General features: G+C 46.8%; 4 protein-coding genes across 6 annotated transcripts; 1 reads left to right on the top strand and 3 right to left on the bottom strand.

Annotated features, from left to right (window-relative positions):
- The first annotated feature begins 15,245 nt into the window (after positions 1–15,245).
- On the top strand, positions 15,246–22,343 carry lrrc10 (leucine rich repeat containing 10). The gene has a single exon (XM_086009365.1). The coding sequence runs from the start codon at positions 15,658–15,660 to the stop codon at positions 16,693–16,695; it is 1,038 nt and encodes a 345-aa protein (XP_085865491.1). The 5' UTR covers positions 15,246–15,657; the 3' UTR covers positions 16,696–22,343.
- On the bottom strand, positions 21,929–51,202 carry cct2 (chaperonin containing TCP1, subunit 2 (beta)). The gene is made up of 16 exons (XM_086009364.1): positions 51,066–51,202; positions 48,003–48,077; positions 47,162–47,227; positions 46,807–46,918; positions 46,084–46,160; positions 42,481–42,593; positions 32,955–33,157; positions 32,108–32,208; positions 31,865–31,992; positions 31,634–31,737; positions 26,655–26,774; positions 26,363–26,491; positions 24,252–24,355; positions 22,827–22,926; positions 22,561–22,702; positions 21,929–22,197 (listed from the first exon to the last, which is right to left on the bottom strand). Exons 1-16 carry the CDS (start codon positions 51,066–51,068, stop codon positions 22,167–22,169), a joined length of 1,608 nt encoding a protein of 535 aa, XP_085865490.1. The 5' UTR covers positions 51,069–51,202; the 3' UTR covers positions 21,929–22,166.
- A 14,215-nt stretch (positions 51,203–65,417) lies between these two features.
- Positions 65,418–186,926, bottom strand: frs2a (fibroblast growth factor receptor substrate 2a). Of its 3 annotated transcripts, XM_086009369.1 has the most exons (7): positions 186,780–186,926; positions 118,809–118,920; positions 110,748–110,832; positions 105,221–105,407; positions 98,338–98,496; positions 75,943–76,106; positions 65,418–68,027 (listed from the first exon to the last, which is right to left on the bottom strand). In XM_086009369.1, exons 2-7 carry the CDS (start codon positions 118,868–118,870, stop codon positions 67,071–67,073), a joined length of 1,614 nt encoding a protein of 537 aa, XP_085865495.1. In that variant the 5' UTR covers positions 118,871–118,920; positions 186,780–186,926; the 3' UTR covers positions 65,418–67,070. The 3 variants fall into 3 exon arrangements, with proteins under 3 accessions (XP_085865495.1, XP_085865493.1, XP_085865494.1); XM_086009367.1 differs by lacking the exon at positions 186,780–186,926 and having other exon boundaries at positions 110,748–110,839; positions 118,809–118,898; XM_086009368.1 differs by lacking the exons at positions 110,748–110,832; positions 118,809–118,920; positions 186,780–186,926 and adding an exon at positions 99,349–99,411 and having other exon boundaries at positions 105,221–105,284.
- A 40,448-nt stretch (positions 186,927–227,374) lies between these two features.
- Positions 227,375–243,680, bottom strand: yeats4 (YEATS domain containing 4). Its single transcript, XM_086009370.1, has 7 exons — positions 243,319–243,680; positions 239,457–239,576; positions 238,246–238,312; positions 237,064–237,158; positions 233,874–233,966; positions 233,377–233,464; positions 227,375–227,931 (listed from the first exon to the last, which is right to left on the bottom strand). Exons 1-7 carry the CDS (start codon positions 243,367–243,369, stop codon positions 227,762–227,764), a joined length of 684 nt encoding a protein of 227 aa, XP_085865496.1. The 5' UTR covers positions 243,370–243,680; the 3' UTR covers positions 227,375–227,761.
- Positions 243,681–288,358: the final 44,678 nt, after the last annotated feature.

The following is a 288,358-nucleotide window of genomic DNA, read 5'->3' on the forward strand; positions in this document are numbered from 1 at the left end:
CGGTACAGTATCCTCTTCCGAGGATAGAAGATCCTCGCCTCACTATCCGGAGGGAAACGTTTCACCAAAATTGACTTGGCACAGGCATATCTACAGATGGAGGTTGACGAGGCCTCTAAAAAGTATCTCACGATAAATACACACAAAGGCCTGTACCGGTACAATCGACTGGTTTTCGGAGTAGCATCCGCTCCAGCTATCTGGCAAAGAGCTATGGAGCAAGTCCTCCAAGGGATTCCGGGGACTCAATGCTACCTAGACGACATCCTTGTAACAGGAGAAAACGACAACGAGCACCTTGCCAATTTGGAGCAGGTGCTCACTAGGCTGAGAGAACGGGGCCTACGAGCAAATCGCCCCAAGTACGAATTTTTCCAGAATCAAATATCATATTGTGGCCACATAATTAATAAGGAAGGGTTGCATAAGTCACCTGAAAAAATTGAAGCGGTCATAAAAGCCCCAGCACCTGAAAATGTTTCACAATTAAGGTCGTTCCTGGGATTAATAAATTACTATCATAAATTTTTACCAAACTTATCAACTCTTCTGCACCCTCTTAATGAACTGCTAAAAACAGGAGTAATTTGGAAATGGAGCGAAGACTGTAAATGTGCCTTCCATAAATGCAAAGACTTAATCACGTCCAAAGAAGTTTTGGCTCATTACAACCCATCACTGCCAATCAGACTGGCGTGCGATGCATCCCCTTACGGCGTAGGAGCAGTATTATCGCATAAATTCCCTGATGGCTCGGAACGGCCGATAGCTTTTGCGTCACGCTCATTGAACTCAGCTGAGCGTAACTATGCCCAAATCGACAGGGAAGCACTCAGCCTGGTATGGGGAGTGAAGAAATTCAACCATTACCTACACGGACAAAAATTTACCTTGTTGGCTGACCATCAACCCCTCATCTCCATATTCAACCCTAAAAAGGGTGTTCCCATTATGACAGCGCAAAGGCTACAGAAGTGGTCCCTTTTTTTAGGGGCACACCAATATAACATAGAATACAAAGGATCAAAACAGCATGGGAATGCTGACGGTTTATCGCGCCTACCGTTGCCAACGGTAGAAGAAGCACCTACCGTAGACCCAGTGGAGATTTTCCACTCTACCATAGTCAAATGTCTACCAGTAACAAATTCTGCCATTGAAAGGGAAACTGGAAATGGCCCGACTCTCTCACGAGTCTATGATTTAACAGTGAAGGGATGGCCAGCACATGGCGAACCACTGTTGCCAGCATTCTCGCAAAGAAGAAAACAGCTGTCAGTGTGCCAAGGAACCTTGATGTGTGGATCCAGAGTGGTGATTCCACCCAAACTCCAGGATACAGTTCTAAAGGAGCTTCACGAGGGGCATCTGGGTGGAGTGAAAATGAAGAACCTAGCCAGGGCGTTTGTATGGTGGCCAGGTATCGATGGAGACATCGAAGAAATGACCACGAGCTGCCTAGGATGCCAGAAGGTCCAAAACGCTCCATCACAAGCCCCTCTACATCCATGGGAGTGGCCCTCATCTCCCTGGCAAAGGGTATACATCGACTTTGCTGGTCCATTTATGGACTCAATGTTCTTAATCGCGGTTGATGCACACTCCAAGTGGCCGGAGGTAATAAAGATGTCCTCCACCACCACGGAAAAAACCATCACAGTATTAAGGACCATATTTGCCAGGAATGGGCTGCCTGAACAGATCTGTTCTGATAATGGACCGCAATTTGTGTCCGAAGAATTCAGGAAGTTCTTAAAAAACAATGGGGTTAAGCACTACACGTCCTCCCCATACCATCCCGCCACCAATGGATTGGCTGAAAGGTTTGTCCAGACCTTCAAGAAGGCCATAAAGGCCATGGGTAATGAAGACATAAAACTTCAGCATAAGGTGGATAACTTCTTGTTTGCATACAGGAATGCAACACATTTGGTTACAAACCAAACTCCCGCCATGATGTTCTTCAATAGAAGCCTAAGATGCCGGCTGGACTTGATCAAGCCAAACATCAGAAGGGACGTGGAGAACCGGAAATTTCAAGGCATGAATGAAAGGCCAACTAGAACCTTCCAGATAGGTCAACAAGTTTTGGCCCGGGACTACCGTACCGAGAAATGGCAGCCTGGAACTATCTGCACACGACTAGGACCGCTGATGTATACCGTGGACATCGGAGAAAGCATAATAAGGCGCCATGCTGACCAAATCATAGAGTCATCTGAAAAGGGACAACCTACACCACAACTCTATATGCCTAATGATGAAGTAGAGATACCCATAGTATCTACCTCCGATCCAGTGATACTGGAACCCGATGAACCCGACACTGGCATTCAAGCCGAATCAGCCTTGCCAAAAGAACCTACTACACCACCAGAAACTACTACACCACCGAGGCGTTATCCGGACCGAGTCAGGAAGCCTCCAGAGAGACTGACTTATAATTGATTAACTGCAGCAATGTGTAGATTATTTTTCTTGTAACATGTAATTAATGATTACTTAAAATATTATGTACTGGTTGGCTAAAAGGGGAGGAATTGTAGTGTATGTGCCTTTAAGAGCCCCCTGTGTACTGTAATGCCGGTAATGGCCACTCGGGCTATATAAGCCTGTATATTGTGTTGTATCAGTTAGTTCCCCTCCAGACTTTGTTCAGTAAACACCTGTGAAACCAACTCCTGTCTTCAGTGTCTCTATTAACACACGGACACAACAGGCAGGGTTGCCAAGAGTCCAGGGCATAGTGAATGGTATCCATGTACCCATCATGACTCCTCACATCAACCTTATTGCCCACATGAGCAGAAAGGGATTCCATACAGTTAACATTCAGGTGGTGTCTGTCCAGAGAAACATCATAATGCAAGTAAATGCAAGAAGCACTGTCACACCTTACGTGTCACATGTAAAAACAAAATTAATGTCGGTATAACTTGGATTTTGAAGAAATTTTGGTCAGTCTACTCAAACAATTGATGAAAAAGCTGCACATGCTCTGGAATTCCCTGCCTAAACCTCTCCACCTCGCTGCCTCTCTCTCCTCTAAGACGCTCCTTAAAACCTACCTCTTTGACCAAGCCTTTGGTCATCTGCCCTAATTTCTCCTTATGTGGCTCAGTGTCAACATTTTTTGTCTTTTAATACTCCTGTGAAGCAACTTGGGACATTTTACTATGTTGAAGGCGCTATACAAATACAAGTTGTTGTTGTTATGCAAGTCCAACAGTAGAATAAAATGACAACCGGGGATCTTTCAACTGGAAGTTAACATCAGTGACATATCTTGCAGCTTATTTATCCTCTTCCTGTGAAAATTAATTTGATAGACATTTTTACATTTTTGTTAAGGAAGACCGCAGAAGAATGTATGCTTGTTTGATTCTAAATTAGCAGTATTGATCCGTAACCTTCACATGCAATCTCTGTTGGTTCAGTACTGAGGGCCATCTTAACCTGCTACTGCTGATAGAACATTTTGACACAGCATGTTGTGTTTGCTAAAATCCACAAAGTACTGGCAATACAAAACTGGGAATGTCAACAATCTACTGGAAAACGATCCCTTATCAGCATCACCAGCGGATTCTATAGCAGCTGTGCAGTGATTATGCATTTAAACATTTCACCCTGGACACTGTTTTAAGAATTACATAATGTTACAGTAACAATACTATTGGGATGTTGAAAGTAGCTTCACTACTGTAATATTAATATACTTTTTATTTTTAATTTAAAATGTAAAAAGTATGTTATATAATAATTTAATTCTCTCATCCTATTTTTAAAATCTTTTATTATACCTTTTACAGGTTTCAGCCTTGGCTCAGTGGTAGCACTCTTGCCTCATGGATTCAAGCCCCACTCCAGAGACTTGAGCACATAATCTAGGATGACACTTCATTAGAATTATGTGGGAGTGCTGCACTGTCTTTTGGACGAGATATCAAACACAGCCCCTTTCTGCTCTCTCGGGTGGATACAAAGCCACAGATGGCACTATTTGAAGAAGAGCAGGGGGAGTTCTTCCTCAGTCCTGGCCAACATTTCTCCCTCAACCAACACCACAAATGCAATTATTCTGTCATTTAACTCAGTGCTGTTTGTGAGACATTGCTGTGCACAAATGGCTGTTATATTACAACAGTGACTACGCTTCAAAGTACTTCGTTGGCTGGGAAGCACATTGAGGGCATGGAAGGTGCTATAGAAATGCTTTCTTTCTATTTCCATTTACTTAGTGAAACTTGAATTAATTTTTTTAATACTTTGTATTTGTTAGCTTTTAGTTATTTTACCCTGACAGAACAGACTTTTACAACTATATACAAAGAACAACATTAATAAACATCCAGCATTCTTGGGTTAGATTTTTTTTTTTTAATTCGTTTACAGGATGTGGGCATCACTGGCAAGGCCAGCATTTATTGCCCATCCCTTGTTGCCCTTGAGAAGGTGGTGGTGAGCCACCTTCTTGAACCGTGGCTTACCGTGTGGTGATGGTACTCCCACAGTGTTGTTTGGTAGTTCCAGGATTTGGACCCAGTGACGATGAAGGATCGGCAATATATTTCTAAGTCAGGATGGTGTGTGACTTGGAGGGGAATTTGGAGGTGGTGGTGTTCCCATGCGCCTGCTGCCCTTGTCCTTCTAGGTGGAAGAGGTCGCGGGTTTGGGAGGTGCTGCCGAAGAAGCCTTGGTGAGTTGCTGCAGTGCATCTTGTAGATGATACACACTGCAGCCACGGTACGCCGGTGGTGGAGGGAGTGAATGTTTAAGGTGGTGGATGGGGTGCCAATCAAGCGGGCTGCTTTGTCCTGGATGGTGTCGAGCTTCTTGAGTGTTGTTGGAGCTGCACTCATCCAGGCAAGTGGAGAGTATTCCATCACACTCCTTACTTGTGCCTTGTAGACAGATGAAAGGCTCTGGGGAGTTAGGAGGTGGGACACTCGCCGCAGAATACCTAGCCTCTGACCTGCTCTTGTTGCCATAGTATTTATGCGGCTGGTCCAGTTAAGTTTCTGGTTAATGGTGACCCCCAGGTGTTGATAGTGGGGGATTCGGCGATGGTAATGCCATTGAATGTCAAGGGGAGGTGGTTAGACTCTCGCTTGTTGGAGATAGTCATTGCCTAGCACTTCTCTGGCGTGAATATTACCTGCCACTTATCAGCCCAAGCCTGAACGGCGTCCAGGTCTTGTTGCATGCGGGCATGGACTGCTTCATTATCTGAGGAGCTGTGACTGGTGCTGAACAATGTGCATTCATCAGCGAACATCCCCATTTCTGATCTTATGTTGGAGGGAAGGTCATTGATGAAGCAGCTGAAGATGATTGGGCCTAGGACACTGCCCTGAGGAACTCCTGCAGCGATGACCTGCGGCTGTGATGATTGACTTTCAACCACCACAACCATCCTCCTTTGTGCTAGGTATGACTCCAGCCAGTGGAGCATTTTCCCCCTGATTTCCATTGACTTCAGTTTTACTAGGGCTCCTTGATGCCAGACTCGGTCAAATGCTGCCGTGATGTCAAGGGCAGTCACTCTCACCTCACCTCTGGAATTCAGCTCCTTTGTCCATGTTTGGACCAAGGCTGTAATGAGGTTGGGAGCCAAGTGGTCTTGGCAGAACCCAAACTGGGCATCAGTGAGCAAATGCCGCTTGATAGCATTGTCAATGACACCTTCCATCACTTTGCTGATGATTGAGAGTAGACTGATGGGGCGGTAATTGGTCAGGTTGGATTTGTCCTGCTTCTTATGGACAGGACATACCTGGGCAGTTTTCCACATTGTCGGATAGATGCCAGTGTTGTAGTTGTACTGGAACAGCTTGGCTAGAAGCACGGCTTGTTCTGTAGCACAAGTCTTCAGCACGATAGCCGGGACCCATAGCCTTTGCTGTATCCAGTGCGCTCAGTCGTTTCTTCATATCACGTGGAGTGAATTGAATTGGCTGAAGACTGGCTTCTGTGATGGTGGGGACCTCGGGAGTAGGCCGATATGGATCATCCACTCGGCACTTCTGGCTGAAGTTGGTTGCATAAAGCCTTGTCTTTTGCACTCATGTGCTGGGCTCCATCATTGAGGATGGGGATATTCTTGGAGCCTCCTCCTCCCGTTAGTTGTTTAATGGTCCGCCACCATTCACAACTGGATGTGGCAGGACTGCAGAGCTTTGATCTGATCCGTTGATTTTGGGATCGCTTAGCCCTGTCTATAGCAAGCTGCTTCCGCTTTTTAGCATGCATGTCGTCTTGTATTGCAGCTTCCCCAGGTTGGCACCTCATTTGTAGGCACGCCTGTTGCTGCTCCTGGCATGCTCTTCTACACTCCTTATTGAACCAGGGTTGGTGGTAATGGTAGAGTGAGGGATATGCCATGAGTTTACAGATTGTTGTGGAATACAATTCTACTGCTGCTGATGGCTCACAGCACCTCATGGATGCCCAGTTTTGAGCTGCTAGATCTGTTCTGAAACTATCCCATTTAGCACGGTGGTAGTGCCACACAACACGATGGAGGGTGTCCTCAGTGTGAAGTCAGGACTTCGTCTCCTCAATGACTGTCCGGTGGTCACTGCTACCAATGCTGTCATGGACAGATGCATCTGCAACAGGTAGATTGGTGAGGATGAGGTCAAGTCAGAATCAGGGGAATTTATAATGGGGAACAAAGAAATGGCAATTAATCAAATACATATTTTGGTTCTGTCTTCACAAAGGAGGACACAAATAACCTCCCAGAGATGTCGGGGAACATAGGATCTGATGAAAGGGATGAACTGAAAGAAATCAGTATTTGTAGGGAAATGGTGTTAGGGAAATTGATGGGATTGAAGGCTGATAAATCCCCAGGGCCTGATAATCTACATCCTAGGGTACTTAAGGAAGTGGCCCTAGAAATAGTAGATGCATTGCTGATCATCTTCCAACATTCGATGGAATCTGGAACAGTACCCATGGATTGGAGGGTAGCTAATGTTACCCCACTATTCAAAAAAGGTGGTAGAGAGAAAACGGGGAATTAAAGACCGGTAAGCCTGACATTGGTAGTGGGGAAAATGCTAGAGTCCATTATAAAAGATGTAATAGCAGAGCACTTGGAAAACAGTGACAGGATCGGACAAAGTCAACATGGATTTACAAAAGGTAAATCGTGCTTGACTAATCTACTGGAATTTTTTGAGGATGTAACTGGTAAAATAGATAAGGGAGAACCAGTGATGTGGTGTATTTGGACTTTCAGAAGGCTTTCGATAAGGTCCCACATAAGAGATTAGCGTGTAAAGTTAAGGCACATGGGATTGGGGGCAAGGTATTGACTTGGATAGAGAACTGGTTGGCAGACAGAAAGCAAAGTGTTGGAATAAACGGGTCTTTTTCCGAGTGGCAGGCAGTGACTAGTGGGGTACCGCAGGGATCGGTCCTTGGACCCCAGCTATTCACAATATATATTAATGATCTAAACAAGGGAACTAGATGTAATATCTCCAAATTTGCAGATGACACAAAGCTGGGTGGGCATGTGTGCTGTGAGGAGGATGCCGAGAAACTCCAGGATGATTTGGACAGGTTGGGTGATTGGGCAGAAGCATGGCAGATGCAATATAACGTGGATAAATGTGAGGTTATCCACTTTGGTGGCAAAAACAGGAAGGCAGATTATTATCTGAATGGCAATAGATTGGGAGAAGGGGAAGTGCAACGAGACCTGGGTGTCCTTGTGCACCAATCGCTGAAGGTAAGCATGCAGGTGCAGCAGGCGGTTAAGAAGGCAAATGGTAGGTTGGCCTTCGTAGCGAGAGGGTTTGAGTACAGGAACAGGGATGTCTTGCTGCAATTGTACAGGGCCTTGGTGAGACCACATCTTGAGTATTGTGTGCAGTTTTGGTCACCTTATCTGAGGAAGGATGTTCTTGCCATGGAAGGAGTTCAGCGAAGATTCGCCAGGCTGATACCTGGGATGGCAGGAATGACGTATGAGGAGAGATTGGGTCGATTGGGCTTGTACTCGCTGGAGTTTAGAAGAATGAGAGGGGATCTCATTGAAACTTATAGAATTCTAACAGGACTGGACAGACTAGATGCAGGAAGGATGTTCTCGATGGTCGGGGAGTCCAGAACCAGGGGACACAGTCTAAGGATAAGGGGTAGGCCATTTAGGACAGAAATGAGGAGGAATTTCTTCACCCAGAGAGTGGTAAACCTGTGGAATTCTCTACCACAGAAGGCAGCAGAGGCCAATTCATTAAATATATTCAAGAAGGAGTTAGATATATTTCTTAAGGCTAAAGGGGTATGGGGAGAAAGCATGTTGGCCTGAGCGAGAACACTGCCGTCGGTGCTGTTAAGTCCGTGAATGATTGAGACACGGACTAGCAGGAGAGAAAACAAACAGATCTTTACTGGTGAAAGGCATAAACGAAACTAAACAACAGAGGCACTCTAGCGCCTTTTATACAGGGGTGGTCACTGCCGGTACTGCAGTCTGAGACCAGTTATTCTCTTAAAGGTACATACACAACAATTCCTCCCCTTTTAGATAAACAGTACATAACATTCATTTAACAACTAATGATAACGAATTACAATCACAATTACTGTTGCTAGATACATTGGTTAAGTTTAAGCAATTATAAGTTCAGTCTTTGAGGAGGCTTCCTGATTCTGTCTGGATAACGCCTCTTTGGGGTACCAGGTTCTCCTGGCAATGTTGAGTCGGAATCAATGTCGTTTGGTTCATCTGCTTCCAATATTACCGGTTCTGCAGTAGCTGCAATTGGAACGTCGATTTCATTACCAGGTGTATCAGATCGTGGTGTGGAGTTGACGTTTTCCAGTGACTCTAGAATCTGGTCAGCATGTCGTCTTACAATGCTCTCCCCAACGTCCACGGTATACATGAGAGGTCCTTGTCGTGTACAAATCGTTCCTGGCTGCCATTTCTCAGTGCGGTAGTCCCGGGCCAAAACTGGTTGACCTATCTTAAAACTCCTGGTCGGCCTTTCATTCATATTCTGAAACTGCCTGTTCTCCACATCTCTTTGGATGTTTGGCTTAACCAAATCCAAGTGGCATCGTAGTCTTCGATTGAAAAACATCATGGCTGGAGTTTGGTTGGTAACCGCATGTGTCACATTCCGGTAGGCAAACAAGAAGTTGTCCACCTTGTGTTGTAGGGGTATATCTTCATTACACATTGCCTTGATAGCCTTCTTGAATGTTTGGACAAACCTCTCGGCCAATCCATTAGTGGCTGGATGATATGGGGCAGATGTGTAATGCTTAACACCATTGTTCTTTAAGAACCTCCGGAACTCTTCAGACACAAACTGTGGTCCATTGTCAGAGCAAATCTGTTCAGGCAGCCCATTCCTGGCGAATATGGTTCGTAAAACTGTGGTAGTTTTTTCCGTGGTGGTTGAGGACATTTTTTATTACCTCTGGCCACTTTGAATGTGCATCCACCGCAATTAAAAACATCGAGTCCATGAAGGGACCAGCAAAATCAATGTGCACCCTTTGCCATGGAGATGAGGGCCACTCCCATGGATGCAGAGGAGCTTGTGGTGGGGCGTTTTGGACCTTCTGGCATCCTGCACAGCTCTTGGTCATCTCTTCGATTTCTCTATTGATTCCCGGCCACCACACAAACGCTCTGGCTAAGTTCTTCATTTTTACCCCACCCAGATGACCCTCATGAAGCTCATTGAGCACTCTATCCGTCAACTTAGGTGGAATTACTACTCTGGATCCACACATCAAGGTTCCTCTGCACACTGACAGCTGTTCTCTTCTCGGCGAGAATGCTGGCAGCAGTGGTTCGCCATGTGCTGGCCATCCCTTCACCGTTAAATCATAGACCCGTGATAGTGTCGGGTCATTCCGTGTTTCCTTTTCTATGTTTGCATTCGTCACAGGGAGACATTCGACTATGGTCGAGTGGAATAACTCCATTGGATCCACTGCAAGGTCTTCTTCTTCCACCGTCGGCAACGGTAGACGTGACAATCTATCAGCATTTCCATGCTGTTTAGTTCCTTTGTACTCGATGTCATATTGGTGTGCCCCTAGGAAAAGGGACCATCTCTGCAGCCGTTGTGCTGTCATTATCGGTACGCCCTTCTGAGGGTTGAAAATGGAGACAAGAGGTTGATGATCGGTTAGTAGAGTAAATTTTTGACCGTGCAGATAATGATTGAACTTCTTCACCCCCCACACTAGGCTGAGGGCCTCTCTGTCAATCTGGGCGTAGTTACACTCGGCAGAAGTTAACGAGCGTGACGCAAAAGCTATCGGCCTCTCCAAACCATCAAGGAATTTATGTGACAGTACCGCCCCAATGCCGTAGGGAGATGCATCACACGCCAGCCTGATTGGCAGTGCTGGGTTGTAGTGAGCCAATACTTCCTTCGAAGTGATTAAGTCCTTACTCTTCTGAAAAGCACGTTTACAATCATCGCTCCATTTCCATGCTACCCCCGTTCGTAGCAGGGCGTTCAGTGGGTGCAGAATTGTCGACAAATTCGGCAAAAACTTATGATAGTAATTCACCAACCCAAGGAATGGCCTCAGTTGCGACACATTTTCAGGCGCTGGGGCCTTAACAACCGCTTCAATTTTGTCAGGGGACTTATGTAACCCCTCTTCATCAATCACGTGGCCACAATACGATATCTGTTTCTTAAAAAATTTGCACTTGGGGCGGTTGGCTGGCAGCCCATGTTCCCATAGTCTAGTGAGCACCTGTTCTAGGTTGTTAAGGTGTTCACTGTCATCTTCACCTGTTACAAGGATGTCGTCCAAGTAACACTGAGTCCCCGGAATCCCTTGCAGGACTTGTTCCATCGCTCTTTGCCATATCGCCGGAGCCGATGCCACTCCGAATATCAATCGATGATACTGGTAAAGACCTTTGTGAGTGTTTATCGTGAGATACTTCCTAGAGGACTCTTCAACCTCCATCTGCAAATATGCTTGTGCTAGGTCAATCTTTGTAAAAAGCTTCCCTCCAGACAGTCTGGCGAAGATGTCTTCTATCCTTGGAAGAGGATATTGTACTGTGTGAAGGACAGGGTTCACCGTCACCTTGAAATCCCCACAGATGCGAATCTTCCTTGGCTCTCCGGACTTATTGCTTAACGTTTTCTTCATGACACTTCCCTCCCTCTTCTGAGGTCCGAACGCTGCCCAGCTTTGAAACGCCGGCCGCGCCCTGTATGCTCCACCCTCTCTCTCTCTCCTTGCTTCCCGACTCGCTGCCCGGCCCCGTTGAAAAGCCACCTGATCGAGCTTCAGCCCGCCGCAGCCCAGGAAGGATCAGAGCACTGCCTGCCACCAGCCCGATTAGCTGGGAAACCACGGACCGAGGAACCCAGCCTGGCTCTGGACAGTCTCTCCTGCAAGTTTTGAAATCGATGATTGACGGTCGACGCCTGTTTCTCGAGTTTCAATGGCCTATTTTTTTTTTCTTCTTTCTTCTGGCTCCGACCTTCAACAACGTCGTCGGAGCTGCTGCTGAGTTGCAGGTAAGTTCGTTTCTAACTCGTCACCAGTGTTAAGTCCGTGAATGATTGAGACACGGACTAGCAGGAGAGAAAACAAACAGATCTTTACTGGTGAAAGGCATAAACGAAACTAAACAGAGGCTCTCTAGCGCCTTTTATACAGGGGTGGTCACTGCCGGTACTGCAGTCTGAGACCAGTTATTCTCTTAAAGGTACATACACAACAGGTGCGCCTATGGATTGGCAGGATCTTGCGGAGGCAGCGTTGGTGGTACCTCTCCAGTGCTTTGAGGTGCCTGCTGTACATGGCCCATGTCTCTGAGGCATACAGGAGGGCGGGTATTACTACTGCTCTGTAGACCATGAACTTGGTGTCGGGTTTGAGGGCCTGGTCTTCAAAAACTCTCTTCCTCAGGCGACCGAAGGCTGCACTGGCACACTGAAGGCGGTGTTGGACTTCATCGTCGACGTCTGCCCTTGTTGACAGTAGGCTCCCAAGGTATGGAAAGTGGTCCATGTTGTCCAAGGCCTTGTCATGGATTTTGATAATCGGGGGGCAGTACTGTGTGGCAGGGGCAGGTTGGTAGAGGACCTTTGTCTTGCGGATGTTTAGTGTAAGGCCCATGCTCTCGTACGCTTCGGTGAAGGTGTTAATGATGGTTTGGAGTTCGACCTCCAAGTGTGCGCAGACACAAGCATCGTCTGCATACTGTAATTCAACGACAGAGGAAGGAATGACCTTGGATCTGTACTGGAGGCGACGGAGGTTGAACAGTTTCCCGTTTGTTGTGTAAATTAGCTCCACTCCAGCAGGGAGCTTTTTGAGGTTGAGATGGAGCATTGCCACAAGGAAGATCGAGAAGAGCATTGGTGCGCTGACACAGCCTTGCTTGACCCCAATCCGTACATGAATTGGATCTGTGGTGGAACCGTTGGTCAGGATCATAGCTTGCATGATGTCATGAAGCAGGCGGCAGATGGTGACAAATTTTTGAGGGCAGCCGAATTTGAGGAGGACACTCCATAACGCCCCATGGTTGACAGTGTCAAAGGCCTTTGTGAGGTCAAAGAAGGCCATGTACAGCGGTTGGTGCTGTTCCCTGCATTTCTCTTGTAATTGGCGCGCAGTGAAGATCATGTCCATTGTGCCCCTTAGTGGGCCGAATCCACATTGCGACTCTGGGAGGAGCTCTTCAGCCACTGGGAGAAGGCGATTGAGGAGGATTCTTGCGATGACTTTCCCTGTGGCAGACAGCAGGGAAACTCCTCTGTAATTACCGCAATCGGACTTGTCACCTTTCTTGAAGATGGTCACAATTGCGACATTTCTCTTCCAGATAAGAGAAATTAGTTCATGAATTCATGCCAGTAGTGCTTCTCCACCATGCTTTAGCACCTCGGCAGGGATTCCATCTGCTCCTGAGGCCTTTTTGTTCCTCAGTTGTCGGATGGCATTTTCAACCTCATGCTGGGCTATGGTTGTGCTGAGATGGTGGCGGGTAGCATGCTGCGGGATGGAGTTGAGGACACTCGCGTCGAAGATAGTCTCGGTTAAGGAGATCCACGAAGTGCTCCTTCCAGCGGGCACTGACTGCCTCCCTGTCCTTGATGAGTACCTCTCCGTTCTTGGCCCGCAGTGGGGTAGGACCTTGCGTGCTTGGGCCATAGGCAGTCTTGACTGCGCTGAAGAATCCACGCACGTCGTGGTTGTCGGCTAGCTGCTGGATCTCCTGCGCTTTCTCCACCCACCACCTGCTCTTTAGGTCACGAGTTTTTTGTTGGACTTCGGCCTTCAGGCATCTGCAGAGCTGCTTTCTTGCTCTCGAGTTGTGTTGCTGTTTCCAGATCAGGAATGCCTTGCGCTTGCGACTTATTAGCTCCTGGATCTCTGGTCGTTCTCGTCGAACCAGTCTTGGTGTTTCTTGGTCGAGTGACCGAGCGTCTCTTCACAGGTGCTGATTATGGAGGCCTTGAGTGCAGACCAGGCATTGTGGATACTCTGTGTCTGCATCACTGTGAGTTGTCAGGTTGTTTGTGAGGCGCAGGCTGAATAGGGCTTTCTTAGCGGGGTCTTTGAGTGCTCCAGCGTTGATTTTCCTGCGGCATTGTTTCTGTTGCCGCCGCTGTTTTGGGGCTACATTGATGGAGATGACAGAGCGGATTAGGCGGTGGTCTGTCCAGCAGTCGTTAGCTCCCGTCATGGCGCGGGTGATGCGGATGTCCTTGCAGTCCCTCGCTCGGACGATGATGTAGTCCAGCAGATGCCAGCGCTTGGAGCGAGGGTGCTGCCATGAAGCCTTGTACTTGTCTCTCTGCCGGAACAAGGTGTTGGTTATGACAAGGCCATGTTCTAAGCATTTCATCAGGAGGAGGTCAGAGAAATGATGCCGTTCTGGGCCAGTATGATGAGAATGTAATGATGTGCACTTTAGCAGAGAAAATAAATAAGTTGGCCCATCCTGTGTCCAGAGGGAGGCCTACCCAGGAACTTCAGCAAACGGCAGAGAGAAGTAAGATTAATGACTGCAGGAACAGAAAAAGGATGACACAGTCAGAAATAAGCTTCTAGCTCCTCTGTACTCTCTCTTAAAAAAAGGGGTATTATTTTTATTAAAATCCTTCCTTTTAAGTTATTTTTGGAGGAGTGTGGTTTTACAAAACATTCAATATAAATTGGTCAAATTTGTCTACAATACCAAACTAGGAGGGGCAACTGAACTTTAGGAAGCAGCCTCTGCAAAATGAGCTGGACAAAATATGCAAGTGGACAGAACAGCAGCAGATGAAATGTAATTGTAGTTTACTGCGCATAAAAGAAATGGGTGATATAGGTACTGCATAGATTATGTTGAAAAAGCAAAGGACTAAGTAAAAAAAAATCTACAAGTCTTAGTAGACTTGATCCTTAACATGTCCAATCACAGCAGAACTGCAATTAATAAAACAATTACAATGTTGAACTATATAGCCACAACAGTATAATAAAAGACAGAGACAGTTGTGCTCCAATTATATAGTGCTTTATTTCGACTGCACCTTGAGTACGACGTCCAGTCTGGTCACAGAGACACAATGGAAATAGTGAACTCAGGGGGACGTTCAGAAAAGAATCACGAGGGTGAAACTTAGCATCAGAAGGCAAGAATATGAGAAAAAACTGGAAAAACTCTTTTCAGTATTGAAAGGAGGCAACTAATAGGTGATGTTATAGAGGTAAATGATAGTAAACTTTAGGGTCTTGTGTGGTTAATTTTTCCATGAGCTTCTGTTCTCCGTCCTATCTTCACTAAGTTATACTGCATAAATTAACCATGTACATTAACAGTACCATTATTTAATGTAAAAGACCAAAATAAGTCCAGATTTCTATACGTATTTCTTGTGTTTTCACAGGATGTCAGTATACTTATGTTATCCAAACAGCTAGGTCTACAGTTTCTTATTGTGACCTAGGATTTTTTTTATTCATTCATAGGATGTGGGAGTCGCTGGCAAGACCAGTATTTATTGGCCATCCCTAATTGCCCTGAAGAAGGTGGTGGTGAGCCGCCTTCTTGAACCGCTGCAGTCCATGTGGTGAAGTTATTCCCACAATGCTGTTTGGTAGGGAGTTCCAGGATGTTGACCCAGCGACGATGAAGGAAGAGTGATATATTTCCAAGTCAGGAAGTTGTGTGACTTGGAGGGGAACTTGTTCCCAGGCGCCTGCTGCCCTTGTCCTTCCAGATGATAAAGGTCGCGGGTTTGGGTAGAGTCAATCTGTTTCTCACAGATCCTGACCGAAATATAGAAGCATGGGAAGTTGGAAAATAAGTACCTGGAGAGCAGCCAAAAAAATAAGCAGTAAGGAAGTTCTATTGCAGGCTAGTATTCTGAAAAGATGACGAGAAGCAGAGCTGGCATGAATTCCTCCTCTGTCTCTGCCAGCTATTTGGGTCAGTATTCCCATACACTCAATTAAATGCTGCATTAGACAGAAAGTATGAAAATTAATTCACGGGTGACAGATCCGGCCACATACTCGTCGGTGGTATTTCAGTTGGGTGTAATTTATAAACCGCTGTTTCTGAGTTTGGCAAATATCTCTCACAAGAGCACCACTTACTGTAGATAAGGAAGGAGATTCTTACAATGAAGCTTAACTTATATGGTCCTCGCTGTAAGTTCACGTTCAGCCAGCACTCCTTCAGTTATCAGGAACACTTCCGAGCGCCGGAAAGCTCAACTATTTAAAAACATTGAAGGGGACCAAAAGCTGAATAGACGCGGAGCATTTTACAATACACGAGTACCGGTAGAATTGAAGTGTTTGAACCGGCTGAAAAATGTAGTCGACGCTGGAATGGGTAATGCTATAATGTCCGTGGTTGCTTTTTTCCCATCGAAGTCGTGCCAGAAGTATCTTCTAGGAGGTGATATCGAAAACATGCCACCGGATAAAATGACGGATTTGAGTGGGAAACATCTGAGGAAGTTTCCCCTTCAGGTTTGTGCTTTTACAGAACTTATTAAACTCTACCTGAGCAACAACAGTCTGAGAACCCTGCCTCCCGAGTTTCATCTGCTGGGCTGCCTACAGATTTTAGCTCTGGATTTCAATCGGTTCAAAGAACTCCCCCGAGTGGTGTGCCGTCTCCGCCAGCTCTCCATCCTGTACTTGGGCAACAACCATCTGAGTGACCTGCCCGCCGAGCTGAGCTCGCTGACTGACCTGAAAACACTGTGGATCGAGAGCAACTGTTTCGAGCAGATCCCCAAAGTCATTTCCCAACTGAAGCAACTGAAGATCCTACACGCGGGGTGCAACCAGCTGGAGATCCTGCCCAAGGAGCTCAGGCGCCTCCGAGAACTTCAAAGCATCTGGATCTCGGGCAATTTGTTCTGCGAGTTCCCCAAAGTGCTGCTGGAGATCAACAGTCTGGAGATCATCGATGTGGACCGAAACCAGATTAGGTCCTTCCCCAGTTTGGTCCACATGAAAAACCTGAAGCTGGTGATATACGATCGCAATCCCTGCAAGATAGCCCCCAGAGTGGCCGAGGAGGTCAGGAGGGTGGGAAGATGGGCTGACTATCGCCCCGAGGCCGATAACACATTATTACCGGAGAAAAATACTGAGCAAATTGGAGAAAACAAGGAAATTGAAACAACAGAAAAGAATGAACGCAACAAGGATTCTGGTTAGATTTATTACTGAAAGCAACGTAATCCCATAGGGCGTCTAAGAAATGTAATTGTCAAGCTTCCAATTTCGCTTTAATTATGCAGAAATATATGTAAAAATAGTAATTACACTGTTTTTCTCCACTCCTGAGGCATGTCCCATATTGGGGCACTGTCCTGCTAGTGACGTCTGCCCCCCAGCACCCCCCTCCCCCCAGGAATCTGGTGCGTCCCACAGTACCGCTATTGCTTTGTTTTACAGGGTCGCTAATGATAGCATGCTTGCCACTGGAGACAACACAGTGAAGTAAATAGGGCATCACTTTGCATCTAACCCATTCTGTATCTGGCCTGTGAGCAATTCACTTTAGTATTTGGTATTCCAAGTGGATGTGTGTTTAATTCCACAACATTGCTGTGGAGGCAAAGTGCAGGCCACTTTCACACTTACATGAATGCATCAAATGGTACCTGCTATTGACTCGTTAATTTCTTAAAAATAATTTAGAATACCAGGCAAGAGCAAAGCAAATCCACTATTTGGAAGCTCGAGGAACAGCACCTCATCTTCCAATTAGGCACTTTACAGCCTTCCGGACTCAATAACGAGTTCAACAATTTCAGATCATAACCTCGGTCCCTATCACATTTTTACTTAATTTTTATCCACACCTTTGTTTTGGCCCTTCCCCCCCCCCTTTTTTTCTCTCCCACATGGCAGCTGTCTCCCATTCTGCCAGCGCATTTCACACCTAATCTAGAGCCGTCTTTTGTCTCCACCAGTCCTATCACCGTCTCATTTTGAATACCTCTTAATGGCTCTTCACTTCTCTTTTGTTCCCTCCCAGCCCCCATACTGGCCTTTTAATCTATTTCATTTCCTGTGCTTCTTCAGTCTTGACAAAGGGTTTTGACCCGAAACGTTGACTCTATTTTCTCTCCACGGATGTTGCCTGGCCAGCTGTTTTTCCAGCATTTTCTGTTGTTATTTCCACTATTTGGAAGTTTTCTTGCTTCCTCCAATACCAGTTTCTACAGCCCTTATATTGCAGGGTTGCCCCTTACAGTAAGTGCAACATTGGAGAAAACCTTGTAACAAAGAATTCTGACCTCATGTCACCACCTAATGCATCATCATTCTCCAAGTAGGGTTTTTTGTGTAACTCCAAAGAAAATGCCCTTGGAGGCATATAGATGTTTGGCTCTCAGTAGTAGCACTAGCTTTCATGCAGACTATTATCTGGTCACCATTGCCGTTCTTAACCTGATGATTCATGGCTAAAATGACAAAGAACAGAAACGTTTTGAATTTGAGAATTAAACCAGTGATTAATATGAACTGATATTTTCAAAACAGACCAAGGGTTGTATTTTGCACCCCGCCCCCCATCCCCCATCTCTTTTTAAAATGTTAGATGCCAGAGTAATCAGCTACATGGAGCAGAATGTTAAGCATTTATTGGTTGTGATTTCTCATGCTCTATTTATACCATGATTTGTAGACTGGAACACTTCCAAATTCCTATTGCTCCCGTTTACAATTGACAGTATTACTGCTCATATATTCTGGGCTTTCCATCAGCTTTTGATGAGAAAAAAACTGGCTCCAACTTCCAAAGTGGAGGGAATGAGCCAGAAAACTCATCAGAGCATTTAATACTAAATATTTTGAGAGATGATAGTACAGGTTAGATTAGGTAGGGGACAAAAAGTAAAATAGTGAGACAATAGGAGGAAGAAGTAAAAATATGGACGCTAGGACAAGGAAAATCAGACTAGTCTTTTGATCACATTTCTAATTTAGTATTAATCGGTATTCATCAAGAATTTAATTCTGCTGGTTGGCAGCAGTAGATGCCTACTAAACACTCTTTTTCTTAGTTTAAATTTACCTTTTGTATTTTGTCTTCCTATTCCCACAGTCAATTTTGGAGGACAGATGAATAATGAAAAGAACTGCCAGTTTTCCAACTAATGAAATGATAAATTGTCGAAGGTTGACAGGCTGGTCAGTTATTCACACGTCCCCCTTTATCAAACAGGAAGTTGTTTGCAGATAAGCAAATTTACCGGTGGCCCCAAAAGAAGTATTCCCAAAACAAGCAAATGTAAATGTGGCATCTAGGACTCAGTATTAAGCTTAAGCATGGCTGTGTACGGTATCATATTAGGTAGGGGTTTCAGTGGTCCAAGTAGACTGCTCACAGACCTGGTTAACAAAGTCTAAAGCAGCCACAATATAAATCTTCCCTATATGGGAATGCCAAGAACTCAATGTTTAAATTGGAGATCAGCTTATGCCAAGACTACTTTGTACTGGCATTCACACTTCCAAGTTTTGCACTGCAGCAAGATGTACAACTGAATGACAAGTGTCCCACCTCTTGGAAAGTCTACTTAACAAAATAATCATCTTAAAATTCTGCAAAATTTCAACCTGGCCCTTGAAGACTGGGCAAAGCAACCTAGCACTAAAGTTTTATTTTCAACGACCATAAAATATCCCAACACTGGTCAAACAGGGGGCTATGGGGGGGGGGGGGGGAAGGAGCTAAACACGATTAAAATCACTAAGGAGATGGTACTCGGTAAGATAATGGGACTTAAGGCGGATAAATCCCCTGGACCTGATGGTTTACATCCTAGGGTCTTGAGAAAAGTAGCGGTAGGGATTGTGGATGCATTGGTGGTAATTTTCCAAAACTCCCTGAATTCAGGAAAGGTCCCAGCAGATTGGAAAACTGCTAATGTAACACCCTTATTTAAAAAGGGAAGTAGACAAAAGGCTGGAAACTATAGACCAGTTAGCCTAACATCTGTGGTTGGTAAAATGTTGGAGTCCATTAAGTAAGCAGTAACAGGACATTTGGATAAGCATAATTTAATCGGACAGTCAGCCTGTTTGACAAATTTGCTCGAATTCTTTGAGGATGTAACAAACAGGGTGGATAAAGGGGAACCAGTGGATGTGGTGTATTTGGACTTCCAAAAGGCATTTGACAAGGTGCCACACAAAAGATTACTGCACAAGATAAAAAAAATCACAGGATTGGGGGTAATATACTGGCATGGGTGGAAGATTGGCTATCTAACAGAAAAAAGAGAGTTGGGATAAATGGTTCATTCTCGGGTTGGCAAACAGTAACTAGTGGTGTTCTGCAGGGGTCAGTGCTGGGACCCCAACTCTTTACAATCTATATTAACGATTTGGAGGAGGGGACCAAGTACAACATATCCAAGCTTGCTGACGATACAAAGATGGGAGGGAAAGCAGTGAGTGAGGAGGACATAAAAAACCTGCAAAAGGACATAGACAGGCTAAGTGAGTGGGCAGAAATTTGGCAGATGGAATATAATGTTGGAAAGTGTGAGGTTATGCACTTGGGCAGAAAAAAATCAAAGAGCAAGTTATTATCTAAATGGAGAGAAACTGCAAAGTGCTACAGTACAAAGGGATCTGGGGGTCCTGGTACATGAAACACAGGTTAGTATGCAGGTACAGCAGGTGATCAAGGAGGCCAATGGAATCTTGGCTTTTATTGCAAGGGGGATGGAGTATAAAAGCAGGGAAGTCTTGCTTCAGTTATACAGGGTACTGGTGAAGCCACACCTGGAATATTGCGTACAGTTTTGGTTTCCATATTTAAGAAGATATACTTGCTCTCGAGGCAGTTCAGAGAAGGTTCACTTGGTTGATTCCGGAGATGAGGGGGTTGACTTATGAGGAAAGGTTGAGTAGGTTGGGCCTCTACTCATTGGAATTCAGAAGAATGAGAGGCGATCTTATCGAAACATATAAGATTGTGAGGGGGCTTGATCGGGTGGATGCGGTGAGGATGTTTCCACTGATGGGTGAGACTAGAACTAGGGGGCATAATCTTAGAATAAGGGGCTGCCCTTTCAAAACTGAGATGAGGAGAAACTTCTTCACTCAGAGGGTAGTAAATCTATGGAATTTGCTACCTGAGCTGTGGAAGCTGCGACATTAAATAAACTTAAAACGGAGATACAGTTTCCTAGCTGATAAGGGAAAAGTGGACGTGAGTCTAGGTTCGGATCAGCCATGATCCTATTGAATGGCGAAGCAGGCCCGAGGGGCCGTATGGCCTACTCCTGCTTCTTATGACCAATATAGCATACCACTGATGGAATTTCCATGGTCCTAAAAGGCTGGAACAATAAAGCTTTAGATCATCCACATTTGAACGTACCCTTCATAACCTTTAAGCTTATTCTATTTATCCTGTCCCTTTTTGAAGACGTTACTCACATTATCGAAAACTTTTGATGGAATCTATTCCACAGATCTACCATCTAGTTTTTCCAATAGCAGTTAGTTTCATTCAAATGTAGATCTGCAATTCCCCAACTTTCATCTCATACATTATTCGTTTATATTGTTTCCTGCTGCTTTGATGCATCAACTTTCAAATAAAGTTTTCCATGACATCTTGTTACCATGCATAAAAAGTGATAGGCCCAGATTACCTCAAATATTCACTAAAAAAAGTAAAAGTTCAAAAATTAAGGAATTTACAGCAGAGAAGCCATTATGTCTATTTGCCTGTGACAACTCCTTAACTGAGGCTATGTATTGATCCCATTTCCCCCATATCCATTTATACTCTTCCTTTTCAAATATTGATACAATTACCTCAAACTATGTTGTAGCATCTGCCTGAAGACATCTGTAGTAAAATATTCCATGTTCTAACAATCTTCAGTAAAAGAAAGTTATAACTTCCTCTTTGTGATAATCCTGAGCTTATGCTTTCTTGTTACTGAATTGCCGATCAATAATTACCTGCTCATAATCTTGAAAACCTCGATCTGATGCCCCTTAATCATCTGTTCCAAGGGAAAAAGACCCCATTTTTTGAGCCTTTCATTATTGATATAACCTCTCATTCCTGGTATCATTCTAGCAAATCTTTTCATTGCTCTAATATCCTTTCTCCAAAAGGATGCCCAGAGCTGCATAGAATACTCCAACTGTGGCCTCACCAATGTCCTATACATTTTCAACATCACTTGCTTGCTTTTATATTCAATGACCCCATGTATAACATTAGAATCTTATTTATCTGTATGACTTTTTCTACTTACACTTACAGCTTCAAAGATTTATGTAAATTTATCTGTAAGCAGAGGTATCTCTCTCCTTTTTTGTTAAGAATCTATACTGCATTTCACTGCTCTTTTCAGGAAAATATAAACAGGTGCTTCAAGATTAGAAATAAAAAAAACATAAGAACTTGTGGTGACAAAGCTTTAATATAACATGCCCTGAATACAGCTTCTGATCACATTTGCGGCCTCATCTACAATAGTCATTCTGCATAAAGGAAAGGTCAGTCAAACTGAGACCCAGACACTTTACTCAAATGTACTACAATTTTATTAATACAAATCTTCTGTTTCAGTCTATTGGGTGATGCCTCGTGTTCACCATTGGCACGAAGTCCGTCTATTCTCACTATTGATGTTCATGGCTTAGCAAGGATGGTGATCGGGTACACGTTTCCTGAAAGAGACAACTCATATTACTAATAAACATTACCTGCAATGTAATGGCTAGTACAAATGCAATATCACTATATATGGAATTTCCAGATAAAATGTAAAATGTTGTAGTTAAAATAAAGAAAACTGGTGAAGATACAACCAGCATACAGGGTCTTGTCCTTTTATTGATGCTTTATATACGTTATAAATTAGTGTACATGGGACATTTGAGAAGCAGCATGTGAACACAAAAGAAACTTCCGAGTACATACTCAGGAATTGCTCCTCTTTTTGAACAGATCATGTCCACATAAGCATTATTTTTATATAACAGTTTTACTTAATTATTCTTAGTCAATATCTGGCATATACAAAGCTTTACCTTGGTACTGCCTTAATAATATTATCTACTCGAAGGATCATTTCAGCTGCCTCTGATGCACTCAACAGAACTTGTCTCTTCACTTGGAAGCTCTCTGTAATACCCAAAGTTGCCATGTCTCCAATGGTGCCGTTGGTCATGTCTAACAATAGAAATTGCAGATTTTTACTCAATACAGCAAATCACTTTAAATAATATGCCTGGCCTGAAGTCAATTTAAATGCATTATTTCAACCAAATTCAAAATTCTCTGTAGGGCTGCTTACCTAATCCATATGTTGTTTTTCCTTCAGTATGAGCAGCTCGCAACTGAGCCACTAAATCTGCACTGTCATACCCAGCATTATCAGCTATAATAGTGGGCAGCTGGGGGGAAAAAGGCAAAAATGCACCATAGATGCAGTTACTGTTACAAATTTACCTGCACTATTTTTTACAACTAGAAATATACCAAAAAGATTATTTTTCACATAATTTACAAAAAAGATGATTTTTCACAATTTACAGGATTTATGAACATTAATTTGGTACACAGGATACATAATGAAAATCTAACTGCATTATAGGCACAAGAAAGTTGTGTATTTTCCACTCAAGCATGGTCAGACTCCATATTCAAACTTTGACCCGCGTATTCAGCTTGGCAACAGTGTGCTAGTGGCGAGCTGAGGCTTAAAATGTGAGAAAACTTGGTGTACATCAGTCAAGTTTGATGTGTTCAATTCAGGACTAGTGGTACAATTCGTGGAACAGGTGATAAGATGTTTTTAATATGACAGCTACAATAGGAGGTGGAAAGATCGAGCATTGAGATCAGCACTGTAATCTGGAACCACTTATGGGATTGGTTATTGCTGAGTTAGTAATGTGGTGTTAGCAATTTTCTTATTGTTGTGTGGAAGGATCATTTCCTAGTAACTGATTTTCACTGGTAGATACATTCTAATTTTACTTGGTCTCTGTGGTTGGGACTTACTGTTAGGCACACAAAGAGCAACAATTTATTCAACATCTACATCCTTGTGCTTGTGGAACAAGTGCAAACTATGACAAAAGATGGAACTCCAGGTAATTTCCCCTCCATTTCAAATTTTAAAAAAATACTTAAGTGTGAATCTCAACCAAGAATATGATTTAAATTTGGGTGTATAACATAGTAGAATGCAGAATTGGGCTGCCCATTAAGGGAAGGCCTTTTATTTGCTTGTTTTAGAGCAGCAAAGGCAGGAGGGTAAGGGGAACATTAACCAACTCCATTTCTACCATAAATGAAACACGCTGCTGGGAAAATCTTATAATATTTATTGAACATGTAGTTTCTGGACTAATTTGAAAGTTAGGTCAGTTTTAGAAAGCTGCAGTGATTTACAGTACTAACCAAGTAGATGACTGTAACCAAGGTTATCTACTCATAGTATCTGTAGTAAAGAGCAATTCCCATGAATACTGTATTTCAGTAACTGGCATGGTTGAACATTAATTATAAAAGCTTAAACAAACATTACAAGACAGTCAAATTAGACAAATGTTGCATACAAAATTATCAGCCCGCTTTTTAATTATATGGTTAAGTGCATGGAAGGACTAGGTAATCAAAGCATTGAGGGTTATCTCCACACTGACGAGGGAAAAAGACAAGCTGGAACAGTGGGAAGGGGAAAACAAGGTACAACCCCTGTAATGAAACTTACCATTCCGAGCGCTTTAGCAAATGACTCCATTGCTACAGCTTCCTTGCCTGGTGTTCGAACAGCAAGTTCAGACACAGCTTGAGCCATTAACATCTCGGAGCAGCCTGGAGAAAGAGAAGAGTAATATCCAAATGTAATTATTGTATTGGACGATAGAAAATCTGCAATATTTCACGACTGTCTAATTGCATTCCTCAACCAAATGTACTTTTTCAGCATCCCTTCTCTTGGGGCCGAATGAAACAGCAGGTGCTGGCTGGTTTCAGACAAGCTTGTAGGGTCGGATGCAGGACGAGCAGACTCAACTTAAACTCCCACATTGTTGCTTGCCATCAAATTAAATTTGAATTCAAGAAGAATGCCATTGGACAGTCAGCTTTGAGCGGATATTAAATACACCATCTCCTTGAAGTTGTCTCACACCATTTGTATTATGTTTTCTGCAAGTCACACTACCAATTTTGCATTCAAAGCAGTTTTCCATTAATGTAGAACTGATCTATAATCCAATCAATGTTGTTTTTTAATAAAGCAGAAAGAACTTGCATTTATATAGCATCTTCACGTTTTGAGGACACCTCAATACGCTTCATAGTTAATTAAATACTTTTGAAATGTAGTTTCAGTTGTTGCATCGGTAAACACAGCAACCAATTTGCACACAGCAAGGTTGAAGGATAAAATGATGACCAGGTCAACAACTTGCAATTATATAGCACCTTTAACAGGAAAAGCATTCCTAGGTGCTTCACAGAGGTGTATGGGGAGGGTCGTCGTGCTGGAGGTTACAGAGATGGGAAAGGCAAAGGCCAAGGAGGTTGAGAGTTTTAAATGATGTGCGAGACCAGTAGCGACAGTGTGATAGGCAAGTAGGACTTGTTTTGGGATATGATGTGGGCTGTCGAAATGTGGATAAGCTGAAGTTTAGAGGGCAGAGGATGGGAATCCAGCCAGGAGAGCAATGGCATAGTCAAGGCTTTAGGTGACAATAAATTAGATGACGACTTCAGCAGCAGATAGGCTGAGATAAAGGCAGAGACAGGACAGAAGTGGAAGCAGGTGGTTTCTTGGAGGGAAAGGATATGGGGTCAGAAGCTCAGCTCTGTGTTGAATAAGACACCTATATTGTGAACAGTCTGGTTCAGCTTGAGATTGTGGCTGAGGAGAGGGATGAAGTCAGTAATGGTGCCAACCATAATGACTTTCATCTTCCTTTTGTTTAGCTAGGTGACATTTTTCATCCAAGACTGGAGGTCAGACAAGCAGTCTGATAGCATAGTCAGTGGATCGATCGAGGGAGTGGTGGAGAGGTAGAGCTGGATATCATCATCAATATACAGGAAACTTTCTGGTGTCCGGCACTGACGGGACCGAGCTGGTGCCGTACCGTCAAAACTGCCGTAGAAACCAGCGCTAATGTTAAAACATACGGAGCTTTTGAGCTCCGTGTGAATCAACAAACCCTGTTGCTTAGCAACAGCTTCAAAACAGTCGGCCGCAGCTTAAAAGCGTCTCTATAGCTAAGCAACAGCTTCAGCTAGACCTTGCAGAGCCTGACTGGAAAAAAAAAGCAACGAGAAGTAAAAAAACTTATAGGAAACGACTCCTGAATTTTGCTGGTAGATAGAGCTTTCCGGACATTTAACCTCCGGTTAAACAAAAGTTTCCTGTAGATGTGGAAATTGGCCCCCATGTCTGTGGCTGGTGTCACTAGGGGAAGCATGGATGGATCCTCTGGGGATTCCTAAGATGATAGTGCAAGGTGGAAAGAGACACCCTGAAAGTAGGGCAAGGGTTTTCATAGATGAAATAAAAGTATTGGATGTTTAAGAGTTTGAATATAACTCAGTAACGCACTAGCATCAAATTTATCTGATTCATACATTGTGGGTCATTAAATTGGTCCGAACAACATTTCAACACTAATCAAAAACTTTTCTTTCTAATCCATTATGACTTTAAAAAGTTCAAGTTTGTAGGATTCCAGCAAGATTCACATAAACCGCCCAACGTGCAAGATCACAGTCCCTGCTGCAGAGGCCAGTCACTAACTTATCCAAACCTAAACTTCTGAGTGATCAGCAAGTAGTTGATAAAGGAAAAAAGCATACCTCCACCATAAACAGTTCTAGTCTCTTTCACTGTCTGAGCAAGTACACAAAGGGCATCATGCAGAGATCGTTCGGCCTCATCTAGAATCTGCTGAGTAGCTCCTCGAAGGACAATGGTACATGCCTCACCTTTAGGATGAGTGAAAAGATACAATAAGTCATTCAAGTTAATTTTAGAATTACTATGCACCATATATTTTAATAACAACTTTATCAAGAATTCAGAAAGAAACAGATCACATTTATTCTTGAGCTATTAAAGGACTCTATTAATGTGAGCAAAATGACTTACCTAGTTCCACCCCGGAGAAGTGAAGTAGCTTATCCTCACCAATCATGATCTCTTCAATAACTTTACAGTGTCCCAGTTTAACCAATTCAGGATGGTCAAAGGTAGAAGCAATTTCACCACCTGAAATTAATCATGGTAAGTTCACTAAACTTTATTAGATTGAGATTTCTCAAGTGCCTAAACACATTTTCCTCTCAACATTCTGTTACGTTTTTCATATTTTAAGCTTGAAGTTAAACAATTTCAAAGTGTAGTGATACAACAGGGATTTTCAAACAAATTTTCTTCACTCTCCTAAAAATATAATGTATAAATTCAATATTTAGCGCTCTGTAAATGCTTGCTCATAACAGAGGCTTACTGAGCATTAAAAAATATAGCAAATTGCAGTCAATTTTATCATAGCACATTTTAATAATCTGTAAAACTGTAATTTTCCTTTAGGGTTGAACTATTCTCCTACCAGTAAAATGATCAGGGACAGCAGGTTCAAAAATTTACTCAAACTTCAGTGACCAGCGGCTTTATGCATCACAGAAAACAAGATAGCAGTATGTCCCTATGCCTCAGTTTTTCATTACTCATGTCTTATGGCATTGGGAACAGTTCTGAACCAGGAAGGACCTGTTCTAGGTGGATAGGTTGCACCTCAACAGAGTTGGGATCAATGTTCTTGTGGAAACATTAATTAGTGCTGTGGGGGAGGGATTAAACTAATTTGGCAGGGGGTGGGCACCAGGTTGAAACATTAGACAGGAGAAACAAGGTGCACAGAGGACCGAGAGAAGCAAATAGCACTAAAGTAAAGGATAGTTAAGAAATAGGAAGGATCAGAACGGGGGAAATGCGAGGCTTTGGAGTGCTTGTGCGTAAATGCATGTAGTGTGGTAAATAAGTTTGTGAGCTGCAGGTACAAGTCATCACATGGGACTATGATATAATGACAATACCAGAGACCTGGCTCAAAGGGGAGGATTGGGAACTTAATATTCCTGCTACATGGTATTCAGGAAAGATAGGGAAGGAAAAAAAAGAGGGGAGGGGTGGCAGAATTGAACAAATAAACTATTATAGCACTAGAGAGGGATGATGTAGTTGAGGTGTCAAAGACAGAATCTATTTGGTTAGAATTAAGCAATAGAGGAGCTATTACGCTACTGGGTGCATGCTACAGGCCACCAAATAGCGGGAAGGAGATAAAGAAGCAAATTTGCAAGCAAATTACAGAAAGATACAAGAACTACAGTGTAGTGATAATGGGGGACTTCAATTATCCTAATATAGGCTGGGATAGTATCAGTGTAAAGGGCAAAGAGGGGAAGGGATTCCTGAAAAGAGAACTTTCTTGATCAGCGTGTTTCCAGCCCAACAAAGAAAAAAAGCAGTGCTGGATCTAGTTCTGGGGAATGAAGTGGGAGCAAGTGGAGAATGTTTCAGTGGGAGAGCATTTGGGGAACAGAGATCATAATATCAGGTTTAGAATAGTTATGGAAAAGGACAAGAGCCAACCAAGCATAACTGGAGGAGGGCTAACTTCAGCGAGTTGAAAAGGGATCTGGCCCAGGTGGGTTGGAATCAAAAATTGGTAGACAAAACAGTAACTGAACAATGGGAGGCCTTCAGAGAGGTGGCGGTTTGGGGGGAAAGGTAAGACATCCAAAGCTAGAGCTCACTAGATGACTTTATAAAGATAGAGGTTAAAATGAGACAGAAAAAGGAGGCTTATGACAAATGTACTTTCATAATACCGTAGAGAACATGCCGAATACAGAAGTACAGGGGAGATCTAAACAAGGGAATAAGAGAGGCAAAGTGAGCGTATGAGAATAGATTAGCGGCTAACATAAAAGGGAACCCAAGAGTCTTTTATAAACATATAAATAGTAAACGGCTAGTCAAAGGAAGCATGAGACTGATTAAGGACCAAATGGAGATATTATTGTGGAGGCAGAGGGCATGGCTGAGGTACTAAATGAGACTTTGCATATGTCTTCACCAGAAGAGGCTGCTGCCAATGTAGCAGCAATATTGGATAGAATAAAAATAAAGAGGTACTGAAAATGTTGGCAGTCCTTAAAGTAGAAAAGTCAGAGTCTGGATGGGATGCATCCTAGATTACCGAGGGAAGCAAGGCTCAAAATTGCAGAGGCTCTGGCCACAATCTTCCAATCCTTCTTAGATATGGGAGTGGTGCCAGAGGACTGGAGGGTTGCAAATGTTACACCCCTGTTCAAAAAAGGGGAGGGATAAACCCAGCCTGTCAGCCTAACATCAGTGGTGAGGAAACTTTTAGAGACAAAATTAATTGACATTTGGAAAAGTATGGGCTAATAAATGAATGTCAGCAAATTAACAACAAATTATGTTTGACTAACTTGACTGAGTTCTTTGATGAAGTAATGGAGAAGGTACTGCAGTTGATGTTGTGTATATGGACCTTCAAAAGGCATGACAAAGTACCACATAATAAAAGTTAGCAAAATTAAAGGCCATGGAATTAAAGGGACAGTTGGAGCATGGATACAAAATTGGCTACGGTACAGAAAGCAGAGAATAGTGGTAAACTTTTGGTTTTCAGACTGGAGGGAAGTCTACAGTGGTCAGTGTTAGGAGGACCACGGTTCTTTTTGATATATATTAATGATCTGGACGTGGGTATACAAGGCACAATTTCAAAGTTTACAGATGACACATAACTCAGAAATGTAGTAAACAATGAGGATAGCAACAGACTTCAGAAGAACTAAATCGTGCAATTTTAAAGGTGGTGCAGGAACAGAGCTACTTGGGAGTGCATGTACACAAATCTTTGAAGGTGGCAGGACAAGTTGAGAAGGCTTGTTAAAAATAAAAAGCATATGGGACCCTTGGCTTTATTAATAGAGGCAGAGAGTACAAAAGCAAGGAAGTTCTGCAAAAACCTTTAAATAAAACATTGGTTAGGCCTCTGCTGGAGTATTCTGTTCAATTCTGGGCGCCACACTTTAGGGAGGCCATCAAGGGCCTTAGAGAAGGTGCAGAAGAGATTTACTGGAATGGTACCAGGGATGAGGGACTTCAGTTACAGAGAGAGATTGGAGAAGCTGGGTTGCTCGCTTTACAGCAGAGTAGGTTAAGAGGATATTCACATAAGAACATAAGAAGGAGCAGGAGTAGGCCATACGGCCCCTCGGGCCTGCTCCGCCATTCAATAGGATCATGGCTGATCCGAACCTAGACTCACGTCCACTTCCCTGCCCGCTCCCAGTAACCCCTAATTCCCTTATCAGCTAGGAAACTGTCTATCTCCGTTTTAAATTTATTTAATGTCGCAGCTTCCACAGCTCTCTCAGGTAGCAAATTCCATAGATTTACTACCCTGAGTGAAGAAGTTTCTCATCTCAGTTTTGAAAGGGCAGCCCCTTATTCTAAGATTATGCCCCCTAGTTCTAGTCTCGCCCACCAGTGGAAACATCCTCACCGCATCCACCCGATCAAGCCCCCTCACAATCTTATATGTTTCGATAAGATCGCCTCTCATTCTTCTGAATTCCAATGAGTAGAGGCCCAACCTACTCAACCTTTCCTCATAAGTCAACCCCCTCATCTCCGGAATCAACCGAGTGAACCTTCTCTGAACTGCCTCGAGAGCAAGTATATCTTTTCTTAAATATGGAAACCAAAACTGTACGCAGTATTCCAGGTGTGGCCTCACCAGTACCCTGTATAACTGCAGCAAGACTTCCCTGCTTTTATACTCCATCCCCCTTGCAATAAAAGCCAAGATTCCATTGGCCTTCCTGATCACCTGCTGATAGAGGTGTTCAAAACCATTCACGATTTTGAACGAGTATATAAGGAGACTCTGTTTCCAGTGGCAGAAGGGTCAGCATGCAGAGGACACAGATTTGAGGGGATTGGCAAAAGAATCAGGCGACATTTTTTTTACACAGCAAGTTGTTGTGATCTAGAATCTACTGCCTGAAAGCGTGATGGAAGCAGATTCAATAGTAACTTTCAAAAGGGACTTGGATAAATACTTGAAGGGAAATAACATTACAGGACTATGGGGAAAGAGCAGGGGAATGGGACTAATTAGGTAGCTCTATTAAAGAGCCGCCAAAGGCACGGTAGGCCAAAATGACCTCCTTCTGCAGTGTATCATTCTATGATTCTATAGAAACAAATCTAATATATAGGCTGCAAGATTCCTATGCATTTGGCAATGAATTCATCATATTATGAAGCACCATAACATGCAAATTGCCACATTAAAAACAGAAATGAAACTTACAAAATTAAAAAAAAGAGTTGTAGATGAAGATGCCAGGAAAATAAAATGTGAACAAAAGTAAATTAAATGGAGAGAGATTAAGTGAAAAGGAGCTGCTGTACATAAAGCAGGTACCAATCTTTTGAAACAAATGGTTCTGATGCTACGTAAACTTGAGGTCATCCAAAACTCGGCTGCCCGTGTCCTAACTCGAACCAAGTCCCGTTCGCCCATCTCCCCTGTGCTAGCTGACCTACATTGGCTCCCGGTTAAGCAGCGCCTTGATTTCAAAATTCTCATCCTCGTTTTCAAATCCCTCCATGGCCTTGCCCCTTCCTGTCTCTGTAATCTCCTTCAACCCCCCCCCCCCCCCCCGCAGATATCTGCACGCCTCTCATTCTGCCTTCTTCAGCACCCCTGATTATAATTGCTCAACCTTTGGTGGCCGTGCCTTCTGTTGCCTAGGCCCTAAGCTCTGGAATTCCCTGCCTAAACCTCTCCACCTCTCTGTCCTCCTTTAAGACGCTCCTTAAAATCTACCTCTTTGACCAAGCTTTTGGTCACCTGCCCTAATTTATCCTTATGTGGCTCGGTGTCAAATTTTGTGTCTTAAAATACTCTTGTGCAGTGCCTTGGGACGTTTTACTACGTTAAAGGCGCTATATAAATACAAGTTGTTGTTGCCTACACCCCCCACCCCCCCATGTGAATTATTTCTTTGTCTTACCAGTTACAAGTGCAAGTCGTTCAATTCCAGAAAAGTCAGCATGCTCAATAGCCATAACACCTGCAGTACCAAATAACTGTTCAGGGTAATTATAAATGAGCTGTCTGAAATACAAAAATTGAAGTGTATTCATACATAGATGTTTTCAATGCTTCATTGAAAAAAATTCAGCTCACATTTGTATGAAAGGTTTTGCAAATCACAAGGCTCTAATAAAAATGGCATGACTACCTATTGATGAAACAATTAATCCCATGTTTCAGGATTTGATCCACCTTTTCTTTCATTTTTTCCTTTTCAGCCAGTTCAATCTCTGCAACTTTTGCTGTAGAATCTACTCGCACACGAGAACCAAATATCTGCCAAAAGATGCAATATGATCAAAGATAATTCTAAATACTGGGCGTTGCTTATTGGAGACATGTAATTTCATAAGACCGCATGAACGGAACCCCCCAAACAGTTCTCACGCACCTTAATTTTGTCTGTATCCATACTAGTGTTTGCAATCAGAATTTTCGCATTTTCAATTCTCTTTGGTTGGTTCACTCCAATTTTCTTATCCAAAAGAAAACCTGCAAACAATTGTACATACTTTTAAAAAAGATTCAAATAGTCTTGAAGAGGTCAGTACTATCCTTATTCTTAGAACTATCTAGCTATTCTCTGTATAGACATCACCATCATTTCCCCCCAAAATATTCAAGCGCTCTCTGAACTACTCACATTTATACTCTAGCCCTGCAAAATTTGTAGCAAAGATAACAGAAATTTATTCTATCATTATTGGTCAACAGAATGAAAAAAAACTATTTAGCTCATGTCAAAATTTCAACGGGCTGAAATCACAGCCAATTTAAATTTTATAGATTTGAAAATGGAGGCAAGGAGAATCGGTCAAATTACTATCATTTCCCTCATTTGTGTAACATAGGAATAAATATTCAGTCACAAAACACTGTCTCGACATAGCATACACCAGCAACTGATCTTAAGTATAGAGTGGTTTTGTGCCATAATCTATGGGATTTCTAACTGAAAATGAGAAGGCCTGGGAGGGGAAAGTAGGGAGAAAGATAGGAATAACTTTGTGGAAATCTGCAAGATGTGTGCAACAATATCGTACAATCTGTGGCTGAGTGTGAATACTTTCAAAGTGAACTGCATGCGGATTACACACAGAAAGCCATTTTAAACGACACACTGGTATCACTATTTCAAACTCATTACTTATCAGTCTAGATTTAAGGAGAACCCTATTCTACCTACCAGAGATTTATCTATATCGTAACATTTTTCCATGAATTTTGAAATACGCTACCTTCATCCAGATAGGAATCAATTAAGCTCCCTCCAAGTTTCTTGATCACATGAATAGCTTCAAGGTTGCCAGAACCTTTCAGCCTGACCACAGCTTCCACTGCCAGACTAGAAAAGTGATTTTTGTGATGAGTCAGCAGCTTGGAAGATAGTGTAGTCCTGGCAATGTTCATCAGGTCTTCCTGGAATTTTGCATCATCATCCCTGATAATAAGAGGGAGCCAGGGGGATATCAAGAACTTTTATAATTGCAAGACAACACAATTGTACAAGAACACTAATTTGTACTTTATTTACATCTCAAAACTCATTTCAATTCTTGCAACTACATAATTATGCAAGTTATCAATGTAAAATGCCCTAATGATTAAGATCAAGTGACTCAATGGGTAAACTGGAACCATGTTTTTATGGTCGATAATCCAAGAGCTCTGAAAATCAGACGCATGTCATTACCGATTTTGTCTTCAAAAAACAAAATAATGATTATCCAATTGCAAGCCAGAATCTTATAGTCTCTCCATATGTCAAAATGAACAAACTTGCATTTATATAGCACCTTTCACATCAGGACATCCCAAAATGCTTCACAGCCAATGAAGCATTTTTGAAGCGTTGTCAGTGTTATGTAGGCAAACACGGCAGTACATTTGTGCACAGCAAGGTCCCACAATCAGATAAATCACCAAATAATCTGTTTTGGTGTTGTTAGTTGAGGGACAAATGTTGGTCAGGTCAGGATACTGGGAGAACTTCCCAGCTCTTTTTTGAATACTGCCATAGCATCTTTCACGTGCAACTGAACAAGCAATCGGGGCTTTGGTTTAACAGTTAACCTGAAGATGGTACCTTTGGCAATGCAAGCACACTAATAATACTGCACTGAATTGTTTGCCTTAATTGTACGCTCAGGTCCCCGGAGTGGGGCTTGAACTCATGGCCTTGTGACTCAGAAGCGAGTGCTACCACTGAGCCAAGCCAACACTAAATAAATAGACATTACCATTTCCAACAGATAATGGCGACCAGTCTATCTAGTTGATTCTTCTATAGAAACCTGGTCATCCATCACAACATCCAATTTTCTGTTGAATTATTTCAAACTTTTTGTTTCCACTAACCTACCAAGAAGACTGTTCCACGTTTTAACAACTCTGAGTAACTGCTTCCTGATCACTCCTGAATTTGCTTTGTACCCATTATCCCCTTGTCTTGCAGTTGTGATAACGAGAACAACATTTTCTTCTCCACTTGGTATCTTACAGTTCCCTCTCATTCATCTCCTTTCATGGCTGAACAGTCCAAGTTTTTTTTATTTTTAAAACCTTTCCTCATGATCCAAGCCTTTAACACTAAGGACCAATATCACGGTCCTTCTCTGTGCTGTTTTGTAGGCCTTGGATGTTTCCCTTGAGCTTCACTCACCAGAACTGAATGCAGTGTTCAAAGTACAGCTTGGCCAAAACACACTACAGGTTTAGCACAATGTCCTAATTTGGCCATAAAAATCAGCATTCCATTTGCTTTGTTTAGTCTGGACATCCCAAGTGATTTCTTTCAGCAGCCTGTTTAACACCTTTCATCATGTCTTTCATTTTTCCTCCCAATACCGTGCACTTTTCTGTATTGAATTTAATTTGCAATAGTTCATCCACTTGCAAATTCTGTCTAGATCACTAGCGCTTTGGTTATTTCACAAGCTTCAACTGTTCCCCAGCAATTCTGTGTACATGAACAGCAACAGAGACCCCAGCACACATTGCTGGAGAATTCCAATCCCTAGCCTTACATCATCCTCCAAGTACTTCCCCTCTTTCAGCCAATTCCTCATATGCTCCAAGTTTTACCTACGATACCCACTGTTTCAAGCTTTTTTTAAAATCAGCCTTTCATGTTTGACTATATCAAGGGCCTTCTAGAAGTTCAGTTAAACTACATCAAAATCCGTTTTGGATGTCACCATCTTAAAAAAAGTCAAGGATGGTCCTAGAGGACATTCTCCATCTGAAATAAATAACAATCAATACACTAAGTTATATAGGTAATCCTTAACTTAGTTCCCAATGATCAGTTCCATTATTTTCTGGTTGAAGCAAGATTAATGCGTCTGCAGTTACCAAAGTTTGTTTTATTGCCTATTTTTGAAAATAGATACCATGATGACTTGTTTCAAATATAGTGGGACTTCCCTGTTTTCACTCAACTTTTTCATGATAATGCTCAGCAGTTTATAGATGTTCTTAAAGGTATATAATTTGTTCTCCAATGTTTTCTACAGCACTATCATCTCCCCCTATTCGAATAGTTTAAACTCTTTGTTCATTCCCTTCAAGTTGACCCTTTTAAAAAAGTTATTTTTTTTTAGCTTAGTTAATGTCAAATCTAATCATGTTTATGTCTGTCATTGCCCAAGATGCCATTAGTTCCATTCCCAGTATGATAAATGAAATATAAAAAAAGGCTAGCAGAGAATACAAAAGGAAATATTAAGGGCTTTTATGCAAGCATATAAAAAGGTAAAAGAATAGTTAAAGACATCGGACCACTCAAGGTTGAAGAGGGAGTCTAATTGTGGAAGAATTAAATTGTCAGGTATCTGCCAAGACTCGGTTTCACAGCCACATCCTCAGTAACTGTCTCCGGTTCTGACTTATTCCACGTGGATTCCAACTAAACTTCCAACCTTCGTGTTTCGGATCCACCCAGGATTACAAATATCTCCAAAATATTCATTGTTACACACTCAACCCCATGCGGCGCCACATGAACACTCTCGACCTCTCTCTTCAGCAGCACCGACACACTATCTCAAAGCTGTCCAGGTCCACAGTTCCATTTCATCCTTCGACTCATCTGACGCTTCAACAAAAAACTTTTTTTCTTCCTTTCCGATGTCAAGGATCGCAAGCTTCATCAATTCTTGAACACCAACGCCTCTCCGGAACCTTCTTCCCCTTCACTTTCCTCTGACCTCCCTTCTCCCAATCTCACCCCCTGCTGTGTTTTCACTATCCCTTCTGACCTTCCCCTCTCTGACCCCGAATAATCAGTCCTCAGCAAAGGCCTGAGCTTCATCCCCTTACGCCCCCACCTCAATGAATTTCGAGCTCGGCGCGATGTCGAACTCTTTTTCCGCCACCTTCGCCTCCGTGCCCACTTCTTTGGCCAGGAGTCTTCCCACCGCACGGCTGACCCTTTCAGAATTCCCGTTCTGCCTGGACCCCTCCCTCTGGCCTCTTACCCTCTCTAGATCTTTTCATTGCAAACTGCCACTGTGACATCGGCGGTCTCCATTTCTCTGCTCACCTCACTCACTCCAACTTACCTCCCGCTGAACTTGCAGCACTCCATTCTCTCAGATCCAACCCCGACATTGTCATTAAACCTGCTGACAAGGGTGGTGCTGCTGTTGTTTGGCGAACCGACCTCTACCTAGCAGAAGCTACATGCCAACTCTCCGACACCTCCTCCTACCTCCCCCTGGACCATGACCCCACTACCGAACATCAAGCCACCGTTTCCAAGACTGTCACTGACCTCATCTCCTCTGGAGATCTTCCCCCCACAGCCGCCAACCTCATAGTTCCCCAACCCCGCTTCTACCTCCTTCCCAAGATCCACAAACAGGACTGCCCTGGTAGACCCATCATTTCAGCCTGTTCTTGCCCCACGGAACTTATCTCTTTCTATCTCGACTCTATTTTTTCTCCCCTTGTCCAGTCTCTTCCCACCTACATCCGCGACTCTTCCGATGCCCTCCGCCACTTTTAACAGTTTCCAGTTTCCCGGCCCCAACCGCCTCCTTTTCACTATGGACGTACAATCCCTCTACACCTCCATCCCCCACCAGGATGTCCTGAGGGCGCTCCGCTTCTTTCTTGAACAGAGGCCCAACCAGTCCCCATCCACCACTACCCTCCTCCGCCTGGCTGAACTTGGTCTCACATTGAACAACTTCTCCTTTGACTCCACTCATTTCCTCCAAATCAAAGGTGTTGCTATGGGTACCCGCATGGGTCCTAGCTATGCCTGCCTTTTCGTGGGCAATGCGGAACACTCTTTGTTCCAGTCCTACTCAGGTCCCCTCCCTCACCTCTTTTTCTGGTACATTGATGACTGTATCGGTGCTGTCTCCTGCTCTCGCCCTGAACTAGAAAATGTCATTCACTTTGCTTCCAATTTCCACCCTTCCCTCACCTTCACATGGTCCATCACCAACTCTTCCCTTCCTCGACTTCTCCATCTCTGGTGATAGGTTATTGACAAACATCCACTACAAGCCCACTGACTCCCACAGCTACCTGGACTACACTTCCTCCCACCCCGCCTCCTGTAAGGACTCTATTCCATTCTCCCAGTTTCTCCGTCTCCGCCGCATCTGCTCTGACGATGCCACCTTCCATACTGGTGCTTCCGACATGTCTTTCTTTTTCCTCAACCAAGGATTCCCCTCTACTGTGGTTGACACGGCCCTCGACAGTGTCCGCTCTATCTCCCGCACTTCTTCCCTCACCCCTGCCCCTCCCTCCCGGAATCATGATAGAGTTCCCCCTGTCCTCACCTTTCACCCCACCAGCCTCCACATTCAACGGATCATCCTCCGCCATTTCCGCCACCTCCAGCGTGATCCCACCATCAAACGCATCTTCCCCTCACCTCCCCATTCAGCATTCCATAGGGACCGCTCCCTCCGTGACACCCTAGTCCACTCCTCTACCACCCCCAGCACCCCTCCCCCTGGCACCTTCCCGTGCAAGCGCAGGAGATGCAACACATGCCCATATACCTCCCCCCTTCCCACTGTCCAGGGCCCCAAACACCCCTTCCAGGTGAAACAGCGATTTACTTGTACTTCCTGCAATTCAGTATACTGTATTCGCTGCTCACGATGCGGTCTCCTCTACATTGGGGAGACTGAACGCAGATTGGGTGACCGCTTTGCGGAACACCTCCGTTCAGTCCGTAAGGGTGACCCCGAGCTCCCGGTGGCCTGTCACTTTAATGCACCGCTCCATTCCCACTCAGACCTCACCATCCTCGGCCTCTTGCATTGTTTCACGGAAGCTCAGCGTAAGCTCGAGGAACAGCACCTCACCTTTCGATTAGGCACTCTACAGCCCTCTGGACTCAACAGAGTTCAACAATTTCAGAGCATAACCTCGGTCCCTATCACATATATATATATTTTTTATTTTTTTAGCCACACTTTTGTTTGGCCTTTTTTCTTCCCCCCCCCCCCCCCCCAAACATGGCAGCTGTCCTTCATTCTGCCAGCACAATTCACACTTCATCTAGTGCCATCCTTTGTTCCTTAACCTGTCCCATTACCACCCCCTCTTGCTTTGAATATCTCTCAATGTCTAATCTCTCCTGCCTTCTATCCTATCACTGACCTTCCCTTTTGTTCTTTCATCCCCTCCCCCCTTTCCCAGCCCCTAAACTTGCTTTAAAATCTGTTCCATTTCCTGCTTTTTTCCAGTTCTGACGAAAGGTCATCGACCTGAAACGTTAACTCTGTTTCTCTCTCCACAGATGCTGCCTGGCCTGCTGAGTTTTTCCAGCGTTTTCTGTTGTTATTTCGGATTTCCAGCATCCGCAGTATTTTGCTATCCTAATTGTGGAGGATGTAGGTGATATATTGTATAAATACTTTGCATCAGTTTTTACAAGGATGGTGGAAGTGAGAATGTAAATATTGTAGAGGATATGTAACAATTGTTAAGAGAAAACTGTAGAAAAGGAACAGGTTGCAAATAAAAAAGCAAGGTGGGTCAGCCTCAGCTGTTGAAAAAAGTCAAAAAGGAGATAACTGAGCTCTGGCACAATTTCAATCCTCCTTAAAATTACAAATTCGGGCATAGTTATGGAGAGTAGCCAATGTAACAACTTTGTTCAAGAGGGAGAGAAGGAGAAAATGGGTTAATATATCAGTTATGGGCAAACAACTATCACTTATAATTCAAGATAAAATTAGTGAACATTTAGAAATACATTTATCAAAAATCGTAGACAACGAGCATGGATTTGTTAAAAGGCAAGTAGTATTTAAGAAACTTCATTTTTTTGAACTGACCAATTGGATAAAGGTAATAGAAACATAGAAGATAGGAGCAGGAGTAGGCCATTCGGCCCCTCGAGCCTGTTCCGCCATTTAATGAGATCATGGCTGATCATCCAAACTCAGTACCCTGTCCCTGCTTTCTCTCCATATCCCTTGATCCCTTTAGCCTTAAGAAATATATCTAACACCTTCTTGAATATATTTAATGAATTGGCCTCAACTGCCTTCTGTGGTAGAGAATTCCACAGGTTCACCACTCTCTGGGCGAAGAAATTCCTCCTCATCTCTGTCCTAAATGGCTTACCCCTTATCCTTAGACTGTGACCCCTGGTTCTGGACTCCCTGCCATCGGGAACATCCTTCCTGCATTATGCAGTAGATGTAGTGTATGTGGATTTTAATTGTTAATATATAGATGATTCGGACTTGGGGCTAGGGAACACAATCTCAAGATTTGACAAAAAAAAATGGGGGATTCAGCAAAATATGCAGACTGCAAAAAAACCTCAGGGAGACATTGACAGGTTAGCAGAATGGGCAGACAGGTGGAAAATCCATTTTAGGTAATAATTGAGAGCAAAAACAAGGAGCAAGAATATATGCTCAGCGGAAAGACACTGAAAGGCGTAGATGAATTGAGACACCATGGTGTATAAATACATAAGTCCCTGGAAGTAAGAGTGCAGGTAGATAAAACAGTAACAAAAAAAATCACCAGCATTTCATGTTTTATAAATAGGGCCACACAATACAAGAATAGAGAAGTAATGATAATGTTGCACAGTTTTGGTGTAGCTTTGGGTGCCCCATTACTAAAAAAGAGTATATATAGCATAAATTCACCAAGATGATGCTAGGGATGGGAAACTATAGTTAACAGGAGAGAATTGAAATATTGGAACTATGTAAATAGAAATTCATATTAATGGATGCGATTTCAACAAACCTAATATATACTGGGGGTGCCCAATAAACCCTTGAATATCTAGTAAATGTAGCACATGACTGCTTTTTGACTTACAGTGTTAGTGATGTTACATCTCAACTTGGTAACGGTAAATGACTCATTATGCAAGTTTATGGCACTGAAAGAGAAGGCTAAGTGGAAATTTAGTCTTTTTAAAAAAAAAAAAGTATGAGAAGTTTTGAATAAGGAAAGACAATTTTCTCCAGTTGAGGAGTCAGTGACAAGGGGTCATTAAAAATGCACTAGAAGAGTGAGGAGAGAAATTAGAGGAAATTTCTTCATGCAGAGGGTTGAAGCATGGAATGCATTGCCAGTGAGCGGTTGCAGAAAGGACTATCGCAATTCTTAAGGAATTGGATAAGTATTTAAGAGCGTAAGAAATAGGAGCAGGAGTAGGCCATACAGCCCTTCACGCCTGCTCCGCCATTCAATAAGATCATGGCTGATCTTCAACCTCAACTCCACTTTCCTGCCCGATCCCATATCCCTTGATTCCCTTAAGAGTCCAAAAATCTATCGATCTCAGCCTTGAATATACTCAAGAACTACCCCTTTGGGGTAGAGAATTCCAAAGATTCACAACCCACTGAGTGAAGAAATTTCTCATCTCAGTCCTAAATGGCCGACCCCTTATCCTGAGACTAAGTCCCCTAGTTCTAGACGCTCTAGCCAGGGGAAACAGTCCCTCAGCATCTACCGTGACAAGCCCTCTCAGAATCTTGTGCGTTTCAATGAGATCACACCTCATTCTTCTAAACTCGAGAGAGTGTAGGCCCATTCTACTCAATCTCTCCACATAGGAATTTGAATCAGGGGAAGATACAACACTATGGGGAAAGAGAATGGTGCAGTGAGATTAGTTTGGATTGCTCTAGCAAACAGCCAGCACAGACATGATGGGCTGAATGAACACTTCCTGTGCTGTAAACTTGCAGAATGAGTCATTTACCATTACCAGGTTGAGAGGTAACATCCCTAACAATAAGTCACAAAGCAGTCATGCACTGCATTTACTAGATATTCAACCGTTTGGGCACACCCAGTATATATTAGGTTTGTTGAAAACGCATCCATTAATATGAATTTCTATTTACATCAGTCTTACTTACCTTTTCATTGAGTAACTGCTTTTTGCGTTGACTTGGTGGTCTACAGCAAACTCCTAGATTCACTGTTGCTCCTTTTACACAACATACTTTCCATCAGATTAGCTCATTGGGAAGCTTATCCTTACTTTATTTAACCCCTACCTCCCTCCACTTGAAGAAATAGAGCTACTCAACTTCATTTCCTGTTTAGTCTGTCCATACAGAAGTCTTAAATCTTTGTCATTTGTACGCGAATCGAGGTTAATCATGTCTCTTTTGAGATTTTGCCCAACTACTAAAACAGCCACAAGTTGCAAATGCTTCTCACTTCATATACACACACACACCTTAACGGCTTAAGCCTACCTTTTAAAACAGTTATATAAATTAAATTTTATTTCATTTATTAGCCACTGATACCATTAATTTCTTTTGCTGTGTTCTGTTAGCTCCTCTCCCTTACTAGTTTAAATCCTCCCAATATATGACACAGAAATATAATGAGCAGCAATGTACCACACTGATGCAAGGGCACAATTGACTCTCCTCCTTCATACTGAAGGCACAGCTCCAGAAAGTTTCATTATCTCCAGATTGTGAAAATGTAATTTAATTTGAATTAACCGTTTAACCAGCCCAGTTAGTTGAAAAGGCACCGTTTTAACACTGTCATTTTAAATGTGTGTACACAGACACACAAAAAAAACCTGGGGATAATGCAACCAACCATACCATCCTACTGATGGTAAGTCACTGCATGCATTTCTCTATCTCTGAGCACTAAACATAAAAGATTGGTAAGTGATATGCAATCTTTCTTCCCCCAATGAACTAGCTGAATACACTAAATTGAAGTTTATCGGTGGCCAGTGGTGTGTTCGACTTGAGTTGGTGCAGCCAAAGTACTATTAAATTACAATAGAACAGAGGAGCAAAGAATGAGACATTCAAGTTAAGTCTGCTGCTGTCTTCCCTACTTAATTGGAGAACCAGGGGCGAGTAACTTGTATCAAACAGCACCACAGGCGGTTTGATACGTGTTGTGCTAATTATGGGCTGTTGATTTGAAAGTTTGAACTACCTGGAATCTCTCCTAGTATCAGCATTCCCCATGTGAAATATAAAGTATATATAATGAATTCAAAACTGAAAACTTTAAAGGTGGTCCTACATTATTTAATTTTACACTAAGCATTTTTAAAATAACTTACCAGGTCATAGACTTTAAATATTGGTCAATGGATTTCCAAACTGGGAAATTTGGCCCAACGGAACAAAATTAAGATTTTGGCTTACAACATTTACCAATGTTTTGAGTCAGAATAAAATCTTACGTGGTTTGATAAGGAAGATCCCTTCACTTTTCATACTTTAAGTCTTCTAACATCAAAAAAGTACAAAATGATCTTACCCATGATCCACTGCAGCTTTTTTCAAAGCATCTCTTGCTGCTTGGGTTGCCTTCCTCCAGCCTGCAATAATTGTCTGAGGATGAAGCTTTTTAGCGATAAGTAATTCTGCTTCCTGAGAATAAAAATAATCAACAATAGTCAGAGAAAGAAAAATCATCATTTAGCACCAAATTTTATTGCCAGCTAACCAAATATATTATAGCAACATTCCCAGGGATTATTTATTTGGAATCAGTAATATTGGATAGTCCATTAATTCAAGGCTTAAGACGACAGGCTACAATATAAATTAAATAACACCGGAAAGCAATTTAAGCATAACTCAAGCATTCCTTTGTAACAAGAATCCTGATACGCATGATTTAAAAAAAAAGCAACTAAAATGTGATGAGAGCATCTGCTCAAAGGATATTGAAATGGAGCGCGTTTGTTACATTAATTATTTCTGACCTACCAAAACAGCAGTTTATTGCACTGATGCATTAAATGACTGTGTCAGAACAGTGTGCCAAGACACAAAGTGGAGGCTATGTGAAATATCACAGGAAAATAACAAAAGAATTCTGGCGGAGCCACTCTTGCGCAACCCCTAGTGGCAGATACAAAGTAGCATTTGTGGAAGCATTAAACCAAAATGGGAGTTATTTACTGTCGTCATTAAGAATCATTTAACATGAAAATTCACATTTAGAATACTTCATTGAAAGTCATTTATTACTCCATGTGCAGTGCCACTTCCATTGGATTATTTGACATGCAATCATTAAATGCCTCATTCTTTACGCTTGTTCCATTGAAATTGAAGTGTGCTTCGGCTACACCAACTCAAGTCCAACATACCACTGGCCTCAGATAAAGCTTCAATTTAGCGTATTCAGCTCATGCACACACCATCACTTTTATTGAAAATAGTTTCTCAATAACCCAGTGTTACCAGCATTGTCAACACACCCCAAACTGCTTCATAGCCAAATTAGAGTGTGCGCACAACTAGTTCCCAAAAAACAACAATGATACAAATGACCACCAGTTAATCTGTTAATGGTCGTGTTCGTCTCAGGATGAATGTTGGCTAGGACACCAGGAGAACGCTCTGCTCTTCAAAAAACTGCCATACGATCTTTTACAACCACCTAAACTGGCAGATAGGGACTCAGCTTAGCGTTTCATCAAGAAAAATGGCACCTCTGACAGTGCAGCACTCCCTCCATATTGCATTTAAGTATCAATCTAGGTTGTATGCTTAAATCCTGGATTGGTGCTTGAAAGCAGGCTCACAAATGAGAGCACTGCCATCGAGTCAAGGTGATACTTAAAGATCATGTTATTATCTTCAAGTCCACCAGCAGCTCTGACTAGGTCACCGAGTTGTATTGTCATCCCCTCTTCCTAGTCAAAATCGCTGAATATGTCAAAAGATTGTCCTCGAGAGCAGGAACTCCAAATTGCTTTCCTTCACTAACCATCTCTTCAGACCGCCACCACCTCGCCGGTCACTCAAAGTTGAACAACATTTTGGACTTACAAGGCCACCTGCATTGCGACTGCTGCCACCTGACTGTCGTGTCCCCCACTCCCCCAACCCAAACTTCCAGCTCTCCCTTTGCCCTCAGCCTTTCCATTCTTTGCAGTTTCTGAATCATCACAACTCAATTTGCTTATGTTCATGAAGTCCACCTTGTGCCCCCTCAACCTCCTCCCATCCCAGCTTCTCATCACCCAACCTCATCCCATATAATTGTCAACATCAAACCCGTTATATTTCACCTTGGAATGGCCCCACCATCACTCCTCAAGAAATACACCCCAAACTCTGCCACGCTCTCTAACCACCAACCTAGGGCAAACCTTCATCCCTCTTCTCCAAAGTCTTGGAACATGCCGTTGTCTTGCAACTATATTCTCATCTCTCACCACTTCTTATTTGAGACCATCTAATCTGGCTTGCACCCTGCCCAAAGAAACAAGACCACACTGAACAAAATCACAAATGGCACCCTGGGGTGTGTTGCTCCCCATCTCTCATGTTCCTCAACCTCTCTGCTGCTTTCAGTATTCAACCACTCCATCTCTTGTCTGCAGTCCACTGATCTCTCCTAGATCCACTCTTATCTAATGAAACACAGGCACTACATTGCTGCCAATAATTTTGCCTCCTCTTCATTATTTACATCCCACCTCTTGGCAACATTATCTGGAAGCACAATTTCAGCTTCCACACGCAAGTTTATGATACCCAGAACTATCTTGGGAGTCTCCTCCATTGGTCCAAAGGTTATTTTTGAGGATGAGCCAAAATTTCCTCCAGCTGACTGTCAATAACTCCAAGCCACTAACCTCAAATGCATCAACCTCTGGCTGCCAGCTCAACCTGAGCCAGGAAGTGCAGAACCGTGGCATCCTGCTTCACCCCAAACTTAACTTTCTCCCCCACATCTGCTCAGTTACCAAAAACACTTTTTACCATCTTCATGTATGTAATGAGCAGTATATAATTGCAAATTGTTTCTCATCTTCATTCAAAAAATCCACTAGAATTTCAAAACACTTTCATGCCAAGAAGTGGAAAATACAACAATGTATTTGCAACATAGCGAGCAAATTGAAGATGCACTAATAGCTACTCAATTTTTTCCCTATTTCATTCTGGCATTTAATACCTATCAGTAAATATATCTTATTTATAATACTCCAAAGTTACTTTTCTTACCATCTCTCATTCTGGAGCCAATCATGAAGTTAACAAGATGGCAACCTCAACACAATGGCCTTGAATTTCCCATCGGAGGCTTCCTGCGGACGGATGCCTCCAATCGGATTTTTTTTTTTTTACGAACCTACCTGCTGGTTCCGGAGATCCCGAGGCTTCCGATCCTGGGCCTCTCCTGTTGGAAATGCGCAGAGGCCCAGGTATCTCAGGGGTGCATGCGGTTCGCAAGCGCCCCTGGGGTCACGTGGGCCAGGCGAACCACTCAAAGGCAGCAATCCCCCTTCATACTTTTGACAAGTCTGTAGGGACAGAACTGTCAAAAGTATGAATGGGGATCACATTTAAAAACACACTAAAACATTAAATAAATTTTAAAATATATTACATAATTAAAATTCCATATAATTAAATATTTTAATTTTTAAAAAACTTTTTTGGGGGCAATTAAATGTTTTTAAGGGGCTAAAAATGAATGTACCTTTTTGAAGATTCTTTTTAATTTATAAATGATTATCAAATTTAATTTTTCTATTTTTTAACACTCTTATAAAGCTGATAAAAGCAGGCCTTACACCTGCTTTTACCAGGCGTAAGGAGTTCTATGGCCTTTCAGCAGGCGGAAGTTGTGCAAAAGGCGCAACTCTCCACCCACAGAGGCACTTTTCCCGGGTAGGCGGATGATCTGTCAAGAGAATCGCAAGTGCAGGTTTCCAGCCTGAAACTGGCACTTGCGAGGCCCTACGGGTGTGTACACACTTCGTACGCACCCGCGGGGGTCGGAAAATCCGGCCTAATGAATTGTTGGCAATATGCAAAAATGGTAAGACTGCAAAAGGATTATTTTTTCTTGGCAACTTTTTGCAATTGCACAAACTGGAAGCATGACACTTACTCTCAAGAGCTCAGCTGCTAACACTGTCACAGATGTTGTTCCATCCCCAACTTCTTCATCCTGTACCTTGGACAGCTCTGTTAGTAGAAGAACAGTCAATCAGCAAATTACTTTCATTTTTATTTAAAAACCCTCCAGGCAGCAATGTTACCTACTCAGCCAAGATAATAAATAGCTGCTTTTCCTTCCCCTCTTCCTCTTACCCACCACACCCAGTTCCCCCCAAAATTATCAGTCTGCCAAGCGCCTACACAAAAAAGGGCCAAACAGAAATAATCCTCGAGTTAACTTTCATTTACCATGCAAATCATTCAAAATGTAGCGCAACAGTCATATGAATGAATACAGTATGCCAATGTTGCCTCCACAAATGTAAGCACATCTTATTTGGCTGCCACTATGGGGCTAACTGCCACAGGATGCTTGATTATCTGTCATAACTTTGGCGGAACGTTTGGGAGAACTCCCTGCAGAAACTCAACCCCCAAGTTCGAAGTGTTTATATACATTAGAAAGCTACACCATAAAGCCTAGGCTGAGGAAACCTTCAAGTCAGCCTAATTCTCACCTCTGCCCATAGAGGAACATTAAATTCAAGGCCAACAGAACTACTACTAATAGATTACTTAAAAGGCCCTACCCAATTCTAATTCTGTCTCTACCAATGTAATTTCAAGTCGTGTTTAAATTTGGTGTACAAAATCGGCAATCGTATTAACTTACCAACCAAAATTCTAGCAGCTGGGTTATCAACGCCAATGGCTTTAAGGATGGTTGCTCCATCGTTGGTCACTGTCACGGAACAATCTCTTCCACCACTCAACAGTATCTTGTCCTAGAACAGAGATAATATATCATTCCTTTTTGAGTGCTGTACCCAGTTTTAGAATAGGTAACACTTCTATCATTCAACACCCAAAGAATGTTTTTTCCTGTAAATCTCCAATGCTGAAGTTAAAAGGTAGAACAAATAATAAAAATGCCTAATCTGCAGTAGCCTATAAACTTATCAAAAAGTGCACACAGAACTCAATTTACATTAAACTCTAAACTTTAGAGTCTAAATTTTGCTACTTACCATGCCTTTTGGTCCCAAAGTACTTTTAACCAAATCTCCAACTGCAATGGCACCGACAAAAGAAGACTGAAACAAATCATTTACATCATGTTAAAAGTGTTTTGTCTAGTGCAAAAGTATAATTACATTGTTTATTTACACTTTATTACACAACAGGAAAGAGAGAGTTTGGTTTCCTGTGTTCAGGCAACTTTGGATCAGCTCTCAAGTCAGTCCTAAGTTTCAGTCCCCGTTACTTTCAATCAAGCTGCTAAAGAATAGCATGTGATTGACATTTGGTTGGTGATATGATGTAGTGGTCTAGCAGTGAGAGGGAGAAAGGAAAAAAAAAGTACCTAATCCAGAGTTCCAATGAAAGTCAGAAAATTAAGATTTCTTTAAAATAGACTACTTTGTAGATTTTTTGCAATGAAGAGTACTTTGAACCAAACAGAAATCTCCCTCGACTACCCGCCCCATTACTGACCTCTGAACATTGACTGCATTATAGGGAATTAAACTAGTTTCTAAGATTGTCTGTACAGCGATCAACTGTCTACCATAATCAGTTAACATCAATCCAAACCTTCAATTAATCAGACATAAACTGCTGGTAAGACTAGTGGTAAATAAACACAAGAATAACCTGATTCTAGCCCCTACTAGTAATTTGCAGCTGATCGTTTCTCCCCCACCTCCCTAAAATTTTGCTTCAAAACTTTTTCCAGACTACATGTGTCTTGTTAGATGTGTTATTATTCCAATATGCCAAAACAAAAACTCAAGACTTAAAAAAAATTATTAACTTTGGACCCCTCAAAGAACAACGAATTAAACTTAAAGTATTACTTGGATTGCTTACCAGACGGGCTGTCTCAGCTTTTTCTTCATCGGCACCAGCTTTGAAGATGTTTACGGGGGCAAATGAAAGGGAAGCCTATGGGGAAAAAAAGAAACAATAAAAATCAAATCATATAAACCATCAAATTAATTTTGAAAATTTGAACGAATGAGAAAGCTACTAGAGTAATTTCAAATGTAATAAATCACAGCCAGTCATTTTTAAAAAATGTTTTTAAGGACAGAGAGCCATTCCAAGCTCTAAATATTATTGTATTGAAAAGTTGAACCACCTATATTTGCTTAAATGCGCACACATCAGATTTATGTGCAGGAATTTAAAGCCTTACAACTCACTTGAGCTGCAGTGCTCAATGGAATATGGCTCTGAGCAGCTACTCTATACAACAGAGCAATTTCACTACTCTATACAGCAGAGCAATTTCACTAACGGGTAGGATGGAAAATACAGCAGCAGCAAACAGAAAAGCAGTCACTGCAATCGATTTCTGTCCTAGCTGTAATAGAAAAGAATTTCTCAGAGTTTATATGAGCTTCTTTACATACACAAAAGATAAGCTTTAAAAGAGGTTAAAATTGATGTTGCTGTTGTCATTTAAACCTGATCTCCATAATGTACCCCCACCGAATGCATTTCCCCCTCCCCCCATCAGCATTTCAAAGGGACTGCTCCTCTGACACCCAAGCCCACTCTTCCATCAACCCGAAAAACTGCTATCTTTCTTCTGGCATCTTGTCATGCGAAAGCAGGAGATGCAACAACTGCCCATTTACTTCCTCCCATAACACCATCCAGGGTCCCAAGCTCTCCTTCCAGGTGAGACAGTGATTTACTTGTACTTCCACCAATTACATCTACATCAGGGTGACCATATATAGATTAGGTGATTGCTTTGCTGAACAGCCCCGTTCTGTCTGCAAGCAAGACGCTGAGCTCCCGGTCGCTTGCCACTTTAATTCTGCGTCCTACACCTACCCTGGCCTCTTGGCATTCTACACTGTTCCAGTGACGCTCAAGGAACCGCAGCTCAACTTTCTACTAGGCACTTTGCAGCCACCTGGTCTTAATATCGAGCTGAGCTTTCGAGTCCATATCCTCATCACAAATAACACCTACTTCTACTTCTGTAATATCGCCCGAGTCCGCCCCTACATCAACCCTCATCCCTGTTTTTGTTACCTTGATTATGCCAATGTTCTCCTGGCCAGCCTCCCATGTTTCACCCTCCATAAACGTGAGCTCATCTAAAACTCTGCCGCCCTAACACACCAAGTTCTGTTCACCCATCACCCCCGCGCTTGCTGAACAACATTGGCTCTCAGTCCGCTAACACCTCGTAATTAATATTCTCATCCTCGTGTTCAAATCCCTCGATGGTCTCACCCCTCCCTATCTCTACCATCCTCCAGCCCTCCAAGAGCTCTGCATTCCTCAAATTCTGGCCTCTTGTAGATGCCCCACTTCCTTCACCCCCACCATTGACGGCAGTGCCTCCAGCCGTCTCGGTGCCAAGCTCTGGAACTTCCTCTTCCCCCTCCTTTAAGACTCATCTTAAAACCTACATCTTTGAGCAAGCGTTTGGTCACCCGTTCTAATGTCGCTTCCTTTGGCTCTTGTCAATTTTTTGTATGACACTCCCGTGGAGTGCCCTGGGACTTAAAAAAAAAAAAATTCGTTCCTAGGATTTGGGCGTCGCTGGCATTTATTGGCCATCCCTAATTGCCCTCGAGAAGGCGGTGGTGAGCCACCTTCTTGAACAGCCGCAGTCCGTGTGGTGAAGGTACCCCAGCAGCGCTGTTAGGGAACGAGTTTCAGAATTTTGATCCAGCGACGATAAATAAAAATGCAATAGCAAAATACTGCGGATGCTGGAAATCTGAAATAACAGAAAACGCTGGAAATACTCAGCAGGCCAAGCAGCATCCGTGGAGAGAGAAACAAAGAGTTAACGTTTCAGGTCTGGGACCCTTCATCAGAACTGGAAAAAGCTGGAGATGTAACAGATATTAAGCAGGTGCGGGGGGGGGGGCGGCAGTTTAGGAGGGGAGGAAGGAATTGAAAGAACATCTTGTACTTTTGTAAGAGGCAGGGAAGATAAAATGTTGCAAATGGGAATAGCAAAAATCATACAGCATGAAAAATGAGGGCAGGGATAATTATCTGAAATTGTTGAACTCGATGTTGAGTCCAGCAGGCTGTAAAGTGCCTAATCGAAAGAGGAGGTGCTGTTCCTCGAGCTTACGTTGAGCTTCATTGGAACAGTGTAGGAGTCCGAGGACAGAGAGATCAGAGTGGGAATGGGGCGGTGAATTAAAGTGACAGGCGACCGGAAGCTCGGGGTCCCCCTTACGGACTGAACAGGTGTTCCACAAAGCGGTCGCCCAATCTGCGTTTGGTCTCCCCAATGTAGAGGAGAGCGCATCGTGAGCAGCAAATACAGTATATTAAATTGTAAGAAGTACAAGTAAATAAAAATACAAGTTGTTGTAGAGAGACCGGTCCCAATGGATTCACATTTTTGCAGAACGTGACTTTCTGGGCGAGACGGGCCGCACTTGCGCACTCGCTCTCATGACCAGCCTCCGCCCGCCCACCAAAGCACTAGAACTTTCGGCGAGGCCGTCTTTGTGCCTCAGTGCGACTCGAGTCCAGCACGGCGCGTTTTTCCCCAGACTCCTCACTCAGGCCGTCGGGGGGGGGAAATGGGCTGACACACCGCCATTTTATTTCTCATTCAAGCCTTCTCCCCCCTGAACAAACCAGGAGCGAGCGAGCGCGCTGCCCAATTCTCCCCGGTATGGCGCATCTGTGACCCGCCACCGCAGCCTACCCCACCTCACCGCACCTCTCGCCCGATTAACGGGCGGGCGAGTCCGGTCGGGAGCGGCTTTTCAGGAACCGCTCCCAACCGTTACCGCACCACGTGCTGGGCCGGGGGCCGGCGTTGGATTCTTTCCCCCCCTCTCCCTATATACCAACTACAATAGGATAACACTAAAAAGCGCCGGCCGGTGACACCGGGCTGCCGAAAATCGCTGCCGCTCCGGCTCCGGCTCCATTTACCATGATGATCCGAGACCAACGAACGTCGCACTTCCTCAGAGTCTGCCCAACAACGGCCGGAAACCACGTCACAAGTTCACCGGATGTTAGCCCGGTCAGAGCGGCGCTCGGATTCTCGACTGCAGCTCTTGTTAAAATGTGCGTTCAGGCTAGACCCGCAGAACTCGCTGCTCTGTTCCCGCCCCCTGCGGTCGGTCTTGTTGACGATGCCTGGAATGAGGGAGGGGAGGAAGCTCGACAGTATCCAGGACAACAGAAAATGATCGAAATACTCAGCATGGCAGGTAGCATCCGTGGAGAGAGAAACAGAGTTAACGTTTCAGTTCTGATGAAGGGTCCCAGACCGGAAACGTTAACTCTCTCTCTCTTCACGGATGCTGCCCTGGCCTGCTGAGCTTTTCCAGCGTTTTCTGTTGTTGTTTCGGATTTCCAGCAGCCGCAGTATTTTGCTATAGCACTTGTTAAAATATGCGTTCAGGCTGGACTCGCTGATATCTTCCCGCAACCCCCCCCCCCTGCACGGTCTTCCTTGTTGGCGATGCCTGGAATGAAGCAGGGGTGAAAGCTCTCAGGAAGCTCGACACTATCCAGGACAAAGCAGCCCGCTTGATTGGCACCCCACCACCTTTAGTAACAATACTGTGGAGGAGGAATTCCTGGAATGTTTACAGGATGGTTTCCTGGACCAATATGTCGAGGAACCAACCAGAGATCAGGCCATCTTAGACTGGGTATTATGTAACGAGAAAGGATTAATTAGCAATCTTGTACGAGGCCCCTTGGGTCGGAGCGATCACAATATGATCGAATTCTTCATTAAGATGGAGAATGAAGTAGTTGACTCAGAGACAAGGGTCCTCAATTTAAATAAAGGAAACTACGATGGTCTGAGGAGTGAGTTGGGTAGGATTGAGTGGGGAATGGCGCTCAAAGGGTTGACGGTGGATAGGCAATGGCAAACATTCAAAGACCGAATGGATGAGCTACAGAATTTGTTCATCCCAGTTTGGCGTAAAAATAAAACAAAAAAGGTGACTCAACCGTGGCTAACAAGGGAAATTAGGGATAGCATAAGATCCAAGGTGAGGACATATAAATTGGCTAGAAAAAGCAATAATCCTGAGGATTGGGAGCAGTTTAGGAGTCAACAAAGGAGGACAAAGGGATTAATTAAGAAAGGGAAAATAGAATATGAGAGTACGGTTGCAGGGAACATAAAAACTGACTGTAAAAGCTTTTATAGATATGTGAAGAGAAAAAGATTGGTGAAGTCAAACGTAGGTCCCTTGCAGTCAGAATCAGGGGAATTTATAATGGGGAGGAGAGCGTCGCCGCGCTGATCGCGGAGTGCGGAGGGGGGGGGGCCCTCGTGGCCGAGCCTGTGGCCGCGACTGCCGAGGCGGTAATGCCAGAACCTGCGGCCGGGCTCGGGCCCGGGGGTCCCAAAGAACTCGCTCCTCCAGAAGGAGCAGGGGAGGCCCCTGAGGAAATGGAGGCCTCCCTTTACCCCTCCGCGCTCAAAAGAAGGCGCGACCCCCTGGAAGAGGAGGAGGACCGGGAGGAGGAAGGTCCCTCCGGTCAGGGGGAGTCGTCGCCCGCCGCGGGCGCTGCGCCCCACCCCACCGCTGACACCATTACGGGCGGACGGCAGGGTTCGCCTGTCCCCGAGGAGGCTGAGGCAGAAGCGTCTGCCCAGCTCGTGCCTCCCGGGGATGGGGACGAGACCCTGCCCGTGGGGGGGGTCGCGGAACAACCCGCGACGGGTTTTTATCCAGTACTGGTGGCATTGCCCCTCGACGGGTCGGGCGGCCAGGGGACCGGGTCGGGCGGGTCGTCTGAGGACGAGCCCGCCCAGAGCGACCCGGATTTTTCCCAGGTGCTGCTCGACCTCGTCGAGGTCTGTAAAAAATTCACCCCGTCTGCTGGGTCAGAGGCCGGTGGCGTCGCAGAGGAGGGCCCTCGGTCTGTGTCTCCGGCGCCGGGCGACTTGGAGGAGGTCCGGTTTTTGTATTCTCCGGTCTCTCCGGTCGTTCCGGCGCCTGGGGCGGAGGGGGTCTCCGGCCCGCCGCCGCCTTCTGGCCCGGCCCCCCTAAAGGAGCCCGGGGGGGAATCCTCCGCTACCGATCCTGGGGGTGGGATCGGGGCGGAGGCGGGGCCGGCTGTCGCGGCCGGGCCGCCCGACGCGCACTGCGTGGCGGACGGTTCGGCCGCCGGTGGCGACCCCCCGGAGGAGGACGGGGACTCGGTGGTGGGGGCGGAGGAAGACTTAGAGTCCATCGCCGACGAGGCGATGGATGACCTCGCGCCCCTCGCCGGGCTCCCCCTCGTTCTTATTCCCATCAGGGAGCTCCGGGAATTTGTGGCCACGAGCCAGGGTCGCCGCAGGACCCAGCAGGCCCTCGACAGATGGTCGGGGCTGGCGCTGCTCCTCGGGTCGGCCCGCGTCGCCTACAAGACCATGGGTGCGGACGCGGGCGTGAGCCCGTCCGAGCTGTGTCGGTTCCGGGCATTCCTCACCGGGCTGCTAAGGGAGTGGCGGTCGACTAGCGGCCGCCCTTCCTTACCCCGTTAGTCGTAAGTAGGGGTCGGTTGTGCTTCTGAAATGAAGATAACCATAGCCAGCCTCAACGTCAACGGCAGCAGGGAAGCTAGCCGCAGGTTTAATAACTTTTCGGTCCTTCGGGACGGGAAGTATGCGGTGTGCTTCCTGCAAGAAACCCACACCGTTCCGGGAGACGAGGCCACGTGGCTCCTGGAGTGGCAAGGAGGGGTCAACATGAGTCACCTCTCCAGTGTTTCCAGTGGGGTGGCTATCTTGTTGGCCCCGCATTTTCAGCCGGAGATCTTGGGGGTCAAGGAGCTGGTGCCGGGCCGCTTGCTCCAGGTCACCGTTCGCCTGGGGGGCATGCCGTTCCATCTAGTGAACGTGTACGCCCCCGGGGCCGGTGCGCAGCAAGCGCGCTTCTTTGAAGAAGTGTCCACTCTTTTGGGCTCCGTCGACGCGGGCGAGTGCGTCGTCCTCGGGGGGGATTTTAATTGTACCCTCGAGGCGAGGGACCGCACGGGTACCCAGCCGAGCCCGGCGTCGGTGGGGAAGTTGAGGGACCTGGTCGGGTCCCTCGACTTGGTGGACGTCTGGCGTAATCTCCATCCCGACTCCAGCGCCTTCACCTTTGTGAGGTCTGGGGGAGGAGCGTCCAGGATCGACCGCCTCTACATTTCCCGGGCGTACGTCTCCTGCGTTCCGACGGCTTCCGTGCGGCCGGTGCCGTGCACGGACCACCACCTGGTGTGGGCGGAGCTCGTGCCGCCGCGCGCCGGGGGGGGGTCCGCGTACTGGCACTTTAACAACCTGCTGCTGGAGGACGCGCGGTTCCGGGATTCGTTCGGTCGGTTCTGGGCCGGCTGGAGAAGGAAGCAGGGGGGCTTCCCCTCCTTGAGGCTATGGTGGGATGTGGGCAAGGCTCACATCCGTCTCTTCTGTCAGGAGTACGCGAAGGGGTCGACCAAGAGGCGGGAGGCCAGGGTCGGGCAGTTGGAGAAGGAGGTGCTCGACCTGGAGTCCCGTCTCGGTCAAGTCGCCGAGGACCCGGCCCTGCGGCTGGCGTACGAAGAGAAGAGGGGCGCGCTGAAGGACCTGCGGCTCGTCGGGTCCCGAGGCGCGTACGTGAGGTCGCGGATCCAGTTCCTGCGGGACCTGGACCGCGGCTCCCCCTTCTTCTACTCGCTGGAAAAAAGACAGGGGGTCCGTAAGCAGCTTTTGGAGCTGCTGGCCGACGACGGATCTCCGGTCTCGGATCCGGAGGGAATCCGCGCGGAGACCCGCGCCTATTACGGGGCTCTGTTCTCTCCGGATCCGTCCAGCGAGGACGCGCGCAGAGTTTTGTGGGAGGACCTGCCGAAGGTCGGCCTGGAGGGCGCCGAAAAACTGGACGCTCCTCTGAGTTTGGAGGAGCTGTCCGGCGCCCTCCGCCAGCTCTCTAGGGGGAAGTCCCCGGGGCTGGACGGGCTGACCGTGGAGTTCCACAGGGCGTTCTGGGGCGTCCTGGGGGGCGACTACGTGCGGGTCCTGGGGGAATGTCTGGCGACCGGGGAGATGCCCCTCTCGTGGCGCAGGGCGGTGATCGTCCTGCTGCCTAAGAGGGGTGATCTCCGCCTCCTCAAGAACTGGCGCCCGGTCTCCCTCCTCAGCACGGATTACAAAATCTTTGCCAGGGCCATGTCTGTTCGCCTTGGCGCCGTGCTGGCCCGCATGATCCATCCCGACCAGTCCTACACGGTCCCGGGCCGGACCATTCACGATAACATCCATCTGGTCCGGGAGCTGGTCCACCATTCCCAGAGGGCTGGTCTGTCGGTCGCCTTCCTTTCCCTGGATCAGGAGAAGGCGTTCGACAGGGTGGATCACGAGTATCTTTTCGGGACTCTGCGCGCTTTCGGGTTCGGGACGCATTTTGTCGCCCGGATCCGACTTCTGTACGCTGCCGCGGAGTGTCTGATTAAAGTTAACGGGTCCTTGACGGCGCCCCTTCGCTTCGGGAGGGGGGTGCGTCAGGGATGCCCCATGTCCGGCCAGTTATATGCCATTTGCGTGGAGCCTTTCCTGCGCCTCTTGCGGAAGAGGTTGGCGGGATTGGCTCTGCGAGGGCCGGGCGTGGAGGTGGTCCTCTCGGCTTACGCCGATGACGTGCTCCTCGTGGTCACGGATCCCGTTGACTTGCGGAGGATGCGGGAATGCCAGCAGATTTACTCGGACGCATCCTCCGCCAGGATCAACTGGGGGAAATGTTCTGGACTCCTGGTGGGTCAGTGGCAGGTGGACTCTCTGCCGGAGGAGTTCAGGCCCTTCGCCTGGAGTACAACGCACCTCCTCTACTTGGGAGTCTACCTCAGCCCGGCCGAGGACGCCTGGCCGGCGAACTGGCACGAGCTGGAGGCCAAAGTCACCGCTCGCTTAGGACGCTGGGCAGGATTGCTCCGAGTGTTGTCCTACAGGGGTCGGGCGTTGGTCATAAACCAACTGGTGGCCGCCATGTTGTGGTACCGGTTGGTTACTCTGATCCCCCCCCCCTGCGTTTGTCGCCAAGATACAGAAGAAGCTCGTCGACTTCTTCTGGAACAACAGGAGACACTGGGTCGCTGCCGCGGTTCTGAGTCTCCCGCTTAGGGAGGGCGGTCAGGCGTTGGTGTGCCTCCGCACCCAGGCTGCGACTTTCCGTCTTCAGACGCTGCAGAGATACCTGTACGTCGAGAATCCTCCAAGATGGTGTGCGCTGGCGACGTATTTTTTCCGCCAGCTGCACGGCCTCAATTACGACACGCAGCTCCTGTTTTTGGAGGTGAGCGGCAGGCGTGAGAGCCTGCGGGAGCTGCCTGTCTTTTACCAGGAACTACTATGGGTTTGGAACTCCGTCGCCTCCAGGCGGAGCTCTCCCCCGTCAGGAGCGGCGGCTGTCCTCCGGGAGCCGCTGTTCAGGAATCCGCACCTCCACGTCCGCGAGTTCGGGTGGCTGGCGGAGCGCAGGGCTGTGCCTGGCAGGGTGACTAGAGTCGGGGACCTACTCGATGGCGGAGGAGCGGGCTGGATGGCGCCAGAGGAGCTGGCGCGACGCATGTCGTGGGACAACGTCCGGCTCGCGGTCAATGCCATCGGGGCGGTGAAAGCGATGCTGCCCCCCGGCGCCACGAGGTGCGTCGAGGCGGCTCGGGCACGTGGGGAGATCCCGTCCGAGCTTACTCCCGTTCGGACGGAATTCCTTATCGGCGCCTTGCCCCGAGACTCCCCTCGGGGATCGGCGCCTCACAACTTGAGCCGTCTCGAGGAAATACCCTCCGTGCTTTTTCATTCTGCGCGGAGGGGTTTCCTGTACGGGCTGCTCTTGCACACCTTCCACTTTGCCATCTTCGCCTGCCGTCCGGACACGCCGTGGCGTGACGTCTTACCTTCCGGCGGAGGCGGAGGTCCCCAATGGGGGGCTCTCTATGCGGGAGTCTTCCCTTGTTCTATCGGGGATTTGGCCTGGAGGGTGTTGCACAGAGCAGTTCCGTGCAATAGATTTTTAAGTAGGTTTACGGACTCCCAGACCGCCTGTTTGTTTTGCGGTCTGGAGGAGTCCGTCTTTCACGTTTACACGGGGTGTGAGAGGTTGCAGCCCCTCTTCCATTTTTTGAAGGGGCTGCTCCTCAAATTTTGGTTGCACTTCAGTCCCACGCTCTTGATCTACGGTCACCCGGTGCGGAGGGGAGCGGGAAGGTCGGAGGACCTCCTCGTGGGTCTGCTCCTGGGCCTGGCCAAGAAAGCCATTAATTGGTCCAGGCAGCGGGCGGTCGAGGGGGTCGTCCGGCCGGATTGCCTCCCTCTCTTCCGCGGCCACGTTCGCGGCCGGGTGGCCCTGGAGATGGAGCACGCGGTGTCCGCCGGCGAGCTCGAGCTCTTTCGTGACCGGTGGGTGCCGCGGGGACTGGAGTGCATAATTGGTTTAAACAACCAAAATTTAATTTAACGGGTTAAGTCTTGTTTCTGGGTTTGTGTTAGTGTATTTGTTTAATGTATTTTTTATTGGTTTAAAAAAAAAAAAGAGGAGCAGTTTAGGAGTCAACAAAGGAGGACAAAGGGATTAATTAAGAAAGGGAAAATAGAATATGAGAGTACGGTTGCAGGGAACATAAAAACTGACTGTAAAAGCTTTTATAGATATGTGAAGAGAAAAAGATTGGTGAAGTCAAACGTAGGTCCCTTGCAGTCAGAATCAGGGGAATTTATAATGGGGAACAAAGAAATGGCAGACCAAGTAAATACATATTTTGGTTCTGTCTTCACAAAGGAGGACACAAATAACCTCCCAGAGATGTCGGGGAACATAGGGTCTGATGAAAGGGAGGAACTGAAAGAAATCAGTATTTGTACGGAAATGGTGTTAGGGAAATTGATGGGATTGAAGGCAGACAAATCCCCAGGGCCTGATAATCTACATCCTAGGTTACTTAAGGAAGTGGCCCTAGAAATAGTTGATGCTTTGCTGATCATCTTCCAGCATTCGATGGAATCTGGAACAGTACCCATGGATTGGAGGGTAGCTAATGTTACCCCACTATTCAAAAAATGTGGTCTAGTGGTTAAGATTCGGCGCTTTCACCGCCGCGGCCCGGGTTCGATTCCCGGTAAGCCTGACATCGGTAGTGGGGAAAATGCTAGAGTCCATTATAAAAGATGTCATAGCAGAGCACTTGGAAAACAGTGACAGGATCGGACAAAGTCAACATGGATTTACAAAAGGTAAATCGTGCTTGACTAATCTACTGGAATTTTTTGAGGATGTAACTGGTAAAATAGATAAGGGAGAACCAGTGGATGTGGTGTATTTGGACTTTCAGAAGGCTTTCGATAAGGTCCCGCATAAGAGATTAGCGTGTAAAGTTAAGGCACATGCGATTGGGGGCAAGGTACTGACTTGGATAGAGAACTGGTTGGCAGATAGAAAGCAAAGAGTTGGAATAAACGGGTCTTTTTCCGAGTGGCAGGCAGTGACTAGTGGGGTACCGCAGGGATCGGTCCTTGGGCCCCAGCTATTCACAATATATATTAATGATCTAGACAAGGGAACTAGATGTAATATCTCCAAATTTGCAGACGACACAAAGCTGGGTGGGCGTGTGTGCTGTGAGGAGGATGCTGAGAAACTCCAGGATGATTTGGACAGGTTGGGTGATTGGGCAAAAGCATGGCAGATGCAATATAACGTGGATAAATGTGAGGTTATCCACTTTGGTGGCAAAAACAGGAAGGCAGATTATTATCTGAATGGCAATAGATTGGGAGAAGGGGAAGTGCAACGAGACCTGGGTGTCCTTGTGCACCAGTCGCTGAAGGTAAGCACGCAGGTGCAGCAGGCGGTTAAGAAAGCAAATGGCATGTTGGCCTTCGTAGCGAGAGGGTTTGAGTACAGGAACAAGGATGTCTTGCTGCAGTTGTACAGGGCCTTGGTGAGACCACACCTTGAGTATTGTGTGCAGTTTTGGTTGCCTTATCTGAGGAAGGATGTTCTTGCCATGGAAGGAGTTCAGCGAAGATTCACCAGGCTGATACCTGGGATGGCAGGAATGACGTATCAGGAGAGATTGGGTCGATTGGGCTCGTATTCGCTGGAGTTTAAAAGAATAAGAGGGGGTCTCATTGAAACATAACATTCTGACAGGACTGGACAGATTAGATGCAGGAAGGATGTTCCCGAGGGTCGGGGAGTCCAGAACCAGGGGTCACAGTCTAAGGATAAGGGGTAGGCCATTTAGGACAGAAATGAGGGGGAATTTCTTCACCTAGAGAGTGGTGAACCTGTGGAATTCTCTACCACAGAAGGCGGTAGAGGCCAATACATTATTAAATATATTCAAGAAGGAGTTGGATATATTTCTTAAGGCTAAAGGGATCAAGAGATATGGAGAGAAGGCAGGAACAGGGTACTGAATTTGGATGATGAGCCATGATTGCATTGAATGGCGGAGCAGGCTCGAGGGGCCGAATGGCCTACTCCTGCTCCCATCTTCTATGTTTCTATTATTTAAATGTGAAAAGCTAGGAACAGTGGAGGTCCAAAGAGATTTAGGGGTCCATGTACACAGGTCATTAAAATGTCAGAGTCAGGTACAAAAAGTAATCAAAAAGGCCTTTCTCGACCGGTCTGCAGCCTCTGACATGGTTGACCACACCATCTTCCTCCAACACCTCTACTCCATCGTCCAGCTGGGTGGGCCTGTCCTTGCCTGGTTCCATGCTTATCTATCCAGTCGTAGCCAGAGAATCACCTGCAATCACTTCTCTTCCCGCTCCCAGACCGTTACCTCTGGTGTCCCCAAGGATCTATTTGGCCTCCTCCTATTGCTGCCCCTCGGCGATATCATCCGAAAACACAGCGTCAGGTTCCACATGTACGCTGACGACACGCAGCGCTACCTCACCACCACTTCTCTCGACCCCGCCACTGTCTCTAAATTATCAGACTGCTTGTCCAGCATCCAGTACTGGATGAGCAGAAATTTGCTCCAACTAAATATTGGGAAGACCGAAGCCATGGGGCTGGATTTTATGAATGGAGGCGAGGAGGAGGCGGGACTCCCACTTTTGGGGTTGTAGTCCCGCCTCCATCAAGTTGTGGCCAACCCACTTGATTTTCACTTGATTGACTTTGTTGAGCCCGCCCAGCAGGCTCAGCTGGCCAATTAAGGGCTACCCGGCAACAGGTGACGTCACAGATTGACATTTCATCTGTCAAGAGCTTTTGACAGATGAAATATCAGCATTTGACAGCTCTTTGAAGCTGTCAAACACTGACAATCTGTACTCAAGTTAATTCCTTCCTCTCAGGCTGACTTAGAAATCTTTCCAGATCAGAAAGCAGAAAGCTGCTGATTTTGACAGCTCGCGGCCATTCTGCTTTCTGTGCCGGTGAGATGAAGGACTCCCGAGACCTGAAGGAAGGCAGCCTGCATTAGTAAGTAAAGGTAAGTAAAATTTATTTAAACACTTACCTCTGCACTCATGCACACATCACTCACCTGAACACTGGACATCTCGAACCCTCCAAGTCCTTCAGCCCGACGGTCCGCCTCGCTAACTTGGCGTGGTTTGGAGCTAAAAATAGGGATTAGGCCAAAAACTGCCTGTTAACTACCTGTTAACAGGCAGTTAATTGGCACTAATCCCCTTCCCGCCTCGGGGAGGCGGCTCCCAGCACAGGTCGGGTACCCGCCTCCTGGGAAACGGGCATGGAGGCAGTTTGGGGGCGGGATGGGTTCGCGCCCCCCGATTTCAACACCTCACACGCCTCCACGGCCCTGGGAAATTCTAGCCCATTATCTTCGGTCCCCGCCACAAACTCCATTCCCTAGCGACCGACTCCATCCCTCTCCCTGGCAACTGTCTGAGGCTGACCCAGACGGTTATCAACCTTGGTGTCATATTTGACCTCGAGACGAGCCTCCGACCACATATCTGCGCCATCACCAAGACCGCATACTTCCACCTCCGTAACATCGCCTGACTCTGCCCCTGCCTCAGCTCATTTGCTGCTGAAACCCTCATCCATGTCTTTGTTACCTCTAGACTGGACTATTCCAAAGCTCTCCTGGCTGGCCTTCCATCTTCCACCCCCCATAAACTTGAGCTCATCCAAAAACTCTGCTGCCCGTATCCTAACTTGCACCAGGTTATGTTCACCCATCACCCCTATGCTCGCTGACCTACATTGGCTCCTGGTCCAGCAACACCTCAATTTTAAAATTCTCATCCTAATTTTTAAATCCCTCCATGGCCTTGCCCCTTCCCATCTCTGTAACTTCCTCCGAGATCTCTGCGATCTTCCAATTCTGGCCTATAGATTGATTCCTGGGATGAGGGGGTTGTCCTATGAGGAGAGATTGGGCCTATACTCTGGAGTTTAGAAGAATGAGAGGTGATCTAATTGAAACATTAAGGATTCTGAGGGGGATTGACATCATAGATGCTGAGAGATTGTTTCCCCTGGCTGAAGAGTCCAGAACTAGTGGGCATAGTCTCAGGATAAGGGGCCAGCCTTTTAAGACTGAGATGAGGAGGAATTTCTTCACTCAGAGGGTGGTGAATCTTGGGAATTCTCTACCCCAATGGGCTGTGGATGCTCAGTCGTTCAGTATATTCAAGGCTGAGATAGATTGATTTTTGGATGCTGGGGGAATTAAGGGATGGGGGATCGGGCAGGAAAGTGGAGTTGAGGTCAAAGATCAGCCATGATCTTATCAGAGCAGGCTTGAGGGGCCATATCACACAGAATCACACAGAAACCCCACAGTGCAGATAGAGGCCATTTCGGCCCATCAAGCCTGCACCGCCACATATCCCACCCGATCCCCGTAACCCCTACACCAACACCAACACATATCCCACCCTATCCCTGTAACCCCACGTATTTAATCCCCCTAACACTAAGGGTCAATTTATCATAGCCAATCAACCTAACCCGCACATCTTTGGACTGTGGGAGGAAACCGGATCACCCGGAGTAAACCCACGCAAACACGGGGAGAATGTGCAAACTCCACACAGACAGTCGCCCGAGGTCGGATTCGAACCCGGGTCTCTGGCGCTGTGAGGCAACAGTGCTAACCACTAGGAGTCAACAAAGGAGGACAAAGGGATTAATTAAGAAAGGGAAAATAGAATATGAGAGTAAGCTTTCAGGGAACATAAAAACTGACTGTAAAAGCTTTTATAGATACGTGAAGAGAAAAAGATTAGTGAAGTCAAGCGTAGGTCCCTTACAGTCAGAATCAGGGGAATTTATAATGGGAAACAAGGAAATGGCTGACCAACTAAATGCATACTTTGGTTTGTCTTCACAAAGGAGGACACAAATAACCTCCCAGAGGTGCCGGGGAACATAGTGTCTGATGAAAGCGAGGAACTGAAAGAAATCAGTATTTGTCGGAAAATGGTGTTAGGAAAATTGACGGGACTGAAGGCCGATAAATCCCCAGGGCCTGATGGTCTACATCCCAGGGTACTTAAGGAAGTGGCCCTAGAGACAGTAGATGCATTACTGATCATCTTCCAGAACTCGATAGACTCTGGAACGGTACCCATGGATTGGAGGGTAGCTAATGTTACCCCACTATTCAAAAAAGGTGGTAGAGAAAAAGCGGGGAATTATAGACCGGTAAGCCTGACATCGGTAGTGGGGAAAATGCTAGAGTCTATTATAAAAGATGTAATAGCAGAGCACTTGGAAAGCAGTGACAGGATCGGACAAAGTCAACATGGATTTACAAAAGGTAAATCATGCTTGACTAATCTACTGGAATTTTTTGAGGATGTAACTGGTAAAATAGATAAGGGAGAACCAGTGGATGTGGTGTATTTGGACTTTCAGAAGGCTTTTGATAAGGTCCCACACAAGAGATTAGCGTGCAAAATTAAGGCACATGGGATTGGGGGCAAGGTATTGACTTGGATAGAGAACTGGTTGGCGGACAGAAAGCAAAGAGTTGGAATAAACGGGTCGTTTTCCGAGTGGCAGGCAGTGACTAGTGGGGTACCGCAAGGATCGGTCCTAGGACCCCAGCTGTTCACAATATATATTAATGATCTGGATGAGGGAATTGGATGTAATATCTCCAAATTTACAGACGACACAAAGCTGGGCGGGAGGGTAAGCTGCGAGGAGGTTGTCGGGAAACTCCAGTACGATTTGGACAGGTTGGGTGATTGGGCAGAAACATGGGAAATGCACTATAATGTGGATAAATGTGAGGTTATCCACTTTGGTGGCAAAAACAGGAAGGCAGATTATTATTTGAATGGCAATAGATTGGGAGAAGGGGAAGTGCAGAGACCTGGGTGTCCTTGTGCACCAGTCGCTGAAGGTAAGCATGCAGGTGCAGCAGGCGGTTAAGAAGGCAAATGGTATGTTGGCCTTCGTAACAAGAGGGTTCGAGTACAGGAACAAGGATGTCTTGCTACAGTTGTACAGGGCCTTGGTGAGACCGCACCTTGAGTATTGTGTGCAGTTTTGGTCACCTTACCTGAGGAAGGACGTTCTTGCCATGGAGGGAGTGCAGCGAAGATTCACCAGGCTGATACCTGGGATGGCAGGAATGACGTATGAGGAGAGATTGTGACAATTGGGCTTATACTCACTGGAGTTTAGAAGATTGAGAGGGGATCTCATCGAAACCTATAAAATTCTGTCAGGTCTGGACAGACTAGATGCAGGAAGGATGTTTCTGATGGCCGGGGAGTCCAGAACCAGGGGTCATAGTCTAAGGATAAGGGGTAAGCCATTTAGGACTGAAATGAGGAGGAATTTCTTCACCCAGAGAGTGGTGAACCTGTGGAATTCTCTGCCACAGAGGGCGGTGGAGGCCAGTTCATTAAATATATTCAAGAAAGAGTTGGATATATTTCTTGAGGCTAAAGGGATCAAGGGATATGGGGAAAAGGCAGGGACAGGGTACTGAATTTGGATGATCAGCCATGATCACATTGAATGGTGGAGCAGGCTCGAAGGGCAGAATGGCCTACTCCTGCTCCTATCTTCTATGTTTCAACATGTACTCCCTCCACCACCGGCACACCTGTGGCTGCAGTGTGCACTATCTACAAGATCCACTGCAGCAACTCGCCGAGGCTTCTTAAACAGCACTTCCCAAACCCATGACCTCACCACCTAGAAGGACAAGGGCAGCAGGCGCATAAGAACACCACCACCTCAAGTCACACACCATCCTGACTTGGAAATATATCGGCGTTCCTTCATTGTAGCTGGGTCAAAATCCTGGAACTCCCAGCACTATGGGAATACCTTCACCACTGCAGTGGTTCAAGAAAGCGGCTCACCACCACCTTCTCGAGGGCAATTAGGGATGGGCAAGAAATGCTGGCCTTGCCAGCGATGCCCACATCCAAGGAACTAATAAAAATAGTTGTTCATACTCGATTGCCGTCTAGCCAGCTCTACTGAAGACAGTATAGTATAAATGGCACGATTTATAAAAGGTTAGATGAGTAGAGAGACCTTGGTGTCCATATACACAAATTCTTAAAGGGCAAGTTGATAAGGTGGTTAAAAAAGCATATGGGTTACTTGGGTTTATAAATAGAGGAATAGAATATAAAAGCAGAGATCATGCTCGAACTTTATAAATCACTGGTTAGGCCTCGGCTGGAATATTGTGTACAATTGTGGGCACCACACTTCAGGAAAGATGTAAAAGCCTGAGAAAGGGTACAGAGGAGGTTTATCAGGATGTTACCAAGGATGATGGACTTCAGTTCTGAGGAGAGGTTTGAAAAGTTACGACTGTTCTCCTTGGAACAGAGACAATTAAGAGGTGACCTAATAGAGGTTTTCAAGATGATGAGAGGTTTTGATAAAGTAGCTAGAGAAAAATGATTTCCTCTGGTGAGTGGGTCAATAACTAGAGGTCATAAATTTAAAATCATTGGCAAAAGATCTAGAGGGGAGATGAGAAATGTTTTCACTCAAGAGTCGTCAGGATCTGGAATGCTCTACCTGAAAAGATAGTGGAAACTGATTGCATAAATAATTTAAAAAGGGAATTGGACAGATATTTGAGGATGAGGAGCTTACAGGGTTACGGACAAAAAGCAGGGATGTGGGACTAAGCATGACTGCTCTTTCAAAGAGCCAGCACAGGCATGATGGGCCGAATCGCCTCCTGTGCTGTAAGATTGTATGATTCTATTGGAATCAACGGCTCCACTGTGTTGCCAGCACCCCCCCACCATTGAGAACAAAGCTTTCCGACATCCACTGTGCAGGCATCACACATTAGGAATGAATACTTACAATGTCACAGAGATAATTGTTATTCAGCAAAAAAGTTTATTAATCATACAATGCTAAGTACATTGCTCATTTCTCGTGATGCAGCTTATTCCGCAGGGAACTTCAAGAGCTGTTAAACACTTTGAATCTCTGGGCAGCTGCCAAATACATGAACAATGATTTGTTTAAAAAAATTGGTTTTACTTCAAAACTAGAGGACTCTTGTAAACCAGGTAACTGTAGCATCAATTATAAATGTTTGTAAAATCATAATTCTCATGCTACAAAAAAAATGTATTATGATATTGGCACTTTTGACATTTGACAACCTCAGACATAAAACATATGGGCATTCCTTAAAACCAGCAATTTTGGCAAACTACATCAGTACCTGAAATGCAAACAAAAAACATGGCAACTTCTATACTAATTTTTGCTTGGAGTACATCCTATACTCGGTTATGACAAAGAGCAATGCAAGAAAACATGGAATGTTTGCAACTCAAAACACCAAAGGGGGTAAAATACATGAAAACCATTTTACAACAAAATTAAGCATGGATGTGCCCCACTCTTGAGTTTATACTACCTTTTTGTGTCCTATGTAAAAATAATTTTAGAACTATTTTACTACTTTTATACAATCACTATATTTATGCAGGAAGAAAGACTATCACTTTATAATGCATGTTAGAACATTTTACAGTATTGTACAATACAAAAATAGCCAAGAAACATTAGATGTAAGTTTTCATCTTTTAGTGTATTTTATAGTCTAGTAATTGATAACTGTAGTGTCTGTGTGATTTTTCTTTGCAATTATTAAACGGCACGGTGACACCTACTGTAGGTTTAACATGACCAGTTACTAATCATGTCAAAAGTATACTAATTTACAGTTAGAGAAAACTGCAGTTTCATTTTCAGAATGTGATTGCAACCTGTTCGTTCAACAAATAAGATCTGAATGAAACTGGTAAAACAAAGTGAACTATTGCATGCAAAAGGAGCAGCTTTGACAGCAAAGTATTTTGAACATAATGACTGCAAGGCACATACATCATGTCCGACAACAAATTCCTTTGAAATTAAGGGTAAACTGCATTATATCTTCAGCAATGTTACACTGTTGTCTGGTGAAAGTGATTAATGCATGCTTATACTTGGATTTTGGTTGGCAAAATCTCAGTACAAATACAAGTTGCATACCAGCATCAATTAATGCTAATGAAAAACACACACACACCAATCACTATAGAAACTGCAGAAATTAAACTTAGTTAGGTATGTCATTTGCCTGCAAAGAATACACATACTATATAAATTCTGTAAGAAATGCTAGAAAAGCCAGCATAAAAGTAGACTTAGATATTTGCATAAATGTCAATGTCCTAGGGAGCGGCATATAATTCCAATTCAGTTGAATGGAATTAGCACTGCAAAAGTGATCGTGTTCTAAAACCTAAGTTTAAACTACAGAATGATAAAATAAAAAAGGGTGCTCTTATGGAGTTCCTGCTCTACATGAATTCCCTTTAAACTGACATAGCATGTAAGGCTCAAAATACAATATTCCTATAACTTTTCCTTATTTCAGTCTATTATAACTTGTTAGATTTTAGGAGAGCTCAGTCCTTGTCTCTTTATTTAACAAAGGTGCAACTAAACAAAATAGCGCTTCCTCGGCTCACATTGGCAGGTCAGTACTATTATGCCTTGTTTTTCTTGCTGTTCCATCATCTCTTGGCAGTGCTTTCTGTAAGTTTGACATAGCAGCAGTCTTTTCTATGTCTATCATAGTATATAATTCTGTTCGCCTGGTTGGAGTTTGTGGAAGTGGAGTAGTGGGTGTTTTTGGAGTCTGTGGGTTATCTGAATCACTACCACCTTCCAAGTCAACCTGGATGTAGTTCAGCTGCCTATGTTCTAGACTTGGTCGTCTTATATCAAAATTAAAAACACTTGGAGAACAATCCAGTTGTCGTAAAAAATCAACCTTGTGTACGTTAGGCTGAACAGTTACATTTTCTGTATTGACATAGTTGTGCATTTGATCAAGGTTAGTGTGATAACCATTCTGAGAAGGCGTCTTTGGTCCCAAACTATCTTCTTCATCTCTGCTTAGTTTGCGTACTTCCCACACTGGAGGCAAAGAAGGCAAGTTTTCGTAATTCAAGAGCGCAGTCCTTCTCTGAGCAGAATTGTTGATATTCTGAGCCTCTGAACTATTATTTGACGTTAGTCTACTCCGTCTGCCTCCTGAGGCAATGGGGATCGACAGGCCATTAATATTTTCATACACTAGTTTGTTAGTAGAGGGTGCTTCCTTGCGCTCATCGCTGTCATAACCAGTGTCCCAATCAGTACAATTAGTGCCACTGCCAGCACTTGTCTGCTCATTTCCAGGGGCTTCCTGTCTCTCCTTTTCCATTAGCTGCATTTGCACAGGAGTTGGTCCCAAAACAAATTTAACCCCTTCGGGTTCAAAGACGACCTGGGGATTTCTCTCTTCCGTAGAACAGCAATGATCTCCTAGTTCTCTGTTGACATCACCATTTAAGGGTCGGAGTTCCAATGATGTTTGCACAGTGGATCTGTTTTTCAGTTCTTCATGTACACCAGAGGTATTGACATATGTGTGGACCTGTGAATAGGTGAAAAGTAAAGACATCATTATTTAAAGAACCATCTAAAAGTGCTTCCCATGCAATAGAAATCAACACACCAATAGTAGAGTAATAATGTCTTCTTAACTCACGAGTCATGGTTTTTCAGACATTATTGCCCATAATTTGTGGTCAGCAGCAAAGCAAAGACGTTCGCCGCTGGCCCCAAAGTAAGCTTCCCACAAAGATCTCGCGAACTTTGTGGCGAGACGTTCAGCTTTTCCAGCGTTCAGTTGAGATCAGTGTAAGTTAATTGGGAATTCCTAGTGCGAGCTGCTGTGACGTCAACAAGCTGCCTAAGCAGCCAATCACAATGCAGAATTCTCACAGACCAGGAAGTGAGTAAGTTCCTTTTATTCTCACTTTTTAAAAATGTTAGAGAACAAAACAAAAATTGGGGCTCTCACATGGGGAAAAGGTAAACCTGAAATAAAGATGAACAAACTTTAAAAAAAATTCTTTTGGAAGTTTCTTAAAAATTGTAATTTTTATTAAAATGGATAAATTTGGCACTCCACAAAATTTAAATTAATTTTTCATGGCCATAACATTTGTTAGCAGTCAATTCACTATTAAACTCCCGTTACACTGAATCCAAAATGTTCTAACATTTAATGGGGTATTTAACAGCGATACTAGCACGGAAAAGCCCAAGTTTTTGTCAGTTTCACTGATTGCCGGCTATGGGGGTGCGGGGTCCACAGCACAGCCTGTGTCGGAGCAGTGAATGGCTGACTGCAACTTCAGGATTTCCGCGTTAGGATCTGCATGTGTTAAATCCTGAAGTTGCAGTCAATGTCAAAGGGGTAATAACAGCGAACGCCATTAGTTTGCCGTTATTACCCACCGCAAATTCCGGCCCATTATATTTTCTCAACACAAAGTATGAGAGCATATCCTGTTTTCAGGAGCTTTCTACATTAAAAGGTTCTGCAGATGTAAAGAATTTAATTGCAATGTATAGTATTTTAAAGAGTTAAGTTGAATCTTTAATATCCTGACTTTTTCCCTTCAACAATGTTAGAAAAAGACAAATAACAACAGAAAATGCTGGAAATACTCAGCAGGCCAGGCAGCATCCGTGGAGCGAGAAACAGAGTTAATGTTTCAGGTCTGGGGCCCTTCTTCAGAACAGCAGCAGCAGCGGCGGCAGAGTGGAGAGGCAGCAGCAGCGGTACCAACTCAGCACAGGCAGAATTTTCAAAGAGTGACGTCAGAAGTCAAAAGTGAAGTCGGCACAAGGGGAGGGAGCCGATTGGTGAGTATCTGGCAAGTGTTTTTACTTGGCTTTCTTAAAGTTTTTAAGTTTATTCCAGCTAGGTTAGTAAATTAGAGGTTAATTAGAGGTATGGCAGGGCAGCTCAGTCCCGTGGAATGCACATCCTCTGCCATGTGGGAAGTCCTGGACACCTCCCGTGGTCCGGACGACCACATGTGCGGGAAGTGTCGCCAGCTATAGCAGCTCGAGCACTGGGTTACAGAGCTTGAGCGGCAGCTGCAGTCACTGCTGTGCATCCACGAGGCTGAGAGCTACGTGGATAGCACATTTCAGGAGGTGGTCACCCCGCAGCTTAAGAGTGTGCAGGCAGAGAGGGAATGGGTGACCATCAGACAGAAGAGGACGACCAGGCAGGTAGTGCAGGAGTTCCCTGAGCCCATCTTGCTCACTAACCAGTATTCAGTGCTGAGTACTGGTGAGGGAGATGGTTCTTCTGGGGAGTGCAGCCAGAGCCAAGTCCACAGCACCATGGAAGGCTCAGCTGCACAGGCGGTGGGGGGAAGAGGAGAGGGAGAGCAATAGTGATAGGGGATTCAATAGTTAGGGGAGCAGACAGGCGTTTCTGCGGCCGCAGATATGACTCCAGGTTGGTATGTTGCCTCCCTGGTTCCAGGGTCAAGGATGTCACTGAACGGCTGCAGGGCATTCTGAGGGGGGAGGGTGAACAGCCAGAGGTCGTGGTCCATATTGGTACCAACGACATAGGTAGGAAGAGGGATGAGGTCCTGCAGGAAGAGTTTAGGGAGCTAGGAAAGAGGTTAAAAAGCAGGACCTCAAAGGTAGTAACCAGTGCCACGTGCTAGTGAGTTCAGAAATAGGAAGATAGAGCAGATGAATGCGTGGCTGGAGAGATGGTGTAGGAGGGAGGGCTTTAGATTCCTGAGGAATTGGAACCGTTTCTGGGGGAGGTGGGACCTCTACAGTTGCACCTCAACAGGAACGGGACCAATATCCTCGCGGGAGGGTTTGCTAGTGTTGTTGGGGAGGGTTTAAACTAGCTTGGCAGGAAGATGGGAACTGAAGTATAGAGTCAAAAGGGAGGGAAGAAAAACTGGAATTGGAAAACAAAAACATAGAAAGTAAATTGGAAGGACAGAGGAATAAAGGGCTAGATAGTAGTCAAGGAGGTTGTTTGCCTTTACTAAATGGTATATACTTCAATGCAAGGAGTCCAGTGAACAAGGCAGATGAGCTGAGGGCACAGGTAGATACTTGGGACTGTGATATTATAGCTATTACAGAGACATGGCTGAAAGAGGGCAGGTATGGCAGCTCAACATTCCTGGTTACAAAATTTTCAGACGGGATAGAGAGGGAGGTAAAAAGGGAGGGGAGTTGCGGTATTGATTAAAGAAACTATTACAGCTGTGAGGAGGCATGATATCACAGAATCACAGAAACCCCACAGTGCAGATAGAGGCCATTTCAGCCCATCGAGCCTGCACTGACACATATCCCACCCGATCCCCGTAACCCCCACACCAACACATATCCCACCCTATCCCTGTAACCCCACGCATTTAATCCCCCTAACACTAAGGGTCAATTTATCATAGCCAATCAACCTAACCCGCACATCTTTGGACTGTGGGAGGAAACCGGAGCACCCGGAGAAAATCCACGCAAACACGGGGAGAATGTGCAAACTCCACACAGACAGTCGCCCGAGGTTGGATTCGAACCCGGGTCCCTGGCGATATGTTGGAGGGATCATAAAATGAGGCCATATGGGTCGAATTGAAAAACAAAAGAGGGGCGATCGCACTGCTGGGAGTGTACCACAGACCCCCAAACAGCGAGAGGGAGATAGAAGAACAAATATGTAGACAAATTTCTGAGAAGTGCAAAAACTATAGGGCAGTAATAGTAGGGGATTTCAACGACCCCAATATTAACTGGGATAAAATTAGTGTGAAGGGTATAGAGGGTGCAGAATTCCTAAAATGCATCCAGGAGAACTTTTTTAGCCAGTATGTAGCAAGCCCAACAAGGGAGGGGGCAGTTCTGGACTTAGTTTTCAGGAATGAAGCTGGGCAGGTAGAAGGCGTATCAGTGGGGGGGCATTTTGGTGCTAGTGACCATAACTCTTTTAGATTTAAGGTAGTTATGGAAAAGGACAAGGATAGACCAGGAATAAAAATTCTAAATTGGGAAAAGCAGATTTTGCTAAGCTCAGAGGGGATTTAACCATAGTGGACTGGAAACAGCTACTTGAAGGTAAATCAGTGTCAGAGCAGTGGGAGGCACTCAAGGAGGAGATCCATAGAAACATAGAAGATAGGAGCCGGAGTAGGCCATTCGGCCCCTCGAGCCTGCTCCGCCATTCAATGAGATCATGGCTGATCATCCAAATTCAGTACCCGGTCCCTGCTTTCTCCCCATACCCCTTGATCCCTTTAGCCTTGAGAAATATATCCAACTCCTTCTTCAATATATTTAATGAATTGGCCTCTACTGCCTTTTGTGGTAGAGAATTCCACAGGTTCACCACTCTCTGGGTGAAGAAATTCCCCCTCATTTCTGTCCTAAATGGCTTACCCCTTATCCTTAGACTGTGACCCCTGGTTCTGGACTCCCCCACCATCGGGAACATCCTTCCTGCATCTAGTCTGTCTAGTCCCGTTAGAATTTTATAAGTTTCGATGAGATCCCCTCTCATTCTTCTAAACTCCAGCGAGTACAAGCCCAATCGACCCAATCTCTCCTGATACGTCATTCCTGCCATCCCAGGTATCAGCCTGGTGAATCTTCGCTGAACTCCTTCCATGGCAAGAACATCCTTCCTCAGATAAGGCGACCAAAACTGCACACAATACTCAAGGTGTGGTCTCACCAAGGCCCTGTACAACTGCAGCAAGACATCCTTGTTCCTGTACTCAAACCCTCTCGCTACGAAGGCCAACATACCATTTGCCTTCTTAACCGCCTGCTGCACCTGCATGCTTACCTTCAGCGACTGGTGCACAAGGACACCCAGGTCTTGTTGCACTTCCCCTTCTCCCAATCTATTGCCATTCAGATAATAATCTGCCTTCCTGTTTTTGCTACCAAAGTGGATAACCTCACATTTATCCACGTTATATTGCATCTGCCATGCTTCTGCCCAATCACCCAACCTGTCCAAATCATCCTGGAGTTTCTCGGCATCCTCCTCACAGCACACACGCCCACCCAGCTTTGTGTCATCTGCAAATTTGGAGATATTACATCTAGTTCCCTTGTCTAGATCATTAATATAGATTGTGAATAGCTGGGGTCCAAGGACCGATCCCTGCAGTACCCCAGTAGTCACTGCCTGCCACTCGGAAAAAGACCCGTTTATTCCAACTCTTTGCTTTCTGTCTGCCAACCAGTTCTCTATCCAAGTCAGTACCTTGCCCCCAATCCCATGTGCCTTAACTTTACACGCTAATCTCTTATGCGGGGCCTTATCGAAAGCCTTCTGAAAGTCCAAATACACCACATCCACTGGTTCTCCCTTACCTATTTTACCAGTTACATCCTCAAAAAATTCCAGTAGATTAGTCAAGCACGATTTACCTTTTGTAAATCCATGTTGACTTTGTCCGATCCTGTCACTGTTTTCCAAGTGCTCTGCTATGACATCTTTTATAATGGACTCTAGCATTTTCCCCACTACCGATGTCAGGCTTACCGGTCTGTAATTCCCCGTTTTCTCTCTACCACCTTTTTTGAATAGTGGGGTAACATTAGCTACCCTCCAATCCATGGGTACTGTTCCAGATTCCATCGAATGTTGGAAGATGATCAGCAATGCATCTACTATTTCTAGGGCCACTTCGTTAAGTACCCTCGGATGTAGATTATCAGGCCCTGGGGATTTATCGGCCTTCAATCCCATCAATTTCCTTAACACCATTTCCCTACAAATACTGATTTCTTTCAGTTCCTCCCTTTCATTAGACCCTATGTTCCCGACATCTCTGGGAGGTTATTTGTGTCCTCCTTTGTGAAGACAGAACCAAAATATGTATTTACTTGGTCTGCCATTTCTTTGTTCCCCATTATAAATTCCCCTGATTCTGACTGCAAGGGACCTACGCTTGACTTCACCAATCTTTTTCTCTTCACATATCTATAAAAGCTTTTACAGTCAGTTTTTATGTTCCCTGCAACCGTACTCTCATATTCTATTTCCCCCTTCTTAATTAATACCTTTGTCCTCCTTTGTTGAATCCTAAACTGCTCCCAATCCTCAGGTTTACTGCTTTTTCTGGCCAATTTATATGTCCTCTCCTTGGATCTTATCCGGAGGGTTCAGACCAAACATGTGCCCTTAAAGAAAAAAGGTGGGACTAACAAATCTAGAGCCTCCTGGCTGTCTAGAGACAAACAGGGTAGGATAAAGAAAAAAAAGGGAGGTGTATGACAGATACCAAGGGCTAAATACTCCAGAATCTTTAGAGGAGTACAGAAAGTGCAGGGGTGCAATTAAAAATATTAGGAAAGCAAAGAGAGAGCATGAAAAATTCTTGGCAAGTAAAATTAAGGAAACCCAAAGATGTTTTATAAATATATTAAGAGTAAGAGGATAACTAAAGAAAGGGTAGGGCCTATTAGAGATCATGAGGGTAATCTGTGTGTGGAGGCAGGAGACGTCGGTAGGGTTCTTAATGAATACTTTGCGTCTGTTTTCAGAAAGGAGCGGGGCGAAGCAGAGATTGCTATCGGGGGGGAGGAGTGTGAAATATTAGATGAAATAAAGAGAGTGAGAGTGTAAGTATTAAGGGGTTTAGCAGCTTTAAAAGTGGATAAATCCCCAGGCCCGGATGAAATGTATCCCAGGCTGTTAAGCGAAGCAAAAGAGGAAATAGCAGAGGCCCTGACCATTATTTTTCAATCCTCTCTGGCTTCAGGTGTGGTGCCGGAGGACTGGAGGACTGTTAATGTGGTACCCTTGTTTAAGAAGGGAGAAAAGGATAGACCGAGTAAGTACAGGCCAGTCAGCCTAACCTCGGTGGTGGGAAAATTATTGGAAAGAATTCTGAAGGACAGGATAAATCTTCATTTAGAAAGACATGGATTAATCAAGGATAGTCAGCACGGATTTGTTAAGGAAGGTCGTGTCTGACAAACTTGATTGAATTTTTTGAGGCGTTAACAAGGAGGGTAGATGAGGGTAGTGCGTTTGATGTAGTGTATATGGACTTTAGCAAGGCTTTTGATAAGGTTCCAAATGGCAAACTGGTTACGAAGTTAAAAGCCCATGAGATTCAGGGCAAAGTGTCAAGTTGGATTCAAAACTGGCTCGGAGACAGGAAAGAGAGGGTAATGGTTGATGGATGTTTTTGTGACTGGAAGGCTGTTTCCAGTGGGGTTCTGCAGGGCTCAGTACTAGGTCCCTTGCTTTGTGGTATATATCAAAGATCTTGACTTGAATATAGGGGGCATGATTAAGAAGTTTGTAGATGATACTAAAATCGGCTGTGTGGTTGATACTGAAGAAGGAAGCTGTAGACTGCAGGAAGATATCAATAAATTGGTCAGGTGGGCAGAACAGTGGCAAATAGAATTCAATCCGGAGAAGTGTGAGGTAATGCATTTGGGGAGGGCTAACAAGGAAAGGGAATACACATTAAATGGTAGGACACTGGGTAGGTTAGAGGAACAAAGGGACCTTGGAGTGCATGTCCACAGATCCCTGAAGATAGCAGGCCAAGTAGATATGGTGGTTAAGGCAGCATAGGGAATGCTTGCCTTTATTAGCCGTGGCATAGAATACAAGAGCAGGGGGGGTTATGCTTCAACTGTATAAAACACTAGTTAGGCCTCAGCTAGAGTATTGCGTGCAGTTCTGGTCACCACATTACAGGAAAGATGTGATTGCACTAGAGAGGGTACAGAGGAGATTTACAAGGATGTTGTCGGGAGTAGAGAATCTTAGCTATGTGGAAAGACTGGATAGGCTGGGTCTGTTTTCCTTGGAACAGAGGAGGCTGAGGGGAGACCTTATTGAGGTGTATAAAATTATGAGGGGCCTAGATAAAGTGGATAGAAAGGACCTGTTTCCCTTAGCAGAGGGGTCAAAAACCAGGGGCCACAGATTTAAAGTAATTGGGGGAAGGTTTAGAGGGGATTTGAGGGGAAATTTCTTCACCCAAAGGGTTGTGGGGGTCTGGAACTCACTGCCTGAAAGGGTGGTAGAGGCAGGAACCCTAACCACATTTAAAAAGTACTTGGATGTGCACTTGGGATGCTCTAGCCTGCAGGGCTACGGACCAAGAGCTGGGAAGTGGGATTTGGCTGGATAGCTCTTTGTTGGCCGGCGCGGACATGATGGGCCGAAATGGCCTCCTTCCGTGCTGTAACTTTCTATGATTCTATGAGAAGGGTCCCAGACCTGAAACGTTAACTCTGTTTCTCTCTCCGCGGATGCTGCCTGGCCTGCTGAGTATTTCCAGCATTTTCTGTTGTTATTTCAGATTTCCAGCTATTGTATTAGATAAAGGCAACACTGCTTTCGCAAGTGCAGTAATGCTTGTCACGAAATAAAATCTATCTCCTGGTTACATGCACCAGAAGGAATACAAACCTTTCCTTTTTACAACTTAACTACAAAATTATTTCAGGATAAAATGTCACATTTTTCTTACTTGTTCCTCTGATACTAATAGAGGGTGTGTTGACTCTTCATCAACGGAGGGCAGACGTGCACTGCCCACTGATGGATGTCGCGTTGAAGGATGAGAAGAGCCATCTCCAAATGATGGGTACCTAGGATAGCCATTTGGTAAACTTGGCTGAACAAAACCTGGAGCTGAAAGGAATAAAACACAAATAATTGCAGAGATATTCGTAAACCCGGCCTAATTACATTTTTACTGACATGAAACTTGATTACAATTTTAAATGAGCCCTGAAATATTTATGTAAGTATTTATATGCCATGGAACCCTTTTATAATGAAAATGTGGTCTGCCACAACAAAACGTCCCCTGTAACTTCGGCAGAAGAGCCGTAGAAACCCTGGAAAAATGGAAAAACAGTGGTTTTCCAACGTTACTACGGCTCCTCTGCTGAAATTAAAGTAGATCATTGGGAGAACCTCCATGGAAATTCACCGCCACTGTATCAGAAATATGACTGCTTCAAGATTCAATTGATCATGCATTGCTGGTAGTTTGATGAAACAGAAAGCAGCAAGTTCAAGTCTGGTTACAACAAATATTTGCATTCAAATCCTGACTCAGAATATCTAATTAAAAAAATACTGCCAAATACTGCATTTGATAATTAAAATTACAATGTGTGTTGACTTTAGAAAGCTGCAAAAGCAAACAATTTCTGTTTTATGGTCAGTTTTATTTTTGCATACTCATACCCACATTTAAACAAGTTAGCATTGCCTGATAAATATTAAAATATCTCTTTACATCAATCAAAAAATAAAATCTGCCAGTAAGTTGCTTGGGTTTATAAACAAAGGATTAAAATTCATATCATCCCCAAAATTTAAAGTGCTCCCCCATTCTTTAATCAAAATTTACCTTAAAACAGGACTTTCAGTAAATGGACCATTGTAATTGAATTTAAACTGAATAAATTAGATAAATAGTTGAGTAATCTCAACACAGAAGGCACTGAAGAGTACTGAAAGGACCCTGATACAGGTCAAAGGGGAACTAAATAGCTTCTTGTCAATGGGTGCGAAAACGCTCCTCCTTTATACAAATGTCAATTACTATGAACAAGCTGGGCAAACTTCTTGCAGCAAATAATTAACAGAACTATTGGGGGTCAACACAGGCAAGTGTGAGGTCATCCATTTTGGACCAAAAAAGGATAGCTCAGAGACCAGGTAGGCCTCAGAGCGTCAGCGGGCGAAATCTCGGCGGGAATTGCGGAGCGGCGGCAGTACAAAAGGCTCCAAGAGACCAGGTAGGCCTCACATCGTACCAATCTCCAATCTCAGAGGGAAAGAAGTAAAAAGTAACCGAAGTGTGACGTCACCAGAAAGCAGGAAAGTGATTGGTTGGTGAGTATTTCTCTCTTTATAAACTTTAACTCTGTGGTTTATAGTTTCTAAAGTCTCTGTGGTGTAGTGGGGACTGTTTATAAACCAGGGCCCTTAAATATACTATTTAACGGTAGTGTAATTGGTGCGATTGATTTGATTTAATTTAATTGCAATTAATTAAAGGGTACGTCATGGCAGGAGAGCCCGGCCCTGTTGTATGCTCCTCCTGCGCTATGTGGGAACTCAGGGACACTTCCTGTGTCCCTGACAACTATGTATGCAGGAAGTGTGTCCAGCTGCAGCTACTGGCAGACCGCATTGCGGCGCTGGAGCTGCGATTGGATTCATACTGGACCATTCGCGAGGCTGAGGAGGTCGTGAATAGCACGTTTGATCGGTTGGACAGGCAGAAAGGGAATGGGTGACCAACAGACAGAGTACTAGGCACAGGCAGGTAGTGCAGGGGTCCCCTGTGGACATCCCCCTCTCAAACAGATACACCACTTTGAGTACTGTTGGGGGAGGGTGGCTTACCCGAGGAAGGCAGCAGCAGCCAACTTCCTGGCACCAGGGGTGGCTCTGCTACACAGGACGGGAGGAAAAAGAGGGGGAGAGCTATAGTAATAGGGGAGTCTATTGTAAGGGGAATAGATAGGCGTTTCTGCGGCCGCAAACGAGACTCCAGGATGGTGTGTTGCCTCCCTGGTGCAAGGGTCAAGGATGTCTCAGAGCGGCTGCAGAACATCTTGGAAGGGGAGGGTGAACAGCCAGTTGTCGTGGTACATATAGGTACCAATGATATAGGTAAAAAGCGGGATGAGGTCCTAAAAGCGGAATATAGGGAGTTAGGAGGTAAATTAAAAAATAGGACCTCAAAGGTAGTAATCTCAGGATTGCTACCAGTGCCACGTCCTAGTCAGAGTAGAAATAGAAAGACATTTCAGATGAATATGTGGCGAGAGGAATGGTGCAAGCGGGAGGGATTCAAATTCCTGGGACATTGGAACTGGTTCTGGGGGAGGTGGGACCAGTTCAAACCGGATGGTTTGCACCTGGGCAGGGCCGGCACCGATGTCCTAGGGGGAGTGTTTGCTAGTGCTCTGGGGGAGGGTTTAAACTAAAATGGCAGGGGGTTGGGAACCTCAGCAAGGGGACAGATGAAAGGGAAACAAGGATAAAAGCAAAAGATAGGGAGGAGAAAAACAAAAGTGGCAGTCAGAGAAATCAACGGTTTAAATCAAACATGGCCACAGTAAATAATAATTCTAATAGGTGTAAGAGCGTTAAAAAAACAAGCCTGAAGGCTTTGTGTCTTAATGCGAGGAGCATTCTTAATAAGGTGGATGAATTAGCTGCGCAAATAGAGGTAAACAAATATGATTTGATTGGGATTACGGAAACATGGCTCCAGGGTGGCCAAGGCTGGGAACTCAACATCCAGGGGTATTCAATATTCAGGAAAGATAGGCAAAAAGGAAAGGGAGGTGGGGTAGCATTGCTGGCTAAAGAAGGGATTAACACAATTGTAAGGAAAGATATTAGCTCTGATGATGTGGAATCTGTATGGATAGAACCGAGAAATACCAAGGGGCAGAAAACGTTAGTGGGAGTGGTAGATAAACCTCCAAACAGTAATGCGGAGGTTGGGGACGGCATTAAAAGGGAAATTAGAGAAGCGTGCAATAAGGGCACAGCAGTCATCATGGGTGACTTTAATCTACATATAGATTGGGCTAGCCAAATTAGTAACAATACTGTGGAGGAGGAATTCCTGGAGTGTTTACGGGATGGTTTCCTGGACCAATATGTCGAGGAACCAACCAGAGATCAGGCCATCTTAGACTGGGTATTATGTAACGAGAAAGGATTAATTAGCAATCTTGTTGTACGAGACCCCTTGGGTCGGAGCGATCATAATATGATCGAATTCTTCATTAAGATGGAGAATGAAGTAGTCGACTCAGAGACTGGTACTAAATTTAAATAAAGGAAACTACGATGGTCTGAGGCGCGAGTTGGGTAGTATTGATTGGGGAATGTCACTCAAAGGGTTGACGGTGGATAGGCAATGGCAAACATTCAAAGACCGCATGGATGAACTAAAGAATTTGTTCATCCCAGTTTGGCATAAAAATAAAACAAAAAAGGTGACTGAACCGTGGCTAACGAGGGAAATTAGGGATAGCATAAGATCCAAGGAGAGGACATATAAATTGGCCAGAAAAAGCAGTAAACCTGAGGATTGGGAGCAGTTTAGGATTCAACAAAGGAGGACAAAGGGATTAATTAAGAAAGGGAAAATAGAATATGAGAGTAAGCTTGCAGGGAACATAAAAACTGACTGTAAAAGCTTTTATAGATATGTGAAGAGAAAAAGATTGGTGAAGTCAAGCGTAGGTCCCTTGCAGTCAGAATCAGGGGAATTTATAATGGGGAACAAAGAAATGGCAGACCAAGTGTGGTAAACCACGTTCACTATTGTATCACTGTTAGTAGTTAGCACTGTTCACCACTGTTCGTTATAACTGTATCACTGACCACTATTGTATCACGGTACGAGGTCGCCTCTTGCCACACTGCTATACCTGGGATGACCACTGCCGACTCCGCCTTGGCTCCACCCACCAGGCCAGGTATAAAGGTGAGCGACTGGCTGGTATTCCTCCTGCTTGGATCGGATCACCCACGAGAGTGGGCTCTGTTATTTAGTCAATAAAAACCTTTAGTCACCTTCGTAACTCTTCGCCTTTTATTGGAGGAATTGATAGGTATATCAATTTTATTGACTAAATTTAATGATGTCCAACAACGAGTCACAACCGGCGGAGGAGCCACCAGCGCAGCTCCCAGGAGCACAGCCACACCAGCCAGCTTGGCTGCGAGCCCTCAGACCGCCGTACCTGGACCTGAACCCACGAGCAGCAAACTCAGCCGCAGACTTTAAACACTGGCTGGTCTGCTTGGATCGGATCACCCACGAGAGTGGGCTCTGTGAGTTTAAATCGGTGTCGGCAGCCGAAAATACTGAAGATAATATCCGCGACGCATTCCTGAAAGGCCTACGGTCCGAGTACTCACGGCAAAGACTGCTGGAAGCTAAAGACCTCAGCATGGAAAAAGCTGAAGCCCTCGCTATCTCCCTGGAAGTGGCCCACCAAGATCAGGAAGCATTCACCAGGTACTGCTCGCGACCCTGGGACTCGGGCCCGACCCCTACCACAGCACCCTTCCCAGCGCCGCCCCCGGGACCTACCTCTGCGTCGGCGTCCCGGACCCGACCGGCCCCGCCACCCCCGGCACCGGCCCCGACATCGGGCATCCGCGATCGGGCCGCCGGCTGTTTTTTTTGTGGCCAGGAGAAGCACCCGAGGTCGCGCTGCCCAGCCAAGAACTCCATATGTAAAACCTGCCTGAAGAAAGGCCACTTCTCCAAGGCCTGCAGGAGCGGATCCTCAGAGGCCAGCAGTGCCGCATGCGAACTATGGGGGCGGCCATCTTCGTTTAGGGCAACTGAGGCCAGCATCCCCACACATGAGTCATGGGGGCGGCCATCTTTGTTTAGGGCAACTGAGGCCAGCATCCCCACACATGAGTCATGGGGGCGGCCATCTTTGATTAAGGCAACCGACCCCAATAGTGCCTCATGGGGCCCTACCTCGTGGGAGACGCCATTTTACTCACCACGCCCGACCGCCTCGCCCGCAGATGACAACGACTCGCTCGGCTACACACTAGCTTCCGTCACCCTGGACCAAGCCCGCCCGCACCATCTGTCCAAGTCAATGATGGACATCAAAGTGAACGGCCACGCCACGACCTGCCTGTTCGACAGCGGAAGCACGGAGAGCTTCATCCACCCAGACACGGTGAGCCACTACTCCCTCTCTGTCCTACCAACGCGCAGCCGAATCTCGATGGCATCGAGGTCCCACGCCACGGACATCAGCGGCTACTGTGTCGTGACCCTGTCGGTTAAGGGCACGGAGTATAAAAACTTTAAACTCCTCGTCCTCCCCCATCTCTGCGCTGCCGTCCTACTAGGGCTGGACTTCCAATCCCACCTCCAAAGCGTAACCCTAGCATACGGTGGACCCCTCCCCCCACTCACAGTCAACAACCAGCAAACGTTAAACCGCCCACCGCGTAACACCTGCAGCCTCTCCACCCTCAAGGTCCCGCCACCCTCTCTGTTTGCTAACCTTACCCCTGACTGCAAACCCGTCGCTACCAAAAGCAGGCGGTATAGCGCCGGGGACAGAGCCTTCATTAGCTCTGAGGTGCGGCGCCTCCTGAAAGAGGGCATTATCGAGGGGAGCAGCAGCCCCTGGCGTGCCCAGGTCGTAGTCGTAAAGACCGGCGATAAAAACCGCCTGGTCATCGACTACAGCCAGACCATAAACAGATATACCCAGCTGGACGCATACCCCCTCCCCCGCATATCTGACATGGTCAATCAGATTGCACAGTATAAAGTATTCTCGACCATCGACCTGAAGTCGGCCTACCACCAACTCCCTATCCACCCTGAGGACCGCCAGTATACCGCCTTCGAGGCGAATGGGCGCCTATACCACTTCCTTAGGGTCCCCTTCGGTGTCACTAATGGGGTCTCGGTCTTCCAAAGGGAGATGGACCAGATGGTTGACCAGAACGAACTGCAGGCTACATTCCCCTACCTAGATAACGTCACTATCTGCGGCCGCGACCGGCAGGAACATGACGCGAATCTGGAGAAATTCCTCCGTACGGCCCAACGGCTGAACCTCACCTACAATAAGGAGAAATGCGTGTTTAACACCACGCGCCTTGCCATCCTCGGCTGCGTAGTGGAGAACGGAATCATCGGCCCCGACCCAGAAAGAATGCGCCCCCTCATGGAGCTACCCCTCCCCCACTGCCCTAAAGCACTTAGGAGAACCCTGGGGCTTTTCGCCTACTATGCCCAATGGGTACCCAATTACGCGGACAAAGCCAGACCCCTCCTGAAAGCCACTTCCTTCCCCCTCACGGAGGAGGCGTGCGCGGCCTTCTCCCTCATTAAGGGAGACATAGCCAAGGCCACGATGCACGCAGTGGACGAGTCCATCCCCTTTCAGGTGGAGAGCGACGCATCCGACTTCGCCTTAGCCGCCACCCTAAACCAGGAGGGGAGGCCAGTGGCCTTCTTCTCAAGGACCCTACAGGGCCCCGAGATCCGACATTCGTCGGTCGAGAAAGAGGCCCAGGCGATCGTGGAGGCAGTACGGCGCTGGAGGCACTACCTGGCAGGCAAACGATTTACCCTCCTCACCGACCAGCGTTCGGTGGCTTTCATGTTTAATAACAAGCTGAAGGGCAAAATCAAGAATGACAAGATTTTGAGATGGAGAATCGAGCTCTCCACCTACGATTATGAGATCTTGTACCGGCCAGGCAAGCTGAACGAATCCCCTGATGCCCTTTCACGAATGACATGCGCCAGCGCGCATATCGATAGGCTTCAGACCCTCCACGACCAGCTCTGCCACCCCGGAGTCACCAGACTCTACCATTTCATTAAGGCCCGCAACCTGACCTACTCCATCGAGGAGGTCAGGACCATGACCAGGAACTGCCAGACCTGTGCGGAGTGCAAACCGCACTTCTATAGGCCGGACCGAGCAAGCCTGATCAAGGCCACCCGCCCCTTCGAGCGCCTGAGCATCGACTTTAAGGGGCCCCTCCCGTCCTCTGACCGTAATGTGTACTTCCTCAACATCGTTGATGAGTACTCCCGTTTCCCCTTTGCCTTCCCCTGCCCCGACATGACCAGTAGCACGGTCATTAAGTGCCTGAATGCCCTCTTCGCCTTGTTCGGGTTCCCGAACTATATACACAGCGACCGGGGCTCCTCCTTCATGAGCGAGGAACTCCGGCAATTCCTCCTAGAGAGAGGTATTGCAGCAAGCAGGACCACCAGCTACAACCCCAGAGGTAACGGTCAGGTGGAAAGAGAGAACGCGACGGTATGGAAGGCCGTCCTCTTAGCCTTAAAGTCTAAGGGCCTCCCAACCTCCCGCTGGCAAGAAGTCCTCCCGACAGCGCTGCACTCCATCCGGTCATTACTTTGCACGGCCACTAACACCACCCCCCATGAACGAATGTTCGTTTTCCCCAGGAAGTCGACTACGGGAACCACTCTACCAACCTGGCTGACCGCCCCGGGGCCGGTCTGGCTGCGGAAACACGTGAGGACCCATAAAACGGACCCCCTGGTCGAGAGGGTGAACCTCCTGCACGCCAACCCCCAGTACGCCTACGTGGCGTACCCAGACGGGCGGGAGGACACTGTCTCCCTACGAGACCTCGCACCCTCAGCCGATCCGGAAACACCGCCACCACCCCCCCCAACCTCAGTCCAGGTAGACGGCATGCCGGAACCCCACGAGCCCTCGCCGACCACGCAAACACCAGCATCAACACCGGATAAGGCACCAGCACCGGATAAGGCAACACCACCGCTGCGGCGATCGGAGAGGCTTACGAAGCCTCCGGACAGACTGACCTACCAGAATTGGTAGTACACTTCACCCCGCCGGACTTAATTCTAAACAAGGGGTGAATGTGGTAAACCACGTTCACTATTGTATCACTGTTAGTAGTTAGCACTGTTCACCACTGTTCGTTATAACTGTATCACTGACCACTATTGTATCACGGTACGAGGTCGCCTCTTGCCACACTGCTATACCTGGGATGACCACTGCCGACTCCGCCTTGGCTCCACCCACCAGGCCAGGTATAAAGGTGAGCGACTGGCTGGTATTCCTCCTGCTTGGATCGGATCACCCACGAGAGTGGGCTCTGTTATTTAGTCAATAAAAACCTTTAGTCACCTTCGTAACTCTTCGCCTTTTATTGGAGGAATTGATAGGTATATCACCAAGTAAATACATATTTTGGTTCTGTCTTCACAAAGGAGGACACAAATAACCTCCCAGAGATGTCGGGGAACATAGGGTCCGATGAAAGGGAGGAACTGAAAGAAATCAGTATTTGTACGGAAATGGTGTTAGGGAAATTGATGGGATTGAAGGCAGATAAATCCCCAGGGCCTGATAGTCTACATCCTAGGTTACTTAAGAAAGTGGCCCTAGAAATAGTTGATGCTTTGCTGATCATCTTCCAGCATTCGATGGAATCTGGAACAGTACCCATGGATTGGAGGGTAGCTAATGTTACCCCACTATTCAAAAGAGGTGGTAGAGAGAAAACGGGGAATTACAGACCGGTAAGCCTGACATCGGTAGTGGGGAAAATGCTAGAGTCCATTATAAAAGATGTCATAGCAGAGCACTTGGAAAACAGTGACAGGATCGGACAAAGTCAACATGGATTTACAAAAGGTAAATCGTGCTTGACTAATCTACTGGAATTTTTTGAGGATGTAACTAGTAAAATAGATAAGGGAGAACCAGTGGATGTGGTGTATTTGGACTTTCAGAAGGCTTTCGATAAGGTCCCGCATAAGAGATTAGCATGTAAAGTTAAGGCACATGCGATTGAGGGCAAGGTACTGACTTGGATAGAGAACTGGTTGGCAGATAGAAAGCAAAGAGTTGGAATAAACGGGTCTTTTTCTGAGTGGCAGGCAGTGACTAGTGGGGTACCGCAGGGATCGGTCCTTGGGCCCCAGTTATTCACAATATATATTAATGATCTAGACAAGGGAACTAGATGTAATATCTCCAAATTTGCAGACGACACAAAGCTGGGTGGGCGTGTGTGCTGTGAGGAGGATGCCGAGAAACTCCAGGATGATTTGGACAGGTTGGGTGATTGGGCAAAAGCATGGCAGATGCAATATAACGTGGATAAATGTGAGGTTATCCACTTTGGTGGCAAAAACAGGAAGGCAGATTATTATCTGAATGGCAATGGATTGGGAGAAGGGGAAGTGCAACAAGACCTGGGTGTCCTTGTGCACCAGTCGCTGAAGGTAAGCACGCAGGTGCAGCAGGCGGTTAAGAAGGCAAATGGCATGTTGGCCTTCGTAGCGAGAGGGTTTGAGTACAAGAACAAGGATGTCTTGCTGCAGTTGTACAGGGCCTTGGTGAGACCACACCTTGAGTATTGTGTGCAGTTTTGGTTGCCTTATCTGAGGAAGGATGTTCTTGCCATGGAAGGAGTTCAGCGAAGATTCACCAGGCTGATACCTGGGATGGCAGGAATGACGTATCAGGAGAGATTGGGTCGATTGGGCTCGTACTCGCTGGAGTTTAAAAGAATGAGAGGGGGTCTCATTGAAACATAAAATTCTGACAGGACTGGACAGATTAGATGCAGGAAGGATGTTCCCGAGGGTCGGGGAGTCCAGAACCAGGGGTCACAGTCTAAGGATAAGGGGTAGGCCATTTAGGACAGAAATGAGGGGGAATTTCTTCACCTAGAGAGTGGTGAACCTGTGGAATTCTCTACCACAGAAGGCAGTAGAGGCCAATACATTATTAAATATATTCAAGAAGGAGTTGGATATATTTCTTAAGGCTAAAGGGATCAAGAGATATGGAGAGAAGGCAGGAACAGGGTACTGAATTTGGATGATGAGCCATGATTGCATTGAATGGCGGAGCAGGCTCGAGGGGCCGAATGGCCTACTCCTGCTCCCATCTTCTATGTTTCTATTATTTAAATGTGAAAAGCTAGGAACAGTGGAGGTCCAAAGAGATTTAGGGGTCCATGTACACAGGTCATTAAAATGTCAGAGTCAGGTACAAAAAGTAATCAAAAAGGCCTTTCTCGACCGGTCTGCAGCCTCTGACACGGTTGACCACACCATCTTCCTCCAACACCTCTACTCCATCGTCCAGCTGGGTGGGCCTGTCCTTGCCTGGTTCCATGCTTATCTATCCAGTCGTAGCCAGAGAATCACCTGCAATCACTTCTCTTCCCGCTCCCAGACCGTTACCTCTGGTGTCCCCAAGGATCTATTTGGCCTCCTCCTATTGCTGCCCCTCGGCGATATCATCCGAAAACACAGCGTCAGGTTCCACATGTACGCTGACGACACGCAGCGCTACCTCACCACCACTTCTCTCGACCCCGCCACTGTCTCTAAATTATCAGACTGCTTGTCCAGCATCCAGTACTGGATGAGCAGAAATTTGCTCCAACTAAATATTGGGAAGACCGAAGCCATGGGGCTGGATTTTATGAATGGAGGCGAGGAGGAGGCGGGACTCCCACTTTTGGGGTTGTAGTCCCGCCTCCATCGAGTTGTGGCCAACCCACTTGATTTTCACTTGATTGACTTTGTTGAGCCCGCCCAGCAGGCTCAGCTGGCCAATTAAGGGCTACCCGGCAACAGGTGACGTCACAGATTGACATTTCATCTGTCAAGAGCTTTTGACAGATGAAATATCAGCATTTGACAGCTCTTTGAAGCTGTCAAACACTGACAATCTGTACTCAAGTTAATTCCTTCCTCTCAGGCTGATTTAGAAATCTTTCCAGATCAGAAAGCAGAAAGCTGCTGATTTTGACAGCTCGCGGCCATTCTGCTTTCTGTGCCGGTGAGATGAAGGACTCCCGAGACCTGAAGGAAGGCAGCCTGCATTAGTAAGTAAAGGTAAGTAAAACTTATTTAAACACTTACCTCTGCACTCATGCACACATCACTCACCTGAACACTGGACATCTCGAACCCTCCAAGTCCTTCAGCCCGACAGTCCGCCTCGCTAACTTGGCGTGGTTTGGAGCTAAAAATAGGGATTAGGCCAAAAACTGCCTGTTAACTACCTGTTAACAGGCAGTTAATTGGCACTAATCCCCTTCCCGCCTCGGGGAGGCGGCTCCCAGCACAGGTCGGGTACCCGCCTCCTGGGAAACGGGCATGGAGGCAGTTTGGGGGCGGGATGGGTTCGCGCCCCCCGATTTCAACACCTCACACGCCTCCACGGCCCTGGGAAATTCTAGCCCATTATCTTCGGTCCCCGCCACAAACTCCATTCCCTAGCGACCGACTCCATCCCTCTCCCTGGCAACTGTCTGAGGCTGACCCAGACGGTTATCAACCTTGGTGTCATATTTGACCTCGAGACGAGCCTCCGACCACATATCTGCGCCATCACCAAGACCGCATACTTCCACCTCCGTAACATCGCCTGACTGCCCCTGCCTCAGCTCATTTGCTGCTGAAACCCTCATCCATGTCTTTGTTACCTCTAGACTGGACTATTCCAAAGCTCTCCTGGCTGGCCTTCCATCTTCCACCCCCCATAAACTTGAGCTCATCCAAAAACTCTGCTGCCCGTATCCTAACTCGCACCAGGTTATGTTCACCCATCACCCCTATGCTCGCTGACCTACCTTGGCTCCTGGTCCAGCAACACCTCAATTTTAAAATTCTCATCCTAATTTTTAAATCCCTCCATGGCCTTGCCCCTTCCCATCTCTGTAACTTCCTCCGAGATCTCTGCGATCTTCCAATTCTGGCCTATAGATTGATTCCTGGGATGAGGGGGTTGTCCTATGAGGAGAGATTGGGCCTATACTCTGGAGTTTAGAAGAATGAGAGGTGATCTAATTGAAACATTAAGGATTCTGAGGGGGATTGACATCATAGATGCTGAGAGATTGTTTCCCCTGGCTGAAGAGTCTAGAACTAGGGGCCATAGTCTCAGGATAAGGGGCCAGCCTTTTAAGACTGAGATGAGGAATTTCTTCACTCAGAGGGTGGTGAATCTTGGGAATTCTCTACCCCAATGGGCTGTGGATGCTCAGTCGTTCAGTATATTCAAGGCTGAGATAGATTGATTTTTGGATGCTGGGGGAATTAAGGGATAGGGGGATCGGGCAGGAAAGTGGAGTTGAGGTCAAAGGTCAGCCATGATCTTATCAGAGCAGGCTTGAGGGGCCATATCACACAGAATCACACAGAAACCCCACAGTGCAGATAGAGGCCATTTCGGCCCATCGAGCCTGCACCGCCACATATCCCACCCGATCCCCGTAACCCCTACACCAACACCAACACATATCCCACCCTATCCCTGTAACCCCACGTATTTAATCCCCCTAACACTAAGGGTCAATTTATCATAGTCAATCAACCTAACCCGCACATCTTTGGACTGTGGGAGGAAACCGGAGTACCCGGAGTAAACCCATGCAAACACGGGGAGAATGTGCAAACTCCACACAGACAGTCGCCCGAGGTCGGATTCGAACCCAGGTCTCTGGCGCTGTGAGGCAACAGTGCTAACCACTATGCCACCGTGCTGCTCCTGCTCCTGATTCTTATGTTCTCTTGCGCATCCCCTATTTTAATTGCTCCACCATTGGCGACTGTGCTTTCAGCTGCCTAGGCCCTAAACTCTGGAATTCCCTCCCTAAACCTCTCTGCCTCTCTCTTCTCCTTTAAGATGCTCCTTAAAAGTGTGGAACTCTCTCCCACAAAGAGCAGTAGATGCCAGCTCAATTATTAATTTTAAAGTGTTACACTTCCCAGCACTAATATCCCTCAACTTGAGTAAATTCACAGAATCTTTTTTCAAGAAGTGGGCCTTCTGTTCATCCAGCTGCATGCTTACAATTCAAATTATGATCATCGTATTATTTCACTTAGTACTTTAGACTGTCACTTGATGTAGGTATCATAGACTGATCACACTATTGATAAATTTTTTAAGTGGCATCAGCAACTATGCAACAAAATGTTTTGGGGACATTTCAAGTTTGCAATCACAAAACTGTTAAGTATAATCTTAATAAGAACATAAGAAATAGGAGCAGGAGTAGGCCATTCAGCCCTTCGAGCCTGCTCCGCCATTCAATGAGATCATGGCTGATCTTCTGTCTCAATTCCATTCACCGGCCTACTCGCCATATCCCTTGATGCCCTTACTAGTCAGAAATCTGTCGACTTCTGTTTTGAATATACCCAATGACTGAGTCTCCACAGCGCTCTGGGGTAGAGAATTCCAATGATTCACCACCCTCTGTGTGAAGAAATTTCTTCTCATCTCAGTCCTGAATGGCCTACCCTTTATCCTGAGAGGCTGTGGCCCCTGGTTCTAGACTCTCTCAGCCTCCACCCTATCAAGCCCTGTAATAATTTTGTATTAATGTGGATTTTTTTTTTGAAAAACTGAAACCATATGGATCGCAACAGAATTTGTGAAGTATACAATGAAAATTTAGTAGCTCAAATTGTCACAGACTTTTCTGAGGTCTTATTCATTCATGGCTAGTTAATTGGCTGTCTGTATTTTAAGTAATTGAACATTGCATTCAATTGAGAGGTTAGTAAAAGGAGAGAACCTCTCAGTTAGCAAGTGTACTCAACTATCACAGCACGGAATGGCACGGAGACCAAATTCATCCTTTAGCCATATAGAAAAACATAGAAAAATAGGAGCAGGAGTAGGCCATTCAGCCCTTCGAGCCTGCTCCGCCATTCAATATGATCATGGCTGATCCTCTAACTCAATACCATATTCCCGCTCTCTCCCCATACCCCTTGATGCCTTTTGTGTCTAGAAATCTATCTATCTCCTCCTTAAATATATTCAGTGTCTTGGCCTCCACAGCCTTCTGTGGTAGAGAATTCCACAGGTTCACCACCCTCCAAGTGAAGAAATTTCTCCTCATCTCAGTCCTAAATGTCCTACCCCGTATCCTGAGACTGTGACCCCTCGTTCTAGACCCCTCAGCCAGGGGAAACATCCTCCCTGCATCCAGTCTGTCTAGCCCTGTCAGAATTTTATACGTTTCAATGAGATCCCCTCTCATTCTTCTAAACTCTAGTGAATACAAGTCTAGTCGACCCAATCTCTCCTCATACGACAGTCCTGCCATCCCAGGAATCAGTCTGGGTAACCTTCGCTGCACTCCCTCTATGGCAAGTATATCCTCTCTTAGGTAAAGAGACCAAAACTGCACACAGTACTCCATGTGTGGTCTCATCAAGGCCCTGTACAACTGTAGTAAGACATCCTTGCTCCTGTACTCAAATCCTCTTGCAATGAAGGCCAACATACCATTTCCCTTCCTAACTGCTTGCTGCACCTGCAGGTTTGCTTTCAGTGACTGGTGGACAAGGACACCCAGGTCCCTTTGTACATCAGCACCATTTAAATAATTCTCTACCTTTCTGTTTTTCCTACCGAAGTGGATAACTTTGTGGCGGAGCCACCAGGGGATTCAGGACAATTGTTTATAATTCCTTTAACAGCAATGTAGTGCAACCGGGGGCTGCACCTTTAATGTATCTGTTAACTGTACTATGGCTTCTTTCTGCTCCGCGTAATGACGTCATGTCGCCCGTCACGTGATCCCCCAACGGCGGGAAGAACGTAATGACATCATGACGTCAGTGCTCGGAACCTTCTAGCAGTTCTAGAGAGGCTTTCAACCAGACCAGACCTATTTGTATTGTATCCAGCAGTTTACTGTTTAACTTCGTTTGTTCATTAAATGTTATTGTTTTTGATTCTCTGCGTCGATCTCAATTCTTCAGCTAGGAACCTCCGTTCCTACATTGGTGACCCCGATTTCTTCGAACAATTTTCGTTGAAGTTACATCATGGACACGAACGCTGTCACCCTCAAACTGCTGCAATTTTGGGAGCAACAACCAGCCGCGTGGTTTTTCCAGGCGGAAGCCCAATTTGCAATCTGGGGAGTAGTAGTGGATTCGACCTGTTATTATTACGTGGTCTCCGCCCTCGACAGCGCCACGGCCTCGCGGGTCGTCAGCCTCCTCGGGAGTCCTCCGGACGATGGCAAGTACGAAGCTTTAAAAACACGGTTACTGCAGGTTTTCGGTCTGTCCAAGTCGGAGCGCGCTCACAGACTTATCTCCATGCCCGGCCTCGGGGACTCAAAGCCATCAGAGCTCATGAGCCAGATGCTCACGCTCTTGGGCTCGGAATCGGAATGTTTTCTGTTCCGGGAGTTGTTTCTCTGCCAGCTGCCAGAGCCAGTACAGACGGCCTTGGCCAATTCCGCGATCACGGACTGTGCTGAACTCGCTGCAGAAGCGGATAAAATTTTCACCGTCACGCAACAATGTTGTGCGGCCACGAGGTGCCCATCCCCCACAAGAGCGAAGCCGACTCCTCCGCCAGCAGGCTGGTGTGCATACCATGCTCGTTTTGGCGCAAAAGCCCGATGCTGCCAGCCTCCCTGCAGTTTTTCCCCCCGCAAAAAACCTACCTCAAACCAGCGGTTTCTGAGAAGGGCGACAGGGCCTGAGGGACACGCCGGAGTTGCGATGGTCGTTGGTACTGCAGGGAAACTCCTTTATATCACAGACTCCCTGTCAGGTCGACATTTTCTCTGTGATACTGGCTCCCAGTGCAGTATCCTACCAGCGTTGAAGTTCCATCTTCAATCCGGCGGTCTGTCTCTCTCTCTCTCTCTGCAGCCAATGGTGCGGCCATCCGCAAGTTCGGAAAGCGTAGGGTCCAGTTGCGTTTTGGCAGCCAGCATTTCGTTTGGGAGTTCATCACGGCAAAAGTCTCACAGGCCATCCTGGGGGCAGATTTTTTTGCGCCAATGGTTTTCTCGTCGACGTCTGGCACTGCCGGTTAATCAACGCGGCCACCTTTCATTCGGTCCCCTGCCACCGCAGCACCCAAAACCGCTGTCATCACACCAGATGAGTTCTCTCGTCTTCTCGGTGAGTTTCCGGAGCTCACCAGGCCCACTTTTTCTTCTTCAGTCGCGAGGCACGGTGTGGCGCACCACATTACCATGACAGGATCCCCAGTTTATGCACGGGCTCGAAGGCTGGAACCCGGTAAACTCGCAGCCACCAAGGCGGAGTTCCATACCTTGGAGCGCCTGGGAATTATTTGACGATCGAATAGTCCTTGGTCTTCACCATTACACATCGTTCCTAAACCAGGCGGCGGATGGCGACCATGTGGCGACTACAGACACCTGAATGAAGCTACTACCCCAGATCGGTACCCGATTCCTCACATACAGGATTTTTCGGCCCACCTGGCTGGGAATTCCATCTTTTCCAAAGTAGACCTTGTCCGGGGGTATTATCAGGTGCCCGTTCATCCTCAGGACGTCCCCAAAACCGCTGTCATCACGCCTTTCGGGCTCTTTGGGTTCCTTCGTATGCCGTTTCGGTTGAAGAACGCAGCGCAAGCCTTCCAGCGTCTCATGGATTCTGTGTTGCGCGATCTGCCGTTCATCTTCGTCTACCTCGATGACATCCTCATCGCCAGTACCAGCAAGAAAGAGCACACGTACCCTTTTTTCTCGTCTCAGCCAGCATGGCCTTATTATCAACCCGGCCAAGTGCCAGTTTGGCTTACAAAGCATTGATTTTCTGGGACACAGAATCACCTCAGAAGGCGCCGTTCCGCTGGCTACGAAGGTCGAGGCAGTTACCTCATTCCCGCGTCCTCAGACCGTCAGGGCTCTCCAGGAATTCCTGGGGATGGTCAATTTTTATCATCGTTTCGTCCCCAAGGCGGCCCTGTTAATGCAACCGTTGTACGAGGCCCTAAAAGGTAAATCGGGTAAAGACCCCATCGGCTGGACACCCCAGATGGACCAGGCGTTCCTCAACACTAAGGACGCTTTGGCTGATGCGACCATGTTAGCACATCCTCTTCCAGGTGCAACCATCGCCCTTACCACAGATGCATCTGACTATGCCATCGGGGCAGTGCAGGAGCAATTGGTCAACGGCACGTGGCAACCACTGGCTTTCTTCAGCCGCCAATTGCGAAAAAATGAACGCAAATACAGTACCTTTGATAGGGAGTTGTTGGCACTTTTCCTGGCCATCCGCCATTTTCGCTTCTTACTGGAAGGACGCCCATTCACAGCTTTCGTAGACCACAAGCCATGGCCAAGACAGCGGAACCATGGTCGGCTCGGCAACAACGTCATCTTACGTTCATATCAGAATTTACAACAGACATACAACATGTGTCTGGCAAGGACAACCTGGTAGCGGATTGTCTCTCCCGCGCCCCGGTCCACGTAGTCCACCTGGTAATCGACTATGTTGGTTTGGCAGAAGAACAGATGGCAGACCCTGAAGTGCAGGCATACCGGACCACACCTTCCAGCTTACAAGTGGCTGATGTCAGTTTTCAGGCCGCAGGGACCACACTCCTTTGCGACATCTCGATGGGAGTCCCCCGACCAATTGTACCAGTCGAATGGCGCAGGAGAGTTTTTGACGCAATCCACGGTTTGTCGCACCCTGGTATGAGGGCTTCACAACGACTCATGGCAAAGAAGTTTGTCTGGAAAGGCATGCATCGCGACGTCCGTGACTGGACCAATACCTGCGTGAGTTGCCAGAAGTCCAAAATCCAACGCCATGTTAAGGCCCCAGTGGCCACTTTTCCAGTTCCAGAGCGTCGTTTCGGCCATGTTCACATGGACCTGGTTGGCCCTCTCCCTTCTTCTCGTGGTTTCACGCATCTTCTCACCGTGGTAGACCACACCACCCGATGGCCAGAGGCAATTCCTTTGGTTGCCACCACAGCGGCGGACGTTTCCAGAGCCTTCATCTCGTCATGGGTGGCTCGGTTCGGGGTACGGGCTGACATCTCCTCTGACCGAGGACCTCAATTTACCTCGGAACTTTGGAATGCCGTGGCTCAGGGTTTGGGTACCAAGCTTCATCGCACCACCGCCTATCATCCACAGGCAAACGGTCTGTGCGAGAGATTTCACAGGTCCCTTAAAGCTGCACTGCGTGCTAGTCTTCGTGGGACTGGTTGGGTGGACAGGCTCCCTTGCGTGCTGCTGGGTCTTCGCACGGCTCCTAAGGACGACCTGCAATCTTCTTCTGCAGAACTGGTTTACGGCCAACCACTCAGAGTTCCTGGCGATTTTCTTTCTCCTCACAGGGAACCCTGGTCCGCAGCTCGTCAGCCACCAAGAGGAGGCTAAGAATTTCATCCCAGTGCCTACGTCTCATCACTACCTGCAGCGCTCCCATGTCCCAGTGGAGCTTAAGAGCGCCGAATACGTTTTCATTCGTCAAGATGCTCACAGAGACCCGCTCAAACCGCCTTACACTGGTCCGTTCCGCGTCATCTCGTCAGGTGACAAGTCTTTCACAGTCGACGTCGGTGGTAAGCCTGACCACATCTCCATCGACCGGTTAAAACCGGCTCATCTGGATCTGAGCGAGCCAGTCGTCACCACTCAACCGCCTCGTCGTGGGCGTCCACTGTCGACCGTCGGTCCAGTACAGCCACAGTCAGCCGCTGGGTCGCCCGTACCCGCCTCATTGGGTCAACCACAGCCAGCCACCACTTCTCCTACGCCTGCGGCACCATCCCAACCACGGCCAACTGCCAGTTCGTCTTCTAGCGCTCCGTTCCAGTTGCCAGAGTATCGCAGTCGGTCGGACTCGTCAGACCCCCTTCTCGTCTTACCTTTTCTGTTAAAGACAATTCTGGGGGGGCGTATGTGACGGAGCCACCAGGGGATTCAGGACAATTGTTTATAATTCCTTTAACAGCAATGTAGTGCAACCGGGGGCTGCACCTTTAATGTATCTGTTAACTGTACTATGGCTTCTTTCCTTTACTCCGTGTGATGACGTCATGCCGCCCGTCACGTGATCCCCCAACGGCGGGAAGAACGTGATGACGTTATGACGTCAGTGCTCGGAACCTTCTAGCAGTTCTAGAGAGGCTTTCAACTAGACCAGACCTATTTGTATTGTATCCAGCAGTTTACTGTTTAACTTCGTTTGTTCATTAAATGTTATTGTTTTTGATTCTCTGCGTCGATCTCAATTCTTCAGCTAGGAACCTCCGTTCCTACAACTTCACATTTATCCACGTTATACTGCATCGGCCATATATTTGCCCACTCACTCAACTTGTCTAAATCGCGTTGAAGCCTCTTTGCATCCTCCTCACAACTCACAATTCCATCTAGTTTCGTGTCGTTAGCAAACTTGGAAATATTACATTTGGTTCCCTCATCCAAATCATTGATATATATTGTGAATAGCTGGGGCCCAAGCACTGATCCCTGCGGTACTCCACTAGTCACCGCCTGCCACCCTAAAAAAGACCCATTTATTCCTACTCTCTGTTTCTTGTCTGTTAACCAATTTTCAATCCATGCCAGTATATTACCCCCTAATCCCATGTGCTTTAATTTTGCACACTAACCTCTTATGTGGGACTTTATCAAAGGCCTTCTGAAAATCCAAATACACTACATCCACTGGTTCTCCCTTATATATTCTACCAGTTACATCCTCAAAAAACTCCAGTAGATTTGTTAAACACGATTTTCCTTTCATAAATCCATGTTGACTTTGTCTAATCCCGCTGATATTTTCTAAGTGTCCTGTTATCACATCCTTTATAATACTCTAGCATTTTCTCTCTCCCTCCTTTTTTAAATAGTGGGGTTACAATTGCCACCCTCCAATCTGCAGGAACTGTTCCATAATATATAGAATTTTGGAAGATGACAACCAATGCATCCACTATTTCCATGCCTACCTCTTTTAGTACTCTGGGATGCAGAATATCAGGCCCTGGGGATTTATCAGCTTTCAGTCCCATTAATTTCTCCAGCACTATTTTTTTATTAATACTAATTTCCTTTAATTCCTCCTTCTCACTAGACCCTTGGTTCCCTAGCATTTCTGGGAAGTTATTTGTGTCCTCTTCCATGAAGACAGAACCAAAGTATTTGTTTAATTGCTGTGCCATTTCCTTGTTCCCCATTATAAATTCTTCAGTTTCTGACTGTAGGGGATCTACATTTGTCTTCACTATTTTTTTTCATTTTACATACTTGTAGAAGCTTTTACAATCCGCTTTTATGTTCCGTGCAAGTTTACTCTCATACTCTATTTTTCCCCTCTTAATCAATCTCTTGGTCCTTTTTTGCTGAACTCTAAACTGCTCCCAATCTTCAGGCTTGCTACTTTTTCTGGCAACTTTATATGACTCCTCTTTGGGTCTAATAATATCCTTAATTTCTTTTGTTAGCCATGGTTGGGCCACTTTTCCTTTTGTGTTTTTGCGCCAGAAAGGAATGTATAACTATTGCAATTCATGCATTCATTCCTTAAATGTTAGCCATTGCCTATCCACCGTCATGCCTTTTAATGAAGCTCCCCAATCTATCATAGCCAACTCACTCCTAATACCTTCATAGGTTCCTTGGTTTAGATTTAGGACCCTAGTTTCGGATTGGACTTCTTCACTTTCCATTTTAATGAAGAATTCTATCATGTTATGGTCACTCTTCCCGAAAGGACCACGCATAAGATTATTAATTAACCCCTTCTCATCGCACAATACCCAATCTAGGATAGCCTGTTCCCTAGTTGGCTCCTCAACGTACTGGTCTAAAAAAAACATCTTGTACACACTCCAGGAATTCATCCTCCACAGTATTATTGCGAATTTGGTTTGGCCAGTCTATATGTAGATTAAAGTCACCCATGATTACTGTAGTACCCTTGTTACATGCATCTCTAATTTCCTGTTTGATGCCGTCCCCTACATTACCACTACTGTTTGGAGGCCTATAGACAACTCCCACCAATGTTTTCTGCCCCATGGTGCTTCTTAGCTCCACCCAGACTGATTCTACATCTTGATTTTCTGAGCCAATATCCTTTCTCACTATTGCTCTGATTTTATCCTTTACTAACAAGGCCACCCTAGCTCCTTTTCCTTTTCGTCTGTCCTTCCTAAATATCATCTCCCAGCCTTGGTCACCCTGCAGCCATATCTCCATAATCGCAATAATATCGTATCCGTTTACATCTATTTGTGCTGTTAATTCTTCTACCTTATTACGAATGCTTCGTGCATTCAGATACAGTGCCTTTAGATTTGTCTTTTTAACATTTTTAGACATCTTCACATTTTTTTGTACTATGGCCCTATTTGTCTTATTACCATTTTTTCATACCCAGACCCTATTTGGTTGTGCAGTCCTTTGTTTGTAAGCTCTGTCCCTTCCTGAAACAATCTGGTTATCCTTACCCCAATCACTTTCCTGCACTGCTTCCTTGTCTTTTCTCTTTAGCATTCTAGATTTCTCTCCACCAGGACCCGCCCCCCCCTTATTTAGTTTAAAGCCCTTATTTAGTTTAAAGCCCTATCTACCTCCCTAGTTATTCGATTCGCTAGAACTCTGGTCCCAGCATGGTTGAGGTGTAGTCCGTCCCAACGGAACAGCTCTCTCTTTCCCCAGTACTGGTGCCAGTGCCCCACGAATCGAAACCCACTTCTCCCACAGCAATCTCTGAGCCATGCATTCATCTCCCTGATCCTACTGACCCTGTGCCAATTTGCTCGTGGCTCCGGTAATAATCCAGAGATTATGACCTTTGTGGTTCTGCTTTTTAATTTAGTCCCTAGCTGCTCAAATTCTCTCAGCAGAACCTCTTTCTTTGTCCTACCTATGTCGTTGGTACCTACGTGGACCACGACAACTGGATCCTCCCCCTCCCACTCCAAGTTCTTCTCCAGCCCGGTGGAGAGGTCCTTTACCCTGGCACCGGATAGGCAACATAGCCTTCGGGACTCACGCTCCTGACTGCAGAGAACAGTGTCTATCCCCCTAACTATACCGTCACCTACTACAACCACCTTCCTTTTTACTCCCCCCACTTGAACGGCTTCCTGTACCACGGTGCCGTGGTCAGTTTGCTCGTCTTCCCCGCAGTCCCCGCACTGGTCCACAAGGGTTGCAAGAACCTCGAATCTATTGGACAAGTGTAGGGACTGAGGCTCCTGCAATACTACCTCCTGGATCCCCGTACCTGCCTCACTCACAGTCACACCCTTCTGTCCCTGACCACGTGTCAATTCTAAAGTATTTAAGGGGTGTGGCTGCCTCCTGGAGCAAAAAGTCACGGTAACTTTCTCCCTCCCTGATGTCTCGCAATGTCTGCAGCTCGGACTCCAGCTCCTCAATTCAGAGCTGAAGTTCCTCGAGCCGCAGACACTTACCGCAGATGTAGTCACTTGGCCTTCAAGGTGAAGCTGTTTGCTTACAAAAAGTATTTCTGAACAAAAGCGTAAATAATACTCACTGGTAGGTGTCCGTGGAGTTCTCAGAATATCTAATTCATTTTGCTGTTCGTTTCTTTCTACAACTGGCTCTTCCACTACACTTATACTGTTACACTGCATGATATCCTGTAGCAAGTTGAAAATCTCTTCTGCTCGTGCACATTTGAAAGCAAAGATTCCTGAAGAACAAAGGATGGACATTGGTGATTTAATACATAATCAGCAGAAGAGATTTTGAAATATCTATGCCAAATGTAATTAATTAATATATACAATGTTATATACTTTTCCATTAACAAATTTTTACAATTTGAATAAAATTCAATGTTTTCTTATGATTTACAAAACTTCTCCCCTCCCCTCTCTCCTGAGGGCATTGACTCCATGCTAAGTTATGGCTGCAAGGACTCTGCTGGCTCTCCAGCATCTCAAGTGGCCGTTATTCACTTGAGACTTGACAGCGAGTGCCAGCTGGCTATTCATCCTCTGGGGGCTGTATTGCCGAGCAGAATCATCACCCAACCTCCACACAGAAGCACTTCCAGCAGCGGTCACTAGATAGCAGTCAGGAGCAGAAAAGCTGGATGATTTTCCCCTCCCCATTCCAGTGCCAGGCAAGGCAAATTGCAGCAGCCCTGCAACCACCCAGCTGAGGATCAGATAACTCAGCACAGACCAGGGATCAAGTCTTTGTGGTCTGTATGGCTCAGCGATCTACCGGATAAACAACGAACCATTGGCAGACCTTTTATTGATGCATTTAACAATTAACATAAAACACATAACTAGGTCTTAAGCGGCAACAGGTATTTGATAAACTTGCCACAAAAAAGGAAGGAGAAAAAACACCAATTGGATGATATTGCGGGGTGGGGGGTGGGGGGGGGGTTGGCAGAGCAATGCTGTTCATACAGACAAACAATTCTGGTCGGCCCCAAAGGCATTACATACAGTTAATGCAGGCAGCAATACCAGCTGTCGCCCCAGTATTGAGCCTCTTTGCAATGAACAGCAGAGGGAGCTTGACTTACCACTACAAGTATAGACTGATAGATACCCAGTGGCGTCCGCCATTCCCAGCTTTTTGGTTTATTCTTCCATTGTAAGCATTAAGTTAGAGTCAACATTCTTGTTAATTTAAGTATTCAATGTTAGAAGTTATTTTTTTTTCTAAATACCAAAACTGAATCATGATCTTTATTGTGCAGTAAAAAAAGACAATTCTGATAAATTGGTGCCAGGAAGACACCAATGAACATTTGAATTCATGCATGATATTTCTTCATTGATTGCTATTAAATGGAAAGCACATTATATATTGCAATGCTTTTCCAAGTGGAAAAATCAAATGATGAAAATCAAACATCGAAACACACATATAGTCTTATGTCTCCGAAATGCCTCAAACTGCTTCACATATAATGAAATACTGTGAAGTACAGTGATTGTTCATGACCGTGGCTTTTTTGAAAAGAGCAAGATCCCACAAACAATGGTAAAATTAATGACCAGTTAACATGACTTTGGTGGCGTTGATTCAGGGAGGAATGTTGGCCAGGGAACGGGAAGAACTCCCTCCTCGTCTTTGAACACTGTCATGGGATATTTAATGAACTCCTGCACCACCAAAATAGGCAGACAGAGTCTTCATTGGAGTGTCATTTTAGATTATGGCCCGTATTTTCCAATCCCTATGTGCTGTAAACCGGCATTTTCGATCTGTCAAGAATCTTGACAGATCGGACGCCTGCCCCGGAAGGGCCTCTGCGGGGAAGGGGGGGAAAGAGTTCTGCTTTCTACAGAACCGCCGCCCGCTGAAATCACTTAACAATCTTACGCCTGGTAAAAGCAGGCGTATGGCTTGCTTTTGGTAAAAGCAGGTATAAAGGCCTGCTTTTTCCAGCATAAGAGTTTTAAAAAGTTAGAAAAATAATTGTTTTCACTTTCATAATTTAAAAATATTTTTTTAAAATTTATTTTTAGCCCCGTAAAAAAAAATATTTTCTTCAAAAAATTAAATGTTTAAAATATTTAATTTAACGTAATTTTAACTCATTTTAAAAACATGATGGTTTAAAAAAATGTATTTAATGTTTTAGTGTCTTTTTTCAGTGATCCCCACTCATACTTTTAACAGGTCTATCTGTCAAAAGTATGAAGGGGGATTCCCTTCTCCCATTGGCTCACCTGGCCTACGTGATCCCAAGGATGCTTGCGAACCGCATGCGCCCCTGGGATACGTGGGCCCTGCGCATTTCGACTGTGGCGAGGCCCAGTATCAGAAATGGCTGCACCTCGGGAGCCCTCAGGTAAGGGCGTAGATTTTTTCCCCCCAGATAGGAGGCATCTGCACGCACGAAGCCTCCTATCGGAAATTACGGGCCTATGTGTTTTACTGGGGCTTAGACTAAGAATGATGACTGGGATGTCCCACACGTATTTTCAGGAAAATTATATATAGAGAAAAAAATACATTTTGACTCTGCATGAAATTATTTGAAACTTCTACTTGGAGCGCCCCTGATGGTTAAAAGTGATTGTGATTACATAGCAATGTTCACACCAAAATATCTTAAGCTGCTCACAGAATGAATTATTTTTCAAATGCAATGACTGTCGGTAAAATTGAGTGAGTAGCTGAGCTATACAGATCAGGAAGGTCGCTGGCCTGTGCTGAGCTAGCTGATCTCAATTGGGCACTACAATTGGCCTCAGCACTCCTGGTTTGGGAGAAGTGGGATTACAGGGAACAAAAAAAAGAGTTCCTGCTTCTGATCGTTATCCAGTGGCCCTTACTGGAAGTGCGCCTGTGCAGATGTAGGACAAGATTTTGGTCTGTATATCTCTTCTAAAACAAAGAAAACTCATTAGGTACCTAGTCTATACACTAAATTACTATTCCATTGCAAATGGTTTCTGTGCTGGATTGAATGCTTTCATTTTAATAAGCTAATAAAATATAAAAAATCTCCCTTCCTGTCCTGAAGGTGTTGATTCCTCTTTGGTGTATTGATGGTTGGGCATTGCTTGCTTTCCACTACCTCACCAAAACGGCTATTATTCAAGTGTGAGTCACAACAATGAGTGTCAGCAGCCTATTGAAACGGGGGCGGCTCCACTGTGGTGCCCCCTGTTGTTGAATAGCCTGCTGACACACATCGTCAAGGCTCACACACGAATAAAGGCCGCTTGAGTGAAAGCCAGCAACATCCATTGAAATTTATATCAGCAAGGAATCAACACCTCCAGGAATGGAGGCAAAATTTGATGGAAAAAAAGGAAATCATTACATCGGTGTTGGGACCCCTACTGTTTCTAATTAACATAAATGACTTGGATACTGAAACTCAATGCAATGTGATCAAATCGCAGATGATACCAATGAAAAATGAAAAGCAACATAAATTGCAAGAGGCAGAATTAGTTGGATAAAATGAAAGCGGCAGATGAAATTTTATGCAGACAAGGCTAAAGTACTGCACATAGGAAGAATACATTTGTGGCACATCTACTCAATGAATTGTGCTGAAATAGCCAAGGATGAAGGCAAACGAGACTAGGAGTCTTAGTGGACTCTTCACTCAGCATGTCCAACTAATAGAGAGCAGCAATCAACAAAGTCAATAGAACATTGAACAGTAGAATGCAAGTCAGAGGAAGTCACGAGCAAGCTTTGCACTGTGGGTACTGCTTCCATTTCTAGTCGCCAAGACTAAAGGGCTGGAGGCAGTGCAGAGTGAAGCCATTAGAATGATCCCTAATGTCAAAGGTCTGAGGTGCGAGAAAAGACTGGAGAAACGCTTCAGCTGAGAACAGAGACGTCTGAGAGGTTATCTTAAAGATATTCAAGTGAATGGAAAAGGTAAATCTAGAATATTACTTAAATTAAATTGCAACGAAAGGACAAGGGAACCAATCTGGTAAAATGTACATTTAGGACTGATGTGAGGAAATTCTTCACACGACGAGTGCTCAATGTACAGAATAGACTTTCAATTAGATGCTGAAATGGGGGAATTTTAGGATCTTTCTGGATGGATTAATTAAGATGGTCCGTGAAAAACTAAGCAACAACTACATGCATTGAGGGAATGGTAGCATAGTGGTTCTGTTACTGGACTAGTAATCCAGAGTCCTGGACTAATAATCCGGAGACGTTAGTTCAAATCCCACCACAGCAGCTGTGGAATTTAAATTCAGTTAATTAACTAAATCTGGAATGGTGACCATGAAACTACTGGATTGTCGTAAAAACTCATCTGGTTCACTAATGTCCTTTAGGGAAGGAAATCTGTCGTCCTTACCTGGTCTGGCCTATATGTGACTCCAGACCCACAGCAATGTGCTTGACTCTTAACTGCCCTCTGAAATGCAAACCACTCAGTTGTACACAACCACTACAAGAAACAATAATAAGAATAAAACCAGATGGACCACCCGGCATCGACCTCGGCGTCGGACAAGACAACAGCACAGTCAGCCCAGTCGACCCTGCAAAGTCCGCCTCACTAACATCTGGGGATTTGTGCCAAAATTGGGAGTCCCACAGACTAGTCAAGCAGCAGCCAGACATAGTCATACTAACAGAATCATACCTTTCAGTCAATGTCCCAGACTCCTCCAACACCATCCCTGGGTATGTCCTGTCCCACCGGACAGACCTGGAAGTCTTCAACATTGACTCCGGACCACATGAAGTCTCATGGCATTAGGTCAAATATGGGCAAGAAAGCCAACAGGACTACATGCATGCTAAACAATGGAAGCAGCATGCTATAGACAGAGCTAAGCGATCCCAAAACAAACGGATCAGATGAAAGCTCTGCAGTTCTGCCACATCCAATCGTGAATGGTGGTAGACCATTAAACAACTGACGGGAGGAGGAGGCTCCATAAACATCCCCATCCTCAATGACAGCAGAGCCCAGCACGTGAATGCAAAAGACAGGGCTGAAACATTTGCAACCATCTCGGCCTCCTCCTGAGGTCCCCACCATCACAGAAGCCAGTCTTCAGCCAATTCTACTCACTCCGCGTCACATCAAGAAATGGCTGAGTGCACTGGATACAGCAAAAGGCTATAGGCTCCGACAACATCCCAGCTGTCGTGCTAAAGACTTGTGCTCCAGAACTAGCCGTGCCTCAAGCCAAGCTGTTCCAGTACAGCTACAACACTGGCATCTATCCAACAATGTGGAAATCTGCCCAGGTATGTCCTGTCCACAAAAAAACAGGACAAATCCAATCCGGCCAAATACCGCCCCATCAGTCTACTCTCAATCATCAGCAAAGTGATAGAAGGTGTCATTGACAGTGCTATCTAGTGGCACTTACTCACCAATAACCTGTTCATCAATGCTCAGTTTGGCTTCCGCCAGGACCACTCGGCTCCAGACCTAATTACAGGCTTGGTCTAAACATGGACAAAAGAGTTGAATTCCAGAGGTGAGGGGAGAGTGACTGCCCTTGACATCAAGGCAGCATTTGACCGAGTGTGGCATCAAGGAGCCCTAGTAAAATTGAAGTCAATGGGAATCAGGGGAAAGACTCTCCACTGGTTGGAGTCATACCTAGCACAAAGGAAGATAGCTGTAGTTGTTGGAGGCCAATCATCTTAGGCCCAGGGCATCCTCAGGGCAGTATCCTAGGCCCAACCATCTTCAGCTGCTTCATCAATGACCTTCCCTTCATCATGTCAGAAGTGGGGATGTTCGCTGATGATTGCACAGTGTTCAGTTCCATTCCCAACTTCTCAGATAATGAAGCAGTCCATGCCCGCATGCAGCAAGACCTGGATGATATTCAGGCTTGGGCTGATAAGTGGCAAGTAACATTCGCACCACACAAGTGCCAGGCAATGACTATCTCCAACAAGAGAGCGTTTAACCACCTCCCCTTGACATTCAACGGCATTACCATCGCCGAATCCCCCAACATCAACATCCTGGGGGGGTCACCATTGACCAGAAACTTAACTGTACCAGCCACATAAATATTTTGGCTACAAGAGCAGGCCAGAGGCTGGATATTCTGCAGCGAGTGTCTCACCTCCTGACTCCCCAAAGCCTTTCCACCATCTATAAGACACAAATTAGGAGTGTTATGGAATACTTTCCACTTGCCTGGATGAGTGCAGCTTCAACAACACTCAAGAAGCTTGACACCATCCAGGACAAAGCAGCCCACTTGATTGGCACCCCATCCACCACCTTAAACATTCACTCCCTCCACCACTGGCGTACCGTGGCTGCAGTGTGTACCATCTACAAGATGCACTGCAGCAACTCGCCAAGGCTTCTTCAACAGCACCTCCCAAACCCACGACCTCCACCACCTCGAAGGACAAGGGCAGCAGGCGCATGGGAACACCACCACCTCCAAGTCACACACCATCCTGACTTGGAAATATAGTGCCGTTCTTTCATCGTCGCTGGATCAAAATCCTGGAACTCCCTCCTTAACAGCACTTTGGGAGTAGCTTCATCACGTGGACTGCAGCGGTTCAAGAAGGCGGCTCACCACCACCTTCTCAAGGACAATTAGGGATGGTCAATAAATGCTGGCCTTGCCAGTGACGCCCACATCCCGGGAATGAATAAATGTTTTTTCCCTAAAACATTCAATATAGCATTGAAAACACTGGCAATGGAAAATAAATCTCTGGCGAGTAGAAGAAACCATAAGTTGAAGCATAAGAAGACATGATTAAATAGTGAACTGTGGTTACAAATTGTAATTACAGATGAATAATGCATTTCAGAATTACTATATACATAGGAACAGTTCCATAAAATCCAACTGAATTGAAAACAAGACAATCTCTCTCAAAGCATGATTTTGAACACAAATGCTAAAAAAGAGACAGTATTCTGCTAAATCCAGTTAAATAAGTGGCAGACATACCTTGTCCAGTTTGACATCTCCGGCCACTTTCAAAAGAGAAGAGGTTAGAATCATAGCCGTAGCGACGCAGGCAGAGGTAGGGCCATTTCACAGCATCTCTCTTCCGTGTATGTAAAATCAATTCTGTATCTGTAAGTTCCATTATACCAGAACCCAGCTCATTACCATCATCATCCACATTAATCACCTGGGGAAAAAATGCACTTTAAACCTTAGCATTCTCTGAATTAGGCATCCCTTGCACAATAAAAAAAATGTTCCAAGACATCAACCATCAGTGTCAATCGCATTTCTATGGAAATAAGTGCGTCATAAATTTGGGCAATCTATAATACTCTACAAATGGAAAAACAGCTGCCTTCATCCAAAAATACATATGATGTGGTTTCTGGATTTCCGGTAACTTGGACTATGCTATACTGCTAAAAGCAGGGACCCTGTTACCTTAGAGACCTGGAAAATATAGGTTAAGTTTAAAATCCTAGATACCCTGATTATGATTGTAGAAATTTTGTATCATTCACTCTCAACTTGACCATCAAGCAGAGAACAAAGTATAAAAAAAGCTTCAATTTAAAAATAAATCACAACTTATTCAACCACAACTACTTAGATTTACAGAACACATTTAATGCAGAACTATATCCCAAGTTGCTTATTTGATCAAACACTGATCAAACCAGTAAGATTTTGTTACAATAATGGCAATGGTTCACAGAGTAGAGTTGATATGGATATATCATCAGTTTGCAATGTTTTAATATTTCTGTCAAACAGCTTGTTTTTAACTGCAGTGACCATCGTAATTAATAGTTCTTTAACAAAATCCAAGCACTGATCAACATGTAAAGTAAATACTGTATATGGTTTCTGATACTTTCAAAGATGATCATTCCTGATTTCATTTCAAAATTTTCCAGTCAAAAGTTTCATAATCTCCTAAATTCCTTTCAGAAACACCGAAATATTTTATTACATTACTACATTGCTTCCTCAAAGCATTTGCTATTTTCCCAAGTAACATTATCTGTATATTTTCACAGACTCACTTTAAGCCCACAACTTTTTGTAACCAATACTGAAGTCTCCAATTTTGTTTTTTTTCTTTTAAGTCTTTTTTAAAATTTTCATTTTGCTCCAGCCTTTGCAAGAGCTTTCCTGCTACAGTATTTCAGGTCATACAAGTCTGCTTACTGTTAAGAGCATGCTAAAAATAAATTCAGCAGTTCCACTACTGAGATCAAGCAGATTTTAAACAGTAAATGAGATCATGAACGGAGCCACAGGGCAAACAGATGTTGAAACATGCAAGCCAATATTCCTTTCTGACGAAAGGTCATCAACCTGAAATGTTAACTCGGTTTTTCTCTCTCCACAGATGCTGCCTGACCTGCAGAGTATTTCTAGCATTTTCTATTTTTTATTATATATTTCTTTTTTTCTTGAGAAACCAAGGTGAACAAACAGTGCAGAGCACTATCAAGCTTGAAGAATGAAAGATATGGTAAATCAGAAAATAATAATTAGGTCATATTAAGCTCAGGTCTTAAAAGACAGAAGACTGTAGAAGGAAGGACTAAGGGAAGCACAGTTTAGAGGTGATAGGAAAGAATGAGACTTGTTCAATAAGTCTTGATTTGAGAAAGGAGGAAGAGAACCTGGGACAACATAATTGAAGCTTAGGGAGAAGCAGAACTGGAAAATGCAGAGAAGCACTGGTCATAGTCATATCAACAAAACAGTGGGGGTGGGGGGTAGCGGGGAAGCAAGAAAGATTGTGATGGAGAAAGGTTAATAACATAAGAACATAAGAAATCAGAGCAGGAGTAGGCCATACAGCCACTCGAGCCTGCTCCGTCATGCAAGAAGATCATGCCTGGTCTTCTACCTCATCTCTACTTTCCTGCCCTATCCCGATATCCCATGATTCCCTTAGTGTCCAAAAATCTATCGATCTCAGTCTTGAATATACTCAATGACTGAGCCTCCACAGCCCACTGGGGTAGAGAATTCCAAAGATTCACCACCCTCTGAGTGAAGAAATTTCTCCTCATCTCAGTCCTAAATAGCCGACCCCTTATCCTGAGACTCTTGACCTCTAGTTCTAGACTCTCCAGCCAGGAGAAACAGCCACTCAGCATCTACCCTGTCAAGCCCTCTAACTAGAGGTGAGAGAAGGATCACCCATCAGACAATAAACTTTTTCTTGTATCCTGTCCAGGAGTGCAACAGACGAGCAGCCTCTTGGACATAAGACTAGTATTCAAGTCCTGGTTGTAGTCGTAAAATTAATCTGGTGTCAAACTATCAGATAAGCAAATTGGTGCTGGTGCTAATACTATTAAATCAAATTCAACAAGCACAAATAACAGTGCGATTACACAATTAGTAGTTTTATGACATTTTACAAATACTAGAGAGGAGCGAAAATGTATTTTCCAATACTTTTCATTTTGTTTTATATACATTGTACAACCCTGGTACTAGTAACAAATTAAAACCCGGGTACTGGTAACAAATTAAAATTCTAATAACCATACTCCCAAGAGAAGCTTTAATAACATTTTTTCTCAAATCTGCAGTGGTCAGTCACAGGTTCATGAAAAATCACACAGTAGAGCACTTAATGTGCAGTTCTATTTGTCTTGCTCTATTTTCTGGTAGAGCTTTCAAACTAGATACATATACTCGCATATAATGAGAGTTGGACTTGCCTAGAAGGTGACCCATCAAAATTCCACGTCCACCACAAACACAAAATCCACAACCCTCATATAAGACAACCTTTGAACTGTGATAGACAGAAAATACATGCTAGACATCTTGTTTTACTTTCTGTAGCACATTTAAAAAATGAAACAAAGGAAATCCCCAGTAACATTGATCAGTGCCTGGATGTCTCATCTGTATGAACTCACCCAGTGTTTACTTAACTGCAGTAGCCTCTTAATTGACCACTGTATGAAACCAGTGTTTACTTAACAGCAATTAGATCTTGTAGTCTTAAAGGGAAACACCTACATTTTATATGGTATGAGCTGATCATCCATGGTGTTGCTCACAGTGTCAGAAGATATGCTAAAGTGTGATGGGAAGCAGGTATGCCACATACAAGTACATGCTGTCTGAAAGATTCATGGAAGTTGGAGAACTGACCACTTTCCAATACAGCACTATAAACTTCTGAAAGTTAGACAGAAAATCTGGATTTGAGCTTCATCTAAAAAAATGCAGTAAACCTCAGTGTTGAGTGCTTCCAGGGGGCATTGTTTTCAATAGCAATCTGAACTTCAGCTAATTGGCTATTCAACAGCATTTACATTTGCTTTTACTACTTGAGGTAATGTTACTTTAGCAAAACAAAATATAAAGAAGGAAGGTTCAAAGGTACTACACTCAAAGCACTCTAGTGTTAAATGTTCCATGTACCAACTTATTTCACTTTTACTCATTTTGGAATTTTATTTTTAAATACTGAAAATATAAAAATTCTTCCTTGGAATTTTGTTAATTTCAAAATTTCTCATTTCAGGGTCTGCTTAATGAACTACTCCTAATGCGCTGCCTGAAAGGAAGCAGATTCACTAGTAACATTCAAAAGAGAATTGGATAAATACTTGAAAGGAAAAAGTTTACAGGGCTATGGGGAAAGAGCAGGGGAGTGGGACTAATTGGATAGCTCTACCAAAGAGCCGGCACAGGCACAATGGGCCGAATGGCCTCCTTCTGTGCTGTATCATTCTATGATCAGCCATTCTCTACGGAAATGCAAGGACTGAGAATCATAATACATTAATGTACAGGAAACTTTCGATTAACCGGCCCCTAAATAACCGGAAATGTCGGTTAACCGGCAAAATTCAGGAGTTGGTTTCAGCTAACTTTTATTACTTGCACAGCAACAAATTGAGGAAGGCAAGGGTTTGGCTGCAGCTGTTGCTAAGCTACAGAGACGCTTGCAACTTGTGGACGTTCTTCTGAAGCTGACAGGGTTTGTTGCTTCATACGGAGCTCTAAGGTCCGTATCTTTCACTATAGCGTTCGGTTATCCGGAATTGTTGCTGAACCGGCACCACGTCGGTCCCATCCGTGCCGGGTACCAGAAAGTTTCCTGTATTTACTATAATTAATTGATCATTTCCATGTTTTGATGTGATGACATATCACCACCAGGGGGCCGGAGGCATCAGAAGCCAGAATGTGGCTTGAGGCCCCTGTATGTTCAGCAGAGGTTTGAGGCATTGGAGATGAGAGCAGAGCTGCAGGCCTGGAGAAACAGAGGGCTGGGGCAAATATATACCTGCTGCTTGAGTCAGGCAGCCATGTGGTAGGAAACAAAGTGAGCAGGATGCGGCAAGAACTGTCTTTACAATGGGCCCAGGGATAAGAAGCACCAGGATTGGGCAGGGAGTGAGGGCTGGCCAGAAAGAAGAGGAGTGAAGCCCAAAAAATATAAAATGTAAAAAAAAAATGAAAGTCACCAAGTTAACAAAGTTTAAACTTTAATATTTAAAAAGTGAAAAAAATAGAACACTCGGGGCAAATTGAGTTCTTCAGACAGAAGATGGAGCTCTACATGAGCTGTGGCAAAATTCCACAGCAAATTGGTGGTGTGACAATCTAGTGTTCCAGGTAATTGATAAAATAAGATGGAAAGTCCTATCAGAGCTGAAGGGAAGGTGGCTTCCCTACTCGTCACCAAATCCAGAATACAACCTCAACGGGGCGGAGGGAAAGGGGGGGGGGGGGGGGGGGGGGGGGAGGGAAGAGAGGCAACCAGTGAGCAAGTAAATTACTTCAGCAAAGTTTCGAGGGACGGGTCCGAGGAGTAAAGCTATAATTCAACAGATGATCCAGACTTTACTGGCAGGCAGCCGAGAATAGGACAGCAGGAGGCAAGATGCAGTTACGGATACAAGGCCGATACAGATTCGGGGGATTTCTTTACACATACTGAGTAATTCAATTACTTTGAATACTTAGAACATCACTGTTTGTTTCATTCATATGGAAATGCACCATGGCAGGAAAAACCTGAAAGAGGGTATTGGTGCAGCATTTCCCAGCGGTGAGGGTTTGTAATAGCATGCAAATTGAAAAGTACAGTTTGTCATTCTTTGATTGATGGTCACATAATGTTAGTTGAGCTGTACTGTACTTAATGGGTCAAAAATGGGACCCACACAGCACCATCTTTGGCACAGTACCAATGAAATGCTGTAGCCACTCAGCATTTTTAATATATAATAGATATTTTGTCCCTATAAAGCAGCATCATGTCTAATTTACAGTGAGCACCATCATGGAGTATATCTGAATAATGCAACATGTATCCATTTACCAGTGGTGTACATAGTATTGTGATGCTCAACTTCACAACTTCAGCCATAACAATGGTTCATAAATCTTAAGACAAATTTACAGGGCTGAAAAGATCAGACATTCCAAATACTGTACATATGAGCTCACTCCAGAGAGATTGAGAGAGACACACTCATAAAGGTCAGTAAACTTAAAAACTCGTTACCTTAAATTTTGTTTGATGGTCATCTGGGACAGTGTCTTTATCTGGACAGCTACAACAGCTACCCATGACTTCTTCAGAAGACCGCCTGATCTCTAAGATAAAAATACCATTTAATGATGACAAATCATTAGGATTTCAGGGAAAAGGGTTTTCAGTTCACATGGCTTTTATTTTATAGGAAAAGAGTCACAAAAGAAAAAGAAAAAATACCGTCAGCCCTACCCTAGCTTTCTTTTTGAAGTTTAACTCTGCTTGTATTCAGGCTTTAAATTCATTTCACGTACAATGCAAGAGGACATACTGGGAGAGGAGAATGGTCACAATATTATTGTCAGTTAGCAGCTCGCTTAATGCTGAAATCAGGGGAACATAGACTCAAGAGCCCAGTATTCCCACCTCATGCACGAGAGCTACGGCATTCCAAAATTAAATAAAAGAATAATTTAAAGACTGCCATGATCATATGTGGGGCAGTTGTTTCTGAATTAGAAACCAAAATATCACAATGTACGTTAAGTTTAAACAATTTACCAAATAACCATTGATAACTAGGGAAAGGCTCCCAAATAGTATTTTTGTTTTGAGTCTTCCTTGAAGTATCCTTTAACTCGTGGTGATTAATAACTGCAACATAAGCAATTATAGGACGTTATTTTAAAGAAGCTAAGCAACAGAGATTAATTTTATTAAGAACCCATAATATATATTTCTCCATTTTGTTGTGTAGGTTTTAGTCCTCGGACATGTCTGATCACCCACTAAAAATTAAAACCAGGGGCTCATCATATCGGATAGAGAGTTAAACGAAAACAATATGCCAGGACACCTGCCTCAGCGACAAAATCTTAGAAAAGATAGCCAACTCCCTGAGCTGAAGTATTTTCCATTGCTAACATTGCAAAAAAAAATTTGTGGAACCTGCTGTAATCAGGTCTCCCAACCAGGAAGGGCCACTCAGAGGCTGATCCAGCTGTCCACTGAGGAAGAGAGCTGGAATCAGCATCCTTGCTGCTGCTGGATGCCAATCTTGGCCGTTTCGATAGCCCAGAAGGATCTCACTATCTCTTTCTCTACTTGCAGTTTTTCGGAGAGTCAGGATACGGCATTTTCTTCAAGCTAAAATTTTATGTGCAACTATATAAATAATGGTTTAAAACCGTTTGCCTGCGGCAGAGTTTCCGATCACAGAAACTGATTCAAAATGAAGGCAGAGCTCAGTAAGTAAATTTCATTTTTTTACGTACCCCTAAATCTGAATAAGCAACCGAAAATGACTAAGTGGCTTTGCACAATTCAGATTGGTTGGAAGAAAAAGTGATCTCTCTTATGCAGAATATAAGTAGACCGCAACTGTCTTCTTAATGTTGAGGTGGCACGGTTTCAACTCCTGTGTGTTAAAAATGTATTTCTAATATATATTCTTTTTACATTTTTACCATGAAACTGCAAAACTCAAGCAGTTTTGTACAAAGATTAATTGTTTAAAGTGGGATTGTCACAGTTTAAAATGACTTGTTTGAGAGTTACTTGTTAGAAGTAGACTTCGTTTTTCTAGTACTGGATAAACCTTTTCACAATTTGTCCAGTATGACTAGGACATTGGTGGAGGTCACAAACATACAACTTGGAAGAAAAAAGAATCTATCATGGTAAATATTTTTCATAAGAAAATTCTAATCAAAGTTACTGATTTACATTTATCAAGAAAAAAATGGACAGAATCATGGAATTTGATCCCAAAACACTGCTAAAAATCCCAGGATCCCATATAATAAAAACAGAATTTGACATTTAGTTACCATAATCCAATGGCCCTACTTGAAAACAGATGGAATTGTGAAATTTGATCTCCAAATACTGAAAAAAATAAATCACAGAATCTCATTTAATAAAATCAGATTTTGATTTAGTCGCCGTAAATCAGTGGCCCTGAACCGAGCATATGGCATCTGGGAATACATCATACTCTTTGGAAAAAGAACTCCACAACAGGATAAGATCAAAACCTGGATTTTTTTCCTTAAAAGCCCCAGGGAGTTAATAAAATCCTTCCCATTTTATGCTTGGCTGGCTTTGGAATTCCGTGGCCAGCAATCTCACTATCCTGGGTTCCGTTTTTGCCCAATATCAATCTTCCCATTCTCTCCTTAGTTGGAGCTCCATATAATCTACAAAGGATGTAATGGATACTCTATTAAAGAGGAAATCAGGTGCAAAAACACTCCATCCAATCATTCATTTTCTCACCACTAATTTCTATAGCATTAAATCTGTGTCATGTATAAACTTTTGCCCCCATTTGATGTACAGCTATAGTGACGTATAGAGCACACATCCTTTCGATCTGTAGTTTAGTACATTAATCACTTACAACAAAAGCTTTAGATTGCACTACCAGTTCCAATTCATAAAGGGCAAGATAAACTGATGTGCTGACTTCAGTAACACATACTGTTCTTTCAATGTCATAATAATGTTAGCTACCACTTCATAGCACAGTGCACTTGAGCAGTAATACGCCGCTCCATCCTCACTGATGACATTTCTTTTTAAAATTATACTGGCTCATTTTTCCCTCACGTCAATTTTGAGTATGCTCAAACATTCTTCTTTGGATTCCTGCTGAATGTGTTCTTTCCCAAAAAGTAGCAGTTGCCATTCCTCAAACCATTGGAATTTGACCCTAACAATCTTGAGAACTTGATCACGTCAACTACTGGAGCCAGTAGCTGACATTGTTTGAGCCAATCGGGTTGCTTGAATGGCACTTTTGGTATGAGTCCGGATTAAACAAGCCTTTTCAGCAAATCTTATGTCCATAACCGTTCCTTATCCACAGAGGTATGGTACAATTCCATCCTTCTCGGGAGGAAAAATACTAATGTTTGGCCCTGTATTAGAAAAAGGTTTGACTATCTTTCACTAGTTCTTGGAATCAGACAGTTATCATGCAGTTTGGAATTGATATCAGACTCTGGTAAGCTGATTTCATGGTCTTCATATTAAGGCCACTAGGGAGAAAGGCTTGTCTGTCCTTCCAAACCATGTCTGCTTTTTGGCTAGTGCTGCAGTATGTCTCTTAAGCCAGTGCTATGAACCAATTCCAGAATGTTGATTCAATGGGGTGTGGTGCTCTATAACACTAGATATGATCTGTTTAATCTCAACTCAGATGAAGTCATATGGGTTCTCCTAGTGTCCAAGCCAAAATTCCTCCTTCAACCAATACCAACTGAAAGCAGATTTCAATCATCTCATGGTTGTTTTAGGAATACTGCTAAGTTGCTGTGTTTGCCTACATAACAACAATCATTGCACTTCAAAAAATAACTGATTGTGTAAAACACTTTGAGGCATTTCAATGAGGCGTTACATAAATTTAAATATTATTTCTATAACTATGAATCTTATATGGGATACCAGTACTAGGCTGCACCTTCTTGCTTAAAACTAATCCAGCTGGGCAACTAAGCACTAAAGTTTTCAACAGTTCATTTTTGCCTGCCTGTCAAAGAACAAGATAAACAAACAGCTGTCTGGATGCCAATACTAAGTAACAGCTGACATCAGCTCAAAGTCGCAAAATGAGTTGGCTGGTGTGAAGTCATTAGCAAAAAGAGTGTGCAGCATGGGCATTCTGGTTATCCTTCCTTCTCAACCAGTCATCATAGCAACTGAAGTCACTGGTCAGTTCAAGAGGTAGGCCAAATCCAGTCAATGTTCTTTTGACAGGGCAGGCAAAAATGGAATCACAATGGATAGTGAACTGTTGCCAAAAGAACATTCATCTCCTTGAGGGGCACTTCTATCCAAAAGACCTTAAAAGTACTCGATTTCAAATCTTGCCAATTCATGTTTGGAATGCAGTGCAGTGGACTTGATGAAAATGATTATAACCAGGGATAAGGACAGTATTGTTCACTACCTGCTCAATATGAATAATAGCTAGTCTGTCAGCATAGTCAAAGCTGCAGCACCAAGGCACCAGAATGTTTGTGAAATGCCACTTAATATTTATTACCAATGCGCAGAAATAACTGCCAATTTGCCAATAGACATTGGAACCCATGACCAAGAAAAGATCCTAGTCTAGATAGTATGGAGAGCTTCGTATTAAAGTCCTTTTATTTATTCAGTGGGGAGAATGAATGTGCAGTTGGTACCCTGCAAGCTTCCAATAAACAAACTGACCTGCCTTTCTATTCCAAACAGTCATCTCGGTGTAGATCCCAATAAGAATATAGGCTCCTGAAAAGATTTGGTGTAAAATAATCTTCCTTCCTAAGTCTAAACATTAGCAAATGTTCCCTTACTGAGCTCCTTTCCATGGGAATGTGAATGGCAGCTAATGCTGCTATATTATGGATCTAAGTTTTGTGCACTCAGCCACTGTACTTTGCAGTAAAGAAAGGTCATAAGCACTTTGGACAGCAAACTGAAACCTCAGATCTTACAAGCACCTTTCATGCAGTGACCAAAAAGGCAGTTCCTCATGAAAAAGCGTTCCATATTTTTGCCATGAATATCCAGGGTTTGCAAGGAATTTGGAACTGTGTAAAGGTGCGATTGGGAAATGCCTCAGGTTTATGATTGACGCATAAAATTTAACATGGTTTCCACACTGATGGGAGAAGACTAGAGTGTAAAAAATAGTCTGTGTGGCGGTGCAGTCAGCCTGCAAAGTGGTCCCCTCATCTGAAGCACACTCAAAAGTATTTAGCTATTGTGAATTTTTGGTTTCGGGATATCAGGTTCTGAGGCCCTTACTGGATTAACTTGGCCTGTACTGCGGTGGAGACCAAGGTTTAGCGAAGGAGTGACAAATAATGCCCTGAATTAGTTCCTTGTGGCCTTGTACATTTCTTTCCAAATGAGCAAGCATCCTGGTGAACCAGCTCAGGTCACCTTCATGGTTTGTCCCAAACTTGTGGGAAGCAAGGTTTCCAAGAGATGGGTGAAATTAATCCAATTATCCAAATCCTAAATGAGTTTACATAGGATATACGGCACAGAAACAGGCCATTCGGCCTAACCAGTCCATGCCGGTGTTTATGCTCCACTCGAGGCTCCTCCCGTCTTTCCTCATCTAAATCTATCAGCATGACCCTCTATTCCCTTCTCCCTCATATGTTTGTCCAGCCTCCCCTTAAATGCATCTACACTATTCACTTCAACCACTCCCTGTGGTAGCAAGTTCCACATTCTCATCACTCTTTGGGTAAAGAAGTTTCTTCTGAATTCCTTATTGGATTTCTTGGTGGCCATCTTATATTGATGGCCTCTAGTTATGCTCTTCCCCACAAGTGGAAACGTTCTCTCTCTATCCACTCTATCAAAACCTTTCATAATTTTAAGGACCTCTATTAGGTCACCCCTCAGCCTTCTTTTCTCAAAAGAGAGACCCAGCCTGTTTATCCTTTCCTGATAGTTATACCCTCGCATTTCTGGTATCATCCTTGTAAATCTTCTCTGCACCCTCTCCAGTGTCTCTATATCATTTTTATAATATGGCGACCAGAATTGTACGCAGTACTCCAAGTGTGGTCTAACCAAGGTTTGATACAGGTTTAGCATAACTTCCCTACTTTTCAATTCAATCCCTCTAGAAATAAACCCTAGTGCTTGGTTTGCTTTTTTTAATGGCCTTGTTAACCTGTGGTGCAACCTTTAGTGATTTGTGTATTTGTACTCCGAGATCCCTTTGTTCCTCTACCCCACCTAGACTCGCTCCCTCCAAGTGACCTCCCTATTCTTCCTATGAAAATGTAATATCTCACATTTGTCTGTGCTGAACTTCATTTGCCAATTAAATGCCCTTTCTGCAAGTTTATTAATGTCCTCCTGTAATTTGTTGCAGTCCTCTTCAGTATTGACTATCCCCCATAATTTGATATCATCCGCAAATTTAGAAATAGTGTTTTTGATTCCAAAGTGTAAATCGTTAATGTAAATTGTGAACAGCAGTGGTCCCAGCGCTGATCCTTGTGGAACACCACCTGTGCCACTGTGAATAGCTACCCTTTACTCCCACTCTCTGCTTTCTGTCTTGCAGCCAGCTAGCAATCCATTCTGCTATTTGTCCCCTGACTCTGCATTCTCTGACCTTATTCATTAGTCTATTATGGGGTACCTTATCGAAGGCCTTTTGAAAATTTATAGGCGAGCTGTTCTTATGGCAAACTTTGCCAGGGGTCCCTTATCTGTTGTGTAATTTAATTTACTTAAGAGTCCAGTAGGGGGCATGATTAAAAAGTTTGCAGATGATACTAAAATTGGCCATGTGGTTGATAGTGAGGAAGAAAGCTGTAGACTGCAGGAAGATATCAATGGACTCGTCAGGTGGGCAGAAAAAAGGCAAATGGAATTCAATCTGGTGGAGTGTGAGCTAATTGGGGAAGGCTAACAAGGCAAGGAAATACACGATAAATCGTAGGCTACTGAGAAGTGTAGAGGAACAGAGGGACCTTGGAGTGCATGTCCACAGATTCTTGAAGGTAGCAGGACAGGTAGATAAGGTGGTTAAGAAGGCATACAGGATACTTTGCTTTATTAGCCGAGGCATAGAATACAAGAGCAGGGAGGTTATGCTTGAACTGTATAAAACACTAGTTAGGCCGCAGCTAGAGTACTGCGTACAGTTCTGGTTACCACATTACAGGAAAGATGAGATTTACGAGGATGTTGCCAGGACTGGAAAATTTTAGCTATGAGGAAAGATTGGATAGGCTGGGGTTGTTTTCTTTGGAACAGAGGCGGCTGAGGGGAGACTTAATTGAGGTGTATAAAATTATGTGGGGCTGAGATGGAGTGGATAGGATGGACCTATTTCCCTTAGCAGAGGTCACTAACCGGGGAGCATAGATTTAAAGTAATTGGTAGAAGGACTAGAGGAGAGTTGAAGAGAACCTTTTTCACCCAGAGTGTGGTGGGGGTCTGGAACTCACTGCCTGAAAGGGTGGTAGAGGCAGAAACCCTCATCACATTTAAAAAGTACTTGGATATGCACTTGAAGTGTTGTAACCTACAAGGCTACGGACCAAGAGCTGGAAAGTGGGATTAGGCTGGATAGCTCTTTTTCGGCCAGCACAGACACAATGGGCCGAATGGCCTCCTTCTGTGCCGTAAGTGTCTATGATTCTAGTGGCTCCTTCTGTAATGTGTCCCTTTTGTGGACAGGACAGGATCAGGCTCAACTGTGATGCCCCTGTAATCAAATAGCCTGCTGGCACTCATTGTTGTGATTCACAGATGAAGAAAAGCCACTTGGATAAGGGATCATACGACTGACAGCAGGAACTGTACCCCAGCATGATGCAGTACCATTATGGGAGAAGTGCTGAAAATTGTAAAGGAAAAGAAAAAAAAAAAATCGGGGGCAAGTACTCCAACAAATAAATCATCTATGGAGTAGAACAAATGGTTTTGTTCTGAATTATAACATTTTCAATATTAATCCCAGTTTTTTTAAATACATTTAAATATTAGTTTTAAGAGAAACCTGTATAACACAATATGGCACTTTGAAAAACAAAACCAGAGCATTATTAAGACAACGAGTTAGACACTGTACAGAACAGGCCAAAAGGTTGAAAGATTTCCTTCAGATTAATGTGCTGTAGCTAAAGCCCAAAACTTGTTTATAAAACAATCAGCTTGCTTGAACAGGAATTTAATGTCATACAAATGAATGGAAAATAACCCAGGTAAAAAGAAAACATCACTCAAAGGTAACCTGCATTCTATCAGAACATTTAACTGGTATTAAACACCACTGGTATTTTAATATTTGGCTCTTCTGAAATCTGGTTTAATTTGCAATAGGCAATGTGCACAATTCATCATTTGGAATGTCATAGTTAAAAGGCAGCACAAGGGCTTTTGTCCCTTAAAGCTGGCTGATAGACAAACAGACAGACAAACATGCCTTTCCTGTTCAAATTTTAAAACTCTTATCTGCAACTTTCCTGGTTCAAAAAGTACATTCCATAAAGAAATATGCACATTTTAAAGTTGATGCCTTCAAATCCACATCTTGAACAAAACTGCTAACAATTCACTTACCCAGACTTGGCCATTAGAGTTAATGTTCCCAGTCTCTCTCTCAGTGTCATGAATCCAATCATATTTCAGAATTTCTCATGTGATCGTAGAACAGTCATTTTATATTTTTACCCTGATAAACAGAGAAAAGCAAATTATTGTAAACACCAAATCAGACATTGTGCAATGCTTCATAGGGCAACTTGCAGATGAAATCACAAACTGTGTGTACATTTTTCTAACTGAGATTCACCCCCTTTTTCAAATAAAATTAAGATAATGTTCATCAATACAAAGTAAACACAGTTTTAATCCTTGTAAATGTAGTTGGAAGAACTGGGACTTAAGAGTTTTGGAACCAAAATATAGAAGTCTTGTGTTCAAATGACGAATGGTAATGCCACATAATTACATTTTTTGCATTCCACTACAACATCAAGTATAGGTTAAATTTAGCTCAGACAGTGATTCTCCTGCTGGCTTAGTGGGCTTATTCAATGCATAACGGAGCCACAAAGACTTGTAAGGTACCAGGTTTGATCCTTAGTCTGTTCTATGTTAACTGATCTCAGCCAGTGTGAGGGTAAGGGTGCTATAACCGGCCTCAACACCCCTTTGCTAGGAGGGGCAAGTTAGCTACAACCCCCACCTCAGATTGCTCTTCAGCGATCCCTAATAGAAATGAGCATGTGACCAGCTGAGGACCCCCCCCCCCCACAGTCGTAAAGCACACTGACAATTACTGTCAAGGCTTATACATGAATAACAAACACGCGAGTAAAGTAATGGAGGGCCCCTGGATCCTATGAAATTGTGTCCTAACACTGTTGGGGAAAGAAGGGGAGGGGAGAAAACTGAAGAAAAAGAGAGAAAAATATCCAAAATTGCAAATATCCTGAACCAACCCAATGTGCCTCAATCCTAAACGCAAGAGTCAGTAACAGGGCCTTTTCCTATTTACCACAGCAAGCTGTTTTACAGTAGCATTTCTGAAGAGAGATTGCCAACTTTTAGGCAGCTGTGTTGTGCACTTTGTGTTCACTAGGAATTATTTTAAGCTCCTCTTTATCTTGGACCCCCTAACAGCTGTGGAGAGAAGACATTTTCATTCCAATCCGTCTGAACTGGATTCAAGCTGCAATTTTTTTACATCAGTTTTAATTCAACAGTAAAAGTACTGTGTTCCAACCAGCCGATGTGTTGCCATATAATCAATCTATTAGTGAAACATGCCATAATGTGCTACTGCAAAATTAGCCAAATAGCATACTATAATGAGGTGACTGCACAAGAACTCGATGAACTGCCTTTAACTATGTACCATTTTAGCATTAAAAATCAAAGTCTTAATAGAAACTTTGGAGTGACTGCTGCCAACGAACCGGAAGCTGCGCAGAAACATTTGGCGCATAAATGTCAGGTCCCAAATATGAAAAAGTAACGTCCACCACAAAAGACAGAGGAGCTGATAGCGATAAGCACACTTGGCGAGAGTACAATAAAACTCTCACAAGCAGACAACAGCCTAATATCACCTTCAAGTCACATTACAGACCTCACAATGCCTGAAATTTCCACCACTCACCTTTCTCTCTCACTAATCAGCAGGAAGTGCGGCGAGAACGAACAAAAAACCTCTAGAACTGCACAGGCACAACTGCTTTATGTCGTTGGCAGCAGTCGCGTCCTATTAGTTCACAGGCACAGAGCTCATATAAAGGCCTGCACCCATGGACTGAACTGGAGAATACAGACTGCAAGTGAGCGAAGTCTAAACAGCACAGAAGAATAAATGTGTCTTGGAATATGTCAAGTTCAAGAAGCTGAATGAATTCAAAAGCACAAAACTAAGGATGCTGGAAATCTGAAATAGAAACAGAAAATGCTGGAAATACTCAGCAGGTCAGGCAGCATCTGTGGAGAGAGAAACAGAGTTAACGTCTGGCGAAAGATCATCAAACTGAAACGTTAACTCGGTTTCTCTCTTCACAGATGCTACCTGACCTGCTGAGTATTTCCAGAATTTTCTGTTTTTATTTAAGCTGAATTAATTTTTGGGAGGGGGCTGAAATTTTTCAAATTTTTTTCAAAAGCTCACGATTTAAATTTTATGGCCTTTTTTTAGTTCAATTGTTGCTTTAATTCCTTTGGTAGACTTCTTCAATCAAAACTAAGCTTAACTTCTGCTATGTCAATAATTAGGCATCAGCCAATTATGCAATATAGCTAGCTCAGGTTAACATTCAACAACTCCAAAAGCATTTACTAAAAATTGTTTTATAAGACATATACATATAAAGGAAAGTAGTAAATACTAGTCAAAAGTCACCAACAGTGGAAAAGCTCCTAGACCCATTATACTAATTTACACAATAGGGCCCAGCTCATAGGTCCGAGGGAGGAAGAAAGAAAAATCAGCCAAGGTTCCTGCTCCTGATCACTATCTAGTGACTCCATGTGAGCACCTGATGCCACATGTGGTCAAATATCCTACTGACACTCACCGTCTAGGCTCACATATGGAGAATAATCATTTGGGCATTCTAGCAGAGAGTGGGAGGCCCCTATGGGACAAGGCCCTATAATGAGTGAGGATCTTCAGGAAGGGGAGGACAACTGACCTTAAGGACCTTCGAAAGTTACTAGGAATGACTTGTCATTTTCTTCAAAAGTTTTTGCTTGATATAGTATCTTTAAATAACCATCAACTACTGCTCTGCTACTGATTATTAGAAAGACTTCTGGATGTTGGGAATGGACTTAATGGTCCCTTTTAGTTTATATAACATAAGAAACAGAAGAGGAAGTAGGCCATTTGGCCCTTAGAGCCTGCTCCACCATTTAATAAGATCATGGCTGATCTACCTCAACTCCACTGTCCCGCATTATCGCCATATCCCTTGATTCCCTTAATATCCAAAAATCTATCGATTGCTACCCTGAATATAGAATCATAGAATGGTTACAGCACAGAAGGAGGCCATTTGGCCCATCGAGCCCGTGCCTGCTCCCTGCAAGAGCACTTCAGCTAGTCATAGAAACATAGAAGATAGGAGCAGGAGTAGGCCATTCGGCCCCTCGAGCCTGCTCCGCGATTCAATGATATCATGGCTGATCATCCAAATTCAGTACCCTGTCCCTGCCTTCTCCCCATATCCCTTGATCCCTTTAGCCTTAAGAAATATATCTAACTCCTTCTTGAATATATTTAATGAATTGGCCTCAATTGCCTTCTGTGGTAGAGAATTCCACAGGTTCACCACTCTCTGGGTGAAGAAATTCCCCCTCATCTCTGTCCTAAATGGCTTACCCCTTATCCTTAGACTGTGACCCCTGGTTCTGGACTCACCGGCCATCGGGAACATCCTTCCTGCATCAAGTCTGTCTAGTCCTGTTAGAATTTTATAAGTTTCAATGAGATCCCCTCTCATTCTTCTAAACTCCAGCGAGTACAAGCCCAATCAACCCAATCTCTTCTCATACGTCGTTCCTGCCATCCCAGGTATCAGCCTGGTGAATCTTCGCTGCACTCCCTCCATGGCAAGAACATCCTTCCTCAGATAAGGTGACCAAAACTGCACACAATACTCAAGATGTGGTCTCACCAAGGTCCTGTACAACTGCAGCAAGACATCCTTGTTCCTGTACTCGAACCCTCTCGCTACGAAGGCCAATATACCATTTGCCTTCTTAACCGCCTGCTGCACCTGCATGCTTACCTTCAGCGACTGGTGCACAAGGACACCCAGGTCTCGTTGCATTTCCCCTTCTCCCAATCTATTGCCGTTCAGATAATAATCTGCCTTCCTGTTTTTACCACCAAAGTGGATAACCTCGCATTTATCCACGTTATATTGCATCTGCCATGCATCTGCCCAATCACCCAACCTGTCCAAATCATACTGGAGTTTCTCGGCATCCTCCTCACAGCACACACGCCCACCCAGCTTTGTGTCATCTGCAAACTTGGAGATATTACATCTACAGTAGTTCCCTCGTCTAGATCATTTATATATATATATTGTGAATAGCTGGGGTCCTAGGACCGATCCCTGCGGTACCCCACTAGTCACTGCCCGCCACTCGGAAAAAGACCCGTTTATTCCAACTCTTTGCTTCCTGTCTGCCAACCAGTTCTCTATCCAAGTCAGTACCTTGCCCCCAATCCCATGTGCCTTATCTTTACACGCTAATCTGTAGTGTATGTACCTTTAAGAGGAACTATGTTTTTTTGAGGCCCCTGTGTACTGTAGTACCGGTAGTGACCACTCGGGTATATAAGCCTGTATAGCGTCTTGTATAGTTAGTTCACCTCCAGACTTTGTTCAGCAAACACTTGTTAAATCAACTCCTGCATTCCGTGTCTCCATTAACACACGGATTCAACATAATCTCTTATGCGGGACCTTATCGAAAGCCTTCTGAAAGTCCAAATACACCACATCCACTTGTTCTCCCTTATCTATTTTACCAGTCCCACTCCCCCGCCCTTTTACCCAGAGCCCTGCAAATTTTTTTCTGTCAGGTACTTATCCAATTTTCTTTTGAAAGCCAGGATTGAATCTTCCTCCACTACCCTCTCAGGCACTGCATTCCAGATCTTAACCACTCACTGCATAAAAAAGTTTTCCTTCATGTCGCCTTTGGTTCTTTTGCCAATCACCTTAAATCGGTGTCCTCTGGTTCTCGACCCTTCTGCCAATAGGAATAGTTTCTCTCTATACTCAACGACTGAGCCTCCACAGCTCTCTGGGGTAGAGAATTCCAAAGATTCACAACCCTTTGAGTGAAGAAATTTCTCCTCATCTCAATCCTAAATGACCGACCCCTTATTCTGAGACTATGACCCCTAGTTCTAGACCCCCCAGCCAAGGGAAATATCCTCCCAGCATCTACCCTGTCAAGCCCCATAAGAATTTTATATGTTTCAATGAGATCACCTCTCATTCTTCTAAACTTTAGGGAATATAGGCCTAGTCTACTCAATCTCTCCTCTTTGGACTGATTCCTCGGATGAGGGGGATTGTCCTGAGAACCTTCGTTGCACTCCCTCTAAGGCAAGTATATCCTTCCTTAGGTAAGGAGACCAGACTGTACACAGTATTCCAGGGGGGAAAAATTCGGTTGGTTTGCGCCTCCCGTTAGCGCCTTAAGAGGACGCTAATGGGGCGCAAAGCAACTAGCGCCCGGGCGTGGCGATGTTTGCGCCGCTCGCGAAATTGACCAGACATTTTGCGGCGGCACTAAACACTACCGACACGATCTCCTGTGCCCGCAGATCGTGACGTCAGTCGAGCGGGAAAACGCCCTGGACCGGATATTGAGTGGCGCCCCCACCTTACTGTCTGCCGCTAGCAACGACAGGTTGAGGGGAGCGTCTTGCAGTCGGGAAGGGACTGGGGGAGCGCTATTTAAAGGCGACTGCTTCCTGCCTTTTTTTGTCGGTGATATTTTTGCACCACGCATTCTGAATGAGACTCTTCTGGAGAGATTCAACGCTGTGTTGAGGAGTTGTGGGTACTGAGCAGCACTTTGCAGGTTCATTTTGATTTGATCTTCCTTGCATCGATTTAGAAGAGACTATGGGGCTGCACTCTGAGCTCTTTCCCTGGGCCTCTCCATTGTTCTTTCCAGCAGATTTGATGTACAGGTCTCTCCAGGCCGAGATTCAAGGCTGCAATGAGCAGGGTGTGGATGGAGAGCAAGATCGACCCTCCCCTTTAAGAACTGGCCAGCGCCAGTGTGTCTGCGTTCCATTGCTGACTGACATCACATGAGCTTCGCCAGCGCTCTGAGGGAGCACCTCGCTCCTTGGCGTTAGCGCCTTAAGAGAGGTGTGTAGCGCCTGATTTAGCACTCCAATTACCTCCGGGGGTGATAGAAGCCAAGTTTGCAGTCGGAGGCGATAATTAGCGCCAGGCACTAAACTTTGCGGACGGACGTTAATTGCGCCTCAAACGGGGCGATACCGAATTTCTCCCCCTAGGTGTGGTCTCACCAAGGCCCTATGTAATTGTAGTAAGACTTAATTGCAATTAAGAACTTTTTTTTTTAAATTGGGGAAGACACAGTTACATATAGATCACAAATATGTCGATTCAAGTCTGAGTCTTCAAGGTTCGTCATGGAAAAGAACAAGCAAATTCACGTAAAAAAATAGAAATTGTAACAGCTACACTAATGCAGGCTGTTGGCAACACTGCAAACTTTTATTTCAGCTAGAGTAGGTAGAGGTATTGTACACAATTAATTTTAGTCTAATTGACAAATCTTCTCAGGCACAGCAATAACGAAGTATTAAAAATAAATCATTATTAACCTGTGGCAGCATAGCTGGCAGATTAGTGAACAAGATGGCTCCACAGGCAACAACATTATCCAGGCAAATTCTGAGATTTACTCATCTTACCGAGTTATCGTTAAATGTAGTAGTACCTGGAACTTTTTCAGGTTATGATAATTCCTTCCCCTTCCCCCCAACACACTTGCAGCAACTCTTTTTGATGAGTAAATGTATATTAAACCACACCTTCCCTCTGGCAAATGTTCTAAGCACAGCTCATTTAACATTTTTGGGCACTGGATCAGTCAGAATGGTTGGGGTTAGCAACTATTTGTTTGTACTGGACTAATCTCTCGAACGTCTGCAATAAATAGGATACACGTCAGCTCAGACTGGGGATGGGGGGGAGGGGAGGGTGGGGTGAGGCGAGAAGAGATTGGAGTATAAGGAAACTCCTTATCTTCATACTATGCACAAATAATGTTAGCAGTTGACACTGGATTTTTCTATTGCTACATAACAATGTGCTGAACAAAGTTGGAGCTGCTGTTCTGACCTACATACCTAAAGAAAGACTTGCATTTATATAGCGCCTTTCACAACCCCAAACGTCCCAAGGCGCGTTACAGTCAATGAAGCACTTTTTGAAGTGTAGTCACTGTTGTATTGTAGGAAACGCGGCAGCCAATTTGCACACAGCAAACTCCCACAAACAGCAATGTGATAATGATCAGATAATCTGTTTTAGTGATGCTAATTGAGGGATAAATATTGGCCAGAACACCGTGGATAACGCCCCTACTCTTCTTCGAAAATAGTGCCGTGGGATCTTTTACGTCCACCTGAGAGAGTAGACGGGGCCTCGGTTTAACGTCTCATCCAAAAGACGGCACCTCCGACAGTGCAGCACTCTCTCAGTGCTACTTTTTCTTAGGCAGTCCCTCAGAACCGAGGATGACTTGCTTCCACATTAAAAATGAGTTCTCAGGTGATGGATGAGTCCAATGCAGGACCTACAGTCTCTGTCACAGGTGGGGCAGACGGTGGTTGAAGGGGCGGGTGGGTGGGGTGCTTGGGTTGATGTGCGCTCCTTGCGCTTGGCTTCCGCTTGCTCCCGGCGAAGAGACTCGAGGTGTTCGGCGCCTTCCCGGATGCTTCTCCTCCACTTTGTGCAGTCTTGGGCCAGAGATTCCCAGGTGCCGGTAGAGATGTTACACTTTTTCAAGGAGGCTTTGAGGGTATCCTTGAAGCGTTTCCTCTGCTCACCTGGGGCTTACTTGCCGTGCCGGAGCTCCGACTAGAGCGCTTGTTTTGGGAGTCTCGTATCGGCATGTGGACAATGCGATCCGTCCGTCGGAGCTGATCGAGCGTGGTCAAAGCTTCGATGCTGGGGATGTTGGCCTGAGCAAGAACACTGACGTTGGTGCGCCTATCCTGCCAATGGATTTGCAGGATCTTGCGGAGGCAGCATTAGTGGTACCTTTCCAGTGTTTTGAGGTGCCTGTTGTACATGGTCCATGTCTCTGAGGCATACAGCAGGGCGGGTATCACTGCTGCTCTGTAAACCATGAGCTTAGTGCTGGGTTTGAGGTCCTGGTCTTCAAACACTCTCTTCCTCAGGCAACCAAAGGCTGCACTGGCACACTGAAGGCGCTGTTGGACTTCGTCGTTGCCGTCTGCCCTTGTTGACAGGAGGCTCCCAAGGTATGGAAAGTGGTCCGTGTTGTTCAAGGCCCTGTCGTGGATTTTGATAATCAGGGGACAGTACTGTGTGGCGGGGCAGGTTGGTAGAGGACCTTTGTCTTACGGATGTTTAGTGTAAGGCCCATGCTCTCGTACGCTTCGGTGAAGGTGTTGACGATGGTTTGGAGTTCGACCTCCGAGTGAGCGCAGACGCAAGAGTCGTCTGCATACTGTAATTCGACGACAGAGGATGGGATGACCTTGGATCTGGACTGGAGGCGACGGAGGTTGAACAGTTTCCTGTTTGTTCTGGAGATTAGCTCCACTCCAGCGGGGAGCTTACTGAGGGTGAGATGGAGCATTGCAGCAAGGAAGATCGAGAAGAGCGTTGGTGCGATGACACAGCCTTGCTTGACCCCGGTTCATATGTGAATTGGGTCTATGGTGGAACTGTTGGTCAGGATCACGGCTTGCATGTCGTCATGAAACAGGCAGAGGATGGTGACAAACTTTTGAGGGCAGCCGAATTTGAGGAGGACACTCCATAATCCCTCACGGTTAACAGTGTTGAAAGTCTTTGTGAGATCAAAGAAGGTCATTTACAGCGGTTGGTGCTGTTCCATGCATTTCTCTTGTAATTGACGTGCAGTGAAGATCATGTCCATTGTGCCTCTTAGTGGGCGGAATCCACATTGCGACTCTGGGAAGAGCTCTTCGGCCACTGGGAGAAGGCGATTGAGGAGGATTCTTGCAATGACTTTCCCTGTGGCAGACAGCAGGGAAACTCCTCTGTAATTACCGCAATCGGACTTTTCACCTTTCTTGAAGATGGTCACAATTACGGCATCTCTGAGATCCCTTGGCATGCCCTCCTCCTTCCAGATAAGAGAAATATGAGTTCACGAATTCGTGCCAGTAGTGCTTCTCCGCCATGTTTTAGTGCCTCGGCGAGGATTCCATCTGCTCCTGAGGCCTTGCTGTTCTTCAGTTGTCAGAGGGCCTTTTGAACCTCATGCCGGGCTGGGGTTGTGCTGAGATGGTGGCGGGTAGCATGCTGCGGGATGGACTTGAGGACACTCGCGTCGAAGACAGAGTCGCGGTTAAGGAGATCTTCGAAGTGCTCCTTCCAGCGGGCACTGACTGCCTCTCTGTCCTGGATGAGTACCTCTCCGTTCTTGGCCCGCAGTGGGGTAGGGCCTTGGGTGCTTGGGCCGTAGATGGTCTTGACTGCGCTAAAGAATCCACGCACATCATGGTTGTCGGCTAGCTGCTGGATCTCCTGCGCTTTCTCCACCCACCATCTGTTCTTTAGGTCGCAAATTTTTTGTTGGACCTCGGCCTGCAGGCGTCTGTAGAGCTGCTTTCTTGCTCTCGAGTTCTGTTGCTGTTTCCAGGTCTGGAATGCCTTGCGCTTGCGGCTTATTAGCTCCTGGATCTCCTGGTCGTTCTCGTCGAACCAGTCTTGGTGTTTCCTGGTCGAGTGACCGAGCGTCTCTTCACAGGTGCTGATTATGGAGGCCTTGAGTGCAGACCAGGCACTGTGGGCATTCTGTGTCTGCATCACTGGGAGTTGTCAGGTTGTTTGTGAGGCGCAGGCTGAATAGGGCTTTCTTAGCAGGGTCTTTGAGTGCTCCAGCGTTAATTTTCCTGCGGCATTGTTTCTGTTGCCGCCACTGTTTTGGGGCTACATTGATGGAGATGACAGAGCGGATCAGGCGGTGGTCTGTCCAGCAGTCGTCAGCTCCTGTCATGGCGCGGGTGATGCGGACGTCCTTGCGGTCCCTCGCTCGGACGATGATGTAGTCCAGCAGGTGCCAGTGCTTGGAGCGAGGGTGCTGCCATGAAGCCTTGTACTTGTCTCTCTGATGGAACAAGGTGTTGGTTATGACAAGGCCATGTTCTAAGCATTGCGACAGGAGGAGGGTACTGTTGGAGTTGGCTTTCCCTACCCCCTCTCTGCCGCTCACACCTCCCCAGAGGTCAGTGCCCTTTCCAACTCTGGCGTTAAAGTCTCCAAGGAGGATCAGCTTGTCGCCCACTGGGACTCGGGTGACAAGCCCTCAGTACTACACTGGCGTGTCAGCCTAGATTTTTGTGCTCAAGTCTCTAGAGTGGGACTTGAACCTGCTACCTTCTGACTCAGAGGCGAGGGTGCTACCAACTGAGCCACTGGCTGACACAAACTGGAACTATAATAATTTTTCAATAATAACAAATTCTGCCAATCAAAACCTCACGATCATTAAGTGAAATTTTTGTGGCATTTGCATTATATTAATTAATGCAAATTGTAGATCAAGACTGAAATATTTTGGCTGCCCTTTCATGTCACCAAATTGCCCTTTGCTTTTGTACCACACAAAGTACAGGAAACTTTGTGATATCCGGCACCGACGGGACCGAGCTGTTGCCGTCCCATCAAAACTGCCGGACAAACCAGCGCTAATGTTAAAACATACGGAAGCTTTTGAGCTCCGTATCTGGCAACAAACCCCGTTGCTTAGCAACAGCTTCTAAACAGTCGGCCGTAGCTTGCAAGTGTCTCTGTAGCTAAGCAACAGCTTTAGCGAGACCTTGCAGAGCCTGACTAGTGAAAAAAAAGCAACGAAAAGAAAAAAAACTTACTGAACCGACTCCTGAATTTTGCCGGTGGCTTGAGCATTCCGGACAGTTAACCTCCGGATAAACCAAAGTTTCCTGTACAATACTGAAATCAGGTAAACTGCCAGAGGCTCTAATACACCTACAAGAAATTCTGTTTTCCCATGGTAAGTATTAAGGCACCCAGACTGGTTCAAGGTTTCTTAAAGCTGCTCTGTTCAACTGTAATCAGTTGGAAAACAATGAATTCTGAGTTTGGAGATGCTACCTTCTTTTTGCCTCTGCATCCTATTTAAATTATGTACACCATGCCGCAGTATTACGTCTTACCAATAAGTAGGTGAGCTTTTTTCCTGCCCATGCCACTTTTTGACACATCAATGAATGGTGTGGACTGAGAGTAACATTCCACTGATTGCCCCAACATAGAATGCTTCCTTCACAATTCTTGTCGTCTTCAAATCCCTCCATGGTTTCATTCCACTCTCAGCCTCCAATCTCCTCCAGCTCTACATCCAAGCATACATCCTTTGCTCTTCTAACTCTGGTCAATATAACTGCAAGTTCTTTCTTATTTCTTTAACAATGGAATTGATGTGTGGACAAAAATCCATTCAAATTACCTGCATCTGTGGTACGAAAAATAACCTACATGATTCAAATTACTTCCACATACTGTAATTTGTCATTCTCCCAGAGAAGCACTTTAAGAAACAGGGAACCAGTGAAACCTCTCTGTCTGGAATGGCAAAGCACAGGAGATTTATAACACCTTTTGTGGGAAACCACAAAAAATCATACGATGTTAGAGCACAGGCCCATCAAGTCTGTTCTGCTGTTTGTCTCTCTATGCCTACTCTCATGCTCAAAATCAAACCCTTTAATATTCCAGTTTTTCAAGCTACCAGTTCCCTTTTAAAATAATTTATCAACACTGCTTCAACAATGGGAAAGAACACCCTTTTTAAAAAATCTCCCCTTTATTTTTTTGTGATTATCTTAAATTTGTGCACTCTCATTAGTTTGTTGCCAACCATTGAAAATAATCAATCATAATTTTCTCCTGATCATAACCCTTCATAATCTTGACGATCTCTATAATGTAATTCCTTAACCTCCTCAGCTCTAATGAAAAAAAAAACTTTTCAAGTCTCTCTTTATAACACTCACCTCTGAAGGTTGTGGGTTCAAGTCCCAGCCCAGCGACTAGAGTACAAAAATCTAGGCTAACACTCCAGTGCAGTACTGCGCTGTCTTTCGGATGAAATGTTAAACCGAGGCCCCATCTGCTCTCTCGGGTGGACGTAAAAGATCCCATGGCACTATTTCAAAGAAGAGCAGGGGAGTTCTCCCCGGTATCCTGGTCAATATTTATCCCTCAATCAACATCACTAAAACAGATTATCTGGTCATTATCACATTGCTGTTTGTGGGAGCTTGCTGTGCACAAATTGACTGCTGCGTTTCCTACATTACAACAGTGACTGCACTTCAAAAGTACTTCACTGGCTGTAAAGCGCTTTGGGAAGTCCTGAGGTCATGAAAAGCGTTATATAAATACAAGTCTTTCTTTTTATAACTGTAACCCCTCATCCCTGGCAGCGTCCTTGGCAATCTATGCTCCATTACTTTTATATCCTCCTTCTTATGATAGGTTGCACAAAACATTAGCATACTAATCTTAGGCTACATTTAAATTATGGCTTTTATGTTGATGGTTTTGGGTGCTCATCAATGCAAAAGTGGCAGAATAACTTGGGAGGCTGCCGAGTCCATGGAAGCCCTGAAGTGTGACAATCCTTCCGGGAGGCTGTATCATAGCGGTTTGAGTTTTAAGAAAAAATGTAACATATGTCCAGCTTTAAAAAACTGCTTTTATACCCATTTTAGCACCGCCTGTTTCAGCGCATGGGTAGCCACCGGCTGCATGAGACCCAAGGGTAAACATACCAGAATTTTCTATGGCTAATGGCCTGGTAGACAGCATTGGAGGATCCGGCAGGTGTACCTTCAGATTGAAGCCTGCTACACAAGCCCTGTGTATCAGTAACCACCGTTGTTAGCATGGGTCTCACATAGCATAAAACAGCTTTAGACAGATCTTCACTGTGATCTCAGTGTCAGTCACAAAAGGGCAGCGTTTCTGAAGATGCAAAAAGACACTGGGGCAGCAGATTTAGCTGCCTCTGATAATTAACCAGTCTGGGCTATAGCTTGCATCCTGAAGGTGCAGATGAATTGACATCACTGACAATCATTTAGCAAAATTCTTAGGAACTGAAACCAACCTCAAAGACACCATCTTGTATTAGTAAGGGGTAGCTGCTAACCATAACCTGAGAAAACTCTTGTGCTTCATTTTGTGTACAATATATATCCTCGAGACAAATGGCACAGCACAGTCAGTCCAGTAGAGGCATCCCTGCGAGTTTAGTGTTAATCCTAAAAGGTCCTTATGCTGGACTCTTGATAGTCATGTTCCTTATGAACTTGATGCTCATCAGATCTGCAATGCCGATATATACTGATGAGACAGCCAGGACGCAAACCTCAGGTATACTGTCCTCCGAGGACAAACCTGGCAAGTTAACCATTACTGCTTTCTGCATAGAGTCAGCCGTGGCTCCGTTGGTAACACTCTCGCCTCCGAGTCAGAAGGTTTTGGGTTCAACTTGAGCTCAAAAGTCTAGATACTCCAGTGCAGTACTGAGTGAATACTGCACTGTCGGAGGTGCCATCTTTCGGATGAGACGTTAAACTGAGGCCCTGTCCACTCTCTCAGGTGAACGTACAAGATAGAAACATAGAAGATAGGAGCAGGAGTAGGCCATTCGGCCCCTCGAGCCTGCTCCGCCATTCAATGAGATCATGTCTGATCATCCAAACTCAGTACCCTGTCCCTGCCTTCTCCCCATATCCCTTGATCCCTTTAGCCTTAAGAAATATATCTAACTCCTTCTTGAATATATTTAATGAATTGGCCTCAACTGCCTTCTGTGGTAGAGAATTCCACAGGTTCACCACTCTCTGGGTGAAGAAATTCCTCCTCATCTCTGTCCTAAATGGCTTACCCCTTATCTTTAGACTATGAAGTTACCCCCAGTGTCCTGGCCAATATTTATCCTTCAATCAACATCACTAAAATGAGATTCTCTGAACATTATCATTGTGGGATCTTGCTGTGTGCAAATTGGCTGCCGCATTTCCTACATTGCAACAGTGACTACACTTCAAAAGTACTTCATTGGCTGTAAAGTGCTTTGGGACGTCCCGAGGTTGTGAAAGGCGCTATATAAATGCAAGTCTTTCTTTTTTCATATCCCTCCTCCTTTCCAGCCTCTCCCTGGGTTCCTGAGAATTAAATCTTAGAATGGTTTAGCTATGCGTAGCTTTATTCTTGCGCTTTGCAGATCAAAATGTAAAAATTGTCATTATTGGTGTCCAGCAGTAATCCTCAACAATGCATCCAAGAAGGCACTTCTGGGGGAAAAAAACATATACCTTACAAGTTACAGCCATATACGGTCCCTAGTACAGACCAGATTAACACTGATTTTTACTATATTAATGTAGACAATCTCTGAAATAGCTTAATCTACAGGCCTTCTAGAGGCTTTTAACAGTGAACGTGCATAACTAAGCTAGAGTTTATATTTAAAAGCACACACAAAGAAACGCCCCCCCACTCCCAATTGGTTTACTTAAGCATGCTCTGATTTGGATACTCTTAATAAACAAAAAGTCAAAATTTAAACTGAAAGTAACTACCAATTCATAATTAAAATTATGATCAGAATTTCACCTTGGATCCAGCAAGTGTTGAACCTCTGGATCTGGTTGCCTGTCAACTCCTATCTACAATCCATTACTTGGACTTTCACTTCAGAATTAATAATGCTGTTTGTTGCCCCAGGCTGATTTTTCACCTAAACATTCATTTAATGATAATTATTTGACCACACCTACACTATATACAATCATTATCATCCAAACCCTGCAGCATCCCACGTACAGCTAGAGTTAGTGTCTGAAGCAGCCACAGCTCCAGCCAACAAAGCACCTACTGTTTTCCTAATGATGGCCGAATTCTTCAAAATACTGAAAAAGGCATCAAGAGGGTCGCAAACATGTACCAAATCCAACCAATATCATAACAATTTTTCAGCTGCAATCATTCCATAATGTTCAAAGGCTTCTGCACTGGCCACGTTTTCACAGCTGCGCGCTGTCAAAATGCAGCAATCAGACTATTAATTTGATACAGTCTTTGGCAACAGCATGGTACTGAAATCAGCAGAGTAAACCAAACCCTCCAGAATACTACCTACCAATAACTGAAGGGAGGCTGGGAGATATTTCCCTCTTTCGGCTCTACTGTGTTACTTTATTATTTTCGGCAGTGAAGGAGCTATACTTGTATGCTAATCTCAAAAGATTCATTAAGTGTACCGGTTAGAAAACGTGATCTGATAACTGTTCCAAAGTGGAATTGCCTGAGATTGCTAACTTAGCAAGCGACTACACCATGTTTGACTTCATTCATTGACCCTTTCACCGCCACATTCTACGGAACATGAAGTTTGGCTTCAATACAGTGACTTGTAGGTTAAACGATTAAACACAGTAACCATTTTATTTATAGGCACTGTATTAATAAATGTAAAAAAAAAGGTATCTTGGCAACATTTAAATTCCACAGAGAAAATGGTGCTAGTAAATCTATTCAAATTCACCATGGGTTCATTTAACAAATACAACAGAAAGAGCATCTTGAAGCTCCTATTGTTTTTACCATTGATGCGGTGTAATGAACTCTGACCTGCTGTCTTGACTTCAGTTGTGAAAACATGAGTATTTCAAACCCTTTTCAGCAGTACTTTGATATCTACAGAGATTATGTCATAGGTTTGAAAATGTTGACACATCACTCTACTCTTTCACAGCACCTACAGTCATTTTTAAATATCTCAACCGTGCAGTATTGTATTAGCACTTTGTCTTCAAGCACAGAGCCTTTATTTCCCGCTCTCAGTCATCTGCCCAGACATGATCCTTCCATAGCTGCAGAAGAATTTGGTACTCTACACAGGTTGTTGTTTATGTACCCGTCAAGAAACATTTTACCTGCCAGGAGCACAGCAACATTCAGGAGCCTGGCTCTGAGAAATAACCTTACATTATGATTTCCCCAGGTTTGTCCAGAGATAGATTCTTGGTACAGTCCAAATAACAGCTTTGACTTTTACGACTACAAATATACACATGCATTGAACAATTCAGTGCACTTAAGTACACTTCAGTACAGAGAATCACCTGCATTGGCTTCTCTTCCCACTCCCGCACCATTACCTTTGGAGTCCCCCAAGGATCTATCCTTGGCCCCCTCCTATTTCTCATCTACATGCTGCCCCTCGGCGACATCATCTGAAAACACAGCGTCAGGTTCCACATGTACGCTGATGACACCCAGCTCTACCTCACCGCCGCCTCTCTCGACCCCTCCACTGTCTCGAAATTGTCAGACTGCTTGTCTGATATCCAGTAGTGGATGAGCAGAAATTTCCTCCAACTAAATATTGGGAAGACCGAAGCCATTGTCTTCGGTCCCCGCCACAAACTCTGTTCCCTGGCCACTGACTCCATCCTTCCCCCTAGCAACTGTCTGAGGCTGAACCAAACTATTCGCAACCTGGGTGTCGTATTTGACCCCGAGATGAGCTTCCAACCACATATCTGTGCTATCGCCAAGACCGCCTACTTCTACCTCCATAACATCGCCTGACTCTGCCCCTGCATCTGCTGCTGAAACCCACATCCATGCCTTTGTTACCTCTAGACCTGACTATTCCAACCCTCTCCTGGCCGGCTTCCCATGTTTTCCCTCCATAAACTCAAGCTCATCCAAACTCTGCTGCCTATATCCTAACTCACATCAAGTCCCGTTCACCCATCATCCCTGTGCTCGCTGACCTACATTGGCTCCTGGTCCGGCAACGCCTCAATTTAAAAGTTCTCGTCCTTGTTTTCAAATCCCTCCATGGCCTCGCCCCTCCCTAGCTCTGTAACTTCCTCCAGTCCTACACCCTCTGAGATCTCTGCTCTCTTCTAATTCTGGCCTCTTGCGCATCCCCTATTTTAATCGCTCCACCATTGGCAGCCGTGCTTTCAGCTGCCAAGGCCCTAAACTCTGGAATCCCCTCCCTAAATCTCTCTGCCTCTCTCTCCTCCTTTAAGACACTCCTTAAAACTTACCTCTTTGACCAAGCTTTTGGTCACCTGTCCTAATATCTCCTTATGTGGCTCGGTGTCAAATTTTGTTTGATAACGCTCCTGTGAAGTGCCTTGAAATGTTCTGCTATGTTAAAGGCGCTATATAGATGCAAGCTGTTGTTGTTGTTAAGTGAATGCCGCATTATAATAATTTGAAAAAGCATGTTTTAGCAATATGATAAAGTCAAGTTTCGGCACAGTATATATATTTTAAATGATACATTTGCATATTGCTGGAGCGTCTCAAATTAAAACTAAAAAAACACAAGTGTTGAAGACTAAGTGGCACAGCGAGTTAGACATTGACCTTTACTCTTTTGCAAAAATTTTCGAATCCAGCCCCAACTGATTGGATGAAAGTCTCTATCTGCTGGCTGCGTGGATCGAATGTGAAGAGAGTTCAGGCAATCTTAGTCCAGTTCCTAACGCACAAAAACTGCTCCCATTTACAATCTCACTCAGAGCTACAGGATGGTTGGTGTGAGAGATAGAAAAATGTCACTCAGGCGCAGGAGAGGGTGCTCTTTTGAGGGTAGCGTTGAGACACATTGCTGGGAGAGTTGTTGAGGGATTTTCACTCTGCTTCTAACTGTGCCGAGACTTTGGAGTACTAGATGCTTGAAGTGGAAAACATTTCATTCCTCAGAACCATCATTTCTCACTCTGACCACCACATAAATCAGATCAGTTTTTTTCAAACAAACAGATTTAAAGACCATGAATCATAATTTTAAATCATTAGATATCGGTGATAATATCCAGGACTGCCTGAATAATTACAGGAAACTTTCGATTTACCAGCACCTAAATAACTGGAAATCTCGGTTAACCGGCAAAATTCAGGAGTAGGTTCAGGTAAGTTTTACTTCATATTGTACTTGCCTTCCTCGATCTGTTGCTGTGCAAGGGTGTGGCTGCAGCTGTTGCTAAGCTACAGAGACGCTTGGAACTTGTGGCCATTGTTCTGCACCTGTTGCTAAGCAACAGGGTTTGTTGCTTTATACAGAGCTCTCAGCTCTCCGTATCTTTTACTATAGCTCTCGGTTATCCGGAATTTTTGATGAACCGGCACCACGTCGGTGCCGGATAAAAAAAAGTTTCCTGTAGTAGTAAGATTTTAAAACAAAAACACCACACAACCAGTCCACCCGCTCTCTTCTCCTCCTCCAACACTCTGGACTCCACAAACAACTGACTTGTCCTAAAATCTGTTTAGCACAGCATCATGGCAACCGATGTTTACTTTTATTGATGCAATGGTAGGAGGAGGCCCCTCCATTTTATTCCCAGTCCACGTGGGCTTCTCAGGCTACAAAGTTCTTTGTGGGCAAGAGAGCGAGGCAGCTGTTTCCAAGTTTGTAGAAAGGTTCAGAATAAAGGCTAAGCATCTCCCCACAACAGTGTGTTGATATTGGGGTTCAACAACAGTAAATTGAAATACCTGTATCTGTGCCACTATCTGTGCTGTAGCAAGCTGGGTCCCCATAACTTCCTAGAAACGCCTCCACTTCAAAAATGAGACAAACCATAAATAAAGGATTTACCATCTTTAATTTAATCATGGAAACGGTAGCATAATGGCTATGTTACTGGACTAGTAATTCAGAGGCCTGGAAACACCGAGTTCAAATCCCACCATGGCAGCTGGGGAATTTAAATTCAATTAATTAAATAAAATCTGGAATAAAAAGCTAGTATCAGTAATGGTGACCCTGTAACTACCGGATTGTCGTAAAAACCCATCTGGTTCACTGAAGGAAATCTGCCGTCCTTACCCGGCCTGGCCTATATGTGACTCCAGACCCACAGCAATGTGGTTGACTCTTAACTGCGCTCTAAAATGGCCTAGCAAGCCACTCAGTTGTACCAAACCACTACGACAAAGACTGCAGCAGTTCAAGAAGACGGCTCACCACCACCTTCTCAAGGTCAATTAGGGATGGGCAATAAATGCTGGCCTTCCCAGCGACGCTCACATCCCGTGAATGAATAAAAAAATTCTAGTCCAATTATTTCCCTCATTTTACTTTTTTCCTCCTATAAACTAGTCTTCCCCACAGCAGTTCTGAGCAATTTCTTGTCCTGTCCAAAGAACCAGGCTTGGGAAATGTTTTTTCTGTCGGTGCTAATCATCAGCTAGCACTGCAGTAAGAATGTAATTGTTCTTGGACACAGAAATGATTTAAATGCACTTGAAAGTACCTCTACAAAAACATTAGCAGACATAAAAGCACTTTCATTGGGGAACTATTTCAGATATTTGATATTGCGCAGCCGTTTCAGTCCTACAACTTTGCAGAATGTTGGATTTAAATTAATTCAGAACTCAATTCAACTATTATTTAGGTCACCAATGTGCCTGTTTTCTCCCTAAAGATTCTTAGTCACCATTGCCTTGCAGTAACCTATAACACTTGGCACATTTTACTAACTGGGTGTGCATATTTATGACATTACCAGCAGTTTTGGTTCCAATGGCATTTTTAATGTCAAGATTACTGGCATAAAAACAGCTTGTAATAACGTTACAACAGTGATTACACTCCAAAAGTATTTCATTGGCTGTAAAGCACTTCGAGACGTCCGGTGGTCGTGAAAGGCGCTATATAAATGCAAGTATTTTATTTAATATGACTGATCCATCAGCCATTTTAAAAAGCTACAATTTGAACTACAGTCAAGTCTCATTACGTCTTCTTCACAAACTAACAAGAAAGTGAAGTTTGGTGGGGTGCATATGCATAGGATTGGCCTGCGTCGTACTAACAGGAACGGCTACATCAACAGGACCCAGGAAGGAGATTTGTTTCTTTCAATATTCTGCCAAGTATGATCAGGGGGTGCTACTACTTCAGAGATGGCATACTTCCAGGACAATAACAGGGGATGGTACTGCTGCCTGCAATCAATGGGACACGCATTTGATCAGGAAAGATGACCAAACTGCCTGGCACTTGGGAAGATCTAGTCATCTACTCGGACAGTACTAGGTGCCAAAGATATATCAGGCCACATATTTATGGGGACGGGGCTTAAAAGTGTTGCAGAACCCAGATGCACAGACCACCGATCTGGGAGGGTTATTAAGGATAATTAGGGTTAGGGTTTTATGAATTGCGATGGATAGGTAAACTTCTAAACTGCCAAAACCAGCGGCCTCACTGGATTATTTTATATCACTTTAGGTCATTTCTTCACTTCCCTCCCCTCCCCCAAAAAGGCTTTTGCTACTTTCTAAAACTGTCCCCTATGAGGTTCATGGGAATGTTCCAGGATGATTTTCTCTGGAAAAAGCACCATGTTCCTTCCAAATGGTCAATCTGAGATCATGCTCCAAGTTTGCCGCTTGGCAGTCAACTCACTCACTCGTATTCTGCCAAGCCAAGATTCAGAAATTGTTGGTATCCCCACATGCTGCATATCACAGACCACTTAGTTAATGATAAATAGCACACTCAACCTTTAAAAAACAAAATGTGGAACAGTTATCCAGCGTGGTTTTATCTCAAAGCTTAAAGTTAAAATTCTTGTGGGTATGGTTTAAAAGATAACTCTATGTTCGCCCACATTTATCACTGGCTTCAGCTACAGCTTTCTTTGCTCTGACCACGGTGACATGATATTAGGAATGTGATTACACCACCAGCTGTCAAGGCTAGAAAGCTGCATTTTAACAGCAGGGAATGACTTACTGAGGAGTCGCACAGCAGCGCTAATATGTTTTGGATCTTGATTCTTCAATTTGACATTAAAATTTAGGAACATTTTAACAAAAACTATGTATCAAAAAAGTCAATATATATATATACACACGTGAGTTACAGCAACCTGTACTTGCGCTTTTATTCCTTTCACTCCCCATGACAGCAAACCTATAACTCATTTGACCGCGCAAGCTTGTGACTAATTAGGCATGACATCACTTTATTGGAACCTAACATTTTGCAACAATGATTTACAGACAAAACTAAAACAAGGTATATGCTGGGAGAGTGTGGTAACGCCATATAATCATAGAATAAGACGGAGAAACATTAAACTTGTATTTTGTAATGAAGTATTTCTACTGCCCGTCCTTTCATCAAAGGAACGAGGAGCGTTGTCAGTCAGCCACCAGGTGACGACTATTCAACAAAATTACACAGTCCAGCTACAACAACAGTCCCCGTCTCGTAGCAGTGAATAAAAGCCAGAGTTTCAAGAAAGTGTGCTGTCAGCCTGCCGACCCATTTGAGGAGGAATAAAAATTACTATAACCACACACACAAGCCCCACTGCACAGACTTGTAGTTTCTGCATTACGCCCACACAGCCTTCTTTGAATGTGTGATTAGAAGGGCTGATGCATGATCACACCAAATTCCTTCCTTCAGCTCACACATCAAGAACTTGCCCTCTTGGCTGCATTCTTTTTCTAACAGCCACGGTAACCTTGGCAACCAAGCACTCCTATTATGACCAGCTGGTCTTTTAAAGCTGTCTATGCTAGCATCTGAACTTTTGTATCACTTCAAACAGGGCCAAGAGTTTGCTTCAACTCCCACATTATTTTTTCAAAAACTAGACAGGGGCCTAGTTTAAGCTGAGCTTGGGTCACAATTGACACCAAAAGGAAAAGGCTGTATTTCCTTAAATCTTGGGTCAGACGTAGTGCCCTGCTACATAGATTGTGCATGCAGTTGTAGTTAGCTTGGATTTGAATTGCTAAAAAAAAAAACAGATGCCAGGATTTGTGATTGTTGGCAAAGCACATTCTCTCTGCCTTTTCCTTATGGCGAAGCAAGCTCTCAAACTAACCCCTGCTGACGCTGCTGCCAGGGTATCCAGAACCTTCCACATTGCTAAAAATGAATTCCAACTGTTTCAGGATTTGAGAGTGTTGTTTGAGCAGACTTCAGTAGGACACACTGGAGCCCTGCTGGCTTCAAAAGGCATAAAAGAAGAGATATTCACACGATTGAAGTGCAGATGACTGCAGACACCCAGGTCTCCCTCTGTAAACAAGCTCCAGTTCCAGAAACCGATGGCATCGCAGACCCATAAAAATGTGGCTGTATGATTCGACTGTTGGGATAAGCGAGCCAATTTTAGTTATGCAAATGCAGGAACCTGGCATTTGCGTTCTCTGGGTCGCCGTATAAAAGCAAAGCCGAGCACACCTCCGGAGACTGGCTCCCCAGTCTGACTATTACAGCAGGAGTACAATGAATGGTGGTTGGTCTCTTGAAGCAGGATGCAGTGACGACACGAGGGTAAAACGACCTAAAGTTACAGAATTACACTAGCTCTTGAACGGCAAATCTCAACACTTCAGGTGCAATTCCTATTAAATGTAAATGACTTGAACACTGATCTAATAGAATCCAAAAATCTACAAATATCACCTCGGTCATCAACTCTCACTCAATTTTCTGCTTAAAACCAAGGCAGAGTCAATATTTGTAATAATTTGTAAATACCTGTAACAGCAGCTGCTTTTAGAACAAACCCATTGCAAGCGTTATTGGTGCAAATTCTGGATCGAGTTGACCACATTGTACACACTAACAAAAAAAAACTTACTGGAATTCAAGATGCATTATTGCAAGTTCACTTTATGGTGCTCAGTTTTTCCCTCCTTCCCTGCTCCTGCCCTATTCTGAATACTTATATGGAGTTGTGCTGAAGATGTGCAACTTTTTCCATACAGTTTTCCATTTCAACTCTTCATTTAAATTAGAATGCAAACTCATTGTGAAAATTACTCATTAACTAAGTAACTGCAGGTTACAAAAGTAAACATACTGCATAGCAAGATACTATTGTATAAACAGCTTCAAGGCACACAGCACGAGCACAACACACTCTCAAACTAAAACCATAAACAAAATACAACTTTAGAAACAACAAAAATAGGACAACCAGTTTACCTAGGCAAGTGTTAAGACCTGAAATGTTGACCGACTGACTTGTGTTTCTCCAGACGCTACCCGACTTGCTGAGCAGTTCCAGCTTTTTTCTGTTTTTGCTGTCCAATTTCCAGCATCCGCGGTATTTTGCTTTTTGTTTAAGTGTTGCAACCAATTTGTTTTGTGGAAAAATAGCTAGTTGCTCTGACCATGTCAGACACAATTAAGGCCTTGACTCAAACCTTCTTCAGATCACATCCAAGCACATGCATAGCTCAAGTACGCAACACAACAATGGCAGGAAATTGGACATGAGTCTATGTTCGGAACGGTCATGGCCCTGTGGGTAACGGAGCGGGCCCAGGGGCCGTGTAGCCTGGTTCTGCTCCTACTTCTAGTGTTCTAATTCTGTGTTAGATTTCAGGAGATGGTTCTATTCCTGTTCCTGGCTGGGGTGGAGATCACCTTTTACAGAAGGTAAGTACTGTAGAAAATATAGGGACAGTGATCTCCTGGACGAGTTTCGATCGCCTAGATGGGTCGGAGAGGAATTTCCCAGATTTTTTTTCTCCCAAATTGGCCATTGGGTTTTTTATCTGGTTTTTCGCCTCTCCCAGGAGATCACATGGGTTCGGGAGGGATGTAGAGTGATAGTAGATTTGAGGTTAGGATCAGATCAGCCATGATCTTATTGAATGGTGGAGCAGGCTCGAGGGGCCGATTGGCCTACTCCTGCTCCTATTTCTTATGTTCTTATGGTGCCACTAGCAGCTGCTTGCTCCAATTCTTTGAATGAAGGTACAGTATACTCCACATTCCACGGGCAACCAATCCAACCAGAGAAAATACGCTCAAACAATAAAATCATTGGAATGCTTGATCCAATATGACCGTGTCACCAATCCTCCATTTTTGTTTGTTGAAAAATACTGCTCTTTATGGGAAAAGCAAAATACTGTGGATGCTGGAAATCTGAAATAAAAACAGATTTATACAAAATTTTGTATTTTCTTTTGCAAGAGACTTCAGACCAAAACTATAAGCTTAAAATTACATATGCCAAAAATGGTTTCTACAATTAATTGCAGTTGGAGGCAAACTATGCACAAATTTAGCATATTTTGTTTTCTTTAAACTTGTCTCTTTTTTTAAAAAACCACAACTTTAGGATATAGCCAAATTTCTTTGAACTTTATTTGAAATCTCATGTAAACATTATGATTAGCCATAGCAAGTTCAAAGATGATGTTAAATTAAACAGTAAGGTAGAACTTTTTTCTGTCTTTGATTTCATATAGTTAAGTAAATATATTTTATACTAAAGAATAAATATATTTGTTTCAAACAGTAATTATGGTCATTGTAGACTCCCACCACATGACTCAATTATACATAATTCAAATTTAAAATCAAAGCAGGTCTGCACTGGTCTTCAATTATTATATCCAAATAGCGTTGAATAAAAAAAAAAGTTTTTCTTTCTCCTAGATTAGAATTAGTCTGTTAATTCACCTCTTTAACAAGTCAATAAATGAATGGTTGTTCTAAACAATTAAATACTGCTAGATTTTAAAAAGGTAGCCAGGTAAAGGTTCTTTATGGTGGGGAGTTAAATCTGACAAATTAGAACAAGTTTGACAAAGTAAATGTCTCACTGTCCTATAACTCCTTCTCCTCCCACACCCCACTATACCTCTCACATTTATAGGCAACTATGATGAGTTGCCATAAAAGTTAAATACTTATTCAGTACATAGATTTAAAAGGCATACAAAAGTAACCTTTGTTATAAAAATGTTATGCAAGTGTATATCATGCTTTGTGTTGTCTCAATTCCATGCTGGCAATAGCAATAGAACAAACAGGTCTTCAGGGTTTGCTCCCTCTAAATCCAGAAGCGAAATCTTCAATACTGTACTGAATATCTTTTATATTATTGAAAACAATGAAACCGTGTTGCCAAGTAGCAATCGGACTGGTCCATCTGAATCATGCAAACATGGCTCCATTACACTTCTGGCAAGTTAACTTGTTTGTGCTTTACCCAGACGGGCATGTTGGATTTTTTTTTTTTTTTTTTAAAAACAGTAATAGCAGCTGCTCTTCCATCTCACCTCTTTACACCACGCTCACACCTCTACCTCACTGACAGTGCTGCAGGTGTCCTCCTCCGGCTGATGGTCTCTCCCTGGCCTCTTGCTCTGAATGCGTCCGGCCGCCTCACTCAGAGTCCCTGGCTTCTCCACTACGCCACTGTTCTGTTACTGCTCCAATGCACACACTGATGCTTTCAGTGTAAAACATTTGGTGACAGTATGCACAATTTGGTAAAGGGGGAAAACGCAGCAACCACAAACTAATTGATAATGAATAAATACAACATTGTGGGGAATAGCACTACAGCTCGGTGAATACTATAACTTTTATTTATTTAAATAGCGATAAAGGACACAAATTTATGTGGTCATTTTTTTAAACATTTTTATTTGTGAGCAATGCCATGGGAGATCTGCCAGTCCCTCCAAAAAGTTCCGGTGATAGTAATAAAACTTAGGTGAAAGAGGATACATGCAACTTCTTCCCATTCACATTGGGCTCAGAGAAACAAAAACAAAAATGGACATCCGGTAAAATAACAGTATGTGAATGTGCTAAGCAAGAATTATGCACTATATTTGATCCCCAGGCAATATAAAGTCAAAACAAACATAAAGCAACTTTGCCAAACCCAACACACAAAAACCAAATTATGAATAAACAGAAACATGTTGTTAAAAAGACACTGTTGTAAATGTACACCTTTGCCTTTGTACTGCCGTATCTTCCAACAAAGGATTTCAATCCAGGCTCTTCCATCAGTTTACTACTTTGCTCAACACAGCCATCACTCCCCAAAATATTCACTCAGCCATTAATATATTAATTTGTTTGTGCTTATTTGTTTTCCAATAGGCACAGGGAAGTGAATGGATCACTATTATGTCCAAGATATGGTGGGGGGTGAAGGGGAACATGGTTTTGCCTTTATTATACTTGTCTTCATAAACCTGCTAGGGGAAAAGGCAGATTCCTGGTGATTTCCAGAACCTTTCCTATTATGCTTAAAGTTTGCAAGACACTGAGACAGAATAGGTCAGCACAAAGAAAACCCTTAATTTGGTTCTAGAATAAAAGAGCATGGGAAAGAAAGTATGTGGAAAATTTTGTTTGAAGAATGGACTACGCTTGTGGTGAATAATCTACTTTTCTTTATTGTTAGTTCATCACCACATTCCTGACTCTCTTCTCTGACCTCAAATTGAACTCCCACATCTCATCGGTGAAGATCAATTTCCTGTTGTGTGCAAACACTTCTTCCTTCAACAACTCTTAACACTCTATAATGCCCAAATCTGTCAAGACTTGAAAACTGCTCCCATAACTGGAGAGGCTCTTGCACTACTATACAAGATACTAAAAAAAAGCTAAGTCTGACAGGGTTTCCCTCTCTCATCTCTTGTCTCTGGCTTTTCTCCCCCTCCATGCCCTAATTTTGAGTCTCTTCTCAACTCTACATTGTAATCAACATTACTGTGAACTTTCCTATTTTGTCCCTCAGTGCAAATACATCATCCTACATGATCTTCCTCCACTCTACAACCACACAGTGTTGAAATCAAGGCTCATCACAGTGCCTCCTAATCAAACTCATTTTTCCTAAAAACTATGAAACTGCTTATTTCCTTTCCTCGTACAGTCTTCAGACTTTTAAAAGAAAGCTAAATGAACGTAACCTAATCACTGCTTCCTGAGTTACTGACCTGGTCTTTGACGCCTTTCAACCATGGTAGCCTGTACAATGAGCTGCAGATCTTCACTTCGATATTCAATTTTTTAAAAAGAGACTCTCTACAAAGTGCCTTTAGGATTAGGAAGACCCATGTTAACCAAGGCCATTGTGGTCCCTAAAAAAAAAATGCAGATCCCACTTTATCCAAAAACCAGCAATTAGCAAAGATGTGGAGAACACTCCACAGTGCTAGGCATCCTCAGAGGCTACCAGCTTAACATTAGCTCTTGCTGTGGCAATAAAGCATGTGAAATAGCCCTTAACCTTTCTTAGAGGGACTTGCCCACTACAATGAACACACTCTGCCTGCTGCTTGCCAGTGAAGAAGCACAATCAAGCCCATCTTCAGAGAGGACAAAAAACCCAACTGACTCATTTTCTCCAGTCCACAGAAAGTGCACTATAATCCAGGTCTTTTAGAAATATAGGAATGTGGAATTGGATTATTGTACCAAGCCAAACTCCCAAAACACAACTTAAAAAGGAGTATGGCTTTATCGGGTAGAAAGAATCCACCATCAGAACTAGGTGGCATCACTGTTACTAATACATTATCCATCGCACGATTTCGCAACACCTCCAAGCATTTGCAGGTCAGGGGTTTAGCTAAAGAAAGTATCATAGATTTATATCCTATTTCGTGTGTCTAATTCTGTTAGATTCAGGAGATGGTTCTGTGATAGTAGATTGGCGGTTAGGATCAGATCAGCCATGATCTTATTGAATGGCGGAGCAGGCTCGAGGGGCCGATTGGCCTACTCCTGCTCCTATTTCTTATGTTCTTATACAGCACAGAAAGAGGCCGTTCGGCCCATCGTGTCCACGCCGGCCATCAAGCCCTGTCTATTCTAATCCCATTATCCAGCACTTGGTCCGTAGCCTTGTATGCTATGGCGTTTCAAGTGCTCATCTAAATGCTTCTTGAATGTTGTGAGGGTTCCTGCCTCTACCACCCTTTCAGGCAGTGAGTTCCAGATTCCAACCACCCTCTGGGTGAAAAAGTTTTTCCTCAAATCCCCTCTAAGCCTCCTGCCCCTTACCTTGAAACTATGCCCCCTGGTTATTGACCCCTCTACTAAGGGGAAAAGTTCCTTTCTATCTACCTTATCTATGCCCCTCATAATTTTGTACATCTCAATCAGGACCCTTTCAGCCTTCTCTGCTCGAAGGAAAACAACCCCAGCCTGTCCAGTCTTTCTTCATAGCTGAAGCGCTCCAGCCCAGGTAACATCCTGGTGAATCTCCTCTGCACCCTCTCCAATGCAATCACATCCTTCCTATAGTGTGGCGACCAGAACTGCACACATTATTCCAGCTGTGGCCTAACTAGTGTTTTCTACAGCTCCATCATAACCTCCCTGCTCTTATATTCTATGCCTCGGCTAATGAAGACAAGTATCCCATATGCCTTTTTAACCACCTTATCTACCTGTCCTGCTGCCTTCAGGGATCTATGTACATGCACACCAAGGTCCCTTTGATCCTCTGTCCTTCCTAGGATCCTACCATTCATTGTGTATTCCCTTGCCTTGTTTGTCCTCCCAAAATGCATCACCTCACACTTTTCAGGGTTAAATTCCATTTGCCACTGTTCTGCCCACCTGACCAACCCGTCTATATCGTCCTGTAGCCTGAGGCTTCCCTCCTCGCTATTTACCACTCCAACAATTTTCGTGTCATCTGCGAACTTACTGATCATACCTCCTACATTCATATCTAAATCATTAATGTACACTACAAACAGCAAAGGACCCAGCACCGATCCCTGTGGTACACCACTGGACATAGGCTTCCAGTCACAAAAAGAACCTTCGACCATCACCCTCTGCCTCCTGCTACTACGCCAACTCTGGATCCAACGTGCCAAATTGCACTGGATCCCATGGGCTCTTACCTTCTTGACCAGTCTCCCACGCGGGACTTTGTCAAAGGCCTTACTGAAGTCCATGTAGATTACATCAACTGCATTACCCTCATCCACACACCTAGTCACCCCCTCGAAAAATTCAATCAAATTGGTTAGACATGATCTCCCCCTGACAAAGCCATGCTGACTATCCTTGATTAATCCTTGCCTCTCCAAGTGGAGACTAATTCTGTCCCTCAGAATTTTTTCTAATAATTTCCCTACCACTGATATTAGGCTCACTGGCCTGTAATTCCCTGGTTTATCCCTACCACCCTTCTTGAATAATGGTACTACGTTAGCTGTCCTCCAGTCCTCTGGCACCTCCCCTGTGGCCAGAGAGGTTCTGAAAATTTGTGTCAGAGCCCCTGCAAGCTCTTCCCTTGCCTCACACAGCAGCCTGGGATACATCTCGTCTGGGCCTGGGGATGTATCCACTTTTAAGCCCGCTAAAACCGCTAGTACCTCCTCCCGCTCAATACTAATTTGTTCAAGTATATCACAATCCCTCTGCCTGATTTCTATGCCTACATCGTCCTTCTCCATAGTGAACACAGATGCAAAATATTCATTTAAAACCTCCCCTACATCTTCCAGCTCTACACACAGATTGCCACTTTGAACCCTAATGGGACCTACTCTTTCCCTGGTTATCCTCTTGCCCTTAATATACTTATAAAACAACTTGGGATTTTCCTTTATTTTGCCCGCCAGTGTTTTTTCATGCCCCCTCTTCGATCTCCTAATTTCTTTTTTTAAGTACCCCCCCCTGCACTTTCTATACTCCTCTAGGGCTTCCACTGTTTTTAGTCCTTTGTATCTGCCAAAGCCTCCTTTTTTTTCCTAATCCATTCTTATATATCCCTTGACATCCAGGGTTCCCTGGGCTTGCTGGTCCCACCCTTGACCTTTACGGGAACATGTTGGCCAGTTTCAGTTTCATCCAGAAACCTTTGGAAACGGGAGAAAAAGAAAAAAAATTCGACATGGTCAACCAGCGTCACCTCCTGTATCTGAAAACAAAGTAATGCTACTGGAAAGCTGGGAGATAGAGAACACATAAAACTTTTGGACTGTCAAACTAGCATAGAAAGAAAGAAAGACACACTTGTATTTATATAGCGCCTTTCACAACCACTGGACATCTCAAAGCGCTTTACAGCCAATGAAGTACTTTTGGAGTGTAGTCACTGCTGTAATGTAGGAAATGTGGCAGCAAATTTGCACATAGTAAGCTCCCACAAACAGCAATGTGATAATGACCAGATAATCTGTTTTTGTTATGTTGATTGAGGGATAAATATTGGCCGGGACACCGGGGATAACTCCCCTGCTCTTCTTCGAAATAGTGCCATGGGACCTTTTATGCCCACTCGAGAGAGCAGACGGGGCTTCGGTTTAACGTCTCATCCGAAAGATGGCACCTCCGACAATGCAGCACTCCCTCAGCACTGCACTGGAGTGTCAGCCTAGATTTTTGTACTCAAGTCTCTGAAGTGGGACTTGAACCCACAACCTTCCGACTCAACGGCAAGAGTGCTACCCATTGAGCATAGAGCGTCCTGGTGCTGTCACAAAGGACCTCTGAGACGGCTTGGTGGAGTATTGCGTGAGAGTTAACAGAAAGAAAAAAAATCAGAGAAAGTGAGTCCCTCCTATCCTGGGAGAAATACAGAAGGCACTCACTATTCTGAATGCTAAAATATGCAGCTCCTAGAGTCAGCTGAAGCATGAAAAGAGGTTAGTCTGTCCCATCCCTTAGACTCTTAGTGTACTGGTCAAGTCAAAGACCATAAGGACTGATAGTAACAAAGCCAACACCACCAATAAGTGCCTGATCTATAGAACTGACTAATTTACATGATTCACCATCAGAATCCTTCAAGTGAAGAGGTTAACAACAATTAGTAATATATAGACAAAAGGTACAGCCAGCCAGGGATGCAACACATCATTCAGACAGAAAAATGTTAGATGTACATGAATCTTTATAAATGTTCCTGCACTGACATACGCTTTTCTCTTTATTTCCCTTAAAAAACAGCACTGGTACAGAGAAGTTATTGAGCCGAAAGTACATAAGTGCATCTTGCAATGGTTCCAAGATACTGTATATGATCTCAATATATTCATTGGTAATTATTACCACTTATTTGGGAAAACCTGAACTTAAGGCCTTGAAGATGAGGTAACCACGAAGGAATTCAATAATGTGCCAAAAGATGACCCCGATTTCAGTCCAGATATCAACATATCCTGACAAAAAGTAGCAGTTTAAAACTGCTCGTCTTACTGGTGTGCTTATGCAGGCCATAGTACTATATATACATTCAGCCCACCAGAAGTCCAAGTCTTATGATCGAGATACAGAAAATTATCCAGAACTGAATGCAGTTGTTACTAATAGTGCAACTTGGATATAATTGTGCAAATAGAATGCCAATGAAAACTGCATTTTAATAGTCAAGCATATTTACCCAAATGCCTGTAATATTTTACTACAGAATTACTATTCAGTTAAGAATTGCTCAGTGAAGAATTTATTTTGAGTGATTAAGTCACAAGTTATCATGAAATTCCCACAGAGCAGAATAAACTCCACTGTATTCCACAATTTCCCATTAAGTAATTATAGAAAATGTTTTGCAATTAAAAAAATAATTGACTCAACCTATAATGAGGACTATTATAAGCACAAGGGCATTTTTAATAGTTTACATGAGCTACCATTCAATACAATCCAGTAGTAAACCATTTGAAAATGCCTATTGCGAGGACAAACAGGTTCACTAGGTCACCTTACCTTGAAACACAACACACTGGAGCAATAAGTCATAAATTTACAATACATTATGTTTTCAAAAAAGAGCCAAAACCTTACTCTGGAACATTAAATTAATTGTCCAGTGTATTCTACATTAAGCCAAGACAACTGATGAATTTCACTCTTAATCCTTGCTGAAGGGATTTTCAACATGGTCATAGATTTCTAGTGTAACTGAAGTTCACAATATGTGCAGAATAACCTTGACTGTTGTATACATAAATGCAAGGAATCAATTTTAGATACTACAACATTGTTTTCCATTTACTGGCCATATATATTACTTTTTTTTTGAACCAATACTCAAAATAAGTAAAAATGTATTAAACTACTGCAGTATGTTCTGTGAAATCACGATGAGACCAAACTATAACTGAAAGAAATGTTACTGCTTTAATGATACCAGTGCCGAAGAACTAATTAGATCCCAGAATCATTTTACCAAGGTCGAATCAGATCCCAAGTATTCTCCTTCTATTCCAACTGCTTTATTAATCCTGCTCTCCCGCTTTTGTCATCTCAAGCCTAGAGCTTTTCCCACCCCCACCATATCAGTTTAAATCCTCCCTCACTGCTCTATTTACCTTCTCTGCAAGGATATTGATGCTGCTTCGGTTCAGTTGAAGGCAGTCCCACATGTATAGCCTTTCCTTGTTCCAGAACTCACTCCAACGCCCCAAGCAGAACCCTTACCACAGCACCAGCCTTCGACCCATGCGTTGACCTTCCTAATCTCCCTCCCACCCCCTTAATCTGTCCAGCGCATGAAAGAAAAAAATGGTTTGCGGTTATATAGTGCTTTTCACGTCCTTAGGGCATCCCACAGCCAATTACGTATTTTTGAAATGTAGTCACTGTTGCAATGTCGGCAAATGCGGCAGCCAATTTGCACATCGCAAGGTATCATAAACAGCATTGAGATAAATGGCTGGATAAATCTGTGTTAATAATGTTGGTTTAAGGATAAATGTTGCCCAGGATACTAGGAGAACTTCAGTCTCTTCCCACCTACATCCACGACTCTTCCGACGCCCTCCGCCACTTTAACAATTTCCAGTTTCCTGGCCCCGTCTCCTTTTCACTATGGATGTCCAATCCTTCTACACCTTCATCCCCCACCAGGACGGCCTGAGGGCGCTCCGCTTCTTCCTTGAACAGAGGCCCAACCAGTCCCCATCCACCACCACCACCCTCCTCCACCTGGCTGAACTTGTTCTCACATTGAACAACTTCTCCTTTGACTCCACTCACTTCCTCCAAATTAAAGGTGTTGCGATAGGAACCCGCATGGGTCCGAGCTATGCCTGCCTTTTCGTGGGATATGTGGAACATTCTTATTTCCAGTCCTACTCAGGTCCCCTCCCTCACCTCTTTTTGATGACCGCATCGGTGCTGTTTCCTGCTCTCGCCCTGAACTAGAAAATTTCATTCACCTTTGCTTCCCATTTCTACCCTTCCCTCACCTTTAAATGGTCCATCTCTGACTCTTCCCTTCCTCGACTTCTCTGTCTCCATTTCTGGGGATAGGCTATCGACAAACATCCAATGTAAGCGCACTGACTCCTACAGCTAGCTGGACAACACCTCCTCCCACCCCGCTTCCTGTAAGGACTCTATCCCATTCTCCCAGTTTCTCCATCACCGTCGCATCTGCTCTGACGATGCCACCTTCCATACTAATGCTTCCGATATGTCTTCCTTTTCCCTCAACCGAGGATTCCCCTCTATCGTGGCTGACGTGGCCCATGACCGTGTCCGTTCTATTTCCCGCACTTCTGCTCTTACCCCTTCCCTTCCCACCCTGAACCACGATAGGGTTCCCCTTGTCTTCACCTTTCACCCCACCAGCCTCCACATTCAACGGATCATCTGCTGCCATTTCCACCACCTCCAGCATGATCCCACCACCAAACACATCTTCCCCTCCCCTCCCCTTTCAGCATTCCGAAAGGACCACTCTCTCCGCGACACCCTGGTCCACTCCTCAATCACCCCCAACATCCCCTCCCCTTCCCACGGCACCTTCCCATGCAAGAGCAGGAGATGCAACACCTGCCCTTTTACCTCCTCCCTTCCCACTGTCCAGGGCCTCAAACACTCCTTTCAGGTGAAATAGTGATTTACTTGTACTTCTTGCAATTTAGTATATGGTATTCGCTGCTCAAAATGTGGTCTCCTCTACACTGGAGAGACCAAACGCAGATTGGGTGACCACTTTGCATGACCCCGAGCTTCTGGTCGCCTGTCACTAATTCTCTGCTCCACTCCCACTCTGACCTCTCCGTCCTTGGCCTCCTACACTGTTCCAATGAAGCTCAACGTAAGCTTGAGGAACAGCACCTCATCTTTCGATTAGGCACTTTACAGCCTTCTGGACTCAACATCGAGTTCAACAATTTCAGACCATAACCTCTGCCCCTATTTTTTCAGATGGCAACTGTTGATGATTCTGCCATTCCCATTTACACCTCTTCTACTCATCTTTTGTTTCTTTACTTGTCCCATTACCATCTCCTTTTGTCTTGATCCATCATCCCTTTTGTCTTTTAATCTCTCCTGCCTTTCATATCATAGATCTTCCCTTTTGTTCTTTTCTCCCCTCCCCCCTTTCCCTGCCCCTGCACTTGCTTAAAATCTGTTACATCTCTAACTTTTTCCAGTTCTGACGAAAGGTCATCAACCTGAAACGTTAACTCTGTTTCTCGCTCCACAGATGCTGCCTGACCTGCTGAGTATTTCCAGCATTTTCTACTTTTATTTCAGATTTCCAGCATCCGCTGTATTTTGCTTTTGTACTAGGAGAACTCCACTGCTCTTCCTTGAATAGTAGAATGGGATCTTTCACATCCACCCAAGAGGGCAGACAGGGCCTCAGTTTAACTGAGTTTATCCGAAAGACAACACAGGTCTTCCTTGGTACCGCACTGGAGCGTCAGCCTAGTTTACGTGCTCAAATCTCTGGAGTGGGGCTTGAGTCCATGACCTTCTGACTCAGAGACAAACGTGCTACAACTGAGCCAAAGCTGACACTTGTGCAAGGCACAGAAAATGAACCAGAGATTGCCACCCATGAGGTCTTGTTTTTCAATCAAGTGCCCAACTCCTTAAACTCCCTCTACAAGACCTCAAATGTCATTTGTTCCAACATGGACCATGACTTTTGGCTTCTCTCCCTTCCAGCCCAGACGTTTTTCCAACCATTCTGTGATATCTTTCACCCTGGCACCGAGGAGGCAACATACCATTTGTGACTCCCAGTCACAAGTTCAACAAAAAATGAAATGAACACCAAGCCTTTAAAGACTTGTCTTTATGCAATTCAAACAGTGGGAACCTTTACTGCTTTTGAGGCAGCTCAACTATGCCAATGAAATCCATTTGGGACAGATAGAATTTGTTTGGCCCATTTTCTGGTACTCATCACTGTGATTGCTATATTTTTTCAATTTCTTTCTGCCTCATTTAATGACTAATTCTATGTTATTTGAGGAATGCAATCTGAAGCACAGTAGCTGAAAGATTCAAAAAGGATTCATAAACTCAAACTTTGTGAACATTTCTCAGCTCAGAGAAAATATTACAGTAATATCCTGGTCACTGTAGATCCAAATACTAAATGTACGATCAACCTTAAAACTTAGCAAATATTTAACTATCAATATAGTGTATGTACCTTTAAGAGCCCCTGTGTACTGTAATACCGGTAGTGACCACTCGGGTATATAAGCCTATATAGTGTCTTGTATCTTTTAGCTCACCTCCAGACTTTGTTCAGTAAAGACCTGTTAAACCAACTCCTGCATTCCGTGTCTCCATTAACACACAGATACAACAGTGGCGACGAGTTGGAAACGGACTTACCTGCAATTCGGCAGCACCTCAAGGAGATCGATTCCTCAGACGAAGGTCGAAGAAAAAAAAACTGTGGTTTCACCAGCTAGCCGGGCTGGTGGCAGGTACTGCACTAATCCTTCCTGGTCGGCGGGCTGGGGCTCAATCGGGTGGCTCTGCAGCGGGGCCGAGCAGCGAGTCGGAAGGCGGAGGCAAACAGAGACGGAGGGTGGAGCACTCAGGAGACGGCCGGCGCTGCAAAGCAGGTTGGCATTTGGACCAAGCAGAGGGAGGGAAAAGTCCTAGAGAGTCCGGTGGGTACGAGTCTCCAACTATTAAAAATATCTGTGTAAATAAAAACCGCTGAGAACAGCATTGTCAGCAGCGGCAGCGGTGGGAAAGCGCGGGAGGCGCCATTTTTTTCTCGGCAGGGAAGAAAGGAAAGCGCGGGAGGCGCCATTTTTGATTTTCAGGATGCCTAAGACTGGCAATATTACTGCTTTCGATAGTGATATAGAGGATTGGACCACATATGTGGAAAGAGTGGAGGTATATTGCACAGCGAATGAAGTAGAGGATGATAAAAAGGCATCGGTACTTCTAAATCTGATGGGCGCAAGGCCATACGGGCTGTTACGAAACTTAATCACTCCAGCCAAACCGATGGACAAGAATTTTAAGGAGATTGTTGATACCCTACAGGAGCACTTAAACCCAACACCGCTGCTGATAGCGGAACGATTCAAATTCTTCAGGAGGAATCAGCACAAGAATGAAAGTAACGCTGATTACCTCACCGAATTAAGAAAGCTGTCAAAGCACTGCCAATTCGGGGCAGGACTGGCAGATTCGCTACGAGACAAATTCGTCTGCGGTCTCCTAAGTGAAGGAACACAGAAAAGGCTACTTTCTGAGAAAGATTTGACACTGGACAAGGCTTTCAGTGTGGCTGTATCATACGAAGCAGCAGCAAGAGGAGCTGTAGAGATACAGCAAAAGCCACAGGACTTCGGCACCCATGAAATGACACGGGGTTTCGAGAGATGTTATTGCTGCGGCAGATCCACCCATGACCAGAGGAACTGCTGGTTCAAGGACAAAGCATGCAGGCAATGCGGAAAGATGGGACACATTGCACGTGTATGCCGATCTGGAAACAAAAAATCCACTGACAGAAAAAAAATCAATAAGGAAAAGTACAGAAAGGTACAAATGATGACGGACAGTAGCTCTGAAGACCAGAAGAGCGATAGCGACTCCGGAAACAAGAGACTAAGCTGTCTCAAATTACATAATGTAATTGCCAAAGAAGATTACCAGACCATTTGGGTTACCCTCACGATAGTTAAAATGGAGCTAGATACAGGATCAGCTCTGACCGTCATAAGTCGACGGGATTACGAGCGGCTATTTCCGCATATACCTTTGAAAGACACATCCATTATCTTGAAGACATATACGGGACAGAAAGTATACCCCAGAGGGAAAATAAGGGTGCCTGTTGTATACAACGGCAAGGAAATACAGAAGTTGTATTTATACGTTCTGCAAGATGGTGGTCCACCGCTGTTGGGACGTGAATGGATCAGGAAGATACGTTTAGACTGGCACTCCATTCAGGCACTGACGGTGACCAGTAAGAAAAAAAATGATGATGACGTCATATCTGAACGATTAAAAGACATCTTGGCCAACGCCAAAGAAGTGTTTCAACAGGAACTAGGAACCTTGAAAGGCGTCACCGCCTCAATAAAAGTGGAAGATGCGGCAATTCCCAAGTTTTTTAAGGCAAGACCGGTGCCATACGCAATTCATCCAGCAGTCGAGGCAGAGCTGGAGAATTTGGAAAAGGCAGGCGTGTTAGCCAAGGTAGATTGGAGCGAGTGGGCAACACCCATCGTCCCGGTCATGAAGAAAACGTTGAATAATGATAAATCTGAAGAACAGAGAAAAATTCGCATCTGTGGGGACTTCAAGGTGTCTGTAAACCCGGTCCTTCACACGGTACAGAAGATATTTTCGCCTCACTATCCGGAGGGAAACATTTCACCAAAATTGACTTGGCACAGGCATATCTACAGATGGAGGTTGAGGAGGCCTCTAAAAAGTATCTCACGATAAACACACACAAAGGCCTGTACCAGTACAATCGACTGGTTTTCGGAGTAGCATCAGCTCCAGCTATCTGGCAAAGAGCTATGGAGCAAGTCCTGCAAGGGATTCCGGGGACTCAATGCTACCTAGACGACATCCTTGTAACAGGAGAAAACGACAACGAGCACCTTGCCCATTTGGAGCAGGTGCTCACTAGGCTGAGAGAACGGGGCCTACGAGCAAATCGCCCCAAGTGCGAATTTTTCCAGAAACAAATATCATATTGTGGCCATATAATTAACGAAGAAGGCTTGCATAAGTCACCTGAAAAAATTGAAGCGGTCATAAAAGCCCCAGCACCTGAAAATGTCTCACAATTAAGGTCGTTCCTGGGATTGATAAATTACTATCATAAATTTTTACCGAACTTGTCAACTGTTCTGCACCCTCTTAACGCACTGCTACAAACGGGAGTAATTTGGAATTGGAGCGAAGACTGTAAACGTGCCTTCCATAAATGCAAAGTCTTGATCACGTCCAAGGAAGTGTTGGCTCATTACAACCCATCACTGCCAATCAGACTGGTGTGCGATGCATCCCCTTACGGCATAGGAGCGGTATTATCGCATAGGTTCCCTGATGGCTCGGAGCGGCCGATAGCTTTTGCATCACGCTCATTGAACTCAGCTGAGCGTAACTATGCCCAGATCGACAGGGAAGCACTCAGCCTGGTGTGGGGAGTGAAGAAATTCAACCATTACCTACACGGACAAAAAGTTACCTTGTTGACTGACCATCAACCCCTCGTCTCCATTTTCAACCCTAAAAAGGGCGTTCCCATTATGACAGCGCAAAGGCTACAGAGGTGGTCCCTTTTCCTAGGGGCACACCAATATGACATAGAATACAAAGGATCAAAACAGCATGGGAATGCTGACGGTTTATCGCGCCTACCATTGCCAACGGTAGAAGAAGCACCTACAGTGGACCTAGTGGAGATGTTCCACTCAACCATAGTGGAATGTCTACCAGTAACAAATTCTGCCATTGAAAAGGAAACGAGAAATGACCCGACTCTCTCACGAGTCTACGATTTAACGGTGAAGGGATGGCCAGCACATGGCGAACCACTGTTGCCAGCATTCTCGCAAAGAAGAGAACAGCTGTCAGTGTGCCGAGGAACCTTGATGTGTGGATCCAGAGTGGTGATTCCACCCAAACTCCAGGATAAAGTGCTAAAGGAGCTTCACGAGGGGCATCTGGGTGGAGTGAAAATGAAGAACCTAGCCAGAGCGTTTGTGTGGTGGCCAGGTATCGATGGAGACATCGAAGAAATGACCAAGAGCTGTCTAGGATGCCAGAAGGTCCAAAACGCCCCACCACAAGCCCCTCTACATCCATGGGAGTGGCTCTCATCTCCATGGCAAAGGGTACATATCGACTTTGCTGGTCCATTTATGGACTCAATGTTCTTAATCGTGGTTGATGCACACTCCAAGTGGCCGGAGGTAATAAAGATGTCCTCCACCACCACGGAAAAAACCATCACAGTATTAAGGACCATATTTGCCAGGAATGGGCTGCCTGAACAGATCTGTTCTGATAATGGACCGCAATTTGTGTCCGAAGAATTCAGGAAGTTCTTAAAAAAAACAATGGGGTTAAGCACTACACGTCCGCCCCATACCATCCCACCACCAATGGATTAGCTGAAAGGTTTGTCCAGACCTTCAAGAAGGCCATAAAGGCCATGGGTAATGAAGACATAAATCTACAACATAAGGTAGATAACTTCTCGTTTGCGTACAGGAATGCAACACATGTGGTTACAAACCAAACTCCCGCCATGATGTTTTTCAATAGAAGACTAAGATGCCGGCTGGATTTGATCAAGCCAAACATCAGAAGGGACGTAGAGAACCGGCAATTTCAAGGCATGAATGAAAGGCCAACTAGAACCTTCCAGATAGGTCAACAAGTTTTGGCCCGGGACTACCGTACCGAGAAATGGCAGCCTGGAACTATTTGCACACGACTAGGACCGCTGATGTATACCGTGGACATTGGAGAAAGTATAATAAGGCGCCATGCTGACCAGATCATAGTCATCCGAAAAGGGACAACCTACACCACAACTCTATACACCTAATGATGAAGCAGAGATACCCATAGTATCTACCTCCGATCCGGTGATACTGGAACCAGATGAACCCGACACTGGCATTCAAGCCAAATCGACCTTGCCAAAAGAACCTACTACACCATCGAAAACTACTACACCACCGAGGCGTTATCCAGACCGAGTCAGGAAGCCTCCAGAGAGACTGACTTATAATTGATTAACTGCAGCAAATGTGTAGATTATTGTTCTTGTAAACATGTTAATTAATGATTACTTAAAATTTTATGTACCAATTATCTAAAAAGGGAGGAATTGTAGTGTATGTACCTTGAAGAGCCCCTGTGTACTGTAATACCGGTAGTGACCACTCGGGTATATAAGCCTGTATAGTGTCTTGTATCTTTTAGTTCACCTCCAGACTTTGTTCAGTAAACACCTGTTAAACCAACTCCTGCATTCCGTGTCTCCATTAACACACGGATACAACAATCAATGAATTAATTCTGATTATTATTCTGTCTTGCCTGGAACTCAAGCTTGGCATAATGAAAACATTCCCAATGTCACACACCTGAAAAATCTTATTTAAAAGGTCCAGGTTTACATATCTGAAGAACAACTTGCATTTACATGGCACTTTATACAGCCTCAGAACATCCCAAAGCACTTCACTGCCAATTAATAATTATTACTATGTAAGCAAATGTGGTGGCCAATTTGCACATAGCAAGATCCCACAAATAGCAAATAAATGACTAGTTAATCTGTTTGCGGTGGTGATGGTTCATGGAAGGATGTTGGCCGGTCACCAGGAGAACTTCCTACTCTTCAAGTAGTGCCATCAGCCTGAATCTACCCCTGACTATACAGCACTCCCTCAGTACTGCACTGAAGTGCCAGCCCAGATTAAGTGAAGGCAGGCTTGAGACTCAGACAACAACAACTTGCATTTATATAGCACCTTTAATGTAGTAAAACGACCCAAGGCGCTTCACAGGAGTGTTATCAAACAAAGTTGACAAGACAAGAATCTATCAACTAAGTCAATTTGGCACTTAATTGAAAAAAATATTCAGGTTACTTCCTTAGTTGTGACCATTACAATTTCAGTGAATTTGTGCAAAGTTAAAACTGATTGAGGCAAATACTCTGCTTTTGTAATGACAGCATTATTTAAATGAAGTTTTGAAACAAACCTGATTTCTTGAGTTGGTTGACTCTTTCGCTTGTAGATCCTTGGCTGTATATTTTCAAAAGCTTGGCAACCTACAACTCCCCATGGCACCAACGGAGTTCATTTTGCATTCTTTGTATGGTTATATTCATATAATAATGCAGTTTGCCACATTTACAGAACCAAATCCTAACACCCATATGGACTAGTTTTTGGTATTTTGCATTTTTTCCTTTTGTTAAGGCTCATTCTACCTACTGCTCATTCAAACACCATAATCTTGTTTATTACCAAGTCCCCACTCTACTTCCAGGCCTACATTCCTACCCAGGCCCTTTGGTTCTTGGACTCTGGCCGGCTCTGCTCCACCATTGGTAACACAGCCTTCAGCTGGCTTAGCACTTCCCTCTGAAACCCCTCTCTAAACCCCTCCACCTTGTTACTTCTCTCTATCCCCCTTTAAAAACCTCCTCAAAACATCAGATTTTTTCGATCATCTCTTAAGTCTACTCAACATCTGTTTCTGCTCTGAGAAGCATCTTGGGGCATTTGCAGCAGTAAAATGCAAGTTGTTTTTGTTGTTCTGATCTTGAAGTCTGATCATTTTATTCTTCATATACAACCTTTCTGATTTTAGAAGCCCAATTCTCTCTGTTCCAGGGCAAAACAAAAACAAATTAAGATTTGGCTTTAGAATTTCCACAATAAAAATGGCCATTTTAAAATTAATGTATTGCTAAGGTAACTTGATAATCATAATTCTTTCTCATCACAAAGAAATGTAAATCATCCCTGTGCTGCTTATTGGTCCAATTACTCTCAGAGGAATACATTTAGTTCATCTATCAAAATAGCTCAGATTTCTTTTTTTAAATAGCTAATTTATTTAAATTAACAACTCGTTATTATTTGTGTATTTCTGCCATATTTTAGCACGACCCTTTTAAAAAGGTCACTCCAAACCACTTAGCCACAAGCTGGGAAAACCCTGCTGCTTGAAAACTTTCAAACCTTTCAATAAACTTTCTGGTTCTTGCAAAACTCCAGCTTCGAGTAATTGATTGCCCCCACAGGCCATGATGAGTTGTTGGAGTAAATTACTTTAGATTCAAATGAACATCTGTCCTGAGAAAATAAACATGTGCATGCTCGGATAAGGGCAGTGTTATAATTTGCTCTCATGGATGGCACTAAGATCAGTGTCAGCATCTCTTTTCAATAATCTCTGCTTTGAGTCAACTTCAGTTTCTACTACGTAATTAGTTTTCATTCCCTCCCCTCCATTTCCTCTCTAACTCCTCTCCTGAACGTGTTGACTCCTGCTGGGACAGAGTTTCGTGGGTGCCGGGCGCCCTCCAGAACCTAGACTATGAGTAATCTTTAAATACGAGCCGGAACAGTGGGCATTGGCATGCTATACTATGGTGATGGGCATCACAAGCAAGCAGGCCAACCAAATGCATAGGCTTTCTGGCAGGGGTCACTGGATAGCAATGAGAAGTGAGGATCTCCAGCTGAGCTCCCCCTCCTGAACTCAGGAGTGCTATGACTAACTGTAGCCGAGACGAGCTAACTCGGCACATGGCAGGAACTGAACCTGGGACTATCCAGGCAGATAGGAACAGAAGTGGGCCATTCAGCCCCTTGAGTCTGTTCTGCCTTTCAATTAGATCATGGCTGATCTGTATCTTAGCTCCATCTAACCGCTCTGGTTCCATAAAGAATACCCTCTGATCTGCATGACTCGTTATACTCTACCTTTAATCAAGAAATTTACAGCACAGAAGGAGGCCATTCGGCCCATCTTGTCCGTGCCAGCTGACAAAGAACTATCCACCCTAATCCCACTTCCAGCACTTGGTCCGTAGCCTTGTAGGTTATTGCACTTCAAGTGCATATCCAAGTACTTTTAAAATGTGATGAGGGTTTCTGCCTCTACCGCCCTTTCGAGCAATGAGTTCCAGACCCCCACCACCCTCTGGGTGAAAACATTTCTCCTCAAATCTCCTCTAAACCTCCTACCAATTACTTTAAATCTATGCCCCCTGGTTATTGACCTCTTTGCTAAGGAAAATAGGTCTTTCCTATCTACTCTAGCTATGCCCCTCATAATTTTATACAGCTCAGTTAGGTCTCCCCTCAGCCTCCTCTGTTTCAAAGAAAACAACCCCAGCCTATCCAATCTTTCCTCATAGCTAAAATTCCCCAACCCAGGCAACATCCTCATAAATCTCCGCTGCACCCTCTACATCCTTCCTGTAATGTGGTGACCAGAACTGCACGCAGTATTCTAGCTGCGGCCTAACTAGTGTTTTATATAGTTCAACCATAACCTCTCTGCTCTTATATTCTATGCATCGGCTAATAAAGGCAAGTATCCCGTATGTCATCTTAACCACCTTATCTACCTGTCCTGCTACCTTCAGGGATCTGTGGACATACACACCAAGGTCCCTCTGATCCTCTACACTTCTCAGTGTCCTACTATTTATTGCGTATTCCCTTGCCTTGTTAGCCCTCCCCAAATGCATTACCTCACACTTCTCCGGATTGAATTCCATTTGCCACTGTTCTGCCCACCTGACCAGCCCACTGATATCCTCCTGCAGTCTACAGCTTTCTTCTTCATTATCAACCACAGCCAATTTTTGTATCATCTGCAAACTTCTTAATCATACTTCCTACATTCAAGTCCAAATCATTGATATATACCACAAAAAGCAAAGGACCCAGTATTGAGCCCTGTGGAACCCCACTGGAAACATCCTTCCAGTCACAAAAACACCCTTTGACCAGTACCCGTTGTTTACTGCCTCTGAGCCAATTTTGGATCCAACTTGCCACTTTGCCTTGGTTACTTTCGTAACCAGTCTGCCATGCGGGACCTTATCAAAAGCCTTGCAAAAATCCATATAGACTACATCAAAGGCACTACCATCATCAACCCTCCTTGTTACCTCCTCAAAAAATCCAATCAAGTTAGTCAGACACGACCGTCCTTTAGCAAATCTATGCTGACTGTCCCTGATTAATCCGTGTCTTTCTAAATGAACATTTATCCTGTCCCTCAGAATTTTTTCAAATAAGTTTCCCACCACCGAGATTCGGCTGACTGGCCTGTAATTATTCGGTCTATCCCTTTCTCTCTTTTTAAACAACAGTACCACATTAGCAGTTCTCCAGCACCAAACCTGTAGCCAGAGAGGATTGGAAAATGATGGTCAGAGCCTGTGTTATTTCCTCTCTTACTTCTCTTAACAGTCTGGGATACATTTCATCCGGGCTTGGGGATTTATCCACTTTCAAAGATGCTAAACCTCTTAATACTTCCTCTTTCAATATGTTTATTTCATCTAATATTTCACACTCCTCCTCCCTGATTGCAATGTCTGCATCGTCCCTCTCTTTTGTGAAAACAGATGCAAAGTATTCATTGGGAACCATACCCATGTCTTCCGCCTCCACACACAGGTTACCTTTATGGTCCCTAATAGGCCCTACTCTTACTTTAGTTATCCTCTTGCTCTTAATGTATTTATAAAACATCTTTGGGTTTTCCTTGATTTTACTTGCCAATATTTTTTCATGCCCTCTCTTTGCTTTCCTAATTTCCTTTTTAATCTCACCCTGCACTTTCTATACTCCTCTAGGGTTTCTGCAGTATTGAGCCCTCGGTATCTGTCATAAGCTTCCCTTTTTTTCTTTATCCTACCCCGTATGCCCCTTGACATCCAGGGAGCTCTAGATTTGTTAGTCCCACCCTTTTTTCTTTAAGGGATCATACTTGCTCTGAACCCTCACTATCTCCTATCTCTTATGTTTACTAATCCTTCACTTCACTTTTATTTTCACGAGATTTCTCCAATGAATTCAATTCCCAAATTTCCATTTATTGATGTATGAAGAACTGATATAGAACCCTAATTTTTGCTCATTATAAACTTGCACTGTAAAGGGTGCAGAATCCGTACAGCGTAGCTCTTCTTATAGATTATCATTATACTCATCTTTTAATAAGCTTCAAACTCAAAACCAACCATTCAAAGTAGAGGGCACTAAATCAAAGCATACAATTTCCATTAACTTAAATTAACCGGGATGTTTTGTGATCATTCAGGACAACTTCAAAGAGAAATATAGAACTCCCTCCCTTGCATACCTACATTCATCCTTCACAGTCATTAGGAGATGTACAAGATCAACAAAATGATTCTCTCTCCCTGGAGGAGCACCAGAGCCCAACTAGCTCATGAATGCAGAGTGGGAAAGCCATGAGCTAGCATCCTACCATTCATTAGTACAGACTATCCACCAGCCCCTTGTGCCACAGGGCTGCTACTTAATGTATATTGGCCTGGTTTTTGCGATCCGCGGTGAAGTGACAGGGCTCGCCGCTGACTACAAAGATTTAGCGGGCTCTATGGTGTCGATTTCCCCTTTTCCGACATGACTTTCCATCAAGTGCCGTTGATAGGGAATCTGTGGCGTCCAGCAACAGTTATGTCATCAAGCAAACTGAGCAGCCAATCACATTGAAGAATTCTCATAGACCGCAAACCAGGAAGTAAAAAGCACAGATTATGATTCAATTTTTATTCATTTTACAGAAAGCAAAATAAAAATTGGGACGTGCACATGGGATTAAGAGAGAAGCTGAAATATCGTAAACAAACTTTTAAAAAAACATTAAAATTAACTTTAAAAATCTATGGAAATTTCATCATGGAATGGAGGGATTGACACTCCACACAACATTATTTTTTTCAGGGCTAGAGAGGTTGTTGAGCAGTAATTATGACTTAGTACACGTTAAAAACTCAGTTACACCTCATTGAACAAGGCTTAACATTTTCATTGGTTTTCACAGCAAGAATAGTGCGTAAAAAGTTGAAGTTCAAGTCAAATCACTGATTCTGTGTTGACTGCAATTGCGAAGACTGCAACAGCGCACCCTGTGGAGCAGGGTATCACTGATAGCAACTTCCAGATTTCCACATTTAACTGCGCATGTGCGGACACCAGAAGTTGCTGTCAGTTTTACACAGTAATGGCGGGGAATGCTGACAGTTTCGGCGTTATTACAACCGCAAATTCCAGGTCATTATTTAAAATAGTGTTACCGATTTTGTTGGATGCAATTATAATAAATTCCAATAAAACACTGCATTCTCTTATGATTTATAAATTAACAAATCCATTGCTTAAACAAATGGTTTATTCGGTTAAGAATAAATGTATTAATAGAATAGCTTGCACTTGGAATTACTTATTCAATGGTAACTGCAGGTAATTTACAAGCAAAACATTAGGTTCTCCATGAGCAAATCATTCCCAGTAGTCCACCACATCTTCCTGTGTGAATGAAATGCCACTATACCAACCCATTTGAAACTGTAATGCCATGAGACCTTTCCATTCCGTACACGGTAGTTTCTGGGTGTTCAAACTATAGAAAACCCGACTATTTATTTTTAGTCCCATTTCTGTGGTCTCAAGCAGCGACTTTGATTGATTGAATGGATACAAGAACAAAGAACAGCCATTAACATCCACCTCACACCAGGCCTGTAATTTGTCCCAATCTAAAAATAAATGCATGTTTTCTCACACGCACGTCATTTTGCATCAATGCACGCCATGTGTAGATTTAAAGACGTAATTTAAGTGCTTACTTAATCAGTATTTTTTAAATTACCCATCTAGTGCCACAGTTACATCTTAATATTAAAATGCAGTTTTCCAAATTTAAGCCTGTCTAAATTTCTCATCTTATTATGCGCAACTTTATTTTTCTTTGAAACGGATTTTCTCTCATTCTTTGATGGCAGTAGCTCTTATCCATGCTCTTAAGTGCCACCATAGCTCAGTGGTAGAACTCTCAACTCTGAGTCAGAAGGTCATGGTTCAATCCCCACTACGGGCCTTAAGCATATAATCCTGGCTGGCACTTCAACGACATAGAAACATAGAAAAATAGGAGCAGAAGTAGGCTATTCAGCCCTTCAAGCCTGCTCTGCCATTCAATATGATCATGGCTGATCCTCTATCTCAATACCATATTCCCACTCTCTCCCCATACCCCTTGATGCCTACTGAGGGAGTGCTGCATTGTCATAGGTGCCATCTTTTGGATAAAGCAGGTGGATGCAAAAGATTCCATAGCACTATTCAAAGAAGAGTGGGATGTGTTATCCAACAGTCACCTGCAACCAATACCACCAAAACATTTTAACTAATCATTTATAAGGATGAGAGAAAATGAGTTTTGGTCACCAAGACACATAAGAAACATTCAAGCCATGGCAGTGAAGCAGAGAAGAGGTACAAGATTGATTCCTACCGTCAAAGGATTGCGTCATAAGGAAAGATTGGGGAAACAGGGACTCCTTAACCTTTAAAGGAGGCAACTGAGAGCTGATATAATCGAAGTACACAACAAAGGTAAGGTAAATCTGAGGAACCACTTTAAGCTATGCCATAACACTAGAACAAGGTGGGGGGGGGGGGGGTGGTAGGTTAAATCTGCTAATAAGATAATTTAGGATAAATGTTAGGAATAACTTATTCACACAAAGAGTGATCAACGTTTTCTGGGTAGGATAGTGAAGGCATAAAACTTTAGAATCATTCAAGAGACAGATGACGTGATGGGAGTGGGAACGTAAGTTTATATTTATTCTGAATGGATGAGCTTAGATGGGCCAAATGGCCTCCTTCAATCTATGTATTTCTTGTGATAATAGCAAGGCCAGTTAGAAGAGGTGACCTTATGCCATTAGTGCATCAGTTGCAATTATATGTGAAGCCCATTTTCTAAACTTCAACCTTAAAAAAGAATTCAGGCACACACTGAATAATAATCTGCTCTTTTTTATCATTTCAAACTTGGTAAATATTACTGTCAGTTGGAAGCTGGTCAGCAAGAGGTGTACGCTATTCTATTAATACATTTATTCTTAACCGAATAAACTGTTTAATTAACATGTTTAAACAAGCAGAGGCTGTCTTCTACTTTCCTCAACTCAAGAGCTGGCAGCACAACTCGCAAAAAGAATCATTCTACGACAACTGTAACAGCAACTTTGCTGGGAAAAAATTCCTTTCAATAAAAAGCACACCTTCAGTAAAGACAGGTTACGAAGAAAATGAAGACCAAACACATTTAAGTACATATATGGGATAAAAATAGTACACAGTTAACAATCCTGTAATCAAAAATAGATTTCTTTTAAACCAAATGCAACAGTGAGACAAGACCTGCGGAGTTATACTTGGTCTTAACAACTATAAAAATATTACTTTGATTCTATGGAGGCAACCACCTTTATTTAGAGAATGCCATAATCTAAAATTTTAGAATTTTCAGATCACAATTAATTTCAGATCACAACATTAATCTGCAAAATTTATCCAAATTCTTTGTCATTATGTTTTAAAAATGGGGAGTACCCGAGTAACGAGATTCACAGTAATGCTTTCACAAGTACCAGAGTTCTATAACTCCCAAATACCCCAGGCTGTAGCAAGTTATGATGGCCTTTCAAGCAAGTAAAGGAATGCCCGGAATTCACTGTACCTGGTGAGATATTTTGTTTATCCTATGAGCTCGCCCAGCCGAAGTGCCTCTTTAAAATCAATTCTGGAATAGTTTGTACATAAATATATACTGGTGTTTGGTTTGCTTGTGTGAGCTATCATTATAGCAGCAACATTAGCAATCATGCTCATGGAGGGTTTTTAAATTCACTCGAGATTAGAGGAATATATTCATGCGCACACTTTTTTCTTAACTTTATGTTTTAGGTTATGCCAAATCCATAGCTTTACCTCTTTGCTTAAAGAGTTGAACTAAGTTCACAAACACAGAGTTTTACTTATTCCTTTCCACTCGCAAGGCTAAATATTTTTCAATACATAAAAGCTTACATTCTTCTCGAGCTCCTGGGTTACATCCAAATTTTGACATTTTGGACGACTAGCATTCCAGCGAACCAGCGATGGAAGAATTCAATTGGCTTAAGCTTGAATACATCTATAACATCTAATGGCATGCATGACTTTCACTGCACTAGTACTTAACCATTCAAGCACTGTAATCAGTACCCTCAGATCAGTGGGACATTTTAAAAACTCATCTAAATTAACTTTCCATGTGGTAAAAGTAACTACGTATATGAACTTTAAACAAGATAATAAAAAAAAAATGAAGGAATAAAACACATCTTTGGTGTAGACAAAGCACACATTTGTCACTGGTGGCGGACAGTTGTAATAGTTCACAAAGAATCAGATACAGAAAGAAACAATGAAAGCACAAAGGACTAATAAAAGAATAAAAACACACCAAATTTCTCACGAGCTGCCGAGTTGCTTTGGTTTTTAGCTGGAAAGTAATTCACCCCTGACTGACTGGCGAGTGGAATTTTCCAGTCATGTCTCAGACTGAGCTAATTTATATGTTTTCATACTTTCATTGAACAGAGTAGCTATCCCTTCCAGCAAAAGGTACTCGAACTTACATTTCTACTAGTTTTTAAACGTGCTTATTCCCAAAACGTAAAACTAATTAAGTTTATATTTTTCAAGTATCAAAAAGTTCAACTGACCAAACAGAAAACACAAATATTTATTAGTGATCAAGGAGTCAGACTTTTTCCATAAAACGTTAGCCGATTACTGGACTGTGTAAAATACTGAAAACACTTGACCACAATGTTGTACCAACAAGGTCTTATCTGGCTAAGAAATGAAAACTATGAACATACAAAACTGATGGGCAAGAAAAGACCAGCTGCTCCATCCAGGCTGCCCCACACCATGATGGTCAGACTACCATGGCTAAACACTTCTTCCCTCCCACCCACCCCCACAGCCCTGTAATCTCCTGGGAGAGACAAAAAAGAAAGAACCCAGGACCAATCAGGGAAAAAATATGCTGGAAATGTAGGGCTAAAACCTTTTGAGTTAGCTTTCATCATAGTATCAGTATTTCTCCACGGAAAAGGATCCGAATAACTATCAGGTGCTTACACAATAACGTACCATACCCTACTGGTTGACTTGACATGGTATTATTTCTTCCACATAAAAGGTTTTCAGTCAATGAACTCAAAGTTCAAATTTGTCATCATTGGGCTTATAGAATCATAGAACAATACAGCACAGGAGGCCGCCATTCGGCCCATTGTGTCTCTTTCGCAGAGCAATCCAGTTAGTCCCACTCCCCTGCTCTTTCCCCATTCATCGTTTCACTAGTCAGCTAATGTATCAACAGTAAAGTTTTAACAGGGTTCCAAATGCACATACAAATATATTCTCAAGCTGTATTCAATCGATAATCATAGTAATGCTGCAGCTATAATGGGCCAGAATTTGCTGACAAAATAACGGCGTGTGAACGACACATGCCATTAAGCAGCTGCAAATTGTCTAACAATTTGTGGTGAGGTACCCCGCGCATTGCGAATCACAACAAGCTGCTGGATGATTTGCACAGCTCTGCCATTAGCGTCGCAAAAACGGCAGCTCGCACTTAAGCTCCCCTTGAGTTTCATGAAGTTGCTGTATTTGCACATTAACTGTCCATTAAACTTGCTACAGAAAGTTAAGTTGTAAATAATGGCATCATTACCCTTTTAATGACATGATAATTCTTAGTAACTGCCAATCAACCCCTCTGGCCCAGAAAGTGAATAATTAAACGCGTGGAGTCTCATTCCTTCAGGTACTGAATTGTTGTTGGAGATTTTAAAAATATCACGTTTAATTTTATTTTTTTCTTACTTTTCCTTGCTGTCTCTTTCTCTCTCTCTCTTAATTCAATCTTTCTTTCCCTCTCTTTATTTCTCATGCCAAACCTGATTTGACATTGATTTCATCCACTCTAATTCGCCCTCCTTCTCAGTCCTTCCTCTGTTTATTTCTCACTACTTTAATCTCATTGATTAAGGAGATGCCCTATTTTGGTCCCATCGTTCACCAAGGTCCCAGATGCCCTGTTGCCTTCACTGTGCCATTATCAGCTCACACTTCCAGCAACTTACAGGGAAAAACAATTTTGAGCTGCAGGGTGCAGGAATAAGTCTGACTAACTGGGCATGCCGTGAGATGCCCTGCTCCTGGGTTGAAGTGGAGTGAGATTCCCTGGAGGAGGTAATCTCAGTCTGCTTTGCTTCAGAGTCAATTTGAGCCTTGACACCCAAATGACACTCCACAAGTTCAGCATTGGTGCAAAGCTGAAACAACTTTGCACCGACACTAAATGTGTAGTGTGAGTCAGAGCAGCTGTGTGGAAAACTGAAGGAGAAAATAAACCATTGGTTACTTTTTTTTAAAACTTTGAACCAGCTACTGTGTCAGATATGAATCCTGTTTTAATTAGAAACAGCTTAGCGCAAAATAAAAGGTATAGGGTACTCGCAAAAACAGAACTGAAACTGTGGTTCATAGACTGATGGATGAAGCACTGCTGCAGCTACTTGGACTCATGGGCATGGCATCTATTGCAGATGACTAAAAGAGAACTCAAGTGATACTATTTAGAGGAAAGAGGAGGGAATAATGCAATGCACCCAAAACATGACCAGATACCTGAAGGAACACCTTTCTCAATAACTGGGCTTGCCGGCTGTGGGATTACCCTCAGTAAATGGAGAATTAAAAATACATCAGCTTCTCCAGTCCCAAACACCATCACCCCTTTAAGACACTACCTTTTCTATATCATCCCACCCAAAGCACTTTTAACCCTTTCGCTTGAATAAAATATACATTAGAGATTTGAACAACTGTTATTACTGCACCAAAATAACTTCACACTTGTATAACGTTCTGCAAATGAGGCACAGGAGACAAAATAAGAAAGAAACTTTGAGGAAATAAGAGGAAAAACATAAAGAACTGAATTGGGATCAATGCAGCTGGCCAAACAATTGCTGCAATATACCAAATTGGTAACTTGCCAAGATTCTTTTTTGTGCCTCTGCTATAAATAAATGGTGCATAAAAAAAAAAGTTGGACGAGGTTCAGCAGGCCAAAGCAAGCCATGCTTTGGATAATCAATCTATTTCTGTGACACGACAGTAGGTGCCACAAACTAAAATTTACTGTCCTAGCAAAACAATTGCAATGCAGACAAACAATTTTTACATTTGAATGCCAAGCAAGATGTTGCAGATTGCAGCTAGCAGTCTTTTAAAACTAGTGAAATTCCATAAAGTGTTAACCATTTTCGATTACATGTAGCAATTCTATTGAGTCAAAAGCAGCATTTCAAGGCCAATTTAAGCATGGCACTTTTTCATAAACTAGGTTATATGCTGAAATGGGACTTACGACTGTACATCATGCAGACTTCATAAAAAGCTGTACTTTGAGTTCATGTTCTGTTACTGGAGCCCCCTCCAATTATTCAACAGCTATTTTTACACTTTAATGAGCTGTTTGAGTTATTTTGATTTGTAATATTTCAGTTCAACTAAAAGTTGCAAAATCAAGCCCATTTTAACTATAATGCGATAAATAGACCAACCACAGAACTAATCAAGCTCTTTCACTGTAATTAACGATGCATTTACCATAGCTTGTTTTTCTGGTTTGTTTGAGGTTTTAAGCTTCTAGCTTCATCTATGCAGAGTTTTGTGGATGAAAGTAATTCAGGATCTACATTAAAATAAAAGGGTTGATGAGGCTTTTTTTCAAATCCAGAATTATGGTGCACTTTTCTTTGTGTTAATATGAAACCGGCTTTTCAAGCACTTCAGCGCATTCCAATTGAAAACATGCTCCCAAAAAAATGAGCTTATAAGTTATATTTTTAAACCAGTTATGTGAATAATTTCTGCACTGCTCGCGGTTCTCCCGTGGCATTGCACATGGGCAGTCTGAAGTCTGGATATATAGCTGCTAATTCGGCCTGTCACTTTAAGGCCACTAGTCTTAATAGGCAATTCCAGGTAATTGTAGTTACTTATAAACTGCTGCGATCAATCAATAAATTTCAGATTCCAGGCCATGCCTGGTTTTCTCTTTTTTTAAAGATTGCATTGCATCAAGGGATATGGGGAGAAAGCAGGGACAGGGTACTGAATTTGGATGATCAGCCATGATCTCATTAAAAGGCGGAACAGGCTCGAGGGGCCCAATGGCCTACACCTATCTTCTATGTTTCTATCTGTAACAAAGTTTAAAGTGTGAAATTTGCAGCATGACAGCTGTGCACGAGAATTCAAACTTTTTTGTATATACCAGTGGATTTCCAATGGCGTTGCACATGATGAGTTGGAGGATACCCTACTTTATAACAATAATAATCTTATCAGTCTATCCTCCATGTAACATACAATGGATTATCGGGCCACTGATTTAGGATCACTGAAGAAGTCAAATTCTGTTTTTATTACATGGGCCCAGAAATTCCGGTCGGAAGCTTCCCGCGGGCGTAAGCCCCCGACCTGCACAAACGAACCACGCCGACCGTAATGCTCTGGGCCGGCATAGAATTCCGTTGCTGTGCCTCCTCCAACTGCCGGTGTGCAGGGCCCGCGTATCCCGGTCAAATCTATGAATAGAGATCAGCCCCCCCCAAAAAAATTAAAACTTCAAATAAATTTTTTAAAAACATCACATTTTTAAAATGACTATAAATTACATACTGGAAACTCTTTTTTTAAATCCGGGACCGGTGTGGTGCCGGTTGAGCAAAAAGTCCGGATTACAGAGAGGTATATTTACCAAGGTACGAGAGCCCCGTACACGGCCACAGGTGCAGGAGCCCCGGTTAAACGGCACTTGTGCAGGAGTCCCGGGTACACGGCCACAGATCCAGGAGTCCCTGTTGCACGGCCACAGGTGCAGGAGCCCCGGTTACACGGCCACAGATCCAGGAGTCCCTGTTGCACGGCCACAGGTGCAGGAGCCCCGGTTACACGGCCACAGATCCAGGAGTCCCGGTTACACGGCCACAGATCCAGGAGTCCCTGTTGCACGGCCACAGATCCAGGAGTCCCGGTTACACGGCCACAGATCCAGGAGTCCCGGTTACACGGCCACAGATCCAGGAGTCCCTGTTGCACGGCCACAGATCCAGGAGTTCCGGTTACACGGCCACAGATCCAGGAATCCCGGTTACACGGCAACAGATCCAGGAGTCCCGGTTACACGGCCACAGATCCAGGAGTCCCTGTTGCACGGCCACAGATCCAGGAGTCCCTGTTGCACGGCCACAGATCCAGGAGTCCCGGTTACACGGCCACAGATCCAGAGGTCCCTGTTGCACGGCCACAGGTCCAGGAGTCCCGGTTACACGGCCACAGATCCAGGAGTCCCGGTTACACGGCCACAGATCCAGGAGTCCCTGTTGCACGGCCACAGATCCAGGAGTCCCTGTTGCACGGCCTCAGGTGCAGGAACCCCGGTTACACGGCCACAGATCCAGGAGTCCCTGTTGCACGGCCACAGGTGCAGGAGTCCCGGTTACACGGCCACAGATCCAGGAGTCCCTGTTGCTCGGCCACAGGTGCAGGAGCCCCGGTTACACGGCCACAGATCCAGGAGTCCCTGTTGCACGGCCACAGATCCAGGAGTCCCTGTTGCACGGCCACAGATCCAGGAGTCCCTGTCGCTCGGGCACAGGTACAGGAGCCCCGGTTACACAGCCACAGATCCAGGAGTCCCTGTTGCTCGGCCACAGGTGCAGGAGCCCCGGTTACACGGCCACAGATTCAGGAGTCCCTGTTGCACGGCCACAGATCCAGGAGTCCCTGTTGCACAACCACGGCCACAGGTGCAGGAGTCCCTGTTGCACGGCCACAGATCCAGGAGTCCCGGTTACACGGCCACAGATCCAGGAGTCCCGGTTACACGGCCACAGGTGCAGGAGCCCCGGTTACACGGCCACAGGTGCAGGAGCCCCGGTTACACGGCCACAGATCCAGGAGTCCCTGTTGCACGGCCACAGATCCAGGAGTCCCTGTTGCACGGCCACAGATCCAGAAACCCCGGTTACACGGCCACTAATATATAGTAAAACTTACCTGAACCTACTCCTGAATTTTGCAGGTTAAGAGAGATTTCCAGATATTTAGGTGCCGGTTAAAAGAGAGTTTCCTGTAAATTAACTATTTTAAACAAAAATTTAAATTTTTGAAAAAAATAATTAAAGTTTTTAACAGGGCTAAAAATAAACTTACCTTTCTTTAAAGTATTTTAAAATGATAAATCTGTGGAAAAACTGTTTTACTTTTACTTTCTTCACCTCTTACCTTGTTAAAAGCAGGCCTTGCACCTGCTTTTCCAGGCGCAGCTGTTTCAGACTTACCTGGACTGAAGCACTGCTGAAAAAACGGAAGTTGCAGCCGTAGGCGCTGCCTCTCCGGCGCAGGCGTTTGAGCTGTGAAGATCTTTCTCCTTTGAACGGAAGTTCCGGTTTCCAGCGCACGCGCAGTGCATGCGTAAAACCGGCACTTCCGTTGGCCCTACGGGTGAGTACACATCGCGTACACACCCGTAGGGAATTGAATTTCAGGACCATGATATTCTGGGATTTTTGCTGATGGCCGAGACTGAATTCTGGAACCCTTCATTATTCTTTGAAAACCATAAATGATTATTTGTAGGTGTCAGGCTGAGCCTCAGTGGTAGCACTCTCACTTTGGAGTCAGAAGATTGTGGGTTCAAGCCCCATTCCAGACATTTGGACATACAATCCAGGCTGACACTTCAGTGCAGTACTGAGGGCGTGCTGCATTGTCAGAGGTGCCATTTTTTTGGATGCGACGTTAAACTGGGGTCCTGTCTGCCCTTTCAGGCGGACATAACAATGTTGTCCTGGCCAACATTTATACCTCAACCAAAATCACTAAAACAGAATATCTGGTCATTTATCTAATTGCGGTTTGCTGCATGCAGGTTTTCTACCACGTTTCCCTACATTACAACAGTGACTACTGTCGACACTGCAATACTACTCCATTGGCTATGAGCTGCCTTGGTTGTCCTCAGAAATTCACCACATAAATCCAAAGTCTTTTTCTTTCTATTTATATATTCTTTACCTGTGTATTTAACTTTTATCACCGACCTTTTTTTGGAAGTCCACAATGCACAGCCAAATGGTATGCACGATGCATCAAGTTGGGGTTCGATACCTCCATTTAGCATTTTGGATCCCGCGGTCTGACAATATTGGACAGAGTGGCTGCCAGGTCTGTTAGCACTGGTTTGTAAGAGATTTCGCTAGCAACGCCGAATTGTGCTTTTTGATTGGTTCTGTTTTTGTTCGATAAATAAATAAGTATCACAGCTCTATAAATAAAGATTCCGCTCTCTGTGTCTCCATCTCTACCTATCTGGAACAGTAAATAAACACAGGACTGCTTTAATAACATTTATTTTTTACTTTCCATCGGTGAAAATTTCTCAGCAATTTTTTTGCATCTCAGTGGGAGAGAGCAGTGGAGCAGAGCTTGCAAACAGCAGACTCTGTGAATGGCCAGTCTTTCTGTCAATCATAAACACTTCCAGAATTCACAGCAGAAAACATAACTTTCTTGAGATAAGGGTCCCAAAGTACTTCCTTCAACTAAAAACCTGCTAACATCAGGTTATTATAACATTTCTTTTTACCTCAAACACTTCCAGGATACAGCACTCAACAGCAAATAATTAGTGTTTGGCTCACCCTCTGGGCCTGCAGAAACAAATCTTATGTTTCAAATGTGAACAATAGATTACCTACCAAGAGGGTACAATTCAACTTTGGCGGGGGGCACAATACAGGTGGTAGCGGATCGACCACCTGTTGTACACCCCAACCGATTATCCTTTTCATTGAAGTCATATACAAAACCATCTTTAACAAAAGAAAAAGATCAGTCACTTAATGCTAGATCCTTCTGACCTGCAGCCTGAAATGTACAAGCTTCACAGTTCCCTCACGTTTTTGTCTGATTACGCGGCTGCGAAGCACTTTGGGACGTTAATGGTGTTATTATACATGCAGGTTGCTATTGCTGTTGATACAATTGAACTCTGATTGAGCCTGTTTACTTATTAAACTTTGTGGCTTTCAAGGGACACAGTTCCACCCTAACAGCAAAATATTACATTGGGCCAGAATTTGCAGTGGGTAATAACAGTGTTCGCCATTATTACCCCTTTGAAACTGACCACAACTTCAGGATGTAGCACATGCGCATCTAAACGCGGAAATCCTGAAGTTGCGGTCAGTCATTCACTGTTCCAACACAGGCTGCGTGTGCCCACCCCCCCCCCCAACTCCTCCCCCCCACTCCTCCCACCACCCCCTCCCCCTAGCTGGCAATCTGCGTAATCAGGGAAATCAGTGATACTGACAAAAAAATTGGGCTTTTCTGTAGTAATATCACTGTTAAATACCCCATTAAATGTTAAGCCTTGTTGGATTAGGTGTAACTGGGGCTTTAACAGCGTATCGACTGCTAAACAAACATTACGGCCCTGGAAAACTACATTTAATTTTGTGGAGTGTCAAATTTCTCCATTATGACAAAAATTACAATTTAAGAAACTTGTAAAAAACACTTTTTTTGAAGTTTGTTCATGATATTTCAGGTTCTACCTTATGCCCATGTGAGAGCCCCAATCTTTGCTTTGCTTTCTGTAACATTTTTAAAAAGTCAGGATAAAAGCAGGTTCTCATTTCCTGCTTCCCTGTCTGTGAGAATTCTGCAATGTGATTGGCTGCTTAGACAGCCTGTTGACTTTGCTGCAGATCCTCACGATACAGCACTTACGTGTCGAAAAAGGCAAACTTCTCGCCACAGAGATCACGAGATCTCTGTGGGCAGCTTTCTTCGGGGCCAGCAGCGAGTGCCTTTGCTTTGCTGCTGACTGCAAATTCCAGGCCAATTGTGTTACAAAGTATGAATCTCCTGTCTAGATAATGCTGGCTTTCTTTGTATTTTTGTCAAGTATGATTGCTATGGTCAACTAAGTGGCTGTAAACATACTGAATCCAGTACCTTCTGGTCGTTGGAGAAGTTTCTCTATACATTGCAAATGACTATACGCCTTTAATTTTTTCATTTTTTTTGGCAGCATGATACTTCAAATGTAATGGCACTGCTCCCAGTAAGATAGAGGACCACTGTTTTAGGAGGATAGGAACATGGTGCCATGTAAAACACAATGTAATATTCAGCTGCTAAAAAGCAGAGGTATATCTTTCCAAGGCTACAAAGTCTACTTGCGGGTAAGTAAACACTGGATTTTTACAGTGGTCAATTAAGAAACTGCTGTTAAGTAAACACTGGATGAATTCATACAGATGTCAATTAAGAGACAGCAGACAGACTGACTGCTTGCTGTATTTTGTATTCCTGGAGCGTTCCCTTGTACTTTTCTTTAAAGAGTGATACAGAAAGTCAAGTGTCCCACTTTGAGAGGAATGTGCACTCGATGTAACATTGGCCCTGAAATTAGGATCAGGAGCTTGCCGCGCGTGCAAGCCCCCGATGTGCACTCACCCTGCGCGCCGACATCTGAAGCCCGGGCCTGCTCGCATTTCCTGTCACTGGCCCGGTTCAGATGTCGGCGTGATGTGCTTACCTGATCCAGCGGCGTAGTTAGTGCGATGTGCCGGCTGGGATCAGGTGAGCACTGTGCAGCCAATCAGGGGAGGGGAAACTCATTCATGAGTTTGACAGTAAGAGCTGTCAAACTCATGAAAACTCCTGGCCCCAAACCACTACTTAAACCTGAAAGAAAATTTTTAAAAACATTGCACTACTTAAATGAACAATAAAGAACTCTGATAAACTATTTTAAACAATAATTTTAAAATTTGAAAAAAAAAATTATATAAAAAAAAAAAAATCGGGGCTAAAACTAAACTTACCTTACTGTAAATTCTTTAAAAATAACAAACTTGTGGGAAAAAAAATTCTCAATTGTACTAAAAGCCCACTTACCTGAAAAACTAAGTACTTACGTGTGGTTTTTCAATGCGTAAAGACCGGAGGCCTTTACACACGCGTAACTCTGGGGAAAAAAAAGGAATTTCACTGCGCACGCGCTGCCTGTGCAGTCGCGCGCGCTCTGCCTCTTAACCCCTTGGGTCAGAGGACAGGAAATGCCGGTTTTCAGCGCATGCGCTGTGCATGCTGAAAACCGGCAATTCCTCCGGGCACACGCGTGAGTACCCCGTCCGTACTCACGCGTTGTGCCCGGAATTACTGGGCCATTATAAATATAAAAGGATCCGTCCTTCTGTATGCTATACACTCAAGTTATAGAGCGTACCTACACATATGTTATATCAAAAGAAAGCTGATGATCAGGGGAGTGTCATAGGCGTATTTACTTTTTGGTCAGACAAAAATTGTTCGGACAGTATACAAAAAATGTTCAAAAATCTGCTCATTAGCGGCTGACCAATCCTACCGCTCATTAGCGTTGAGTGACGTGATGGTTGACCAATCCTACAGTTCAGTGACCTGATGGTTGACCAATCGGTGCGTCACGGGCGGGACCTAATCCTGCAGCCTCCCAAAACGTTGCCGCCATTTTTTCCCCTGCTTTTACCAGCTGCAGCGGCCCGCCGGAGCGGGAGGTGAGTTGGGGTCACTCGGGCCAGGCCGGACAACCGCTCGGCCCGAGACACAGAGCGGGGAGCGGCAGCGGCCGGCCGTCAACCGCGCGGCCCTCTAAACTGCCCTGGCAACGCCGGGCCCCCCCAGATAGTTTTTTATATATGGAACCATACCCGAACAAAAGTCAGTGCTTCAAGAGAGGAGAGAAAAATTGGCAAAAATATACAAGTTTTGCTTCATTAAGCAAAGTAATTAGAGTATTTTGACACGGACATTCCACATAGTTTGATGCAATTAGATTTTTGAACTCTAAGGGAATCAAGGGATATGGGGAGGGGGCAGGAAAGTTGAGGGCAAAGATCAGCCATGATCTTATTAAATGGCGGAGCAGGCTCGAGGGGCCGTATGGTCTACTCCTGCTCCTATTTCTTATGTTCTTAAAGCACCTTACATTTTTAATGCACACTAGTTTACTGATGCATCCAGCAAGTCTCCTGAACAATTCAAAATACATCACAAATTAATCTCCGCTCAACTCGTAACACCATCACCTAATACATCAACAGTCTTATCGCACCAGCAGTCCCCACTTGTCCTGCATTGTTCTGTGACTGAGATCACAGACAGGTGACCTGCTCCGAGGCCTTGGTCACTCTTACTCTGAATCACACAACCTTTCAGCACAGGAGGGGGGCTTTCGGCCCATCGTGCCTGTGTCGGCTCTTTGAAAGAGCTAGCCAATTAGTTCCACTCCCTCGCTCTTTGCCCATAGTCCTGGAGTTGGTTTCATAAGCTCTGCAAGTGAAGTGTCAGATGATGCATATTCCCTCCTCCACTGCCTTACTCAAGAAGGCTGCTTCTGGGGAATTGGAACAGTTTACAATTTTAAACCTCGGGTCAGCACTCTTTGGTCAGGTATAGCACAGGCTAGATTCAGGACAAAATTTGCCCACGCTACGCCAACATGTTGCAGCCTACCTTCTGAAGAACTTTTTCTACTGCACCAGTAATACATTTTCATTCTCAAACCAGTCATTCCCGCAAAACAATCAATTTGTCAAACTGTGGTGAAATGTGTGACGTTGCCTTACAGATAGCGAGGCAGATTTGAAACCAGGTCCTGGGGTGAGACACCCATGTTCTAATTCATACCCATCCAGTCCCCTAATGGAATGAAGCAATTTTACATTAGTAGGCTCTCATGGACAGCCAGAAAGCAGGTAACAATTCAATTCAAAAATCAAACATTATCTTCTCCGTGGAGTGCTGGGCAACTTACAAGCCAATACCTGTAGCTTTTAAAGTGACAGGCTTTTGGTACATGTAGTGCAGCATATCTGGAAGGCTACAGGACAAACTCCTTCCACCCACCACTCTCCTCATCTCTAGCAAAGGCCACATCACCTGCGTGACATTCTGAAAATACTATTCCTTTGAATTTGAGTGTGACCTGCCCAGCCCCTAAAAACTATATAAACCACATGCCCACTAATCAAAAGTACGCTGTATTTACAGGAAACTCTTTATTATCCGGCACCAACGGGACCGGCGTGGTGCCGGTTTATCAAAAAGTCCGGGTTACAGAGAGATATAGTTAAAAGGTACGAGAGCTCCGTACACAGCAACAAATCCAGGCTTCTCTGTTGCTTAGCAACGGGTGCAGGAACTCCGGCCACAGACCAAGCATCCCTGTTGCTTAGCAACAAGTGCACGAACCCCAGTTACACAGCCACAGATCCAGGAACTGCCACTAATATGAAGTAAAACTTACCTGAGCCTACTCCTGAATTTTGCCGGTTAACAGAGATTTCTGGTTATTTAGGTGCCGGTAAATCGAGAGTTTCCTGTGTTTGTTTTGCCCTAAACGTCTCACCCGCCTCTCCTAGATGTGTCATCGCTCACTGGGGCACAGTTCCACGTGCTCCAGTAGCCCGCCTGTATCCTCCTGGGAATACAGCTGACTACTGGACTTTGGAAGGGCAGCCCCAATCATCTTCTCAACCTACACGTATTTTGCTGCAGGGGGTCACTCGGTGGTGATCAGTAACAGGAAACCGGATGGATTTTTTCCCCCTTCAATAGCCTACGAGCAATGAGGCCAACTGCAGCCCGCCAACTGCTGCCTCAGGTGAGATCAGCTGAAGTAATACACTAGGTTATCGACTTTTGTTGGGCAAGGAAAAAAAAGTCAGCGAAGGATTAAAAAAGTGATTTTTTGAATGCCTCTCATACAATATTCCCTCATTTTTTAAAATTGGTGCGCGAGCCCTTTAACTGGCTGCGCGGCCCAGTTAAATTTCCACATGAGCGGTTTTTCCCCATACAAAAGCCGGTGAACGGCCTGCGCGGTACCTCAAGACTGCTGCATGGCCTAACAGGGACATTGCTCTCGTCATACCACCACTCTTTTTGGCCAGGATGCCAAGGCTTCTTCGGCAGCACCTCCCAAACCCGCGACCTCTTCCACCTAGAAGGACAAGGGCAGCAGGCGCATGGGAACACCATTACCTCCAAGTTCCCCTCCAAGTCACACACCATCCTGACTTGGAAGTATATCGCCGACCCTTCATCGTCGCTGTCAAAATCCTGGAACTCCCTCCCTAACAGCACTGTGGGAGTACCATCACCACACAGACTGCAGCGGTTCAAGGCGGCGGCTCACCACCACCTTCTCGAGGGCAATTAGGGATGGGCAATAAATGCTGGTCTTGCCGGCGACGCCCACATCCCATAAACGAATTTAAAAAAAGAACTCCCCTGCTCTTCTTTGAATAGTACCACGGGATCTTTTACTTTCACCCGAGGGGGCAGACTTGGTTTAAGGTTTCATCCAAAGGACAGCACCTCAAACGGTGCAGTACTCCCGTAGCCCATTAGTACTCCCTTAGTACTGCACTGTAGTGTCAGAGTATGTGTTCAGGTCTCTGGAGTAGGGCTTAAACCCACAACCTTCTGACTCAGAGGCGAGAGTGCTACCACATGGTCAAAGCTGACAACGTTGTGAGCATAGCGAAAGATAATTGACTTTAAGATGATTTTTTCCCCTCCTCACAACTTATGTAAATCTCTCAAAATTCCTTCTGGCAATAAAATACATGGAATAGAATGTGTTAATTCTAAAAAAAAAGTGCAGAGTTTTCTGTTTATGAATTGCAGTAATTGTGTCATAGCTTTTTTATCTTTTAGTATGAGCAGCATAAAGTGTACAGACAGTTTAGATCTCCACTGACAGCTATTACAAGAAATGGAAAAAAATGAATAAAGCCCATGAGTAATTACAATGTACACTATAAACAGATACCAAGCAGCAGAAGAGTTACAAAGCCAAGTTTCCACTTGCAGTTTATTGTTTGAATTCCTTAATTAGATTACAGCTTTTGTAATCATTCCTACGCATCCACTATCCTACATATAACACAAATCTCAGCATGAAATAAGTCCTGTGTTACTGTGATAAACAGTAATATCCGAGGATAGCACAGTATGTTGAAACTCCAAAGCACTAGGTCAGTGATAGCATATGGGTTTGCATCTGTGTTTCCTCAACATGGCACAGTCCCAATCTTAATCGTGGCAGTATAGCAAGACCAAACTGAAAGAACAGGCATCCACACAGGAATGAGGAAAAAAAATCACAGACCCAGTCACCAGGAATATTCACACGCCTCTTACTAGCCAGCTATAGACTGGGATTGCTGGAAGTCTCCAGCATGTCTTATCATATAAGGAACTGAGATAGGTTGAATGGCCTTCCTCCCCCCTATCTTGTGATCTCCGCCTCTTGCTCCTCCTTAAAACCTACCACTTTGACCAAGCTTTTGGTCATCTGTCCGAATATCTCCTTATATGGCTACTGGTGTCAAATTTTATTTGATAACGCTCCTGTGAAGCGCCTTGGAACCAGTGTTCCCTGTAAGGTGCGCGGCCATGTACTGCTCCAGGGAACCCACGCAGCTGGCATACCGACATTTCAATGTAAAAACCACACATGCGCGGTATTTTGAAGGGCCAAAAAAATGACAGGGAACATAACTTGGGACGTTTTACTATGTTAAAGCTGCTTATAAATGCACGTTGTTGTTGAAGGTGTCTGGCAGAGAATGTCAATAAAGGGTAAATACCCACTTCTAAGTAACAAAAAAAACCATTGGTCTGTCAGAAATGCTCATCAATTTCTGCTTCCAACTTTTGCCAATGTTATTCTTCCCGATTCACATCTGTGTTTTTCTCCTTTCTAATTGGTTATTTTTAACTTTACCAATGCCCCACCAAAAATAAAACCCACCGATCACGCTGCGGAGTGCAAAAGGTGGCTTTGGCCTTGCCAATGTTAACCTGATGAAAGTTTTGGCTCATCTACGATTGACATCAGACAAACAATCAGCCAACAGTGTAGCAGTTGTGGAGGATGGTGACAGAAGAAAAACTGGGTGTTCGGCATACAAATGGAAGCTGACTCTGTGCTTATGGGTAACATTGCAAAGGATAGCATGTAGACAAGGAATGGGAGAGGGCCAAGGAGAGAACCTTAGGGTATGCAATATCTAACTGAACGTCACGCAGAAGATGCGATGGTAACATTGGGACACAAAGCAATGAAACAATGAGAGGCTGATGCCACATGGCAGAGACAATGGCGAAGGATGGAGCGGTCAACTGCTTGAAAGCTGTGGAGAGGTCAAGCAAGATCAGGAGGATCATGCCAAATAGTCCCAGTCCCAGAGGGTGTCATTGGTGACTCTGACCAGGGCTATCTCAGTGGCATGAGCAGGACAGAAACCAAACTGAAGGGATTTGAACAGGCAGTAATCCAGTGCACTCCTGGCTGGCCTCCCATTTACCACCCTCCATAAACTTCAGCTCATCCAAAACTCTGTTGTCCGTGTCCTAACTCGCACCAAGTCCCGTTCACCCATCACCCCTGTGCTTGCTGACCTACATTGGCTCCCCGGTCCACCAACGCCTCGATATTAAAATTCTCACCTTTGTGTTCAAATCTTCCCGTAGCCTCAACCCTCGCTATCTTTGTAACTTCCTCCACCCCTATAACCCTCCGAGAGCTCTGCGTTCCCCCAACTCTGGCCTCTTGTGCATTCCCCACCATTAGCAGCTGCGTCTTCAGCCGTCTCGAACCTAATCTCTGGAATCTCTCTCTCCTATAAGATGCTCCTTTTTGACCAAGTTTTTGTCACCTATCCTAACGTATTTGGCTTGGTGTGCAGTGCCTTGGGACATTTTACTACGCTAAAAGGCGCTATATAAATTCAACTTGTTCTTGTAGTGGGAAAGGTGAGTACCCGCACCCCCTCACACTGTCTCAGTTCGAACATTAGAATGGCCACGTGGGTGATCTATAAAAGAGAGCTTCCAGCACCAATGGAACCATAACCCAGCAGAAGTCAATGTTTTTTTTCCGCGAAAGGTGAGAAAAGATAGCGAACTAGAAAAAAAAGTTGAATGTCGCCTAGGAGAGCAGAGAATGGGGACCTGTGGCTTTGACCATTTCCATTCTCCTGGCCTTAAATGTGAGCAGGTTATGTCATCTTGTGACAGTTGCTGTGAAATAATAAAAATCATATTCTGACAACATGAAGAAAGTTATGCTGTCCAGCATTCCGAATGCTCTAAAGCACTACTGAACACTGATATGCCATGCAATTTTAGGCAAGTTACAGTCAACCAAACTGTGCAAAGTGGCAGTATGTGCCAGAATGCAACCAGGCAGTAAAACTTTGGAAACACCAGAGAGAGAGAGTATTTTGACCAAATTATATCATTCTGAAACTTGAACATTCATTTCCTTTGGGTTTATTATCAGTTGATATACACAACTTGCAATAAACTTCGCAGCTTAGCAGTAACATTGACAAAATGCCATCACACGTACCAAAGTAGAGATCAGCTACTTCCTCACAATTCTTTTTACAAGCATTTCTGCCAAGCAACTATTACCACAAATACGTACAAGGTGTTCTGTATACTGTTGAAAATGCAACTGATTAGAGGCCAGGGCCTATCTACGCTTTGAGATGTTCTAACAAAAAGAAAATCAGTCCCAAGCAACAAAATAGCCAGCATCACACAATATAAAAATCTGTAACACAGTTGAACATCTGTAACAACGAACATAATTCAGATAATTTTTGGAGAAGTACAGCAGTTATCCAATTTTGAAATATTGCAATTTTCAAATCTATACATTAAAAAGCTTTAAGATTTCAAATACAAATTACAACTCTCACATTTTGGGATAGTTTCCATACCTGGGAGACAAAAGTCCAAAACACAATTGCATGATTTCTAGTCTTCAAAATTACATAATAAAGGACAGTGGAATCTGAGAAATGTAAAATATGCACATGCTCAATTTAATGCAGGAAATCCTGCTACTAAACATCTGAAGATTGGCTTACCCAGTACAGATTTTTTACAGAGTGCCCCGTATGAAATTCAAGTCATACTCCTAGCTAAGGAGTAACAACTCATGAAAACTGTTATGTTCATAAAGCTTGTATCCGGTAAAAGTGAGGCTTGCTGCATGCAGCTGATCGCATTAACTACTATAGGGATGATGCCAATGTTTATTATGGTCATGCTCCCAAGATACAGTTAATTATTGACAGAGCTACTGTGATGCAAATTCAAATTCCTGTCAACATTATACAATTTAAGAGAAGCAAGAAGTCCCCAAAAAGTAATGTTTCAAAACAGATCACGCAAATGTTCTGGTCTGTCTTTTTACAGTAAAACAAAAATAATAAAACACTGAATACCTGCCAACAGGACAGCTTAGACTGTCCCTCTCTGTTAAACCTGCTTTGGATTTACTCATCTCCAGTGTGTGTCTGCATCTTTCTCCAAACACACTAATTAGTGAAACTCAGACACTTGCCTAAACAGCAATCAGCAACTAGTCTACGTGCCTTTAAAGAAACTATTTCCCAAAGACACAATCTCCCACACAAAATGGAAACCCAGAACGGACATTTCAGGTTAAAATGATCCATTTAAATGAAATACATTCCCTGGACTCCAGGTTAGACCCAGAGCAAAGACCCAGCCACTCTCTGATGGGGACAATTCTGGTAGGAATTTTGCCCCCTGACCCTGAACACGGGGGCCCCACAAGGGTGTGTGCTGAGCCCCCTCCTCTACTCCCTCTTCACCCACGACTGTGTGGCTGTTCATGGTTCCAACACCATCATCAAGTTTGCAGATGATACCACGGTAGTAGGCCAGATCACCAACAACGATGAGTCAGCCTACAGGGAGGAGGTCCAGCATCTCGTGAAGTGGTGCGCCGATAACAACCTGGCCCTTAACATCAAGAAAACCAAAGAAATCATTGTGGACTTCAGGAAGTCTAAAGGCGGAAGTCACACCCCCATCCACATCCATGGGGCTGTGGTGGAAAGGGTGGACAGCTTTAAGTTCCTCGGAGTCCACATCACAGAAGACCTCTCCTGGTCCCTCAATACCTCCTCTCTGGTGAAGAAGGCCCAGCAGCACCTATATTTCCTAAGGAGGCTGAAGGGATGTAACCTGTCGCCCCTGATCCTCTCTAACTTTTACCGCTGCACAATAGAGAGCATCCTGACGAACTGTATCACAGTATGGTGTGGCAGCTGTAGCTACTATGACCGGAAAGCCCTGCAGCGGGTAGTCAAAACTGCCCAACGCATTACCGGCACCCGACTACCGACCATAGAGCACATATACCAGAAACGCTGTTTACGGAGGTCACGGACCATCATCAAAGACCCTACCCACCCCAGCCACAGTCTGTTCGCCCTCCTGCCATCTGGGAGATGCTACAGATGCATTCGCACCCGAACGACCAGGTTTAGGAACAGCTTCTTTCCCAGGGCTGTCATCCTACTGAACTCCACAAATAAACTCTAAAGCCTGCACATCTGCCAATGCACTTTATTATGGTTATGTTTATGTTAATGTATTACAAGCCAAATGAATGTTGAATGTTTAAATGTCTTAATCTAAATGTACACTCTCGGGAACCGCAAGCCTACATTTCGTTGTACTGCACTTGTGCACTAACAATGACAATAAAGTTGATTATTATTATTTTTCTTCTGCCTGCTACACCTTGCCACTGATGCTTTGCCTCATTTAAAAAAAACTTTTTCTTCTCTCCTTAAAACGATGTATTCAGTTATATGCTTATCAGTTTAGAAACAAAAAGTACACATGTGCCCTGTTTCTTTCATTCACTCTGTCAACACTTGGCAATGAGCTCCAACATAAATACTTCACAAACATTAACCGCATATTACACAAGTGAGTCAAGAAAAAAAAAGTAATCAAGGGTTGCACATTCTGCTCCCCACACTGAGCTCAGAACCAGAAACTCCCAAGACTTGGGGAAGCTATGGAGTCAGTGCCTTGACGGTGGGAAAACAGTGAGAGGGAAAGAGCCAGGCAGAGTCTGGGGAGCTCTGGATCCAGTTTGCTGATCGCCAGCTCGGGTTCCTGGTGGCTGGGTCTGGAGCTCAAACTAGGGCTGGGTCGGGCTCTGGGGCTGGGTCCGGCTCTGGCTCTGGGTCTGGGCCCAGACTGAGTCTGGGTCTCAGTCTGGGGCTCGGTCTGGGTCTGGGTCTCAGTCTGGCTCTAGGTCTTGCTCTGGGGCTCGGTCTCAGTCTGGCTCTGGGTCTCAGACTGAGTCTGGGTCTGGAGCTCAGACTGAGTCTGGGTCTCAGGCTCAGACTGAGTCTGGGTCTGGCTCTCGAGCTCAGACTGAGTCTGGGTCTCAGATTGAGTCTGGCTCTGGAGCTCAGTCTCGGTCTCAGTGTGTCTCCTCTCCAGGCACCATCACATCCCCAGCTTCGAAAGCCCCTCGGCGACCCGACGCTCCGCTATTTACAAACACACAGCCTGCTTCCTCCCCCCGCCGGGTACTCACATTACTGTCCCGGACAGCAGGTCGGGGCCGGGAAGTGAAAAGATTCCCCGGGAATTGTTGACAGTTCAGACTCGGCGAGCGGCTCCGCTTCAGTCACAGCGCAGGCCTCAGCGCGAACGCATTCCCCGGCAACCACTTCCGGGTCACAGAGCGCAGGAGCCCCAGTGCAGCGAGATGAGAGAAGAGGCCGCAGTGCAGCGAGGGGATGCCCCCGTGCAGCTAGGGGGGGAGATGCCCCCGTGCAGCTAGGGGGGGAGAGATGCCCCCGTGCAGCTAGGGGGAGGTGCCCCCGTGCAGCTAGGGGGAGGTGCCCCCGTGCAGCTAGGGGAGGAGAGATGCCCCCGTGCAGCTAGGGGGAGATGCCCTGTGCAGCTTGGGGGAAGATGCCCCCGTGCAGCTAGGGGGTGCACCCCAGTGCAGCTTGGGCGGATGCCCCTGTGCAGCTAGGGGGATGCCCCCGTGCAGCTAGGGGGAGGGGATGCCCCTTGCAGCTAGGGGGAGGGGATGCCCCCGTGCAGCTCGGGGGGGAGATGCCTCCGTGCAGCTCGGGGGGGAGATGCCACCGTGCAGCTGGGGGGAGATGCCCCCATGCAGCCAGGGGGAGATGCCCCCGTGCAGCTAGGGGAGATGCCCCCATGCAGCCAGGGGGCGATGCCTCCGTGCAGCTAAGGGGGAATGCCCCCTTGCAGCTAGGGGGTGCCCCGTGCAGCTAGTGGGGGGGGGTGCCCCTGTGCAGCTAGGGGTGCCACGCGCAGCTAGGGGGAGATGCCCCCGTGCAGCTTGGGGGGGTGTCCCAGTGCAGCTAGGGGGTGCCCCGTGCAGCTAGGGGGGATGCCCCCGTGCAGGGGGGATGCCCCTGTGCAGCGGGGGGTGCCCAGTGCAGTGGGGGTTGCCCCCGTTCAGCGAGGGTTGCCCCCATGCAGCTAGGGTAGGGGATGCACCCGTGCAGCTAGAGGGGGTGCCCCCGTGCAGCTAGGGGGCCCCCGTGCAGCAAGGGGGTGCCCCGTGCAGCTAGTGGGGGATGCCCCGTGCAGCTAGGGGGTGTCCCCGTGCAGCTAGGGTGGGATGACCCCGTGCAGCTAGGGGGGTGCCCCCGTGCAGCTAGGGGGGATGCCCCTGTGCAGCTAGGGGGGAGGGGATGCCCCCGTGTGTAGTGTATGTGCCTTTAAGTGCCCCATGTGTACTGTAATGCCGGTAATGGCCACTCGGGCTATATAAGCCTGTATATTGTGTTGTATCCGTTAGTTCCCCTCCAGACTTTGTTTGGTAAACACCTATCAAACCAACTCCTGTCTTCAGTGTCTCTATCAACACACAGACACAACAGTGGCGACGAAGTGGAAACAGACTTACCTGCAATTCGGCAGCACCTCAAGGACATCGATTCCTCTGGCGTCCAGAAGAATCAAGAAAGTGAAAGAAGCTGTGGTTTCACCAGCTGGCCAAGCTGGTGGCAGGTACTGCGCTAATCCTTCCTGGGCGTCAGGCTGGGGCTCCAGCGGCTGGCTCTACAGCTGGGCCAAGCAGCGAAAGCGGAGGCAAGCAGTAACAGACGGGGAGGGAGCACTCGGGAGACGGCCGGCGCTGCAAGCAGGTCGGCGTTCAGACCTAGAGAGAAAAAGTCCGGCGGGAACGAGTCTCCAACTGTAAATAAATAAATTTTAAAAAAGAACGGAAACCGCGGGAAACAGCGTTGTCATCGGCAGCAGCGGCGGGAAAGCGCAGGAAGCGCCATATCTTTTCTGCAGAAAAGAAAGAAAAGCGCGGGAAGCGCCATATCTTTTCTAAGATGCCTAAGTCTGGCAATATTCATTCTTTTGATAACGAGATAGAGGATTGGACCACATATGTGGAAAGAGTGGAGGTATATTGCACTGCAAATCGAATAGAAGATGAAAAAAAAGCTTCAGTACTGCTAAATCTAATGGGCGCAAAGACATACGGGCTGTTACGAAATTTAATCACTCCAGCCAAACCAAAGGACAAGAATTTTAAAGAAATTGTTGATACCCTACAGGAGCACTTAAACCCAACACCGCTGCTGATAGCGGAACGATTCAAATTCTTCAAGAGAAATCAACACAAGAATGAAAGTAACGCTGATTACCTCACCGAATTAAGGAAGCTATCAAAACACTGCCAATTCGGGGCAGGACTAGCAGATTATCTTCGAGACAAATTCGTCTGCGGTCTCTTAAGTGAAGGAACACAGAAAAGGCTGCTTTCTGAAAAGGATTTAACACTGGACAAGGCTTTCAGTATGGCTGTATCATACGAAGCAGCCGCAAGAGGAGCTGCAGAGATACAACAAAAGACACAGGGCTTCGGCACCCATGAAATGACATAGGGTTTCGAGAGATGTTATCGCTGCGGCAGATCCACCCATGACCAGAGGGACTGCTGGTTCAAGGACAAAGCATGCAGGCAATGCGGAAAGATTGGACACATTGCACGAGTATGCCGATCTGGACAAAATAAATCCACAGACAGGAAAAAAAAAAATCAATAAAGAAAAGTACAGAAAGGTACAAATGATGACGGACAGTAGCTCCGAAGACCAGAAGAGCGATAGCGACTCCGAAAACAAGAGACCAAGCTGTCTCAAATTACATAATGTACTTGCCAAAGATGATTACCAGACCATTTGGGTTACCCTCACGATAGCAGGGTCCCCAGTTAAAATGGAGCTAGATACAGGATCAGCTCTGACCGTCATAAATCGATGGGATTACGAGCGGCTATTTCCGCATATACCTTTAAAAGACACATCCATTATCTTGAAAACATATACGGGGCAGAAAGTATACCCCAAAGGAAAAATAAGGGTGCCTGTTGTATACAACGGCAAGGAAATACAAAAGTTGTATTTATACATTCTACAAGATGGTGGCCCACCGCTGTTGGGACGTGAATGGATCAGGAAAATACGTTTAGACTGGCACTCCATTCAGGCACTGACGGTGACCAGTAAGAAAAAAAACGATGATGACGTCATACCTGAACGATTAAAAGACATCTTGGCCAACGCCAAAGAAGTGTTTCAAGAGAAACTAGGAACCTTGAAAGGCATCACCACCTCAATAAAAGTGGAAGATGCAGCAATTCCCAAGTTTTTTAAAGCAAGACCGGTGCCATACGCAATTCGTCCAGCAGTCGAGGCAGAGCTGGAGAATTTGGAAAATGCAGGCGTATTATCCAAAATAGATTGGAGCGAGTGGGCAACACCCATCGTTCCAGTCATGAAGAAAGCATTGAATAATGATAAATCTGAAGAACAGAGAAAAATTTGCATCTGTGTAGACTTCAAGGTGACGGTAAACCCGGTCCTTCACACGGTACAGTATCCTCTTCCGAGGATAGAAGATATTTTCACCTCACTATCCGGAGGGAAACGTTTCACCAAAATTGACTTGGCACAGGCATATCTACAGATGGAGGTTGAAGAGGCCTCTAAAAAATATCTCACGATAAATACACACAAAGGTCTGTACCAGTACAATCGACTGGTTTTCGGAGTAGCATCCGCTCCAGCTATCTGGCAAAGAGCTATGGAGCAAGTCCTCCAAGGGATTCCGGGGACTCAATGCTACCTAGACGACATCCTTGTAACAGGAGAAAACGACAACGAGCACCTTGCCAATTTGGAGCAGGTGCTCACTAGGCTGAGAGAACGGGGCCTACGAGCAAATCGCCCCAAATGCGAATTTTTCCAAAATCAAATATATTGTGGCCACATAATTAATAAGGAAGGGTTGCATAAGTCACCTGAAAAAATTGAAGCGGTCATAAAAGCCCCAGCACCTGAAAATGTTTCACAATTAAGGTCGTTCCTGGGATTAATAAATTACTATCATAAATTTTTACCAAACTTATCAACTCTTCTACACCCTCTTAATGAACTGCTACAAACAGAGGAGTAATTTGGAAATGGAGCGAAGACTGTAAACGTGCCTTCCATAAATGCAAAAACTTAATCACGTCCAAAGAAGTTTTGGCTCATTACAACCCATCACTGCCAATCAGACTAGCGTGCGCTGCATCCCCTTACGGCATAGGAGCAGTATTATCGCATAAATTCCCTGATGGCTCGGAATGGCCGATAGCTTTTGCATCACGCTCATTAAACTCAGCTGAGCGTAACTATGCCCAACTCGACAGGGAAGCACTCAGCCTGGTATGGGGAGTGAAGAAATTCAACCATTACCTACATGGACAAAAAATTTACCTTGTTGACTGACCATCAACCCCTCATCTCCATATTCAATCCTAAAAAGGGTGTTCCCATTATGACAGCGCAAAGGCTGCAGAGGTGGTCCCTTTTTCTAGGGGCACACCAATACAACATAGAATACAAAGGGTCAAAACAGCATGGGAATGCTGACGATTTATCGCGCCTACCGTTGCCAACGGTAGAAGAGGCACCTACAGTAGACCCAGTGGAGATGTTCCACTCAACCATAGTGGAATGTCTACCAGTAACAAATTCTGCCATTGAAAAGGAAACGAGAAATGACCCGACTCTCTCACGAGTCTACGACTTAACGGTGAAGGGATGGCCAGCACATGGCGAACACTGTTGCCAGCATTCTCGCAAAGAAGAGAACAGCTGTCAGTGTGCCGAGGAACCTTGATGTGTGGATCCAGAGTGGTGATTCCACCCAAACTCCAGGATAAAGTGCTAAAGGAGCTTCACGAGGGGCATCTGGGTGGAGTGAAAATGAAGAACCTAGCCAGAGCGTTTGTATGGTGGCCAGGTATCGATGGAGACATAGGAGAAATGACCAAGAGCTGCCTAGGATGCCAGAAGGTCCAAAACGCTCCACCCCAAGCCCCTCTACATCCATGGGAGTGGCCCTCATCTCCCTGGCAAAGGGTACACATCGACTTTGCTGGTCCATTTATGGACTCAATGTTCTTAATCGCGGTTGATGCACACTCCAAGTGGCCGGAGGTAATAAAGATGTCCTCCACCACCACGGAAAAAACCATCACAGTATTAAGTACCATATTTGCCAGGAATGGGCTGCTGGAACAGATCTGTTCCGATAATGGACCACAATTTCTGTCCGAAGAATTCAGGAAGTTCTTAAAAAACAATGGGGTTAAGCACTACACGTCTGCCCCATACCATCCCGCCACCAATGGATTGGCTGAAAGGTTTGTCCAGACCTTCAAGAAGGCCATAAAGGCCATGGGTAATGAAGACATAAAACTTCAGCACAAGGTGGATAACTTCTTGTTCGCATACAGGAATGCAACACATATGGTTACAAACCAAACTCCCGCCATGATGTTCTTCAATAGAAGCCTAAGATGCCGGCTGGATTTGATCAAGCCCAACATCAGAAGGGACGTGGAGAACCGGAAATTTCAAGGCATGAATGAAAGGCCAACTAGAACCTTCCAGATAGGTCAACAAGTTTTGGCCCGGGACTACCGTACCGAGAAATGGCAGCCTGGAACTATCTGCACACGACTAGGACCGCTGATGTATACCGTGGACATCGGAGAAAGCATAATAAGGCGCCATGCTGACCAAATCATAGAGTCATCCGAAAAGGGACAACCTACACCACAACAGGAGGGAGGGGATGCCCCCATGCAGCTAGGGGGAGGGGATGCCCCCATGCAGCTAGGGGGAGGGGATGCCCCCGTGCAGTTAGGGGAGGGGGGAATGCCCCCGTGCAGGGAGGGTGGAATGCCCCCGTGCAGTTAGGGGGGAGATGCCCCTGTGCAGCTAGGCTGGGGGTGCCCCCGTGCAGCTAGGGGGAGGGGATGCCCCCGTGCATCTAGGGGGTGGGATGCCCCCGTTCAGCTAGGGGGAGGGGATGCCCCCGTGCAGTTATGGGGAGGGGATGCACCGTGCAGCCAAGGGGGAGGGGATTCCCCCGTGCAGCTAGGGGGGAGGGGATTCCCCCGTGCAGCTAGGGGGAGGGGATGCCCCCGTGCAGCTAGGGGGAGGGGATGCCCCCGTGCAGCTAGAGGGTGCCCCCATGCAGCTAGGGGAGGGGATGCCCCCATGCAGCTAGGGGGAGGGGGTGCCCCCGTGCAGCTAAGGGGAGGGGATGCCCCCGTGCAGCTAAGGGGAGGGGATGCCCCCGTGCAGCTAAGGGGGGGAGGGGATGCCCCCGTGCAGCTAAGGGGGGGAGGGGATGCCCCCTTGTAGCTAGGGGGAGTGGATGCCCCCGTGCATCTAGGGGGGAGGGGATGCCCCCTTGTAGCTAGGGGGAGTGGATGCCCCCGTGCAGCTAGGGGGAGTGGATGCCCCCGTGCAGCTAGGGGGAGTGGATGCCCCCGTGCAGCTAGGGGGGAGGGAATGTCTCCGTGCAGCTAGGGGGGAGGGGATGCCCCCGTGCAGCTAGGGGGAGGGGATGCCCCCGTGCAGCTAGGGGGAGGGGATGCCCCGTGCAGCTAGGGGAGGGGATGACCCCGTGCAGCTAGGGGGCAGGGGATGACCCCGTGCAGCTAGGGGGAGGGGATGCCCCCGTGCAGCTCAGGGGGAGGGGATGCCCCCGTGCAGCTCAGGGGGAGGGGATGCCCCCGTGCAGCTCAGGGGGAGGGGATGCCCCCGTGCAGCTCAGGGGGAGGGGATGCCCCCGTGCAGCTCAGGGGGAGGGGATGCCCCCGTGCAGCTCAGGGGGAGGGGATGCCCCCGTGCAGCTCAGGGGGAGGGGATGCCCCCGTGCAGCTCAGGGGGAGGGGATGCCCCCGTGCAGCTCAGGGGGGAGGGGATGCCCCCGTGCAGCTAGGGGAGGCAATGCCCCCATGCAGCTCAGGGGAGGGAATGCCCCCGTGCAGCTCGGGGGGGAATGTCCCCGTGCAGGGGAGGGAATGCCCCCGTGCAGCTCAGGGGAGGGGATGTCCCCATGCAGCTAGGGGGAGGGGATTCCCCCGTGCATCTGGGGGGTAGGGGATGCCCCCATGTAGCTAGGGGGAGTGGATGCCACTGTGCAGCTAGGGGGAGGAGATGCCCCCGTGCAGCTAGGGGGAAGGGATGCCCCCGTGCAGCTAGGGGGAGGGGATGCCACCGTGCAGCTAGGGGAGGGGGATGCCCCCGTGCAGCTAGGGGAGGGGATGCCCCCGTGCAGCTAGGGAAGGGGGTGCCCCCGTGCAGCTAGGGAAGGGGGAATGCCCCCGTGCAGCATGGGGCGGGCGGGGCATGCCCCTGTGCAGCTAGCCGAGGGCGGGGCATGCCCCCGTGCAGCTAGGGGAGGGAGGGTCATGCCCCCGTGCAGCATGGGGAGGGGGGGGGAATGCCCCCGTGCAGCTGGGGGAGGGGGGATGACCCCATGCAGCTAGGGGAGGGGGGATGCCCCCGTGCAGCTAGTGGAGTGAGGGAATGCCCCCGTGCAGTTAGGGGATGGGGAATGCCCCCGTGCAGCTAGGGGAGGGGGGAATGCCCCCGTGCAGCCAGGTGAGGGGGAATGCCCCCATGCAACTGGGGGAGAGGGTGGCTGCAGCTAGGGTAGGAGTGATGCCCCCGTGCAGCTAGTGGAGTGGCAATGCCACCGTGCAGCTAGGGGAGCGGGGGTGTCCCCGTGCAGCTAGGGGAGGGGGGAATGCCCCCGTGCAGCTAAGGGTGGGGGGAATGCCCCTGTGCATCGAGGGGAGGGGGAATGCCCCCATGCAGCTGGGGGAGGGCGGGAATCCCCCTGTGCAGCTAGGGGAGGGGGGAATGACCCCGTGCAGGTAGTCAAGTGGGGGAATGCCTCCGTGCAGCTAGGGGAGGGGCAATGCCCCCGTGCAGCAAGGGGTAATGCCCTGTGAAGCTAGGGGAGGGTGGGAATGCCGCCATGTAGCTAGGGGAGGGGGGAATGCCCCATGCAGATAGGGGAGGGGGAAATGCCCCCATGCAGCTAGGGGAGGGGGGAATTTCCCCCTTGCTGCTAGGGGAGGGGGGAATTTCCCCCTTGCTGCTAGGGGAGGGGGGAATTCCACCGTGCTGTTAGGGGAGGGGGGAAAGCCCCCGTTCAGCTAGGGGTGGGGGAAATTCCCCTGTGCTGCTAGGGGAGGGGGGAATGCCCCCGTGCTGCTAGGGGAGGGGTGAACGCCTCCGTGCAGCTACGGGAGGGGGAAATCCCCCGTGCTGCTAGGGGAGGGGGGATGCCCCTGTGCAGCTAGGGGAGGGGATGCCCCCATGCAGCTAGGGGGAGGGGATGCCCCCGTGCAGCGAGGGGAGTGGATGCCCCCGTGCAGCTAGGGGGAGGGGATGCCCCCGTGCAGCTAGGGGAGGGGATGCCCCTGTGCAGCTAGGGGGAGGGAATGCCCCCGTGCAGCTCGGGGGAGGGGATGTCCCCGTGCAGCTAGGGGGAGGGGATTCCCACGTGCATCTAGGGGGTAGGGGATGCCCCCATGTAGCTAGGGTGAGTGGATGCCCCTGTGCAGCTAGGGGGAGGGGATGCCCCTGTGCAGCTAGGGGGAGGGGATGCCCCCGTGCAGCTAGGGGGAGGGGATGCCCCCGTGCAGCTAGGGGAGGGGGAATGCCCCCGTGCAGCATGGGAAGGGAGGGGCATGCCCCTGTGCAGCTAGGGGAGGGAGTGGCATGCCCCTGTCCAGCTAGGGGAGGGAGGGGCATGCCCCTGTGCAGCTAGGGGAGGGAGGCGATGCCCCCGTGCAGCTAGGGGAGGGAGTCGATGCCCCCGTGCAGCTAGGGGAGGGAGTCGATGCCCCCGTGCAGCTAGGGGAGGGAGTCGATGCCCCCGTGCAGCTAGGGGAGGGAGGGTGTTGCCCCCATGCTGCTAGGGCTGGGAGGGGGTGCCTCCGTGCAGCTAGGGTAGGGAGGGAGATGCCCCCGTGCAGTTAGGGGATGCCCCCGTGCAGCTAGCGGAGGGAGGGGGATGCCCCATGCAGCTAGGGGAGGGGTGAATGCCCCCTTGCAGCTAGGGGAGGGGGGAATGCCCCCATGCTGCTAGGGGAGGGGGAATGCCCCCTTGCCGCTAGGGGACGGGGGAATGCCCCCATGCTGCTAGGGGAGGGGGAATGCCCCCGTGCAGCTATGGGAGGGGGAATGCCCCCCTGCAGCTACAGGAGGGGGGAAATGCCCCCATGCAACTAGGGGAGGGGGGAGTGCCCCTGTGCAGCTAGGGGAGGGGGGAATGCCCCCATGCAGCTAGGGGAGGGGAGATGCCCCCATGCAGCTAGGGGTGGGGGGGATGCCCCCATGCAGCTAGGGGTGGGGGGAATGCCCCTGTGCAACTAGGGGAGTGGGAATATCCCCGTACAGCTAGTGGAGGGGGGATGCCCCCGTGCAGCTAGGGGAGGGGGGGGAATGCCCCAGTGCAGCTAAGGGGGAATGCCCCAGTGCAGCATGGGGAGGGGGGATGCCCCCGTGCAGCTAGGAGAATCCCAGTGCAGCTAGGGGAGGGTAGGCCCCAGTGCAGCTCGGGGAGGATAGGCCCTAGGGCAGAGGGGGCCCCAGTTCAGCTGGGGCAGAGGGGCCCAGTGCAGCTAGGGCAGAGGGGGCCCCAGTGCAGCTAGGGCAGAGGGGCCCCCAGTGCAGCTAGGGCAGAGGGGCCCAGTGCAGCTAGGGCAGAGGGGCCCAATGCAGCTAGAGCAGGGGGGGGGGGCACCAGTGCAGCTAGGGAAGAGGGGGCCAGTGCAGCTAGGGAAGAGGAGGCCCCAGTGCAGCTAGGGAAGTGGGGACCGCAGTGCGGCTAGGGAAGTGGGGCCCCAGTGCAGCCAAGGAAGTGGGGGCCCCAGTGCAGCTAGGGAAGAGGGGGGGCAGTGCAGCTAGGAAAGGGGTGTGCCCCAGTGCAGCTAGGGAAGAGGGGGCCCCATTGCAGCTAGGTAAGCGGGGGCAGTGCAGCTAGGGGAGAGGGGGCCCCAGTGCAGCTAGGGAAGAGGGGGCAGCTGGGGATGAAGGGGGCCCCAGTGCAGCTAGGGAAGAGGGGCAGTGCAGCTAGGGAAGAAGGGGAGTGCAGCTAGGGAAGAAGGGGGCCAGTGCAGCTAGGGAAGAGGGGGGCAGTGCAGCTAGGGCAGAGGTGGGGCCCCAGTGCAGCTAGGGAAGAGGGGGGCAGTGCAGCTAGGGAAAAGGGGGGCCAGTGCATCTAGGGAAGAGGGGGCAGTGCAGCTAGGGAAGAGGAGGGGCCCAGTGCAGCTAGGGAAGAGGGTTCCCAGTGCAGCCACGGGAGGGGGAGAGGCCCCAGTGCAGCTAGGTGAGAAGCCCCAGTGCAGCTAGGGGAGGGGGTAGAGGCCCTAGTGAAGCTAGGGGAGGGGGAGAGGTTCCCATGCAGCTAGGGGAGGGGCAGATGCCCCCGTGCAGCAGGGGGAGAGGCCCCCATGCAGCAGGGGGAGAGGTCCCAGTGCAGCTAGGGGGTGGGGAGAGGCCCCCGTGCAGATAGGGTGAGAGGCCGCAGTGACGCTAGGGTAGAGGCCCCAGTGCAGCTAGCGGGTGCAGGAGCAGGAGAGGCCCCCGTGCAGCTAGGGATATGGGGAGGGAGTGGCCCAAGTGCAGCGAGAGGGGAGGGAAAGGCTCCAGTGCAGCGAGAGATGAGGGAGAGGCCCCAGTGCAGCGAGGGATGGGTTACGCCCCAGTGCAGCAAGAGGGGCAGGATAGGGAGAGGCCACAGTGCAGCTAGGGTAGGGGGAGAGGCCCCAGCGCAGCAAGAGGGGCAGGATAGGGAGAGGTCCCAGTGCAGCTAGGGGAGGGGAGCGGCCCCAGTGAAGCAAGAGGGGCGGGGTAGGGAGAGGCCCCATTGCAGCTAGGGGAGGGGTGAGGCCCAAGTGCATCTAGAGTATGGGGGAGAGGCCTCAGTGCAGTTAAGGGTTGGGGAGAGGCCCCCATGCAGCTAGGGTGAGAGGCCCCAGTGCAGCTAGGGTAGAGGCCCCAGAACAGCTTGCCAGAGCAAGAGAGGCCCCAGAGCAGCTAGTGGGTGCGTGGGGAGGGAGAGGCCCCAGTGCAGCAAAGGGGCAGGTGGTGGAGAGGCCCCGGTGCAGTGAGGGGGAGGGTTAGGCCCCAGTGCAGCTAGGGGAAGGTTGAAGCCCCAGTGCAGCTAGTGGGTGCAGGAGAGGGAGAGTCGCAACTGCAGCTAGGTGCCAGGAAGGGAGAGGCCCCAGTGCAATGGGGGGCAGGTGGGGGAGTGGCCCCAGTACAGTAAGGGGAGGGAGAGGCCCCGGTGCAGCAAGGGGGAAGGGGAGGGAGAGGTCCCGGTGCAGCGAGGGGGCAGGGGAGGGAGTGGCGCCAGTGCACCGAGAGGGGAGGGAGAGGCCCCAGTGCAGCAACAGGGGCAGGGGATGGAGCAGCCCCAGTGCAGTGAGGGGAATGGGATGGAGAGGCACCTGTGCATGAAGGGACAGTGCAGGGAGGGGCTCCTGTGCAGTGAGGGGTAAGGGGAGGATGTGGCACCAGCGCAGTGAGGGGCGGGGCAAGAAAGAAAGCAGTGCAGTGAGGGGCAATGGAGGCTGAGCACCAGTGCAGTGAGGGGAGAAGGAGAGGCACCAGTGCAGTGGTGGGCAGGTGAGATGCACCCGTGAAGCAAGAGATAGGCACCAGTGCAGGGAGGGGGCAGGAGAGGCACCAGTGCAGTCAGGAAGTGAGGGAGAGGCACCAGTGCAGTGCAGGGAGGGTCTCCAGTGCAGTGAGTGGGTCAGGGATGGGTGTGGCACCAGTGCAGTAAGGGGGAAGGAGAGGCTAAAGTGTAGTGAGGGGCAGTGGAAGGAGAGGCTCCCGTGTAGTAAATGGGTTCGGGGAGGGTGTGGCACCAGTGCAGTGAGCAGCAGGGGAGAGAAATGCACCAGTGTAGTGAGGGGCAGGAAGAACACACACCAGTGCAGTGAGGGGTGGGAGAGGCACCAGTGCAGTGAGTGGCTGGGAGAGGAAACAATGCAGTGGGAGGAGGCATCACTGCAATGAGGGAGTGGCACCAGTGCAGTAAGATGAGGGAGAGGCACCAGTGCAGTAAGGGGCCGGGTGAGAGTAAGGTACTAGTGCAGTGAGGGGGAGGGAGAGACACCATTGCAGTGAGGGGCGAGGAGTGTGTGGCACCAGTGCAGTGAGGTACAGGGGAAGGCGAGGCGAGGCTACAGTGAAGGGGAGAGGCTCCAGTGCAGTGATGCTGTTAGGGAAGGTTGGGGCACCAGTGCAATGAGGGAGAGGCCCCAGTATAGTGAGAGGGGAGGGAGAGGCCCCAGTGCAGTGAGGGGTTGGCCCCAGTGCAGTGAGAGGCCCCAGTGCAGTGAGAGACGAGGGAGAGGCCCCAGTGCAGTTGGGGGGGGGGGGGTGAGGCCCCAGTGCAGTGAGGGACAGGGGATGGAAAGGCACCAGTGCATAAAGGGACAGTGCAGGGAGTGGCTCCAATGCAGCAAGGGGATGGGGCGGATGTGGCACCAGTGCAGCAAGGGGCAGGGGAGCTAGATGCTCCAGTGCAGTGAGGGGATATGGGGAGGGAGTGGCACCAGTACAGGGAGGGGGGAGAAGCACCAGTGCAGTGAGGGGCAGGAGGGACAAGCATCAGTGCAGTGAGGGAGAAGCCCCAGTGCAGTGAGGGGCCGGGGAGGGAGAGGCACCTGTGCAGTGAGAGGGCAGGGGAGAGAAATGAACTAGTGCAGTGAGGGGGAGATGCACCAGTGCAGTGAGGGGCAGAAAGAGGCTGGGGAGGGAGGGGCACTAGTGCACTGAGGGACAGACACCACTGCATTGAGGGGTAGGCGATAGCATGGCTCCAGTGAGGGGAGGGAGAGGCACCTGTGCAATAAGGGGCAGGGGAGTGCAAGGCACCAGTCAGTGATGGGGTGGGAGAGGCCCCAGTGCAGTGACAGGCAGGGGAGGGAGTGGCACAAGCACAGTTAGGTGAGGGAGAGGCACCAATATAGTGAGGGGCAGGTGAGGGAGAGGTACCAGTGCAGTGAGGGGAAGGGGAGAGAAGGGCAGCAGTGCAGTGAGGGGCAGGGGAGGCTGAGCACCAGTGCAGTGAGGGGGAAGTAGAGGCACCAGTGCAATGAGAGATAGTGCAGTGAGGGGAGAGAGGCACCAGTGCAGTGAAGGAGAGGCACCTGTGCAGTGAGGGAGATGTACCAATGCAGTCAGGGGAGTGGAAATGCTCCAGGGCAGTGAGGGACATTGCACATATGGTCTCCAGTGCAGTGAGGGGGAGTCAGGGATGGGTGTGGCACCAGTGCAATGAGGGGCAAGGAAAGGAGAGGCTAAAGTGCGGGGAGGGAGAGGCTCCCGTGTAGTGAGCGGCAGGGGAGGGAGAGGCACCATTGCAGTGAGGGGCAGGGGAGAGAAAGGCACCAGTGCAGTGAGGGGGCAGAGGGGACAAGCACCAATGCAGTGAGGGGAGGGAGAGGCACCAGTGCGGGGAGGGAGCGGGGCCAGTGCGGGGAGGGAGAGGGGCCAGTGCAGTGAGGGGGAGAGGCACCAGTGCAATGAGGGACAGGCACCACTGCAGTGAGAGAGTGGCACCAGTGCAGTGAAGTGAGGGCGAGGCACCAGTGCAGTGTGGGGTGGGGGGCAAGGCACCAGCGCAGTGAGGGATTGGCCCCAGTGCAGTGAGAGGTCCAGTGCAGTGAGAGGGGAGGGAGAGGCCCCAGTGCAGTGAAGGGTCAGGAGAGGCCCCAGTGCAGTAAGGGGGCAGTGGAGGGAGAGGTCCCAGTGCAGTGAGGGGCAAGGGAGGGATTGGCTACACTGCAGTGAGGGGGGTTAGGGGTCGAGTGGCACCAGTGCAGTGAGGGGCAGGGGAGGGAAAGGCACCAGTGCAGAAGGGGGAGGGAGAGGGCCCGTGCAGTAATGGGGAGGCCCCTGTGCAGTGAGGAGCAGTGGGAGGGAGAGGCCCCAGTGCAGTGAGGGGAGGTAGAGGCCCCAGTGCAGTGTGTGGAGGATAAGGCCCCCGTGCATTGAGGGGGAGTGAGAGGCCCCAGTGCAGTGAGGGGCAGGGTAGGGAGATGCCCCAGTGTAGTGAGGGGAGGTAGAGTCACCAGGGAAGTGAGGGAGCAGAGGAAGAAAAGGCAACAGTGCAGTGAGGGGCAGGAGAGGGAGAGGCTCCAGTGTAGTGGGAGGCAGGAGCACCAGGGCAATGAGGGGAGGGAGAGGGCCCCGTGTAGTGAGGGGGAGGGAGAGGCCCCTGTGCAGTGAGGGGGAGGCCCCCATGCAGTAAGGGGGAGGAAGAGGCCCCTGTGCAATGAGGGGAGGGAGTGGCACCAGTGCAGTGAGGGGAGGAAGAGGGCCCCATGCAGCGAGGGGGAGTGACAGGGCCCCATGCAGTAAGGGGGAGGGAGAGGCCCCATGCAGTGAGAGGGAGGGAGAGGCTCCAGTGCAGTGAGGAGGAGGGAGAGGCCCCAGTGCAGAGGGGGAGAGAGTGAGGGGGCAGGGGAGGGAGAGGCCCCACTGCAGTAAGTGGGTAGGGGAGGGAGAGACCCCAGTGCAGTAGGTGGGTAGGGAGATGCCCCATTGCAGTGAGGGACAGGGGCTGTAAATGCGCCAGTGCTCGAAGGGACAGTGTGGGGAGTGGCTCCAGTGCAGCGAGAGGACTGGGAGGATGTGGCACCAGTGCAGCAAGGGGAGGAGGGAGAGGCTCCAGTGCAGTGAGGGGGTATGGGAAGGGAGTGGTGCCAGTACAGTGAAGGGGGAGGGAGAGGCACCAGTGCCGTGAGGGGCAGAGGAGAGAAAGGCACCAGTGCAGTGAGGGGCAGGAGGGACAAGCATCAGTGCAGTGAGGGAGAGGCCCCAGTGCAGTGAGGGGGTATGGGAAGGGAGTGGTGCCAGTACAGTGAAGGGGGAGGGAGAGGCGCCAGTGCCGTGAGGGGCAGAGGAGAGAAAGGCACCAGTGCAGTGAGGAGGGTGGGAGGGACAAGCATCAGTGCAGTGAGGGAGAGGCCCCAGTGCAGTGAGGGGGCCAGGGAGGGAGAGGCCCCAGTGCAGTGAGGGACCGGGAGAGGCACCCATGCAGTGAGAGGGCGGGGGGGGGGGAGAAATGCACCAGTGCAGTGAAGGGGAGATGCACCAGTGCAGTGAGGGGCAGGAAGAGGGACCAGGGGAGGGAGGGGCACTTGTGCAATGAGGGACACTTGTGCAATGAGGGACAGACACCACTGCATTGCGGGTTAGGCAATGGCGTGGCTCCAGTGAGGGGAGGGAGAGGCACCTGTGCAGTAAAGGGGCAGGGGAGGGAGTGGCACAAGCACAGTTAGGTGAGGAAGAGGCACCAATATAGTGAGGGGCAGGTAAGGGAGAGGCACCAGTGCAGTGAGGGGAAGGGGAGAGAAAGGCAGCAGTGAGGGGCAGGGGAGGCCAAGCACCAGTGCAGTGAGGGGGAAGGAGAGGCATCAGTGCAATGAGGGATAGTGCAGTGAGGGAGAGGCACCAGTGCAGTAAGACGGAAGGAGAGGCACCTGTGCAGTGAGGGAAGTGGAAATGCTCCAGGGCAGTGAGGGACATTGCACGGATGGTCTCCAGTGCAGTGAGGGGTGTTAGATCCGTGTGTTAATGGAGACATGGAATGCAGGAGTTGATTTAACAAGTGTTTACTGAACAAAGTCTGGAGATGAACTAAACTACACAAGACGCTACACAGGCTTATATACCCGAGTGGTCACTACTGGTACTACAGTATACAGGGGCTTCAAAAACATAGTTCCTCTTAAAGGTACATACATTACAATTCCTCCCCTTTTAGATAAATAGTACATAACATTTTAAGTAATGATTAAATAACATTTTTACAAGAACAATAATCTACACATTTGCTGAAGTTAATCAATTACAAATTCAGTCCCTCTGGAGGCTTCCTGACTCGGTCCGGATAACGCCTCGGTGGTGTAGTAGGTTTCGGTGGTGTAGTAGGTTCTTTTGGCAAGGTCGATTCGGCTTCAATGCCAGTGTCAGGTTCATCTGGTTCCAGTATCACCGGATCGGAGGTAGATACTATGGGTATCTCTGCTTCATCACTAGGCGTATAGAGTTGTGGTGTAGGTTGTCCTTTTTCGGATGACTCTATGATCTGGTCAGCATGGCGCCTTATTATGCTTTCTCCAATGTCCACGGTATACATCAGCGGTCCTAGTCGTGTGCAAATAGTTCCAGGCTGCCATTTCTCGGTACGGTAGTCCCGGGCCAAAACTGGTTGACCTATCTGGAAGGTTCTAGTTGGCCTTTCATTCATGCTTTGAAATTGCCGGTTCGCTACGTCCCTTCTGACGTTTGGCTTGACCAAATCCAGCCGGCATCTTAGTCTTCTGTTGAAAAACATCATGGCGGGGGTTTGGTTTGTAACCACATGTGTTGCATTCCTGTACGCAAACAAGAAGTTATCTACCTTATGTTGTAGATTTATGTCTTCATTACCCATGGCCTTTATGGCCTTCTTGAAGGCCTGGACAAACCTTTCAGCTAATCCATTGGTGGCGGGATGGTATGGGGCGGACGTGTAGTGCTTAACCCCATTGTTTTTTAAGAACTTCCTGAATTCTTCGGATACAAACTGCGGTCCATTATCAGAACAGATCTGTTCAGGCAGCCCATTCCTGGCGAATATGGTCCTTAATACTGTGATGGTTTTTTCCGTGGTGGTGGAGGACATCTTTATTACCTCCGGCCACTTGGAGTGTGCATCCACCGCGATTAAGAACATTGAGTCCATAAATGGACCAGCAAAGTCGATATGTACCCTTTGCCATGGAGATGAGGGCCACTCCCATGGATGTAGAGGGGCTTCTGGTGGGGCGTTTTGGACCTTCTGGCATCCTAGACAGTGCTTGATCATTTCTTCGATGTCTCCATCGATACCTGGCCACCACACAATCGCTCTGGCTAAGTTCTTCATTTTCACTCCACCCAGATGCCCCTCGTAAAGCTCCTTTAGCACTTTATCCTTGAGTTTGGGTGGAATCACCACTCTGGATCCACACATCAAGGTTCCTCGGCACACTGACAGCTGTTCTCTTCTTTGCGAGAATGCTGGCAACAGTGGTTCGCCATGTGCTGGCCATCCCTTCACTGTTAAATCATAGACTCGTGAGAGAGTCGGGTCATTTCTCGTTTCCTTTTCAATGGTAGAATTTGTCACCGGTAGACATTCCACTATGGTCAAGTGAAACATCTCCACTGGGTCCACTGTAGGCGCCTTTTCTACCGTTGGCAACGGTAGGCGCGATAACCCGTCAGCATTCCCATGCTGTTTTGTTCCTTTGTGTTCTATGTCATATTGGTGTGCCCCTAGGAAAAGGGACCACCTCTGTAGCCTTTGCGCTGTCATAATGGGAACGTCCTTTTTAGGGTTGAATATGGAGACGAGGGGTTGATGGTCAGTCAACAAGGTAAATTTTTGTCCGTGTAGGTAATGGTTGAATTTCTTCACCCCTCACACCAGGCTGAGTGCCTCCCTGTCGATCTGGGCATAGTTACGCTCAGCTGAGTTCAATGAGCGTGACGCAAAAGCTATCGGCCGCTCCGAGCCATCAGGGAATCTATGCGATAATACCGCTCCCACGCCATAAGGGGATGCATCGCACGCCAGTCTGATTGGCAGTGATGGGTTGTAATGAGCCAACACTTCCCTGGACGTGATCAAGCCTTTGCATTTATGGAAGGCACGTTTACAGTCTTCGCTCCATTTCCAAACTACTCCCGTTTGTAGCAGTGCGTTAAGAGGGTGCAGAACCGTATACAAGTTTGGTAAAAATTTATGATAATTTATTAATCCCAGGATCGACCTTAATTGTGAGACATTTTCAGGCGCTGGGGCCTTTACGACCGCTTCAATTTTTCAGGTGACTTATGCAACCCTTCTTCGTTAATGACATGGCCACAATATGATATTTGTTTCTGGAAAAATTCGCACTTGGGGCGATTTGCTCGTGGGCCCCGTTCTCTCAGCCTCGTGAGCACCTGCTCCAAGTTGGCATGGTGCTCGTTGTCGTTTTCTCCTGTTACAAGGATGTCGTCTAGGTAGCATTGAGTCCCCGGAATCCCTTGCAGGACTTGCTCCATAGCTCTTTGCCAGATAGCCGGAGCTGATGCCACTCCGAAAACCAGTCGATTGTACTGGTACAGGCCTTTGTGTGTGTTTATCGTGAGATACTTTTTAGAGGCCTCCTCAACCTCCATCTGTAGATATGCCTGTGCTAAGTCAATTTTGGTGAAACGTTTCCCTCCGGATAGTGAGGCAAAAATATCTTCTATCCTCGGAAGAGGATACTGTACCGTGTGAAGAACCGGGTTTACAGTCACCTTGAAGTCCCCACAGATGCGAATTTTTCTCTGTTCTTCAGATTTATTATTATTCAACGTTTTCTTCATGACCGGGACGATGGGTGTTGCCCACTCGCTCCAATCTAGCTTGGATAACACACCTGCTTTTTCCAAATTCTCCAGCTCTGCCTCGATGGCTGGACGAATTGCGTATGGCACCAGCCTTGCCTTAAAAAACTTGGGAATTGCCGCATCTTCCACTTTTATTGAGGCGGTGGCGCCTTTCAGGGTTCCTAGTTCCTGTTGAAACACTTCTTTGGCGTTAGTCAAGATTTCTTTTAATCGTCCAGGTATGACGTCATCATCATTTTTTTTCTTACTGGTCACCGTCAGTGCCTGAATGGAGTGCCAGTCTAAACGTATCTTTCTGATCCATTCACGTCCCAACAATGGTGGACCACCATCTTGCAGAATGTATAAATACAACTTCTGTATTGCCTTGCCGTTGTATACAACAGGCACCCTTATTTTCCCTCTGGGGTATACTTTCTGCCCCGTATATGTCTTCAAGATAATGGATGTGTCTTTCAAAGGTATATGCGGAAATAGCTGCTCGTAATCCCGTCGACTCATGACAGTCAGAGCTGATCTTGTATCTAGCTCCATTTTGACTGGGGACCCCGCTATCGTGAGGGTAACCCAAATGGTCTGGTAATCTTCTTTGGCAATTACATTATGTAATTTGAGACAGCTTAGTCTCTTGTTTCCGGAGTCGCTATCGCTCTTCTGGTCTTTGGAGCTACTGTCCGTCATCATTTGTACCTTTCTGTACTTTTCCTTATTGACCTTTTTACTGTCAGCGGATTTTTTTCCAGATCTGCATACACGTGCAATGTGTCCCATCGTTCCGCGTTGCCTGCATGCTTTGTCCTTGAACCAGCAGTCCTTCTGGTCATGGGTGGATCTGCTGCAGCGATAACATCTCTTGAAACCCCGTGTCATTTCATGGGTGCCGAAGTCCTGTGGCTTTTGCTGTATCTCTGCAGCTCCTCTTGCTGCTGCTTCGTATGATACAGCCACACTGAAAGCCTTGTCCAGTGTCAAATCTTTCTCAGAAAGTAGTCTTTTCTGTGTTCCTTCGCTTAGGAGACCGCAGACGAATTTGTCTCGTAGAGAATCTGCCAGTCCTGCCCCGAATTGGCAGTGCTTTGACAGCTTTCGTAATTCGGTGAGGTAATCAGCGTTACTTTCATTCTTGTGCTGATTCCTCCTGAAGAATTTGAATCGTTCCGCTATCAGCAGCGGTGTTGGGTTTAAGTGCTCCTGTAAGGTATCAACAATCTCCTTAAAATTCTTGTCCATCGGTTTGGCTGGAGTGATCAAGTTTCGTAACAGCCCGTATGTCCTTGCGCCCATCAGATTTAGAAGTACCGATGCCTTTTTATCATCCGCTACTTCATTCGCCTTGCAATATACCTCCACTCTTTCCACATATGTGGTCCAATCTTCTATATCACTATCGAAAGCAGTAATATTGCCAGTCTTAGGCATCTTGAAAATCTAAAATGGCGCTTCCCGCGCTTTTCCTCCGTCCCCGATGGATCAAAATGGCGCCTCCCATGCTTTTCTTTCTTCCCCGCCGAGTTAAGATGGCGCCTCCCGCGCTTTCCCGCCACTGCCGCTGCTGCCAACGCTGTTCTCCGCGGTTCCCGTTGCGACCTGCAGCTTTTCGCGGTATTTCTATTTCTTTTTTAAAATTTTTTTTATATATATCTCTTCAATAGTTTCTCCGTTACTTGGAGAACCGTTCCCGTCGTGGAGCGGACCCTCTGTGACTTTCCCCTCCCTCTGCTCGGTCCGAACGCCGACCTGCTTTGCAGCACCGGCCGCCCCCTGAGTGCTCCACTCTCTGTCTTTCTTTGCTTCTGCTTCCCGACTCACTGCCCGGCCCCGTTGCAGAGACACCCGATCGAGCTCTAGCCCGCCGCAGCCCAGGAAGGATCAATGCACTACCTGCCACCAGCCCGTTTAGCTGGTGAAACCACAGTTTTTTTTGTTTTTTTTTCTTGCTTCTGGCTTCGACCTTCGTCTGAGGAATCGATCCCCTTGAGGTGCTGCCGAATTGCAGGTAAGTTCGTTTCTAAATCGTCGCCACTGTTAGATCCGTGTGTTAATGGAGACACGGAATGCAGGAGTTGATTTAACAAGTGTTTACTGAACAAAGTCTGGAGGTGAACTAAACTACACAAGACGCTACGCAGGCTTATAAACCCGAGTGGTCACTACTGGTACTACAGTATACAGGGGCTTCAAAAACATAGTTCCTCTTAAAGGTACATACACTACAAGGGGGGGTCAGGGATGGGTGTGGCACCAGTGCAATGAGGGGCAAGGAAAGGAGAGGCTAAAGTGCGGGGAGGGAGAGGCTCTCGTGTAATGAGTGGCAGGGGAGGGAGAGGCACCATTGCAGTGAGGAGCAGGAGAGGGAGAGGCTCCAGTGTAGTGAGGGGCAGGGGAGGGAGAGGCCCCTGTGCAGTGACGGGGAGGGAGAGGGCCCCGTGCAGTGAGGGGGAGGGAGAGGCCCCCATGCAGTAAGGGGGGAGGGAGAGGCCCCATGCAGTGAGAGTGAGGGAGTGGCACCAGTGCAGTGAGGGGAGAGAGCAGGCCCCATGCAGTGAGGGGGAGGGACAGGGCCCCATGCAGTGAGGGGGAGGGACAGGGCCCCATGCAGTGAGGGAGAGGGCCCCGTGCAGTGAAGGGGAGGGAGAGGTCCCAGTGCAGAGGGGGAGAGGGTGCCCGTGCAATGAGGAAGAGGCACTGTGCAGTCAGGGGCAGGAGAGGCCCCAGTACAGTGAGGGGGAGAGAGGCCCCCATGCAGAGCGGGTGAGGCCCTAGTGCAGTGAGGGGCGAAGTGAGACCCCCATGCATTGAGGGGCAGTGGAGGGAATGGCACCGTGCAGTGATGGGCTGGGGAAGGAGATGCCCTAGTGCAGTGAGGGGAGGTAGAGTCACCAGTGCAGTGATGGACAGTGCAGGGAGGGGCTCCAGTGTAGTGAGGGGGGTCAGGGGAGGGTGTGGTGCCAGTGCAGTGAGTGGGCAGGAGGGACAAGCCCCAGTGCAAGGAGGGGTAGGGGAGGGAGAGGCCCCAAAGCAGCCAGGGGTAGGGGAGGAGAGGCACCAGTGTAGGGGTAGGGGAGGAGAGGCACCAGTGCAATGAGAGGAGAGGATGCACCAGTGCAGTGAAGGACAGTGCAGGGAGTGGGTCAGGGGAGGGGTGGCACCTGTGCAGTGAGGGGTAGAGGAATAAGAGGCTACAGTGCAGTGAGGGGCAGGAGAGGCTCCAGTGCAGAGAGGGGAGGGAGAGGCCCCAGTTTGGTGAGAGGCAGGGGAGGGAAAGGCACCAATGCAGTGAGGGGGAGGGAGGGGCACCAGTGCAATGAGAGGCAGAGGAGGGAGGGGCCCCAGTGCAGTGGGGAAGGGTAGCAGTGCAGTGAGGTGCAGGGGAGGCTGAGCACCAGTGCAGTGAGGGGGAAGGAGAGGCACCAGTGCAATGAGGGATAGTGCAGTGAGGGGGAGGGAGAGGCACCAGTGCAGTAAGATGGAAGGAGAGGCACCTGTGCAGTGAGGGGCAGGTGAGGGAGATGTACCAGTGCAGTCAGGGGAGTGGAAATGCTCCAGGGCAGTGAGGGACAGTGCACAGATGGTCTCCAGTGCAATGAGGAGCAAGGAAAGGAGAGGCTAAACTGCAGAGGGAGAGGCTCCTGTGTAGTGAGCGGCAGGGGAGGGAGAGGCACCATTGCAGTAGGGGGCAGGGGAGAGAAAGGCACCAGTGCAGTGAAGGGGCAGGGGGACAAGCACCAGTGCAGTGAGGGGACAGGCACCAGTGAGGGGAGGGAGAGGCACCAGTGCAGTGTGGGGCAGGGAGAGGGACCAGTGCAGGGGGGGGGGGGAGAGGCACCAGTGCAATGAGGGACAGGCACCACTGCAGTGAGGGAGTGGCACCAGTTCAGTTCAGTGAGGGAGAGGCACCAGTGCAGTAAGGGGGGGGGGGAAGCAAGGCACCAGTGCAGGGAGGGGGAGGCACCAGTGCAGTGAGGGGCAGGTAAGGGAGAGGCGTCAGTGCAAAGGGGAGGGAGAGGCTCCAGCGCAGTGAGGATAGAGGCACCAATGCAGTACGTGGGTCAGGGGAAGGTGTGGCACCTGTGCAGTGAGAGGCAGGGGAAGGAGAGGCACCGGTACAGCGAGGAGCAGGGGAGGGAGAGGCACCAGTGCAGGGAGGGGCACCGGTGCAGTGACGGGTCAGCAGAGGGTGTGGCACCAATGCTGTGAGGGGTCAGCAGAGGGTGTGGCACCAGTGCAGTGAGGGGCAGGGGAGGAAGAGGCCCCAGTGCTGTGAGGGGGAGGCCCCAGTGCAGTGAAGGGGAGAGAGGTCCCCATGCAGGGAGGGCGAGGCCCCCATGCAGGGAGGGTGAGGCCTCAGTGCAGTGAGGGGCAGGGTGAGGCCCCAGTGCAGTGAGGGGCAGGGGAGGGATTGGCTACAGTGCAATGAGGGTGGGATTAGGGGTCGAGTGGCACCAGTGCAGTGAGGGGCAGGGGAGGGAAAGGCACCAGTGCAGGGAGGGGCACCGGTGCAGTGAGTGGTCAGCAGAGGGTGTGGCACCAATGCAGTGAGGGAGTCAGCGGAGGGTGTGGCACCAGTGCAGTGAGGGGGCAGGGGAGGAAGAGGCCCCAGTACTGTGAGGGGGAGGCCCCCGTGCAGTGAGGGGGAGGGAGAGGCCCCAGTGCAGTGAGGGGGAGAGAGGTCCCCATGCAGGGAGGGCAAGGCCCCTGTGCAGGGAGGGTGAGACCTCAGTGCAGTGAGGGGCAGGGGAAGGATTGGGTACAGTGCAGTGAGGGTGGGGTTAGGGGCTGAGTGGCACCAGTGCAGTGAGGGGCAGGGGAGGGAAAGGCACCAGTGCAGAAGGGGGAGGGAGAGGGCACCGTGCAGTAATGGCGAGGCCCCCGTGCAGTGAGGGCAGTGGGAGAGGCCCCAGTGCAGAGTGGGGGGGGTCAAGGCACCCTGCAGTGAGGGGGAGGCCCCAGTGCAGTGAGGGGGAAAAGAGGCCCCTGCGCAGCAAGGGGGCAGCGTGAGGCCCCAGTGCAGTGAGGGGAGGTAGAGGCCCCAATGCAGTGAGGTGAAGGGTAAGGCCCCCATGCATTGAGGGGGGCGGGAGAGGCCCCAGTGCAGTGAGGGGCAGAGGAAGAAGAGGCAACAGTGCAGTGAGGGGCAGGAGAGGCAGGGGCACCAGTGCAATGAGGGACAGGCACCACTGCTGTCTGGGAGAAGCATCAGTACAGTGAGGGGTAGGGGAGGGAGTGGCTCCAATGCAATGAGGGGAGGGAGAGGGCCCCGTGCAGTGAGGGGGGAGGGACAGGGCACCCCGTGCAGTGAGGGGGAGGGCCCCATGCAGTGAGACAGAGGGCCCCGTGCAGTGAGGGGGAGGGAGAGGCTCCAGTGCAGTGAGGAGGAGGGAGAGAGTGCCCGTGCAGTGAGGAAGAGGCCCCTGTGCAGTCATGGACGGGAGAGGCCCCAGTACAGTGAGGGGGAGGGAGGCCCCTGTGCAGAGAGGGTGAGGCCGTAGTGCAGTGAGGGGCGAGGTGAGACCCCCATGCATTGAGGGGCAGCGGAGGGAATGGCCCCGTGCAGTGATGGGCTGGGGAGGGAGATGCCCTAGTGCAGTGAGAGGAGGTAGAGTCACCAGTGCAGTGATGGACAGTGCGGGGAGGGGCTCCAGTGTAGTGAGGGGGGTCAAGGGAGGGTGTGGCACCAGTGCAGTGAGGGGGCAGGAGGGACAAGCACCAGTGCAGAGATGGGGAGGCACCATTGCAGTGAGGGGCAGGGATGGGAGATGCACCATTGCAGTGAGGGGCAGGGATGGGAGATTCACCCATGCAGCAAGGGGCAGGGGAGAGCAAGACAGCAGTGCAGTGAGGGTGTGTCCCCAGTGCAGTGAGGGGCAGTGGAGGGAGAGGCCCCAGTGCAGTGAGGGGTAGGGGAGGGAGAGGCCCAAGTGCAATGAGGGGTAGGGGAGGAGAGGCACCAGTGCAGTGAAGGGGCAGGGGAGGAGAGGCAGCAGTGCAGTGAGGGGGAGACACACCAGTGCAGTGAGTGACAGTGCAGGGAGATGCTCCAGTGCAGTGAGGGAGGTCAGGGGAGGGTGTGGCACCTGTGCAGTGAGGGGCAGAGGGAGAAGAGGCTACAGTGCAGTGAAGGGCAGGGGAGGCAGAGGCCCCAGTGCAGTGAGGGGCAGGGGAGGGAAAGGCACCAGTGCAGTAAGGGGGAGGGAGGGGCACCAGTGCAATGACAGGCAGAGGAGGGAGAGGCACCAGTGCCGTGAGGGGGAGGGAGGGGCCCCAGTGCCGGGAGGGGGAGGGAGGGGCCCCAGTGCAGTGAGGGGCAGGGGAGGCAGAGGCCCCAGTGCAGTGAGGGGCAGGGGAGGGAGAGGCACCAGTGCAGTAAGGGGCAGGGGAGGGAGAGGCACCCGTGCAAAAAAGAAAGATTTGCATTTATATAGCGCCTTTCACGACCACTGGACGTCCCAAAGTGCTTTACAGCCAATGAACAACAACTTGTATTTATATAGCGCCTTTAACATAGTAAAACGTCCCAAGGCGCTGCACAGGAGCTTTAAACGACAAAAAATTTGATAGCAAGCCACATAAGGATAAATTAGGGCAGGTGACCAAAAGCTAGGTCAAAGAGGTAGGTTTTAAGGAGCGTCTTAAAGGAGGAAAGAGAGGTAGTGAGGTGGACAGGTTTAGGCAGGGAATTCCATTGCTTAGGGCCCAGGCAACAGAAGGCACGGCCACCAAAGGTGGAGCAATTATAATCAGGGATGCTCAAGAGGGCAGAATTAGAGGCGCGCAGATATCTTGGGGTGGGGCGGTGAGGTTGTGGGGATGGAGAAGATTACAGAAATAGGGAGGGGCAAGGCCATAGAGGGATTTGAAAACAAGGATGAGAATTTTGAAATCGAGGCCTTGCTTAACCAGGAGCCAGTATAGGTCAGCACAGGGGTGATGGGTGAACAGGACTTGGTGCGAGTTAGGACATGGACTGCCGGGTTTTGGATGACCTCAAGTTTACGTAGGGTAGAATGTGGGAGGCCAGCCAGAAGTGCGTTGGAATAGTCAAGTCTAGAGGTAACAAAGGCATGGATGAGGGTTTCAGCAGCGGATGGGCTGAGGCGGGGCGGAGACGGGCGATGTTACGGAGGTGGAAATAGGTGGTCTTAGTTATGCCGCGGATATGTGGTCGGAATCTCACTTCAGGGTCAAATATAACACCAAGGTTGCGAACAGCCTCAGACAGACGTTAGGGAGAGGGATGGAGTCACTGGCTAGGGAACGGAGTTTGTGGCAGGGACCGAAAACAATGGCTTCGGTCTTCCTAATATTTAATTGGAGAAAATTTCTGCTCATCCAGAACTGGATGTTGGACACGCAGTCTAACAATTTAGAGACCGTGGAGAGTTCAAGAGAAGTGGTGGTGAGGTAGAGCTGGGTGTCATCAGCGTACATGTGGAAACGGACACTTTTTTTGGATGATGAGAAATAGGAGGGGGGCCAAGGATAGATCTTTGGGGGATGCCAGAGGTAATGATGCGGGAGCGGGAAGAGAAGCCATTGTAGGTGATTCTCTGGTTACGATTAGATAGATAAGAATGGAACCAGGTGAGTGCAGTCCCACCCAGCTGGACAATGCTGGAGAGACGTTGGAGGAGGATGGAGTGGTCAACCATGTCAAAGGCTGCAGACAAGTCAAGAAGGACGAGGGGGGGTAGTTTAGTTTGTCACAGTCACAGTACTGTGGCAAGGGCGGAAACCAGATTGGAGGGATTCAAAGATGGAATTGTGGGAAAGATGGGCACGGATTTGGGAGGCAACAACATGTTTAAAGACTTTGGAGAGGAAAGGGAGGTTGAAGATGGGGCGGTAGTTTGCAAGGACAATGGGGTCAAGGTTTGGTTTTTTGAGGAGAGGGGTGATGACGGCAGATTTGAGGGAGAGGGGGACAGTACCTGAGGAGAGAGAACCGTTAACAATATCAGCTAACTTGGGAGCCAGGAAAGGAAGTTGGGTGGTCAGCAGTTTAGTGGGAATAGGGTCAAGGGAGCAGGAAGTGGGTCTCATGGACAAGAGGAGCGCGGCGAGGCCATGAGGGGAGATCAGAGAGAAACTGGAGAAAGATGCGAGTTCCGGTCTAGGGCCAGGGGAAGCCTGAGAGGAAGTTTGGCCCGGTGGGCTAGGGGAAAGAAGGGAAGTGGCAGAGGCAGCTGAATGGATGGTCTCAATCTTAGAGACAATGAGGTACTTTTTGAAGTGTAGTCACTGTTGTAATGTAGGAAATGCGGCAGCCAATTTACACACAAGCTCCCACAAACAGCAATGTGATAATGACCGGATAATCTGTTTTTAGTGATGTTGATTGATGGATAAATATTGGCCAGGACATCGGGGATAACCCCCCTGATGTTCTTTGAAATAGTGCCATAGGATCTTTTACATTCACCTGAGAGAGCAGACGGGGCCTCGGTTTAACGTCTCATCCAAAAGACGGCACCTCCGACAGTGCGGCGCTCCCTCAGTACTGCACTGGAGTGTTAGCCGAGATTTTTGTGCTCAAGTCTCTGAAGTGGCTTGAACCAACAACCTTCAGACGCAAGAGTGCTACCCACTGAGCCATGGCTATGAAGCAGGGGAGAGAGAAGCACCAGTGCAGTGAGGTGGAGGCCTAGGCACCACGGGCAGGGGGAGAGAGGCACCAGTGCAGTGAGGTGGAGGCCTAGGCACCACGGGCAGGGAGAGAGAGGCACCAGTGCAGTGAGGTGGAGGCCTAGGCACCACGGGCAGGGGAGAGAGAGGCGCCAGTGCAGTGAGGTGGAGGCCTAGGCACCACGGGCAGGGGAGAGAGAGGCACCAGTGCAGTGAGGTGGAGGCCTAGGCACCACGGGCAGGGAGAGAGAGGCACCAGTGCAGTGAGGTGGAGGCCTAGGCACCACGGGCAGGGGAGAGAGAGGCACCAGTGCAGTGAGGTGGAGCCCTCGGCACCACGGGCAGGGGAGAGAGAGGCACCAGTGCAGTGAGGTGGAGGCCTAGGCACCACGGGCAAGGCAGGGAGAGGCACCAGTGCAGGGAAGGGCACCCGTGCAGTGAGGGGCAGGAGAGGGAAAGACACCAGTACAGTGAGAGTCATGGAGAGGCACCAGTGCAGGGAGAGGCAGCAGTACAGTGAGTTGGCGGGGTGGGCGTGGCACCAGGGGAGGGAGAGGCACCAATGCAGGGAGGGGCAGCAGTGCAGTGAGGGAACAGGAGAGGGAAAGACCAGTATTGTGAGAGTCATGGAGAGGCACCAGTGCAGGGAGAGGCAGCAGTACAGTGAGTTGGCGGGGTGGGCTTGGCACCACAGCAGGGGAGGGAGGGGCACCAATGCAGTGAGGGGCAGGGGAGGGAGAGGCAGCAGTACAGTGGGAGGCAGGGGAGAGAAATGCACCAGTGCAGTGAGGGGAGAAGAGGAGAGAAAAATACAGTTTCCCCATATCTGCAAAGTAGCACTCATTCTTGTGGAAAATTGCAATCTATTTTGATGTATCACATTCTTAACAATCAACATAGCTCCTTATGTTTCAATAGGTTTGTGATCAGTCTTGTTTATCTTGATCATCAAATACCTAACAACTCCCTGATCCTAACAGATGTTTGTATATAGACAGAAACAAATTACATAGTCAAGGAAGATCTGCATAGCATTCCTGGACCAGTTTTGTCTGCTACTTTTATTAACATTTCTAAAACTGTACAAAACATCTCCAGATGAGAGTTTCCAATGAATTAACGTTCAGACGAGGAGCCTATATTAGGAGAGCATTTTCTGTCTGTCCACAGTTGACCACTGTACAGTAGGGTTAAAGCACTTCCCAGATGGTTTTCATAATCGTTAGCTTACTTTCAATTTTAAGTAGTTGCTAAGCTTTTTCCAAGGCAAAATAGATTAAATTAAAAAGTGAAATTTCCCAATAGTTCATTTGTTAAATGCATTTTGTGGTGTGGCATTGAGGCATAGACCAATATGGGGTGCCTGTCTACAATTTACCACAACATCCCTAGGTTAGGCAAATAGGGGGAGGTGGGGGTGGGAGTGTTGGTGGGCGGGGGCGCTGAAATCAGACAAGAGTTTCCACTCCTGGACAGTATCCAGTGGTCCTTGCTAGGAAATGGCTGTCCGTATCTCTGTATGTTAGTTCAGGGCAGGAAGAGATTCAGCTGCAATGTGCCTCCTTCTCCCTCACGATAAATACCCTGCCCGCACTCATTGTCCAGCCTCACATATCGAATAGAATGGCTATTTGTGTGAGGTGCTTATGGCTGCTGTTACCCATGGAATCAAATCTCAGCATGATTCAACATCTTCAAAAAAGGGGACAATACAAAATCAAAAATTACATAGGATATACGGCAACAGAAACAGGCCATTCGGCCCAATCAAGTCCATGCCGGCGTTTATGCTCCACTCGAGCATTCTTTAAATGTTTCTGTAATGTTTAAAGATTTATTTTAAAATGTTTAACTATGTTGGGCCTAAAAGTACTCCACTGAACCGTTATATCCGCAAATTTATGTTGATAATGATAATAATTGTGACTCAGTAAGTTTATCTTAGACTACAATGTTAATGGATCAGGAAAAAGTTTTCAAGTGTCATTCATAAACCTTCTATGCCATCTTTTCAATTATTTGTGGTTAGTTTCATGAAGACATCTTGCAGCTCTTCAATGAAGCTGGATAGCAGCCGTGTATTGTTAGGCTATGGTCATAACTCCATTGTGGTGCCCTGCAGAATTAGTTTCCTTTTATAAATTATATTTAACGACTATATTCAATCTTGTCGTTAGGAGTGCCAACTATTCATTTAGGTTTAAAAATGATCAAGTTTAATGTCCGACACTTAAAAATACACACAGCTCCATACGTTTGAATGTCCTCGCAATGTCACCTTTATTCCCTTTGAAAACACTAGTGTTTTACAATTCCACGTGTCATGCTATCTGATCACTCAGTTCAGCTGCAAAGGATCCAGAGATTCCAAGTTCCAAGAAGTAGAAATATTTACTCAATTCCGTGTTAAAGTTCAGTTGTATGATGGCCTGGGTGATATGGTGGATTAGTACATTGTCCTTGCAGTGCCCTTGGGTTTAAATCAGCCTGGACTGATGGGATGCAAGTCTCCTCTTAGTTTTGAGGACCCTACATGTAATTGATTTGAGTAGACTCAGCCCGGTTACTAGTAAACATGAGCCACAGCCCAAAACCACCCATAATTTGGCATTAATGGGCACACAATTGGCAATCTCACTTGGGAAGACTGCTTGTACGAATGTTGCTCTTTTGAGTTCGGATACTGTACAGTGTTTATGTGCGGTAAAGGAACCTTTCTTCTGCGGCTGGCTGTGCTTTACCTGGCTGAGAGGGCCTTGATAATATTCATAGAACATAGAACATAGCAAAATAGGAGCGGGAGTAGGCCATTCAGCCCTTCGAGCCTGCTCCACCATTCACTATGACCATGGCTGATCCTCTCTCTCAATACCATATTCCTGCTCTCCCCATACCCCTTGATGCCTTTTGTGTCTAGAAATCTATGGGCTCGATTTTGCCAGTGTGGGCGGGCTGGGGCGTGTCAGGTGGTTTTCCTGTCACGACCCCGACTCCGATGTGAAGTGGGAAAAAAATGCGATTTTCCCCTAATTGGGCACTTGATTTCCAGCGTGTGGGAAGCCCTGGCCCAATTAGTCTTTTCATCCAGAAAGCCGCCTCCGATGACGGGATCAGTGCTGCTGGATTTAAGGCCTGCAAGCAGCCTTGCTTCTCATGGAGACTGGAAACGCTTTGGATATTGTATGAAGGACTTCATTTACCGACCATGTCCACCAGCAAGCAAAAGTGTGCACCTCACTTTGATGAGCCCTCCCTCCAAGCTCTGGTACAGGGAGTAAGATATAATAAGGAGGTGCTCTTCCCTTCCTCAGGGAGAAAAAGCCACCCCAGCAGACTAAAGCTGTGTGGCTGCAAATGGCCCAGGAGGTCAACTCCAAATCAATGAGCCACAGAACCTGGCTACAGTGCAGGAAGAGGTTTCATGATCTTCTCCACACAGGAAAAGTGAGTATGACTTTCCCATCGCCCTCAATCTGATCCCCATTGCCTCTCCTCACCAGCACTCTGCTTTGCCAACCTCTTCCTCCACATCCCACTTGACACTTACATCCCTGCACCCTTACCCATTCCCTCTCTCTCTATGGTCACATTCACTTAACTAATCGACCATGCAGCCCTCACACTCTCTATCACTGTGATGCAATGACAACTTGCAACACACAGGGAGGGCCCTTTGTCTCCTTCTAAGCATCTATGCTATGGATTCTCTACACACACTCCTTCATTCTCACTGAAACTCCACTTTTGTCCCTCATTGCAGGTAAAGAGAGCCCACAATAAGAGGGAAAGAGCGAGGACAAGAGGAGGGCCACCTCACCACCTCGGAGGAGGCGCCCTGGAAATTGCTGGGATCGAGGAGGATTCTCAAGTGGGGGACGGACAGGCAGGCGCATCACAGCAAGCTGGTGACAGAATAGTTTGACATCTCTCATTGACATTGCATGAGTCACTGATAATGAATCTGATGCTCTAACAGATTGACTTCTGATCGTTTGCACTATTCAATGTGCATGTAACCTTGACCTCACATCAGGAGGAACAGCCTGAGCCTCCAGACTCCTCAGAGGAAGCTGCAACCTCTGAGGGCGCTGTGTCAGCAGAATACCGCACACACATCACCAGCGCAGACACTCACACCTCGGTGGGATCTTCGGGACATAGAGTAGAGTTGTCACCTCGTGTATCACAGCTCACAAGTGAGCATCAGCAGATGATGGAGACAGGGACAGCAGTGGAGAGTCCTTGTCAGAGGGCGCAGGACGCTCCCAGCTCAGCTCCGCTGCATGTCGACTCTGTGCCTCCAGGTCCATCCAGAAGGAGAGCGGTGCTGGAACTCCAGGAACAGGTGCAGGAGTGTCTGGCAGGTTTTGTCTCCAGGGTTGCTGCGAGTGTGGAGTGAAAGGAGGAATCCATCTCTAACATGAGCAGAGCCTTTGTGGAGGCATTGGCACATGAACGCTTCACCACGGAAAGGATGGCAATCTCTGTGGAAAAGATGGCTACCTCCATGGTAAGGCTGGCTACCATAGAGTAGAGGATGGCTAAGGTAGAGGAGAGGATGGCTATGTCCATGGAGGAGCTTAGTCGCCAGGTTAATGAAAACATGATAATTGTTCAGAATAGACTGACATCTCTTGAGGAGTGATGGTCAGCTATTGAGCAAACAAACCAGACCTTCATGCAAGTCCTCTGGAGTAGGACTTCCAGTGCAGAAACGGGTCCTCATGGCCCCCCTGCAGTGCAGCAAGGTGCTGTCCAGCCACTTGCTAGCTCTGAAGTGGGGCTGACCCATGAGAGGAATGTTGGTGGCAGACAACAAGGAAGTGGGGGCTCCTCTCCAAGCGCTCACACGACCATGCCACTGCAAAGCCCTCGGTCAGAGCCCCACCAGAGTCCCCACCCAACTGAGATCAGCGTCTCAACCCCTGCACAGCCGCAGGAGCAGCAGACTGTTGCCGAGCTCTCGCAGGCTCGGAACCCCAGAGGACGCCCACCAAAGGTGTCGAGACAGGAGCAGCAAGAAAGTGAGCAAGGGGCCTCCACATCTGCTGAAGCCACAGGGGAAGCACCACGTAGGAGCACGCGTAAGAGGAAGATAATGCACAAGTAGTCACAAGGGTAGTCACTTGGGTGTAATGTGTTTATTTTTGAAATGCCATCAATTGCTTATTGTCATAAAAAATTCTGATGGCAAACTGTTGAAGTTGTGGCGTGTGTCATTTCGCAAATGGGATTTCCACATTGAGGGCTTAGGGCGACTTGCAATTGTCAGTATGGTGGTCAGAATGATAGGAATCTGCAGGTTTTTGGCCATTGTCGATGGTCTGATAAGAAGGTGCGAGGCAAAAGTGTTTGATTGATGTAGGTTCAGCAAATCTGGCCAGGGTGAGTGCATCCCTTGCATCCCGGGCAGCAATGTGGTCGCGCGCTGGCGCCTTCTGACCTGTGCAGCTTCAGGTGAGTGAGCAGCAGCTTGGCGCTCCTGTTGTTGCTGCTGCTGTTGGTGGTGCTGTTGTTCATGGTTCTGCTGCTGCCACGACTGGTCTTTGTCCGAATCTGATGTCCAGGAGGAAAGGAAATAAATGGTTCCCATGCTTCTGGTATATGCCTTAGTTGAGGAAGCGCTCAGTCAAGGTGGCGCTCAGTCAAGGTGGCGAGAGGGGTTTCCCAGGAGGTCACACTGGAAATGGGTGTCAAGCTCCAAACTTCCACAACAATGGGTATGCCTGCTAAAAGTTCCCCCAGACCGGAGACAACAAAGTTCTGCCACCTGCAAATGGTGATTGCTGAAAACTCCTTTTTAATGGTGGAGCTGCAGCTGTTAGTAAGCAGTCCACTTGTGAGGCCGCCAGGATTCACTGGCGTGTTCCAGAGGAAATGGGATGGAAACGGGGTCAGAAAACAAGCATGTGGGAAAATTGCTCGGAGGCGGGATCGGGCCCGCCTGCCATTTTTTGCGATTTTACCACCTCACACGCCTCCAATCCCACCTCCTCGGGCCTGGCAAAATCAAGCCTTATCTATCTCCTTCTTAAATATATTCAGTGTCTTGGCCTCCTCAGCCTTCTGTGGTAGAGAATTCCACAGGTTCACCACCCTCCAAGTGAAGAAATTTCTCCTCATCTCAGTCCTAAATGTCCTACCCCGTATCCTGAGACTGTGACCCCTTGTTCTAGACCCCCTCAGCCAGGGGAAACATCCTCCCTGCATCCAGTCTGTCTAGCCCTGTCAGAATTTTATACGTTTCAATGAGATCCCCTCTCATTCTTCTAAACTCTAGTGAATACAGGCCTAGTCGACCCAATCTCTCCTCATACAACAGTCCTGCCATCCCAGGAATCAGTCTGGGTAACCTTCGCTGCACTCTCTCTATGGCAAGAACATCCTTTCTTAGGTAAGGAGACCAAAACTGCACACAGTACTCCAAAAGTGACAACCCTCACTTTTTTAATTCAGAGGTTTGGCGATGTACAATTTTTGTAACAGGGTGCTGAGCAAACCTTAGCGTTTGTAAAATATAACAAGAGATCACTTAGATCTTCGTTTTTTAATAATGGGAATCATGCATATATGTGATTTATTTCTACTGGCATCTGCTGCTTTTTTTAATAGTTCTATTTACTGCCATTTTTATATTCTGCTCTGGCTCACAAATTCTTAGCCTGTGCTTTTGTCACCAAAGACACCCCACCAAAATTCCGACTTTTGTAATACTTGCAATAATAATAAATATATATATGTGCAAAAATCCTATTGGACCTGCATCACTCAGCGAGAACTTTGGGAACTTGTACTTTTAAACCTGAATTCTTGGCCAGCTTTCACTTGAGTTATTAAAGTCAACTTTAGAAGGAAAACAAATCCTTCTGGTGACGAAGTCAGACCCCCATAATATCCAGCATGCATTTGATCGCTATCGTAGCGGACCAAAGATAAATGTCTGCTATCGAGTGTCCTCCGGTGGTTAACATTGGTACTGCATATCAGTCTTTAAACACAAGTTAAGATCTGACGGCAGATTTAGTGATGGCGGGGTTAGGAAGGATGAAGATGAAAAACAATTTTACACCAAGGTTATATGATAGCGTAGGATTATGTTGAACTAATTATGTATTTTAATGAGGCCATGTGACTATGATTAGTGAAATTAATTTTTATATTGCATAATCTTTCCCGTAAGCAGAGTAGTTGTTTCTCATTTTTTTAATACAAACTTTTGAAACCTACTTTCAAAATGTTAAATGAAACGGATTTGATGCCATATAATCTATATAATTGTGTGATACGCAATGCTTTTATCAGATGTGTGTAAAGCATAGCACTATTTTCAACCTCTAAACAGTGACGATTATGAAGATTCAATTATATCAAAGATCAAACTGATCAAAATTGTATGTAACTTGATATAAGACTGGGCTTACCAAAGTTAAGTTGTACTGAATTAAACATTTAACTATAATTCGTCTGCATTAGGGAGTATTTAATAGACCCTTCTTTAAACTCTGCAATTCAAAGCTGCTTCTAGATTATCCCTGGACTTTGGGGCTCTGCAACTTAAAAAAAACAATCTTGATTTGTGAAAATACAAAAATTAATGATTTTACAGCCTTTTTTTGTTGCACATAATTGGGCCTATACTCTCTGGAGGTGATCTCATTGAAACATGTAAGATTCTGAGGGGGATTGACAGGGTAGATGCTGAGAGGTTGTTTCCCCTGGCTGGAGAGTCTAGAACTAGGGAGACAGAGTCTCAGGATAAGGGGCCGGCTTTTTAAGACTGAGATGAGGAGGAATTTCTTCACTCAGAGGGTTGTGAGTCTTTGGAATTCTCTGCCCCAAAGGACTGTGGATGCTCACTCAGTTGGGTATAGTCAAAGTTGAGAGCAATAGATTTTTGGACTTGAATCAAGGGATAGGGCAGGAAAGTGGAGTTGAGGTCGAAGATCACATGATCTTAGTGAATGGAGGTGCAGGCTCAAGGGGCCATATGGCTTACTCCTGCTCCTAATTATTATGTTCTTATGTCAACAGGTCTTTAGTCCCATGAAATTGCAAAGCTAGTCATTTTGTGTGTACGTTTAAGCACTTTTCAACAGCACATTTATCAAATCACTAGCTGGAGTGCCCGGCGGTGCCGAGGCTTTTTCGAGAGCATGTTGTTGTTGGAAGAGAGAGAGAGAGAGCGCGCGACTGGGGGGGAAGAGAGAGCGCGACTGGGGGGAAGAGAGGGAGCGACTGGGGGGAAGAGAGAGCGGCTGGGGGGAAGAGAGACAGCGACTGGGGGGAAGGGGGGGAGGGAGGGGGGGAGGGGAAGGGGGGGAGAGGGGGAGTCCCCGATCCCCGCCCCCCGATCTCCCGATGTCCCGCCCCCCGATCTCCCGTCGTCCCGCCCCCCGATCTCCCGTCGTCCCACCCCCCGATCTCCCGTCCCCGATCTCCCGTCCCCCGATCTCCCGATGTCCCGCCCCCCGATCTCCCGATGTCCCGCCCCCGGATCTCCCGATGTCCCGCCCCCACGATCTCCCGATGTCCCCGCCCGAGCTGGCTTCAAGACCAGAGAGACGCCGCCGCGCAATCTACCGCGAGGCCCGGCCGGACTCAAGTCGCGCTCCGGGCAGAAGATGACGCGGACGCTGACTCCCGCCCCGCCTGCCTTTACTAAGATGGCAGCGGTGGCGACGCTCGGCTCAGGCCCGCCCCCTCCAGCCTTCACAAAGATGGCGGCGATCGCTGGCCTTTTGTTGATCGCGACGGGAGGCGCCTAGCTCGGGCGTGGCTGGTCAACAGATGCCCAGGCTTAGAGGCCTGGAAAAACGGTGAAAGGTAGGAAAATTATAGAGGTTAGACAAAAGATTTACAAATTAATTAACTTTTTTAAAAAACAATTTGTCTTTTAAAAGCAACTTTTTTTTTGCTGGAATTGTAGATTTGAAAAGAAACACGCAGAAAGCGGGAAAAAGAAAGGAAAAGTTTGGAATCAAGATGGCGGCGACTCACCTCGGTTCAGAACGATAAGGCCCGCCCACACAGGCACCGATTGGTGGACCGCCAGGTCACCGAAGCGTAGGATTGGTCAATCGTCCCGTCACTCGACCGTAGGAGGGCCCGGCCGCACGCGCCAGGAACCCGCCGTACGATTGGTCGACCTCGACGTCACTCGATGCTAATGAGCGGAATGTTGAACGTTTTTTGGATACCGCGGGCGCAATTTTTGTCCGGCCGAAACGTAAATACGCTTAGGACGGTTCTGGAATCGTCAGCTTTCTTTCGACGTAACGCATAGGTGCACTCTATAACTTTCGAGTTAATTCAAGACAGACAGACAGACGGAATGACAGACAGAAGTATCCTCGCCCCCCCCCGAGGGTCGCGCCCCCCCTGAGGGCCGCGCCCCCCCCGAGGGTCGCGCCCCCCCCAAGGTGAAGACCGCCGATTGCGCGCGCAGCAGGAGCTGAGACGCGGCGTCTCTCTCTGGCTCGGCCGGCAGGCCCGGTTGCCAGAGTAACTGTGATGCTGACCAAGCCCCGCCCCCCGGCCGAGCCAGAGAGACGCCGCGTCTCAGCTGCTCCTGCTGCGCGCACGGCCCCCCCCCCCCGAGGGTCGCGGCCCCCCCCCCAGGTGAAGACCGCCGATTGCGGCTGTGCGAGACGGCCGGGGGGCCGGTTGCCAGGGTGACGCTTGATGCTCAGCAAGCCCCGCCCCCCGGCCGAGCCAGAGAGAGACGCCGCGTCTCAGCTCCTGCTGCGCGCGCACCCTAGCGGCGCTGGGCTGAGGCTCAGCCCTCCAGTGGGGCCGGGAGGTGCCTAGCTCGGGCGTGGGTGCGAAGGAGAAGCCGAGGCTTCGAGGCCTACCTGGAAAAATGGGGAAAGGTAGGAAAATTAATGAGATTAGATAAGTTAATTCGTTTCTAAATCATTTTTTTTTAAAACAATATGTGTTTTAAAAGCAACGTTTTTTTTAAAGACGCAGAAAGCGGGAAAAAGAAAGGAAAAGTTTGGAATCAAGATGGCGGCGACTCACCTCGGTTCAGAACGATAAGGCCCGGCCACACACGCACTGATTGGTCCGGCGGCACACACCAGCAACCCGGCGTACGATTGGTCGAGCTCGAGGTCACTCTGTCGCTAATGAGCGGATAATGAGATGCTAATGAGCAGAACGTTGAAGGTTTTTGGGATACCGCGGGCACGATTTTAGCCCGGCCGAAACGTAAATACGCTTAAAACCGTCTCAGAAGCGTAAGCTTTCTTTGGAGGTAACGCGCGCGTAGGTACGCCCTGTAACTTTCGAGCGCATAGCCCGACAGACGCACAGGCGATGACAGACAGACAGAATGACAGACAGACAGACAGATGTACCAATTTATATATATAGACTAGCTGAAGTGCCCGGCGGTGCCGAGGCTTTTTCGAGGGCATGTTGTTGTTGGAAGAGAGAGAGAGAGCGACTGGGGGGGAAGAGAGAGCGACTGGGGGGAAGAGAGAGAGCGACTGAGGCGAGGGGAGGGAGGGGAAGGGAGGGAGGGGGAGGGCGGGGGGGAAGGGAGGGGGGGAAGGGAGGGGGGAAGGGAGGGGGGAGGGCGGGGGGGAAAAGGGTGGGGGGAAGGGAGGGCGGGGGGGAAGGGAGAGGGGGGGGCCCCCCCCCCGGGTCGCGGCCCCCCCCCCCGTGGTGGGGCCCCCCCCCCGGGTCGCGGCCCCCCCCCCCGTGGTGAAGACCGCCAATTGCGGCTGTGTGAGACGGCCGGCGGGCCCGGTTGCCAGGGTAACGCTGGACGCTCAGCAAGCCCCGCCCCCCGGCCGAGCCAGAGAGAGACGCCGCGTCTCAGCTCCTGCTGCGCGCGCACCCTAGCGGCGCTGGGCTGAGGCTCGGCCCTCCAGCCTTCGAGTGGGGCCGGGAGGTGCCTAGCTCGGGCGTGGGTGCAGAGGAGACGCCGAGGCTTCTAGGCCTACCTGGAAAAACGGGGAAAGGTAGGAAAATTAATGAGATTAGATAAGTTAATTACTTTCTAAATCATTTTTTTTAAAAACAATGTGTTTTAAAAGCAACGTTTTTTTTTTTAAGACGCAGAAAGCGGGAAAAAGAAAGGAAAAGCTTGGAATCAAGATGGCGGCGACTCACCTCGGTTCAGAAGGATAAGGCCCGGCCACACACGCACCGATTGGCCCGGCGGCACACGCCAGCAACCCGGCGTACGATTGGTCGAGCTCGAGGTCACTCTGTCGCTAATGAGCGGATAATGAGATGCTAATGAGCGGAATGTTAAGGTTTTTCGGATACCGCGGGCGCGATTTTAGCCCGGCCGAAACGTAAATACGCTTAAAACCGTCTTGGAAGCGTAAGCTTTCTTTGCAGGTAACGCGCGCGTAGGTACGCCCTGTAACTTTCGAGTGCATACCCGACAGACGCACACGCGATGACAGACAGAATGACAGACAGACAGAAGTACCGATTTATATATATAGATAGATAGATAGATACAATCAGTGATTGTTCTACCTGGGCTGACTTACAAACAACTGTAAGAGCAATAAAAAAAAAAATCAATTTGTGATCAACCAATGCTAGAGTTTGAAAATTGGGCAAACATTTGGCAGATGGAGTATAATGTGGGAAAAGTGCGAGGTTATCCACTTTGGCAGGAAAAATAAAAAAGCAAATTATTATTTAAATGGAGATTACAAAATGCTACAGTTCAGAGGTTAGCATGCAGGTGCAGCAAGTAATCAAAAAGGCAAATGGAATGTTGGCCTTTGTTGCAAGGGGGTTGGAGTATAAAAGCAGGGAAGTCCTGCTACAACTGTACAGGGTATGGGTGAGACCACACCTCGAGTACTGCGTACAGTTTTGGTCTCCTTATTTAAGGATATACTTGCATTGGAGGCAGTTCAGAGACGATTCACTAGGTTAATTCCAGAGGTGAGGGGGTTGGCTTATGAAGAAAGTTTGAGCAGGTTGGGCCTATACTCATTGGAATTTAGAAGAATGAGACGTGATCTTATTGAAACATATGATACTGAGGGGGCTTGACCAGGTAGATGCAGAGAGGAGGTTTCCCCTCATGTTGAAATCTACGACTTAGTTTTGAATTTACCCCACTTCAAGTGCAGGCCATGTCTCTGGTTCTACTGTTCTGGACAAGGTGAAATAACTTGTCATGGCCTACATTATCTAGTCTATTTAGAATCCTAAAAACAGCAAAACTTCTTTTGCAGTGAGAGCATACCCAATTTATATAATTGCTCCTCATAACCTCCCTCAATCATTCTGGTTGCTTTTTTCTGTATCTGCAATATCCTTTCTGTGTTGTGGCAACCAGCACTGTACACAGTATTCTAAGTGCGGTCATGGTGTGGAGATGCCGGTGTTGGACTGGGGTGGACAAATGTAAGAAGTCACACACCAGGTTATAGTCCAACAGTTTTATTTGAAATCACAAGCTTTCGGAGCGCTGCTCCTTCGTAAGTGCGGTCACACCAATGATTTATAAAGTGACAGGATTACCTCACTATTTTGGCTCAAGATTGACCTTTTAATACTTCCCAACATCTGATTTGTGACTCCTAGTGGCAGATCACCCTGTACAGGCTTGCAGCCAAGGCACGGTTTTTCATGTTGCTATAGAATAAGCCATCCTCATTCGATCTATTAATGTACACTGATCTGATTCCAACAGCAAGAAATTAATTTTCTCTTGTCAATCACAATATTCCTGTAGAGGGCGCAGTGCTGGAAAGGATCACTAAATACCGCAAATTGCCTCCCAAAAGCCCACGAAAAGCCTGTGGGCAGCTGCAAGTGCAATGAACGGCGAATGCCGTTCCTTTGCCGCTGACCGCAAAATCGGAGTCAATGTCATTTGAGATCGAGGATCGTGAGCCCAAAGTGATATTAAGTCCAGACAAAAGAATGTGGAGAATAATGAACATACTCCCTTCCTCAATGAACGTTGTAGCTGCTGCCATTCCGTTTGCCCTACTTCATTGTGGCAAAGTACCAAATTGGCACTTGTGTGGACAGTCAAAGTATCAATCCTGATAAGGATTCAAAATCAAATGAAAATTTCCTCCAATAATCAAATGGATATTAGGGAACCCAGACAAGTTGAACAGCCTGTCAAGTACAGGAAACTCTCGATTTACCGGCACCTAATTAACCGGCAACATTCAGAAGTAGGTTCAGGTAAGTTTTACTTCATATTAGTGGCCGTTCCTGGATCTGTGGCTGTGTAACCGGGGTTCCTGCACCTGTTGCTATGCAACAGGGACGCCTGGATCTGTGGCCTTGTACGGGGCTCTCGTACCTTTTACGATACCTCTCTGTAATCTGGACTTTTTGATAAACTGGCACCACGCTGGTCCCGGCGGTGCCGGATAAAAAGAGTTTCCTGTACTCCCATTTGAAGAACTTGAGCAAAATCTTTGGAACGGTGTATCAGCCATCAAGGGGGGGGGGGGGGGGATTTTTTTTTTTTTTTTTTTAAAAAGCTCAGTTATGAAAACACGTAAAAGGTACGCATTAACTATTGAAAGAACCTAGCAGAATTTTTCCCCCATCAATTGTAAAAAAAAACTGAACTGCTCTGTAAACTTGTATTATCTTACTTACAAAAGTATACAACTCACCAAGATATAATCATGTTTAAAAGAGTGTTATAATGCGCAAAACAGTCCCGAGTCTTTCCCCAACACCATTCTAATGCATTCTTTCAGCACTGCAGCCTTGAATAAAAATTGATTTATTGAGACGTATGCTTTAAAATCAACTTTAGCAAATACCTTAAGTAAAAAATATAAAAATACATACATAGAAAATCCACATTCAAAACAGCAGCAAGCCACTTTCTTTCCCTTTTTTCGTTGTTACATTTTGCACAATACTGTTCGGACCACCAGTAAGCTTATTCTAGACAGCCGAGTTAAATACGTTCATATCAAAATAAAAACCCATTAGTTGTGGATTCTCCAAAGTATAATTTGAGTGAATGATTTGGCCATCAGTCACCGAGCAGGCAATGCAAACTTTTGTTTTATAAAGGGCAAAACTGCTCTTGGCAAATGTAGTTACATTCTTCTTAAATATTTCCAGTTAATTTCATGAGTATTATTCAGGTTTCCTTTCCTTGATCATCATCTTCGATCTTTTTGATTTCGCTCTTTAAATAGTTGATGGCTTCACGACTTGCTTTCAATCTTTCTTTAAACTCTGCAATTTCAAAACTGGTCTTCTTTTTGGCAGCTTCTAGCTTCTCCCTGGTTTTCACTTCAAGCTCTGCAACTAAAGAAAAGAAAAACACAGTAAGGTTAATCTTGATATGCATAAATTCTACAAAATTATCAAATTTAACTATTTTATATGTTTCACTTTTGTATATAATTACTGACAGCTATTTAAATAGTCATAAAACTGCCAGGCTAACTTTTTTTGTGCACTTCAAAGCTCCTTTTACAACAACTTCGAATTTTTGGGTGAATTATACACTGACAATGAATGGTCTTTGGACTTGGGCTCATTTACAAACAACTAATGACTAGTGACTGCTTTGCGGAACACCTCCGTTCAGTCTGTAAGCGTGGCCCCGAGCTTCCGGTCGCCTGTCACTTTAATTCTCCGCTCCACTCTCACTCTGACCTCTTACAATGTTCCAACGTAAGCTCAAGGAACAGCGCCTCATCTTCCGATTAGGCACTTTACAACCTTCCGGACTCAACATCGAGTTCAACAATTTCAGACCATAACCTCAGCCCCTATTTTTTTCCAGATTGCAGCTGTTGATGATTCTGCCATTCCCATTTACACCTTTTCTAGACTCATCTTTTGTTTCTTTACTTGTCCCATTATCATCTCCTTTTGCCTTGCACCATCATCCCGTTTGTCTTTTAATCTCTCCTGCCTTCCACCCTATCACAGACCTTCCCTTTTGTTCTTTCCTCCCCTCCCCCCTTTCCCTGCCCCTACACTTGCTTAAAATCTGTTACATCTCTAACTTTTTCCAGTTCTGACGAAAGGTCACCAACCTGAAACGTTGGGGCAGAAATTCCGATCCCTATAGGTGAGTACGCGCTGTGTGCTCACCCGTAGGGACATTAGAAATGCCGGTTTCAGGCACGCACTGCGCATGCGCTGGAAACCGGCATTTCCGATCCGTCAAGAAAGCTCTCGAAAGATCCTCCGACTGCGCTGGAGCAGGGCTTCTGCGGGCAGAGAGTTCTGTTTTTTGGAGACCCTCCGCCCGCAGAAAACACTTACAATTCTTGCACAAGGCCTGCTTTTCCCAGGATAAGAGTTGAAAAAAGTGAAAAAAAATGTTTCCATTGATTTATCATTTAAAAATACTTTAAGAAAGGTAAGTTTATTTTTAGCCCCGTTAAAAACTTAATTATTTTTTTCAAAAATTTAAATTTTTGTTTAAAATAGTTAACTTATGTAATTTCAAGTCATTTTAAAAATGTGATTTAAAAAAAAATTTATTTGAAGTTTTACTATGTTTTGGGGGTGATCTCCATTCATAGATTTGACAGGTCTTCCTGTCAAATCTATGAATGGAGATTCCCTTCTCTGATTGGCTCCCTGTGACCCATGTGATCCCAGAGACGCTGCGAAGCGCCTGCGCCTCTGGGATACGTGGGCCCTGCGCACCGGCAGTTTGGAGAGGCCCAGGTAAGGCACAGCTCCCATGGATTGGAGGGTAGCTAATATAACCCCACTATTTAAAAAAGGTGGTAGAGAGAAAACGGGGAATTATAGACCGATAAGCCTGACATCGGTAGTGGGGAAAATGCTAGAATCCATTATAAAAGATGTAATAGCAGAGCACTTGGAAAACAGTGGCAGGATCGGACAAAGTCAACATGGACTTACAAAAGGTAAATTGTGCTTGACTAATCTACTGGAATTTTTTGAGGATGTAACTGGTAGGATAAGGTAGAACCAGTGGATGTGGTGTATTTGGACTTTCAGAAGGCTTTCGATAAGGTCCCGCATAAGAGATTAACGTGTAATGTTAAAGCACATGGGATTGGGGGCAAGGTACTGACTTGGATAGGGAACTGGTTGGCAGACAGGAAGCAAAGAGTTGGAATAAACGGGTCATTTTTCGAGTGGAAGGCAGTGACTAGTGGGGTACTGCAGGGATTGGTGCTAGGACCCCAGCTATTCACAATACAGGAAACTCTCTTTTTACCGGCACCTAAATAACCGGAAATCTCTCTTAACCGGCAAAATTCAGGAGTAGGTTCAGGTAAGTTTTACTTCATATTAGTGGCCGTGTAACCGGTGTTCCTGGATCTGTGGCCGTGTAACCGGGGTTACTGCACCTGTTGCCATGCAACAGGGACGTCTGGATCTGTGGCCATGTACGGGACTCTCGTACCTTAGTAAGTATACCTCTCTGTAATCCGGACTTTTTGATCATAGAAACATAGAAGATAGGAGCAGGAGTAGGCCATTCGGCCCCTCGAGCCTGCTCCGCCATTCAATGAGATCATGGCTGATCATCCAAACTCAGTACCCTGTCCCTGCCTTCTCCCCATATCCCTTGATCCCTTTAGCCTTAAGAAATATATCTAACTCCTTCTTGAATATATTTAATAAATTGGCTTCAACTGCCTTCTGTGGTAGAGAATTCCACAGGTTCACCACTCTCTGGGTGAAGAAATTCCTCCTCATCTCTGTCCTAAATGGCTTACCCCTTATCCTTAGACTGTGACCCCTGGTTCTGGACTCCCCCGCCATCGGGAACATCCTTCTTGCATCTAATCTGTCTAGTCCTGTTAGAATTTTATAAGTTTCAATGAGATCCCCTCTCATTCTTCTAAACTCCAGCGAGTATAAGCCCAATCGACCCAATCTCTCCTCATACGTCATTCCTGCCATCCCAGGTATCAGTCTGGTGAATCTTCGCTGCATTCCCTCCATGGCAAGAACATCCTTCCTCAGATAAGGCAACCAAAACTGCACACAATACTCAAGGTGTGGTCTCACCAAGGTCCTGTACAACTGCAGCAAGACATCCTTGCTCCTGTACTCAAAACCTCTCGCTACGAAAGCCAACATACCATTTGCCTTCTTAACCGCCTGCTGCACCTGCATGCTTACCTTCAGCGACTGGTGCACAAGGACACCCAGGTCTCATTGGGAGAAGGGGAAGTGCAATCTATTGCCGTTCAGATAATAATCTGCTTTCCTGTTTTTGCCACCAAAGTGGATAACCTCACATTTATCCACATTATAATGCATCTGCCATATCACCCAACCTCCCTCATACTGGAGTTTCTCGGCATCCTCACAGCACACACGCCCACCCAGCTTTGTGTCGTCTGCAAACTTGGAGATATTACATCTAGTTCCCTCGTCTAGATCATTAATATATATTGTGAATAGCTGGGGTCCTAGCACCGATCCCTGCGGTACCCCACTAGTCACTGCCTGCCACTCGGAAAAAGACCCGTTTATTCCAACTCTTTGCTTTCTGTCTGCCAACCAGTTCTCTATCCAAGTCAGTACCGGAAACTTTCGATTAACCGGGCCCTAAATAACCGGAAATGTCAGTTAACCGGCAAAATTCAGGAGTAGGTTCATGTAACTTTTATTACTTTTTTTACTCCATTTGTTGCTGTGCAAGGGTGTGGCTGCAGCTGTTGCTAAGCTATAGAGACGCTTGCAACTTGTGCCGATTGTTCTGAAGCAGGGTTTGTTGCTTTATACGGAGCTCTCAGCTCCGTATCTTTTACTATAGCGTTCGGTTAGCCATAATTTTTGATGAACCGGCACCGCGTCGGTCCCGTCCGTGCCGGATACCAGAAAGTTTCCTGTACCTTGCTCCCAATCCCTTGTGCTTTAACTTTACACGCTAATCTCTTATGCGGGACCTTATCGAAAGCCTTCTGAAAGTCCAAATACACCACATCCACTGGTTCTCCCTTATCTAGTCTAGCAGTTACATCCTCAAAAAATTCCAGTAGATTAGTCAAGCACGATTTACCTTTTGTCCGATCCTGTCACTGTTTTCCAAGTGCTCTGCTATTACATCTTTTATAATGGACTAGCATTTTCCCCACTACCGATGTCAGGCTTACCAGTCTATAATTCCCCGTTTTCTCTCTACCACCTTTTTTAAATAGTGGGGTAACATTAGCTACCCTCCAATCCATGGGAACTGTTCCAGAGTCTATAGAATTTTGGAAGATGACCAGCAATGCATCTACTATTTCTAGGGCCACTTCCTTAAGTACCCTAGGATGTAGATTATCAGGCCCTGGGGATTTATCGGCCTTCAATCCCATCAATTTCCCTAACAATACTGATTTCATTCAGTTCCTCCCTCTCATTAGACCCTATGTTCCCCGACATCTCTGGGAGGTTATTTGTGTCCTCCTTTGTGAAGACAGAACCAAAGTATGCATTTAATTGGTCTGCCATTTCTTTGTTCCCCATTATAAATTCCCCTGATTCTGACTACAAGGGACCTACGCTTGACTTCACCAATCTTTTTCTCTTCACATATCTATAGAAGCTTTTACAGTCAGTTTTTATGTTCCCTGCAAGCTTACTTTCATACTCTATTTCCCCCCCTCTTAATTAATCCCTTTGTCCTCCTTTGCTGAATCCTAAACTGCTCCCAATCCTAAACTGCTCAGGTTTGCTGCTTTTTCTGGCCAATTTATATGTCCTCTCCTTGGATCTTATGCTATCCCTAATTTCCCTCGTTAGTCACGGTTGAGTCACCTTTTTTGTTTTATTTTTATGCCAAGCAGGGATGAACAAATTCTGTAGTTCATCCATGCGGTCTTTAAATGTTTGCCATTGCCTATCCACCGTCAACCCTTTAAGTAACGTTCCCCAATCCATCCTAATCAACTCGCGCCTCATACCATCGTAGTTTCCTTTATTTAAATTCAGGACCCTAGTCTGAGTCAACTACTTCACTCTCCATCTTAATGAAGAATTCTATCATATTATGCTCGCTCCGCCCCAAGGGGCCTCGCACAAGATTGCTAATTAATCCTTTCTCATTACATAATACCCAGTCTAAGGCCTGGTTCCACACTGGTCCCAGATAAAAAAAAGTTTCCTATATATATATTAATGATCTAGACGAGGGAACTAGATGTATTATCTCCAAGTTTGCAGACGACACAAAGCTGGGTGGGCGTGTGTGCTGTGAGGATGCCGAGAAACTCCAGTATGATTTGGACAGGTTGGGTGATTGGGCAGATGCAGTATAATGTGGATAAATGCGAGGTTATCCACTTTGGTGGCAAAAACAGGAAAGCAGATTATCTGAACGGCAATAGATTGGGAGAAGGGGAAGTGCAACGAGACCTGTGTGTCCTTGTGCACCAGTCGCTGAAGGTAAGCATGATCAGCCATGATCTCATTAAATGGTGGAGCAGGCTCGAGGGGCCGAATGGCCTACTCCTGCTCCTATCTTCTATGTCTATGTTTCTCCCGGGAGCCCTCCGGTCCAAGCGCAGATTTTTCCAAATCGCAGCCCTCCGCCCGCGGAAGGCCTGCGAACGGAATTTCTGGGTCATTAACTGTGTTTCTCTCTCCACAGATGCTGCCTGACCTGCCGAGTGTTTCCAGCATTTTCTGTTTTTATTTCGGATTTCCATCATCCGCAGTATTTTGCTTTTGTATTGTAATCGGGATCATTTTTTAGAATTATATAATTGTACTTTTCATGCAATTTAACTATACAATATATTAACAGGATCTTACACTCAGTTTCATGTTTGTAGGCTCCTAGTGTCAACTGTCGAGATGTTGTCAACAGCTGTTGCATCATTGCAGTGGGATCTTGGAAAATCTAGGACCAAAAACAGTTAAATGTAATAAATTGACCAAATGTTCATTCAGATTATCTAGATTTCTTTGCATTAAAAAAAAATCACAATGTCAACTGAAGGTATTTTAATTTAAAAAAGAAATTGTTCTCTTTTTGTGAAAGATTTTGTTCTATTCTTCTGAGTAATGCTACTTTGATATAAATATTTTCAAACTAGAGCTCTCAATGTCATCTGATTTCTGAATTCTGACTAAATTAGGAAAGAGGTCCCCAGGAATGTTGCAATAGTTACAGGGGAATCTCATCCTCACAAAAATGTTTGAAAACTACCACTGCAGTCCTTCAATTTGAATAAATTGTAATTTTATTGAAATAGGTGAAGAAACTTTATATTCACAGTGACCATACAAAAGCTTCTTCTTGTGCTTACCATTTCATCATAAAATTCAGAGACGACTGTCTTTTTGCCCAGCATTACATTACTATCAGACTGAAACAGTTTCAGCAAGTGATAGAGAGTTACCTGTTTAACAAAAAGAGCATAGCAAGTTATTTAAATACGGGACATTTGAACAATGTAGTATGAAAATCAGCAAAATAAGATGTCACCGAGGAGTTAATGCACATAGTAAGAAAGTTCAAGACCAAGGATGAGATCAGTGCAGTCGTGAGAAATTATATTGGCTCAGAAGATCAAGATGTAGAATCAGTTTGGGTGGAGATAAGAAACAATAAGGGAAATAAGTCACTGGTGGGAATAGTCTGTAGGCCCCCTAACAGTAGCTACACTGTAGGACAGAGTATAAATCAAGAACTAATGGAGGCTTGTAAGAAAGGTACTGCAGTAATCATGGGCGATTTTAATCTTCATATAGATTGGACAAATCAAATTGGCAAAAGGTAGCCTTGAGGACGAGTTCATAGAGTGTATTCAGGATGTTTTCTTTGAACAATATGTTGTGGAACCAACCAGGGAGCAGGCTATTTTAGATCTGGTATTGTGTAATGAGATAGGATTAATTAATGATCTCATAGTAAAGGATCCTCTAGGGAAGAGTGATCATAGCAGGTTAGAATTTCAAATTCAGTTGGAGGGTGAGAAACTTGGGTCTCAAACTAGTGTCCTGAAGTTAAATCACGACAATTACAAAGGTATGAAGACAGAGTTGGCTAAAAAGTACTGGGGAAAATAGATTAAAGGGTAAGACGGTAGATAAGCAGTGGCAGACACTTCAGGAGATATTTCATAACTCTCAGCAAAGATATATTCCAGTGAGAAAGAAAGACTCTAAGAGAAGGATGAACCATCCGTGGCTAACTAAGGAAGTTAAGGATGGTATCAAATTGAAAACAAAGGCATACAATGTTGCGAAGATTAGTGGTAGACCACAGGATTAGGACATTTTTAGAAACCAGCAAAGGACGACTAAAAAAATAAAGAGGAAGAAGATAGATTAGAAGAGTAAACTAGCAAGAAATATAAAAACAGACAGCAAGAGCTTATACAGGTATATAAAAAGGAAGCGAGTAGCTACAGTAAACATTGGTCCCTTAGAGGATGAGACTGGGGACTTAATAATGGGAAACAGGGAAATGGCAGAGACTTTGAACAAATATTTTGTATCGGTCTTCACGGTAGAAGACACTAAAAGCATCCCAATAATAGATAATCAAGGGGCTATAGGGAGGGAGAAACTTAAAACAATTACTATCACTAGAGAAAAAGTACTAGGCAAACTAATGGGACTAAAGGTGGACCCGATGGCCTGCATCCTAGAGTCTTAAAAGAGGTGGCTGCAGAGATAGTGGATGCATTGGTTGTAATCTACCAAAATTCCCTGGATTCTGGAGAGGTCCCATCGGATTGGAAAACCGCAAATGTAACACCGCTATTCAATAAAGGAGGGAGACAGAAAGCAGGAAACTATAGATCAGTTAGCCTAACATCTGTCATTGGGAAAATGCTGGAGTCCATTATTAAGGAAGTAGTAGCAGGACATTTAGAAAATCATAATAAAACCATGCTGACTCTGCTTGATTGTATGAAAGGAAAATCGTGTTTGACAAATCTGCTACAGTTCTTTTAGGATGTAGAGGAGGGTGGCTAAAGGGGAACCAGTGGATGTGGTGTATTTGGATTTCCAGAAGGCATTTGATAAGGTGCCACATAAAAGGTTACTGCACAAGATAAGAGCTCACGGGGTTGGGGGTAATATATTAGCATTGATGGAGGATTGGCTAACTAACAGAAAACAGAGTCAGGATAAATGGGTCATTTTCAGGTTGGCAAACTAACTAGCGAGGTGCCACAGGGATCAGTACTAGGGCCTCAACTATTTACAATCTATATTAATAGCTTGGATGAAGGGACCAAGTGTAATGTAGCCAAATTTGTTGTTGATACAAAGATAGGTGGGAAAGCAAGTTGTGAGGAGGACACAGAGAATCTGCAAAGGGATATAGATAGGTTAAGTGAGCGGGCAAAAATTTGGCAGATGAAGTATAATGTGGGAAAATATGAGGTTATCCACTTTGGTAGGATTAATAAAAAAGCAAATTATTTAAATGGAGAGAGATTACAAAATGCTGCGGTACAGAGGGACCTGGGTGTCCTTGTACATGAAACACAAAAAGTTAGCATGCAGGTACAGCAAGTAATTAGGAAGGCAAATGGAACGTTGGCCTTTATCGCAAGGGGGATGGAGTATAAAAGTAGGGAAGTCTTGCTACAACTGTACAGGGCGCTGGTGAGACCACACCTGGAGTACTGCATACAGTTTTGGTCTCCTTATTAAGGAAGGATATACTTGCACTGGAGGCAGTTCAGAGAAGGTTCACGAGGTTGAGTCCTGAGATGAGGGGGTTGTCTTATGAAGAACATTTGGGCCTATACTCATTGGAGTTTAGAAGAATGAGAGGTGATCTTATTGAAACATAAGATTCTGGGGGGGCTTGACAGGGTAGATGCAGAGAAAATGTTTCCCCTCGTGGGGGAATCTAGAACTAGGGGGGCATAGTTTCAGAATAAGGGGTCGCCCATTTAAAACGGAGATGAGGAGGAATTTCTTCTCTCAGAGGGTCGTGAATTTTTGGAATTCTCTACCCCAGAGAGCTGTGGATATATTCAAGGTGGAGATGGACAGATTTTTGAACTTTAGGGGAGTCAAGGGATATGGGGAGCAGGCAGGAAAGTGGAGTTGAGGCCAAGATCAGATCAGCCATGATCTTAATGAATGGTGAAGCAGGCTTGAGGGGCCAAATGGCCTACTCCTGCTCCTATTTCTTATGTTCTTATGGAAGACCTTGTGTACCACAGTACATCAATTAACTGATTTTATGGTAGGACAGTCAGAACCGCCTTGTTTGTTGTAGCCCACATTCAAGAATTTAAAACCATGAAAGCACTGGGTTAAATAGACATGCTTGAGAAGTATTCCCTCATATGGAATATTCAAACATAGAATAATAGATGTGTATCCCAGTAGGACTGTTAGAGAGATTTCATTTCCAAAAAGACAATTGCATATTGCTATACTTGGGAAAGAGCATCTAGAAATAAACACTCTTTATTACCAAGATATATTTTTAAAATCTGAAATTAGAAATTACTGGTTTCTTACCGGCCTTTCATTTGGATCTATGAAGAAAATTTTGATTATAATTTCAAATTCACCCCATCCAGTTTCAGTGATTTCATATGGTGGTTTGGTAACAACTGGAGAGGGTGGGGGGGGAAAAGAGAAAAAAAGGTAAATTAACTTTTTAAAATGTATTTTCAGAAACATACTGGATTGAAATATTCAACATATACAGTAAGATTGTACAGCTGCTGCAAGAGAATATACTTTTATCTCTACAATTGCGTTGAAATTTTGTAAGACTATATTCTTTTAATTTGTTCTGGAGATGTGGACAACACTTGCACAGTGTGGGACTGGAGTTAGATGTTGGCCAGATCCCTTTCCTGAAGGACATGAGTGAACCAGTTGAATTTTATGAACATTTTTATGACCTGACGCTAGCCTACAAATGACCAGATTTACTGAATTCAATTTTCTACCCATGGTGGAATTGGCACTCACGACTTCTGGGTTGCTAGTCCAATATAACCAACATATCCCCATACAGTACATAGGAGCACTGAACTAGTCAGAAAAGATCGTCTTGATATTTCCTTTTGCATTCAAATTGTGAGGAGTCAGCCAAGATTTTCCATTACGCGAGAAGGAATCCATCCATCCTCCCTCAAAACAAAGCCAAATGCTGATGTGTACCAAGTTTGTAATTTGGCTGTATTTTTATAGTTTATTAAAAACTATACACAATCTTAAAATCGCTTAAAATTTAGTATAGAATCCTTCTGACTTTTCAGAATTTTTTCTTTGATTTGAGACTTTTACATTATTTTTGAAGTTTTTTGAAACCACTGGATGAGAATAATTTATGTGTCGATCAGAATAACCATAGATATAGCATGCATTCCGTCTAAGTTTATCTTCACGGCAGAACTTGGCCTGTTGATATTGCCTGCTGACAGCATAACATGAGGTTCCTGATTAGTCCAGAATACCACAAAGATTATAGTAATTGAGCAATTCTAGATTACAAAAAAATTATTAATGTGCTCAATTATCTTCCAATTTCCAGTTCTGGCAAAGGATCTACAACAGAAACACTAACCTATCTCTTCAGATGCTGACGAACTTCTATATTTCCAGCATTTTGTTTTTATTTTTGCAAGTCTGGTAAATATGTTTCAGTAACATTTTTTTTGTTTTAATGTCTTTTTTCAAAAAAATTACCTCTCAGAGGGTTACCATAGCTTTCATGCAGCTTGAACTGAATTTTCTTTACATATGCGGACATGTCCTGAAACAAAAAGAAATATTTAGCGTTCACATCATGCTGCTCTCTTACAGAAAAAAAAATGACTGCATTAAAATAGTGTGAGGTTGAGTATTACAGAGACTCTGTTTATAGAGTGGGGGTTGAACCCATAACCTTCTGACTCGGATGTGAGACAGCTACCACCGAGCATAGGCTAACCCAAAGGCTAGGAAAACCAACTGACATAGGAAAACTACTAGGCACTTGGTCTAAGCGTTAAACAAAGCTTTAATCAACTGTTTTACAACATGGAGGTCTAGTTGTGTCCTTCACTAGTTCCTGTTAAGAATGTCCCTGTGCAAGCTGGGCCCATGCCCGAGTATTTATACTCTCCCTGGACAGCGCCACCCGCAGGCCGCTCAGTATTATTTCATAAGTCTTTCTTTTATGAATGACTGATTCATGTCACCAATGACTTTCCTCTTCCATATAACTCAGCAACTCACTGTCTTAACCAGCGAGAGCTTGGAAGACCCTAGCCTCGACTACTTTTATTAAACTGAGACACTCATTTTAGACATCATAGCCACTTTTTGAAGTTCGGAGCTTTTTAATGCTGTTATTTTAACAACGTTATTTAACCAGCCTTATTTTATGGCAGAATAAAATATAGGTACACGATGAGATGAATTTTACTATTTGCTGTGTTCATGGGTAACTCAGTGATTCACTCCTAACTAGATGAAGAATGAAATGTGCACAGCAGATATTTCAATATTCACTGAGAAACGTGCGCAAAACAAGGAAAATATGAACTCGTAAGGTCTTAACTCTTAGGGTGCTAATCAAGTTTATGCTTTGGTTTTAGGGGAATAAGGTACGTTCATGATTTAATTTTTCTGGTGAGGGTAATGCCAAGCTTTATTCACACTACCTTAAACTTGAAGCAGTATCAAAGTCAATCATCTTAAAACAATGTTAATTCGGAAACTTTAATTTAATAGCAAAGTCATCTTGTTAGAGAGTACAAGTTACGATATATTCCACTTTCGTCCTCCTAATGGGCTGAAAGAAAGTATGATATCATGATTTATAGACTATGGTTTGCCGTAGTGTGTTCCATACACAGCTGCAGTTACTGTATTTCTAATGTACATACCAAGGACTAAATAGAAGCAGCACTCACCTCATTCCTGTAAGGTTTCACATACACCGTCCACTGATGAGTGTGTCCATCTTCCTCTCGTTTCTTTCCAAAATAACGAGCAACATTTCCAAAGACTATTGGTTTAACTATCGTGACACCCTGTAGAAGTAAGAATATTAAGAAAATATGGTTTAGAATCAGATTGTTTCCTAAACTTTAGGAAAAGTCGAGCTCTTAAAAAAAAAAAAAAAATGGAAGAAACCAGAAATTATATCTTTCAGTATCAAGTTGCAGCAAACAATGCACAAGGAATAAATAAAATAAACTCAATCACCAAAGCAGCTTTTCCTGTTAAAAGTTAATAAAGTAAGCTGCAACTTACTCGAGAATAATCTCCAGCAGGGAGTAATTACAATAGTGATCAAAATCAAGAGTTAGTAAACCACAAAAGCAAAGCTTTAGCAGTTTACAATGCTCACCTGAATTCCAAGAATAAAATATTGCCCTTGTAAATCACTCTAGGAGTAAGTGTATATATTGTATTGTACATATTAGTTCATTTTATGCCCTAACTTTATACATTCAATTTTATGCCGGCAGTGACTCATACGTGAAGACTGGTCTCTTGAGCAGCGCACTGGGAGACAAGAGTCAATGCTTTCAGGCCATATCAGACATGTTGGCAACTGCATGCCATCGATCTGTATTGTGCAGGTTCTTGATCCTCACTCAGCACAGGGCAAGTTTATTAACTTGGCCTAGCATCAAAAGACTGTACAAAAAAAAAGAGACCAACTCTTATTCACCTTTTAGAAACACTGGCAGTTACCTGGGAGCACGTTGGCTGTCCTTTTTGCAGAGAATGATGCATGGCACAGGGCCGTAAAGAAATGGAGTTTGATTAATAGGGGAGAAATCTGAAATTGGGCTCCTGGCTCTGGCAACTTTCATCCCCAGGTTCCTGAAATAATTGGCTCAAACGATTGTGAATACTCTAGGGGATATTTTTCAGAGTTCACTGGACACAGGACAACTCACAAAGGAGTGGAAAACAGCAAAAAAATGGGCAAGGATGAACCATCAAATTAAGGACCTATAAGCCTTACTTTCAACTGTTGGGAAAGTGCTTGAAAGTATTATGAAGGATAGTTTATGGGAGCAACCCAAGGGGCATGAATTAATATAAGACAGTCAGCATCGTTTTAGGAGTGGGAAGTCATGTTTGACTAATTACTGCGATTCCTTGAGGAGCTGACATCCCTAGTAGATAGGGAAGCGGCAGTGGATGTTATCTACTTGGATTTAGGAAGGCATTTGATACTATCCACATAATAGTCAAACACAAAATCCCACTCCTAAAACCATGCTGACTACACAAGGTCCAAGTCCATGAGATAGATGGGTATATATTAAAATGGATTGGCAAATGGTCGGTTGGTAGACAACAATGGGTAGTAGATCATGGGCAGATATCTGGTCGTCAGCCAGTTACCAGTGGAGTGCCACAGGGTTCATTGTTGGGCCAATTGTTTATCATTTTTATAAATGATTTAAAGGAAGGAATTATGTCCAAATCTGCAGACAGTACCAAATTGGGAGCAGTGACAAATGATGACTATCAATATGCACAAATTCAAAAAAGGATTTTAACAAGCTTAATCATTGGGCAGAGAAATGGCAGATGCAATTTAATACAGGGAATCACAAGGTTATGAGATTTGACAGAGGGAAGGTTGATGTGGATCATGTGCTAAATGGGAATGCACTTGAGGTATCAGAGCAGGAGAGAAACCTTGGGTTTTAGTGGACAGGTTATTAAAACCATCAGCACCCCGGTTGTTAAAGAAGTAAACAGAATATTGGGATGCATAGCAAAGGATATAACATACAAATCCAGGGAGGTCATTTTAAAACTGTATTTCGCCCTAGTGAGACCACAGCTAGAGTACTACGTGCAGTTCTGGTCTCTCCATTTCAAAAAGGATATTCAGTTATCAGTGAAGATACAGAGAAGGGCTACATAGTTGATCCCAGAACTTACGGAAATGATTTATGAGGAAAGGTTGACTAGCCTGGGTCTTTTTGTTCTTGAAAAGACCGAGGGGGGATATGATATAGAAGTGTATAAAATTGTGAAAGATTTCGACAAGTTGCATCCAAGTAAGCTTTTCTGCAGTGTACAGAATTTAAACACAAGGGGTCATATTTACAAATTAAGGACAAGAGAAAATAGGAAATGTAGGAGAATTTTTTTTTACTAAAAGGGCAGTAACTATAGGGAACAGATTACCAGCACGGGTGTGGAAGAAGAAACTTTAATGGGCTTCAAGGAGGAACTAGACAGGTTCTTGTCAACAAATGGGATTCAAGATTATTAGAAACCCACCAAGGGAAAACTGTGGATAGGTGGAAAAGATGGACCAAAGCTCTTCCGCTGCCTGAGAAAGGCTAGTGGGCAGATTTATCTAGTAACAAACCTCCGCGACACCCTGGTCCACTCCTCAATCACCCCCAACAGCCCTTCTCCTTCACCTGGCACCTTCCCGTGCAAGCACAGGAGATGCAACACATGCCCTTTTACCTCCTCCCTTCCCACTGTCCAGGGCCCCAAACACCCCTTCCAGGTGAAACAGCGATTTACGTGTACTTCTTGCAATTTAATATACTGTATTCGCTGCTCACGATGCAGTCTCCTCTACATTGGGGAGACCAAACGCAGATTGGGTGACCGCTTTGCGGAACACCTCCGTTCAGTCCGTAAGGGTGACCCTGAGCTTCCGGTCGCCTGTCACTTTAATTCACCGCTTCACTCCCACTCTGATCTCTCTGTCCTCGGGCTATTGCATTGCTGCAATGAAGCTCAACGTAAGCTCGAGGAACAGCACCTCATCTTTCGATTGGGCACTTTGCAGCCTGCCGGACTCAACATTGAATTTAACAATTTCAGATAATTATCCCTGCCCCCATTTTTCATGCAGTATGATTTTTGCCATTCCCATTTGCAACATTTTATCTTTCTTGCCTCTTACAAAAGCACAGGGTGTTCTTTCTATTCCTTCCTCCCCTCCTAACCGCACCCCCCCCCCTCTGTCTCTGCACCTGCATATGTTACATCTCCAGCTTTTTCCAGTTCTGATGAAGGGTCCCAGACCTGAAACGTTAACTCTGTTTCTCTCTCCACGGATGCTGCCTGGCCTGCTGAGTATTTCCAGCATTTTCTGTTGTTATTTCTGTATAGTAACAAAACTCTATGTTACTATATAAATCTGTCCCCATGCCTTTCTCAACACTTCATGATAAATACCATCTAATCCTGTGGATTTTTAAAAGTTCTTTGAGGTGGTCTAGGACTTCTATCTCATTTATATCAAACCCAAGACTTGGATGCTTTTTTCTTCGGGATAGAAGTGTTTAAAGTTATGAAAAAATGATGTTTGAGAAAGTAACCATTCCGAATATTTACTATTTCACATTCATCAAGTTCAAGTCAGTTTAATGGTTCTCAGCTTTTCGACTAGATCTCTCAGATAAGACTATAGGACAAAGCAGGTACCATCCCTGCTCAGGAGGCATTATTCTGCAACTGGTATCTATTTTCCACCCGCGCTCAGTGTATTTCTGGGTGGATTAAAATTGTTCCCAAGGATCAACAGATGGACATCATCCAGTCTGTGCAACACTTACTCTGCATAAGAGTGTTGCATTTGCATTGGTCTCCGATTCCGAACAAAAGGAGTCGCTATATAGCTGTTTGCAATGCTACCTCTGGAGCAAATTGTAGTTAATTACAGCTCTATGGTTACCGTATATATATTTTAACATTACAACTGTTTTATTTTGTTCGTAGGGCGGAGGAACTTCGCGCTTGCAAGCCAGATATGCCTTTAAAAGAGGCTTTTACCTTCACTCTCCCTCCGGAGTCAGGACCGAATTCCGCCATTCTCTTGAACATATTGTAAAGAGCGACACCGCTTCCGGAATGGATCCGAGCCCGCGGGTTGTCGGCGGCGCCGGCTGGAAGCTGGGGCCGGAGCCACAAGGCCGCAGCGCCTCCTCTCGCCGCTCACACTGGCCCTGCCCGGCAGCAGCGACTCGACTCTCCCCCTGCTGGTCTCTGGGGGGTGAAGCGGCCGGCCCGCTCCTCCTCACTTTCCACCAGTGCTCCTCAGTGACACCAAGCCAGGCCGCCTGCTCCCGGAGTTATCGCGCCACCGGCTTCACTCCCTCACCAAAATGGTTCCGCCTCCTTCCCTCATCAACATGGCGGATTCTCCTCCCGCCTCCTTCCCTCATCAACATGGTGGATCCTCCCAATTACCCTCACACACCTACAAAAGCAAAATATTGCGGATGCTGGAAATCTGAAATAAAAACAGAAAGTGCTGGAAATACTCAGCAGGTCAGGCAGCATCTGTGGAGAGAGAAACAGAGTTAATGTTTCAGGTCGATGACCTGTCGACAGGACTGGAAAAAGTTATAGAGATGTTAACAGGTTTAAGCAAGTGTAGGGGCAGGGAAAGGGGAGGAAAGAACAAAAGGGAAGGTCTGTGATAGGATGGAAGGCAAAAGGAGATGGTAATGGGACAAGTAAAGAAACAAAAGATGGCTCTAGAAGAGGTGTAAATGGGAATAGCAGAATCATCAACAGCTATTGTCTGAAAAATGGGGCCGAGATTATGGTCTGAAATTGTTGAGTCCAAAAGGCTGTAAAGTGCCTAATCGAAAGATGAGGTGCTGTTCCTCGAGCTTACATTGAGCTTCATTGGAACAGTTTACGAGGCCGAGGACAGAGAGATCAGTGTGGGAGTGGAGCAGAGAATTAAAGTGACAGGCGACCGGAAGCTCGGCCTTATGTTTGTGGACTGAACGGAGGTGTTCCACAAAGTGGTCACCCAATCTGCGTTTGGGCTCTTCAATGTAGAGGAGACCGCATCCTGAGCAGCGAATTCAGTATACTAAATTGAAAGAACTACAAGTTCTGCTGTTTCACCTGGAAGGAGTGTTTGGGGCCCTGGACAGTGGGAAGAGAGGAGGTAAAAGGGTAGGTGTTGCATCTCCTGCGCTTGCATGGGAAGGTGCCATGGGAAGGGGAGGGCGTGTTGGGGGTGATTGAAGAGTGGACCAGGGTGTCATGGAGGGAACATTCCCTTTGGAATGCTGAAAGGGGAGGGGAAGATGTGTTTGGTGGTGGGATCTCGCTGGAGGTGGCAGAAATGGTGGAGGATGATCCGTTGAATGTGGAGACTGGTGGGGTGGAAGTTGAGGACAAGGGGAACCCTATCGTGGTGTTGGGAGGGTGGGTGAGAGCAGAAGCGCGGGAAATGGAACAGACACGGTCGAGGGCCCTGTCAACCGTGTTTTTTTTCCAGTTCTGACAAAAGGACGTGAAATGTTAATTCTGTTTCTGTCTCCACAGATGCTGCCTGACCTGAGTATTTCCAGTATTTTCAGTTTTTGTTATCTCCCTCACCAATGTGGCGGATCTTCTGTCCCGCCTCATTCCCTCATCAACATGGCGGATCCTCCTCCCGCCTCACTCCCTCATCAACATGGCGGATCCTCCTCCCTCCCTCATACTCTCCCTCATCAACATGGCGCTGCTGTCAAGCCATTCGGCTAGCGATACCTGTCAAGATCAACCAGTTCCCGACCGAGCAGCAGGGACAGGATGAAGTCAGATTTCAGCTCTGTTGGCAATGGAGAGCCCACGAATATTAGAAAAAAAAATCAGAATATCATTAAAACTCTTGCAACGAGCAAGATTACTGAACATGTGTAAATCTGAGAGTCAGCTTGATATAAATCAGTGCTAAAACTAGTAAAATAAGTAACACCGATGTAAATATGGGACACTAATCTTTATTTATATTGTTACTTGTGTATTCAGTTTCTTTTTACAATTATATGGATTTGTCAAATATGTACATACGTTCCCTAAGAACATAAGAAATAGGAGCAGGAATAGGCATCTTGGCTCCTCGCCTGCTCCGCCATTCAATAAGATCATGGCTGATCTTGGGCTCAAAGCCACTTCCCCGCCCGCTCCCCATAACCCTTCATTCCCTTATCTTGCAAAAATTTGTCTATCTCCACCTTAAATGTATTTAATGACCCAGCCTCCACAGCTCTCTGGGTAGAGCATTCCACAGACTTACAACCCTCTGAGAGAAGAAATTCCTCCTCATCTCAGTTCTGAAAGGGCGACCCTTTATTCTAAAACTGTGCCCCCGCGCTCTAGATTTCCCCACGAGGGGAAACATCCTCCCTGCATCTACCTTGTCGTGCCCCCTCCGTATCTTATGTTTCTCATTCTTCTAAATTCCAATGAGTATAGGCCTAGCCTGCTCAACCTTTCCTCATAAGTCAACCTCCTCATCTCTGGAATTAACCTAGTGAATCATCTCTGAACTGCCTCCAATGCAAGTATATCCTCCATTAAATAAGGAGACCAAAATTCTACGCAGTACTCAAGGTGTGGTCTCACCAATACCCTGTACAGTTGTAGCAGGACTTCCCTGCTTTTATATTCCAACCCCTTTGAAATAAAGGCCAACATTCCATTTGCCTTTTTGATTACTTGCTGTACCTGCGTGCTAACATTTTGTGTTTCATGCACAAGGACCCCCAGGTCCCTCTGAACTGTAGCATTTTGTAATCTCCATTTAAATAATAATTTGCTTTTTTATTTTTCCTGCCAAAGTGTATAACCTTGCACTTTCCCACAATACACTCCATCTGCCAAATGTTTGCCCACTCACTTAGCCTGTCTATATCCCTTTGCAGGTTCTTTGAGTCCTCTGCACAACTTGCTTTCCCACCCATCTTTGTATCATCCGCAAACTTGGCTACATTACACTCAATCCCTTCATCCAAGTCATTAATGTAGATTGTAAATAGTTGAGGCCCCAGCACCGATCCCTGTGGCACCTCACTAGTTACCGTTTGCCAACCGGAAAAGGACCCATTTATCCCGACTCTCTGCTTTCTGTTAGTTAGCCAATTCTCTATCCATGCTAATATATTACCCCCAATTCCGTGAGCTCTTATCTTATGCAGTAACCTTTTATGTGGCACCTTATCGAATGCCTTCTGGAAATCCAAATAAACCACATCCACTGGTTCACCTTTGTCCACCCTGCTTGTTACCTCCTCAAAGAACTCCAGCAAGTTTGTCAAACATAATTTCCCTGTCATAAAACCATGCTGACTCTGCTTGACTGCAATATGATTTTCCAAATGCCCTGCTACTGCTTCCTTAATGAAGGACTCCAGTATTTTCCCAACGACAGATGTTAGGCTAACTGGTCTATAGTTTCCTGCTTTCTGTCTCCCTCCTTTCTTAAATAGGGGTGTTACATTTGCAGTTTTCCAATCCGCTGGGACCTCTCCAGAGTCCAGGGAATTTTGGTATATTGCAACCAATGCATCCACTATCTCTGCAGCCACTTCTTTTAAGACCCTGGGATGCAGGCCATCTGGTCCAGGGGACTTGTCATCTTTTAGTCCCATTATTTTACTAAGTACTATTTCCTTACTGATAGTGATTGTCTTTAGAGCCCCCCTCCCTGTGGCCCCTTGATTATCCATTATTGGGATGTTGTTAGTGTCTTCTACCGCGAAGACAGATACAAAATATTTGTTCAGATTCTCTGCCATTTCCCCGTTCCCCATTATTAATTCCCCAATCTGATCCTCTAAGGGACCAACGTTTACTTTAGCTACCCTCTTCCTTTTTATATACCTGTAGAAGCTCTTACTATCTGTTTTAATGTTTCTTGCCAGTTTACTCTCATAATTCATCTCTCTCTATTATTTTTTTAGTCATCCTTTGCTGGTTTTTAAAAATGTCCCAATCCTCTGGTCTCCCACCAATCTTGGCAACATTGTATGCCTTCGTTTTCAATTTGATACCATCCTTCACTTCCTTAGTTAGCCATGGATGGTGCTCCCTTCTCTTAAAATCTTTCTTTCTCACTGGAATATACTTTTGTTGAGAAATATCTCCTTAAATGTCCGCCACTGCATTTCAACTGTCTTACCCTTTAATTTATTTCTCCAGTCCACTTTAGCTAGTTCTGCCCTCATGCCACTTCTTCTTATCGTGTCCATGGACAGTCTATACATAGCCCAGTCAGAACTGGACACATTTTTGCACCTTGTTGTTGAATTCGGCAAGATCTGCAACAGTGCAGGGTTCCTCTAACGCTGGGCATTGCAGGAGATGTTGCATAGTCTGTGCCTCAGTTCCACATTCACAAGTTGTCGGGCTGGTTGAATATCCCCATTTGCTTAGTGACACCTTTGAGCAACCTACACCGGTCCTAAGTCTGTTAAGGCACTTCCAGGTTGCCCAGTTGCAATTAGCTCCTGGGGGAAGGCTTTCATCAAGTAAAATTTCCATCACTGGGGGTTGTTCAAGACTGGCGAGCCGGTCTTTCCACAAGGCGATGCGGGCTTCAGATGAGGTTGATTGTAATGGAACAACACCGTTCATGAAGCTCTTTCTTGACTTTAGGCGACTGGGTGTAGGTGTATGACAATGCAAAGGGTGTCTCTCATCTGATGTTTGACGGAGTCGCTCTTTCTTGCCACTGTAATTGCCTTTGTTTAAGATCAGGACAATGGTTTGAGATACAATTTTCTCACCCTCCAACTGAATTTGAATTTCAACCATGTTATGATCACTCTTTCCTAGAGGATCTTTTACTGTGAGATCATTTATTAATTCCGTCTCATTACATAGTGCCAGATCCAAGATAGCCTGCTCCCTGGTTGGTTCTATTACATACTGTTCTAGGAAACCAACCTGGATGCACTCTATGAACTCCTCCTCAAGGCTACCATGGCCAATTTGATTTCTCCAATCAATATGGAGATTAAAATCACCCATGATTATTACCGTACCTTTTTTACAGGCCTCCATTATTTGTTGATTTATACTCTGTCCAACAATATTGCTACTGTTCGGGGGCTTGTAGACTACACCCACCAGAGACTTTTTCACTTTATTATTTTTTATCTCCACCCAAACCGATTCTACATCTTGATCTCCTGAGCCAATATCTCTTCTCACCACTGTACTGATCCCATCTTTACCAACAAAGCCACCCCACCTCCCTTTCCTTTCTGTCTGTCCTTCCAAATTGTCAAATACCCTGGAACATTCAGTTCCCAGCCCTGATCACCTTGCAACCACATCTCTGTAATGGCGATCAGTTCATACCCATTTGTATCTATTTGTGCCGTCAACTCATCTATCTTGTTACGAATGCTGCGTGCATTCAGATATAGAGCTTTTAACTTTGTCTTTTTACCATTCCTCCTTGTTTTGGCCCCATTTTCTGTTGCACTCTTATTTTTAAACATTCTGTCCCTTCCTGTCACACTCTGGTTATTATTTCCCCCATCTCTATCCTGCCATATTGTTTTCTCAATTCTCATTGACTTTTTAAATTCCCGCTCACCTGGATCCTCCCCCCTACTATTTAGTTTAAAGCCCTCTCTACTGCCCTAGTTACTCAATTCGGCAGGACTCTAGCCCCAGCATGGTTTCAAGTGAAGCCCGTCCAAACGGAACAGCTCCCTCTTATCCCAGTACTGGTGCCAGTGCCCCACTAATCGAAACCCATTTCTCCCACACCAGTCTTTGAGCCACTCGTTCATTTCTCTGATCTTATTTACCCTATGCAAATTTGCTCGTGGCTCAGGTAGTAATCCAGAGATTATTATCTTTGTGGTTCTGCTTTTTAATTTAGCCCCTAGCTAAATATATATACCTAGTTGTATATGTATATGTTATATATGTTTGTTTTATATGGCCATGTGTGATGAAGCAAATGGCAGAATAAGTTTGAAAAACAATAGAAAATATTGCACCAGTGGTGCTTAACTGATTATGTGTTGAATGTGAAGGACACAACATTTATGAATTCAGAATGTTTCAAGTGAATTCTGTTTTTTTCTTGATAAAAATATAAATATTTTAAAAGTAAATAAACTGAATAATATATTATTCCATCTTATAAAAATAACTTTTTATTGTGCATTAAATGGGGGAACTTGAATCCTTTTATCATTGTGATCCTTTATTAAACTATTTTCCCAAGCAGACCTAACACTGATTTTCATGGGGTCCATGATGATGAACAAACAGGATCTCTTTACCTATTGCTGATCCATTAGTGTGACCTCCATGTGCGAAGGGACCTAGGAGCACCTACATATGGCAGTTCTGACGAAAGGTCATCGACCTGAAACGTTAACTCTGTTTCTTCCTCCACAGATGCTGCCTGACCTGCTGAGTATTTTCAGCATTTTCTGTTTCTATTACATATGACAGTGTCCTGTATAAAAAAAAAATAGACATTACCAAACTACTAACCTGATAGAATTTACCAGGACTGAGGTTATATGTGCAGGAACCTTTTTTTGAAACAGGATTAGCAGCTCATCTAAATATGTAAGCAAAAGTTGAAGATGTTTAAATAGGTTACCCTATCTAATTAAAAAGTGGGATTTCCCTTTGTAGCAAAAGAAATTATATTCTGATAATCAAAATGCATAATTATTGGTGTGGAATGCACTACTGAAAATCATGGTGGAAGGTGTAGAAAAGTTAACTAAATGCGTAAAGCTTAAAATACTTGCATGGTAGTGCGTCTTGGCGATACATATATGTCTCTGTAAGGGAGATTTTTTAAAATTAATGGAATCAACTGTGTTGTGTATGTACCTTTAAGAGAAGAACTGATTCTATACTGCAGTACCGGCAGTGACCACCCCTGTATACAAAGCCATAGCAGGCTTCTGTACTTCAGTCTTAAGTTACCCTCTGTTCAGTAAATACCTGTTATTATTGTTCTCCTGCAGTCCGTGTATTATTGATACTCGGACACTACATTGGCGACGAACAGGTTCGAACTCACCTGCAGTACTGCATCACCTCACGAGGATCTTTCCCTGAGAAGAAGCTTCTTGGAGGTCGAAGTCAGAGCAACGGGCGTCGACCGCTGGCAACCGCCCAAGGATCCATCGGAGTTCGGAGAGTTGCAGGAGAGGCTGTGGAGAGCTGGGCTTGGCTCCCCAGTCAAGGTGTTCCAGCAAATCGTGCTGGTAGCAGGTAGTGCGCTGACCCTTCCGGACTGTGGCGAGCTCGATCGAGCGGCTCTGCAAAGGGGCCGTGCAGCGTCGTCGGGAGGAAAAGAGAGAGAGAGAGGGTGGAGCGCACAGGGCGCAGTCGGTGCTCAAGAACCGGGCAGCGTAGCGAAAATAAAACAAGGGGAAGGAAAAGTGAGATGCGCTGAAGCCGCGGGTCGCCGCCATTACCCTGCAGAACGCTAGGAGCAGCGTGGCAGCAAGGGGAAGAAGGAAAGGCGCGGGAGGCGCCATTTTATTCCATTGGGGAAGAAGAAAAAGCACGGGAGGCGCCATTTAAATCACCCAAGATGCCGAAAAGTGGCAGTACCACTGCTTTCGACAACGAGGTAGAAGACTGGACCATGTATGTGGAAAGAATTGAAGTGTACTGCAAGGCAAATGAGGTGGCCGATGGAAAGAAGGCGTCGGTATTATTAAATTTGATGGGCGCGAGAACGACGGCCTATTGCGGAATTTAATTACCCCAGCTAAACCAATGGAGAAAAGTTTTGAAGAGATTGTTAATATCTTACAGGAACACTTAAACCCTACACCGCTGTTGATAGCAGAAAGATTCAAGTTCCATAAAAGAAACCAGCACAAAGATGAGAGCAATGCTGACTATCTTACGGAACTACGCAAGTTATCGAAGCACTGCCAGTTCGGAGCAGGACTGGCAGACACCTTACGGGATAAGTTTGTCTGCGGGCTCCAGAGTGAAGGAACCCAGAAACGACTACTTTCGGAAAAGGACCTGACACTAGAACAGGCTTTCAGTGTGGCAGTATCCTATGAAGCAGCAGCATGGCGAGCTGCGGAAATACAACAGAAACCACAAGAATACAGCGCTAACGAAATGGCGTATGGAACAGAAAAGTGCTATCGCTGCGGCAGAACAACCCATGATCAGAAGGACTGCTGGTTTAAGGACAAAGTATGCAGGCAATGTGGGAAATTTGGACACATAGCAAGAGTCTGCAGGTCGGGAAAGAAAACCAACACTACAAGAACTACTAAGGAAAAGTACAAGAAAGTAAAGAAATTGACAGACAGTAGTTCGGAAGATCAGGAGAGTGATAATGACTCCGGGAGCAGGAGACTAAGTTGTCTAAAGTTACACAACGTGATCGCAAAGGAGGATCACCGAACCATTTGGGTCACCCTCATGATAGCAGGGTCCCCAGTAAAGATGGAATTGGACACAGGATCAGCCTTAACTGTCATGAATCGACGAGACTATGAGCGGCTATTCTCACACATACCCTTGAAGGACACGTCCATTGTATTGAAGACATACACGGGGCAAAAAGTCTACCCCAGAGGAAAAATAAGGGTGCCAGTTAAATACAACGGCAAGGAAACACAGAAACTGTATCTATATATACTACAAGATGGAGGACCACCATTATTGGGACGTGAATGGATCCGAAAAATACAATTGGATTGGCATTCCATTCAGGCGCTAACTGTGACTGACAAAAAGGATGATGACGTCACACCTGGACGACTGTCAAAAATTCTAACTGACGCGAAAGAGGTGTTCCAACAAGGACTTAGGACTCTAAAAGGAGTAACGGCAATGATAAAAATCGAAGATAACGCAAACCCAAAATTTTTTAAGGCCAGACACGATCTGCCCAGCCGTTGAAGCAGAGCTGGAGAGTCTGGAGCATTCGGGTGTGCTGTCCAAGGTGGACTGGAGCGAGTGGGCCACACCCATCGTTCCTGTAATGAAGAAATCATTGAGCAGCACGCCTGGGGAGCCGAAGAAGGTTCGCATCTGTGGGGACTTCAAGGTAACTGTGAACCCAGTCCTGCACACAGTACAATATCCACTCCCACGGATAGAAGATATTTTCGCCTCACTATCTGGAGGGAAATGCTTTACAAAGATTGATCTGGCCCAAGCGTACCTACAAATGGAGGTGGAAGAAGCATCTAGGAAATACCTCACGATAAACACTCACAAAGGCCTTTACCAGTACAATTGACTGGTATTCGGGGTAGCATCAGCCCCGGCTATTTGGCAGAGGGCGATGGAACAAGTCCTGCAAGGGATCCCGGGGACCCAGTGTTATTTGGACGACATCCTGGTTACGGGCGAAAATGACAGTGAACACCTTGCCAACCTGGAGCAGGTGCCCACTAGATTACAGGAATATGGGCTACGAGCCAACCGCCCCAAATGCGAGTTCTTCAGGAGACAAATCTCGTATTGTGGCCACATGATTGATGAGGAAGGGTTGCATAAGTCGCCGGACAAGATTGAGGCTGTAGTCAAGGCTCCAGCACCGGAAAATGTGTCGCAACTGAGGTCGTTCCTCGGGTTGGTGAACTACTACCATAAGTTCTTGCCGAATTTATCTACAATTCTGCACCCACTGAATGCCCTGCTGCAAACTGGAGTAACATGGAAATGGAGTGATGAGTGTAAGCGTGCCTTTCAGAAATGTAAATGCCTAATCACTTCAAAAGAAGTATTGGCCCACTACAATCCAACACTACCGATTCGGTTAGCATGTGATGCGTCTCCCTACGGCATCGGAGCGGTGCTGTCACACAAATTCCTTGACGGTTCAGAGAGGCCAATAGCCTTTGCGTCGTGCTCGTTAACCTCAGCCGAGCGTAACTACGCCCAGATTGACAGGGAGGCCCTCAGCCTGGTGTGGGGGGTGAAGAAGTTCAATCGCTATCTGCACGGGCAGAAATTCACCCTACTGACTGATCATCAACCCCTGGTCTCAAATTTTAATCCAAAGAAGGGCGTTCCGGTGATGACGGCGCAACGGCTGCAAAGATGGTCACTTTTTCTAGGGGCACATCAGTACGACATAGAGTACAAGGGTACAAAACAGCATGGAAACGCTGATGGGCTGTCGCGCCTACCGTTGCCTACGGTAGAGGAAGCACCTGCAATGGACCCTGTTGAGATATTCCATGCGACCATAGTCGAATGTCTACCTGTTACAAACTCAAGTATAGAGAAGGAAACCCGAAATGACCCGAGACTCTCTCGGGTCTATGATTTGACGGTGAAGGGATGGCCAGCACATGGCGACTCACTGTTGCCAGCATTCTTGCCAAGGAGAGAACAGCTGTCAGTGTGCCGGGGGACCTTGATGTGTGGATCCCGAGTGGTAATTCCACCCAAGTTGAGAGATAGAGTGCTCAATGAGCTTCATGAGGGTCATCTGGGAGGGGTGAAAATGAAGAGCCTAGCCAGGGCGTTTGTGTGGTGGCCGGGAATCGATAAAGAAATCGAGGATATGACCAAGAGATGCACAGAATGCCAGAAGGTCCAAAACGCTCCACCACAGGCCCCGTTACATCCATGGGAGTGGCCCTCATCTCCATGGCAATGGGTACACATTGATTTGCTGGTCCATTTATGGACTCAATGTTCCTAATCGCCGTGGACGCCCATTCGAAATGGCCAGAGGTCATCAAAATGTCCTCCACCACCACGGAGAAAACTATTGCAGTCCTACAGACCATCTTCACCAGGAATGGCTTGCCAGAACAGATTTGCTTCGACAATGGGTCACAGTTTGTGTCCGAGGATTTCCGGAGGCTTCTGAGGAATAATGGGGTGAAACATTGCACATCTGCCCCATATCATCCAGCCACAAATGGATTGGCTGAGAGGTTTGTTCAGACCTTTAAAAAGGCAATAAAGGCGATGTATAATGACGACATACCACTACAACACAAGCTGGATAATTTCTTGTTTGCTTACCGGGATGCGACACATGCAGTCACCAACCAAGCTCCAGCCATAATGTTCTTCAAACGAAGGCTAAGATGCCGCCTGGATTTGCTCAAACCAAACATAAGACGAGATGTTGAGGATAAGCAATTCCAGCACATCAATGAGAAGCCAACCAGGAGCTTCAAGATAGGGCAACCAGTCTTGGCCCGCGACTACCGAACAGAAAAATGGCAGCCAGGAACGATATGCACACAGCAGGGACCACTAATGTACACAGTGGACGTTGGAGAGAGCATCGTGAGACACCATGCTGACCAGATTCTAGAGTCACAGGAACAAGCCAAACCCATATCATGAGCATGTGCACCTGGTAATAAACCCGAAGTACAGATTGCGTCTACCTCAGAAGCAGTGGTATTGGAAGCTGATGAACCAACCAATGACAATGAGCCAGAATCAACTCCGCCTCAAGAACAGGATACTCGAGAAAGGCGCTATCCAGTCAGGATCAGGAAGCCTCCTCAAAGACTGAACTTATAAATGATTATTTCAGTTGATGTATATAGTACAGAGAAAATTGTAATTGTAATTAGTTATTATTTAGTTGTTAAATGAATGTTATGTACTGTTTATCTAAAAGGGGAGGAATTGTTGTGTATGTACCTTTAAGAGAAGAACTGATTCTATACTGCAGTACCGGCAGTGACCACCCCTGTATATAAAGCCATAGCAGGCTTCTGTACTTCAGTCTTAAGTTACCCTCTGTTCAGCTGCAAGCACGAGCAGAGGGAGCAGCCAGACTTTGGAGAGTGGATTAAAGTGGTGGTCCCCTGACCAGGAAGAGGAGGAGAACGTTGGACCACCACCACCACCAACTCCACCATCATTACATCAACTGAGGTGCCTGGAGAGAGAGGACAGAGGAGGAGAAGGAGAAAGGAGGCCTACATCAACATCAACCAGGGGAGAGGCCTTTCTATCACTGCCTCCCCAAATTGGCCTCCACTTCAGGAGAGGGAGAGAGGGGAGAGAAACCAACTGCTTGAAAGGAGGGAAGAAAACTTCATCCGGAACATCTACAGGTGGGTGTTATTTGGGGCACTCTCCCAAGACTTTGTATTTTAGGTGGGGGGAGAAAAGAAGAAGCAAGGCCGGATCATCAAGGGGTGTAGTGTGTGTGTGTGTGCTCTTGTTAAAAGCTAGGCCACACACACCACTAATTAGCATCCCTTCTATTGCCTGCCCTGGGAGAGCTTGGAGTTGCCCAAGGTGAAGTCCTTAATTTAATTTAATTACATCGTTAAGACCTGTTGCAGGACTAAGCCTGGGCTTCTCCAGCTTTTCCAGGTGAAGACGTCTTCTCCCCCTGCCAGAAGACCACCATCACCAAAGACTTTTTCCATCGGAGAGTGCAACCCTGCCAACACCCACCCACCATCCTGAGTGGCAACACTGCCCTTTGCGGCCTCCCTCCTTCCCACCCCCCACCTCTCTCTCTCTCTTTGTCTCTCTCTGCCTGTCTTTCTAAGGCACCTTAGTTTCATCTATTTTATTAATTGCCAATTGAGCAGAAGGGAGAGAGCTCCTTTCCCAATTTAAATCAATAAGGAGAGAGGTGTGTCCTCATTTTAATCAGCTCCCTCTGTTCAATAGAGGACAAAAAATATATATATACACCGAGGCCATTAACACCTTCAGGCCTGTGACTTGGGGTGAGTGTAGCCCTTAAAAAAAGCACCCCAGAATGGCGACTGCGTCTTCGCCGGTGGCGGGGCCAGCCGGGACCTATGCGAGAGTGGTAGCCACAGCCACAGCTGCTCCCGCTGTTCCTGCTGCCCCGTCACCTTTTCGATTAATAACAAAAAAGCTTGGGGTGAAGAGCTACACTCACCCCACTATGACCATCGAGGCCTGCGTCAAGGCCATGGCTGGGGTTGTCAGCCCCTCAGCCATCGTCGCGGCCTCGAAAATGTATGGGAAGGCTGTGTTCTTCCTGGGGTCGGAACGGGCGGTGTCCCTGGCTGTCGCCAAGGGGCTGACCATGGGCGGGACCTACCTGCCGGTGGATCCTCTCGAGGCCACCGCGCAGAGGATCATTATTTCCAACGTCCCGCCCTATGTTCCTGGTGAGCTCCTCCTTCCCCATTTGCGACAACTTGGGGAGGTGAGGTCGGGGATCACACCCATCCCGCTCGGCTTCCGGGAGGCCAGCCTTCGCCACGTCTTCTCCTTCCGGCGCCAGCTGTTTATCCAGCTGGCGCGGGAGGAGGACACTGAAGGGGCGTTCGTCGTCCTCCACGAGGGGACCGCCTACCGCGCCTTTTGGACGGTGTGAGGTGCCATGCCTGCAGGGAGGTGGGGCACATCAGGAGGAACTGCCCTGCCTCCAAGGCCGCCGGATCATCTCGTGCGGCCGAGGTTTGCGCCGCCGCCGCCGCCCTTCCCCCCGGATCTGCCCGCGCGTCAAGTACGTCTGATGCGCGGTTGACGTCGGGGGCCGATGCCACCAAGGCCTCCGGCGGGGGGGAGGGAGCGTGTCTGGCCGGAAAGAAGGCGCGGGGAAAAAAGAAGCACCTTAGGGCAGGCCCCCCCGTGGATGGTGAGCCCTTGCCCCTTGAGCCCCTTACACCCGCGCTCCTCGCGGAGTTGATCAGGGCAGATGTGAGCGGGAGGGGCCCCGTGCCCGAGCCTGTGGCCGCAACCGCCGCAGCGGTAATGCCAATACCTGCGGCCGGGCTCGGGCCCGAGGAACCCGACAAACCTGCTCCGCCGGAGGGAGTCGAGGAGGAGGCCTTTGCAGACATGGAGGTCTCCCTCGCTCCCTCCGTGCTAAAAAGAAGGCGCGACCCCCTGGATGAGGAGGAGGACCGGGAGGAGGAAGGTCCCTCCGAGCAGGGGGAGTCGTCGCCCGCCGCGGGTACTGCGCCCCCCCCGCCCCCCCAGCGCTGTCGTCATCACCAGCGATCGGCAGGGGTCGCCTGTCCCTCGGGAGGCTGAGGCAGATGTGTCTGTCCAGCACGTGCTTCCCGGGGATGGGGATGAGACCCTGCCCGTGGGGGGGGTTGCGGAACAACCCGCGGCAGTAATTGAAGTTGACCTTTTATCGGTGTCGTTACCCCTCGCCGGGTCGGGCAGCCTGGGGGCTGGGTCGGGCGAGCTCGAGGATAATGAGCTCGCCCAATGCAACCCGGACGTCTCCCAGGGGATGCTCGTCCTGGTAGAGCTTTTAATTCAAAACCCCCCGTCCGCTGGGTCGGAGGTTGGTGGCGGGGAGGAGGATGGCCCCCTGGCTGCGTCTCTGGTGCCGGACGTACTGGAGGAGCTGGAAATTGTTCTCTCCCTGGTTTCTCCGGACGTTCCGGCGTCTGAGGCGGAGGGGAGCTCTGAACCGCCGCCGTCTTCTGGCCCGGCACCCCTAGAGGAGCCCAGGGAGAAATCCTCTGCCGCCGATCCTGGGGGTGGGATCCGGGCGGAGGCGGGGCTGGCTGGCGCGGCCGAGTCGTTCGCTTCGCACTGCGCGGCGGACGGGTCGGCCGCTGGTGACGACCCCCTGGAGGAGGATGGGGACTCGGTGATGGGCACGGAGGACGATTCGGACTCCAGCGCCGACGTGGCGATGGATGACCTCGTGCCCCTTGCCGAGTCTCCCCTCATTTCCGTAAGGGAACTCCGGGATTTTATGGCCACGTGCCTGGGTCAGCGCAATAAGGTCCGGCTGGCCCTCGACAGGTGGTCGGAGCTGGCGCTGCTCATCGATTCCGTCCGCGCCGCCGTTAAGATCTTGGGCGCGGACGAGGGTGTGAACCCGCTCGAGCTGCGTCGGCTCACAACGTTTCTCACTGGGCTGCTGAGGAAGTGGCGGCGGACCAGCGGCTGCGCTTCCTCGCCCCGTTAGGTGTAGGTAGAGGTTGCACTATGCTTCTGACATGAAGATAACCATAGCCAGCCTCAACATCAACGGCAGCAGGGAGGCGCGCCGCAGATTCAATAACTTCTCGGTCCTTCGGGACGGGAAGTATGCGGTGTGCTTCCTGCAAGAAACCCACACCGTTCCGGGAGACGAAGCCATGTGGCTCCTGGAATGGCAAGGAGGGGTCAGCATGAGTCACCTCTCCAACAATTCCAGCGGGGTGGCTATCTTGCTGGCCCCGCATTTTCAGCCGGAGATCTTGGGGGTCAAGGAGCACGTGCCGGGCCGCTTTCTCCATGTCACTGTTCGCCTGGGGGGCGTGCCGCTCCATCTAGTGAACGTGTACGCCCCTCAGACCAGTGCGCAGCAAGTGCGCTTCTTCGAAGAAGTGTCCGCTCTCTTGGGCTCCATCGACGTGGGCGAGTGCGTCATCCTCGGGGGGGATTTTAACTGCACCCTCGAGGCGAGGGACCGTTCGGGTCCCCGCGAAGCCCGGCGGCGATGGAGAAGTTGAGGGACCTGGTTGGGTCCTTCGACTTGGTGGACGTCTGGCAAAATCTCCACCCCGACTCCAGCGCCTTCACTAGCGTGAGGTCTGGGGGAGGAAGGTCCAGAATCGACCGCCTCTACATTTCCCGGGCGTTCGTCTCCTGCGTTCCGGCAGCTTCCATGCGGCCGGTGCCATGCACGGACCACCACCTGGTGTGGGCGGAGCTCGCTCCGCTGCGCGCGCGGGGGGGGTCCATGTACTGGCATTTTAACAACCTGCTGCTGGAGGACGCACGGTTCCGGGATTCATTTCGTCGATTCTGGGCCGACTGGAGAAGGAAGCAGGGGGGCTTCCCCTCCTTGAGGCTATGGTGGGATGTGGGCAAGGCTCACATCCGTCTCATCTGTCAGGAGTACGCGAAGGGGTCGACCAAGAGGCGGGAGGCCCGGGTCGGGCGGTTGGAGAAGGAGGTGCTCGACCTGGAGTCCCGTCTCGGTCAGGTCGTCGAGGACCCGGCCCTGCGGAAGGTGTACGAAGAGAAGAAGGGCGCGCTGAAGGACCTGCAGCTCGTCGGGTCCCGAGGCACGTACGTGAGGTCGCGGATCCAGCTCCTGCGGGACCTGGACTGCGGCTCCCCCTTCTACTCGCTGGAAAAAAGACGGGGGGTCCGTAAGCAGCTCTTGGGGCTGCTGGCCGACGACGGATCTCTGGTCTCGGATCCGGAGGGAATCAGCGCGGAGACCCGCGCCTATTACGGGGCTCTGTTCTCTCCGGATCCGTCCAGCGAGGATGCGCGCAGAGTTTTGTGGGAGGACCTGACGAAGGTTGGCCCGGAGGGCGCCGAAAAATTGGATGCTCCGCTAAGTCTGGCGGAGCTGACCGGCGCCCTCCGCCAGCTCTCTAGGGGGAAAGTCCCCGGGGCTGGACGGGCTGACCGTGGAGTTCCACAGGGCGTTCTGGGACGTCTTGGGGGGCGACTACGCGCGGGTCCTGGGGGAAAGTTTGGCGACCGGGGAGATGCCCCTCTCTTGGCGCAGGGCGGTCATTGTCCTGCTGCCTAAGAAGGGCGATCTCCGCCTCCTTAAGAACTGGCGCCCGGTCTCCCTCCTCAGCACAGACTATAAAATCTTTGCCAGGGCCATGTCTGCTCGCCTTGGCACCGTGCTGGCCCACATGATCCACCCCGACCAGTCCTCCACGGTCCCGGGCCGGACCATCCACGATAACATCCATCTGGTCCGGGACCTGGTCCACCACTCCCAGAGGGCTGGTCTGTCGGTCGCCTTCCTTTCCCTGGATCAGGAGAAGGCGTTCGACAGGGTGGATCACGAGTATCTCTTCGGGACTCTGCGCGCATTCGGGTTCGGGACGCATTTCGTCGCCCGGATCCGACTTCTGTACGCCGCTGCGGAGTGTCTGATTAAAGTTAACGGGTCCTTGACGGCGCCCCTTCGCTTCGGGAGGGGGGTGCGTCAGGGATGCCCCATGTCCGGTCAGTTATATGCCATTTGCGTGGAGCCTTTCCTGCGCCTCTTGCGGAAGAGGTTGACGGGACTGGCTCTGCAAGGGCCGGGCGTGGAGGTGGTCCTCTCGGCTTACACCGATGACGTGCTCCTCACGGTCACGGATCCCGCTGACTTGCGGAGGATGCGGGAATGCCAGCAGATTTACTCGGACGCATCCTCCGCCAAGATCAACTGGGAGAAATGTTCCGGACTCCTGGTGGGTCAGTGGCGGGTGGACTCCCTGCCGGAGGAGTTCAGGCCTTTCGCCTGGAGCACCACGCACCTCTATTTGGGAGTCTACCTTAGCCCTGCCGAGGACGCTTGGCCGGCGAACTGGCAAGAGCTGGAGGCCAAAGTCACCGCTCGCCTAGGACGCTGGACAGGACTGCTCCGAGTGTTGTCCTACAGGGGTCGAGCGCTGGTCATAAACCAGCTGGTGGCCGCCATGTTGTGGTACCGGTTGGTCACTTTGATCCCTCCCCCTGCGTTTGTCGCCAAGATTCAGAAGAAGCTCATCGACTTCTTCTGGGACAAAAGGAAGCACTGGGTCTCTGCCGCGGTTCTGTGTCTCCTGCTTAGGGAGGGCGGTCAGGTGCTGGTGTGCCTTCGCACCCAGGCTGCGACTTTCCGTCTTCAGACGCTGCAGAGATACCTGTACGTCGAGAATCCTCCGAGATGGTGTGCGCTGGCGACGTTTTTCTTCCGCCAGCTGCATGGCCTCAATTACGACACGCAGCTCCTGTTTGCGAAAGTGGGCGGCAGGCGTGCCGGCCTGCGGGAGCTGCCTGTCTTCTACCAGGAACTACTATGGGTTTGGAACTACGTCGCTTCCAGGCGGAGCTCTCCCCCGTCAGGAGCGGCGGCTCTCCTTCGGGAGCCGCTGCTCAGGAATCCGCACCTCCACGAACACGGGTTCGGGCGGCTGGCGGAGGGTAGGGCTGTGGCTGGCAAGGTGACCAGAGTCAGGGACCTGCTCGATGGCGGAGGAGCGGGCTGGATGGCGCCGGAGGAGCTGGCGCGGCGCCTGTCCTGGGCCAACGTCCGGCTCGCGGTCGAAACCATCGAATCGGTAAAAGCGGCACTGGGCCCCGACTCCACTAGGTGTATCGAGGCGGCTCAAGCACGTGGGGTGATCCCGTCCGAGCTTACCCCCGTTCGGACGGAATTCCTCATCGGCGCCCGGCCCCGAAACTCCCCTCGGGAACCGGCGCCTCACAACTTGAGCCGTCTCGAGGAAATACCCTCCGTGCCTTTCCATTCCGCGCGGAGGGGTTTCCTGTACGGGCTGCTCCTGCACACTCTCCACTTTGCCATCTTCGTCTACCGTCCGGACACGCCTTGGCGTGGCGTTTTGCCGACCGGCGGTAGCGGAGGTCCCCAATGGAGGGCTCTCTATGCGGGAGTCCTCCCTTGTTCCATCGGGGACTTGGCCTGGAGGGTGTTGCATGGAGCGGTCCCGTGCAATAAGGTTTTAAGTAGGTTCACGGACTCCCAGGCCGCCTGCATTTTTTGCGGCCTGGAGGAGTCCGTGTTTCACGTTTATATGGATTGTGAGAGGTTGCAGCCCCTCTTTCACTACTTGAAGGGGCTGCTCCTTGATTTTTGGTTGCACTTCAGTCCCACGCTCTTGATCTACGGTCACCCGGTGCGGAGGGGAGCGGACAGGTTGGAGGACCTCCTTGTGGGCCTGCTCCTGGGCCTGGCTAAAAGAGCCATCAATTGGTCCAGGCAGCGGGCGGTCGAGGGGGTCGTCCAGCCGGATTGCCTGCATCTCTTCCGCGGCCATGTTCGCGCCCGGGTGGCCCTGGAGATGGAGCACGCGGTGTCCGCCGGTGCGCTTGAGTATTTCCGCGACCGGTGGGCGCCGCGGGGACTGGAGTGCATCATCAACACGGAAAACCAAATTTTAATTTGATTTGTTAAGCTTTAGTTGAACTTTTGTTTATTTACAGTCGAATTGGGTTTTTTTGGGTCCAAATAAAAGAGTACCCTCTGTTCAGTAAATACCTGTTATTATTGTTCTCCTGCAGTCCGTGTATTATTGATACTCGGACACTACAAACTGTAGTAGCTATTGTAGTGTCACCTCCAAAGAAATGGTATCTGTGTAAGTAAAACAAAAAAAGATCACTTGGATAATAATAATTTTCATGTGAAAAAGGAAGGCGTTCTGGAAGTAACTATCAATACCTTTTTTTCTTCTTGCCAGTTACCTCCCTCTCCTGAAGGTGTCAACTCTTGGTGAATTTTTTCATGGATGCTCTCTGATGCCTCACCAAGTGTTCATTATTTACTTGAGAGCTTTGACAATGGATGTTGGAAGATTATTCACTGCAGAAGCTTGACAGCCAAGTCCAACGAAGCCACCATTGATAACTACAGTAAAGTAACTTCAAAAGTGAATGTGTTTCAAAAGTGTTGCACACTTTAGAATATATTGCCAAGAAACATTATTTATTCCCCAAACTGATGGTGGCCAAAATGCTGTATAATAATTATGATGAACCAAAAGATGAGCATGTGCTATGAATGCTGAACTGTATTTTAAGCATTAAGTGATATCTGACTAAAGACCGAACACCAACTAGGGTTTCATAACTATTAATTTACTTAAGTTGCAATTGGGATGTATTTATTTTTATCCACAACAAATTTGACTAAATCTTCGACGACACGTAAAAATTGAGATGGTTCCCCTTTAATATGAAACAGATCTTTTTTAGTTAACAACATCCAGATGATAACAAGCACTAACATCTGTTTTCAATTTCCACCATCATGCATAACTTCTACCTGAGTGTGTCACACCTCTAGTAAAACCAATATTGTGCCTTTTATTCCTTCAGATATGAAATATTGTGCTAATAAAATATTAATGGTAAGAAGCACATATACAATTTTAAAAGATATTTTAAGAGTTCTGGTTTGAAGCACTAGCGCTTAGATCAACAAAGAGCAACATTGTCTCTCCAGCTAATAATATTCCCAAAGGGCCTTATGGCATTAGACCTATTTCCTCCTTCATAAGACCACAAAAAATGAGCTGTTTCTGTTTACGGTGTAAATAATGAACTATCTGTTTCTCTTCTTGGAACACATCAGACCTCAATATACAAATAGAGACAGAAGCCTTTCTAAATGTTTGTCTCCCCTCTCAAATCCTACAAGATTAAAAAAAAATCTTCAACATATTGTACTGTAACAATTCAATACAGGATTTGTAGGTCATTCTATAGGATTCCATATAATCTATTCAAAAATATGCAAGGATTATATATGATGCTGCAAAATCCTGTATGGAATATCCAAGAATACTATATAGCCTAAATGCACTATCCCGCATAACCGATGGAAATTCTTGTTCAATGGGAGTGCAGGTCAACACTCCAGTGTTGAGCATCATCTCCGACATATGCTTTCTCCAGACGCGGCTCCTTGTTGGGAGTGCAGCAGTTGTGAATTTAACCTTGTACATTGCAAAACTTTGACTCTGCTGGCCTGTTATTATGATGGCGAGTTTGCTTAACCCCTGAAATATTTTTCTTAATGTATGCAGTTTTGCCTTGTACAAGAACACAGATTTTGTTTCCATTTGAAAGGACTCTAAGGAGCCAGTGCCTTCATTATAAAAAATGGTACACCACTTCTTCTTTGTTTACACACACACTCTCTCTTTCTCTGCAATTACATAAATCTCATTCAAACACAGCATAGTGCGACTTGCACATGATATTATGATGAAAATGACAACAGCTCTTCTGGCGCCTCTCCCCAAACAAAAAAAAGATTTGACAAACATTTCCTCATAGTGACAGTTCCCCCTGAAATTGCACAACTATGATGTAGTGCTGCTCTACTAACTAATGACCTTGTGAAACATAACTTATTTTTGTCAGTCAGGCATCTGGCATATGCAGAAACCCATCACCATACTCAAGAGTGCCCCAACCAAACTACTGAGAAATTCCCATAGGTACAGTTTCTGGCTACGCAATCTCCTGTTAGGAACATACCTCACTTATCTAAGAGCCAAGATGCAGGTTGGCAGAGTCAAGGCTTAGATCCTCCCAAGTATACTAATGGAGTTTACTACTGGTAAGGTTTTTGCCTGTATCACCCTATCAGTTTGGCTACTGACACACATGGTTATCTGGAGCGGAGTGGAAGAATCTTAGCCCCCAGTGACAGGTCTACCCTTTGTTGAGCCAGGTTGGCAAGTCATACATATCCTGTAGTACTTCGAACCTACCTGGTTCAGGTACTGGATTACCATGTCTACCAGTGTGTTGATTTGGTTCCATTTGGAGCCTTGTAATTAGTTGAACTTTAGACAACTGACAATCATGGGATTGTGTCCTCACTAGGCAGTCAATAGGTACCAGGAGCTCCTCATAAGCAGCATGCTGAGCAGCACAACTCACCTTAAAATGTGTGCGTGCACAGCCACCAACCTGATCACAGCGCAGACACACAATGTATACCATCAAACAGTAAATTGACAAGTTGGAGGTGTATTAGGAAAAGAAGGTGACAAGCTCCTGCCCGTAATGTAGAGAGGAGTTTCAGGAATGAAACCTCAAGGTTAACCGTCCTTAGCGAATCTGACCGAGAAAGCTCGAAAATTAAACCTGAATCCGAAATTCAGCGGGAGGTTAACGGCGGCGGTGGCCGGTAGCGCCCTGCGGCGCTGTGTCTTCCGCGATGATGTTAGCGCCACGCTCGCGCCCCGGCCACAAACTTCGGTCACGCTCCCTGACCTACCGCCAGATGATATGTTTGACGGGGTCAGAGTGGTGCTTTTGTGGCTGCGGCGGCGCTAATTAAAGGGCAGGTGCCGGGTGGCCATTTTTTTCCGGCCGCCTGCCAGCACCTGCCCCCTTTTGCCTCCTCATGAGGGGTGCCGGCCACGATCAGTCAGCCCGGCACTCCTCTTAAATGTCGGGCTCTTTTACTGGCACCCCGCTCCCCGGTGGTCCAGCAGGGCCCCGGTGTGCACTGCACTAGGCCCCTCCCCTTTAATTAGGGGAGGAAGGCCTGCAATACCGTGGCGTGATGTGCCAAGGCGTATGGTGCTGTTGCACGTAGGGCCGCAATATTGAATGGTAGCGCCTCAAGAGGGAGGGGGAGCACTTCCAGTAGTGCCCCGCCTCCTGCTTGGGGCGTTACCACTCAATTTATGGTGCGGGGGTGCTAACTTTTTCGGGGCGTTAAAAGTAGCATCCCGGCGAAGTTAGCACCCCAAAGGGGCGCAACCCAAGTTTTCCCCCTTGGTGTCATATTTGACCCTGAAATTAGTTTCCAACCACATAACCACGGCATAACTAAGTCCGCCTATTTCCACCTCCGTAACATCGCCCATCTCCACCCCTTGCCTCAGCTCATTCCCTGCTGAAACCCTCATCCATGCCTTTGTTACCTCTAGACTTGACTATTCCAACACTCCTGGCTGGCCTCCCACATTCCACCCTACGTAAACTTGAGGTCACCCAAAACTCGGCTGCCCGTGTCCTAACTCGCACCAAGTCCCGTTCACCCATCACACCTGTGCTTGCTGACCTACATTGGCTCCTGGTTAAGCAACGCCTCGATTTCAAAATTCTCATCCTTGTTTTCAAATCCCTCCATGGCTTCGCCCCTCCCTATCTCTGTAATCTACTCCAGCCCCACAACCCCCCCGAGATATGTGCGCTCCTCTAATTCTGCCCTCTTGAGCATTCCTGATTATGATCGCTCAACCTTTGGTGGCCGTGCCTTCAGTTGCCTAGGCCCTAAGCTCTGGAATTCCCTGCCTAAACTTCTCCGCCTCACCACCTTTCTCTCCTCCTTTAAGACGCTCCTTAAAACCTACTTTTTTGGTCACCTGCCCTAATTTCTCCTTATGTGGCTCAGTGTCAAATTTTTTGTCTTATAATACTCCTGTGAAGCGCCTTGGAACGTTTTACTATGTTAAAGGTGTGATAGAAATACAAGTTGTTATTGTTGTTGTTATGAACAAACAGTGCAGCCTTCCTTGGAGATATTATGTCTGTTACTCAGTAAGACCATATTACTTGTACCCAGTTTTTTTTTTAAAGACTATTTTATTTGTGCAAGTTTCAAGTGTCTTTCTGTTGAGCCCATTTGTTCAGATTGAACTAAGTGAAACTCATCAAAACAGTTGCTCTCTATGTAAACTCACTGTGAAATAAAGAAACTTAATGATTCCTCTCAATCCTGACCTCAACAAATATTTCCTCGGTCTGTATTTGCAGAGAATGAAGAAATCACTTGTAAAAGACACGATTGTCTAGTTTCAGTCACAAGGGCGTACTTTAGTTACACTCATGGGGCACACTATCATGCGGTCAGGTATAAGGCAGCACGAGCCAACTCCCACAGAAGTAAGATGCCCAGACTGCTTTCAAATTGACGGGACTGGATTCAAATAGAGAGTTTCAAGAGAGATGAACATATAGCTGGGTGGAAAAAAATATTCAAGGACTTTAAAGAGAAAAGGAAGATTAGAGATAGGGATGTAGTTAGATTGGGAGCAATGATGGTGGCAATTTTGAAAGGGAGAGGGATGGAGCCTGAGTAAAGGAAATAATTAACAATATCAGCTACAATGGGGGCCAGAGAGAAAATTCTGTCATTAGTTGAGTGAAGAGGGGATCAAGGGAGCAGGAAGTGTGTCCCATAGAAGAGATTAGCTTGCAGCAGGCATGGGGGAAGGAGCCAGGGGAGAAAAAGCAAAATAATAAGAGTTCAGGACTAGGGGATTAGATGGGACCTGAAGGGAGGTCAGGACCAGAGAGGAAAAGAAGAAGTGGCAGAGGCAGCTGCATCGATGATCTCAATGCTAGAGACAAAGAAATCAAGGAGCTCTTTGCACTTAAAATTGGAGGTGATGTTGCTTGATGAACTTAAACAGCTGCCAGTGGAAAGTGTTAACTCCTTTGCGGGTTTTTAAGAAGGTGGAGCGAAACATTGTCAGGCTCACGCAATTGCGTCACTTCACGTAAATTTAAAAAAAACTTTCCCGATCGAAAAAGACAGTTGTGTTTTCACAATTTAATAGGTTAGTTACCCTTAATAATTCCAAACTAATTCAGACCAATACTGTATTAACAAAACACAGAACAGATAAAACAAAACAAAATAGCATTTGCGTGCAGAAAACAGTAAATTACGTCATTTTTCTTATTGTCCTTTCTTCAGGTGCCTTTCCAAATGCCTGTAAAAACATTGAATACAACTGGAGAAAAATTAGTTTTTCACATTTAAACAAATCAAATCAAACTGCTTTGGAAAATTTCACCATAACAACCGCGACTCCAAGGTTAAATCTTAGACTGGAACTTAATCTTTTGTTAAGCAAACTTTTTGTTTTTCTCAGCTTTTCCCACACCAGCTTATCTTAAATTGTAGTTCAAAGTTTTTTTTTCAATTCTGGGTGCACAATCTTACTCGCACATTCTTAAAACTTCCAAAATTCAAGACAAGACAAAAGGGTTAAATGCTTTTTTAAAAACATAGAAGTGGGTGGAGCTAAAACACACACAACAGGCATTTTCTTTTTTTTTAAAGACAGACTTTCAGACAAAAGGAAAACTTTCACACTTTAACACACACTTTCACACAAACTGAAATTCCAGCATTTTTTAATGTTCCTTTCACTCAGCAATCTTTTGTTTTATTTGTCTCGGCACAGACGTTAATAACTTCCATGTTGGTAAAACTTTCAGTTTCTCTTTTTTCCCTCTTTTTTTAAAATCGGCGTCTCAGCAGCTTTTCCTGGCTTTCCAAATCCCTGTTTTTTCCCTTTCTTTGCTGAATTTTCAGATTGGCTAGCCTGCAATTTAGATTTTTTTCCTTCTCTATCTCCCCCCTCTCTCTCCTGCACTTTATGCTTTACCTCCTTCAGGCTATCTATCAACTGTTCCCGGTGATATGCCAATGCCATTGTATTTCTGGTTCTACTTTTAAACACGCTCTTTCCCGCTCCCTTCTTTGAGAGAGAAAAATACTCAGTCTAAGCAACGATCACATGCATTTGACCAAGTCCCTCCGGTCCACCAAGCCAGAACCTGGATATCTTTAGGTAGTGTGTCCTTCAAATAATCGACAGAGACTGCAGAGAACAACCAACAGGTGTTTACTGGATGAGGGTTGCTCTAAAACTAAACAGTACAGATCCCTACTCAGGGTTATATACAGGTGTGGTCACTGCCGGTACTACAGTATACAGAAGCTGTAAAATGTAGTTCTCCCCTTAAAAGGTACATACACTACAATTCCTCCCCTTTTAGATTAACAGTACCATAACATTCATTTAACAATTAACACTTTTAACATGCAACATTAACTGAAAATAGTCCATTTATAAATTCAGTCTTTGGGGCGGCTTCCTGATCCTTTCTGGATAGCGCCTTTCCTGAGTGTCTTGCTCTTGGTGCGGAGGCGATTCTGACCCCCTGTCGTCGGTTGGTTCATCAGCTTCCGATACTACTGTTTCTGGGGTAGATGCTACCTGTATGTCGGGTTCATTACCAGGTACGCGAGACATGGGGTTGACTCGTTCCTGTGACGCTAGGACCTGGTCGATATGGCGTCTCACAATGTTCTCCCCAACATCCACTGTGTACATTAGTGGCCCCTGCCGTGTGCATATCGTTCCTGGTTGCCATTTCTCTGTTCGGTAGCCGCGGGCCAAGACTGGTTGCCCTACATTGAAGCTCCTTGTCGGCTTCTCATTGATGTGCTGGAATTGCTTATTCTCAACATTTCTTCGTACATTTGGTCTGAGCAAATCCAGACGAGATCTCAACCTTCGGTTAAAGAACATCATGGCCGGGGTCTGGTTGGTAACTGCATGTGTCGCATTTCTGTAGGCTAACAGTAAATTGTCCACCTTATGCTGCAGTGGAATGTCGTCATCGCACATGGCCCTTACTGCCTTTTTAAAAGTTTGTATGAACCTCTCAGCCAATCCATTTGTGGCTGGATGATACGGGGCGGATGTGTAATGCCTTACCCCATTCCTTTTCATAAATTTCCAAAATTCTTCGGACACAAACTGTGGTCCGTTATCAGAGCAAATCTGATCTGGCAAGCCGTTCCTGGCAAATATGGTCTGTAGGACTGCAGTCGTTTTCTCCATGGTGGTGGAGGACATTTTGATCGCCTCAGGCCATTTCGAGTGCGCATCCACGGCTATTAAAAACATTGAGTCCATGAATGGACCAGCAAAATCAATATGCACCCATTGCCATGGAGAGGAGGGCCACTCCCATGGGTGTAGAGGAGCATGTGGTGGCGCATTTTGGACCTTCTGGCATCCTGAGCAGCTCTTTGTCAGGTTCTCGATTTGCTGATTGATCCCCGGCCACCACACATAAGCCCTAGCAAGGCTTTTCATTTTCACCCCTCCCAGATGGCCTTCGTGAAGCTCATTGAGCACTCTCTCCCTTAACTTGGGTGGAACTACCACTCGGGATCCACACATCAAGGTCCCCTGGCATACTGACAGCTGTTCTCTTCTGGATGAGAATGCTGGCAACAGTGAGTCGCCATGTGTTGGCCATCCCTTCACCGTCAAATCATATACCCGAGACAGTGTCGGGTCATTTCAGGTCTCCTTCTCGATATCCACGTTAGTTACTGGCAAGCGTGCAATTATAGACGAATAAAATATTTCGACAGGGTCCACTGCTGGTGCTTCCTCCACAGTAGGCAGTGGCAGGCATGATAGCCCATCAGCGTTTCCATGCTGTTTCGTGCCCTTATACTCTATTTCATATTGGTTCGCCCCTAGAAAAAAGGGACCATCTTTGTAGCCGTTGCGCAGTCTTCACCGGAACGCCCTTCTTTGGATTAAAGATGGAGACCAGTGGTTGGTGGTCAGTCAGCAAGGTGAACTTCTGCCCGTGCAGATAGTGGTTGAACTTTTTCACTCCCCACACTAGGCTGAGGGCCTCCCTGTCAGTCTGGGCGTAGTTACGCTCGGCTGAGGTAAGTGACCGAGACGCAAAGGCTACTGGCCTGTCCAAGCCGTCCGGGAATTTGTGCGACAGCACCGCTCCAATACCATAGGGTGATGCATCACACGCCAACCGAATTGGTAGTGCTGGGTTGAAATGAGCCAACACCTCTTTTGATGTGATCAATTCTTTGCACTTCTGGAAAGCTCATTTACATTCGTCATTCCACTTCCATGGTACCCCCGTTTGCAGTAGGGTGTTCAGTGGGTGTAGTACTGCAGACAAATTCGGCAAGAACTTATGGTAGTAGTTCACCAGCCCGAGGAACGACCTCAGTTGTGCCACATTTTCCGGTGCTGGAGCCTTGACTACTGCCTCAATCTTTTCAGGGGACTTATGTAACCCCTTTTCATCAATAACGTGGCCACAATACGGGATCTGCTTCTGGAAAAACTCGCATTTGTGGCGATTAGCTCGGAGCCCATATTCCTTCAATCTAGTGAGCACCTGCTCCAGGTTGGCGAGGTGATCACTGTCATTTTCGCCCATGACCAGGATGTCGTCCAAATAACACTGGGTCCCTGGAATCCCTTGCAGGACTTGATCCATTGCCCTTTGCCAAATAGCCGGAGCTGATGCTACCCCGAACACCAGCCGGTTGTATTTGTAGAGACCTTTATGAGTGTTGATCGTAAGGTACTGTTTCGAGGCTTCTTCTACCTCCATTTGCAGGTACGCCTGGGCCAGATGAATCTTAGTGAAGCGTTTTCCTCCAGATAGCGAGGCGAAAATATCTTCAATCCGCAGAAGTGGATATTGTACCGTGTGAAGGACTGGGTTCACTGTCACCTTAAAGTCCCCACAGATGCGAATCTTCTTTGGTTCCCCAGGCGTATTACTCAACGACCTCTTCATTACAGGAACTATGGGTGTAGCCCACTCACTCCAGTCCACTTTGGACAGTACTCCAGAACGTTCCAAACCTTCGAGCTCTGCTTCGACAGCTGGGCGGATCGCATAAGGCACTGGTCTGGCCTTAAAAATGTTTGGGCTTGCATTTTCCTCTATTTTGATCATCGCTGTTATGCCTTTTAGTGTTCCGAGTCCCTCCTGGAACACTTCTTGTGCGTCAGTTAGCATTTTTGACAGTCGTCCAGGTGTGACGTTGTCATCCTTTTTGGCATCTACCGTCAGTGCTTGTATGGCATGCCAATCTAACTGTATCTTGCGGATCCATTCACGTCCTAGTAGTGGTGGTCCTCCATCTGGCAATACATATAGGTCCATTTTTGGTGTTTCCTTGCCGTTGTATATCACGTTCACCCTTATTTTTCCTTTGGGGTAGACTTTTTGCCCCATGTACGTCTTCAAGACAATCTCTGTATCTCTCAAGGGTATATGTGAGAATAGCCGCTTGTAGTCCCTCCGGTTTATGACTGTTAGGGCTGATCCTGTGTCCAATTCCATTTTCACTTGGACTCCGTCTATCTTGAGCGTGACCCAGATAGTTTGGTGATCCTCCATTTTGATTACATTATGTAGTTTCAGACAACCCAGCTCCTTGCTTCCGGAGTCTGTATCACTTTTCTGTTCATCTGAACTACTGTCCATCACCTTATGTACCTTTTTGTACTTCTCCTGTGGAGATTTCTTGCTGCTGGTTTTCTTTCCCGACCTGCAGACTCTTGCTATGTGTCCTACTTCTCCACACTGTCTGCACACTTTGTCCTTGAACCAACAATCCTTATGGTCGTGTGTTGTTCTGCCGCAGCGATAACACTTCCCTGCTCCATATGACATTTCATTTGTGCCATATTCTTGCGGTCTCCGTTGTATCTCTGCAGCGCCCCGTGCGGCTGCTTCATGTGATACTGCCATGCTGAAAGCCTTGTCCAGCGTAAGATCCTTTTCTGATAGAAGCCGTTTCTGGGTTCCTTCACTTTGAAGCCCACACACAAACTTGTCCCTTAAAGTATCTGCTAGTCCCATTCCAAACTGGCAGTGTTTCGATAGCTTGCGCAGTTCCGTTAAATACTCAGCATTACTTTCGTCTTTATGCTGGTTCCTTTTGTGGAACTTAAATCTTTCTGTTATCAGCAGCGGTGTGGGGTTTAAGTGGTCCTGTAGGATTGCCACTATGCTTTCAAAATCCTTTTCCACTGGCTTCTCTGGGGTTACTTGGTTTCGCAGTAAGCCGTACGTTTTTGCACCCATGGAATTCAACAATACCAGTGCTTTCCTGGCATCTGGCACTTCATTCAGCTTGCAGTACACTTCTACGCATTCTATATATGTCGCCCAATCTTCGACTTCATTGTCGAACGCTGTGACACTGCCACTCTTCGGCATCCCTGGGTTTGGTTAGACTGGCTAAAAATGGCGTCTCCCGCGCTCTCCCTTCTTCTCCGCTGGCTCAAAATGGCGTCTCCCGCGCTTTCCTTTCTTCCCGCGCTCTCCCTTCTTCTCCACTGTGGCTCAAAATGGCGTCTCCCGCGCTCTCCCTTCTTCTCCACTGCGGACGCTGCTCAGCCCTTGAACCCCGGCCGCGCTCTTCGCATTTTCCTGCGTGCCTCTCTCGTTAACGCCGCTCGGTGCTCAACCCCGGCTGCGCCCTGTGCGCTTTACCCTCTCTCGTTGATGCCGCTCGGTCTTCAACCCCGGCTGCGCCCTGTGCGCTTTACCCTCTCTCTTACCCGTCGACGCTGCTCGGCCTTTTTCTGTGCCGTCAGTCGGCTCCCGCCGCCGCTGTCCGGGAAGCGTCTGCATCGTACCTGCTGCTAGCCCGCTGCGCTGGATCGTCGCGGCTGGAGAACCAAGCCCAGCTCTCCACAGCCTCCTCTGCCTGCTCAAGTCCTCTCAGGATGGTCGACGCCCGCACTGATGGAATCGGCCTTCTTCTGCAGAGTTGCAGGTAGGTTCGAATCACCTCGTCGCCAATGTTAAATCCGTGAATCTTTAGGTAGTGTGTCCTTCAAATAATCGACAGAGACTGCAGAGAACAATCAACAGGTGTTTACTGGATGAGGCTTGCTCTAAAACTAAACAGTACAGATCCCTACTCAGGGTTATATACAGGTGTGGTCACTGCCGGTACTACAGTATACAGAAGCTGTAAAAAGTAGTTCTCCCCTTAAAGGTACATACACTACACTTACAACTCCCAACTCTGTGATCCCACTTCTGACACCACTGTAAGATTAGGATCACAGGTCACACTCAGATTACCCAAAGGGTCTTAGGAGTTGTAAGGCTTTTTATTAAAGAGTTATAGTTTAAAGTATAATCAGATATTACATGTGGTTAAGCTAAGTATAATAGACATACAACCCATGACAGATAAGGGTCATCTACGGCCCTGGAACGGAATGAAACAACCGGACGGACGGTGAGGCAGTACGGTGGTCTTGGATTGGGTGGATTCCTGCAGTCTGCTGCAGCGGTCACTTCTGTTGGGTCATCCCTTGAGCTGTTGGAGGTGTTAGGCCATCAACCAGCATTGATCCACCTCAGAGGCTAAACTTGACCAAGGTGTTAGGCCATAACCACCTTGGGGCCTTCACCCCTAACTGCCTGATTCCCTCTCTCGGTCATCTATATTTATAGTTATTTCGGTGGGCTAGTGATTACCTGGTGTCAATCATTTGTTCCCCATCTATAATCCAATTGTGAAGCGAGAAGGCATTCCTCGCCGTCCCTTTCTGCATGGCTGATGGCCTAACACCTCCAACAGCTCAAGGGATGACCCAACGGAAGTGACCGCTGCAGCAGACTACAGGAATCCACAAGACCACCGTACTGCCTCACCGTCCGTAGTTCAACAATACTGCTGTTTGGATTTTGGGATAATTTTGAAATAACAAAATGGACTCAGGCACTATATATTTGGTTACTTTTGGGAAAATAAAAGATCCTCTAAAATAATGATAACTAAAAAGTGATAACTTGGACTAAGTGAGAATGTGTGATTTATGTTTTCTATCTTAAATATTGTACTGGACAGTAAAGTTCCTCCAGGGCTCATGAATGAGATATGAATGGTAATTAATAGGATGTGTAAAATGGAGAGAGGACGTGATTGAGGGTGTAAGATTGAAACAGGAAAATTACACTACCAAATGAGAATTTTCCTAGCTTTCTAGTGAAAGTCAGGAAAGTATAGCTATGAATAGTAAATTGATAGCTTTCTCTTGGAGACATTTGTGTCCCTGCCTATAATGAACCTTTTAAGAAAACTGAATTTGATAGTCTGGCCACTACCCAAGACATCGGGACCATGCGGAGGAGGATGAGCAAAGATCTCCAGACAACTACAATCTTTTGATAAGATACCTGAAAGCCCGAGAATGGCTTGTATTGGATGGCACAAGTGGCATGATATTGAAATACCGGTGTGAGTGTGCAAATGTGATTTGTTATGTATGAAGCAATTACCATCCGGAAACACGTGGTTAATTTGTCCTGAAGAACGGGTCTCAGCCATGCTCAGTTACTTGACAACAGCAAGACATTAAATGGTTAATGTAGCTCAGGAGAATAAGACAACTTTTAAAGCATTGACACATACTCCACCGAGAAACGATCTAATTAATGAAGTAATCAGAATAGAGTTAAACACACTGGTACCTGTTAGAGGAATTGAAATTGAAGTTTAAGTGGAGAGTTACATGGAATTTGGATTGGGACAATTGAGGGCTAAGGAGAAATCATGTTATAAGAACATAAGACGTAGGAGCAGGAGTCGGCCATTTGGCCCCTCGAGCCTGCTCCGCCATTCAATAAGATCATGGCTGATCTGATCTTGGCCTCAACTCCACTTCCCTGCCCGTTCCCCATAACCCTCGACTCCCTTACCTTTCAAAAATCTGTCTATCTCCACCTTAAATATATTCAGTGACCCAGCCTCCACAGCTCTCTGGGGTAGAGAATTCCAAAGATTCACGACCCTCTGAGAGAAGAAATTTCTCCTCATTTCCATTTTAAATAGGTATTGTAGGAGTCTATGTACTCCTAGCAAAAAATACTGAACTCGGAGAGGTTCAACAGAAAAGGTTTAATTGTTGAGGCTGCATGCTGAACACAAAATGGAGTCAGAGACTACACAAAGTACGACTGCCTTTCATCAGTGCACAGCTTTGACTGCTCCTCCCCCGCTCTGGGCTTAACTATGTTGCAGATCGAGTTTCTTAAAGGTGTGATCCTTCTTAAAGGCATGACGCCTGATTTATAGTCTACGGACCGGAAAGCGGATTGTGTCCTTTCTGTGATCGGTACGCCACACAGCTCCCCCCAGAATCCGCTAGTAGGGAGTGTACGAACCGGCGTGGCGGCTTGATGGCATGGCCGGAACGGCTCTTGGCGGTTGGTGTCGGGAGCGGGGCAGTCGGACGCGTCGGGCTCTTAGGCGGTCTGCCCCGCGGTGGGGGTTGGCCCACTTGAACGGGTTCGTCAAGCTCTAGGTGCGCCAGCTTGAGCCGGTCGACCGACACCTTGTCAGTTCTGCCGCCCACTTTGAGGAGGAAGAACTTGTTCCCCGTCTGGAGTACCTTGTAGGGTCTGTCGTATGGGGGCCGTAGAGGTCCTCGGTGGGCATCATGGCGCACGAAAACAAATTTGGCCATGTGCAGGCTAGGTGTTACGCGGGTTGCTGGTTCGCCGTGCCAGCCGGTGGGTACCGGAGCAAACTGTTGTGCTCGGTTGGCGAAAGCGCGGCGTTGCTGGTCAGCCGACCAGGGGGTCGTGGCGGTGGGCAGGAACTCTCCGGGTACGTGCAGCGGCTGGCCGTACACGAGTTCCGCCACCGAGGCTTGCAGGTCTTCCTTGACCGCGGAGCGTAGGCCGAGTAGTACCCACGGGAGGCGGTCGATCCAAGCCTCGTCCTCGAGGCTGGCGTGGAGGGACGCCTTCATGGACCTGTGGAATCGCTCGCACAGTCCGTTGGCTTGGGGGTGGTAAGCCGTGGTGCGGTGAACGGCCACCCCGAGGTTTCGGGCGATGGCGGCCCACAGATCAGAGGTGAACTGCGGGCCTCTATCCGACGTCATGTCGGAGGGGATGCCGAACCGAGCGACCCAGGTACCGATGAACGCCCTTGCGATGTCGGCGGTGGTGGTGGACGTCAGTGGAATGGCCTCGGGCCAGCGGGTGGTACGGTCCACGATTGTCAGCAGGTGCGTGTGACCTTGTGATGGTGGCAGGAGGCCGACGAGGTCGATGTGGACGTGGTCGAACCTTCTTTCTGGCACGGTGAACTCCTCAAGTGGGGCTTTGACATGCTGGTGGATTTTGGCATGCTGGCAAGCTATGCTGGATCTGGACCAGACGCGCACATCTTTGCGCAGGCCGCGCCAGACAAATCGGTTGGCCACCAGTCTAATGGATGCGCGGGTGCCAGGGTGTGAGAGGCCGTGGACGATGTCGAACACCCGTTTTCGCCAGGACGCCGGGGCGGGGTTGCGCCAAGGAGGTGTCGCATTTGACTGTGACGGCGGACGGGCCACAGGCGACGTCGGTCAGTCGCAGCCCTGGGAGGGTTGTGGGCGCGGAGAGCAGATCGGGGTCGGTGCGTTGCTCCGCTGCCAGTTGAGCATAGTCCACTGCCAGGTGGGCGCCGTGGACGGCAGGGCAGGATAGGCAGTTGGCCACCACGTTGTCTCGACCGGAGACATGCCGGATGTCCGTGGTGAATTCGGACACCGCGGCGAGCTGGCGTTGTTGCCTGGCTGACCACGGGTCCGCAGATTTCGCCATCGCGAATGTCAGGGGTTTGTGGTCGACAAACGCGGTGAAGGGGCGGCCCTCCAGAAGAAATTTAAAATGGCGGACTGCCAGGTACAGTGCGAGGAGCTCGCGGTCAAAGGCACTGTATTTGGCCTCCGGGGCCGCAGTTGGCGGCTGAAAAAGGCCAGCGGTTGCCAGGCCCCGTCGACCCACTGTTCGTACACGGCACCGACCGCGTGGTCAGAGGCGTCCATGGTGAGGGCCACCCTGGCGTTGGGCTGTGGGTGAGCGAGCATGGTGGCGTCGGTGAGCGCCTTTTTGGTCGAGTCGAAAGCGGTCAACATGTCCGCCGACCACTCGATCGCCATTCTGTCTTTCTTACCCCGGAGGGCTTCGTATAGGGGCCGCATGAGGGAGGCCGCTCCGGGAATGAAGCGGTTGTAAAAGTTGATCATCCCCAAGAACTCCTGGAGGCCTTTGATGGTGGTAGGCCGGGGGAACTGCTGGACGGCTTGCACCTTGGCAGGCAGGGGAATTGCTCCGTCCTGCGTGATGTGGTGGCCGAGGAATTCGATCCTGCTGAGGCCGAATTGGCACTTGGCTGGGCTGATGATGAGCCCGTGCTCACTGAGCCGCTGGAACAGGGTGTGAAGGTGCTCGATGTGTTCCTGCTTGGAGGAACTAGCTACCAGGATGTCAGCCAGGTAGACAAAGAGGAACTTCAGGTCCCGAAGGACCGAGTTCATGAGTCGCTGGAAGGCCTGGGCCGCGTTTTTGAGGCCGAAGCGCATTCGGAGGAACTCAAATAGCCCAAAAGGGGTGATTATGGCTGTCTTGGGAACGTCCGTGGGGTGGACTGGCACCTGATGGTAACCGCGCACCAGGTCGACTTTGGAGAAGACTGAGCGGCCGGCCAGTCTAGCTGAGAAGTCTTGAATGTGCGGTATGGGGTACCGATCCGGCGTGGTGGCGTCGTTTAGGCGCCGGTAGTCCCCGCAGGGGCGCCATCCCCCGTCGGGTTTGGTGACGATGTGGAGTGGGGAGGCCCAGGGGCTGTTGGAGCGGCGGATGATGCCGAGCTATTCCATTGTGGCGAACTCGGCCCGCGCAATCTCCAGCTTGGCCGGGTCCAGCCTGCGGGCGTGGGCATACACCGGTGGGCCTGTGGTGGGGATGAAGTGTTCTACCCCGTGCTTAGCAACCTTCGCGGAGAAGGTCGGGCTTGTGAGGGCTGGGAACTCAGCCAGGAGTGCCGAGTAGTCGTCCGTTGAGCGGGTGCGGCACTGCCACGCCATTTCGGCGGGTTGGGGGGGGCCATGGCGCCCGGGATAGGTGACATGGTGTTCATGTCCACGAGGCGGCGCCGAGGCATGTCGACCAACAGGCCGTGGGCGCACAGGAAACCTGCACCGAGGAGCGGGGAGAGCACCTTGGCGGTGATAAACTCCCAGTGGTAGCAGCGGCCTGCGAGGTCGATGGTGACGGTGCGGGTGCCGTACGTCCGGATGTCGGTGCCGTTGGCGGCAGCCAGCGCAGGGCCACGGCCGCCTCACTGGATCTCGAGGGTGGACGAAGGGATGATGCTGCGCTGCGTGCCCGTGTCGCATAGGAAACGGCGTCCGGAGGCACTGTCCGTAACGTACAGCAGCGCGCCTGCTTGCTCCATGGCCATCATGTAGGCCGGTGTGGGGGTGGTTGGAAACATGCAGGGATGGCTGCAGCGACGTGCCCGTGCGCCGAACCGGGTATGGAAGTAGCAGTAGCCCTGGGTCGGAGGGCTTGGGGGACGTGGGGGCCTGGGGGGCCTCGTGGCCGAGCTGTGTGGCCGCGCGATAGAGGGTGGAGCGCGCGTCAACGCTGCGGAGGCCAGGTCGGGGGTGACAGCGTGGTTGGAGCTGGCAGACAGGAGCTTACCGGCTTCGTTGGCCAGGGCCTCGAGGTCCGTGAGGCTGGACGCCACGATTGCCGGGCGGATGCTGGGAGGTAGTTGGCGGATAAAGAGCGTGCGGAAGAGGGAGCCGGGCGGTTTCTTGTCAGTCAGAGCAAGCATGTGTGAGAGCAAGTCTGACGGCGTGGAGTCACCGAGGCCCGGGAGGTCGAGGAGGTGGCAGTTGCGCAAGAATTGGGAGGCTGTGAATTTTTTAATGAGCGCGGCCTTGAGATGTGCGTACTTGCCTTCCTCCGGAGGGTTTTGTAGCGTTGTCCAGACTTTCATGATTGTGGAGCTGCCCAGGGAGGTGAGGAGGTAGTCGTACATCGTTGCGTCGGCGGTGATGCCGCGGAGTCGGAATTGCGATTCGGCTTGAAGGAACCAGGCGGTGGCCAGGTTCTCCCAGAACTCCGGCAGCTTCACAGAAACTGCGTTTGTGTCAGCCATGGTTACGCTTAGGAGCCGTCCTGAGCGTCGGGGTCACCAATGTAGGAGTCTACGTACTCCTAGCAAAAAATACTGAACTCGGAGAGGTTCAACAGAAAAGGTTTAATTGTTGAGGCTGCATGCTGAACACAAAATGGAGTCAGAGACTACAAAAAGTACGACTGCCTTTCATCAGTGCACAGCTTCGACTGCTCCTCCCCCGCTCTGGGCTTAACTATGTTGCAGATCGAGTTTCTTAAAGGTGTGATCCTTCTTAAAGGCATGACGCCTGATTTATAGTCTACGGACCGGAAAGCGGATTGTGTCCTTTCTGTGATCGGTACGCCACAGTATCCCCTTATTCTGAAATTATGCCCCCTAGTTCTAGATTCACCCATGAAATGAAACATCCTCTCTGGATCTACCCTGTCAAGCCCCTTCAGAATCTTATATGTTTCAATAAGATCCACTCTCATTCTTCTAAACTCCAATGAGTATAGGACCAACCTGCTCAACCTTTTTTCATAAGACAACCTCTTCATCTCCGGAATCAACCTCGTGAACCTTCCCTGAACTGCCTCCAATGTTTAGCAAGAATTATCCACAAGATGGATACGAGTAACAGAGAAATCTGGAGAATCTTTTAAGTCTATGGGGGAGAAATTGGGTGAGTAGCGCCACTTGTTAGCGCCTAAAGAGGCAGGCAATGGCTGTAGCGCCACTGGCTGCGCCTCCCACAATATTGAGTTGGGGCGATAATGGTGGTGTTAGCCTTTTGCGCTGCGCCGCCACCGATGACGTCATTGGTGTGTGCAGCGCCCCATTCGCACCGCATTCGCGATATTTGGTAGCGAACGCCACAGTTGCGCCGTTCGCCACCCACGCCCGGTTCACGGGGCCTTACTGTGCCAGCAGCGGCGCAAGTTAAGGTGGAGGTGCGGGGCGGCCGCCTTTTTCAGCGGCCGCCTGCCAGCACCTCCGTCCCCGGCCTCCTAACCACCCCCCCGCGGCATTGCCGGCTGTTTCCCGAGAGCCCGGCACTTCTCCTTGGTGCCGGGCTCTTTTGCCAGCACTCGCGATCGGGGCTCGCGCTGTTGCAGGCACCTCCCCCTTAACAGTGGGAGAAAGGCCTGCAGTACCGCAGCATGCCGTGCCGCAGCCTGTGGCACTGCAGCACGTTGCGCTGTGATATTCAATTTCAGCGCCCTAAGAGGGACGCGGAACGCCTCGAGCCTCGCCCCATGTCCCTCGAGGGGCAATGAAACTGAATATCTGACGATCGCTGAAGCCTTGAACGCTGCGCTAAATCCTGTGCTCAGGTGACTTTTGCACCACTTTGGCGCCCCAACCCAATTTCTAGGCCTATGACTTGTTGATTAGATGTTAAACTAATGTCACTTGAAATGATTGTAAGACTGAATTATAATTTGGAACTGTAATAATTGTGTTTTGTAGATAACAGAGCGTGGGAAAAACTAGTACGAATCCAGTATGAGGTGATTTTGGTGGTGCCTCCTGTGTCACTACTACCGCAACTACCATGCTTTATGGGTTGAACAGGACCTGTCCCATCAACCAACATGATTTACTCAGTATCAAAACCTATGCTCAAGTGAAACTGACAGTAAATGAGATACTTAAGTATGAACTGCACAATTATGGCATAACATTCCTCTGTTGTCTCAGGGTTTCAGTGACCTTGTGATGTGACTGAACTCCTCCCTAAAGCATTTTTATGTTTTGGAGCAAGACAACTCAAGAATTTTTTCTCTCCCACATGGCAACTGTCTCTCATTCTGCCAGCGCATTTCACACCTAATCCAGAGCTGTCTTTTGTCTCTCCATTCGACCATCTCATCTCATTTTGAATACCTCTTAATGTCTCTTCACTTCTCTTTTGTTCTCTCATCCCCATTTCCCAGCCCCCAAACTGGCCTTTTAATCTGTTTCATTTCCTGTGCTTTTTCAGTCTTGACGAAGGGTTTCAACTTGAAACATTGACTCTATTTCTCTCTCCACGGATGTTGCCTGGCCTGCTGAGTTTTTCCAGCATTTTCTGTTGTTAACTCGAGAATAGATATTGAAATTGACAGCATAAGGGACAACTCACACTGGGGGGAAATTGGGCTTAATATATCAGCTCACCCTTAGGTTCGTATTATTTCACACGCTCTGGTAGTTCTCCAACTTGTAATGATAGTGTATTTGATATATGTAACCTGTGTAGTAAGACTTTGAACTATGTAAGATCAGAAGTTTGATTAAGATCTACCCAGTTAAACACGAATGCCACAAGGTAGGGAGTCAAAAATTGTTAGGACTAATAATACAAATTCTGAGTCTAATGAATCGAACCAGACCCAACCCTCTGATTAGAGTAGAAAATATAGGGACGGACATAGAAATTCCCCCTTGGATTAGAATAATTTCACACATACTGGTCATAACCCAACTTATAGTATTACTGTGCTTACTGCTCTCTACACCTGCTATTTAAGGCACCTAGGGGGGAAAATTCAGTTGCTTGCACCTCCCGTTAGCGCCTTAAGAGGGTGCTAATGGGGCGCAAAGCAACTAGCGCCCGGGCGCGGCGATGTTTGCGCCGCTCGTGAAATTAACTAGACATTTTGCGACGGCGCTAAACACTAGTGCCACGATCTCCTGCGCCGGCAGATCGTGGCGTCAGTCGAGTGCGCAACTCCCCGGACCGGATATTGCGTGGTGCCCCCGTCTTACCATCTGCTGCTAGCAACGACAGGTTGAGGGGAGCATTTTGCAGTCAGAAAGGGACTGGGGGAGCGCTATTTAAAGGCGGCCGCTTCCTGCCTTTCTTTGTTGGTGACATTTTTGCACCACGCATTCTGAGAGAGAGAGAGAGAGACTTCTGGAGAGATTCAACGCTGTGTGAAGGAGTTTTGGGTACTGAGCAGCACTTTGCTGATTCATTTTGATTTGTCCTTCCCTGCTTCGCCAGCGCTCTGAGGTAGCTGTAACGTCCGTGTGTAATTGAGACATGGACTGCAGGAGTTGGTTATAACAGGTGTTTACTGAATGGAGACAAAACTGGAACTACTATACAAAGTTACTACACAGGCTTATATACCGGGGTGGTCACTACTGGTACTGCAGTATACAGGGGCTGCAGAATATTGTTCCTTCTTCAAAGTACATACACTACAATTCCTCCCCTTTTAGCTAAACAGTACATAACATTCGATTAATAATTAAATAACATATTTACAATTACAGTTGCTATATACATTAGCTGAAGTTAAGCAATTATAAATTCAGTCTTTGAGGAGGTTTCCTGATTCTACTCTGGATCCACACATCAAGGTTCCTCGGCACACTGACAGCTGTTCTCTTCTCGGCGAGAATGCTGGCAACAGTGGTTCACCATGTGTGGGCCATCCCTTCACCGTTAAATCATAGACCCTGGAGAGTGTCGGGTCATTTCGTGTTTCCTTTTCTATGTTTGCATTCATCACAGGTAGACATTCAACTATGGTCGAGTGGAATATCTCCACAGGATCCACTGCAGGTGCTTCTTCCACCGTCGGCAACGGTAGGTGCGACAATCCATCAGCATTCCCATGCTGTTTAGTTCCTTTGTACTCGATGTCATATTGGTGTGCCCCTAGGAAAAGGGACCACCTCTGTAGCCGTTGTGCTGTCATTATCGGGACGCCCTTCTTAGGGTTGAAAATGGAGACAAGAGCTTGATGATCAGTTAGTAGAGTAAATTTCTGTCCGTGCAGGTAGTGATTGAACTTCTTCACCCCCCACACCAGGCTGAGGGCCTCTCTGTCAATCTGGGCATAGTTACGCTCAGCTGCAGTTAACGAGCGTGACGCAAAAGCTATCGGCCGCTCTGAACCATCAAGGGATTTATGTGACAGTACCGCTCCAACGCCGTAGGGAGACGCATCACACGCCAGTCTTATCGGTAGTGATGGGTTGTAGTGAGCCAATACTTCTCTTGAAGTGATCAGGCCTTTACACTTCTGAAAGGCCCGCTTACATTCATCGCTCCATTTCCATGCTACTCCAGTTTGTAGCAGGGCGTTCAGTGGGTGCAGAATTGTGGACAAATTCGGCAAAAACTTATGGTAGTAATTCACCAATCCGAGGAATGACCTCAATTGCGACACATTTTCAGGCACTGGAGCCTTAACTACCGCTTCAATTTTGTCAGGGGATTTATGTAACCCCTCTTCATCAATCACGTGGCCACAATACTGTAACGGCTTCAGCGGCATTTCCCTCTCTCACCGCCTGAGGGCGGTATTTGAGGCTTCGGTGCACTGTTGCCGTGCCTTTGGGCCCCTCTCCTCACCTGCTTCTCGAGTAATTGATCTCATCAGAGTAATTAGGCTAGTTAATAAAGTTGTTCGTTTTTGTCCCTCTTTTAAATGCACCAAGTAAATTAAACAAATAAACTGTAACTAAACCTCTAAAGCTTTAAATAAACCTTAGCAAATCAAATTAAAATGTGGTTGTCCAATCCAATTATGCACTCCAGTCCCCGCGGCGCCCACCGGCCACGGAAGTGCTCGAGCGCGCCGGCGGACACCGCGTGCTCCATCTCCAGGGCCACCCGGGCGCGAACATGGCCGCGGAAGAGAGGGAGGCAATCTGGCTGGACGACCCCCTCGACCACCCGCTGCCTGGACCAATTGATGGCTTTTTTAGCCAGGCCCAGGAGCAGACCCACGAGGAGGTCCTCCAACCCGCCCGCCCCCTCCGCACCGGGTGACCGTAGATCAAGAGCGTGGGGCTGAAGTGCAACCAAAAATCGAGGAGCAGCCCCTTCAAATAATGGAAGAGGGGCTACAACCTCTCACATTGTACATATATGTGAAAAACGGACTCCTCCAGGCCGTGAACCTACTTAAAAATATATTGCACGGGACTGCTCCATGCAACACCCTCCAGGCCAAGTCCCCGATAGAGCAAGGGAGGACTCCCGCATAGAGAGCCCTCCATTGGGGGCCTCCGCCTCCGCCGGAAGGCAAGACGGCACGTCCGGATGGTAGGCGAAGATGACAAAGTGGAAAGTGTACAGGAAACCCCTCCGTGCGGAATGAAAAGGCACGGAGGGTATTTCCTCGAGACGGCTCAAGTTGTGAGGCGCCGGTTCCCGAGGGGGGTTTCGGGGCTGGGCGCCGATAAGGAATTCCGTCCGAACGGGGGAAAGCTCGGACGGGATCGCCCCACGCGCTTGAGCCGCCTCGATACACCTCGTGGCGCCGGGGCGCAGCGTCGCTTTCACCGACTCGATGGCCTTGACTACGAGCTGGACGTTGGCCCAAGACATGCGCCGCACCAACTCCTCCGGCGCCATCCAGCCCGCTCCTCCGCCATCGAGCAGGTCCCCGACTCTAGTCACCTTGCCAGGCACAGCCCTGCGTTCCGCCAGCCACCCGAACCCGCGGACGTGGAGGTGCGGATTCCTGAACAGCGGCTCCCGAAGGACAGCCGCCATTCCTGACGGGGGAGAGCTCCGCCTGGAAGCGACGTAGTTCCAAACCCATAGCTGATCCTGGTAGAAGACAGGCAGCTCCCGCAGGTTGGCATGCGTGCCGCCCACTTTCACAAACAGGAGCTGCATGTCGTAATTGAGGCCGTGCAGCTGGCGGAAAAAATACGTCGCCAGCGCACACCATCTCGGAGGATTCTCGACGTACAGGTATCTCTGCAGTGTCTGAAGACGGAAAGTCACAGCCTGGGTGCGAAGGCACACCAGCGCCTGACCGCCCTCCCTAAGCGGGGGACTCAGAACCGTGGCATCGACCCAGTGCATCCTTTTGCCCCAGAAGAAGTCGATGAGCTTCTTCTGTATCTTGGCGACAAACGCAGGGGGAGGGATCAGAGTGACCAACCGGTACCACAACATGGCGGCCACCAGTTGGTTTATGACCAACGCTCGACCCCTGTAGGACAACACTCGGAGCAGTCCTGTCCAGCGTCCTAAGCGAGTGGTGACTTTGGCCTCCAACTCGTGCCAGTTCGCCGGCCAGGCATCCTCGGCAGGGCTGAGGTAGACTCCGAAGTAGATGGGGTGCGTGGTGCTCCAGGCGAAGGGCCTGAACTCCTCCGGCAGGGAGTCCACCCGCCACTGACCCACCAGGAGTCCGGAACATTTCTCCCAGTTGATCTTGGCGGAGGATGCGTCCGAGTAAATCTGCTGGCATTCCCGCATCCTCTGCAAGTCAGCGGGACCCGTGACCATGAGGAGCACGTCATCAGCGTAAGCCGAGAGGACCACCTCCACGCCTGGCCCTTGCAGAGCCAGTCCCGTCAACCTCTTCCGCAAGAGGCGCAGGAAAGGCTCTACGCAAATGGCGTATAACTGACCAGACATCCCTGACGCACCCCCCTCCCAAAGCGAAGGGGCGCTGTCAAGGACCCGTTAACTTTAATCAGACACTCTGCGGCAGCGTACAGAAGTCGGATCCAGGCGACAAAATGCGTCCCGAACCCGAATGCGCGCAGAGTCCCGAAGAGATAATCGTGATCCACCCTGTCGAACGCCTTCTCCTGATCCAGGGAAAGAAAGGCGACCGACAGACCAGCCCTCTGGGAATGGTGGACCAGGTCCCGGACCAGATGGATGTTATCGTGGATAGACCGGCCCGGGACCGTGTAGGACTGGTCGGGGTGGATCATGTGGGCCAGCACGGCGCCAAGGCGAGCAGACATGGCCCTGGCAAAAATTTTGTAGTCCGTGCTGAGGAGGGAGACCGGGCGCCAGTTCTTAAGGAGGCGGAGATCGCCCTTCTTAGGCAGCAGGACAATAACCGCCCTGCGCCAAGAGAGGGGCATCTCCCCGGTCGCCAAACCTTCCCCTAGGACCCACGTGTAGTCGCCCCCCAAGACGTCCCAGAACGCCCTGTGGAACTCCACGGTCAGCCCGTCCAGCCCCGGGGACTTTCCCCTGGAGAGCTGGCGGAGGGCTCCAGACTCAGAGGAGCGTCCAATTTTTCGGCGCCCTCCAGGCCGACCTTTGGCAGGTCCTCCCACAAAACTCTGCGCGCATCCTCGCTGGGTGGATCCGGAGAGAACAGAGCCCCGTAATAGGCGCGGGCCTCTGCGCTGATTCCCTCCGGATCCGAGACCAGAGATCCGTCATCGGCCAGCAGCCCCAAGAGCTGCTTGCGGACCCCCCGTCTTTTTTCCAGCGAGTAGAAGAAGGGGGAGCCGCGGTCCAGGTCCCGCAGGAACTGGATCCGCGACCTCACGTACGCGCCTCGGGACCAGACGAGCTGCAGGTCCTTCTTCTCTTCATACACCTTCCGCAGGGCCGGGTCCTCGACGACTTGACCGAGACGGGACTCCAGGTCGAGCACCTCCTTCTCCAACCGCCCGACCCGGGCCTCCTGCCTCTTGGTCGACCCCTTCGCGTACTCCTGACAGAAGAGACGGACGTGTGCCTTGCCCATGTCCCACCATAGCCTCAAGGAGGGGAAGCCCCCCCGCTTCCTTCTCCAGTCGGCCCAGAACCGACGAAACATATCCTGGAACCGCGCGTCCTCCAGCAGCAGGTTGTTAAAATGCCAGTACGCGGACCCCCCCCGTGCGCGCAGCGGAACGAGCTCCGCCCACACCAGGTGGTGGTCCGTGCATGGCTCCGGCCGCATGGAAGCCGCCGGAACGCAGGAGACGTACGCCCGGGAAATATAAAGGCGCTCGATTCTGGACAATCCTCCTCCAGACCTCACGCTAGTGAAGGCGCTGGAGTCGGGGTGGAGATGTCGCCAGACATCCACCAAGTCGAAGGACCCGACCAGGTCCCTCAACGTCTCCATCACCGCCGGGCATCGCTGGGGGGCCGAACGGTCCCTCGCCTCGAGGGTGCAGTTAAAATCCCCCCCGAGGATGACGCACTCACCCGCGTCGATGGAGCCCAGAAGAGCGGACACTTCTTCAAAGAAGCGCACTTGCTGCGCACCGGCCTGAGGGGCGTACACGTTCACTAGATGGAGTGGCACGCCCCCCAGGCGAACAGTGACCTGGAGCAAGCGGCCCGGCACGTGCTCCTTGACCCCCAAGATCTCCGGCCGAAAATGCGGGGCCAGCAAGATAGCCACCCCGCTGGAAACGCTGGAGAGGTGACTTATGCTGACCCCTCCTTGCCACTCCAGGAGCCACGTGGCCTCGTCTCCCGGAACGGTGTGGGTTTCTTGCAGGAAGCACACCGCATACTTCCCGTCCCGAAGGACCGAAAGGTTATTAAATCTGCGGCGAGCCTCTCTGCTGCCGTTGATGTTGAGGCTGGCTATGGTTATCTTCATCTCAGAAGCATAGTGCAACCTCTACCTACACCTAACGGGGGGAGGGAGCGCAGCCGCTAGTCGACCGCCACTCCCTCAGCAGCCCAGTGAGGAACGACCTGAGCCGATGCAGCTCGAGCGTGCTCACGTCCGCGTCCGCGCCCATGGTCTTGACGGCGGCGCGGACTGACCCGATGAGCAGCGCCAGCTCCGACCACCTGGCAAGGGCCAGCCGGGTCTTGTTTTGATGACCCTGGCACACGGCCACAAAATCCCGGAGTTCCCTGACGGGAATGAGGGGAGACTCGGCGAGGGGCACGAGGTCATCCATCGCCTTGTCGACGATGGAATCCAACTCGTCGTCCGCGCCCATCACCGAGTCCCCGTCCTCCTCCGGGGGGTCGCCACCGGCGGCCGACCCATCCGTCGCGCAGTGCGCAGCGAACGGCTCGGCCGCATCGGCCGGCCCCGCCTCTGCCCGGATCCTACCCCCAGGATCGGTGGCAGAGGATTCCTCCCTGGGCTCCTCTGGGGGCGCCGGGCCAGAAGACGGCGGCAGTTCGGAGCCCCCCTCCGCCCCAGACGCCAGAACAACCGGAGAAATCGGAGAGAAAACAAATCCGAATTCCTCCAGGACGTCCGGTGCCGGAGACACAGTCAGAGGGCCTTCCTCTTCCCCGCCACCGGCCTCCGACCCAGCAGATGGGATGTCTTTAGCTAAAACCTCGACCAGGTCGAGCAGCCCCTGGGAAATGTCCGGGTCGCTTTGGGCGAGCTCACGTTCCTCGAACTCGCCCGACCCAGACCCCAGGCCGCCCGACCCGTCGAGGGGTAACGGTACAGATAGAACGTCTGTGTTCGCCGCGGGTTGTTCCACGACCCCCCC

Source organism: Somniosus microcephalus, chromosome 16, assembly GCF_052327205.1.
Source record: "Somniosus microcephalus isolate GS21.2 chromosome 16, FLI_Smic_1.0, whole genome shotgun sequence".
Classification (NCBI taxonomy): domain Eukaryota; kingdom Metazoa; phylum Chordata; class Chondrichthyes; order Squaliformes; family Somniosidae; genus Somniosus; species Somniosus microcephalus.

Bases quoted from the DNA above. Each gene is read 5' to 3' on its own strand.
- lrrc10 (XM_086009365.1), top strand. From the start codon at position 15,658: ATGGTCCTCGCTGTAAGTTCACGTTCAGCCAGCACTCCTTCAGTTATC.
- cct2 (XM_086009364.1), bottom strand. The intron at 22,927-24,251 runs GTAAGTTTCATT...TTTTCCCCCCAG, and splicing joins TTGCTAAAGCGCTCGGAATG to CTGCCCACTATTATAGCTGA. The intron at 22,703-22,826 runs GTAAGCAGCCCT...TTCTATTGTTAG, and splicing joins AAAAACAACATATGGATTAG to ACATGACCAACGGCACCATT.
- frs2a (XM_086009369.1), bottom strand. From the start codon at position 118,870: ATGATTGGATTCATGACACTGAGAGAGAGACTGGGAACATTAACTCTA. The intron at 110,833-118,808 runs GTAAGTGAATTG...CTTAGAGATCAG, and splicing joins ACTCTAATGGCCAAGTCTGG to GCGGTCTTCTGAAGAAGTCA. The intron at 68,028-75,942 runs GTAAGAAAAATG...ACCTATTCACAG, and splicing joins TATTAGTATCAGAGGAACAA to GTCCACACATATGTCAATAC.
- yeats4 (XM_086009370.1), bottom strand. From the start codon at position 243,369: ATGTTCAAGAGAATGGCGGAATTCGGTCCTGACTCCGGAGGGAGAGTG. The intron at 239,577-243,318 runs GTAAAAGCCTCT...TTACTTCTACAG, and splicing joins ACTCCGGAGGGAGAGTGAAG to GGTGTCACGATAGTTAAACC. The intron at 238,313-239,456 runs GTGAGTGCTGCT...TTTTTGTTTCAG, and splicing joins TGAAACCTTACAGGAATGAG to GACATGTCCGCATATGTAAA.